The sequence below is a fragment of the Patagioenas fasciata genome, chromosome 1, assembly GCF_037038585.1.
Source record: "Patagioenas fasciata isolate bPatFas1 chromosome 1, bPatFas1.hap1, whole genome shotgun sequence".
NCBI lineage: Eukaryota > Metazoa > Chordata > Aves > Columbiformes > Columbidae > Patagioenas > Patagioenas fasciata.
In genome coordinates, this window is record NC_092520.1 from 12574473 (window position 1) to 12799759 (window position 225287).

Consider the following 225287-nt stretch of genomic DNA (forward strand, 5'->3'; position numbering starts at 1 on the left):
TTAAAGTAAATAACTTAATGATTCTACAGTTGTATTTGAACTTAAAGTGGCACCAGAAAGGGAACAAGATTGGAGCCCTTCCCGAGATGGTAGAGGATGCAGAATACAGCATTTCTAGTCAAAGGCAATTTTTTATCTGAATGTTCCTAAACAGCAATGTGCAAGATCACTATGAAGGACTGATATGGAAGATAACCATGTTATTTAGTAAACAAGTTCTTACTGAACCAAGATCTCTGCAGACCTATGTCCACAGTACTTCTGGTTTCAACAGAACACTATGAGAGTAGTTAATGAAATTCTGGAAGTAAAACAATATTCACCATTCAAACCTTCTCCTCCAGAGTTATTGCAAAAGTTAAACAACAGGACTCATTTTCCATGTCATATTTGCTCAGTCCTCTGTTTCAGCTGACCTGCAATCTTTTCCTGCTCCAGCAGCAATGGAACCATGAAAAGCAGTGTGCTTGCATGCACTATGGATTTGACAACTGCGTAACACAAGTACATCATAAAACTGGATTAAAAAGCATAAACTTTGTAGTATGGATATAATTCGTCTTTGAATGCTGCTTCACCTGGCACTTTTGTGTATATAGCTAGCAATTGGCATTCCAGACAGCCCCAAGTATAGAAAGGTGATTTTGGTCTGTAGCAGCAGAATCTCATTCCTCTTATTTTACACCAAACAACTGTTCTCCCAACTCCCTTCACACGTGTGCTCTCTATCTGCCCTGTCTGCACCAGTGCTGCTCCCACTTCCCTTATTCTTTCATCTGCCAAGTCCTTCCTCAGCTTTTCCCTTAATCCTGGTGTTTTTCACACACCTCACTGATGTCTGTGAGGGCTGCTATGGGATCATCTTCTTTCTCAAGTCTTGTGTTTCAGATAAGAAGAAGCAAGCAGAAAATAAAGCCCTTTGTTGAAAGAGTACAGACAGAAATTAAACCAGGGCTGACTTCTTTCATACTTTCTTGTCACCACTTTACAGTAACAGTATCAGCTCTGAAGTGTGCACACAAGAGAAAAACAGATCTAATCACTGTTTCCTAGGGTGGACAATGGAAAAGGTGACTAATCAGAGGTTGGAGTCCTTGAAATTCAACAGTGATGCTGTTTCTCATGCTGTTGAAAAACTGACTCAAACCCTGGCCAGATATCCATGACAAAACCATAGAATTTGACAATGTCCAGGTAAAATCATTCTTTGTATCAGTATCATCAGAAATCCATTCCCTGTATATACACTATCTGTGCTGTTGGTATCTTCATTGTTTTGCCTTGAGACCCGGTCAAGGTCAGGTTGGAACCAGCAAGAGGCAGAAGATGGTATGTTTTTATGCAGTAGTGAGGAAAACCAAACCTCCAGCCCAAGAGGGCTCAGCCAAATTCAGCTGGGGATCAGCAAGGGCAGCTGCTTTGAGGAGAACTCTGCCTAATGCCCCAGAAATGTCCAGTGGCAACTTTGCCAAGCAACTCCAAAGCTGTGAAAGGGCAGAGGCCAGAGACAGCCACGGTATTTTTCTTGCCACACCAACTGAGTTTGGAGGTTGGATGCTCCAAGAGCCATGCCTCTCCAAGAATCTTTTGCCCTGCCCAGTCAATTGCCCTGTACTGGTGTAAGACGCAGAGTGCACATTTATGTTTGTGTGTGTTTCCATACACGTGTGTCTGCATGTTTCCCTGTGGATCTTGCACATTTTCCCCCTCCAATCTGAACAGCTACTGTCAATAAAAACTAAATTGACTGTGGCTTATATCTGATGAGTTACTCTTTTGGATAACAGCATAATGTTTACAATATACAAATTAGTGATGTCTGAAACACAGTTGTAATGTGGTCATCTGAGTGTCCAGATTGGGAGGGAAAGTCAAGGATTAAGGTTTGATCCTTAAAAATCATCTAGGTCCTCTGCTGAAGAGTGGGAGAGCTCTCCAGCCCTCATTTTCAGCTTTTGGAAAACATAGAGCATTTCTTATAGCTCAAATTCCATAGGAAATCCTTGCTTGCTTTTGCTTTCTCCAGCAAGCTGAAGCAAAGTTTCTATTGCTGCTGTTGCTGTCACGTATTTGAATGCAGCTGGCCCTGCAAGGAACACCCATACTAACCAAGGCTTCATCACTGTGAACTCCCAACTGTAAAGCAGAACTTGGTGTTCAAGTAGGAGTTGTATTCGCTCTGCCCAAACTCAGCCTTGAGTGTATAAACAATCAAGAGCCTGCAGAAGGCAAAGAAAGCAAGCAAATGTTGTGTTACTGTTATTTGCACTCTAAATAAAATGATGACTCTCAAGGTCAGTGCTTGGGTTTAGATGTTAGATTGTTAATAAGCAGGGGTTTGTTCCTAGAGAAAAGTGATAGAGTGACATAGTCTTCCTGCCTCTGAGTCCCTAATCTGACTGACCAAATACCCCTTTACAGGCAAGTCAAATGGGGACTTAACTTTGCCAGACAAGCCAAATGCCTCAGACCTCATAATGAACTTCTATAGAAGGTAACATTGTAAAACATTTTAATTGCTCTACCACTGTACCCCACTACTAATTCTAAAAATAAGAATGTTCAGATCATTAGAAAACTAAACCGTGAACCCAAAGATAAAATAAATTAAATTCGTTTGGAAGGAGTATATGACCAGCCAAGCATAACCTGAAAATGCCATCTTAATATAGCTAATACAGCGTTGCGTTCTATATTAATACATTCTTATGCAGGTGAGTAATGTGAACTCCCATATAATCTCCTCAGCTACTAACTCTGAAACCCTGAATGACTGCTTAAATGTCAGCATTGTTAATTACGTCTCTACAACTTATTTCAGCAGAATAATCACTTAATGTGCTTGAATCAAAATAGTAGGCTTGCTTTTAAATCTGTGCAAGATTAGAAAAGTTCCAATTTTCCACCCTTAAGTTGTCAAACTTAAATGTGACCAAAGCATCTTCTACAATCTTTATCACATCAAGTGCCATTGAAAACTAAAATTGTAGATTTATCATAAAATAATTTAAATTTAAGATGAAACAAAATGCACAATTTGTTTCCTGTAATCCCTTCAAACAGTCCAAACTCAAATTTATGCTTTAGAAAGTTTATATTTTTCTATAATATTCCTATTTTAACTATAATACTTCTTCATAAATCCTTATGTCAGTGTGGCACAGTATAGCAACTGAATCAACTGTGGCATGATACATAGCAGAAGATTAAATGCACAATGGGAAGTTTAACAGAGACTTTTCTTTTTTAATTGCGACAAGATCATAGACAAAAGACTATTTCATTTTAGAAGTAAAAGCAAGTTAATAAAAAAATATTCTTGTCTATAGAGCACTAGAAACAATCCTCATGAAGCTAAACCATAAAGTATTATTTTTATGCTGCAGTAGCAATAGCTACAAAGGAAAGACTAAAAGATGTTGCAGTAATGCTGAACATTATTACGAGTTTCCAAAAAATACATACGCAGAAAGCATTTTTAAAAAATATATATATTTTTATTTTGTGCATACATGATGTAGAATTAGATAGATGAGATTCAACAAGGTTGAACACTGGGTCCTGCACTTGGGTCATGACAACCCCAGGCAGCGTTACAGGCTCAGGGAATAGTGCCTGGAAATCTGCCTGGCAGAGAGGGATCTGGGGGTGTTGATTGACAGCAGCTGAACATGAGCCAGCAGTGGGCCCAGGTGGCCAAAAAGGCCAACAGCATCCTGGCTTGTATCAGGAACAGTGTGGCCAGCAGGACTAGAACAGTGATTGTTCCCCTGTACTTGGTGTTGATAAGGCTGCACCTTGCATTCTGTGTTCAGTTTTGGGCCCCTCACTATAAGAGAGACATTGAGGTGCTGGAGAGAGTGCAGAGAAGGGCAACAGAACTGGTGTGGGGCCTGGAGCACAAGTGTGATGAGGAGCAGCTGAGGGAACTGGGACTGTTCAGCCTGGAGAAAAGGAGGCTGAGGGGAGACCTTATCGCTGTCTACAACTACCTGAAAGGAGATTGTATCATGAACAGTGTCAGTCTCTTCTCCCAAGCAGCAAGTGATAGAACAAGAGGAAACGGCCTCAAGTTGCACCAAGGGAGGTTTAGATTGGATATTAGGAAAAAGTTCTTCACACAAAGGATTGTCAGGCATTGGAACAGGCTGCCCAGGGAAGTGGTTGAGTCACCATCCCTGGAGGTGTTTAAGAGATGCATAGACGAGGTTCTTGGGGACACAGTTTAGTGGTGGACTTGGTAGTGTTAGGTTTATGGTTGGACTCAATGACCTTAGGGGTCTTTTCCAACCTAAATGACTCTATGATTATTTTTTGTCATCATTAAAGAGTAACAGAAATATTAACTCATAATTGTCACAGCAAGATGCCTATTGGCACCTTTATCCTGTTTCTGCCTTCTCTCAGAGCACTACCCCTAATTTTCAGGTTTCCTATTATAGGATAAATTCTTACAATCCTCCACTTTTAGACTAGGTCCCAGCCTACAGGATGACTTATCAATCAGTTTACCTGATAAATCCAACTAAATCCAAGCTCTTTCTATTCTTCCCTTCAGTGATCTCCTAAGCTGCTTAAGAAAAGAGTAGTTCTCAGTTTAAACCAGAAACAAAATATTTAAAAAGAGGACTCTGCCTCCATGCCTGTATTATGTCAGGGTTTATCACCTCCTCCCAGTAAATGTTAGCCACCTTCAGAATCCTCAGGCAGATTTTATGCCTATCTAATTTTCACAAAAGGAAATCCCTCCTGCAAAGGTTCTTTTCTAAATGTCATTCTTCTCTTATTGCTTGTGTCTTAGGGATTTTGGGGTAGGTTTTATTGTCTGTCAGCGACTTCTGCATGATTGTTGATGGATGGCTTATACCGAGGTATTCCTTTTCCTTTCTGTCTCTTGCTTCTAACAGGTTCTGTAAATTAAGTTGGTATGTTCATAAACATTCAAACTAACATACAGAATGTAATTATTAAACTATGATAAAACTGCTATGAATCCATCACATAAATATCACTAAACCCATGTGATCTCTATGCTAAAGAAATGAGTGTGTTTCTTATGAGAGGTACACCGAGCCTACTGCAAGAAAATGATCAATCATATTTGTCATCTGAGGTTGCAAAGTAAGGTATGAATACATCCTGTAAACAAAAACTATATTTAAAATTAAATACACAAATGCACTTAGCTTTTACCTACCATTACATATTACGCTACAAAAATAACACATCTCAAAGAATTCAAGTGACAAATATATAGGAAGTCTAACTAGTAGGTATATAACAATTTGTCAGTTAAATTACAACTCAATTATGCCACTCCCTTAACACCACTTCTTTTATTCTGCTCTGGAAATACGCTATATTGAAGTGTATATTATTGATTTATTATTAGAAATGTACCAAATTCTCTGAATGCTTATTAGACTAAAAGCATTTTGCTTTACTTAGGACTTTTTCATGGTGGAATGGATTTGTTAACAGAATTAATGTTTCCTCTCTTTCAGCAGTCTGTTAAAATAGCTACATGCTTCACAAATATTATCAACAAGAGCTCAACAACTTCATGTAAAGCCCACACCAACGACAAAAGACATCTTGTACAGAAAGACTCACTTTCCATGGTCTCTCCAAAGCAGGAAGGTGTGTGGCATACACTCTATTGGTGATGGGATACCTGTCAATAATGTGTTGCAAGGCGACACAAAGCAGAAAAAGCAGAAAATAAATTCAGAGATGCACGTATGGAAAGATCAACATTTCTGTTTACGCTGCTTCTTCCAGTGTTTCTCCTGCGGCTGTTAATCTCGCCTTGGCGCACACATCCCAGGACAAAGCTGAGCACAGGACATCTGCTGAAGGTGCAGAACATTCTCCCCTTGGGATCATTACTTGGCTTCCCCTTTTCTCCCATTACCAGCTAGTTGTGTCACCAGGCATCTTCCTACCTAATTCCCCTTGTTTCCATACAAATATCCATGTCTTGTTCGACATTTGGTTATACCCTGCTGTGTCCCTGAACTAATCTACCTCCTCTTTTTCTGCAGAAATGTGCTTATAGCTTTCCATTGTTTTAAATCTATAAACTGATTTGAAAGTAGTTTCCTTTTATTTTTTTTTCTTTTTGCTGGCTATCATAATTTGTAAAGCATGTGTAAAGCATGTTCTTTAAAGCCAACAAATAAAAGTTTTGGGTCTCGTAAGACAACCTCTAGTAAAGACATGATATGGATGAGCAAAAGCAAATAGAACATGTCAACAATTTTATATGGGATTATTTTAATATCGTGAATGAGATATTTAAAGGCACATCAGGGAGTTAGAAACACAACTCTGGCTAATGGCAGTGGGAATTATCCTCTTTATTTTTTGAAGTTTCCCCCCAGTTTCCTGAAGTTTCCTACTTTGGCATGACAGATGGAAGTCAAGTTTCTGAATAACTGATTATCACAGAGAAACAATGAGACAGGGAGAAAATTAAAATATATGCACTGGGAATATGGCTGAAAAGTTCACTTCAGTTGCAGATGAACAAATGGAAACTTGCTGGCAGCTACATTAAAAATTATTTGTAGTACACAATACTTCAAATCATCCTAAATTTAAGTATGCAAAATAAATCGTCCCAAATATCACTATTTAAAAAAAAATCTTAAAACAGTATTTCACTTAGAAAAAAAATATTTGAAATGTTTCAGGTATCAAAAATCAAATGTTTCACTGTGTTTTCTTCAGATTAATTCTATTACAGTAACTAAATAATGAATCACAGAATCACAGAATGGTTGGGGTTGGAAGGGACTTCTGGAGATCATCCAGTCCAACCCACCTGCTAAAGCAGGTTCACCAGAGCAGATCACACAGGAATGTGTCCGGGTGGGTTTGAATGTCTCCAGAGAAGGAGACTCCACAGCCTCTCTGGGCAGCCTGTTCCAGGGTTCTGGCACCTCAAAGTAAAGAAGTTTTTCCTTATATTCAGATGGAATCTCCTGTGCTTCAGTCTGTGCCTGTTGCCCCTCGTCCTATCATTGGGCACTGCTGAAAGGAATCTGGTCCCGTCCTCTCGACACCCTTGAGATATTTATAAACATTGAGGAGATCCCCTCTCAGCTTGTCTTCTCCAGGCTGAACAGACCCAGCTCTCTCAGTTTCTCCTTGTAAGAAAGATGCTTCAGACCACTGATCATCTCAGTAGCCCCCTGCTTGGACTCCCTCCAGTAATTCCTTATCCTTCTTAAACTGGAGAGCCCAGAACTGGACACAGAACTCCAGATGTGGCCTCACCAGTGCAGAGTAGAGTGTGAGGAACAACCTCCCGCGACCTGAGGGTCACACTCTTCTTAACACCCCAGGTACCATTGACCTTCTTGGCCACAAGGGCATGTTGTTGATTCATGGTCAACCTGTCGTTGTCCAAAACTCCCAAGTCCTTCTCCGCAGTGCTAAAGAAAAGTGTAACTTCTCTGCAGTGCTGAAGAAAAGTGTAATTACAGAAGTGTAATGAAGAAAATGTTTTCAGGTCTCTGAGTGCAATAACAGGTCCCACAACTTCCACCCCTCTCCCCCAAGGGTTTGGCCGCCTGTCGTCAAGGCCAGCGCTGACATGGTGCAGCTGTAACCTGGGATCAGGGCTGGCACAAGACAGCCCCAAGACACTGTGTTGGGGTCTGTGCCCTCAGCTCAGGAGCAGAATTTTGGGTCAGGGCCGTGCCCCTGGGCCCCGTCTGAGCAACGCTGCAGTTGTGCCTGTGCTCAGCACCACATCCCGGTGCTCCTGATTTTGCTGACTTGCTTTCCAGGGTCACCTCAGATCTGCCCATCAGATCTGCTCACCCAGCAGCCGCTCCTGCTGCTGCCAGGCAAAGAAAGATCTAAACTGATCCTGGGATGCTCCTGGAATGAAATACAGGCATGAAAAAAAAAAAAAAGTGTGAAGCAAAAATAAAAACATTTTTAGCAATCTTGAGAAAAACTACAAAGGAAAATTGTCAGTTATTTCCTAGAGTGAGCAAGCAAACTTTATTGGGAACTCTCCTGAAACTCTGCATATAATTTATTTTAATCTTTAATTTTAAAACACATTTTTCATAATTCATAGCTTGAAACAGTGTTTTTGCTGACATGAAAACCATCTGACTTAGCACAGTAGGTAGGAAACAAATGAAATAGATTATTCCTTAGAACTGATATTAAAAATGCAGTTCACTCGGCAAATTTAAGTAGATGGTCCAAGCAAAGCAAACCAAAAGCTCTAAATTTAGTGTACAGAGATAGACATGGCGGCTCCATGCAATTTTAGGACAATAAATACAAAGTGAATTGTACTGTCCTTGTAGAAAAATTCCCTGGTGTTTGAAGAGATCTATAAATCCTAAGCTTGGAAGCACAAATTATTATTGTAAAAAGTTGAAATAGCTGTGATTCTTAAAGTCTTTTGTTGTTGAATAAGACAGGTAGAAGTCCACAAAAATGTAAAGGGAAGTGCCATCCAAATCTAGGTCGTTTGCACAATAATCTGAGAATCATTTGAAGCCGTTTTACAAAAGCATAGCTAGTCATTCAGAAAGAAAAGGGTAATGTTTAGCCTTTTCATTACCTAGTAATGACAGCGTTTAAAGAAAAAAAAAAAGTATTAAAAAAAAAAAAAGGAAGAAAACCGCCCTGGCTACTGATTTCTTAAATGTTCTTTTTCCCGGGTGACACTGTCTGAGGTGAAATCCACCGGAGGGCGGACGCGGAGGGACGCGGGGCCGTGCGAGGGACCCTCGCACCCTCCCTGCGCGGGACCCCCGCACCCTCCCTGCGCAGCCACAGCCCCGTCAGGCCCGAGCCCGCCAGCTTCTGCCTCGGCCCCGCCGCCCTGCCCTCCCCTCAGCTCTCCTCAGCTCCCCGCCGTGTTCACCTCCCTGCCTGGCTCCCTACACCGCTGGCCCCAGGCCGTCCAGCCGCCCGCCAGCCTTCCCGCCCGGCCCTGCCGCCCTTGGCGTTACCGCGGCGACGGGAGAAGCCGCCTGGCGCTGCCCGCAACGGCCCCGGGACGTGGCGGCGGCGACGGGCGGGAGCTGGGGCGGGATGGGAGGGCAGGGGTGACCGGGCTGCGGGACTCGGGCCACCGCCACAGCGACATCGGGTGCGGAAGGAGCGACGTGGGGAGCGCGGTAGGTAACGGTCGGGGAGGGGGCGGCCGCGGCACCGCCGCCTGGCCCGCCGCGGGGGCCGGGGGTGCTGCGGGTCCCCTGTGGAGACAAGACTGGTGGTCCTGTGCCTGTGTCACCACAGCTGCCCGTCACTGTTAGAGCCACGACTGCCCCGGTGACAGTGTCACTTTAGGTGCTGGTCCCCTGTGCAGCCGAGGGCGCTGGCGCTGTGGCAGTGTCACCTCAGGTGCCTGTGCTCTGTGGAACCAAGGTCGCAGTGCCATGAGGCAATGTCCACACAGTGTGTGGTGATGTTTTGGAGCCCCACGATTGGAAGGGAGCTACGTAAAATGCTTTCAGTGATTCTTACAGCTCCTGTAGCTGGAACACAAATCTGATGAGGAGCGGTTGAGGGAGCTGGGGCTGTTCAGCCTGGAGAAAAGGAGGCCGAGGGGAGACCTTATCGCTGTCTGCAACTACCTGAAAGGAGGTTGTAGCATGGAGGGGTTGGTCTCTTCTCCCAAGTAACAAGCAAAAGGAGGAGAGGAAATGACCTCAAGTTGCACCAGGGGAGGTTTAGATTTGACATTAGGAAAAAATTCTTCCTGGAAAGGGTTGTCAGGCATTGGAACAGGCTGCCCAGGGAAGTGGTGGAGGCACCGTCCCTGAAGGTGTTTAAAAGGCATTTAATGCTAGAGTCAGGTTATGGTTGGACTTGATGATCCTGAAGGTCTCTTCCAACCACAATTATTCTATCATTCTATATGTCCTGGTACCCATGCCCCTGAGAGCCCCACTGCCCACCCTCACAGGGAATTAGGGCTGTTTCGTGCCGTTATGTGGCTGGTTCCTGCTCTTGCACACAGCCAGGCCTGCCCCACGTCCTGTGTCCTGCTCCACCCACAGAACTGGACTGATCCCAACAGCAGCCTTGATCTGATCTGCCTGCCAAGGTACTTGCAGGCTGTGTGCCCCAGTGCCACATCTGCTAAGACAGCACATACTCCATGGGAACTCAAAGTTGTGTTTGAGAGCAATTATAGCCTTTGTATAGGTTAATTAGAGTGTGTGAAGGTATGAGAAGTGGTGCTGAATGCAGCCATGAATCTATGACAAATTTAGGTTTATGTGTTTTAAAGTGTCTTGGCAAATAATTGACGTCACACAACAGAGAATGATCGGAAACGAACTTCCTCATAGAAATCCAGGGCTACCCTCATGCTCGTACCACTTCTAGTAATCTCAGTGCTGCACCAAGCCTGAGAGCTGCTGAGTTTACTCCAGAAGTTTTTGTCTTGCCTATTCCGACCTGTAAGTAGAGCTGCATTTCCCTGCCCCTATTGATTGCAATGGGAAAATTACAGAAATTGAAAGGCAAGCATGGAACTATTCAGTATGCACTGCTTGGCTGTCTAAATGCAGAAATTTAAGAATCTGAATTATCTGATTTTTGTTGTTTCATCAGGTTAAAACAACAATCAGTAACATGGAGCAGGACTTCGAAATGTTTCAGGAACAAGCTGCCACTAAGTAAGTAATGACATTGTCTGGGGGTTGAATATCATGGAATTGAATTATGTGGGTTTATTAAAAACATGAAATGTAAAATATTAATTATTTTAGAAGCAAACTTGGTTCTTTCTCAATTTCTTCTGCTGCTGCAGAGGTTACTGATAATTAAGGCACGCATCTTATTGCTTTATCTAATAATTTACTGATTGTTTCTCTTAGTTATTCAAATGTTTTAAATCTTCATACTTGTACAAAAGAGGAAAAATGAAAGCTATGTGGGGTTTTAGGAAGATATTAAGAAATTATATTTTTAAATGCCTTAAAAAATAGTTCAGTTGCTAGGATACAACAGTATAAACCTACATATCACAGCTCTTAAAACAGTCAAAAATCTTAAAAACAAAGCTGTTAATTGCTAAAGCCTTAGTCTTATTTTGCACAGGTAATAACTACAATTGTTCTTCCCAAATAATAAGTGCACTTTTCATTGCGACATAATCATGTATTTTTTTTACATAAGTTTAGTTCCTTTAATGTTAATCTAAAAAAATATTAGTACTGCTCAAAATCTTTTGAAAAAACTGTAAACATGGGTGAGATTTGATGTAGGACTTCACCCCATCCAGCCTGTTCAAGGAACACAGCGGTATAAAATATAGTTCCCCATATAATGAGCTAAATAGAATATTTATCTATCATGATTTGTAAATAAATTTATGATCCATTTTTCATGTGAAAGTTTCTTCTGTAATTATTACTAAGAAGCAGTCCAAGATAATATGATGCATATTTAAAGTATTTCTTAAAATAACAGAAACACACCTATCAGACCTTATTCTGGCCCAAGAAAGTTTTAATAGGATTTGGAAGTGTGCTCTGTTGTATTGAAGAATAATGTGTGCACTTTTCATAATGGACAAAAAAGGATACAGTAAAATATTCTATTCTGAACAATGTGGCCATTTTTTGGCTTTGAGGGGCATTCTTTTTGTTAGTGATATCATTGGTAAATGTGGTCATATAAAAACTTGAGTTTAAAAAAAAAATGTTGCTAGTCCTTGGATACTATCTTAGCAAATCAGAAGCCTATTTCAAGAGTTCAGATCCAGCCTGGCCTTCATTGTAATCAAGATATGTGAAATTTCAGGCCATGGCAGATGAATCTAGGGAGTGATTTGTCCCATCATAAACCAGGTGTTCTAGATAGCTATTAATTTCCATTAACTATAGAAATAATTTGGAAGAGTAGATTATAATACACAGTTTATAATACAGTTTGTGCTGACAGTATCCCAGAGATAATGTAGATAGCTTCAATACTTGGGAAGATGCCTGAAAGTGGTGGTGGAAATCATGACAATTACATCCCAGCTGCGAGAACACATTAATTAGAAATTATCCATCCACAAACATGTGTGATTCTGTATGGATGAAAATTGTTAAATAAATTAGTTGTAGTTCATATAACAGAACTTTGGGGTAGAAGATTCAAACTGACTGTTGTATCACAGTCTGTTTATATATTTCCTATTTTTGAAGCAAGTTTTAAGAAGATAAAAGGAATTAATATTGGCTCTAGAAACTGGGTTAAGGATCAAAAACTAGTGCATGTACTATGTATGATGGAAATCTTTGTTAATATTGTTCTGCGTAAGTTTTACTTATGTTTGCAGAAATATGATCCTACATATTTTCCTACTTGTCAGCAAACCTGAGTAAGAAGGGAAGAAGGCGTGAAGTAGAGACTGACAGTATGAACCAAACATTTCTTAAAATGTCAGTTTCTAAATTACAGCTTTATTCTAAAGTGTATGGACAATAATATTCTTTCTATGACAGTTAGGAAACTATCAGAAAAGTACTGATCTGTGCAGAACTCTAAAGTAAATAGAGCTAGAAAGGTCTAATTAGTGCAAGAATCATTTATGATGAAGACATAGGCATGAAGCTGGTAAATCTTATTGTCTAAATTTGGAAACATCTAGATTTTCCATGAAGATAAATAGTTACTATTGACAGCAGTGTATGAATCATCTCTATTTTCACCATGGAAATTCTGTGGAAATAGAATAAAAGAAGACTAAGTACTTGCCTACATCACTTTAAAACTGAGATGCCTGTAAGTGTTTTGAGCTGTTTCAAAGTAAATGCAACCAAAACCAAAAAAACCTGCCACTTGCTTAAGTACAAGTCATTACTTCCATGTATGAAGAATCCATTTGATGTATTTGTTCAGCAAAGTGGGAATGATGAAGGCATATGGGTAGAACAAACAAACAACAAAAAAAAACCCCAACACAACCAAAACCAACCAACCAAACAAACCAAAAAACTTGTATTTTAATGGGAAAACTTGTTCTTTGTATGTTGGTTTACCTGATGGTATATTAAACAAAAGTTACCAGAGTTTGCCACAGTCCACATGCAGTGATGAAAATAAATTCTCATGATTGTGATACCATATGATGGCTATATTCTGAGGGGAATAATTAGTGTTCTCTTCAAAACACTGAAGGGACTAAAATAACAGTGACAGCTAATAGTACCTCTGTGCTGGTGGGTGAGGATAACTGCCAAATACATCCTTGTGCAGGTCTGTTTGTAATGCCACAGCCATGATACAGGTAGTTCTGGCAGAAGAAGAGCAGCAGCAACCTACAGCTCCAGGTACAGCTTTCCCTTTCCAGATGCAGATGTACCTAGAGCAGGGCTGTCAAACTCATATTCACCGAGGCCAGATCAGCCTCGCGATTGCCTTCAAAGGGTCAAATCTAATTTTAGGACTGTATAAATGTAATTACTCCTAATTACTCCCCAGTGAACATGAGTTTGACACCCTTGGCCTAGAGGATCTAGGTAAGGAAGTAGGCAGAGGAGGTGAAGATAGACTGAGAAGATGTTTCAGAAGGGATTTTTCCTTCAACAGGTCCCTTTATATATTGGTGGTTCTAGGTTCAAGAAATACACATGAACTTTAAGACAGATTTTTGTAGCAACAGCTGCAGAATTTGCCTTGTGGAGGATGATCTGAAAATGATGTGTGGAACTTAAAAGAGAAAGATGGTCAACCATGGTGGGTCTGAAAGGGTAGCCTGGTGATCCAGGCTAGAATTAGCATTTGCACTTGCATAACAATATTTAGATGATCCATGTGACACTCAATAAATAAAATACCTGTCTCTGAAGGCTAAAATCAGACAGCTGAGTCATTGCTGGTGGTTCACCAAAGTGTTGCCATCTGCTAACACGTGAGGCTGGAAGGGCCCTGATCCAAATAGCAGTGTCGTAGAAAAGGTAGTCCTGATACAGTATTGCTTCATCTTCTGATTTTAAAATCCCATTTTATATTCCACACAGAGAGTCAAAGTTTGCTGCATTGTTAGTGCTATTTTGATGTGAGTTTTAGGCCCTTGAGGAGTGAGCATTTTTGTTTTGTGATACACACATCACAGCGTACCACTTGTTTGCACTTTGTTTATGATCATTCTATGATTCATATTAAATTTTACAATGCTATTGCTAACAGTTTTAACATTAAAAAGGCCTTAAGATTTATGCGTGCATTTAAAAAGCCTTTCCAAGATTAACATTGATGATGTTAAAATTTCAAAGATTTGTTAATAATAAAAATTTTGAAAAATTTTACTTTAAAAAATAATGCCTAGTTTTAATTATGATATAGTACATCTACCAAATTTGCTCCAGTTTCCTGTAAAAATTGTCAAAACAAGGGATACACACCCTTTAAGCACCAAAAAAACATATTCAATAAACACATATCCATGCTAAGGAATTCTTTTTTGTGGGGGACCAGTGCTTGACCCCAAGCACAACCTACAGACAGGGGACTTCAGTGCATCTGCATGGGCACGTGGAGGGCAGACATTTGGAGAGCTGGCTGAAGAGCTGCCATGTGAAAGGCTGCCAGAAAAGAAAAGCATTTTCCCGCTAGCATTCACACAAGTGATGGTATCAAATACCAGGAGTCAAAGCTTCTGCTCACACTGAGGCTTGGTTTACACAGTTGTTTTCATCAGAGGAGGACATGGAGTGCTGGCAGCACGTTCAGCAGTTGAAGGCTCCCTTGCAAGAGGGGCAGATATTACCTCTGAGCACATGGCTCAGCTTGTGTTTTGCCAAGTGTGGTTCTGCAAAAGTGGAGTTCTCAGTTGCTGGACACATTCTTGGTTGCAATGTCCCCCCCAAAATATGGCAGATTGTAAAGTTCATGACACAAAATGGCATTCTGTGCTAATTTAGGGTATTGAAATCTTCTCCAGCCATTCCTAGGATGGAGCGGTTATGGGCAAACTGCTGTGTTTTTTGTCGTTAACTCTTTTGTAAGTTGCTGCTACATTATTCAGATGTTGCACCATCTTTTGTCTCTGTGAGACTGTCTCCATGACAATTATTTCATAAAACAATAGCTATGCTCATTTTAAGGAAATTGTTATGCTCATTTTAACAAACCATCATGCACAGAGATATCAGAATGACTGCAAACTGATTAGCGATCATGAAGGCACTTTGTGTTCACAGAGGTGCACACAGAGGTGTGTACCATCAGCAGTCAAGAGAATACATAGCTTCTAAATGTTTATAAATTAAAGAAACAATTAAATTATAACCAGTGACTATCACTTTCACTTCTGAAAAATTTAGTGAGATAAATAATATTATTAAAAGAAAAATGGATTATGTCATAATTCAAAACAATCTCACAGCATATCAGAAGGCTAAATTTATTATAATGAAAAGTAATGTGTTAAACTAAGTGGAAAGAAATAGAAAAGTTTATCAGAAGTTAACTCACGAGAACAGGATATGCAGATAATAGATACCTCTAAAAAAGTTGCGTGGAAAGTAAATGTTTACATAAAGTGAAATAAAAATAGCTGCTACTCCTCAAAAGCTTAAAAATTCAACACATTATTCTACTGCCTAAAAACAGTGAAAAGTTTTCCATTACTCCAGTGAGATACAAGCCTCTTTTGGTACTTAGGATAAAAATATCTACATCCAACTTTCTATGAGCTCTGAACATATGAAAAATTCTCAGAAGTTGTGATAGTAAAGAAAAAAAGTTGATAAAAATAATTTTATTTCACTAAGTGACATGAAGCAAACATTATAGTGGTAAGTCTGCTGTAGGGTTTTATCAAAAATACTGATCTCATACCTCAATTTAAGTAAACTAAGATCAAATTAGAGTCTTTAATGACCAACAAATAATACATATTTGTTGTGACATGTAATTAATCATAGTGATAGAAAAGAGCCTGATTTTTTTTTCCATATGACTCAATGAGAAATAAGTTTTATAGAAAATTTATGGGCTCATATAAATAGTTAAGCAATTTGTTCAGTAGCTAAGTCATCTTTGGAACAGTCCAAAAGGAGCTCTAAATGTTGATGGAATAAAATCCCTCTACTTTATGGGGAGGGGTTAGACAGATGTGTACATTGTCTCCTTTATCTTTTTCCCAAACTCTAGAATCCTCACTTAAGTGGATAAGAAGCAGTAAGTCAGGAAAATAAAATATTCAGGAACATTTCAATAAACAGTTTTATAATTATGATTTTTTTTTCTAACTGGATTGTTTCTCTGAAAGTTGAATAGATCCATGAGTTCTAGAGAGATTCTGACTTTTGAATAACTCTGAAATGCCAGCAGTAAATTTACAGACTGAGAGAAGCTGTAAATTCATAAAACAATTGAGGTTAACTGAGCAATAAATTTTCCAAAGTACTTCAGGAAAAAAATCTCAAATACTCTAGAAAGACTGCATAATTTAGAGGTTAAATAGTAATTTCTACAAACAAAAAAAGTTTTAGAGCTTAGAAAGAATTATGCAATTTCTAGCATAAAAAAGTACTCATAGACAAATTTTCTATCATCTCTATCTTATTTCAAATTTTTCTTATATTCATCTTCAAATACAAAGTTGGAATAGATATGGAATACAGAAATCTTCATACTAATGTTCAAATAGTTTGTATATATCTACTAAACATGTACCCCAGCTTATTTGGACATTGTTTGACACTGTCCAGAGAAAGTTTCATTTTTTAAAGTCAATATATTGCTCCTATGTAAGTGGCTACATAAGAAGCAAACTAAGAGGGCAACTTTGACTGCTTTCAGTTTCTGACAGCCCTTCTAATATACCATAAATTAACCATATATCATTATTTTGTTATTTAGGACACATCATATTCCTAATGCAACAGTGTAAAATATTGTCTGTTACTGACAAGGAAGTCATAGTGCAATGGATGTATTCTAAATTTAACCTCAGAAGTTTGGAAAAAAACCTAACAATTATGTTGCGGATATTGTACAAGTCTCTATAAGATCCAGCATCTGGTCCCCAAAAGGCAAATTATTTTTCAAAATGCACTGACTCTGTGCTTCCTAGTAGAATTAAAACTTACTATTGTCATACAAGCCACCTTGTTATCTAGGTCTGTTTTCCATAATGAGAATGGGAAAACAGAGTGTAAAAGTTGAACTAGCAATTAAGAATTGTGGTTAGCTTTCAAGCCAGCTGTTTAATAGCTTCTTCTGTCAAACTCTGCTTCCATCGTTATGTGCCCTTGATGGGAGGTCCTCGGCCCATAAGCAACATAATATTCATCTTCTCCTACTCCTTCTCATTGTGATTTGGACCTGGGTACTTTCAACACAGCTTATGCTCGTTTGACAGATCATCCCTGAAAGAGTGAGAGGATATCAAACAACATTAAAGTCCAGAATATGCTAAATACTTTGAGTTTGACTTCAGGCAGACTGAAGACAGGTGAAGCAAAATTCCACCTACATTTGAAGGCATCATTTAGCTTTCCCCTTTCTTCCTTTCTGATATTGAAAAGTGTTTATTTCCATCAGAATTAAAATAAAATCTTAGCAATGTAAATAAAAAATTGTTTTCTCCTGTATCCTTTCTTTGAAAAAAATAAATCTCTTTTTGTTTATGTTATTAGAGCTTCTCCATCTGAAGCTCAACTTCAGGAATTAGTTGACATCGTGGTAAACAGCCAGAAAGCGGCGTGGGAAAGGAAGATGAAAGCTTTAGAAGCAAAGATGGATATCCAGGTTAAAGAATTAGCAAGTGCCCAAAGCAAGCTGGATCAAAAAGGTCAAGAGGTATTTAAGAAAATCACATTCTCTAAAGAAAGTGTTTATTCTGGGAGTTAGTTAATAGTATGCTGTAAATGCTCTATAAGGAGACCTGTTTGTTCTGTCATGTGAAAATACCAAACACCCTTTAAAGGTCACTAATTATCCTTAGTGTTGTGTTTTAAAGTGTGCTCCTGTTCTGAAAAGTGATTGTAAAAATGTCATTGAAAGTCTCATATTTCTTCTAGTTCTCTAAAGTCTAATTTAAATATTCTCAGTTTAGCTGTGAAAAGGTGATGTTTTTTCTAAATGCCAACACTTCTAGTTTTGTCAGAAATTTTAAATGGAAATGTACAGTTAAAAAACTTTCACCAAATTATGTCTTTGTAATTCCTGTTTATAACTTATTATTATCATTTTACATGATATACTGCCTTTGTATTATCATTTTGCTATTAATAATGAAGGTTTGAATTGTATTACCACTTAGACTTGCTCATCAAACTGAAAGCCTTGGTGTTCTCCATACTTCACAGTCTTGTCTGCTGAACACGCATTCAGAAGCACCAGTAACTCCTTGCACAGCGCTCAGTTCTGGTTTGAGAGATCCCAAGTCAGGTGTTCACACACGGGCCTCCTTGTCTGAGAGAGGTGTCTAAGCTGCCAGTGGCAGTTCTGAAAATGAAATAACTCTCCCTAATGAGCAATTAGGAACTTGCCTGTAGTCATTGCAGCCAGAGGAGCCGAGAGAATAATTCAGCTAGCCAGTCCTTAATGCATCAATTTATCTGCCTGTACAGCGATGTTATCTGAAATATTTTAGCATATTCCACCTGGCTTCCAGCTGCATCTCCAGGAGAACATAGGTGTCATTTACGCTCTTTGTCATATTTCCCAGATCTCTGTGAAATTCAAAATATCTCAAATGGCATTGTGCCTTAGGGAGCTGAAATGAGTCTACACTGTCTGCCGATAATTTTATATACACAGTTAAAAGTCTTTTATATTATTATATAAGCCATTCAAGCAAGATTTTCATAGCAGGGCACAGCAGTTCATTTACGTAGCTGGGTCAGAAGTGTTTTCATTAAATCGTTTTTCATGACAGAGTCACACAGTATTATCATTAAATTATAACATAAGCATACAATGAGATTCTTTACTATGAAATCCCTAATTTGATGTTGATACAACCTGGGTTTGTGGTATCCAGTTTTATTATTAAGTTACTGAAGGAATATATGTATATTAAAATCTGTCTTTCAAGCAGCAGTCTTCTTTCAAAGTTTAAAATTACTATTCCAAAAATGACATAGTTTGGAACACTTCAGAAAAGGTAAATTTGAATGCTTATTCTAACTGTAGGTGGGACTACTTCAACAGAAACTGGAAGACTTAAAGAAAACTAAATATGAAATGGCTCAGAATTACAAAACTCAGCTTCAAGTACTGAAATCTCAAGTAAGAAAAGTGTCGGTTATGTTATTTTGTGACTTTAGTATAAAGGGCTTATACATGCCTAATGGTCTAGAACAGGGCTGTCAAACTCATTTCCACTGGGGGCCACATCAGCTTTGCGATTGCCTTCAAAGGGCCAAATGTAATTTTAGGACTGTATAAATGTAACTACTCCAGTAGTTACATTTATAGTAGTTACATCCCCTGGTGGAAATGAGCTTGGCACCCCTGGTGTAGGTTTACATTTATGGATTTGGGAAAGATTAATTGTGTCATATAAATGATGATGACTATAGCTTCCTGCTGGGTTCAATTATAATTTCTTTATTGGCATGTCCAAAATCTTTGGATGGATTTTGATGTCATTGTGACGAAGACTCTATTTCCTGACTTTGGACTAATAACCTGAAACCTTGGTGAATGAAGAAAATAGGTAATTTGAATTCATGCTAATAACACTCTGATGCCCATTAGGAATTTTAAGACTGAAACTATTCTTATGTCTTTGCTATATTTTTTCTGGTTTTAGTTTGCCTGACTTACAGGGATTATTAAAGTGGTCTGATTGCTTTCCGTAAGGAAACATGGTAACCAAACTAGAGTAACCTGAGTTATTGACATTGATAATTTGTTTGGGGTTTATTTATTTTGGTGTGCACTTGCAGCCCAGAAGGCCAATTGTATCTTGGGCTGCATCAGAAGGAGCGTGGCCAGCAGGTGGAGGGAGGTGATTCTGCCCCTCTGCTCCACTCTGGTGAGACCCCACCTGGAGTCCTGTGTCCAGCTCTGGAGCCCTCAGTGCAGGAAAGACATGGACCTGTTGGAGAGGGGCCAGAGGAGCCACAGAAATGATCAGAGGCTGGAACAGCTCTGCTGGGAGGACAGGCTGAGAGAGCTGGGGTTGTTCACCCTGGAGAAGAGAAGGCTCTGGGGAGACCTTATTGCAGCCTTTCAGTACTTAAAGGGATGGGAACAGACTTTTTAGCAGGGCCTGTAGTGACAGGAGAAGGGGCAAGGTTTTTAAACTGAAGGAGAGTAGATTTAGACTGGACATAAGGAAGAATTTTTTTTTCGATGAGCATGGTGAATAGGTTGCCCAGAGAAGCTGTGGAAGCCCCATCTTCGGAAGTGTTCATTGTTTGGTTGGGTGGAGCTTCAGTGAACCTGAACAAGTGAAAGATGTCCTTGCCCATGGCAGGGAGGTTGGACTAGATGATCTTTCAAGGTCTCTTCCAGCCTAAACCATTCTATGGTTCTGCAATCTATTTGTCTGTGTTTGCTCTTTATCAATATTTTTGTTTCTACGTTACTTTCCACTTCAATCATGATTCTAAATTGTTAGTGAAATTCAGTCCATTCTGTCTCTCAGATTTTAACAAATTAACATGCAGAATTTTACATTGTTTTTTCTAACTTCTTCATTCACTGGATTCTCCTATCAGAGATCTAGAATTCCGTTCCATTTCCAATTGCTTCCTTCAAAGTAATTAAAAATTTCTACACTTATTGTGGAACCATCATGGACTGCATAAATTGGATGTCATTATTTTCATATAGAGATGATAAGACTTGCCACCCAAATCCATGAAACCAATAAACGTATAATTTATTTTTAAGGTTTTGTTGTCTTTATTTTATTTTTTTTAATTTTATTTACGGAAATTGATTTGGCAACCAGTTCTATGAGTAAGCAGAGAATGTTTTGGTTGTTATGCAATTAACACTTTTAATCTTTTGGGAAAATAGTTAGAAACAAAAGCTGTTTTATAATTTACACAAATTACAGAAAAAGAAACAACATCTTAGTGTGAGTGCTGAGAAGATAAACATCATACAGTGAAAAACAGTGCGACTTTTTATGTGTAAATTGTAAGGTACCTTTGGCAATGCAGAATTATTCCCTCCAAATCCAGCAGCTCTCTCTTTTCTCATCTTTTTTCACATTTCCTGCAATATTTTTCACTTCTTTATTTTTTTATCACATACTGAAAATGACTGGTTTTATGTTACATTTTATGGCTAAGATCTTCCCTGAAATGGAATTTTCTGAAGTTGAAACTCCAAGTCATTTTTCTTGAAGATTTTGTTGTTGAAGTTGTTAACTACCTTACAAGTCCTTTCCATGGTGTGGTGGGCTGACCCTGGCTGGATGCCGGGTGCCCACCAAACAGCTCTATCTCTCCCCTCTGGACATGGGACAGAAAATGGAACAAAAGGCTTGTGGGTCGAGACAGGGACAAGGAGAGATCAGTCAGCAATTACCATCATCGGCAAAACAGACTCGACTTGGGGAAATTAATTTAATTTCAAATGAGAGTAGGGTAATAGAGAAATAAAACCAAAATCTTAAAACACCTTTCCCCCACCCCTCCCTTCTTCCCAGGCTGAACTTCACTCCTGATTTCTCAACCTCCTCCCCCTGAGCAGAGCAGGGAGAAGGTGAATGGGGATTGTGGTCAGTTCATCACACATTGTGTCTGCTCGATTTCTAGCTCTTAATAATATATATCACTTTCCCAATCTATGCCTCTAAACATTTCATTCGCTCTCAGTCATGCTATTTATTTTACCCAAGGTTCCAGCACTGATGCCGTTTGCATTTTATTTTCCAATTCCCATTCCTCCGCTTTCACCAAACCATATTTCTTCATGAAATATCCATCCAGCACTCATTGACCTAAGAAGGAAACTGTTAAGTGCCTGCATTAGGAAGCCTGCCTAGAGTCTCCAGGTGATAAACAGAAAGTTTGCCTGGCAGAGCACTTCCAAGCACCTCTGCTAGACAGTACGACTATTGCACACTGCTCCTCTAGCTTTTACTATGTCTCCTTACTGAGTTTCTTTCTTAAATTACGGTGCTGCAGTGTCTACAATAGAATGACTTTAATGTCGCTGATTCTCAGCTGCACAAGCTCATATCTAAAATATAGAGCTTCCCTGACAATATTAATCTTTGACTTATCTCCTTTGTCTGCCTTCTCTTGGTTCTTATCCTCACTTCAAAGTTATACCTCCTTATACACTGTATAATCTGAAGAGCTACAATTTAGTTTTGCACAAATGGTGTGAGTGTTACTATTTACCTGTAGCATTGTATCTTTCTCTGCAGAGGTATTCTTAAAATTCCTCCCACTTCTTTTTCCTTTTTAATCTTGGTAGAAATAGAAAGGATCAGTTTTTCTAGCTCTAAGACTGCTAGGCTATTCAGGACCAATTTCTCTCTGATATACTGCTTCAGTGCTTTTTACCCTTGCTGTTGATAAAAGCAGCTGTTTAATGAGTGACTTTCCTACTGAATTGATTCTGTGCCTGTCAAATGCGATAAAATGCGTATTTCTCTTGTATTAGGGAAATAATTCCTGATATGTAACCTGAAACTTATAGGCCACACTGCTGCATTCTTTCACATGTACAACATTTTGTCATCATTAAATAGCAAAAACATTAGAGGTTCATCTTAATTACTTTCTTCATTCATTTTTTTTAATATTGATGTTTAGTATTTATTCTCATTTTGAAAATGACAGAAATCCCTCAGAACCCATTCTTGCTCTAAGCACTTTAGCAACTAATTGCCTCACTTAGACATTTAAAAGCTAGATGGCTGTCTGAGCTACCTCAGGCTGTTTTTAGAATCAATGGAGGGAATGGGCACCCCTAGAATATCATTCATGTCAGTGTATGACAAGAATTTAGGGTAGCTGAAATGACTAAGTATTCGGAGAAAGCTTTTTCTAATGCAGAGTAGCTCAGGCTTGGATGTCTAACTTTCATAAATCTAAATTTAGATTAATCCTACCCAGAACTCACTAAAATGTGCCATTTTTTTTTTCACTTGTACAACATGCAAATAAAAAAACTGGGACCTTATTTTTAAAGCAAATAACTAGCATTAAATTGAAAGATTCTTGGCTTTTAGTCTAGTTCCTGGTCGTGATAACATCCAGACTATAATGTGTCATGGTTTTACCCCAGCCAGCAACCAGGACCATGAAGCCACTCATTCATCCCCCCCAAGTGGAATGGGGGACAGAGTCGCTCCCTCCTGGCTTCTATGAGCATCTGCAGGTGCAAAGGTGAAAAAATCCTTGGTCTCCTTGGCAACAGCCAAAACATCAGTGAGTTCTCACATTCTTTTCATACCTGGAAAGAAAAAACAAACCCTGTCCCAGGGAAGAATAACTCTCTCCCATGGGAAGTTCAGTGTGTTGTCACATTATCCTTATACTAAATCCAAGATAAAAGACTGCGCTTGCTACTAAATAGAAAAGATTCTGACTACTATGAAGAAAATTAACTCAATCCCAGCGAAACCAGCACAGTCGGAAATACCTTACTTTCATTAAATAAATCTAATATTAAAACTAATTTTTCTCTTTTTGGCCGTTCTGTTCCTTTTTAGACTGATTTGCTGAAGTGTTGGATCCTGTATTTCCTAGCCTTTTTAGCATGAACGGTCTGACACCTGGCTTTGTCTGGCTTTACTCTTCCTAGGCAGTTCACATAAGCCTTGATACAGTCAGAAGCAAAACTCCTGTTATTTGAAAAAGGGATATCTTTCTTCCAAAGACAATGAGTTCCATGTTGTTTAAGCCTGGATAATCTGACCCATTGTAAATATCTTAACTGCATTCTTCAGGAAGGTCAAATTTGAATATAGGCAGCTTCTCTGCAAGACTTTTGATTTCATTTTGAAGGTAATATCTCATGGTAAATCCATGGTACAAGGATTGCTGTTCAGAAATTCCAAGTTGGTCAAATCCATCTCTGGACCTCCCCATTTAATGAAACTTTCCAGTCAAAGACGATCTAACTTCTGATCATCTTTTAAATTATTTTTGCTGTTCCATATTATGAGCTTCTAAAATAATCTCAAATGTCTCTAGGAAGCTTCCAGATTCTTTTTCACTCTGGTTTCTGTTCTGTATATTTTCTGGCTTTTTTTCCGTCTTTGTTATCTGTGCAGACCTCAATTGTTCATTCCAAGTTGGTTCAATAGAATTCCATTCCATTTCCAGTTACTTCCTTGGAAGTGATTTCTTTTCCAAGCAGTAGTTCACTTGAACAGTTAACAAAAACGTGGGATTTTCTGGATTTTGTTTGGTTAGGCAACGAACTTTATGATAGGGTCAGAATTTTTAAAATGAATCTGTAATTGTTACAGAGAGTGTAGACCATTATATATACCTGAATTTAAAGCAACAAAACTACAAGAGACATGATCAGTATTCACACCTGTAAACTGCTTTTCTAGTCAATGTTCTTCACAAAGTTCTTTCATTCTTCTTCCCTCAAGACCATATTGTTAATGTTTGCTTTGTCAGTATCCCACTAGCCTCTGCGAATGTAGTACAGCAAACTGTTGATCGGACTGGCCATTTTTCTGAAGAGGCTGGTACTTCCACTGGTACCTTCATTTCTCTGCTTCTGAGTCTTTTGTCCCTGACTCCTAAGCCCCCCTTCCACAGGAATATCAATAGGTGCAACAGTATTAAGTGTCTAATTCTCATAGACACTTTTTGGTACTTAATGGTTCCAGAAGAATGCAATAATCACATACATAACATTTCAACAATTTTAATGATAAAAAGAAACATGCAAGTTTAAAATACGTTAATGATAATCCTTCATTCTGGCTAGTGATGCACCCTTTAAACATGTCAACACAAGATGGCAGTAAACAAGTATAGAACATCTCACATAAACATTGTAGAAGAAATGACACTATGGGTAAGAGTGCCACAAAGAACTTCAGCAGAATTAAGTAGCTGTCAAATAAGCCCATTTGAATATTTAGTTAATATTTATATGACAGCTTAGTCTTGTTCATCTCTAATAAATTAACATCATTGATTCTTTGTTACATTGATTAAATATTTAAAATGCTGAAGATGCAGTTGGCAATTTTAGTTTAAAGAAACTTTAGCCATGTGGTCATCTTTGATAGATTCTGCCTGTTCAACTGTGCTCTCATTTTTAGGTTTCAAAGTTGACACATAGTTATGAAGAGCTACAGTCACACCAGGGTAAACAAAAGAAGGCTCAATATAGACAAGAATGTGAGGAAAGCCTAGAGGCACCATCTGAACTGAGAAATTTATACGAGAAAATGGAGGTAGGAATACTTTGTTACTATATTCTAATTTTAATATGCCTTTAGAACTAATTTGTCATTTAGAGTTGTAAACTTAAACTTCCTGATAACTCCACAAGAATTATGTAATTTTCTTCCTCTGGCAAGAGAAGGTGCATAGTTTAATATTTGGGTTTTGTTCTTTTGTCCAAGTTTTATTAGTGTTTTTAGTAGTTTTGTGAGTTAATATAGGTAATTTTCTTCATAAATGTAACTAAAAATAAATTTTACTTTTTTCCTAATATATGTGTACTGGATAATATAATCTCTTGAGGCACGAGACTTTTTACACATACAGTATGCTGTCACATAAAACCTACCGTTAATGCAAGCTTTTCAAGATGTCAGGACAGCTTTGACCATGTAGGGCTAGATAGGAACAGGGTTTAAGATGGAAAACTGCTTGTTACACACCCGTGTGCCTGAGGCAATCCAGAGCCTTGAGCTCAGTGTCCAGTTTCCCCAGGTAAAGCATGAGGAAGCATTAGGCTTCCCACAAAATCCAGCATTCTGAGTGGGGGCCTAGATAATACAAGATGCTGAGGACAGGATTTGCTCCTATTCCCCATCCCTCCGGATGCGAAATGGATTTTAGCCAACTTATTCTTGTGTACAAGAAGAGATACTAATTTCTGATCATGACCCCTGGTCTTGACTTCTCAGAGTTAGAAGTTACTTCATGATCTATGGAATAAACAAATATTCATTGGGTCAACAGGAGAGTTCACCAGCACAGAGAGCTGGCATGAGGAGCATCTGCCTCCAAGTGGTGGCATCTCCCCAAATGCTCTTCTGGCTACATTCACTGGTGCAGAAATTGATACCTGCTCTCATTTCTGATAACTAAGCAATGTAATCTCTAGCTGTACTAATATTTGCTGCTTCATTTTTACTTATACAATAAATTTGCTGGTATCCAGTGCAAAGTGAAACAACTTCAAAGGGAAGAATTCTAGAGCCTCTTGAAAAATAATGTTTGTTAGGTAGAAACTAAACACGTGAAGATTCTCATTCAGGTTCAGTCTGGAGAGAAGGTTATTAAACTAAGTCTTCCCCATGTGGGGAGAACAGTCTAACTGTTCATGAAGTCTCATGAAGCATAGCAGGATCACAAAACCTTTTTTACATTTTCTCTGGTCGTGTTTTGTAGAGAACATAATAAAGTAGTGTGTGATTCCAACATTTACTAAACTGGGTCCTGTAGGGAAAGTAAGCAGAGCCCTTCTACCCTGCCCTGGTTAGACCCTACCTGGAGTCCTGTGTTCAACTCTGAGCCCTCAGTGCAGGAAAGATATGGACCTGTTGGAGAGGGGCCAGAGGAGCCACAGAAATGATCAGAGGCTGGAACAGCTCTGCTGGGAGGACAGGCTGGGAGAGTTGGGGTTGTTCAGCCTGGAGAAGAGAAGTCTCCGGGGAGATCTTATTGTGGACTTCCAGTACTTAAAAGAGGCCAATAAGAAAGATGAGGACACACCTTTTAGAAAGGTGTGTTGCAACAGGACAAGGGGTAATGGTTTTAAACTAAAGGAGGAGAGATTCAGGCCAGACATGAGGAAGAAATTTTTTACACTGAGGGTGGTGAAACCCTGGCCCAGGTTGCCCAGGGAGGTAGTAGATGCCTCATCCCTGGAGACATCCCAGGCTGGGCTGGACAGGGCTCTGAGCAACCTGACCTGGGTGAAGATGGGGCTTGGACTAGATGAACTTTGAAGGTCCTTTCCAACCCAAACTGTTCTATGACTCTATGGTACCAGCTGCAAGTGTGAGCTGGTTGCCTAGCTGCTAAGCCTTATGAAGACTTTAGAGGTTTATGATGTAGATTTGCACAGAGTTATGATATAGATGATTTAAAATGTATTTGATCTTAAATTTTTAATTGTAAAGTTCTCAGAGTGTTTAAGTACTTTCATACTGAAGTTGCAATTAAACAGGGGTTCAGGATCTTTATTTTGGACTGGCCTATCTTCTGTCTTATTCTATAAGATATAGAACTAACTTCTGTGACATTCAGGTAGTTGTTCCTACATAATAAGACACATCCTAGCTCTACATATTGCTCTCTCTTCCATATGGAAGAGTCCTTACCATCAGAAAAGCTCCTACACTTTGGATTGCAGCATAGCTGCCAATATCTGTTACTACAAGAATAATAAATGGATTACACATCTATCATTGACCAAATATATCACTACTGTGAAACTGTCTGATTCAGAATGACCTTATTCAAGATTAAAATGTGAAAATAATGTAACACAATGCTATAATTTGATTAATTTTGCTGTATGAAAATGAGTGCTTGAAATATATTCAGTATTCAGGAAGTAACTGCTGTGTTGAAAATCTACTGAGCTCAGCCATGTGTTAGTAAGGTCTTGAACCTGTAGTCCTCATTAAGTAGCCAGAAACTCCATTTGTATCACAGTTTGTAAAGCAGGAAGATGTTTATTGGTTTGAAATGCCAAAGTACATATTAGGAAAGACAGAAGATTTTTATTAATCTACATTGGAAAACATTCCATTTTGTTTCAGTAAATAAAATAAAATCTTGGGTTTTTAAAATTTGGGAATTATGCCAGTTTAGGATAATTATTAAAAGAATCTTTTTGGAATCAACATATCAATTGTGAAAAAGGAAGTTCTCAGAACAGCTTATAAATGTTATTGTTTTCACTGTATAAAACAGCATACTGTTATTTTGCTAATTTTTCAAACTAAAAGAGCAACAGCTCTAGTAACTTGAGTTCTCCTACTTGTTTTGTAGGATACTGCCTTTAAAGTCTAGTTGTGATCTGCTATGATTTAAGAGCAAATTCAGATTTACTATAAATAGGAATATAAGTGCAAATACAAAACCAGTATTAGATAAATCTAATACAATAGAATTTACTAAACATGGGATTTTTTAAAACTAGGCGAACTCAACCAGTTGCAGCGAAGAGAGCAAAAAGTAAAATTTACTCGGAGTAGCTACTGTCCTGTTTGTTAAAAAAAAAAAAAAAGCAAGTACTTAAAACATTTATCTGAATATTAAGCGTTTAATTCCCTGCTGATTGCTTGACACTGATAGAGCTGTAAAGTCACAGGAACTACCTTCCAATAAAATGGGCGTATTATACTCATAGCTCTTAAGATCTATGGCAATGGAAGTGATTTAGAATTTTTTATCATTTTTATTCAATGATTATGTTTACCACACATTTTTTTTCAGATTAACAGCCCTTAAAACTAGATTTTTTCTGTTAGGGATGGCTAAATGGCTGGTTTATATCATTGTTCTTTTTTTTTTTTCTTCTTTCCAAAATTATGGAAAGATTATGTGTTAATTAAAAAAATTAGATTTTTCCTAGAAATATACAAATGACAAAGTTATTTAGATTAAGGAAAAAAAAGTTATTTTCCCTGTGTTTATTAGCCTGTTTTGCTGTCTTTCAGGAATTTAAGGCAAAATCAAGAGAATGGGATAAGAAGGGGGCAATCTGCCAGAATTCTCTCCTTTTTTTAGATGCTCAACAAAAACTATTGTCTGAGAAATATAATTTATTTCAGGTAAAATTCTCACCTTCCTTCTTTGGCAAGAAAATGACCTGTTATCTCAGCTAGACTTATTTTACTTTCATTTTAAAGATCTCAGTACCCCTAAGCTTACAGTGAATCTGACAATACATGAATATATTGGTAGTTAATACATTGCTTTAGGTAAGACAGACCCATACTGAAAGAACTAATGATACACACAGTTATTTTAATTCTATTTTTCTCATTAAAATGAGAAAATAAGTATCATGATGAAAATGACAATATTTCTGCTGAAAAAAACCTGCAAAAAAGCGGTGCATGCTCCTTTTTACTTTTTTATTTACACTGTGGGGATAATTTTATCTTCCCTGCTAATTACTAATATGCGATTAGTTGTGACAACAAGTCATTGAAAAGTTTCCTACCAAGTAAGTAGTACATGCCATTAGTATGTTGACTCAAATATAAAGTTCCCTCAAATCTAAGATAGCCCCATTTTTTTGGAAGATCATAAATTTACATTAATATAATTTATGCAGAAAAATCAATTTCTATATGCTACTCCAAAATCACAGTTGGAGTTTTTTGTTGGATAACTAATCCCTTTTTTATCATATTTTTCAGCTTTCAAGTTACCATTCAGTCCTTCATTGATTTCGTCGTTCTTTTTTACTTGCCAATTTGCTTATTACTTTTTTTATATAGCCTATTGATCTAGCGTATTTTTCTAATTCTTTCCAATCAAGGACAAATTATTTATTTCATAATGTCTTGATGATGTATCCTGCTCAAAAAAAAGGAAAATAACTTACAAATTAACTGGGCCACAAGACAGCTTAAAAATTAATTGGGGGAAGCCGGTTACATTGCTGACTGGTAATTCCCTTTTCCACTCTTACTAAGCTTGTTGGATCTTAATCTAGTGGAAGACTTTATTAACAATTCCTATGAAACTCTTCACCCATATCCAGAGTTTCCCAGGATGGCAGTTAAGCTTTGGGTTTAGATGCTGAAAGCATAGTATTGCAACTATTGAACTGCCACACAAATGTGTCACGAAAGCAAAGCTTTGCTTGGACAAAACTGACTGATGCATGTTCATGATTAGTTAGACAAGTCAAAACAGAGTTCTCAAGATGATGACCCACATTTTGCTGTTGGGGCTTTCACTGCCCTCAGTGAACTTTCTTTGAAGACAATTTTCTTCACAACTGTAACATAACACCAACTAATTTATTAAACAGAAGCCTGATGGACTGTTAGCCCTTAACTGTTTCAAAAGCGTTAATTGGTCCTGTGTCTTTGTCTCAAATTCCTCTTTTGTGAGGTCTTTGATTTCCAGCTGGAATCTTGCACTCTGTTTTTCAACGGATGCTTTGACATTATGATATGTCAAACTCCATAACTTATATGTTAGGAGGATCTTAATTTATTATCTGTAGAAATTCAACTTAGCAGTAAATTTCTTTTGGCTTTTTGTTTGATATGCAGCCGGTGGTCAATTCTGCTTAGGTGTTCAACCTACACAAATTATGGGAATGAAGTCAGTGACAACAAAAGGGGTCTAAAGCATGCCTTTTTGTAGTCCTTATTAATTAAAAATGGCATTTGTAACCCTCTTTATTTTTAATATACATTTTTTTGCTTGACTTGATTTTGACACATGAGATATGGTTTCCAGGTCGTATTTTGTCGTCATTTTTCAGCTAATTCTTAGTCTTCTGATAGATTACTGCTCCTTGTTAATCTCTCAGTGGAGGGATGCGTGTGGATAATTTTTTAAACAGCCAAGCCAATTACTGTAGTAATTATGCCTCTTCACAATGCCTGTGAATTCGCAAATACCAGTTTTCTGAAGTTTTTGGTTTAGGATTTTCATTAGTGCAAGAAACTGAATGGAATGTGGGACTCTACAGAAAGTGCAAATGATTCTTCCCCAAGTTGAAGGATAATGATATCAAAGTACAATTCCTGTAGTTACTGAGCTGTCTATACACGAACGATGCAATGGCAGCCCTCTAGTCAAAGGTTAATGTCTATCCTGAGGCACACACACACAACTCCTACTGAGTTCAATGAATCAAAGAGCAACATTACTTTCAAATTATTTTTTATAGATAGCTGCTTTGAGTAGGTCATCATAATCACGTTTTTCATATTCAGGGCTAACTAACATTAAGTGCTATGGAAACAACACAGAAAAAACCTTGAAAAAATTCTCTGCCCTTGAAAGTTTCTGAAACATTTTTCATACCGAGGGCAAGGAACTTGAGAGTAAAAAAAGGAAGCATCCTTTAGAGAATTAATGCAAAGTGCTCCAATTGCGCCACCTTTTCTAAGCAAATCTTGCTGAAGCTGGAAATAGCTTTATGATTTTAGTAGGTTTGGTCCTTGCAATTTACATATAGTTATTGAATTTTATTTCAAGATTTTCTTGTTTTATAGAAGCAAACCCAGAATTATCAATTCCAAATAAGCAGTAAGAAACAAAACCAAGAAGAGGTAATTACCTATGGCCAGCCTGAAAGTGAAAAGGATGAGCTGATTATTGAAAAGTTAAAGACAACTGTGAATGAAATAGCAATAAACAAGAATAAACTAGAAGAGGAAAATCTGAAACTCCGGGAGGAGCTAAAAATGTACCAAAACCAGTGCCAGGTAGTAATAGTTTTTTCTTTTTCATGATGAGTGTGAAACTAGTGTTGGAACATGAATTTCTTAGGAATATACTTTAAAAAGCTGTACTGAGATGCCTATATAAAAGATCTATACATTTGCTGTATGCTTTGCAGAAACTCGGAATGAGCCATGAACAATACAATTTTTTGAGTAACACTTAAAGGGGGGAAAAAATGTAGTAGGATGTTTTATTCTTGTCTGTTTGTTTAGAGATTCCTAACTTTGCTATATCTATAGCATCTACAGGAACTTAGCCTGATTCACTTAGTTCCTTGTATATAAATAACTTCTATGAAATCTCTTTATCTGATTTATGCCTTGTTGTACACTGTGCCATATAGCTAGTAAATAACTATATAGAAGATTGTGTGCTATACTTTATTATTGAGAGATTTTGCAGTCAATGAATTTTTAAGTTGCCAGTCATGTGAAGAGCCACCAGCTTTTATCTTATCCCCAGTTTGCCATTTTTCAGCTTAGCACTGATCTATGAAGACAGCCATTTGGGCCTCTTCTTCTGGTCGTGATATATGAGTTCATACAGGATTGAGATAATATGAGATATCTACAGCCTTTTTTATTAATATTAGCTATGTTTGAAACAGATCAGAAATGAGATTCTCATGGCTATATTTTTTCTGATAACATATATAAAGAATGCTTTTGCTTATTAATTTAAGCACTTCAAGGTTCATTAATATATTGAATGGCCTACAGTGACTTCTACACTTTCTGGAGAAAGATAACCTATTTCTGTTTATTGACAACCTCGCAGTTGAAGTTATAACTTTGTAGGCAAAATACTTTATAGCATTTATTGGGCATTTATAGGAATTAACATGGATGTGTTGGAGGTTTCATTTCCAGTGTTGTGGGAACAGCCATGTTTAGCGCATGTGACGTTTATACTTGGTATGCAAGCAAAAAACTCAATTTGGGGGCCTGTTAAAAGGGCTGCCATCAAAAGCAGGGGGACTAGAATATGGAGAGGAATGAACCCTGGCAATTGGAGCAGGGGGATAGATGCTGAGAGCAGATGACATTGTGCTGTAGCCTTTAAGAACATCTTTAAGCAAGAGGTTCTTTGGAATCCTGTGAACAGAATCATAGGATCATAGAATCATTTTGGTTGAAGACATCCTCAGGATGATTGAGTCCAACCATAACCTAACTCTAGCACTAAACCATGTCCCTAAGAACCTCTTCTAAATGCCTTTTAAACATCTCCAGGGATGGTGACTCCACCACTTCCCTGGGCAGCCTGTTCCAATGCCTGACAACCCTTTCCGTGAAGAGTTTTTTCCTAATATCCAATCTAAACCTCCCCTGGTGCAACTTGAGGCCATTTCCTCTGGTCCTATCACTTGCTGCTTGGGAGAAGAGACCAAACCCCCTCCATGCTCCAGCCTCCTTTCAGGTAGTTGCAGACAGTGATAAGTGCGGACAGTGATAAGGTCTCCCCTCAGCCTCCTTTTCTTCAGACTGAACAGTCCCCATTCCCTCAGCCACTCCTCGTAAGACTTGTGCTCCAGCTACGAGAGCTGTAGGAATCACTGAAAAGCATTTTACATAGAAGTGGAGATAGATGTATATAACATAATCAGCATAAGGGCAGAAAGTAGCAGAACAACCAGTGGGATACTGGTGTGTTCATTAGTAAATCCACATTTGCAAACAGCTGCAGAAGGGAAAGACTGATGTAAAGTCAATGTATGGTGAAAACAAGTATTTCAGAGAAAACAATTTCTTAGGCATGTCCATATGAGAAGGAAAGAAACCAGAAGGGGTAAGTAGGTTTGTGGAAGGAGTGCTGGCTGAAGGATGGGAATGGTTGGACCTGATGTGGGTAAAGGAGGGAGGAGCAAACGGGAATCTCGTTGGGGAAGGGGCTGGTGGCACTGGCAGCAAGCCCAGTATTGTGCCTCATATATCTTCTCTGCCTATGACCATTTCATGTCTGCTTCTAAATATTTCTCTCATACTATTAATTAGCAAGGGAAGAGAGATATAGTGAAATGTATAGAAGACTAGTGTGTTGGCTATACAGAAAATATGAACTTTAGAAGATCCATACTGAGACTGAAGACTATTTTTCTGTTTTATGAATGGTCTGACAAACTTAATTGCAGCCATACATGAGAGGCAGCCTGAAAACGTCACACAGGAGGCTTGATTCTTGGAAAGTCTGCATTAAGTCAGCTGCTTAACACTAAGTTACATAGAAATACAACATATAATTGTATTAAAAATGTAGAACAGCTTGAAGTAGAGCTAGAACAGGAGCTGATTGGGAATTTTTTGAGGCTTCTTTTTGATATTAAACATGGCAATCTAGTTGAAGCAAAACCTTTCACAGAAGAGAGGTTTAGTAAATTTTTCAACTTGAAACAGACTCTTAAAATAGTTATATTTCATTACATATGTTCTAAAAGAAAATAAAGTTTTCTGGTTCAAAATTAACTTTCATTTTGGTGTTTTAACTAGATGCAATAGATATTTCCTAAAATAAGTGGTACGTATCTAAATGATTTTTTGAAGTGATATGTGGAACTCATGACCTGAAGTACTGTTTCAGTTACTGTTGTGGCTGCTGCTGTGGCTTCTGTTGCTCCTGCTATTATTAGAATTCACAGAAGAAAATACAATTTATGTAAATATGTATGATGACTGCAGTCCGCCACAGATGATACGACTTCTGCCACACAGTTGTGCAGCATTCATTCTCTTTATCCAACCCAGAATAAAGTCAGAGAGGTTAACCTCCCCCAAACTCATATATTATCAAATAATTGCAGCTATTTCTTGAATGTTGGAGACATGAAGATGATCACAAGCAAGTCTTGCAGGCAATTTTAACAATTCATTAAGCTTTGTTTCACTTGAATATGTCCAGAGTTGCATTTCAGAGTTTAAAAAAGCTCTCTCAGCCTTAATTTAACAAAGAATAAGATGAATGAATCTGTATATGCAGCCCCTATAAAAAACACAAAAGCACTTCATATCTGTCTTCAGCAGCCCTTTCGGCCAGAGGAAAACCACAGGATGCTTGGAAGGAAGGTCATTCTGATATGAGACTCTAAGGGAAATAAACCTTTGAAGTTTTTGCTTGTGGTGTCATTTCTGGATTCCAGTTGTCATTTGAAAGTTTAAAGGCTTTCTTTTTGCTTTTAAACATGGTAACTGTATTAAAACAAAATGAAGAAATTATGAAAGACAGTGGTGTTTTTAGTGTAATAGTTTTAAAAACAAAAGATCAACGTCCTTGGAAAACAGAGGCTTTTAAATCTGGAACTTACTTTCGGATCCTGGGTGAGAGGGAATAAATATACTCTGAATATTGTTACTGCCAGAATCTGATTATTATTGCTATTTTTTCGTTGTCACTGTTGGTGGTTATATTTCCAAGTTCTTATCTTAGCTGCTGAAACAAGCAAACTATGTATTTTAGATGCATTTAGTATGATAAAGAACTTCTGAATGATGTTTCTTATGATAGTTTCAGAGACAGATGAATTGGAACATTGCAAGAGCTAAAAAATATTCAGCATCTGATTTTTAGATGACATTTCTGGAGGAAGGAACTGATAGGAAAGCAATGCGTTTTTCAGAAATAAAAGTAAAAATAAAAGCATGTATGCCCTTTCATACAAATTACACAGGTGTCGAAAATGTATTAAATTACAGCATTTTGAGCTGTCTCATTTTATTTAACTATTTATGTATTTCATTGTTTTATTTAGAACATGGAGGTAGCCTTTTCAGAAATGAGAAATGAGCTGCAGTCACGGGATGCTCTCTGGAGAAAGATACAGCTAGAATGCCAACAGTTGCATGCAGAATTATCGAAAATCAGAGAGTATAAAGATATGCAGGAGACGCAAACAAAGTATGTATGTTGAAGACAACACTTACATTTACAAGTACTTCTGAGTTAATAACTTCTTCCTTACATTTGATTTAAATTAAGTCTGTTTGAAAAGATACTCTGGATTCGAATGTCACATTATAAACAACTTTAGAATAAACATTTTCATTGGCAATTGTATATTATGAGATTGCGTATATAGATGCAAGCTCTGTTAAAAGGCTTTAATGCTGCCTAGATCTTTACAAATCAATGCATTTCATATATTTCTATTTATATGTTTACAGTCTCTTTCATTTTCTCAGTATTAAACCACTTTGGAAGTAGTGTGATTAAGATTTTTCCTAATCTCCTTTGAGTAAAATGTTCATCTTTTCATAGTTTATCTAATCTACCATAGCTCTTTCAGATTATATGAAATCCCAGTCTATAAAAGATTTCAGGATTCTTTCTGCACACACTCGCATTGTCCTTAATCTCTAGAAATCTCCCAAGATCCAACCTGGTTTAGACCGAATCTTTGGTTGTGGGGTTTTTTTATGTTTTTTCTTTTTGTTCATCAGCAAGCAGGTGATCCACAGTTTTATGCTGTGGAGAGGATACTGGAAGGTAAAGGTTATTAAACACTCTGCTTGTTTCATGTTTTGTTTATTTCATATGTATAGGCATCAATTATCTTATGCACAACTTACTGAGCAACTGGAAAACAGAACTGCTGAGTTATTACTATTGGCACGAGGTGAAGAACACCAACGAGAAGAGCTAAAAAAGGTATTTCATATCATTAAGTATTTCCAGATCCTAACTTCAATATAGGAGTTTTAGAAGAGAGCGAAGTCCTGACCTTGGGTATGTGCATAAGCAGAAGAGAGCAGGAGGTTAAATTGTGGTTTTAGGAGAGCATGAAGTTATCATTTATGAAGGAATTTTCATATGTGGTTGCATTTCTGGAGTTGGTTGTGTAAAATTGACATTCTGATTCTGTGCGCTAACAACAGCGCCGAGCCACTTCACTGACATAGTGGAAGGGACCATGCCCAAGCATCACTGGGATTCAGGTAACACCCTGCAAGCAATAAACCCTCCAAGGCTATGAATAACTAATATAGGAGGTAAGCAGTAGTTTGTAGGTGGTCTCAGATGCAAGATATGCCAACAGATCAACCGATACAACTCACTGTGGCAGGAACCAGTCACCTCCTGCGCAGTCCAGTGGCAAGATGCTGCAGAATGGCACGTGGCTCCACTGGCCAAAACACTTGCAGGCATGTTGTGGTCTTGCTGAGCAGCAGCAGAAGCAGGAATATCTCTAATTGGATGCAGCTGACTTGGATGCAGCAATTTTGGCATGATAGTCATGATCTAGCTCTTGGGGGTATTTTGCATCTACATCTATTTGTTTACAATTGTAGTATTTCTGTGTAATTTGCATGAATAAAAATGAAATGCCATCTGTTCCTGATTGTGTACAGTACTATGAGGAATCATTAAAGTGGGTTCAAAGGTTGTTATGCTGGCTTTTGTAGTTTTGTTTCTTATATAATACAAAAATCTATAATGGTTATAGCAGAAAGATTATAAAAACAATCTTTGTGTTGATTCTTTGGAGAACTCTGCACAGGAGATAGTGCAGAAAGTTAGACCTTAAATTTTATATATAATGGCAGGAAAAATTCTCATAAAGTGATTTGCCATATATACTCTTTATTTCTAACATAATTTCTCATTAAATAGTCCCTAGATTGATTTATCTATATTACTCCTAAATTAATTTAGGCTGCATTAAACTTATTTTAAACCTAAATTAACTCAAGAGCAATATAAATAAATCATACTTAGGTTTATTGAATTGATATTTCCTTGGATATTCTTTGCCATAAATCCCAATTCTTAAAATTAACATCATTTTTCTTATATTATTTTTGAATGTTAATTTAAATGCCTTATGTTTGTTCATTTCTAATACTAAATAGGCAAAGAAAAGCACAAGAGAAGGGTGGAAGAAAGCTGTAAAAAGAAATAAAGCTATGTGCACTGAGTCATTAAGGCATTTCATATAGTCTCAAAAGTCTCTGATATGCTTAGAAGAGTTGGTGTCTTGGAAGCAACTGCATAAAGAAGTCACTGGTAGGTAGTAAGTGATGCAGACAGATTTACCGCACAACATTTTTTCTTTTTGAAACGTATTTGCTACAGATAAGAAACCATGTTTATCAAGAGAAGCAGTCCCATCGCTCTGAGCAGGAAAGAATGAAGACAGAAATCTCTGACCTGACAGAAGAGCTTCATCAGAAGGAGATCACTATAGCAACTATCATGGAGAAAGCTGGTCTTCTGGAAAGACAGTTAAAAATGGAGTTAGAACTAAAAGACAAATTGTTAGCAAAACAACAGGTATGCAGGCAGGCACAACCAGCCTAGATGCTTTTACTCCACTCTATTGATAATCACATACATTATCTGTGAAAAAAATACATTACATTTCATGCTGTAGGTTTCATCAGCAGTGCTGCAATAGCTGTGAAGTATTACTAACGCAGCCAAATTGACACTGGAACAAGAAAGCACCAGTAAATGTCAACTGTACATCGAAACTGCAATTCATTCTGACCTTTTTAACATGCAAGAGATCTTGAAAACTTCCAGTTTGTTGTTCTTGTATGCACTTTATCATTAGAACCATTTCTTAGGTTATGTAGAAAGTTCCCTAATTTTTCAGATTTTTTTAAAGCTTTTTGAAGAATAGTTGGGGTTGGAAGGGTCCTCTGGAGATCATCCAGTCCAACCCACCTGCTAAAGCAGGTTCACCAGAGCAGATCACACACGAATGTGTCCAGGAGGGTTTGAATGTCTCCAGAGAAGGAGACTCCACAACCTCTCTGGGCAGCCTGTTCCAGGGCTCTGGAACCCTCAAAGTAAAGAAGTTTCTCCTCATATTTAGATGGAACCTCCTGTGCTTCAGTCTGTGCCCGTTGCCCCTCATCCTATCGTTGGACATCTGGAAAGCATCTGGTCCCGTCCCCTGGACACCCACCCTTGACATATTTATAAGCATAAAAAAGATCCCCTCTGCTTAGAAAATTCTGGTAATTTGAAAGCTGAAAACTGTAAGATACCAGTGTTCTAATGGCAAATTTCGGTTTTAAAACCAAATATGTTATCTTCATTACTTAGTTTTGTAAACCAAAAAGAACCTTCGTATTCAGAGGTTTCTGGGTATCTGGGTTTTCTGAAGGGTTCACTGCATATTGAAAATTGTGATTAACATAATACTTTACTTTTGACAGCAGGAAAGTTAGTGTTTTGGAAAATAAGAGTTGTCTCCTACTGCGTGGCACTGTTTACCAGGCCATATTCCTTGTTGTTTCACTGAAAGAGTGGATGTTGTTCCTAGGATTCACAACTAGGATTTCATCCAGTTTCAGTGGCCTGCAAAATCTGTCCGTTCTTGTGTGTTTTAACTGTGTGAACTCCCTTATATTCCTGTTATCACTTCTTTCAAAAAGGTAAATATAATCAGAGGCATTGCATTTTTTATAGAAGTTTAATACCTCCTTCTGCTTTACTATTGCTGTATTTTAAAGAAAATCATTATAGTTAGTTTCCTAATTCTTTCTTTATATCTAAAGTGAGTGTTATTTCAAGTTAGCAGTTATATACATGATTTTAACTAAGAATTGAATCTTTTCCTAGTTGTTGGATTTCCAGTACAAAGTCATCAAATCTGAAAACACACATCTAAAAGAGATGTTGGAAAACCAGGAGTGTAAAAGTTGCATGGTAATTATTTGGTTTTTTAATCTATGCAATATGCAGAACAGTTACTTATTTTTGCTGTAAATGTAGATTAAGGTCATGGCAGATTTAGAGATTTCTGGCTTGAGTAAAAGAAATAAATAAAAATAGGGGGTGTGATATAATCAAAACCAAGTGGTATTCACACACAGCCTGAAGATGGGTATAGCTAGGCATAAGTTTGACCTTAATTGAAGTAAACTAGAAGTAAGCTAAATTTTTCAGCAGCTGCCTAGATGGTAAACAGTTTCTTGGAGCCTATTTTTTCTAGCTGACATCGCTTACTTCAGAAAATATTTGTTTTTAAACAGTCGTCATTCTCACAGATACAAATATATGTCCCTTTTTACTGTTTTGTGTCTTTGTTCATATGATATTTAAATAGTAGTGTAAAAAACTGACACATTTTGCCCCCACCCAGCTTATTTTCAGACTTTAATATTTATTTCTCTCCAAATAGGTGATATTTAAAGTTCAATTCATAAAAAGTGTGCATAATACCATGTAGAACTGTAGTTTATATGGACATAATAAATGTTATATATGCTGCCTTCCAAAATAAGCTTCAGAACATCCCTTGTTTACAGAACATCTGCAGTTATTGTATCTCTCACTAGGAAAAAAAAAACACTGAAATGTTGCTTGTAAATGCTGCTGTAAATACATCTGGGGGAGGATTTGTGGCCTGTTAATTGTCTTATTGTAGACCAACAAACGCATGAAAGAATGTCAAATTTTTCCACACCCTTGAAATAACATACATGTCTATCAGTGATGTATTACCTGTACATACATGTACATTATTATGGCTGTATGTAGATATGATATATTACTGTGGAAATACGGATGTATGTATGAATGTCTAGCTCTTCTCTAAAGTGATGTTCTTAATGAAGATTGAGAAAAGCTGTGGGACAAGAATCCTTGCAGATATCACATTTGCTAAATTTTAACGGTAAAATCAAGTTACTAAGTATACCATGGTCAATACCATATCAATGCGTCTGTGGACTTAAGATTTTTTCCTACTTTACATTAAAGATTGTGAGATATTTGATATTAAGATTGCAGGGACTGGAGAGATTTTTACGGATGTGTTTGTACAGTACAGCAGAGCCCTCAAACTGGTGGCAGCCTTGGTCAGTTTGGTGTAATGCACCATCAGGCAGAGTTACTTATTCAGATTCCAAAGGCAATGTAGCTGTGCTGCCTCAGTTTTGGCGTTCGTGCCGTTGTAACTGTACTGCTGATCCTAGAGATATTGGTGGGAGGGTGATTTAGCACCATCCTCCTTCCTCTGTTCTGCCACTCCTTTCCACTTGGGAAACGTAGCTGAGGCCCTGCCCCCCACCCTTACATAAAATATTAAATTTTCTTATACTTTCTGGCACCTCCATGGCAGCTTGGATCATAAATTTCCCCTAAGATTAACTAAGCAAGGCAAGGTATTTATGAAGAGATGACATCAGACCAGTCAGAATCATAGAATCATAGAATGTCCTGAGTTAGAAGGGACCCACAAGGATCATCAAGTCCAACACCTGTCCCTGCAGAGGACAACCCCACAGTTCACACCGTGTGTCTGAGGGTGTTGTCCAGTCTCTTCTTGAACACTGTCAGGCTTGGGGCCGTGACACCTCCCTGAGAGGTAGTGCACAGAATAGACAAGCTTTCAGGTGCAGGAGCCCAGTATACTAAACCAAACCCTTAATACTCTTGAGTTGCTGGGTTCCAAAAGGATAAGATGAATCTAGAAATATATGAAAGCACTAGTTAATAAAAGGCACAGGGTTTTAGTCTTTTGAGTATAATCTAATAAATCTGTTGAGAATTTTCTGCTGATGACAGTATACTGTTGCAAATGCATTTACACAGCACAATGCAGAATACTGCAGAGAGGTAGCTCCCAATGAGCTAGCTTAGGTGTGCATCACAGGCTTCATGGAACAAGTGACAGGACAAAAAAGGAATGAGGTACCCTGGCTAATTAACCTCCAGAGCTGATCTCCGTCTTCCCCTCTGGATCTCTTGGTGGACGGGCCTCGTTAGCCCCACTCACAGCACATGTGCTCCTTGCACTTATGGTATTTTGGTTTGTATCCCATGTAACTCAGCAGAGAAGCAGGGTTTAGTGATACAAACCAGGATCTCTATTTTTCTGCTTCTGAAACTGAAGGTGATTGTATCTCGACACAGATATTAAATTGTGCCCATAGACATACCTTGTATCTAGTATAGTAATGAACTCCTATAATATTTCATGTTATTTTTTGTGGAATTGTTACTGGAGGGAGCAATACAGTCTGCAGCTATAGCTGTTATGGTTGCTTTTATGTCATAAGTTTTACAAAGCAAGCAATGAATATACAACAATAATATTTTGAATGCATGTTTGTTGAGAAATTTTGTTTTATTGTGTTAAGGCGGCTGTTATCCCTTCTTTTCCATTCATCTACAGGGTTGTTTTTTTTCTAGAGGCAATTCTCTTGGTTCACTATAAGTGCTGCATGATTATATATAGTAGCTAGGTCTTTTTTCAGCATAGAACATTGTTTTGTGTTTGCTTGTTAAAAATAGTAACATTTATTGTGGAAAAAAATAACTATTTAATGATGGTTGTATCTCCTTTCGCAGACTATAGATTTATCTAACAAAGAACATGGAAATTTCACAGCTTCCACTCCCAAACTGGAACATGAGGATGTAAGATTACAAAATAGTCTTGTTAAACTACAAAATGACACAGAAACATCGATACTGGGTCACATGGATACATTTAGAGAAACAGAGAACAGCTGCCAAACCCATTCAAAGATGCAAGAAAAAGAAAAGAGGTAATATTTAGATTGTACACGTGTATGAAATTTCCTGTAAGTTTTTTGGAAGCATCTAACTGAGCCAACCTGTTAAGCTTTTTTTCTGTTTCTGTTCATTCGGAACTCCTACCAACATAAATATCAGACCTAGTTAGTATATTTGTAAGAATTTCCTACATTTTTCTGGGTGGCTAATGGAATTTGGCAATAAATGGAGTCCCAGAAATGTTTGATCATTATTTCAATATTTGTCACATGAAACAAAAAACTTTTTATTTGCTGCTTAAGTTATTCTTAGTTCCAGGTTTTGCAAAACAAGACGGAATGTACTTTTACTACCAAATAAAAACAAGACAAGGAAAGGATATAAAAACCAACATGAGAGGTAAACTGCTTCACAGGAGGTTATCTTAATAAGCAGTTTCAAATACAACTCCTGCTGAAAAGCTTTGTGTCCCACCAGTTTAATTTGCTGGGAGTTTCATTAAATATATTTTAATGTCTTGTCCAGTTTTGGTGTTCTTGGGTGACCTGATTTTTAAAAGAAACATAATTTCAGATGCCCTGAATAAATCATTACTACAATAAACTCCTTGCTAGGAAAAAGTAGCAAGACTTCAGAATATGCAGACTCATAGAAAACATACTGTATTGATGACTTCCTTCTTAATTCCCTGTATTCAGTGAAGCACTGAATTACATTCAAATATGTTAAAATCATAGCATTGCATTAATAAAAAAATCAAACTCCCTGGTAAACAATATTTCACAGTACAGGAGAGTAAAAATTAAGAGGAATCTAAATATTTTGATCATTTGTAATAAAGAACTTACTCAATAGTGCGAATGTAAAACAGTTTTGTGAAAGAAAGATTAAATAATTGGAGCTAAAATTGTACAGGTTAAAATTTCGAACTCATACATTCAGTCTTGGGCAAAATTTAAAGTGATTTTCTTTCTGCAAAATAGAAAGGAATCCCATTATATGTAGCTACGTTCTCTCCTGATTTTTGCTTTTAGATATGATGTTTTGTGTTGGAGGTGTTATTCATGTTTATGTAGATATATACATTATATGTGTGTATGTATATGCATATATATCTATGTATATACATAATACACACACACATATAAATAGACATGGCAGGTATGGCTGTTTTCCTAAAGTTTCAAATTATAGGTTTGGCTGAAACAAACATTTACAAACCAAGATACAGATTATTCTGCACATGGAGGTCTCATAATTTCACTGAAAATTGGTCAGCGCAATTTTTGCTCATACTTCCAGTCTTCTTAAGTGAGAAAAAGTAAGAAAAAAGGATGACTTTTTCGTATTTTCTCAGGAATTACCCTTGCTGTACATGAGGAACTGTGATATGTTATTAATGAGAATTTAAGTGTAAGAAACAATAGAACTATGCATGTAATCTGCACGATTTTGATTTCATAGCCATTGAAGACCAATGTTAAATCAAAACTGGGAGAGATAAACCAGGGAGAGCAAACCTCCCGCACAACAGAAATCTCAACCACACTACTGAACACAATTTCTACTCTGATTCTAATTAATCCGATGAAACAGATACATTGAGCCTGGTTTTCAGGATCTAAAACATGCATTTGATTTCCTAAATTAAAAGGTATTTAGCTAAATAAATACATACGCAGATTTCAAATAAATGCGCAAATTCCACAAGTACTGCATGTACAGATCAGCAAATCAGTCTTTGCAAGATGGGGTCCCCTCTGTACTCTCTGTTCCCAACACAGAACTACCTCAAGATTTTCTCGGAAAACTAACATTTTCAGCCATCAAAAGTATGCAGATAAAGCAGGCAATTGATGTTGGTTGAGTTAAACTCTGGGGTATGTTTTATTTTATTGTGAGCATAAACTATGTTATTTCTATTTTAATTTGCAGTTCTGTTTCCATGGTTATTATCACACTGGAGAAAGGGGAAAAAACAAGTAAAAAAGATCTAGAAAACATGGTGTTTGTGCAGGGGGGGAGTGTTGTGTTTTAAGTAGCAATTGTCAGAAGCTGTACTTTTTGTTTTTCCTCTTTTCATTCAGTAACCTTAAAAGGTTTGAAAAATGAAAACGTCTTCAACCAAGTATATTCTAGAATATGTTTCAGTCATGTCTCACAACCAGTACTATCGTAGGCATGGGCACAGTCGTTAGATCAGAGACCTCTAGAGAAAATACAGGGAATTGCAGGAAATTGTATTGGTGATTTAGAACGAGGCGTGATTCCTTCTTCCTTTCAGGACACAGTGAATTTCTAAATACTACAAAGTAAGATATGCAGGAGTGGCATCTTCTTGCTAAGACATCCCACCAGTAACCACTTAATTACTGTTCTCATATATGATAATTGACTTACTTCTAATTGCCATTTACGTGAGCTTTCCCCACCCTCAAAATTTCAATCCTTTAGTTAGACCTTGGCCACACGCGGTTGATTTTCATTTTCACATGGTTGAGGAGGGCTTGTTCTGATGAAGCTGCTGTGTTTAACCTGTTTCTTCCAAAATTAAAACATGCATGTGAGTTCCCAAATGAAAGGCTGGTTATTTACCATTAAAATACACGTTAAATAGGTAATTGCTCAACCCAAAGTGCAGTTTTATCATGTGGTAAAAGCAAAGGGTAAAGGCTGGGACAGAATGCTTACTCAAGCATCGCTTCAAGGGTCTGTGTTGATAGTGAAATATCTGTCTTCAGGAGGTTCTCATGACCTTTTGGAGGTCCCACACTCCCAGTCACACTCACCACCATATCAGTAATTGTAATGGATAAATCGGAAGCTGTTTAAAGAGCCTCTGCAGGGAAACACAGAATCACAGAATGTCAGGGATTGGAAGGGACCTCAAAAGATCATCCAGTCCAATCCCCCTGCCGGAGCAGGAACACCCAGATGAGGTTACACAGGAAGGTGTCCAGGTGGGTTTGAATGTCTGCAGAGTAGGAGACTCCACAACCTCCCTGGGCAGCCTGTTCCAGGGTCTGTCACCCTCACTGAGAAGAAGTTTCTTCTCAAATTTAAGTGGAACCTCTTGTGTTGCAGTTTGAACCCATTACCCCTTGTTCTATCGTTGGTTGTCACTGAGAAGAGCCTGGCTCCATCCTCGTGACACTCACCCTTTATATATCTGTAAGCATTAATGAGGTCATCCCTCAGTCTCCTCTTCTCCAAGCTAAAGAGCCCCAGCTCCCTCAGCCTTTCCTCATAAGGCAGATGCTCCACTCCCTTCATCACCTTTGTTGCCATTTTTAACCATTTTTAAATCAAGTTGCCAGTCGCATTTGCAAGGCAAAAGCAACAGCACAAATTCTGAAGACATTCTGATCATTAAAGACCTGTAGGGTTTTTTTTTCTCAAGACCAGGTATGTCAACTGGCACAAGCTGCGTAAGGAATTAGTTTTGTGCCAGATGTCATTGATCGCATAGGGACCAGGTTGATTTTATACATGAGCCTGGAGAAATTGATCCTGTCTATATAAATTCCATTTGTGAGGATATTGTTCTTTCACTCTTGTCCCATATGTCGCCATGTCAGCAGTGATATTATTTTTGTGAAGTATGTGTATATGTTAAATGCTCTCTGACAGGAAATCCACTGAAATCTTAAGTTATTCAAAGGCAGTTATTTTGTACTTGCATTGCCAGTGTTAACAAATGGCCTTTTTTTACAGATTTGCAGGTATTTACCCACCTTTACATTTGTATTCAAACCAGACTTCTATTCTTAGATATTATTTTGAACTGAACTGGCAGAAATTTAAATCCCACTGTGAAGTCTGTCAGAAGTGAAGGCATAGTATCCATATCAAAGCACCTAAATGTAGGTATCATGTTTTTCCAAGATAACAAACAGCCAAAGCAATCCTATGGATTACAGGAGGAAATGGAGTTTCTTTAAAAAATAAGTCCTTTTCTTCCAGAGGTGAGTCTGGTTTTACTATCTAAAAGCTACCATAATGGTAGTCACCCAAGTCTGAAAATTGTGATCTTAGTGAAATAAACTATAACATAATGGTAGTAACTGTTATTAAATACATATAAATACATAGAGAAGCAGTTCTGGGGAAAACAAACAAACAAACAAAAAACACAAAAAACCCACAAAAAACAACCAAACAAAAAACAGATCACATAGGCTTTACTGTGGGTTTACAGAAGAAATTACTTCCAAAAAGGTCAGAACACAAGATGAAAAAAACTCTGTGATTTTATTATTCATGCCATCTATCTTCAGTTGTGGCAGATTTTTCACTGTGCCCTTCATCCAAACATTACATGGAATGGACTTCAAAATAGGGGGGATAAAAAAAGAAAAATGTGTTCTCTTGTGTCCAAAGAGCAAAGTGTATTTATTTAAAGAAAGGCATGAAAGAAAGGAGAAAACTCTGCCTTAAAAAAACATTTTCGATGATTTAGAAAACCGGAAAATTCGGTGAATATTCTCAGAGAGTTTTATGTTAGAATGTATAATAATAGCAATAATAATATTATACTATCATGCTTATAATTTGCTTTTCTGTAGCATTCAGAGTGTCTCAATCACTACTTCTTTTACAACCAGAGAAAAATATGTTCTTCATTAGTTCTCTGAGTTGTTCTGCACAGTCCATTCATGGAGTGCTCAGTTTCATGTTTCAGGGCTTATGCACAAGCAGGGTCCATTAAGACTGCACAGCCACTATCTCCCAACACCAAATGTCTAAATTAAGATGAGAAAACGATGGTGTGATCTCCCTGCAGAAAACACTGTCCTTACCATGTGCTTGGCAAATTCTTTTTTTATTTGGGGGGAAAAGAAAAGCCTTTTCCTTGGATCTGAGCAGCCCTGGATACTCTTTAATATTTATAATAATGACATTTTATTAGGTGAAAACTCAATTTTTAAAAGCTTTTATAGCTGCATTTCAAATTAGTAAAGTGTTTTAGGATATTTGCAATGAGAGGATCTTCTTGAACAGCTGTCATGTTTAAGTATATAGCAGGTACCTCCAAAGACTAACCTTTTGATTTTATCATAAGCACAGACCTCAGTACAGTGACATTTTTTTCCTCAGTCAGCAACATTTTAACAGTGATGTAATAAAGTCTGATTTTTTTTTTTTGCATGTTTTGGTATATAATACAAGTAAAGATACCATTGAAAATTAGTCTAATTCAGTAGACAAGCTACTCTTAAAATTCTCTGCTCTTATCAATGTGGCTTCAGAATTGTTCAGTTAACTGTCAGGAAAATAAGATGCTTTGAATGGAAGAAAATAGCTTTCTTTTTGTTTAAGGTGCTATTAACTGTAATAGTTTTGGCTTCACAGAGCTACAAATGAGTACAAATATATGCTTTCACATCCATTCTGATCACTCTAAGTGGGATACAAAAGTTATGGAACACCATAATAAAATACTTAAAAATTCTTTTGTGAGCATGAAGGTTTCACTTATTGTTACAAAAGCATGTTCTTGTACATTTTTTAAAAAAGTATATTTAAAAAATTTCTCTATTTCTCCTGTTAATCTCCAATGTATTATCATTAAATCAATGGAGAAATTAGTTGTACAGTAAAAATGCAGGATCAAAGATTCCTGTACTATTTTTTTATTTAACTTAGTTAAGCATTTATTCTAAATTCTAGGTATTTGAACACAGTTGTTTAAGGTGATATTAGATCAAAATTGGCTAATTATCCAACCACTAATAAAAGGGTTTTTTTCCCATCTCACTTAGAATTTCATATTTCATTCTCTCTATTTCTGTGGCTAAATTCACTCTCGTTCCCCTCATACTGAAAGCCAAGTTACACGACTGGAGAGTGCTCACATCACTGCTTCCCCCAGAAAGCTAAATGGGTGGTAACCTTTGGAAATGGGTGGGTAACAAACACATAAGGACTATTGCTATCTTCAATACCTGGAGCAAGTTTCTGTTTTATTTCTTGTCCTGCTACAGTTATAAGGCAAAGTTACTCAAGCTCCAGCAGAAGGGTTTAAATTAGTGTGATTTAAGTCACAGCTGAAGCAGACAGCAAATGCACACTCAGGCATTGACAGTAACTTAGGTAAAAGGCTGGTAAATTGCTGCAACTTGGTAATGCTTAATCTTACGCCTGACTTGATGTACAAACAAATAAAAGAAATAAAAAATAAATCTTAAAAAAACACAAACCAAGCAAACAAACAAAAAAAGGAAAAAAAAAACAAACCAAAACAAAACAAACAAAAAAACACCAATACCAAAACAACAACGTTGGCTTTGCTGTGATAGCTTGATTTTGACTAGCTTTCATACTTTCTTTTTTTTTTCTCTTTTAGAACTTTCCAAAAGGAAGATGAATGGGAAATGGAACGCCAAGAGACTGCTATGTTCAGACCCAGTGGTTACCACAGAAACTGTAGTCCTGCTTTATATGGCCAACACAGTATCACTGGTTCAAAAAGTGATAGCACTTTATCTCCTTATGCACTTGACAGAGGTCATGAACAGAAAACAGATGATAAATCTCCATCACCACCAACGGGGTATCCTTTGGGCTTTGGTGGGCTGTTTCCTGAAAAGGACAGAACAGGCAGCTTACTGAGCCCTGCTTACAATGCAGAAGAAAACAAATTATCCGTAAGTAACTGTTTTCCTGAAACACATATATTCTCAAAGATCCATCTGTGGACCAAATGCAGCCTTGGAGAAGCCAAAAATTAGATCACACCTTTTATCTTTATTATTTATATAGTGCCAGCCCAGCAAAAATAGAAATACCTCATCATAACATAAATGCAGTTTTTCTGGAGATTAAACTCCCCTACTGGGCCATACCTCTGTACTAATAACAATGGTGATAATTACTTGCTATTATGTGACTGCGAGAGAGATTTCTACATTTTAGCTTGTTGCCTTCTATATTGGGGTACTCTGCTTCACACTGCCTTCTGCAAGGGCACTCTGCTTTAAGCGTATTTCCATAATTCTTCAAACTTACTGCCTTAAGTGCTGTTATACAAATCAAGTTTCTACAGCATTCGATTGATGGATGAAAATAGAGGAACTGCAGCAACTATTTTCTACGTTAGCTATTGTATTTGAAAAGGAAAAGAAATGAAAAACACTGCAATCCTTATTTTTTTGAAATGAAAGAGTAATAGTGCAGCATTCTTTCAGTCTTCATAGGCTGGAGATTACCAACCTCCATGACAAGTGGGATAAATCCCATTTTGCTTAGGGCAACTTCTTGGGAAAAACTCTTCATATAATTCTTTGACGTTAGACCTCTCTTTAAATTTGAGCTTTATCTTCTTTCATAGTATCTTCTATTCTTCCTTAGGCCACCACTACAGGCCACTATTTTTACCATTTGAAAAGTTAGTGCTCATTTTCCAAACCCCAGACTGTGAAGCCACAACATCAGTAAATAACAGAACTGAGAGATTAGTGAGGGTTGGAGCGTGGCCATCTTGTCCAGCTGTGACACGAGCATCTTTGTACTCAGGAGATCATGAACTGCAGGTGTGTGGCTCAGCCTGCAGAAAGAGCAGAGAGAAGACTTCAGCATTTACCAGAAGGAAACAATGGGCAATTTTTTGCCGCTCGCCACCATAAGTAGGAGAGAAGAGGCATCATGACACCAACAATCATCTTCAAACAGGTTGTGGTTGTCATGCTCCAGTTCTGCTCTCCACTTCAGAAATGGTCACACATCCTTTCCTGTTGGAAACGTGGCTGCTGCAAGACTTGTCTTCCCAGCCCAGAATGTTCCCGCAGATGGACAGCACCATAGTGGTGACTCGCGTGGGACACAGGGACTGCAGTGCAGCCCTTCACTGACCGTGGGCCTGGAAGCTGTGTCCCAAGAACAGAAAGAGAAGCACGTAGTCCTGGGTGTTGGACCGCAGTTCCATTTTTCTATTCTTGTGCTTCACAGGAATTTTAAGTAAATAGCTGTTGGTTTCTCATGGTTTGGGAGTCTTCCTCTTGAAACTGCTAATTGTGAAAAGAGTTGTCTGGACGTTTTCAGGAGATTCTGATAAATACCAGTTCTCCTCTCTTCTGTCAGAAGTGTCAGACAGAAACACCAAACCACAAAGCTTGTTTCCAGCCAGCCCAGGGAAAATGTCCATTCTGAGACACTCCTGCAAGCTGCAGGGAAACTATTTCCCAGCTGGCACTTAGGACAGGGTCAATGCCAAGACAGTTGATGAGATTATAAGGAAAACACTTTCCAGTGGTGTGTGGGCAAAGTACATAATGAAACTATTAAGCAAGAGATAGTTCTCATACAGTGTTTAAGTCCAAATCAGTAGCATTGAAGCAGGTACAGGTTCAGAATTTCTCCAAAATTAAATCAGCACTCAGACTGCCATTGGATGCCACGGCTTTAGTGCTGAGATGATTCAACAGCCTGTTGCTCTAGAGCTCTGTGTTCAAATGGAAAGCCATTGCATTGGAAAGAAAGAGGAAAGAAATGTACAATATGTTGTAAACAGAGTTCTTTCAGGACTGATGTTTCACCTAAGTGAAATCTCCAGTACGTTCAAAACTTTTGAAGATGTTATAAAGGACCATTTTTCTGAAGAATATTTGTAGCACCAATTGAAAACATCGGAATTGCGGGTGATGTCCTGATACCTACCAGAATTATTCTGTTGGTATTTAGGGAAGAGAAAAAATAGTCTCTAAGGTTTTAGACGAAGATTTCTATCTGTCCTCCCAGTAAAGAGTCTTCAGACAACTTTAGTAAATGTTCCACTGCAACTCCTGTCCTGTCATGTTCCTACTTAGAGGTTACATGTGTAGAAAAAGGAACTCTTGCCTTACAGTAAACTAGAAAGCTTAGTTGAGATTCACTGGAAATTCCCATAACCCCAAAAATTCTTGTTTCAAGGCTTTTCAAGTCTATGGAGATACTCATTCTCTGAACAGCACTTCTCTTTCTGAAATAAACAAGTTCAGAAAACTGGTGCCTGTTCCTTTCCCAGACTCTGGAAAGGCTATTCCATAGAATAGTCTCAATGTCCAGCTTCAACTTTAATCCTTCCCACAGAAAACAAATAGACAGATAGGTAGGTAGAATAAGCAATAAGATTATTTGCCCCTTCAGAATAGTCCATTTCTACACAATTTCTTTATTTCAGCTGGAGTAAGCAGTTATGTACATTGTGCTTCCCAGTGTGGATCTTTAACTTGTAGCCACAAATACCTTCTCATGTTTCTCTTCAGATGATGGACAGTGTCTGCTCTTGCTTTCAAGACTTGGATAGACAAGAAAGACTTAGGCTGTAGCAAGGAAAATTTAAATTTAGTTAAATTAGTTCTGCTTAAGGAGAAGACATATTTAGCACGTATTTCATATGTGCAAATGTGCACCTCCATGAGGTACACTTCTCCATTTCCAGCAAATGATGAGACAAAAAAGATTCTCCTTACTGGTCTACACCAAAGAAATTTGGGATCAACTGATACTGTAGAAATGAAAAACTAGAGTCCTTGTTGCCTAACTACTTAAACAAGTTAGATTGAAAACTTACCAATGAACCCATTTCTATCCAGCTCCAGTTAGCAAACCGAAAGATAAAGAAGTGTTATCTGAGGAAAAGAAATTCAGAACTGGGGACCATGAATCTCATCTGAGACGTGGATTAAAACAGTTTCTTTATGGTTTTTCTTCCTCAGGCACTGAAAGTAAAGACAATAAAGAACATAGTGAAAGAACAGACCAGAGGCTAGGAAAGCAAAGCTCAGTTTGCTGACAAGAAATGTTGCCTTTTAGACCTGTTTAGATACAACGTTCTCTCTAAGTGCATAAAACAGTGCATTAGGGACCTATCTAAAATGATAGTGATGTCTGACCCTCCGGTAAGGAGCTGTAGGGAACCATGATCTGCTTATTCTAAGTGATAAACATTCTTCTCTCAACTCTGAGGAAATTCAGAAATGTCTCATCTGGAGTTTACAGTGTATTTAAAGAAAAAAACACGTCAAAGTAAGTACTGGTTGAAGCAAAGGACACTAGCATTTTCGGATGATAGCTTGATCATGAGGCCAGTATGTTTCTAATGACAAGTCAGCAATTGTAGACATTGTTATAATGAATCTCTGAGAATCTCTCATAACTTGATATAACATTTCTGAAGGCTAGCACTCGTGTAAATCTGCTCTCCATATGGAAAAGTCCAACATGAGGTTTTTTTCTCTGCGTGATGACACCTATTAAACTCCCATTTCAGATTCGCATTTCCCCAGTTTCTTATGTTTCTTACTGGAATTACTTTATTTGCTCAGTATTGAATCAGTGATTTCACAGCTGGTATTCAATAACCAAAGCACATGCTGATTCTTTACGTAAAGCCTCCAAATCCAGTGTCTTCTTCATAATATAAAAGCCTTCCTCAAATACTTCAAAATACTACTGCCAGTTCTATCACTGAATCCAAATGTCACCAGGAGATTAATTTGTGACCTAGCCCATGAAGGAATCAAGGTGCATGTAGCCATGGCATTCAAAATCTCAGGAGCAACTCTTCATATGTAAACAATGATGATTTGTGAATGGGAAATCATGTTGTGTTCATGAGGAAAAGTAGAAGGCAGGTGATCTTCCTCCAGAGTTTCTCAGACCTTGGAAAATTAACATTCTTTCTTATCCCTGCTAGTGCAAGGATTGACAGAAGAGTATGCTGGCACAAGGTGATCCAACACCTTTGGGTTCCTTATTCCTACATGGCAAATGAAGTCACTTTTTCTTCCCTCCTGCGTTAAAACACTAACTTGGAGGGACTAAGAAAAGGAAGATTCTGCTTTATCTGTGAATTTCATTTTAGGAGCCCTATATATCAGAAAGCCTGCCTCACTCTAGAAGGATGGTATTACATTCAGAATTTATTTCCAGCTATTGCTTACTTGCTGTACTTTGAAAAGAAAAGGAGTTTCCTATAGGAAATCTCTCAATTTCATCTCAAGGTCTGCTGCAAAGAGTTTGAATAGGATAGTGCTATAAAGCATTTCTCTAGCTAGAATCTTTTGGCTGCTAAAGGGCAGTTTTAAACCAGGCTGAAAGCAAAGACCAAATCTGCCTCTAGTTGCTGTGGGAATAGGGAACACCCCATTCTGATACGATAGAATAAAAATTTACAGGTGTAATAGTATTGACCTTTTCCACAAAACATCTGAATATTTAAATCATTTGAAGGCATTCCTATTCGATGTGCTGAGAGATGAACTCTCCTTTTTACATTCTAGGAAAAACAAACCCAGAGATTCTGGACTAAAACCGCAATCAGTTATTAAAACTATTGAACATGGTTTAATTGAGATAATAAATGTCAATCATCTTTCTCCATATATGATCATCATATAAAATGGAAAATTACCTTTCTCTTACTCAGTGTTACAGGTCCTATACTAATTTTTTTTGTCAGTTGACTTAAAAATTCACGTCATAAAATCATATTTATCTCTACAAATAAACATTGAATTCATTTAAATAAGCATAATATCTTTAGGCAAAGAAAAATTGATTCATATTTCCTTTGATAAAGACATTCCAATGAATGCATCTTAAGTATTAGCAAAAAGAATTAACAAAAATTGCTGCTTAAAAATTTAGAGCTTTTTCCAGCAAAGAATTATTCCTGTCCTTCCCTTTATACAACTCGGCATCGCATGACAGCCATTTGAAGACCAATTATGATTTGGTTTATCTCTCAGTCTACTCAGTTCATGAAATGGAAAGGAGATTTTTCAGTGAACTACTTGCAGCAAATAAAATTCAGTACATTCCCCAGAATATCAGGGCTCGAAGTTGATAGCACTGAAATGAGCTTAGGTTGGTTTTCTTCCTTTCCTCAGAAAGCATCTCATCACAGAAGCAGAGATCTAAAATTACACAGGCAATGAGCAGCACCCAACGCCGCTTATATTCTGTAATTCCAAAAAACCAGATTATCATCCTCTGTCCTGGTCTAAACTATACAAGTGATGAACATAACCTTTAGTTGATCCAAAGATTTTGGAGGTTGTGAAGCAGCTAAATTCTGTCTAATGGGACATTTACATTTTAAATGGCAAATCTCCATCCTAATGCTGTGAATATCGCAGGTATTCAAACATCATGTTTACATTATGCTATTTAGGCACCTGAATGCCTTCAAAATGTATGCCCAAATTCATGTTTTCTTAGAGAAATATGAAGTGCTATAGCATTATTAACTCCTATAAGTTGTTTTTCAAGTCTAAAATTTGATAATGCAAACATGTTGTAGTACTTGCTGGTTTTTACTAATCATGGGTTTCTCTTCATTGCTCAGTCTCCCTCCGAGATGTCCTTCCTTGCAACAACAGAAAAGTTCCTTCAAGAGGAAGAGAAGCACACAAGAGAGTTTGAAGAACTTTTAAATTCGCACCTTGAGGAACTCCAAAGACATTCTGAAAATACTCTAAAAAAATATGCCAGGATACAGCAAAACAGGCATAATTAAGCCAGCCACGCAATTAAGAAAATAAAACCAAGTAATCACCCATGAGTTTCGTAGAACTAAGATCAGTTAGCTGCTTAATGTATTGAGGCACATCAGCAAGAGGATGTATTTTTAACACCAAGGTTTCAATAAGATAATCATTATCATACGGATTTAGGTGTATTGTAACTTGACTATATTAGAAAACATCTTACCCTAAACATATTCTAAAATATGCAGTTTGGTTTTGCATGGTTAAATTATGTGCAGCAGAGACCCTGTTGCAGCACTGTAAATTAAGAAAAATACTTTCAATTTTGTGATGTACAGAGGGCTAATAAGTGGAATTATTCCCTTGAAAATATAATCAGCCAAGAGTAATTCTCCAGATTGAACAGAACAAGAATAATAGGGGCCTTCAGCCATGTCGTAGCTCCTTGCATGAAGAGCTTATCTATGCTCTGCTTATTCTTGGCTACAGAAATAGCGCTTGGGACTCTTGAAATAAGGAGTTTGAGCTCTTTCTTTCTGATACCCTAAGCCACTCAGGTCTGTGGGGGAAACATGAAGAGGCAAAGCACACAGGACCAATGCATTAGGAAAAGTGTGACCAGCAGGTCGAGGGAGGTTCTCCTGCCTCTCTACTCTGCCCTGGTGAGGCTGCATCTGGAGCGCTGCGTCCAGTTCTGGGCTCCCCAGTTTAAGGACAGGAAATTACTGGAGGAAGTCCAGCAGTGGGCTGTGAAGATTATTAGGATCTGCAGCACCTTTCTGATGAGAAGAGACTGAGAGGGCTGGGTCTGTTCAGCCTGGAGAAGAGAAGCTGAGAGGGATCTCATCAATGTTTATAAATATCTCAAGGGTGGATGTCAAGAGGATGGGACCAGACTCCTTTCAGTGGTGCCCAATGATAGGATGATGGGCAATGGGTACAGACTGAAGCACAGGAGGTTCCATCTAAACATGAGAATAAACTTCTTTACTTGGAGGGTTCCAGAGCCCTGGAACAGGCTGCCCAGAGAGGCTGTGGAGTCTCCTTCTCTGGAGACATTCAAACCCACCTGGACACATTCCTGTGTGATCTGCTCTGGTGAACCTGCTTTAGCAGGTGGGTTGGACTGGATGATCTCCAGAGGTCCCTTCCAACCCCAACCATGCTGTGATTCTGTGGTTTTGTAGCCGCCTGTATTGCCCCTTTCATGAGATCTATAGACTTCACCCAGGGCCAAGCCTGAGCTCAGATGCTTTACATGCTTTACATTAATACTTCACAATTTTAAAATCCTTTCTTCAGAAGCACCTGTTTTGATACTGATGTTTCAATACTATGTTGGCTCATTATTTGGCTACACTGGAATAGGGAAAAAAACCTTCAACTTCAGACAGCTTGCTTTAGGTAAGGGCCTAAATGGTTTGTATTTTTCTAGAACGCACAAAACCATTCTAAAACTGAACAGAGTTAATTCAACTCCGTGTGCTGAAAAACTGCATAATGTTGAGATTCTTTTTATTTGCAATTCATACTGAATTCTATTGCTGTGCAAGCGAAATAGAAATTACAGACAGTGTTGATGAACCACCAATTTCAGTGAAAGAGATACTGAAGAAGTGCTTTCCAGCATATACTGTTGCCAGCTTCCTGGAAAAATCTGGATAAAAATAATACCAGGCTGTCAAACAGCTCCAGTTTGTGAGTGAAAGAAGTCTCATTAATATTCAAGACCACAGCAAAAATGTAAATTGTTTTTGGAAGCTGTGTTTCCATTAAGAGAAAATACACTACATCACACTTGCACAAAATACCAAGATTTTAAATACCAGTTTGGCTCGGTTTGCAATAAAATGAGTAATGAAAATGAGGCCATCAAAGAACCTTTTACAGGAAAATTCAGGAAAATCGCTAGACTCAGCTGAATAAAAAGATGACGGAAGGACATCTGAACAAACTAAATATATATGCATCCTCAAGGGGAGTTTTAAAGGAGCTCATGGAGAAATTTAGGATCTTCTGGAAATGAAGCTAGATTTTAAGCTGGGAAGTATCTGTAGAAGCAGAAAGACAACAAAATGTTGTTTTACAGAAGGGCAAGAGAAAAAAAACCTGGGATATTAGCCAGTTAGCCAGATTCTTTTGCCACTGCAAGGTTTAAACATCCAAGACAGTATCCAGATCTTCAGAGAAATGTCTGAATCCAGTCCTGAGGATCCCTCTCATGATGCAGGTCTGTGTGATGATACAGAACGAATGAATGCTACTAAGATTTTTTTTCTCTAAAGCTTTTTAAGATCTGGCCAACGTAGTAACTTTGGCTAATGAAACCAGAGAGTTAGATTCAGCCTGGCTTTTGTGTAACGCCATAAAATAAACTCCCCATGAAAAGCACTGAAAATTGCAAAGTGCCTGGATCTGAGCAGCTGCTTGTTTACTGTTCCCTGCTCAGAGCATCTTATGCCATAAATGTCCTGAGACGTGGATCAAAGTGCCATTTTTTAGCACATACTTATCGGAAATGTCACCTTTCCCCAGCCAAAATCCACAGAAGTTCCTCATCTGACAATCCCCAATTTAAACAAGAGCCCATTACTGCTAGGTACACTCAGAGCCTGGTTCTGAATATTTAACTGTATTAAAAGGTAGAAACTTGATTGAACTGGTGAGAGGCTTCCCAAGAAAAATACTTATTGCTGTTGTTATCATGCCAAAAATAGTGTACACAACATGTACCACATTTGAAGTTACTTGGAAAACTTTTTAAAGAATGATGGACAGCAGAAGTAATAAAATCTGAGAAATTATATATACCTTATGAACAAGGATTGGAGATGTATGTATATTGCCAGAAAAAAGGAATAATCAGAAGGGTCTAAGGCTATAAATGTCTGGAGGTAGCAATAAAAATGAAAAAAATGAATTATTAATCCTAAATTCATTTGACAGGACAAGGTGCAATGTTGGGGAGCTACAGATTACCCAAAACATACAGCAAATTTCTATTCTACTTTGTGAACAGCTGGGCAATGAAAAATTCTTGCAAGCTGCTGGACTTCTCTTGTGATTTTTCAAAGCTTTACCAAAAGGCCTTTTTTTGGCTTCCAGTTGAAAGGCTTGTTTTAAATAAAAAGAACAACGGCTCAGGCTGCCACCAGCTTTTTTGTGGAAGGAAAAACAGAGGTCGTGTACACACAGTTGCCAACATGTTCAATCAAGATGTAATTTTGAAATAGTTGGTGGTAAGAGCTGCCAGGCCGTTGCTGGCCAAGGCACTTCCCAAAACTTACTGGGGCTGTCCGTGAAACGACAGTGACCAAACAAAAACATTTTGAAGTGGCTTACGTGAGTAAGTTGGGTATTTTGCACATTTTCATCCTACCGTTTCTTACTCTCTTCTCTTTTGCATGGGAAATTCAGGAGTACAAGAACAGGAGAGTGTCAGAGAGACGCAGGGGACTCTCAGCCACGCAGGAGGAATGCAAACAGCACCAGCAAAACACTGCCAAAGGAACATAAAAATGGACAAACGTGAAAAATCACGTTTGCCGATGGGTGGACTTAAACAGTGGCTTTAGCTTACCCAGACAAAGGCTGATAGATCTCTGGTGTGATCAGAGACACTACAGAAAGCGCCTCACACCTCAGCCACACTGTCCTGGCTTTGTCATAGTGCAACTGGTTGTAATTCCTGATTGAGCAGTGGTACAGTCACGTGAAGAATCAAGTCCACCACCACTTAATAATGCACAACTAGACTAACCGCCACCAGTGGGAATGAGAAAGGAGTCATCAAGAGAGACTGGCTAATGAGCTGAGCCCCAGGTGATTTCACATCTCCGGCATGTCGCACCAGTCACCACAGTTTTATTTGCAGAGGGATGTGTTGATGTCCGTCTGTCCTACTGCTTTCTGCCCGTGGGTCCCCCAGAGCCCAGCAGCTGCAAGGAGGCCGAGGGCACCCAGGGAAGGTCCTTTCCCTGCGTTCCACAGGTGATGGGATTACATCTCCGTTTGCCTTCACAACCTAAACCAGGCAATTATATCATTCACATTCACTTTATTTTCCATTTAATTCTAAGCACAATAGGCATTCACTAGATTTTACACCAACTGCCTTGCGCTAGGGAATGTTTTTTTCTCGTCAGGCGCAGCGGTGTGCTGGGAATATGCAGGTTAAAGACTGTTCACAGCAGGGCTCGTTCCAATTGCCCAAACCAATGTGGGAACCCTGTGTTGTTCTTTCCTCACTGTGGCATTCGGATCTCAAAGTTCACTGTGTTTGAGTTACTGTTTAATCACATGGACAGCCTCAAATCCATAAATAGGCTGCAATTTAACGTACTGCATCTAAATTTCTACCAGTGGATTAGGGAATGCCCCTAGACGCAGATACACTGCGCTGCAGTGTCCCTAAATCAACAAACTGATGGGTTTGTTCCTCTGATTTACTCTTAACCAAACTGCTTGGGGGCTTTGGAACAGATTTTTCAAGAATGTGTTTGCCCAGTTACGAGAACATGTTTGCATGGAAAGAACAGTCCTGACCCATCCCATCACTGAATTTCCTGCGACAGATGTAGGATTTACTTGACTTGATGTGAACCCTTGTCCAATCCCAGCTGGAGCAAGAAATCCTACAGAAGTCCCAGTTCTTGCTATCCCATGTAAGCACCGTAACGAGAAATTTTTTGATTGAAACTTTTTGACCAAATAAAGGTGGTGGGTGGAAGACAACATCAGCTACCAGCTCCATCTCTAGTGATCGTGAAGATGCTCGGCTGGGACGTGGACGGCAGGACTTTCCTGGTGCAGAGCGTGTGAAATGCAACTACCTGTCCTGGTAAGAACATCCTCCTGGTAAGACATGTCTGCATGACACAAGGCCAACACTGAGAATCAAAGCCCAGGCTCTAGTCCACACTTTCCAGAGCTACAGGAGCATCCCAACCTGTACACGCACTGTTTGGGCACCCAACAGAAATACTCTGGAAAAAGAATAGTGTGTTTTCTCTGCCTTGTGTATTTAAAAGCGCTGGTTTCTGAACGTCAGGGTGTAAGTAAACATTTTCTTGTCAACGGATTGAACAGAAGACCGAGAGCCAATTTCTCTGAGCTCGAAAAAGATGTGTAGTTCTTCCACGAGATCACGGGCAGTGTCACCGGCTTCTCTCCTTGGGTTTGGGGAGCTGGGGTCATTTATAACACAGACATTTACCCACCGCAAGAATACTTGACAGGATTCCTTGATTTTTCTTAGCACTTTGAAGACCTTTACAAAACTCCACTCAAAGCTTGATCTTTCAGTATTCAACTCAGATTTGATTTATGCTTAGAAAAACTGGGTTTTAAAAATTACTTCTATAACGTGATGTATCAGAGGGCAATGGCAGGTTTTTAATGACTTCACCCAATAACGAGCACTCCTGGAAACTGCATCATAAGACACTGCCGAAGAAGGATCTCAGCATGAGTTTTCTGGCAAAATGCTTGCAATAAATCATTCAATTTTGCCCACAAGCTACTGTATGCTGGGAAAAGATTTGGAAGCCTATTTCTAAAATATTTCTGAAGGCAACTGACACTTGGAGTAATCCATACAGTTAAAAACCAGAGACACAGCTACACCTTTGGCTGAGAAGTTCACAGGAGCTGACGTTTGGGCAACTGCCATTAATTTACTTCCCAATAATTTCCCAGTGATTTTTGACAGTTTCTGTCTATGGAGGCTTCATACCATTTCTCCAAATGTGCGTTCTCACATCCTATACTAGCAAAAGGGAATTTGGTAGAAAATGTCAGAATCCAACTTCATTGTTTACTAGAGAAAAACACATTATTTAAACAAAAAAAAAATTCAAACTGTGAAAGCAATTCTATCTTGTACATAAGGACTAATTCAGAATGTGTAACAGTATTTTCCTCTCAATTAGCACTCAGTAAAATTGCACATTTCAGGGAAATGAATTACACAATGCGTCTTATTAGCATTAAGCTGTACGTTCATATTAATAAACATTTGGCTCTGAAGATGATTTTTGAAAGCTGAAGAATTTGCAGATGTCAAGAGACATAAGAAAAAGCAACAGAAATGAAACACTCATTAGAGAAGTAATCTTAAGTATTACCTAACCCAACTGACCTTTCACCTCGTTAGCTGTTATCAGCCAGTTAATTGCTTCTGTGTGTCGCAGACCCAACTCTTGCAGAAAATGAAGGGAAAAACACCTCACATAAGGACTCTGGACTGTTTCAGGGAACACTTTCTGAATTATGAAGTTATGGCTTGGGTTGATAAGAAAGCCCTACAGGTGCAACGAACTGGAATAAATCCGATCCTCACAGATGGGAAAGTCACAGGGACCTTGTTAGAGCCATCAGAAAGTAGCAGAGAATGAGCAGAGACAGGAAAACCTTGGTTAAGAATCCATGGAAGAGGAAGATGAGGAACCCATGGAAGAGATTAGTGGAAAATTTGCTTCTATTCTAGATGCCGCAGACACCAAGTACCCTGAAGAACACACACACACTGAAACCATGCACTTCTGTTCACTGCCTTGGGCACGGATTTAATTCAAGTTGAACATCTCCTTTCAAAAAAGGGCAACTGGGAGAGCTCCACAGCAGCCAGCACTGACTGAGGATAAACACAGACAGGACAAAAAGAATTGGGTGGCTGGGAGAGCAGAATCAGCTGGGAGACGACACAAACAGAGCAATTACTTATCGAGACGCACCATTTCAGACCTCTCCAGCTGAAGGGAGTGGTTCTTAGTACCAAAGCGCGGGTGATTTTCTGTCTCGGCAGGCACGGGGCTCCACAGCCGCCCTGCGCTGAGCACTGGGTGGGTTAGCTGAGTGCTCTCCTGGGCACACAGCCACAACCACCCCGGCTGGGCAGCTTGTTGTGCATGAATCCCAACTACGTTGCAAGTTGAGGGGGAAAAGCCAACCTAACAGTTCATCCAAACTCTCGTTTATTAGCAAATTTTGTATTTCAAAAACATCTTAGCCTACAGGTCCAGTGCAATTCTAGGCACTGCTGACAGCAGTGGCACAGGAAAGGTTGGGAGCTGCAGCCATCCCAGCACCACTGGGTGTCCGTCCCCTTCACAGAATCACAGAATGTCAGGGATTGGAAGGGACCTTGAAAGCTCATCCAGTCCAATCCCCCTGCCAGAGCAGGAACACCCAGATGAGGTTCCACAGGAAGGTGTCCAGGCGGGTTTGAATGTCTCCAGAGAAGGAGACTCCACAAGCCCCCTGGGCAGCCTGGTCCAGTGTCTGTCACCCTCATTGAGAAGTTTTTTCTTAAATTTAAATGGAACCTTTAAAAAGCAAGGGCTGTATGCAAAATCACCTTTCCAGTTTGTATCCATTGCCCCTTGTCTTACCATTGGTTGTCACTGAGATGAGCCTGGCTCCATCCTTGCGACACTCACCCTTTACATATTTATAAACATCAACGAGGTCACCCCTCAGTCTCCTCTTTTCCAAGCTAAAGAGACCCAGCTCCTGTAGCCTTCCAAACCAGTTGGTTTGCAGCTGGCCATGGACTCACCCCTCTTTGGGAACACCTGCCCTTGGGCAAAGTCCACCGCAGGGAATCGCCTTTGCTTGCCTGGAGCAGTTCTTTTGCAGCGCAGTGTGGGTCAGCGGTACCTTCCGCACAGCAACACCACAGAGGGGTAACGCAGGAACCCAGCGACCTCCCTAGGACTGTCCCGCTGCCAGGGGACAGGACATGAAGTGACGATCCATGGGGTCTTTGACTTTCAGCCCAGAAATACTTCCTGCTGTGCTTCAGTGCACCGTAGCATCACGTTCTTCCTTGCTTGGCCTGTATTTAAGCAGCAGCTGAAGCTGTTTATGGACATTTTTTCTCTTCCTGAAATGACTCTGCTCTCTTCAGTCATTGACCACTTCATAACTCACGGCACTAAGTTTGACCAGGTGCATCTTTACAAGGATATGTCTGATGCAATTAGAGATGTACATGTGAAAGGAGCGATGTACAAATGGATCGCAAAAGATCTGGAACAGTATATTCTGCATGGGGATGAAATCTATGCTGTGCTGAACCGCCTGGTGAACCACAAGAAGAAACTCTTCCTCATTCCCAAATTCCTTCCCCAAAGTCTTCTGAAGGTTAACGCATACCAAGTGCTTTAAAATATTTGGATGAGAAAGGGCTGTAGAAGAACACAGGATTATTGAAGCATTTTCATCACAATTTATAGTTTGATTTCTTAAAATAAAACCACCTAAGCTGTGCTCACAGCCTCCTCTAAGTGAGAGGTAGAGGGACATGTCACAGGACAACATTTCAGCAAACAGATGAAAGACCTAAGTTATACTGATGTTACTTTTCCTTCCTTTAAAAAAAAAAATTTAAAAAGCAAGAGCTGTATGCAAAATCACCTTTTTATTGCCACTTTATACAGATTTAAATATTGAACATTCAGATAAACAACTACCTGTATTTATGTAGTTTGTTGTCACCAGAGACTGGTAGAATTTCCCTTTCCAACTTCTGCAAGATTCCTTCTGGTGGATCCTGAACTATTCACTTTGCATGTTGCTATCTCACAGCAAAATGAACATTCTTTTTGAGTGAACTATATAGTGTTTAATGAAAAACTCATTACACAATGTAGGCTTTCACAATATGTCACATTTTTTTGCAAAATAATTTGAAGATTCCAAGTAAGACTTCTCTCTTTTATTCAAAAAATAAATATATCCTTTCTGAATCAAAGCACTTCATATGACATTAAGTACAAAGAAGAAACGTACTTCTTTGGAAGTTCTGAAACAGACATACAAGAGCTCATGGGAGCAACATTATCCGTAACAGTGATAAAAGCTGAAAGCTGATTTTTTTACAAATTTGTAGCAGAACACGATTTCCTTTTACAATATAGAGCTTCAAACAGATTTAAGAAAAACACCATTTGAAAAGTCTGAAAGGCACATGAACTGGACCATAAAACGTACTGGCACATTCACTAATACGTTTTATGTTACATTCCTAAAGAGAATCTGCGGGACCCTAACCAAGAGAAGACTGAAAATACCAGCAAGTTCCTTTGTAAAGTACTAGGAGAGCGGCACAGAGTTCCTTTTGGCTCTTGATAAAATTATTAATACCCCAAAGCCAGAAAGTCTGAAAAGCTGCATCATTCAGTTGTATTTGGACGAGTTGCTACATAAACAAACACAACAATGAGCACGACTACAACAGCCAGCGTGGGAAGCACCACTGTGGTGATTTGTTGCCGGGCCTCTTGCATCGCCTGTTTTCTCTCCTTTTTATCTTTTGAGGTCTCTTTCTTGGGTTTTCCTCTTAGTTGCCTCATCCCTCCTCTTCGGGTCTTTTGTTCAGCAGAACGGGGGAGCGAAGGGAGTTGAGCAGCAGAAAACAGTCCAAGGTCTTTTGAAACAAAGGGTCGAAGAACTCCTCTTTCAAGCGGTTGCCTGTGCAAGCAGCTGCAAGAGAAAGAGAAATAACATTCTTCTGAGTAAAATCTACGCATATTCTAGTTATTAAAACCACCTGCAGCTCCACTTGGTAAATCTTTTATCCAGCTGGCACCAACATCTACGCAGCTTCTTTCAAGGAGGTGGAATCGCAGTGCACTCACTCAGCTCCTCAACACCACTTTCCCCATAAAAACTCTGACAGTTCATCACGGTGCGTGTTTGCCCAGGAGCACTGAACTCGCGCTCTGTTAAGCCAGAAACAAAGCCCAGCACCATCTATTTTGTCCTCTAAGGCAAACAAGATAACACAGCTAAAGACTTAACGAAAATCATATGAGTTAGCCTCATAATATGAGTTAGCACAAGGTACCAGCTGCCCCCTCTAACAGCAGCCCTGATGATGTGGTTGGACTCGATGGTCTTAAGGGTCTTTTCCAACCAACCTGACTTTCTGATTCCAGGAAAGGTCTGCGGTTCCCCACAAACCTGCTGAAGGACGAAGGGCGAGCACACTCCTCGCCATAAGGAAAACCATTCAGTGTTTATCGGCCTCACCAGGTGTTTATTGCACTAAAGGATACTCTAATAGGAAGAAACGTGGGGAAAGAGCTGCTCAACTTACACTTCTGGTTCTGCTGCCACAGAACAAACCCTAAATCATAACATGACTCAATATTGTCACTCTTGTTACAGCTGTCATACGAAAAAGATCCCCACCATAACCAGTACGGTCGCAAATCACCGCTGTAGACAAGCAGGCGTTCGTAAGGTCGTTGCTCAGAAGCATCTACCAGACCAAAAGCAGATCTAGAAAGTGAGATTAACAAAAACACTGCACAGCACAAAAGCCTCTCTGAAGTAAGGAGAATTAGTAAGTAATTAGCAAGTAAGTACTTCCATACCCTGAGTTGCCTACAGCTGTGCCACTCACCCACCATGTCGGGGGAGGACACCAACTCTTTGGTTACTTCACTCTTTGCTACATCCCTCGTTTGTGCAGTAGCACAATTGCTGGGTGTTGCTTTTTCCGTGCGAGAGACGGAACCTGACACACCAATGTGATGTTCACAGAGTTCACTTTATTGTCAGGCCGGGCTAGCTTTATAGCAAAGCCGCCCTGTCCACACACCTTGCAATGATGTGATTGGTTGTAACACGTGCTATACAATAACGTGACAGGCTGCATGTATGTAGTAACAAACGGGAGTTGCCATGAAACCAATCCCTCTAACAAAAAATGCATGTCTTGCTCCACGCAGCATCACTTGCTACCCAGACATTAAAAACATCAGGATGTTTTTTTAAATCTCTTTTGAATGAATATTTCATTCTGAAGCAAAATTATAACAAGTTAATTACATACACTAGCTGACATCTGACGACTTAGAACAGAAAGCCTTCCCGCAAATGTCAGCACCACTTGAATCACAAGCTGGTGCTCTCTGGTTTGGGAATTTGGCGTCAATCTCCAAATACGTTTCCAGTAGCTTGGGCTACTTGGCTTTGCTACTGGCTGAGATGGACTTGGACAGAAATTGGCCCACAGTTTTCGGAGAGATGAGCCTTAGGGTTCATCTTAACTAAACCATGAAATGGAAGCGGTGAATCTCTGCAAGCTGCTGCCAGGCCACGGCTGCCACTGCGTGCCCGGAGGTGACAGCCAGCGCGAGACGGTGGCTGCAAGAGACAACGCTGCCCACAGGAAAGCTCCGGCATATTGGACATGCTGCTGTGTTCATGTTGCTACAAAACAGCATTTAAGAACCACCACTCAGCTGCCTAAGATGAAATTCTATGGCCTGTGTTGTGCAAGTGGAGTAACCAAATCACAGGCATCCCATTCCACTGCCAAGCCCCGCATGGGCTGCGCTGGAAGGCAGGAGATACCGACAGGTACGGAAAGGAAAAAACAGATACACAAAGTGCAGTGCGTCAGGGCTAGGATTACAACCTTCGGGTCTCATTCCTTGTGGGCACAGCCCACAAAAACAAATTATCTCACATTACTGAACTGCATCCTCCTAAAGCCAGTGATCACCCTGCCTGTGGGCTGGGAAGGCTGAACTCGAGCAAAGGGAGGAAGGAAATAATGTAGCATTGGGATGGGTGTAATTAACCGCCTAGTTAGCGCTGCCCATTTAACACCTCTCGGAGCAAGCCACTATCAGAAGGGCAATGAGAAAGGGATGTCCCACAGGTACCCAAATCTTGTGGGAACTCCAGCCTTAGTGACCAGCAAACCTCAGACTGCCAGAGAACTGGAAACTCAACTTTTCTCCTTAAATGAAACCAAGAGCCTCCTTTCCCTTCCCGGTCTCCCCTGCACACAAGAGGACTAGTGAGTCCCGGACCATGCGCATTGTCCTACAGCTGCTTCCCGTTCTGATGAACTGCTCAACCTGGCCCCAGCATCTGGCGAGGCTGGAAACAACCACCAAACTGGTTCAACTGCTGCTCTTCCTGGAAACTTAGCAACTCCCTCAGCTGGGACATTTGTAGGAACAGCACAGAAGACACTAACAGAGTGGAATATTCATAGTCCACAACAGTCTGGCACTAGCCAGAGCCATGTAACTTCAGCTTCCTTTGATGCATTTCACAATTTAAAATTTGACAATGAAATTGCATGGGGTGACAACGGTCTGGTGGTTGTTTTTTTTTCCCCCCTTTAAAATTCACTACAGCAAAGTTACGCCCAAAAGCAGGAACCTGCAGGCTCGAAAGAAACCATCTCGATTGCCAAGTCAAGAAAATGAGTGTTGGCTTGGTACTGTTGTTTGTTACACACTGAAAAGCTAAAGTTTCCAGCAGAACCAAACATTCAAAAGTACAACATAGAGAAGACAAACCTAAAGGTATCGTTCTTCAACATAATACAAATTCACAAGTTTAGTACCCTGGTTTGACATGTAGAGCCATTACATTCCTCCTTGCTCATCATCTGAATAGCTTTTATATATACAAAGTGTTCTTCTTTCCATCTTCTGGGTGAAGTTACTCTGAACTGTTTTACAGAGCCAAGCTCAACACCTGAGAGCATCAATCACTGCACTTGCTGAAGTCACTCCCACCAATGCTGAAGTATTTTCCAGCATCTTAAAGCAAGTGAATTACGGTTAAGCAAGGGTAATTTTGTACAAGAAGGCTGGAGTGAAACCTGTGGGGACTGCTAGCCTTCAAAACACAGCAACAATCTTCCAATCAGGATTTATGGCAATCCACTGTCTCCCTGGTTTTTTGTAAAATTAACCCTGACCATGAGCAATGTGCAACTCGAAGCTCCTCATGCCGCACACGGCTACTGTTGCGAGCCAGGACCGGCTGCACCAGCGCTTGCTGAGTTTTGCAATTCTGCATCCCCTTCTACGTGCAACACGTGCGTGAAACATTTCATCTGCACTAAGTGTAACCACACATCTAGACGTCTAAAGAACTTATCACCAACCTTATGGCATGAATGTATTAGCCACGTTAAGCTGAATAATTTTTCTGCAAATCCAAAATTACGAGTGCTTGCAAGCCAATTTGGATTAACCCGGCCTCACGATCCTGCTACTGACACTGTAACATCCTGGAACAGCAAAACAACTTTTAATTCTTGTCAGATTGTTTGTTTGAATTGCTTTTTATCATTTAAAATGTCCCCTAGGGCCATGGATGTTACTGAGACATTAAAAATAAAACCAAACAACAAACCAGCAGACAATGGGGACACGCTGTATTCAAACTGCCTGCCAGCAGTAGGGAAAAGGACACAAGATACCAAAGCAGACAATATTCTTCACATTATTTTAGCATTAAAAAGTGCTAGAACCAGCAGTTCCCAGTCACTGGGACACACCAGCATCAGAGTCAGGAAGAACTAAAACCAACAGGCTTATCAATTTGTTACTTATCGTCACTACTGGGCTGATTACCTTAGGGTAGTAAAGCTGGAGCTGCTGTACAAGGGCTGGAAGAAGAGTCCAAGAGATGGAAAGAGGAGGCGACGGGGACCCAGGGACAAGAGGAGCCTCGGTCAGCAGGGAACCAGCGCTCAGCACGGAGCCGTCCTGGAAACAGGAGCAAGTTCTGCTCGCATGGTCCCAGCAGAACAGACACAGCGGCTCTGCAGGGTCTCCTGCACATGAGGCTTTAACCCTCCCTGACCTCGTGCACCTTGCACTTGAGCACAGCTGAGCTGGTGGCCACCGCAAGGACACAGCAGCTCCCGACAGAGCAGAGGAACCCCATGTGCTGCCCCAGCCAGCACCAACCAGCCGGCTCAAGTAATCCTGTTCTCACTCCTAACCTTCGCTTAAGTGGAGTCTAAGCAAGAGATACTCATTACTTCCTACCTTTGAAACCATGCAAATGGGGGGGTTTGTTTGATTGTTTTTCTTTAAATTGAATTGCATGTAATACAGTAACACAAACTCTAGGTACTATTTAATAAAGGACACGACTTGTTTTAGGCTACCCCATGAAACATAATTTTTTTTTTTTCAATCATTACTCCATAACTGATTTTACCTCAAGGTGAAATACCACATTTTGGACAGGAAATTTTCTTTCCTGCAGCTTGGATTTCTGGCTATTACCAGAATAGCATCAGCAGGGTCACCATTTTCGAATGTGACACAGCCAGCTTCGAAACCGAGCTAAATGGGAATTTGAAAAAGTATTTCACTAGGAGCTTGGGGCAGATTTACAAAGAGCAACACTTGTGCACGGAGCTCTGGTTGGTGTCTGCAGAGCCCTCAGTTCCGCACGCAGCCTTTCCATCCAACAGGCCCAACTCTGTCAGTTGGTTTTTATCTTTTATCAGTTTTGGCAGGTCTAGGAGGCAAAAATAATAATCGTCACATCTTTTAATCCCATTGGGTGGCTGCTACCGGGGCAGGATTTGCATGAGCACTTAGACCAGCTTGCATCCAATGCAGAGACGGAAGCTGAATCTGCTCCTGTGTTTGTTTCAAACGCATCAGGCACCTAATGCCCTGCAAACCTGGCTCTGAGGAAGGGGCTTCTGAACAAAACAAAAGGGAAAAACAAAAGCTTGATTGTACCAGTTCTTACGCAACTGCAGTAGTGATTGTCCAGCACTACTTCCATCACATTCAAGCACAATTATTACACTCCATTTTAAACGCTAAATGCAAAATGACAGTAAAAAAAAATCTTCATTATTTGACAGGCCCTAAAAGAGCAAAATGTTCTGTGTAATCACTTGTGTGGCTGACAAAGACGGATAGAGCAGAGATTTGCCAATGTGACTCAGAGAGCCATACCCTAAAGAGCAAGCCAGCCCAGAGGATTAACAAACCACTTTAATCCCAGCCACATCCTCCCCAGCCAACCCACTTCCAGCAACACAAAACAGCCCCATGTCGAAGGGCACATCCCAGTTGCAGGACAGTCCGTTTTGGTACTGAAACACAGGTCTGCGCAACCACTAACATGGAGAAATGATTATTGCCTGTTTAAAAAAAGAAAACTTCATTTGTACAAGCTGTCCCCCTAAGGAAACAGGAGCAACCCAAGCGAGCAAGGACCCTGCAGGAGCAGCCACACAAATAACTTTGGCTTCTGCCTTCTCAAATGCTCTGGGTCACCCAGCCCATTGCTTTTTGAGTTGCACAGCAGAGTTGGCGCACAGCTGAAGATAATGCTTGCAACGCTAAATTGGAGATCTCCATGTCTCAGTGGTGCTATCTGTTGTGATTTCAGTGTGCTAGAAAAGAAAAAAGAGCATTAAGACAAGATTTTTTGTTCTGTGAAAAATGGATTTTCATGTTACAGCATGAGGCTAATTCTTAATATCATAAAAAATTACCTCAGTCTATTTGACTGTAGCAAGGCATGATGATTTGCAAATCAAAACAACCCTGTTTTCAAGGGTAAAAGCTTTTAATTACACACATAACAATATGGAACTATTAAGATGCTGTTTGAAGTCACTTTAACGGTATTTTTGAGTGAGGGGTGCTGTGTTTTTTTCTAAATTACCGACCTAAATCTGAATTGACATCACATTTAATGTAAATGCAGCTTTGAGAGTCTCCAAACTACTCACAGCATATGAAAAGTGAAAGCCAGCGCTGAACGCTGCCAGAAAGTCAGAGAGAGCAAGGCCGCCAAAGCAAAAAGCTATTTCAGTACGATTTTCACAACTCTGAGGACTTGGCTACAGTGAGTAATCTATAAGAGAAACAAAAAGCCACGGACCTCCGCATCTGGGCAGGTTTTGTTCAACGGAGATGAGGCGACAGTATTTTTGGCGCATACGGCGTCGCAGTGCAATCCTATCTGCCCTGAACGCAAAGAAATGTAACAGGCTTCCATTTAAAAAAACACAGAAAAAGGCAAGTCCTTTTGCCCCATGAACAGGTGAACAAATAACCCATATTTTTCTTTGCAGATACAGAACCAGCATCAAGACAACTCCTGCAGTCCAGGGAAGACATACAACTAATGTATACTGAAAACACAAGAAAAACAAACATGTAATTTCTGTCACTGCACGAATTCAGTTCCTAGGGGAGGCTGTAAAAGAAGCGCTCGACATTCTCCATCTACGGATGATCTTGCAAGTAAATGCAGTAAACCACAACACCTGGCATATGACTTGGTATTATGTGTTTGCTCAGCTGTTTTCCTAAAAAGTAATTTTCTCAGCTGTTCCCAACAAGATTCCTCTGGATACAAACCATTCATCTTTCCAGTGTGTTTGCAGAAATTCAGTCAGTTTCTGAACAACGATGCTAAATAAATAAATAAAAATAAACAAGTCACGGGTGTCGGAGCTCCTCGAAATTCACGTGCTGCTCTTCCAGACCAACACCACACATTTGGCATTTGCAAGAATGCGCATCAATTGGAATCTGGTGTAAAAATAACACTTCTGCTTTCCAGTACTGCTGCATCAGGATCATAAGCCCACTGAGCCCTGGGCTGTCACTGCTAGCTCACTGTCACCAGAGGGTCGCAGTGCTCGTGCTCCCAGCTAATGTTGACCTAGATGGGAAACACACTTCTCCTAAGATCCAGCATGTGGTCTGCTTGTTACTTTTCCTATTCAAACTACCAGGTTCCAACATGGTCACTCCGTGAGATGGTATCGCTATGAACGTGTTTGAAACGCATCCTGTGGACACAGGCCAGGCACAACGCCAGCAAGCCCGAAGCCCGATGTTACAGTTTTGTAATGCAAACGGGAGAGCTGAGGGACCGTCACTGCTTTTCATTATAATTCTACTGTCATTAAAACTTTGGCACTGAAAATTCAGTCCAGGCTAAAACTTGGCAGGCAAAAAAACCCGTGCCCACAGCAGGAACGGATTGTTAAATCTGAAACAACAGAAAACTCAAAGGCAAGAGATGAGCCTGAGGCGGCAGAAGCATGTGCATATCTGCGTGTGTGTGCACTGCAGAGGGGAACGGTGGAGACTGACCAACAGAAACACTGGAAAAAAAGCTCCCTGGATACCAGGGCAACATCTGGAAACATCACCTGTACTCCCTGACCACAAGGCAGTCTGTATATGCTGGGCTTGAACTACTTGCGAAACAGTTTGTTTCTTCAGGAAGCACGAAGGGAAACCTCCCTCTTCTGGCTCAAGATACAGAACTACCTATAACAGGAGAAAATAAGTGTGTGCCTGGCCGCCTGAAATCCTCTTGAGACCATCATGCAGGGGAAATGGACAACATCAACAGTGGCATTTACCATTTTATTTTATAAAATAACCTGGAGGTATTCGCAGCTGTAACGCAAGCTGGACGCAACGCCAGAGCGCGTTACACGAGGGCTTCACATCTCAGACTCAGCCCCTTCAGGGCTTGTCCGAAGTTCTGTTTTTTCAAGCTTCTCTTGGCACGGATGGGTTTCCAGCAGGAGGCAGAGGAAAGGCTGCTGGCACAGGGCCCATCTCCCCGCTGGTACACGTGCCAGGGGAGGCCTGCGTGACACTGCAGAGTAACCAAATCACCCAGAAATTGACCCAAATACAGTCACTGAAGTGGGTGCCTGTGATACTCCCTTACTTACTCGTTTTCCAAGCAGGGCAAGTGGTTTGAAGCCTCTGCAGCGCTGCGGCTTGGCAGATTTCATTCCCATCTACACACTCTCATTTGATCCAGGTAATCAAGTTATCAATGAATGAAATAAAAACCTCCACCTTACACCGGAACAGCACCACAGGTTTAGACTAGAGCCAGAAAACCTGCGCCTTTCCCAAATTCCTTTCAAATCACAGAAAGGTTCTCACATCAGCATGACAACAATGCAATCAGGACACCTTTTTTTTATGGGGGAAGTGAAGATAAGAACTGAGACTTGCGACACAGGATGGGTGGGGAGAGTTTTTTCTTCCTATCACTGGTCTCATTAAAACCTCGTTCCGTTTACTTCCTAGCTTAAACCTGAAGTCTTACTGCATTTCACTAAACAATCCCACATTATAATAAAGCAGCAGGCTCTCCTGCCATGAGTGATCGACTCTGCAATTATTTAAGGAGAAGGCACATAATTACATGCAGCTGGATTAGGCTGATCAAATCCCTGTTAGTGTCTGTCAATATACACATAAGATGACAGTGTGACATTAGTGTAAACTAATTTAAATGCAGAAAGTTTAATTAAGATTTAATAAATTACATGGACAGAAAGAAAAGAAGTTTTACAGTCTAACTAAAGGGAGTTTCCCAGCAAAGCCACTCTCTAAACACAAGCCTGGTTTTGCCTAATCAGCTCTGCAGCACTGGTTCTTGCACCCCCTATGTATGTACTTCGGTTTACAGTCCCATTGCCAGGACTTTCCACCAGCTCAAAAACTCAGAAGCAAAAGCAAATGCTACAGAGCCGTGTGTGTAATGAAGGCAATTAGGAGCAAGCCCGGGAGGTCAGAGAAGGATGTTTCCGAAGTTCCTCTACAACATTCCGCAAACAGCTATCGATCAGTCCCGTACTTCAACCACTGTAAGTACAAGTGACCTTCTTTTTAAAGCACTTACCAAGACCAAAATATTACATCTCCCCGCGTAACAGTACTCATGTTCTCCCTTCTCATTTATTCCTCTACAGCCTTCCTTTCCACTCAGGTTGTTTTTAAAGCAATCTGCTATCCTTGCAGTGCTCTCAAAGTCACCCACGATGTGCATTAACCCCAATAACCTCAGCACAAGACACCAGTTTCACTCCCTGAGGAGCAGCTCCAAACTTTTCCAAGGGCAGTCACGCTCATGCCCTGCCTAAGGCGTCTTTCTCACGCAACACATGAGAACATGGATGCAATTCAGTTCTGAACCACAGGTAAAAAAAAAAAAAAAAAATCAACGCAACGGGTGGTAATGGCGAACAAGCCACTTCAGCTTGCACAAGCCACACATGCGGTGCCAGGGAGATCCAGGTGTGGGTGACTGGGACTCATTGCTCACACACATTCCCTTTCCCCCTTCACTTCGTGATAATGACTGTTCTGCATGTCTTATCACCATTTCTAACCTTGATCCCTTCACTGTTTGTACATCAGGTATTTTCCAAGAGAGGAACTCAGCCCGGAAGGGGTGCGGGAGCGACACGGTGACACCGCAGACTCCCCCTCCACCAGCAACCGGCTGGTGTTTCGCTGCATTGAAAAGTAGGATCTTGGATCTCACGCTAAGCAATTCGCTGCTCCCCAAAGCGGCGACTGAAAGGCTGAAGGAGCTGGGTCTCTTCAGCTTGGAGGAGACTGAGGGGTGACCTCAGTAATGTTTACAAATACATAAAGGGTGAGTGTCACAAGGATGGAGCCAGGCTCTTCTCGGTGACAAACAAGGGTAGGACAACAGGCAGTGGGTATAAAGTGGAACACAGGAGGTTCCATTAAAATTTGAGAAGAAACTTCTTCTCAGTGAGGATGACAGACACTGGAACAGGCTGCCCAAGGGGGTTGTGGAGTCTGCTACTCTGGAGACATTCAAAACCTGCCTGGACACCTTCCTGTGTAACCTCATCTGGGTGTTCCTGCTCCGGCAGGGGGACTGGACTGGATGATCTTTTGAGGTCCCTTCCAATCCCTGACATTCTGTGATTTTGCCACACTATGATCTCCTAGTATGTTACCTGCCAAATTAAATCAATTTGAGTATCTCATTAAAGCAAAAAACATTGCGGATTTTGATTCATTTTTAATAGTCCCTCTGCCAGTTGAGCTCACTGCTCTGATCTGGTTCACTCGACCATTTGTTGGCTGCTCTGCTCGGCCGCCTCTCTGTGGAGGCCCTACACTGCTTCAAGAATTGTAGAAAACACTGAACGACATACAGGATCCTCACCAAAGCCTTATCCAAAAAGGCAGCAAAAATTCTGAATGAGCTCATTTACCAAACATGAACTTTTCCTGCAGAGTTAGTTTTTTGGCAGCTGGGGGAAAGGGAAAAGGGAAACAAGGAGAAATTTGAGAAACATAAGTGCTAGAAAGGATTACAGTGCAATCTCCTGGAAAATATATGAAAATTCAATACTGTGTTAAAACTGTCCAAAAACATTAAGCCCTCCCCTATTCAATCACATTCCTCTACAGTTCTCGGTCAATCTCTCCACGCTGGGGACAAATCGCTGTCAGATAACCTTTTCTGAACAAGTCTATCACTTATCCTAGTTTATGTTCCATTTCCTTTGGCTGCACAGCTATTTAAGTCACCCTTCTGAGCCAGAGCCTGTGGTAATTTTTCTCTTCTGTTCCACTGCAATTCTTCAAAGCATCATAAAGGCAAATTTAATAAGCACCTCAATTTGTATTGCTTTCTATTTATAATACTGCAAGCACCTGCTGCTGCTGAGATCTAAGCAGGTATCTTTTTTACTTTGTACAGATTAATTCAGATCAATATTAATAGCTTCATATTTTAGAGCAATTTCAAGAAACACTGCTCCAAGCTGTTGGGTGGGTTGGTTGGTGGTAGTTTGGCTTTTTTCTTTTTCCTTTAGGGCTTGGGTGATTTCGTGTTAGTTTTGTGGTGCAGTTTGTTCTCCCTTCACCTCCCACTTTTATTAAGAAGCTGCTGATCAGCTCTTAAAAATACAACTTGTTTTGCTTCATTGTTCACATCAACCAAATTTGACAGCAAGTTTTCTGGTGTATTCAGTAGATCCCTCTGGCCAATGCAACAGCAGACATTCAACAACCAAACCACTTCAAGTCGTACCCTGAACCCATAACAATGGAAGTCAAGTCAGTGCTGGGGCCCACGGACAGTTTGGGAACCACCAGTGTGCAGTGAACAGGTGTTTAAAGACACCTGTCCGTGATCCGGTAGATGCAGGGTTTGGATCACGTATTATTTGACCTTCTCTCAAACCAAGGGTGTTTTGGTTTTTAATCTTATCTAAGTGCCTGTGATCACCAAGTGACAGCGAAGACTGCACAGGGCAGAAGTCCTAGGGCTGACCTTTCAGGGGCTGAGGAATTGTGTCCTCAGGCACCTCTCCAGAGCGTCTTCCACAGCTTACGGACAGAATACTAATGGCTGCGCCCCGGGCTTTGGACATCCTGGTATCTGCAACATGACCACCAGCTGCTCTTGCTGTTATTTCATTTAACAAAACGATAGATAGGAAGTTTAATGTAGTGGGGAGAAAGAAAGGGAAAAAAAAAAAAGGTGATGCTGCACAAATAGGTGAATGAGATAATGAAGCTCAAAGAGAAAGTGCAGAAAACCACTCAGTATGCAAGGGAGGAAGGGAAACAAAAGGAAAGAAACCAGCACATGAAAGAAAATCACACCTGGAATACTGTGTCCAGTTCTGGGCCCCTCAGCTCCAAAAGGACAGGTTACTGCTGGAGAGAGTCCAGTGCAGGGCAACAAAGATGATGAAGCGAGTGGAGCATCTGCCTTATGAGGAAAGGCTGAGGGAGCTGGGGCTCTTTAGCTTGGAGAAGAGGAGACTGAGGGGTCACCTCATTAATGTTTACAGATATATAAAGGGTTAGTGTCACGAGGATGGAGCCAGGCTCTTCTTGGTGACAACCAGTGATAGGACAAGGGGTAATGGGTACAAACTGGAACACAAAAGGTTCCACTTAAATTGGAGAAGAAACTTCTTCTCAGTGAGGGTGACAGACCCTGGAACAGGCTGCCCAGGGAGGTTGTGGAGTCTCCTACTCTGGAGACATTCAAACCCACCTGGACACCTTCCTGTGTAACCTCATCTGGGTGTTCCTGCTCCAGCAGGGGGATTGGACTGGATGAGCTTTCGAGGTCCCTTCCAATCCCTGACATTCTGTGATTCTGTGAAAAGCTGCAGGGAAGTGAAATAAAGCCTAGAATGAGGCGCACAGAAGAGTGAGTCCATCAGAGGAGACTGCCACCAATTATCGTTCTCATTTCTGCACTGTGTTTATTCACTCTTAGTGGCTGACAAGCAAGCTTTGTACTTGTCATCCAGCTCCTACTTGTGTATTTAGGTGTGATACAGCACACTCCTCCACAACCTGCCAGGAGATCTCTCAGAAGACTTCACAGGACATTCTGAGGACAACTTCATCTCTAGAGTGTCTCCCAGTGCCTCAAACTCCTACTCCAGAGAGATTCTGTGCTATTTGCCTCTTTGCAACATTTAATATGGGCCTTAAAATCGTGACATTTTAAGTGCTCCCATTAAAAACATGCGTCTTTCTCAACAAAAGCAAGCCTTGTTGCTGTGTTTATTCAGCCCAATCTTGCCAAGATTCCTGTTAAATTTGTGAGAAAAGCATGCTCGAAAATGCATAAAACCAACTTTTTGAAACTGTTTCTAACCGCATTTGTCAAAAAATTAAGCAAATGAAAAGCCTCAGAGACACAGGAAAATATCACTGGAAGGCACTCAGTATTACGCCCTCCACTTGCCTATCAACAACAAAAGCTCAATACAGCCAGTATTTTGGGAATCCATAGATTCTTTCACTTTAACAAGAAAGAGATAATACAGAAGGCACAGGGACCTTGCATGCCATTTAAAGAGAGATGCCATAGATGTTTTCAATCCCTGACTCAACTTCCAAATTACCATCCCAAAACATCTGTAACCTTCCCGTGTTCTCATCCTCTTCCACGATTATGTATCACGTGGGGAGGTTCTGAACTTTTGCAACAGCTATATTGAGTAAAGCAGCTATAAACAGATACGCTATAGATACTCCAAAATGATAGCTGATCATGATTTTTAGTCTTTCAAGCAAATAGGACAACTTTAAACAGCAAACATTGCTCTATCTACCCATCCATAAATTAGAAGTGACAATAGCAGATTATTACTCATTCACTCAGAGCTTTTGTTTGGCCCTGAGAGAACTGGCTTTCTTCCAAGAGCTGGCAAACATTGGTTAATATACATGTAAATGTTTTATTTCTCTCAGAGTAGGCAATTTCACAAAATGAAACAGCGAATTAAAGACGACCCGAGTTTTTCTGCTGACGACCGTCTCAGACGCAGCGCTGCTGAAACCCTTGGTGAGCGTTTTCACACCGAGCCGGCAGGGAAAAAGACACCTTTTCTTTGGAGAGTGAGACAATTTCACTGTGGAAACATGAAAGCTTTTATATAAATATTAATATCGAAGCTGTCCTGGAGTTAAGTGGATGGAAACTAGCTTATATAAGGTTGCAGTACTGGCCTGGCAATAGTGAGACGTACTGAAATGGTTTTGCAAACGCTGCTCCAAACAGGCTGTTCCGCAACACAAGAGCTGCGGTGCCAGAAGTAGATTCAGTGACCCCAATGTTTAATCTGAGGACGCTATAAAATAAAATAGCACTTCAACTCCTGAGAGTGAAGAAGAGGCATTTTGTCCTCTGAATTTCTAGTGCAAGTGTAATGGAAAAGGAAAATGTTATTTTACTCAAAAACTGCCACTAATTTGAATGGGGAGGAAGAGGAGAGACTAAGAAAAGGGATGGAGATTCAGCACAGAGAGCCAAATAAACCAAATATCCGGACAGAAAGCCAGGCAGTGGTTTAACAGAGCCTCTTACTAACCAGTCGAGAACCTGAATATTCTAAATAAAGCCAAGTGCAATACACTCATATTCTTGAGCAAGGGCTCTCCAAAACCAAGCGAATCAACAAGCACATTCTGTGCACTCAGAGATGAGGACACTACACACCACCTGCAGCCAGATGCCAGAACCATCTTTTTCCTACAAAGCGCTAGGGCTGTCAGAAGAGATTGAGATCCATTTACTCCTCCTATGACACAGGCTACCAGCCATTGCCTACCTCTCCGTCCAACAGAAGCATGAGATTTTTCTCACTAAATATTATAACTGATCCTTGAAACTAGAACTATTAATACAACCCCAAAGCAGATTTTTGAGAAGGGGAAAGGAGAGGCATAGCCTTTTATCTACTGTACATGTATCACTTTCCATACAGGCACGCTAAAGTTCCAATCAACTGGGAATGCTAGCAACAGGTCAAAATTGTTCATAAACCCCTAGACAGAAATGACACTATATTAATATATTTCAGAATAGCAAGTTTAGAATGTAACACAAAATAAGGTAGAAAGCACTGGCTAAGATCACAGTCACTTGATTGAACCCAAGAGCAAAAAGTACATAATACTTAAAAAAAAAAAATCAAGGCAGCAGCAGTCAAAATTCACCTCCTTCAAATGAAAGGAAGACGTGGAAGATCACAGAATCGACTGGGTTGGAAAAGACCTCAGAGATCATCAAGTTCAACCTTGGTCCAACTCCAGTCCATTGACCAGATCATGGCACTAAGTGCCATGTCCAATCTCAGTTTAAAAACCTCCAGGGACGGCGGGTCCACCACCTCCCTGGGCAGCCATTCCAATGCCTGACCACTCTCTCTGGAAAGAATTTCTTTCTAATATCTGGCCTAAATTTCCCCTTGCAGAGTTTAAGCCCATGCCCCCTTGTCCTATTGCTGACTGCCTGGGAGAACAAACACTGATGAGAAGCAACAACTACCAGCAGAAGATACCTTCAAAAGAATCAGGACTATGCACATGGGACAAGAGCTTTTGAGAGGTTCAGTTTCCATCTGGCAACTTGTCTCAGTTGCTGCTACAGAGCTCCACAGGTTTCAGCCGGGTCTCTCCAAGGACATGAGCATCTATGGATCTGGAACAGACAGCAGATCTGGTTTTTATGGAGATAAATACACCAAAGACTGCTGGCATTAGAACTGCTCGTCCTCACATTCTCCATTTTAACAGGAAAATAATTTAGACTTTATAGGCTATTACATTAACTAAAGCTACTTTTGAAATCTTTTTCATATTTACTTCCCATAATTATATGGATTTTTTTTTTAACTTGCAGAAAATTACAGAGATAATCGCTGCTAGAGCAAGCACACCGTCTAGTACTTGACAATACTTTTATTTGAATCATGACCCTAAAGCTGCACTTTTCAGGGCTGCTTTCACACCAAACGCGCTCTCCCTCCTCCTGGATGCTCCTGCTTACATGACACTTTCAGATCTCACAAGGAAATCCGCTGAATGGAAAGGCGACACCAGAGAAAGAGGCAGTGCCAGGTTCAGCACTGAAGAGGATTTTAAAATTTATTACAGGGTATCACTTCGACGCTCAATGTTTTACGTGGCTGAAATGAATACAGACGCCTGGCAGAACTGCAAGAGAAAGTGCCTCTATAAAATGCGACAGCACTATTACCAGCTAAGCTACCAGTTAGACATCACTGATTACCAGACTGGACAGAGATTTTAACTCATCCAGAAAGCAGACAGCTAATCGGGTTTCTTAATGGGCTTCTCTCAGTTTCGCCGGGGCCGATGCATACTGCATATAGGATTTGGAAAGAGATTTTTCCCCAAATAGCACCTACCACTCTACGACAGCTTTCTGTCATCATCTTGGCTTATGCTTATATAAAGTACCAGATGGAAAGCCAGAAGTTACATGAACAGTCACAAAGAGGTTAATCATTAAATTCAAGCTCTGCCAAGGCAGCAACAAAGCTGACCTCTTGAATAAATTCAGCTTGGATAAAGGTAGCATTGATTTTCCTAAAGAGGTTTCATTACTTAACTCCATATTCGTGATCTGAGAGCATGAAGTCAAGAGTTAATCCAAATTTACTATTTCTTTTCTACCTAAAGAGGAACCAACCCATTTAAAATGCAGAGAATATGATCGACCTCCCTACCTTTCATTGTTCTCTCCCCTCCGAGAGAAACTGAACTTCACAGCACTTCGAACCTCAGGGAGAAATAAAAAAACAAAACACCACAACAAAACCAAAAGCCTTAAAAAAACCCCAGTTCATCTTTATTCTACAAGCTTTTCTTCCAGCACTGAAAATCCAATGCATATTTTCGCCCAACTACTGGTATCTCTTTATTACTCTTAACGCTTTACTAGAAAGTAGTTTCTTTAGCACACACGTGAAGAAACTTTCTAGTAAAGAAACGCTTTACTAGAAAGTAGTTTCTTTAGCACACACACACACACTTTAATTTGATGAAGGGACAAGATCTGTTTGGAGCCCAGGCAACAAAAAGATACAAGGTAAACTTTTGGATAGGTGTCCCCAAATCTTTCTGCCATATTTTCTGCTTTCCAACTCTGATCTTGCCTGTTAAAATGTAAAAGTTACTTACATCAGAATCAACCAGCTGACTACTACAAGCAACACCATTAAACAGACAAGTTCCTTCTTTACCTCCTTCAAGCATGATAAGGATCATCCATAAAAGCAAAGTGATCTGAGTTTCCAGTTTCCCATAGGTACTCTAAGATATTTACCGAACCACAGCAATTATGCCCATGACAAACAGGGTGTCGCACCCACTTGGTGCTTTCGTAATCTTCTGAATTACTACTTTGACTCATATCTCTGGGAACGTGAAACTTACCTAGAAAAGGTCTAAGAAAAAGTGTGGAAGATTAGAGAGACTAAGTTAACAAAATAAAAACAACAAACAAACCCTAGATGTCTTATACGAGAAAAGGGATATAATTTCTTTCTCTCCTATTTGAAAGCCTTGCCTCTTTCACAGTTAAGCAAATTTTCCCCAAAGAAGCCATTGATGATTGCATTCTTTCGGAATTTTTGTGTAAACAAGTGCTGGAATATAAAATGGAAAGCCAAAGAGGGATATTAAATCACAGGACATTTACATCCCAGAACCCTGCATGTATCTATTTGGAGGGTGGGAACAAAACCAAAAATTTGGTATGAAAAAGAAATAAAAGTAGACAAGAACGTGGAACCTGAAAGGGTTTTTGCTTAAGGTCCCTAATGTCTTAAGAATTGATTAAAATTTGGTTTTAGAGTACCTCTATTTCAGAGAGTTACTTCAGTGATGGCTCCTGTTACAGCAGTTTCTGCTGGAATATTTTACTCTGGCTGTCAGCCAAATCTTTGCTATGCTGATGCCAAATAAATGATACCCAATTTCAACGACAGATGCTGTTGTGTTGACACATAATTGATACGTTTATATTCAGGGCTCCCTGGAATTCTGTAACAGCAACACTTTATTCACAAGAAATACGACTGACAGCAGAATTCAAAGGGACCTGCAGAGCACTGATGTTGCTGCATTGCTGATATTGTGAGTCTGGGGGAAGAGAAGAGACCATCACTGCCTGTCCAGGAACTGCCGAGGCCACACATTTTCTGGGGCAGTGGAAAAGACAAAGACGGTCCAGCAGCAAAAGTTCTCTGGTTTACCCAGAAACCAGCTTGATCAGGGAAACAGAAAACCTGAAAGTTTTCAACACAAGCCACACATCCCTTTCCTGCAGAGCTTGTAACTGCGTAGGAGATGGAAATCACAGAAACACCACAGTGCTGAAGTAACAGATACATCCCTAATCTCCTCTTCCTCAACTTCTTTGGTCTCCTAGGCAGGAAACAGATTAGCAACCTTTAAAAATACATTTAAGCAAAGGTACGTTCCAAAGAAAACATGATACGCCCTCTCCTTGCATGTTCACTCTCTTGTACGTAACTTGAAATAAACTTTCATAAAGAGCACTTATTTTGGAAAGCAACTATGTCCCTCCCCAGGCTTAACAAACCTTCAGTAATTCTTACAGGGGAAAAAAAGCTGATGACCTTACAATATATGCCTACAATGTAAATTTTCTTCATTTTTACTAATACAGCATCGTATTTCCACACAATGAATAAAAACATTGACAGAATGAAAATATTCAGAGAAATTCATATTCATCTATTAAATTTTTTTTAAAAAAGAAAATAACAACAACAACTAAAATGTGGCACAGAAGACAGCAGCAAATAAATGCCACATAGCTACGTTTTCAGTAATTTTTCCAGGTAGTATACGTTGTTCAGCAAACATGCAATGTGGAATATCCTGCCATGATGCCTCTTTTTCATTAAAATAAAGTCAAGCTTAAAAATACTTTTGAATTGCATTAAATGGGGATTATCAAACACATTTGAAGCTTACAGATAAAGAGGCATCGCTACCTGGAAGTCTTTTCAACTCCTGGAAAACGTGTTTTGCCAACTGTTTCTTAAACTGTATTTCAGAACACTGATCATACCCAGAACGCTTCTGCACTGTAATTTGCTTCTGCTGCTTGTGGGGCCCTATCTGGCTCTCAAACACTGTCTGTGCTTCTCTGTAGTACCACAGGAAAGATTTCTTCATTCAGTCACCCGTTTCCTTACATTATACAAAAAAAGGACTGAAAACACTGATGTTAATTCTTCAGACTCTGCACACTGCAGTTCTTTCCTCTACTTCTTCCTCTCCTGTACTTCTAAGGGTTGCTAAGGCCAAAACTGTCAGAATATCGCTCTTCACACTGAATTTCTCCTTCAGGAGTGCACAGAACAGACTACAAAGTTATACAGGTAAAAGATTTATCATCAAAACTCATATTTCTCAAAACCCCAAAATTGTGATTCAGTTCAGCAACATGAGATATGAAAAAATATCCAGGATTCTATCTTTGCAAAAGCAAAGTGGTTGAAAAGGTCAAGGAGGTGCATTAGGTAGTAAAGTTTTAGGGGCCAGTGGGTTCTTTTCACTGTTTTGAGAAGCACTGGAAAAACAATCTTTGCCAAGAAAATACATCCAGATATTAAAAATTTAAGCACCAAGTACACATCTACGTTCTTTCAAAAACCCCCCCAGAGCCCCAAATCAAACAAACAAAAAACCCAAAAACACAACAAGAAAAAAAAACAATCTCCCCAAAAACCCCACAGAAGTTCTTCAAAGTCACAAAGGACAGTTGGGACTAACCTCCCACACATAGAAGAGCATACAGAGAAAATCATAGAATAGTTTGGGTTAGAAGGACTTTCAAAGCTCACTTAGTCCAACCCCCTGCCATGAGCAGGGACATCTTCACCCAGATCAGGTTGCTCAGAGCCCCGTCCAGCCTGGCCTGGAATGTCTCCAGGGATGGGGCATCTACCACCTCTCTGGGCAACCTGGGCCAGGGTTTCACCACCCTCAGTATAAAACATTTCCTCCTCATGTCTGGCTCGAATCTCCCCTCCTTAAGTATAAAATCATCACTCCTTCTCCTATCACAACAGGCCCTGCTGAAAAGTCTGTCCCCATCTTTCTTATTGGCCCCTTTTAAGTACTGAAAGGCTGTAATAAGGTCTCCCCAGAGCCTTCTCTTCTCCAGGCTGAAAATGAAGAAGAAAACACAAAAAATCAGCCAGGACAGCCCTCAACAGCTTTGATTTAGCAGACCCAGCCCTGGGGCGCAGCGGGTGGTTCAGCACAGGCAGACCCCGTCTTCCTCACTCCTCCTCAGAGAAGATCAGATGCAAACCTGCTCCAGTTCAAAAGCTGCAGCGGTTTGTCAGACTGGTGCTGTGTCTAAACTGGAAAAGGCTGGTCCCTCAGCACTGCATTTTAAATTGAGCACAGCAGCAAAATAACAAAGCTAGGAGGCTTATGGAGGAGATCCAGCTCCTGTCTAATTATTTGAGTGTGTAGGTCAGTCTGTCAGACATTGTACAGCTACACCGTATCTTGTGTTAGAAGGGGCATAATTAGTCTGTGAGGAAATCAATGCTAAGACATAAACTTGTATATTTCTGCTTGTTGTTAGATTTGCTCCAATGATTCATTCCTACAGGTTTCTTCATGTGTTTGGAAGTCCCCTTGCTCCCCCTTAAGTACACACTGAATTTAATAACTTTCTTTTTTTTAAAAAAAGTCATCATGTTCAATAGGAATAACCCATCCTGTTATTAACAAAGGCAAGGATTTGTAAAGTCAAATGCATTCCCACTCCTACTACTGGCTTCTACAATTTGCTCTGTTTGGATGTTTGGGCATAGAACAGAAAGGTCTCACTTTCTCCCATTCAGGAAACCAGTGCTATAGCTGGAAGACATGGAAGAAAACAATAAAATGATTGTATACAAATAGTTATGTTTCTCTTGCTGAATTTATAGTATCATTTTTTAAAAAAGCAAAAGCATGTTTGTTGGAGACTACTGTACAATCAGTTAACATGCTCAAGAAATCAGCAACAGAAAGAAGTCAGTCAGCTTCAACTTTCAGAAATTTAAAAGATTTAGAAATAGTTCAAGCAATGAGATCTCAGAGCACATCTCACTTTGAGAGACAGTGTTTCCCATCCTGTTAAATATTCGCTGTGGGAAAGACTTAAACAATAGAGGGTAACTGGGTAAGGCTTGACCTGCGCTCTGAAATAACCTCAATTCAGGAGCAATAACCAGCATCGAGAGGAAGATGATGAAGGGAGTAGAGGAAAGGCTGAGGGAGCTGGGGTTCTTTAGCTTGGAGAAGAGGAGGCTGAGGGGTGAACTCATTAATGTTTACAGATATATAAAGGGTGAGTGTCACAAGGATGGAGCCAGGCTCTTCTCGGTGACAACCAATGGTAGGACAAGGAGTAACGGGTTCAAACTGGAACACAAGAGGTTCCACTTAAATTTGAGAAGAAACGTCTTCTCAGTGAGGGTGACAGACACTGGAACAGGCTGCCCAGGGAGGCTGTGGAGTCTCCTTCTCTGCAGATATTCAAGATCTGCCTGGACACCTTCCTGTGTAACCTCATCTGGGTGTTCCTGCTCTGGCAGGGGGATTGGACTGGATTATCTTTTGAGGTTCCTTCCAATCCCTAACATTCTGTGATTCTGTGTGTGATTCTGAATAACGTTACCAAACCTAGACATTAGGGTAAGAAGTTGCCATCCACCCTTTTCCTCCACACTGAGGTCTTCACCACAAGCAACTCCAAGTATTCAAACATACTCCATAGATTATTATACTATAACTACAAGCCACTGCTTTAAACAGTATAAATTCAGTAAACTTCCATTTTTCTGATGCTATGCAGCATAGCCACCAAAACCCCTCAAGCCAGTTCAGACAGATGTTCATCCTTTATTCTGTCCTAAACTACACCAGAGTTCAGCTGCAGGCTCTCCCATCCCGAGCAGGCCGCACCGTGACGGTGGGTGCGGTGGGTTGATGGTGAGACACAGTACAGTACGAGAATTGGTTCCTAAGCTGACCTAAGCTTGCAAAAACAACTACAGGCAAATTCCTTTTTGTGCCATGGGTGCAGGTTCAGGGCCATATTTTATAATGTCACCAGCAAGGCCTAATAAAAGGCTCTGGGATCTTGAACTTTATTTGTATTGTGACAGCCAGGTACCTAAGTTGCATTTTTACAACTAAGAGCTGCACCCTGCAGCCTCACCTCAAAGATTCCTTATTTTTGTTATCCTTCTAGTTGGTGTCAAAGTCAAGCACAAGATCTCTTACGATGTGACAACACCCTGTGAAGTGTAAGACACTATCAACATCTACCAGTAAGCAGCCATACTAGGAACAAATATTTTAGAGGCAAAGCGCTTCAGTGAGTTTTAATAATAGATTTATACAGCACATGTCCTCTCCACACCTGATGCTAAGCACTGTAACATGGTCAGAGAACTCCTTTCCAAATATAAAAAGCCAGGGTGTCAAACAAAAACTAACTTGTGTTGGGTAAAAAAGCAGTGAGCCCAATTTATAAATAGCAACCAGCCTGAGAAGGAGACAGATATACACCCTGAGGTTGGGTACATCCAAACCATCATTATCTATACCTCCAGCAAGATACGAAGCCCCAAATCAACATGGCCTGGACACAAGGACTTGTTTAGCAATTAATAAGGCTCCAGGAGCCTTATCAAAGAGCCTATCTGAAGGTAGATAGCACTTTGAGCATTAAAGCCCCCCAGTCACCTGCTCCAATTTAATTTTTTTCCAAGTTTACTGTCACACAGGCATGGCTCTTCAACTCTTTAACCACAACATATCTTTACTCTTAATAATGTTTTAGAGCTGCCTGTGGCCAAAACCAAACAAACCAACCACAACACAGAATGCATTTGGTTTGTTACTGCCAGTGTCTATGGGGTGCCCACATAACTAAACCCAAGGCCACGTTGTTCTGCACTCCGTGCACCCCACCAGCTCATTTCAGCCTGGAGAAGCCATCGCACCTGCAACAGGACAGGCCACATTTCTAGTCTTCATGTGCCAAAGACACAAACACGCTGGTCTAGGCAGAACAGCTTTTGCACTGATGCTGCTCTTTATTTTCCTCTCTTTTTGTGAAATACAGAGACAATTTCTCAGCAGAGCCTTTGGGGAAAGAGCTTTACTCAAAACCACTAGTCCTCTGCCTAGCACAATAAGAGCAGAGAATGCAAATTAGTTTCAATAAAAGCAGCTGGCAATCAGCAAGAAAGGGCCGGTCTCCAAGAGTAAAACTGGTTCCTCTAAGGATAAGAGTTAAAAGGGGAAAAACATAAGAAAATGAATAAAGGAAGAACAAATGCAAACAGCATGGAGGGGTGCACAGAAGAAGAAAAATCTAAGGATGCAATTAAAAAAAAAAAACACAGAGAAACTGACAAAGAACAGCTGGGGGTAAAAAGGAAAGAAAAGCACAGATAACTGTAATGCCAAAGAAAAGGACCATTAGAAAAGTCTAAGGGAAAACATGTGCAGCCCAAACAACATAAAATAAAAATCATGGAAGGCAGCAGATAAGAGTGGAGCTGGCGCCAGTCACGAGCTCACGTTCTAGCCTGGTTCGCAGGGGTTGGTACGTCCAATAATGGGTTTCAGCATCCCTCCTACTGCACACCTGGCCCTTTCACAAGAACTTGTGCACCCATCTCCTCTGAACTTCTGCGATAGTGCAGAAAGTCCATACCCGAGTGGGGCAGAACCCCCCACCCTGCATGCAGTCAGACCCCTTTTCCACGTCCCTCCACTTTGGGAAGCCCACAGACACCTGCAAAGGACCAAGAAAAACCCAGCAGTATTGTTACCACCTGTTTAAATTTAAAAAAACTAATTCCACAAGACTGACACTTTCACTGAGTCTCATTATTGCATCTAATTTTGATAAATTGATTAGAGAGACAATACATCATAGTCACAGAAGCAGCCTTCCCTTGTAGCTGTTGTAGATAGGCTGATATAAGGGGAAAATACAAATATTTTGGCACAGTTAGCAACCTCTGCTCAAGAGAAACCTAAAAATCAAGTGTCTTGCATACTACAAGTCAGTGTCACAAATCACTAAGCCTCCATCTTGCATCTACAGACCCAGCTCTGGTTTCTGGATTTATCAACATCCTCCACCAAATGCTTGGTTAACACAGAAAACAAGTCCCTTTAATATTGCACAGAAGAAAACACAAATGCAAGCAGTTACTTTGCTCATAAGCTTTTCAGCCCCAAAGAATCTCACCAGCAAACTACACAATGTAACTCTTTTGACCCCAAGAATGGTGCCCCCATCTTTAATAGAGCAGCTGCTTAAATAGCATACATTAATTACACAGGGTGGAAAGTGGTGTCTTCGACACTCACATGAAACTGCAGGAGAAAGTCCTATCATTGCAGACCATTTATTTAGATGAAGTTTTGACCAGCATACTGATGGACTTGACACAGAAGTCTCTGCCAAGTTGTTAATATACTTTAAATTATGCTTTTACTTTCACAGCTTTAATACCGAATAATTCGATTGGGGCATGCCCTACACTCTGAGAAATTCTGAGACTTCTAATGACTAATGCAGTCAGAAACTTCTAGTCACATTGACTCTGTGCAAGCACAGAGCTTGCATTTTAAAGAGAGAAAGATGCAACTACCTTTTCGGCACCTAAAACTGGGGTACAAGAAACCAAGCGAAGCAGGATGGAGAAGACAACAAAAAGCCCCTGAAACCAAACTAGTAGTAGGGCAAAAGACAAAGAGAGAATATTATCACACATTCTCATCCGCTCAAGACACATGTATGCCTAAAGGGCTCACAAATATCTGATCTCTGGCTGTTTGCTATATTAAGCATACAAGGCCTGCTTCCTCTGTTACCTACAGTAATTACCGTAGCGTTCGTCTTAACAAGTAAAAATCTCTAAAAAAAATTAAAAAGTGGGAGGAGGAGGCCTGCACTATTGCAGTTTTACATCTACAACCTCATGGGCTGCCACTACCGCTAAGACAATTACAGTATTTCAAGAGCACAGTTCCCTAAGGTAGCAGGCAGTTAAGGCCTTTATATACTGAAAGAGATGCCCTTCCACATTAGCATGGCCTATTAGCCACAAACAGGATTAAGAGCTCAGCAAACCCTCACAGAGCCCACATCTGTCAACATAACTCTTTCCCATAATGGGCAGAAAGGAAGGTAACTTCTCAGCTTCACAGAGCACTTACTGGAAAGCTGATACTACAATAATTAAACAAACAAACAACAACAACAAAAGGGAGCAACACAGAACAGCACAATCATGGAGACCCCTCAGGATCTCTTACCTTGTGAAAAAAATGCCACCTGTTACAGAACTTGTGGTCTTCCAGAGCAGCCCTGCTGTTTCTCTGGTGGCCCCGTACAGCGACCAGCCTTGGGGATCTCCAGAGAACCTAATAGCCAAGATCTCTTTGCAGGACATTTCTCCAAGTCTGACAGGATTTCCATAATCAGTCAAAAACCACAGACATCCCAACTGGCATGCAAGAGAAATTGCTATTGGACATCATGGACATTAATCCACCCATAAATGCTTCTTGCAGTGCATGATGAAGAGACTATTATGGAGACAGAGATCACTCTATTCTGGAGCACCTGAATCAAAGCAGTTCAATCAAGAGATGCCAGATCCACTCCTGAAGGGTTCAGATGACTGCAGGAACATCTGGGGCATATCTATAAAAGCAAAACCCAGCCCAATTTGGCAGAGAGAATTAGCGCTCGGTTCTTTCAAGCCCTGACACTGCTGTCAAAGATCAATGTGCGGTCCCCATGACTGCAGTGCTGCATGCTGAACCAGGGCAGGTCTCCTGTGACCCTTCACAGAGAAATTCTTTCAGCTCCTCTACACCACAGCTTCTTGGTAGCACACACACCATGGGGAAGAGCCTTGCTGGGCTTCAAAGTAACAGGAGAGATGATGGAGAAGGAAAATTCATAACAGAAACGAACATGGAAACTGCATCACATTACCTTACACATTAAGTGCCACGGTCAAAAGATGTAGTGTACCATCCCATAAGCCAGCTTATATCACCTAATCAGCATGTATATCTTATATATATGCAAAAGCATTTCTGTCTACTTAATGCATGAAAAAACATGATTAAAAAAAAAAAAAATCAAGGTTATTTTGCTAGCATACAGATATAGCAGCAACCACTGAGGAAACAGTCCTCACTGTTACTATACGCACCTCCAAACACGCAGCAACAAACCATGGTCAGGCAGGGAGCGCGACAGAGGGTTGTCACCTCACACGGGACAATCTCCAAACACGCCTGACACTCTAAGGTAGCTCCAAAGCTCAGGTGGTGATCCACAGGTAGGAGCTGTGGGCATGCGGCTGCTGCTAAGTATGTCTCAAGCAAAGCAGTGCCACCGGCCTGTGAACACCTATCGCACCCCAAAACGGTGTAAAGCACGCTAAGGACTAGAAAGGTTTTCCAATGGCCACCCTGACAGGGTCCAAAGATGTCCGGCTCTGTAAATGGCTTGTCTTTATCTCTGTATGTCTGGCATGCTCTTCTGTGTCACCCTGCATTTGTGGTGAACAGCTCTGCAAAAACCTTCTCGAGGAGCAGAGTAAGAGACCTGTGCAAGTCCACGCTGGAAAAAGCACTAAAGAAACAGGTTAGTTCCTAGAGTTTCCCATATGATAAGGGGTATTCAACAGCTGCACCCGAAATTCCTGTTGCTAGATGCCACCTCTGTGTTTCCCACAAAGCCTGAGGGAAAGCAGCAGCTGCGACAGGGAGCAGTTCATTTATCTGACAAAGATCAATGAAATTCCACCTACAAAGGTTGAGAACAGTCTAAAACCAGCTTTCTTCTTAACTTCAGTCTACAAGGTCTGCATGTTATAAATAGACCACTAAAAGGCAGTTAAGAGAGGACGAGCAAAAAGTTATTAAAAATGTACTAATGAGAAACTCATTTTTTTTTTTTTTTTTAACAGGGCATCAGGGAATTCCTACAAGACTCCTGGTTCATTTAAAGGAGGAAATTTTTAACAAAGCTAAAAATAATTGACAATCACATTTTCAAAATTGAGAGAAACATGGAAACCCCAGGAGGTCCCAGCCCAGGGTGGTACCGCACAGACTGATAACAAAGCTCATCCAAATTTTGGGCAGGATCGGGACCTCGGAATGGAAATCCCTGTAACAGGAGAACATTTACTTTCCCTGCTGCTTTAAAAGAAGGTTTGAACCATAACCAGTTTAGAAACATAACAGATTTTTTCATTATTTATTTGTTTTTAGGTAACTAACAATAAAGAGAAGCCAAAAGCTATGAACCGAACTCACGTCAGGACATCGCAGGGAAACAACATACAGACATAAAAGCACGGTGCTTAAAATGAGACAAAAGTCACATTTTTACATTCAGAACGGATTATCTTGATTTTTTTTTCCCTGGGTCACCTTTTAATGCTTCCCTGAGATTTTACTTTTTTTTCAATAGGCTGCTTAAATACAGGTCTCGGTCGTTTCTCTGCACAATTGTACTCGTGGCTGGGGAACCGAAATTAATAAGGAGAAAAAAAAAAAGGCAAAACCCACAAAAAAGTCTTCTGCGAGTCTTTTAAAGAGTTATTTTCCTCATTAACGTCTCCGCAGTGCTTTTCAGGGGCTGACGTCCAACCGTGGCGCCGCTCGCCCCGCACACCTGAGCTCCCCGCCCGCAGCGGCGGGACCGGGGCCGCCCCGGGGCCTCCCCCGGCCGGGTCTCTCCCCGACGCGGCTTCGGTTCGGGGTTCGGAGCCAGCGGGGCCGCCCCGCCGGGAAGGCGCCCCGAGCTGCCTGCGGCCCCCCCTTCGCCCCACACGCTGCGGCGGCAGCTCTCGCCCGCCCGGTTCTCCTCCGCACGCACCGGCTTTTAAAACTTTCCGGTTCTAACCGCGGCGTCCCGGCCGCTCCCGCTGCCCCGGGAAGGAGCACTCGGAGCCAAAGTCCGCAGGAAGTTGGGCCGCCCGGGAGCCGAGTCCCCCGCCCCGCCGGGGATACCGCGGGCTCGACCCGCGCCGTGCCAGCGCTCCCCGCCGCCCCCTTCCCAGCGCCCCGCCGGCCTCCCACGGGACAGCGGGCGGCAGCGGGCGGCAGCGGGCCGCCGCGCACCCCCGCTCGGAGCTGCACTCACCGAAGGGACGGGCAGCGCTGGGAGAGAGGCAGAGCCCGAGCTGGCCGCCGGCAACTTCCCCGCTCCGCCACACGTGGGGCTGAGCCGCGGGCTGGCTTCCCTCACCGCTCAGCGCAGAGGACGTGGCAGCTCCTTCCCTCCCTCCTCCTCCTCCTCCTCCTCCTCCCCGGCCGTGCCGCGCCGGAGGCTCCTCCCGGCCCCGCTCTGGCGGGATGCGGGGCGCCCTCTGCCGCCCGCCGAGGGACCCGCTGCCGCCGCCGCTGAGGGGCCGCTGCCCGGCTGGCTCCCGCGGGGCGCTGAGGGAAGCTCAGCGCGGGGCGGGGCCCCCGTCTCTCAGCGCCGGGCGGAAGCCGGCGGCCCGCGGGGCAACGAGCGGTGCCCGCCCGAAGGGAACCCCCGGGATCTGCGGAGCGGAGTGAGTGACACCCGGCCTCTCCCGCCCCGGAGCCCACAGGGGCCGCTCGGGCTGTACGGGACAGGGGCGCGGGACGGAGGTCAAGAGGTGGATGCGGGAATTGGTGACAGCCCAAGTGCGGCTCTCGTTACTCCAAGTCATGCCGTGTTGCATTGATTGCTGCATTTAAAAAGGAGAATGCCAAAATAGGTGACATCACAAGAGCAGTTGCTTTCTTGCATACCAGCAGGATGGAAGCACTTGTTAAATTGATCAAACTCTGCAATAATGGGCCTAAAATATAAATGGAGAGCAGCCTCCCCACATCCTCCAGCAACAGGGGCTGAGTGGGGACAGCGGGGGGACTGTTTGCTGAGGAGCCCCGTCATACCCAGCCAGAACCGCTGTGATCTCTGTACCAGCAGGACCCCAAAACCTCTGTAGCTGGTCCCCAGTTTCCGTGGTCTAGGTTGGCTCCACCACAGAGATGCTCTTCGTTCGTCCTGAGAAGAGACCTCTCACCTTGTTCCTAAACAGACAGTGGCTGTCACTAGGAGAAAGTAAAAGACCTCAGACATGTATTTGCATTTTCTTCTTCTCAGGATTACATATGTTGAAGTCGAAAGACATTACCTGGGCTTCACGGTTGCAGGCCACCTGACACAGAGGTTTTCGCTGAAAAGGTCAGTTGGGAGGAATCTTGCTCTTAATAACAGCTACAAAAGTCTTCCCAAGCTTAATGGTGTCATCTTTTTCCTCACGCCTTTCTTAAAGTGCTTTCCTGTAAAAGCATTCATGTCAGGCACCTTAGTGTAAGCTTAATATACCTTCTAATTGAGTGATATTAGGCTGTCATGTTGTTACCTCCTATTGCTCTCTTTTCTGCTGAAAACATCTATTTCTTCCAGTAGTGGGCAGATTTTTAATCTCGAGGTGCACTGCCAATTTGAGATTAGAATCTGACTTTGAAGTTGTAAAGAAGAGCTGTTGCTGATGTTCAAATAACGCTGAACCGCTTAGGGCTAAAGCAGAGAAGAAATAAAATTGTGTTTTTCTAAAGCATCTCTCACACTGTGGTTATCTCAAAGGGCTTTATGAAGCGATGTCAAGTAAAAGAGCACCTTTAAGCATAGCAGCCGTTTTGTGTATAAATGTACCTTTGAACATAGACATTTTTGGCATTAGAGTTATCTATAATAATTTAGTAGGGCTATTATGTATGTTTAATGATCGCTTGCAATGCCGTGAGGAATATCCAATAGTGGTCATTGCTTAAAACCATTAAGAAAAGATAAAGTATGTGTATGTATTAAATTCCTCCTTGAGCTGACTCTAGGTAAGAAAATGCAGCCCGGTAGATTTAATGTTAAAATGAATGTGTGAATCTTTCCAACATATTCCAGTAAATCTGTTACACTTATTAAGTATATAATGTGTTGGTTTAATAAGTTATGTATTTGTGCTGAAGTACTCTAACAAACTATACTTGAACTTACGTTTGAGCAATAAATCTGCCTAACGCAAGCTGGCACACAGTTAATTGCTACTGTAATCACTCTAGCAACAGGACATTGTCATTTAAGAAACACAGATTAATTTCTAAGCTTTAAGCAGAAAGCAATACACGGATCATATAGGATTTTCCAATCTGCATCTGTCCAGAACAGATATGATTAAGTGCATTTTTGTCTAGATATTGATTTATCCACCTGGTTTCCTCAAATGTCAGATATATGTATGATTTTTGTACGAGAAAAATAGGTCTGTTTGGAGTATTGATTGCAGCAGTAGAGTCTGCAGTACAGCTCACTAAAAGGTTTGGTTCATGTTTTAAGACGCTGCAATGTTCTTTAATAAACCTGAAAGTCCTTTAGATGTAGATGTAAAAATCTGCTGCCAGGATTATATTATAATCTTTATTACTTTATTTTTAATCTAGAATAGAAATGTTTTCAAGTTGAACTATCAGTGTTCAGTAATCTTCCCTTAAACCTGCTCAGAATTTATGGATTTTTTATATAGTACTTTACAAGAATGGAAAATGTTGCTACCAGATTCAGTATTTTTTCGTTTTGCTGTATCCTGCTTCTGTGACAGTAGCAGCTTAGTAATTTAATAAGTACAAATGTTTTTATATGTTTGTATGGAGAAAAAGAGAAAAAAAATCACGCAAAAGCAGTAAATGAAGTGTGGTAACTGTGGTAGTAGTTACAAGTTCAAATATAAAATGCAATTGTATGGGTGCATATGTGTATAAACTACAAGGCCCTTTCCCTGGAGAATTTTTTCTTTTCTGAGAACTTAGAGAAGCAAAACCTTCCAAACGATATCTTCCCAACTGGCAAAATATTTCCTGATAATAAGAAACAAATGCTGCTTGCCAAGGCTCTTTGGATTTGTGATTTCCACAGGCTCCAGCAGTTCTGGACGTCTTTTTTGTCAGAGGGTGCTGGAGCATTCTGACAGCAAATCCTTCCCACTTCTCTGCAGTTCCACCTCTCGTTTTGCTGTTGTCTTTACCTTTCAAGAACTCCTTTTCCTTTCTTTGATTAATTTTTGGTTCCACACTTTCTTCAGATTTACTCTGGGCTCTTGTTTTCATTATTCTTTGTTCACACTGTTCTCCCATGGGACCTCGCCTGAATCACATCATCAGAGTCTTCTTTCTCTTGTGTTAAATAGATACTTACCATGGAAATCTCCCATACGGTTACCTGAAACACTCAAGCCAGGTGGTGATATTCATCTGCCAGGTTTTGGAGGGGAGGGATGTGCCATGGAGTGTCTATTTTCACTGACTATAAAAAGTACTTAAGAAGTACATCAGATGTAAACATTTAAAGGTGGGTGAGATGAATTGCACCTTATGAAACTTACTCATTGCCAGTGGAGTGAAACTCTGAGTAATTTCCATACTGAAAGATAAGGCTCAGAATTTTTTTGTCACAATAACAATGGTTCCTGAGGTGATGGATAACAAACACCTTCTTTTCTAGCTCAGCAGCTACCTCGGAACACAAGTGACCATTAGTTATTACTGTCTGAAAGTTGTTCGGTAGTCTCTGAAAAATTGGGAGTCCAGCTGGCTCTTAATCCGTATTCTCAGAATTGACTTCATGATAGATGTCACTGAACCGTCCCAGAGAATATAGTGTGCTTTCTCTTCAGGAGAGGAGATCTTTGGGGCTGTGGTGAATAAGTGTATCAAGGAGATGCTCTGAGGAGTGAATCGGCTGTGAACTGGAATTACCTATGTGGGGCACAAGACTTCAGGAACAGACTCTTTAGGATTCCAGATGAAAGTGAGAGCTCCACATATCTACACTGAGATTAAAAACATGCAAGCAAATAAATAAGCAGAGGAATATACATCCAGCATGACTTGAAAAGTGTCGATACTGGTAATGTCTAAATTGAGACGGGATGCTTTCCTAAAAAATATTGCTGTAGTTCACACAAGAATTGAACCCAGAAATTGTGATGAGCTCTATATATTCAGGAGGTCAGAGTAAATTACCACAGTGCTTTCTTCTGACTTTACAAACTATGGGAGAAGTTCTTCGAACAGGAAGCCGGTCCACACTGACAAGGCAAAAGAAGTAGTTTGCACTGCCACCATCCCGCAGAATTCTTTTTTTCTGAACTTTGGATAACTTGGCACAGTTCTGTTGAAGTCAGTGAAATTAAATTAGATTTACAAAATTAGAAATTCTGATCTATGAACGTTTGAAGCCAAGACTAAAACACACTAAGATACTACCCTTTTTCCCTGGAGCTCCAGTTTGCAGCAGGACTCTTGGGCTTCAGAATTCCTTTTTCAGCAGGACATGATATGTTATATTCTGAAAGATAATATAGAAATGTGACATGGCCAGAACTTCGGTTGATCTTATCTGAAAAGCATGAAAATATTATTCTGAAACCTGTGACAGATAATTTACATTTTGTATATTGGATAGACTACAATAACTATTATAGTTTGCAGGCTAATTCTTTAGTGCACATTTACTCTTTTTACATTTCAATCACTGTCACGAGTGATCAAATGATAGATAAAAAGTTTACTTGATAATAATGGAGTATGTCATCTGCTTTCAGAGGCTCACAGTTCCAAAGCTGAGAAAGACTGAAAGAGGAGGAATGTATAGTGTTACATCATACTTTATCTTTCAGGTAGCTAAATACTGTGACTAAAAGTCAGGTTAGACAGTTACATCTGCACCATGTTTTACAGAAATGGAAAGATAAGTCATGTTGACAAAGCTTTCTTCAGTACAGACCATTGATATAAATGCTTTAGTAGATCTACTTATAATTTTTCACGCTGTCTCCTCTTTTGGCAGCGAACGATATGAAATTTACAGAAGTAACACCTGCAGCTCCCTAAATCACAACCGTTTTGAAAGTTGATGTCTACATATAACATTTCCACATTCAATCACCATAAATATATTAACAGTTATGTGAGTTATGGTGAATCCCTGAAGGCGCACGCTTGAGAAACGATTTTCTTTGCTTCAAGATGTCTTTCTCTCTGACGATCCTGTCTTGCCAGCCAGACTTTCCAAATCTGCACTATAAACACCGTGGTGTAGTGCTGAGCAACTTCCTGCAAGTTACTAAATGCTTTCAACTTCTATTGATCTTTTAGGAATTGAAGGCAGTTGACTATTTACAAGGAAGAGCTGAGACTTTTACAGAATCAAGTGTGAATTAATTCTTTCAGCCTACACATTTGTAGTTACTTTTAGGTATAGTTTGACATTTTCTATTTTTTTCTTCTTGACACAAAAATATACTTAACTGGCAAGCACCTACTGTCACTTCCTTTAAGATTCTCACACCAGCCATCAACTTCTTCTGTTGCTGTTGATGTTATCTTCAGTGTTAGAGGACAAAGTGTTTTGGAGAAACTTAAGTGTAAAAAGCTTTTATTTTTAAAAATTAATGTGCAGTCCTGTGGCTCTCAGCAGATAATTTGCTTCCCTTATGTATATAAACATACTAAAGCCGTGAGCTCTTTTATATTTTTCCGAAATCATAGCAGCCAGATATCCAGACAGCTAATTCAGTTGTGGACTTTTCCTCTGAACAATCAACCTAATTCCAGACTGAAGGTGTAGGCTGCTCAATGATCTGTTGAAAGATCCAGTAGCATTTGGCACGTAGATATTGTTTGCAGCATGTCCCTGACTCTTTCTGGCACACACTAGAGCCTTCTGCTTCCTCCTGCTTCCCTGATGATCACCTTACAGTTGACTGGGAAAGTAAAAGAATATAATTAAGGGAAGTGCAGGTATCCTCAGGTAACATTAGAAAATCACATGTATTGTCCAGCTTTCTGCTTAGCATGTTTAGCAGAGAAATGGGTCCTGTACTTTTTTGATATAGGAGTCACTGTAATTTGTTGTGATGTGCCTTCGCAGAATCACAGAATGTCAGGGATTGGAAGGGACCTCAAAAGCTCATCCAGTCCAATGCCTCTGCCAGAGCAGGAACACCCAGATGAGGTTCCACAGGAAGGTGTCCAGGCGGGTTTGAATGTCTGCAGAGCAGGAGACTCCACAACCTCCCTGGGCAGCCTGGTCCAGTGTCTGTCACCCTCAATGAGAAGAAGTTTCTTCTCAAATTTAAGTGGAACCTCTTGTGTTTCAGTTTGAACCCATTTGATGATGTTCCAAAATCCAAGAGCTTTAAGTCAGGGTGGGATAGACTCAACCTTGAAATAAAATATGACCTGTGAGAATAGCTAAACAGGAAGCAGTAGATCATTATAACTCAGGGTTGTTTGTTTTGTTTTGTTTTGTTTTTTTTAAAAAAAGTAGGAGTTAATATCTTTGTCATAAAATATGCATCGATCTTCTGGAAGAAAGTTACAGCCTGTGTGCTGAGGTTATGGGCCGGACACATTGCAGTTCCCTTTAGTCCCAGGACCATAGTGAGCAGAATCGTGTCCACAATCCTTGCTTTGCTCATTGTACCCGCAGTTGTGTATCAGTCCAATGTCTGTAACTAAATGTCATTTCTCAGGACTTCAGATCATTTCCTGGAGTGATTAGGAAGTTTTCTTTTTCTTGCCCCCTCACTTGCCTCGGTAGAACTGGACAGATAATGCCTTTATTTATCTTTTCCTCCATCAAAACCATCGAAAGTGAGACTCTGGAATGCATGGACGGGCGGCCAGAGAGGGTGAAGATTTCAGACTGGCTGGCTGGGATGTCTTGTTTACAAACCAGCTTTGGGCCTAAGAAGAGAGATCCAAGAGGGAAATTTTTCACAATGAGAACAATGAGCCATGGGAATAATCTCCCCAGGGAAGTGGTGGATTCCTCAACATTTGACACTTTCAAGATTCAACTGGACAGGGTGCTGGGCTGGTCTAGACTGTGCTCTTGCCAAGAAAGGCTGGACCAGATGATCCTTGTGGTCCCTTCCCACCTGGTATTCTGTGGCCTTCTATAATCAGTCAGGCTTGGGCCATGAGCTGGATGTCTATGTGTATGTGTTTATGTCAGAAGGGAGGGATTATACTTACAGCTGGGTGGAGGAATGGAGTAGATTCTGTCTGTACATCGGCTGGTTCCACTCATGTCGCTTTAAGACATTTTAATACATAATATGACAGAAAGAAAATGTTTGGTTCCTGTTTACCTCCTACTGAAAATAAGTTTGTGACTTGACCGTAAAGACTTTCCCAACTACCACATTTCTCAAAATCTTGGGCAGAGTCTGAGGGTTAGATTGTCCTGCAAATTGAACTAGGCAGTAAAGACCTGTCCTACATAAAACTACAGAAGTTTAATTCCAGCCTAAAAACCTTTTTATTTATTAATATCAGACCTTGAGATTTTAGGAGAAGCATAAGGAACTCTGTGTTGTATCAGCAGTTCTTTCTGGGCTCAATTCCAAAGTCTTTCTCATTGTACTCGTGGATATAATATCTAATATCTGTGGATGTTCTTATCACTTCAGTCCTGTGGATCCCAGAGGCCAAATTCATAACCTTTCTGCTTATTTTTTTTCTCCAAAGTTTTATGCTTAAAATGCAAAGATATATATTGCACTTTTTTTTGCAGTGCTGTGAGAAGTGAATGGGGGAAATACTCTCACTCCCTTGTCTTTCAGTCTAATAACTTGCATGAGTAAGTAGGTTCTACTCAGCTTGAACCCCTACAAGAGCGATCACCCAAAAGTGAGGTGGGTATGAAATTCTGTTTTGAAACTGGACCCACATGGAAGCTCACAGTCAGGATTGGGAGTATTTGAAATATTACGTTCCTGATGGCTTCCGATTTGGAGTTTTGGTTTCGGAGCTCTCTTGAGTGGAGATAAGCATGATTACGTACCCTAGCAGTTCCAATAATCTCTAGTTACATTTGGATTCACTGCTATGTATGTTTCATACTGCCTCTCCTATAAATATTGGGGATTAGTTTTTTTCACCTGCATCTATGTAGTTGTTTTTTTCCCTATAAAATTCAATAACAAGAAAAAATCCAATGCATTTATACTCACAGAAAACCAGTCATGCAAAGCATTTGTTTATGAAAGAGAGATGGTTACACTGAGTCAATACTAATACAGTTACCTACTTGAACAAGCTCAGCTACTCTATGCATTACCTAATTCTGCTCTTTAGATCTAATTCTGCTCTTTAGATCCTTTCCTTTTTCTTTTTTTTCTTTTCTTTTCTCTAAGGTTCTCTTTCTGTATTCTCTTGTGTTTTCAAGAACCACCACTAGCTAGAAATGTACGAACTGTTGTCATGGAAAACCTGACTTACCTATACAGATATCTTACCATCACTGTAAACAAAAAGCAGATGCAAGATCTGCAAACTATATTTACAGCTCTGAGACACTGAGGTCTATTCAGTAGAGTTGGCTGGGAAATATTTTCTTCAGTCTGTGCAAATCTTGAAATAAGCTCTTCCTATTCCCAATGGGACAGAGGTTTTCCTTATTCCAAGTGGGACAAAAGCTTATTTTTTTTTAGTGGCAGGGAGGTGAGTGGGATGAGAATTGTTGCTGTTAAATGGTTAAATAAAATTAATTATTTTTAGATGAGTTTGCGTGTTTTACCTTAAACTGTTCCAAATATTTTGTTTCAATTTAGAGTTCTTTTATATGAGCTTCATCACTAAATGGCAAATAGTACTAAAGGTGAGCATTTCTCATTTGGAGAATACTGAAAGAGGAAGATTTTCACTATTTCCTGGACAAAATTGTTTTGAAATTGATAGTTTCACATAAAACCCCCACTTCTGTAGAAATAGCACTTTCCAAGTAAAATTATTTAGATTTGAAAGTGTGACTGGTCTATTTTATCACTGATGCTTACAGGTGAAGACTGCTGGTTTGGAGTGAGTCATTTCTGTGGCCCTCTGAAATCAATGGGAATCTTCTACTTAGTTCCTGAAGATTGAATCAATCATTTTTGCTAAGTGTTAGGTGCCAAGACCATTAAAACAAAAAAATGCCCAGCAATTGGAAGTCGGCTTCACTTCATCTTAGAGACCTACTGAAGCTCGCCGTACCCTGACTTCATTGCCCAGCAATGATTTAAATGATTGAACAACCCTCTGTGCATCCAAGGAGCACATAGCTCCTGGTTCTTCTCCTTTAGCTGTAGTTAGAGGAGGTTACTCACTGCACTACACCTCTGCGGCTGCATTTGATCCTACAAAAATGTGGATTACCCCGGAGTGTTGCATTTGATCTCAGCTTGAAGTCACTTCAAAAGGCACCAGAAGCCAGTCGCGATCCACATTGGAGAAGTGAGTGGTAAAGATGCTCCTTTACCACAGCAGTTCATGTCTGAGTAGTGTTATGACCAAATTTAAGTCTGTGCCATTGTGCATTGCCTGCCTAGCACTCATCTTAAATTTTCAATCACATACTTAGTAAATTAAAACTCATCTACCCCCTGCAGAACAGACAAGAAACCCCATCCCCTCTCCAGCTGCCTGCTGTAATCATTAAGTTACAAGCCATGCTCTCTCAGGTCCCCATGAATATGAATTATTCTGAGCAGGGTGGAACAGCTTCAGCAAAGGTGGCCAAGAGAGACATTCCGAGTGCTCTGCAACTTGGACATGATGGCATTCTCATGGGAAAACAATCTCAAACCTTTAAGGCAAAAGAAGCAACTGGGTCACTTGTACCTGGGTTGCAGCCTCGCCTGGAGCACTGTGTGCAGGTCGGGGCACCACAGGATAAACAGGATATAAAGCTACTGGAGAGTGTCCAGAAGAGGTTGTGAAGTTGGTGAAGGGTTTGGAGAGGAAGCCGCATGAGGAGTGGCTGAAGTCACTTGGTTTGCTCAGCCTGGAGGAAACTGAGGGGAGACATCATGGCTGCTACAGCTTCCTCACAAGGGGAGGAGAAGGGGCAGGTGCTGATCTCTTCTCTCTGGTGACCAGTGACAGAACCTGAGGGAATGGCAGGAAGATGTGACAGGGGAGGTTTAAGTTGGACATTAGGAAAAGATTCTTCACCCAGAGGGTGCTGGACACTGGAACAGGCTCCCCAGGGAGGTGTCACAGCCCCAAGCCTGACAGTGTTCAAGAAGAGACTGGACAACACCCTCAGACACATGGTGTGAACTGTGGGTTGTCCTGTGCAGGGACAGGAGTTGGACTCAATGATCCTTGTGGGTCCTTTCCAACTCAGGGCATTGTGATTCTATGATCCTTATCAGCAAGCTGTTGGGTAAAATACTTACCAGGAGCATCCAGCAGACCCAGCAGAGCTCAGCCTCCTAGCCTAATCTAAGCAGCCTCCTAGCAGTACACTAGTCACAAAACCACTGCTGATATTAATATTCCTTCTTCTGCTGTTAATCATTATTTAGAAATAATGACTGCAGTGGTTTTCTTCACGCAGAAGCGCTTGCTGTGTGACGAGGGGAACGTGAAGCAGCAGCTCTTTGGGCAGGCACACCGCTGGAGACCGGCAGCCTCGCTCGCTCTGCAGCTCACAGCTGTGAAATGGCCTGTTCTGCCGAGCTTGTCAGCAATGCGCATCGTTCAGTTGGCAACAGAGAAAGCTGGGGTTGGCTCATGCATGGTGATTTCCCGTTGATGAGTTGGTTCAGTTGGTACATTCACTTTGGGAAATAAAGTAAGAATATTCTCAGTTTGAGCGAGGCTATGCTGCATGAATATCTCCTTCACAGAAAAGAGAGATGATGACTGCATATACGGCAAGGCACTATTGGCAAGAGTGAAAAGAAAGAGAGGCAATATATCTTTTGGAGGAAATTGTTTCATTCATTTTTCCTTGATCTTTTTGAAGGAGACTTTTTTTCCGTTATTGGTCATCTACCCCATTTGAAGCCAATGGGAATCTGTGCTTCCACCCTTTCCCTGTTTCCCACATACAGTGCATACACCACACAGCCATGGACACAACTTAATGGTGGTGCACAGACTTTATTTCTTCTCCAAAGAAGAGGGATATTACTTTGTAAATATCTTATAGAATTAAAGATTTAGGAATTATTGGCTGTCTTTGATAGTCGAAGTGCAGCTGAACACGAGAGGGGACCAATCTTGTAAGGTTACAGGGTACCAAGGGCAAATGTAACCTGTAAAAGAGATGCAAAAGAACAGGAGCTATGGTTCAGACACCAAGCAGTAAACCTCACTCCATTGCTTGGATTCTGGTACCTTCTGGCACAAAGCTGGTTGTTTTTTGAAGTTGCATGATATAGCATTAATAAGAACAATTCATGGTTTGGCACTGCTCTTCTAGGCAGCACTTCATCAATTTTTGGTGCAGGGAAAGAAGGAGCTTTTGGCTTTTTTTTTGTTTTCCTACATGGCATGCACAGGAGGAACTTCTCATGTTTTATGTAGTCAGTTACTGATAGTTTTTCTGCCACTGGCATTCAGTCTCCTTTGTTATTGCTATGTTTGCCACAGGTCTAAGCGCATAATAAGGATGCAGTACATGTTAGCAAAAAGATCAGAGCGGCCTCTCACTATATAACTTGCTGTTATAGCTGCTGCAAGAACCATTTTCTATTCCTGTTTCTGCTTGGAGGAGAATCCTTCCTGAAAATGTTTAAATAAATTAAATATTCCCAGTATGCACCGTTTAGTGTCAAACTTTCCTATTTTAAGATGATTTTTCTCCCTCCACTTTGTACAGAGGATGTGTGATCGGTAGCCTTGCAAACCTGCAGTGTTAATCAAACCATCCGAACAGCAGCTTGTTTTGTTTCTGGTATCGATACCGATCCTTAATTACCCCACCATTGTTTTAACTACCTCAGCACATCCGTCTCTGTTTTGCTGCACTTCATTTCGTATTACACATTTCCAACTGGAGACTTGACAGGAGGCAGAAGCAATCAAACCATATTGTCTGGCAGAACAGTGGGGAAACTGCCATGTCTCTCATGCAAAAGATTAATAATAGACTATGCGCCGTCTTTGTAAAACAAAACCACGTCTCGCTTAAACGGCTTAAAAGTTACATCCTGTGTGATGCTGTCAGCGTGGGGGCCTGGTGTCAGACATCTAAAGGGAGTTTTAATCTTTGAAGAAGAAGCTATTTTTCTTTGTAAATCGTCCTGGAAGTTCGTGCTGCTGATCTCAGGGCAGGATGCTGACATTAGAGCGTTGCTGCAGATGGGAAGGGACAAACTGTTGCTGGGCAGAAGACGGTCGGGGAAAGCCACAAATAGCTTAGGGGAGAGGAACAGCGGCTGCTGCCAGGTGAGGGAGCTGTTTAGGGCTTGAATTTAAGATCCAGACATTATCTCTGGAATATAAGAAGCCCGATTGCATCACTGCTGCCCTAAAACACCCATAAGAGCCGGGCACATAATTTCTAGGTCTGACTACAGCTAGGAAAAACCTACACAGGTGCTTTCTCCCTCTTTGCTGTGTTTTATGAGGAGGAAGGGATATATCCAGAACCATTAACTGGAAAGAATAGGAGAAGTAGCAAGATTTAAGAAGAGGCAACAAAAGTTTATTTGGGAGTCTTACTTATTTAAGAGCAAGAAAGGATTCAGAAACATGTGAAGCCACTCTAGGGACTGGTCTTCAATCCAGTAGTGTAGCTACTTCATATTGCATTTTCTATGATCCATCTTGCCCACAATCTCAGAATTAAATGTGAAGCACTGGATTTTCTTAATTTCACTAGAGAAATGGCTAAACACAAAATCTGCAGGTGGTGGGGAGGAGGTGAATAGAAAGTCCTGGCAATATGCTTGTAAGGAATATATAATCTTCATTAGAAAATTCAAAGCCTGTCTGCTTGGCGTGGATCCTAGCTGTGTAGTGGTTTGTTTAGTGATGATGGAAAGCTCACTCTACATTAATTCCTAATGGATTATTGCAAAATGTTCTGTAATGATGACGTGCTTGAACTGTTAATTTATTATGAAATGCCTTAAGAGGTTTTATGAAAAGCATAAGATACAATTATTATTGGATCATGCCACCCATTAACTTTAAAGAAAATGAATGTGCTGTAATTCCAACTGGTCCATAAATCTCTTTTGTTTGGAAGTAGACTCATGTCACCCTCGTTTTCTCTGGTAATATCAACGTCTGCTTCTTGTTTGAATAGAAATACATTCAGGCAGATTAAGGGAGTGTACAAATGTGAGTGAAGTCAACTGGGGTTCCCATTGACTGCAGAAGGAGTTGGAGCAGTCCTTGGTTGGTTGGTTTAAGTTTCAAAGAAAAAGGTCTGTGGCAGAGACACAAAGGTTTTTGGCACAGCAGAAGAGAGGAAACGTGAAAACTCTTGTTTCCTAACTGGGAGCATTACTTTATCCTACAGGTGTTTCAGACTCTGAGACGTCTTTTGTTGTCAAAATGAATTTTGCATAAATGTTGAGGTGTGGGAAGTCAGGACCACATTTGTGGCGATAAAGCTGCACACATTCATTTTGTCACTACTGCAGCAGTTGTGCAAACAACCGTCTTACAGCACTTTAGGTTGTGTGTTTTAAGGAACAAATAAGGTCTATCCTGTAAGCTCCCCCTGGCAGTGTGTGTTTTCCTCTGCTCCTGCCCTGTGGGTTTGAAACCACAAGGCCAACTAAGAGAGTGCAGTTCTGAAGGAATCAACAGTCTGTACTGGTTAAGCACTGGCCTGATCCTGTCACATCCCAGACTGACTTGCCCTTTTATATTACAACAAGCCCCTGCTAGGGAGCAAGCTTAACAGGAGGCTGAGTGCTTCAAATGTGGGTGAATGTAACCCCAGGGTAGGTTGTTCACCTGCAGATCTGGTGATACGGACACCTTGAGGCAGAACCGTCTCTCAGCCTGTGGGTCTGTGACCAGTGTGGGGGAGAAGACAGAGAGAGGGGACAGAGTGGGATGGGGACACATCCCCCCTGTGTAACCTCATCTGGGTGTTCCTGCTCCGGCAGGGGGATTGGACTGGATGATCTTTTGAGGTCCCTTCCAATCCCTGACATTCTGTGATTCCTGTGATATAAGACTATGGATCCATATGTAAATCATAGATTTTCCCTAGAGAGAAAGTATTTTACTATCAGTATCTCAGCTTTTAGCATCTAAACCCCATTGTGTTTTACTAGTGCAATTAATTAAAAATAAAGGTGAATATGCCGTACTTTAAATAAGCAACTATCAGCCAGTGAAATAGAATTCACTTTCATGACTATTTGGCAATACAGTTCAAGAACAAAGAAATCCATAGGCTTTCCTATTTGTTGTGCAGGAAGGTTGTTATTACTGTTTACAAAGGAAGAATTTTCCACACAAAATCTGTTAGACTTGCCAGCATCTCTCATGCATTCAAGTGTTGCCATGTGAGACAGATAAAAATCCCACCCGATGATAAAATGTATTAGGAAAGAGGCATCTCTGACAAAGAAAGAGCAGCACTCATGGATAATGGAATAATGAAACATTAATTATTAGTGAATATTTCGGCAACTTAAAACTGATGGTTACTTACGCACTACTATAAATAATCCATACTTTTTAAAATGCTGCCTTTCATTTTTGAGATTAGTATGGTTTTCCTAATCTTTGATTCTCATCTCTGCAAACTTTTGGAAATGGGCTAGAATCTCTAGAGTTCTGCTAATATCTGAATTGATTTAATTTTCTGGCTCAAAGTTGGTCTTGCAAAGACTTTTACATAATTGGTTTTCATATACACTTACCTTTGGAAGGAATTGAAAGTGAAAAACAATTTTGGAAGAAATAAGTGTTTCATTTTCTATTCAGATTTTCAGATTCTAAATATATAAATACTTTCAGTTTTCAGAAGAATATCAAACCCCATTGGAATATTAGTTTTAATGTCAGCAGACCAGCTGTGTTGTGCCAGCGATACCACTGAACTGGTTCATGAAATTTGGCCTCCCTGTTGGTTTCTGACCCAGAAAGTAGTTTTTCAGTCTGCAGATCTGATATCATTTCATCTGGAATGCTCAAGATTTAGTTACAATTACCTTCTAACCTGATTTCAAGAAGGAATGTGGATGCTTGGGGTACCACTGAGCCATTGGAAGGGCACACTTGCCAGTGCGGTCAGTGCCCATTTAACCCATAAGGACCACTCAGAGCGAGGAGATTAACGAGTGAGACTTAACCTTGTTTTGAGTGGGGCTTACACATGAAGCTCAGTACTAATCCTCTGTGTAAGGCTGAATTTCAGCTTTAATTCCCAGACTCGCAGTGAGTGTGTTACAACTGACAGCTAAGTATTCTTACAACGGATACATTAGAAATAATTGAGCTAGGAGACATGATAGTTGTATTTCTAAGTGTTTTCAAGTCATACCGCTTCAGAAATAATGCTGTTGCCACCACGTGCTTGGGAATGAACACGTACCTTGCAAGAAGATATTCTGTTTTTGCAGAAACAGTGTAGACCCCTGATTTCTGCAGAGCGCTCTTGTCTGGAGAAGTCAGCACACCCCCACTGTACTCCAAGCCTCAGATGCTGACAGGTACCACCAGGACTCTGGAGTAACTGTAAGCAGAAAGTGAATTCTGGATATTCATATGTAAATTGAAATAACTGATGTCCCATTGTGGTTTTGCTTTCAAAAAAAATGAGAAGAAAAAAAAAAGAAGAAGAAAAACCACAAACATAATGAAGTATTTGCATGTAAAAAGGCTTTTAACTTACATTCTTTGCTCATTGGCAATCTTTGGAAGCCCATTATTCTTTGCTGCTATTAAATATACCCAGAAAAACATCCACCTTTCTGGGCAAGTAGAACTTCATCAAAAATAATTTATTCTTGTTCATTTATTTCTATAGGATGCAGGCCTTTCTAGACACAGGGCAATTATTTCTAGACACATGTGGGACAGCAACGTAAGATTCCTTGCTGGTGTGGGGTTTTTGAAAATAATCCTAACTAAAGGTTTGTAGACACTGTTTCAGTAGAAAGTCTTCCTATAACAGCAAAGGAAACGTGGATGTCTTCGGTGCCTAATCCTGAGCATGCAGCTTTGTGACCAAAGAACCATGAGCAAATGGCTTTTTCTTCTGAGGACTAATGTTAGTCTTATTCCTGCTGGTGTAAATCTGGAATAAATCCACAGAAGGCAATGACATTACAATGCTAATCCAGTGTTGCTTCCTCATCTGTAAAAGAGGTTAATGACATTGTCCTCTCTTGGGGGATAAGACAAGGATATTTAGTTAATGTTGACTCTTCACTGTGTAAATTGGTAATACATTGTCATCGTTAGTACAAAATTTGTACTGTACAGGTGAAAGAAACAGTTAACACACAAGGTACTCACGCTTAGCCTGCTCTGCTAGGGACAAATCATAATAAATTCGCTTTCATTATAGCACCTCAAGCAATTTTCCCATGACTACTTTCATTAGGGAACGAAGACTGGTCTATACTATTAGGAAAGCAACTAGATGCATGTAAATAAATTAACACCGAAAGATCACTAAGTGTAAAATGTGCATGTGTCCTCCACTATGCTGCTTGTTAGTGGACAGGTCAAAAGAGAGCATTGCAAGTTTAAAATAAGCAGCTTTGATTCTGCTAAGTAATTTGTTGTTATATATATATATATACTGAGAGAGAAAAAAAATACACTCAGACAGAATGGTGGACAGCTAAATAATTATTGCCAGAAGGGATCTGCAGCTTTCAGGTAATCCTTTTAACATTTTTCTGTCTCGTTATTTCTGTACATAAATGAGAAACAACTTTGTAAGAAGTAGCAAGCATACCAGGGATGAAAGACTTAGCATGTGTCTATCAAATGCAAACAGGACTGTAACTGTTTAATTCTTAATAACTCAGAACTAGCCATTCCTGAAGCAATCATGGCCTGGGACACTGTCACAAAGCACGTAGTGGCAAGTGAAACTGTAATAACAATGATTTCCACTCCTGTTCTGAGGTTCATGCTGGTAGTTCTCAATGCATTTGTCAGAAATGGGTGGATTATTCCCATTTTGCAGCTGTGGAAAGTGATCCCATGAGGACAAGTGCCTTGCCTAAGCAAATCAGCAGGTGAAGGCAGTGGGGGGAAGCCACACAGATGGGCACAGGGAAGAGGAAGGTGGCAATGGGGCTGCCATTGCCCACAGAGCTGCTCCCATCTCTGCTCTCGCAACGGGGTAGAGAACCTACCAGCTCCCATCATCTACCCACTGACGTCAGATGGAAGGCAGAAGACAGAAGAGTTCCGTATAAAATAGCGTCAGCTTGTTAGAGAACTCTTCGTTGTGAATGACCGTCTCAAGTGTTTGGATCTCCTTTGGTTTTTTTTCCCAAATACCACTCTTCTCAACCATGTGTTGACACTGACATTTTGCATTGCATCTTCAACCACCAGCTTACCAGTTGGCTTTGTTATCCCCTCTGCTCATGCTGCAGTGAGGAGGAGGCCAAATGAAATCCTTCCTCTGTGGTGTTTTCCATGCTCTAATCTTTCCAGGTGTTCAGTCCTGGGGTGCATTAGGAAAAGTGTGACCAGCAGGCTGAGGGAGGTTCTCCTGCCCCTATACTCTGCCCTGGCGAGGCTGTATCTGGAGTTCTGGGCTCCCCAGTTTAAGAAGTATAGGGAATTAATGGAGGGAGTTCAGTGGCAGGCTACAAAGATGAGGAGTCTGCAGCATCTTTCTTATGAGGAGAGAGTGAGAGAACTGTGTCTGTTCAGCCTGGAGAAGAGAAGCTGAGAGGGATCTCATCAGTGTTTATAAATATCTCAAGGGTGGGTGTCAAGAGGATGGGACCAGACTCCTTTCAGTGGTGCCCAATGATAGGATGAGGGGCAACTGAAGCACAGGAGATTCCATCTGAGTATGAGGAGAAACTTCTTTACTTGGAGGGTTCCAGAGCCCTGGAACAGGCTGCCCAGAGAGGTTGTGGAGTCTCCTTCTCTGGAGACATTCAAACCCACCTGGACACATTCCTGTGTGATCTGCTCTGGTGAACCTGCTTTAGCAGGTGGGTTGGACTGGATGATCTCCAGAGATCCCTTCCAACCCCAGCCATTCTGCGATTCTGTGATTCTGATCTCTTGAATTAGGTTGGCAGTACACAGCTTTCCAGCGTGGACCAGCTCAGGTTTGCACACCTTGCAAGGTCCAGAGAATTCAGACAGTAATGGCTGAAGCTTCCTCCTGTCCCAGCCAGCATGATTGTCTCCAGTGAGGTAATTTTTCTGGAGCAAAACATTGTTAAACCAGTTCTGTATTAACTGACAATGTTTTTACACTGAACTCTTGAGCTGGCAGCGTAGCTAGAGTAGCTTGGGTGCCAGCTGCCAAGTATTTACACAGGATTTCAAGCTGGCTTGTTCTAATTCACACTGTGATAGCTACATTGCTACTGGTTCCTCAGTCATCATGCTACTGAGTTTGGTTTTAGCAACATGATATAAGAATATGCTAGACTTATCTTTGTTGCCAAAATATTTGCAAGAAAAAAACAAAGATATTACAACAATCATGGGGAATTACACACTGGGAAAACATTTTATTTCCAAAATTAGGCTTTTGTATATTCATGTGCTAAAAGGAAAAGAAGCAACAGTATTTCCTAGAAAGTTTTAATTTTGGAAAGAAATTAATCAAGTAACTTTTTCTGTAGTCTCTATGAATTAGCAACAGCACTGGTTTGGCCAACTTGTCCTGCAAAGAGAGCTCATTAAATCTAATTGGACACACTGTATAGCAAAGAATCATATGATAAAACTATGAATTTTATGTCCAATTAGAAAAATACTCTGTGGTGTTCAGCACTGATTCCAGTGGTGGATGTCTGCCAAGATACATTTAACTGAAGCGTGCATGTGGGTTAGATTAATACATTCTGAGATGGAATCAGCCCTGACAACAGGGAAGTCATTTATTAGAGGCAATTACTCCAAGATCACAGCAAAACTGCACGTTAAAAGAAATCATAAACTCAGAAAAAAATATCAATGTTAATTAAAATTTATTACCTCTGATTTGAATAGAAGGCTTAGTAGAAGAGATGAGGATTTTCTTAAGATCTTATAACTTGAACATAGTGAATCAAAATGAACACATGCCTTGCCAGTAGAAAATAGGGCTCACATCCTCCCCTGCACTCAAAAGCAAAGGGAAAATGCGCACTTAAATGATGCGAGGATGAGATCCAAAGTGCCTATTTATGCCCTTCTTACAGGCTTCACAAAGTCTGGTCTCAGCAGGGTGAATCAAAGAAATGAAATTATGCATGTAAGGTCCGTATTCTCAAAGAAAAGAATTAGATGCTACCCAGGGTAGCCCAGAATGCCACACAAGGGCTTGGCGGTCAGCCAGTATAAAATCCTGAGGATAACAAGTGTCTGAGCAGTTCTCTTTTACTGGACTTTGGAGCTCCTACCCGCTCAGGATACACAGGACAGAGCCTTCCCCTTGCTGTGGTGCCCTGAGCGTGGCTCCTTCTTTCCAGAGGAATGTCACAGCTGAAGGACAAATCCAGCCTGGGGTCTCAACTCCCTCATTAGCTTTGAGGGTTCATCTCAGGATTGCCTAATGTAAAATGCATTGATAGTTCAGAGCACAGCAGAGAAGAATTCCATCTTTGCCTGACTGCCAGGTCGCCTCACCTTTCTCTCCATGGCTCCAGAGGCTGGTACCACCCTGTGTGCTCTTTTGCCAGTGTCATTCCAGGATGCACGGCAGCCCAGCTGGCACAGGGCATGCCCCAGAGAGACCTTCCTAGCCTGAGACAGGGCTTTTGCACGCTAAGGATCAACCCCCACATCTCCACTGCCCAGAATAACTGCTCTGACCTACACAACACCACTGAGGAAGCAACAGTATCACTTTTAAATAAGGTAACTTGGCTGTCATGCTATACACTGAAAAAAATACAGTCCTTATGTGATGTATATAAGTTTATAGTTATAAGTCAAGTGGGAGCATGCCATCTCTGAGAGAAGGTTTGCTGAGGATCACAGGATTTTGAAGATTTATTTCTTAAGTTCTCCCCAGCTTCTTGTCTCTGGGCACTGAAGGAACGCCCCAAGAACCCTCCTGACTCCAAGGCATGGGATGTCCTAACAGCACAGGATTTTTGCACAGACACTCAGAGTGTTGGCTAAAAAGAAATAGTTTCTTGAGGTCTTGGCACAGGGTAACGCTCTCATGGTGAATTAGATCTCTCAAACAGGATGGTTATTTGTTGAGATGGCAATGGGAGTTGCCATTTGGCATCCTTGCAATGGAATCTTAACTGGATCATGTGGTCAAGCTTCTGAAACCACTGTTTGGCTCGATTCTTAGACAAGCCAACTGGCCTGTGGTGCTATGTGACCGCTCCAGCATGTATATGATGCATTCCTACAGATTATCTTAAAAACCATACAAAACACCTCTTAACTGTTGTAAGAATTTACAAAGGTCTTATGTGACTGTTTTTGCATATGTAGGAACAGTTTCTATTGCCTGTTTACAAATGTCTACACAAAGTTTGGCAGATTCTGCAGCAAGAACCATGTAAGGGGGTCTCTCGAGCAGATTCTCCACCCAAAATGTTAATCAACACACTTAAGCCTATAAATTGATATAGGGACAGCAGGAGCTGTCAGGGGAAATCTCTAAAACCATCTAAAATTCCTATCTGGAGAGCTTCTGTGAAAGTCAAATTTTAAATTGCGGAGGCGGCTCGAAGTCCAGTCAATCACTGTGTCTCGAGTTGGTTCATTGTTTCAAATCAATGTAAATCGTCGATGCAGATGACTAGCTGAGGAGCTCCTAGACCACCCAGGGAATTAATGACTTAAGGGCTCTGGGTGTGTGCACAGGTACAGCCCTGACCTACAGCACAGCTGCAACTAAGGGACAAGCTTGACTTTCATGCCTACAACTTCAGCTCCATAACTCTTGCCCCATTTTGTTAGCTCTGTCTGTACTGTCAGAAACTCTTCAATATATTTCTCAAATGGCTTCCTTCTTTGGATCATAATTTCTCAGAACAAAACCTCTTAATAAATCCCTAGTAAGGGAATGGACTGTTTAAGGGTACAGATTAAAATACCACATCCAGTATGGAGGCTAGCAAACAAACAAGAAACTTATGTTTTCAGTAAATCTAGATATTTGTGCATCTCCCATCACCACACTGTCTAAATGGGTCATTGCCTTTATATATCATTAGTATTAAACTCATTTTATACTTGGGTAACTGAGCCTCAGGTTTTTTGGGTCCCAGCCCAATGTCTTCCACTAGTGCACGAATGCTGTTCTTATTTGATCATTGTTTTTTCTACTATTGTTGCTTTTACAGATAAGAGAAGTGACAAAGAAAATAACATAAACGTCTAACTCTTGTCACCTTCATTCTTAAACCACTTTTCATTTACATGGAATAAAATTTAACTTCTAGCAGAGGACTGAGCAATAGGCCTGACAAGCACTGGTTGGCCTTGTGTGCATAGAATTTCACCTTGGTCAGTCTTTTTCCTCCAAACAATGTCACTGTCTGGCAGTGATTCGTGCCTCGTTGTTCTTTGCCACCTGCAGTGGAATGAGATGCCTGACCAGCCAGCCCAGCCTGTGTGAGAGGAGGCTGACAAATAATGTGCAATAGAGCTTTATTTTTTCCCCAGTATGTGTTTACTCTGCATCACAGAAAATCCATTTGTCAAATATTAATTGAATTCTCCAACATTTGGCATATTTGCATAACTATTATGAAATGGAGCGTTATCTCCCTTGGTATTATACCCATTTCCCTTAGATGGTGTCTCTTTGATCCATTAATCACGTTTCCCCGTATCCTCCCACAGAAGCTTAATTGCTCACATCCTGCAGAACACACTCGCAAAGAAAGAAATTAGCTCTATGTAAATCCAAGTTTATTACCTTGCCTTTATAGACGTAAAACAATAAAATTATCCGCTAAAAAGGACAGTGATAAAATTCCAGATGAGCATTGATCACCCTAGGAAGCAGATTGAGGCAATTTTATTGGGCCAGTGGGAAAAAAAATGGTTTTGCTTTACCAAGGACGTTACTGGGGCAAATGACACTGCTGTCCGTGTATTTCTCCACTACCGCTGCTGTCCGCTTTACTGACTTCAGTATTACTTTAATACCTGAAACAAAGGGTCAGATTCAATAAACACCTCTGATTTTAGGGCTGATGTAGGCTCTTACACCTCGGCATTCCTGGAACCTCAAGGTATCATCTAGAGATGCGAGCACACCAGTAGGGAACCACATAAAGTCAAAGGTGCAGCTATCTAGTGCTAGCTTGGAGGGAATACTGAGAAGAGGAATAGATCTTAAATTCCACCTCTCAGACCTGTAGGGAAATACTTTTCAGAAAATATATCTTTAGTCTCCAACCTTAACTAAATATAGAAACTGACATTTAAGAAAAATAAAAAAGCTGGGCAAAGGTGTTTTGTTTTCTTTTCCCCGATAGGAGCAGGTGGTAGGAACTGCACTGACTTAATGGCGGTTTTGGTCACAGCCCTTGTGGAGTAAGTGGGAAAGATTCAATGTTTCTTGGTCCAAGTCAGAGTCAACTGGTGTTCATGTTCTAACCACCAGGCACAGCTCTTTGTAGGAAGATGGGATCACGTCCCCATTCCTGTGAAGCCATGCAACTGTGCAAAACATCATTCACTGACAATTTGGCCATAGAGAGAGTGAGCAGATGACTCTACTCAGGCTGTTCAGACTAAAACATGGAAAACAGGAGGCCTGGTCTCCAATTGTCCCTTCAGTCACAAAAGAAAATAGTAGCATGTTTTGTGCAGAGCTCTGTGCAGTTTTTGTGCTGCATGTACTTAGAGCACACTAGATGCTGACCTGTATTAAAAAAAAATGTAATTCCTGAATCTTGTTCGGGTTTAGATTCTGAGCCATTAAGTCCTGTCCACGTGGGAGCAGCTTGAACATGTAAAGGTCAGCAAATCTAGAAGTTCAGGGGTCTTTAGGATTAAAAAAATGCTAACTTCTCGACTTCCTTAGCTTAGCTAGGCTTTTCAGGATCAGGATTCTGGGACTTAGTGCCACTTATCAGATCAATCCCAAAGAGACTAAGCCAAGATAACATGCACAAAAATATATGGTCTTGCATAAAACTGAAGCTCAGATTCTAGTTTACCAAGCTCACATCTAAGTCATTAATCAGCTTCCCTTCCACATTTTCTTCTCTTGACTCTAAATGTACCTCTTTCCAGTCACTGAAGACCCTTTGTTCTTTTATCCCTCCTTGGTTTCTATAATATTTAGCAAAATGATGACAGAAAATGTCTCCATGTCTGCAGAGAGATTTGTTTCTGTTGAAGAGTAAAATGGGACCAATAAGAACCAGTATATCACTGCTCCACGTTCACTGCTTTCTTCTAAATACAAGTTCATTTACTCTGCAGCTTTTTTCCAAGTTCCTCCCCATGGTGCAAATTCATTCTCACTCCTTGTAAATTCTTCTTCACCATCCATTCCTTTTGTAAGGTTCTCTTTGAAACATATTTCTTCCATAAAGCCTTTTAATGACTCCATCTATATCATCAGTTTCTTTCTACTAAAGAAAACATCAAAGGTAATTTGTGGTAGAAGTGTAATCTGGTATATCACAAGTCTGTCTGATCATATAGTCTGTTTGATTTAGACTCTGAAGGTCTTGATCAAACCAGGATCCAGTCTTTCACTCTGTGGAAATTTTACTGGTATTTCAGAAACAATATTAAGATATTATAACAGATATCCCAGGATAATGACATGTACTTTCCTGCATTCTGGATCTTATCCTGTATGTCACCCACACTAAAAGTTGTCAGAAGCCAACAGTAAGGAAAAGGGTGTATCTAGCACACATTTTTTAGTTGCTTTATCTGTAAATGACTATTAGCACATCAAAAGGGATTCTGATTGAATCAGTGATTAAGTTGGCAGGACCTGACTATTCACTTGTTCTTTATGATTTCATCAGAACCTTTAACCTCTTGTTTGGCAATTTGTAGACTTAAAGCCTTAAACTATCTTCAAGATGTTATTATGTTAATTTTACTGCTTACAGCACAGCATTTGGATGTACACGTGAGGGAAACTGAAGCTTGTGAAAACTCCAACACCTCCTGTGCACAATGTAATGAATATAAGCAATCAAAAGGAGGAGGCAAACAATATAAAACGAGCCAGTTTGGGGTGGAGGAAAAGTAATCATTTTAAAATTTAAAAAAAAATGAGTTTTCTCCCAGTTTCATCTGTGCTATGTGCTGAAAATACTATGTTTACTACCAATGTACGACTAAACTTAAAAAGCATTTTTAATCACATAAGGAGGTCTTTATCTATAAGGTAAAATTTTAAGCTATTTAAGAGATCTTGCTGGAGTAGAATCCATTATTTGAAGGAAATAACAGAAAATCCAGTAGTGTTCTATTTTCTGCTTGAAACTACGTGCAATAAAGCAAGTAATGTTCAGTACAGTTTCTGAAATTGAATAAAAGTAGACATTACGAGAAGAAACAAAGGAAGGTTAGCCAAACGAGATATGGCACAGTAGTTGAGAAAAGCTGGCGAAGACCAGCTGTGAACTCACTGGACTGAGTATAATTGCCCTATTTGTGCACATAGTTACTATGCATATTATAACAATTGGGGAAAACTCGGTGTGTGGTTCCAATATATTTTAGAAGGCTGAGCACAAATTACAAGAATTTTAGTAGATGAATGTACACAAACCAAGTTTGTGTTGTAGAATTCTGCATACGCCGGCACCACTGAGTGATTAGGCAGAGTGGTTTTGAGGACATGCAGCAGGACAGTTACACAAGGTTCCTTTTTATTTGTAAAAACCCATGTACAGCTGACTTCTGTTCGCATTAAGCTTTGGGAGGGAGTTTGAGAGTCCACTTTAAAATGACCTTATGTAGCATCATTGTTCATATGTGAATAATAATCTCTTACCACCTCACAGCTGGTTGTTTTCCAGAGAACCAAACCATTATGCTGGGCTAAGGATGCTGGTGAAGTCCAGGGACGTTTGTGACAGAGAACAGGCATCGCTCAAGGTTGCTGTTGGCTCCCTAACATGAGCTTCTAGACCAATGTTGTAAGAAAGCATGCAGTTTTTATTCTGTAAGACACTACCCAGATCTGAATGTAGAGCCACTTCTTTGTCTTTCCGTGGCAATAATTTTAGGATGTACATTGTATTTAATGACAGGATATTATCCTTTTAACAGCTACTTAGCTTTTTATGCCTTATATTTTGCTCCTTTTTTTTTTTTTTTTTTCCCCAAACTGTAGTATCTTTTTCATTACTACAATATGCAAGTGGAGAATTTATCCAGGCAGAGCTCTGGATACAGTTGCTGGGGTACTGGAAAGCAGAGCCTTGCAGCCTTCTTTTACATGACATGGAGTGTAATAATGAAAGCTACCCTTCCCCATCTGTCAAGAAAATTTATCTCCAAATCAGTCTCAGGCAGAGATTATTATAGGCTGCACTTACATGGGCTGACCACAGTAGATTAGTCAGTCTCAAAACCAAAGATTAGCCATTTTTCCTTGTTAGGAAACTTCATCTGTGTTTGCAAAGCTTACACACGAAAAATGTGCTTAACACAAACTATTTAACAAAAGCACTTTGCAGTTTTGAGATTCTATGAACTGGAGGATTACAAACCTTTGTAAAACCACATCCTGTCAGTTCCTGATGGTCACAATAATTAGACATCTGGTGTCAGGTGCTAAAAAAGATAAAAGCATAGGAGAAGTAATCACAGATCAGACCAAAACGAACCACAGGGAAACACGTTAAGACCATATGATAATGTGATTATGTGACACTGTGGAACACTGGATGCAGAGAAAGGCCAATTCAAACCGAGAGAAGTTCTTAATTCATTCAGACACCGATCAGCAAGAAGGAGGCGAGAAACAGAAAATTGCATTACTACCTAATGAGGTGTTAGAGGACTCTGGGTGGGGTGTTTAGTATCTGAATACGACACTTTCTTTAATGCTCTTCCTTCAGAGGTTTCAAGGAGAATACTTAATTCTTGCAGGGTGCCAAGTCCTCTTCAAGGGTAAACCATCAGGTGATTGCAATGTTCTGTTCCTGGATCTCAGAAATCCTATAAAACCTGAAGCTGCAGAAAAGCCTGTGAGGTCACCCTTGTCCTGTGAGAGTGAGAGAGAGTGGGCAGTTAAGAATTTCTAATGAAGGAGCAAGTGCTCCTGCATGGCAGCAAAAGGCAGAGGCTGCATGTGCTGCTCTACTCAACCTGCTCATGAGACAGGGATTCTGTTCTCTGTGGGCACACGAGAGCAACTCCAGCCTCACTGACCTTATCTGCAGAGTTTACTGTCCCACAGAGCACGTCAAGGCAACCTGCCTGTGCCAGCAGCTTCTGTCACACTTCATCCGCTGATGGAATAAACATCCTCTGTGACAGGAAAGTACGGACAGTCCCACCCTGAAAAGCAATTTTCTGGGGCAGCAAAAGGCCTGTGCTGTGATTTGAGCTCCCGACCAGCCGCCTCAGCAGCAGACTTCCGTTGTACAACCCCTCCTGACTTCAAACACATGAAACCCAAATGGTTTCTTTTAAATCTGTGTTTTCACATAGATTCACACTGCAAGACGTTTTTTATGCATGGAAAGCATTCTGTTCCTGAAAAGAAATTCAGATTTTACCCCAACTATCTTGGGAATGCGTAGATAACTCCTCCAAGTATAATTCTTTTCCCCCAGGAGAAATGTGACCAGTAATTGAAGCACAGGGGAGACATTATCTCCAGTTTTATGTATGTCTGGGTAGATGCACTGATACTGCCACATAACTGTTCACCTTTTATAAAAGGAAAACCATCTGCTTCACAAGGGGAAAGGATTAATGAGAGCTTGTAATACTGTAATTCAAACAGGTGTAGTAAAAAGTAGAAAACATTACAGTATTAAAATGACTTTGCTAGATCCCTGTTTTTCAGTATATGTATGTAAATTAGGTGGTAGCAGAACTAATTCTGCAACACATTGACTAGAAAACACCCTTGAAACAAAATTCTAACCCAGTACGTGTAGGTTTCATAATATCCCTTTTTTCAATAGGATAATTGAGGAGCATGTATTCGACCTTTTTCACATTTTATAAGTAGAAGACTCTAAAATCTATAGTCTCAATTACTCTCTTAATAGACTGTCTTAAATTTTTTTCACCTGTTGACCTGCAGGATAAAGCTATTTAGAAGAGATGTTATTGGGAAGAGCGTTGCCGTAATGAAAATGCTGAAGGACAAAAAAATCCAATAAGGAGACCAGAAAACACATTTGGAAGCGCACTGCTGAAGTTTAATTTATTCAATATGCATCCTATGAAACATCTGGGTGTCTTTAATGTACAATCAGGTGTTAACTTGGTACCAGCTATTACAGTCAGCAGTTTGCAGCAAGTTGCAAGCATTTGACAGAAAGCAAATTATCTCCCTAACTGATCCCATAGCACAGAAACCTGTGAATAAGAAGGTACTTCAGCAGTAAAATGCATAAAATTGCTATGTTATCTCTTCTTCCAATGTTCATGTATTTTTTTTTTTCAATCCCATATTTTTAGTGCATTTTCTGTGTGGCTATGCATCTGCACACACAAACCCACAAAGTTTTACTGAGTAATCTCAGCCCTTCTGGTTTCTGTAGGGCACAGTATGGTGGGTTACTATGGGAGTTAGCTCCTAGTACAAACATTTTTTCCTTTGTCTAGGAAAAAATACCATAGCAAGTAGCTGTATTTTGCACTCACATTTGAGTGTAAGATGACCAATTATTTCCTTTCTGCCTGATCAATTATAAGTCACAAGCATTTCTTCCATTTTTACAGCAGGAGCTCAAACTCTGCAAACTTAATGCAAAAACAACCGTCTAGCACGACCTCTTTTGCTTCATCCTTATGTGCAGCACAATTGTTTCTCTAAACATCAACAAGTTTTTGCTCAGGTTTATGTTCCTCATAAATCAAGGATATCGGATGACTCCACTTTCAAATCCCAACTGCTGCAAGTCTATGTATAATAAATGGTCCCTTTTGGAAAGAAAACTGAAACATGAAGATTAAAGCAAAGACGCAGACAAGTATTGCATCAGACATTAGTTAATAAAAAAAAGGAGATTTATAAAAGACAGATCAGCAGCAGTTATGAGGTTCAGACAGCAGCACAGATCCATGCATTGTAGAAGTGACTTAGCTGTGTGCAAGCCTAGAAGACAGAGCAGAAGGCAGAGCAGCAAGCCTGGGTGCACTGAATTTAGGCAATTTAGTCCTACTCACACAGTGCATCCAAAAAGAGCATTGAACAAGAAAGAGGTTAAACTAGTGAAGTAAAGCTCACAGTTGCTGAGTTTTCTCCTGCTCCCTCACCATTGCTAGTGCAGCCAACACCTCCCCCACATGAGTTCTGGTGCTTGAAAGCCCTAAGTCCTGCTGATATGATGCTCTAAGAAGATTGTGGTAATAAACACCTTCAAACACATACTGAGATCACCTGAGTCAGTGGGCAAAACATGAACCCCATTTAAATCCAACCTCTGGAAATGACTCACTGAGAACCTCACAGAGGAGAGAAAGGATTCAAGCACCTCTCTCGGTTGATCTATTTGGCCTCGTTGGACTAGATGATATCCAGAAATCCCTCCTACCCCCAACCGTTCTGCGAGTCTCTCTTAGCGCCATTTTATACTGGCCGCGCTGGGTCTCACCCGCCAGTCACAGCTTTCCTCCACTCCCATTGGTCACCGAGGGCAGGGCTCACCGCACTGGGAGGCGGGGCATGGCAGGGCCGGACCTCCCGCTGGCGCATGCGCTCTGCCGCGAGCCTGGAGCGTCGGGCGGTGCGGGGCAGCACAGCGCATGCGCAGATGTCGAGTTTCCCGCCGCGGCGCTTGGTTTCCCGCTGTGCCCGCGGCCATTGGCTGTTGGGGGTGACGTATCCGAGGGACCGGCCGTTGGCGGCGACGGCGGCCGGCAGGGCCCAGCGGGCGGCGGGACGGGCGGCGGTAGGTGCGGGCAGCTCCTCCGCGGGGTTGCTGCCTTTGCTTCCCTTTGTTTCGTTCCGCTCTCTCCTTCCCGTGCGGGCCCGCGGCCGCTCGGAGGCGGTGGTCATGTTCCCGGCTGGGGCTGGGCGAGCGCCCATTTTTCTCTCTCCCCTCCGCGTTGTCCCTCCTCAGCCCGGCCTGGCCGAGCGGCCCGCGGTGGCGGTTCCCGGTGACTGATCGGGGGTCTCCTAGGCAGAGATCGCTGGCGGTGGGGCTCTCCCTGGGGCCCTACGTGCTCCATCCTCCTCACCCCCAGGCAGCTGCGCCCCTAGCCGCCCCCTCAGGGGTGAGCCCCGGCCGCTGCTCGCCTCCTAACGGCTTCTCCCTCCGGCTGTGGAGAAGTGCTGTCCCGGCAGGATGAAAAGAGGTATTAATGTTGCTGACGAGCACGTCTGTAGTACAGGGATCCCGGGGAAGGCTGGCTTAGCTGGAACTGCCCTGTACCTACTCACTGCTTTGTACTGAGGTTGAACCTGTGCAGACCTTGGTTACTGTGGTATTTGCGTGACCTGCTGTTGCTCTCGACCTTTACATGTTAGATCTTCATATCGTTTATGGCCTAAATTTTCCTTGTTTTGGGAGAGAAGAATGTGGGCATTTGCTCCTTAACTGTCTGTATTGTTAAACTTGTCTTTTGTACCTCATTAGCTGAATAAGGGAAAGCTCGCAGGGACCATCATATTCTGCCCCTGTTTATACTGTAACGAACTTGAGATTGTAAGGAACGTTTAACGAAGGAATGTTGCTTTTACAAAACTGGCGACCTGGCGCCTGACCCCAGCAGGGGGTTAGGACTGAGAGACATCGGACTATGAATCCTTAACGTAAGACAGAGTCTCTTCCCGGAATATATACTGATACCTCTATGCATACTGATACCTGTATTTACAAGTTAATTTAGGGGGAAGGGTAGCCAAAGTACCAGGAATCCCTCTCTTAAATAGATTGATAAGGGGAGGGGTATTGTATGTAAACTGAGGCAGGTGCTAGGTGGTCTCTAAACCGTGTACCCAACCAACAGGGAACAGGGGAGGGAAATTGCAGCCGGGATTTTGGGGGGATATAAGCAGGGGCTTTTTGCCCTATTATGTATGCCTACCTTTAGGTAGAATACCTGATCTTGCAAAATTATTATTGAAATATGCTTTGCTGAAAGATCCTGCCTGGGCCTATTATATTTGCAAAATAATTGTTTCCTACAGGATTCATTGGCTTAATTACCCTGTATGAAAAGTGTCTTATGGATAATGATTTTGTTTATACACCTTACCTGATTTCATTAGAGTTTTCCAGGTGTAACATGTTTGGATAAATAGTTACTGCTGCATGGATTGTTCATTAGTAATAAGCTTTTGATTTTAAAAACTAAACAGTGGCTTTTGAAAGTCTCTGTTGGTTTGTTTTGGGACAGTATTTTCAGGGATATAAATACTTAAAGATCAAATAAAGATTAGGGGGCAGTTTTGGACTAGGCTGCATATCAGACTAAAAAAGTCTATTTTGTCATGAAGATGAAATTTTTAATTGTGAGGATGACAGGAAACAATCTGTAGAACCATCAGATCCTGGTTCTACAGTAAAATCTACAGGGAAACACCATTTGAAGTGGCTACTTAAGAAAACTTGAATAAAAAATTGTCAGTGAGCAATTTCAGTGTTCTAGTGAAATGCTTGGCATGCAGACTTGTCGGAGTCTCACAGTTTTCACAGCAGAAAACCTCAGACTGCAGTCAAAAATGTTCACAAACTCAGTATCTTGTAATTGTTATGAGAGCATTTCAGTACAAATCTCCCAAGTGACCAGCCTGGGAGGTGGTTTTCAGTTTTTGTGTTAGTAGTGTTTTACTGTTCACTTTGCAGATGTGCCTATCTCGTCCACAATGAAGAATGCGAATGTGATACTGTTGCAGAGTTTGCTACATAGTGCAAATAGTTCAAAATCTGTACACTTTGTGACAAATGTTGTTGAGTACAATTGAAACAGCTGTAAACAGCTGTAGCTCAGAGTCTTAGATACCACCATAGATTTGTAAGATTACGTCACTATCTGTGTTTTGTAGCTGGTATACCTATATAATTTATGCACAATTTCTGTTTTTCTTGTTCTCATAGAAGCTGATTATTCAGCGCTTCCAAAGATGAAGAGGAAAGCTGCAAAAGTTGGGCAGTTGAGGCTTAGTCCTAATGAAGAAACCATGCTTCTGAAACAAGAATATGAAAGAAGAAGAAAACTGAGGCTACAGCAAGTATGCCTGTATTTTTGCATGTTGCATATTTCGTTCAATGTTGTAACAAATAATTTAGCAAATTAACTAAAATTTCAGGGTGATAATAGTGCATATTAGGTTTGTATTTAGTTTGTGAATTATTTTCCTTTTCTCATGTTTATTTACTCCTAAGTACATAGGTTGCTTGTGATACCTTCTCTGTTTCTTAGATTCGCTTTGGCATCTGTTTCAGAATCTCTTCCCTGCCAGTTTCCCAGTATCTACCATTTTTATTTGGCTGTGAATATGCAAGTGTCTCTTTTCTGCTGCGTGTGACTTGTGTAAGGATTCGTACCTCTTACAGTGTTCCAGGTGTTTTCACAGCGATCATGCAGAAGAAATAAGACAACTGCTACTGATATAAAATTTCACAGTTTTCCACTAGATGAACTGAATAGCTACAATATGTCATAGCTCTAAATGCTTTAACTACTGTTCCTTGTAGAATGTCTGAGCAAAGTACCTTTATATTCTTCAGAACATGTCTGTTGATCAGTTCATCCTCTGTTTCTGTTCTGCTGTCCTGCTGTTAGGACATAGAGCTGTTTCTGCATTCTTCTTACTCTTCTCTCAGCCTTCCTCTGCTTTGTCCTACACAAGCTGTTCAGGTCTTTCACATCTTCAAAAAATTTACATCTTCAAGATGTTTACCATATACTAATCTTTCACCCTTCTTGGGCTTCTTTATGTTTTTTACTTCAGTGAAGTAAAAACAAAAACTTAGTAAACAGACTTTAATTTATCAGTATAGTTACTGATTTTCTTTAAACCACATTGCATTGTAATAGAGTCTTTAATAAATTACTGTGTTGTATTTTTGGAGGGAAGGATGTTCCAAGCTTTTTTAAGTTGCTGACTAAACAGAAATGCTATTTCTACAGGTTAGAGAGCAACAGAAGTATATCGCCTTGCAGATAAGGCAGAAAGTAAAGCAGAGGAGAGAAGAACAGCTACATCGGTTAGAGGAGGCACTGAGAGCTGAATGGCAGAAAACACAGGATGAAAAGATGAAAGCCTTAGAAGAACTGTATTTAGCGAGCTTAAGAGCAATTGGTGAGGGTCACCGACAAGCCAAGGAGCACGTAAGTAGAGCAGCTTAATGAATTTATTGGAGAAATTATTGATATTCTAGAAATACCAAGGCTGCTGCTTGCATGTTGTTTTTTTTTGTATATTCTTGATTTTGCAGTCCTAATACCTAAAATGACAGATTTTCAAGAACGGAAACTTCTTAGAAACTTTTATGTACTTTTTTGCAGATAGCTTTCCATAAGACCAGGATTAAATGGTCTAACAGGCCTATCTGCAAAGGCTTTTGCTGTGTAAACTCTTCATGTTTTGTTTATGTTAGATTATACACATATATGATAGTGTGTGTTAGTACTTGACTAAATTGCACATGGTGAATCATTGTCTCAAGTATGCCAGGAATATAGTAACTTTTTTCTCTACCATGTAATAGTATCTTTTCTATGGTTCAGAAAAATACACCTAACCTTTTTTTTAATTCGGTGCTCAAGTGACATGGGAAGTCTTGATAAGAGCCTCAGGCCTTTGCCTAGACTGCTAACTGTTGTCACTTCTGAATTCTGCACCTGTAAACTATTTTCACTTTCTTTAAAATCCTATAGTTTGGATAGGCTCTTTTAAAGAGATCATTGAGGTCGTTGGATAGAACTTTTCAGCAGATTTGACTTTGAACCAGTTTTATAGAAATCAGTGATCCTACAGATTTGTTGCATGAATTTTGCAGACTACCTTACTTCCCAAATTAGTCAGGCTTTTTAACCCAAGTAAAATAACATTTTCTTTTTCCATATCTCAGTGTCTCTCACTTCTTTGTAAAGTTCTTTCTGATGCTAGGATAGATGGTTTTGTGGAAAACTGTGGTACGAATGCCATAAGAATAGAAAACTAATTACAAATAAATGTTTCTGTTGATACACAGTTGTTGTCATTAATGACTGAAAGGCATGTGCAGTTTAGTCAGCATTTGCTAAAATGTGTAAGTATATTTATATTACTCTCTTTATCAAAGAGATGAAGAGAGAAGCTAAGGTTTCCACGCCAATATTTGGTTACATTGACTGGGGAAAGTGGCAAATTTGCTGCTCTTGGTGGTAGAGAAGAAAATAAAGAAGATGGCAGAAAAGGAAAGGTTATAATTGAGAGTATTTTTACTCTAATATAGTTGAAAGTAATTTTGAGCTTGTCATTCTTACAAACAGTACTAATATGAAATCTCACACTGATAGTATGAGAAGTGAGTAAAATCATGTATTAAGTTCTTGCAATATTTTATTGTTAAGGAACCTGACTTAGAAGCTCTGGCAAAGCAAGCAGAGGAAAGGAAGCAAAGAGCTGAAAAGAGACATAGGAAAGCCCTGAAAGAGCAGAAGTACCAAAAAGAAAAATTACTTCGTGAGCAAGCGCGGTATGCAATAGTTATCTAGTTTTACTAAGCATAGAATACCTTTTACAATGTCATAAGGTGAAAGGAAAACATCTTGATGCTCCTTGCTTGGAGCTGCTTGAAAATTTATGGATTAGAGAATTAATGCTTGTGGACAAAGCTTGTGGATTTTGGTAAGAATTTTAATTTCAAAACCAAGACAAAAATGTCGAGTATATGGGTTGGCCTTATAGACTCTCAATGAGACTCTCTGTATTGCTATTTTCCGTTTACATTGTTGGCTAGCAGCTGTTCAGTGATATGAAGTGTTCTCAGACTGGTTCCTGACGGAGAGTTACCCACTTGAAAACAGGACCTATCACATTTATCTTCCATCCTAGTGTGTTTTTGGTTTGGTTTGGTTTTTTGTTTTGGTTTGGTTTTTGTGTTTTGTTTTTTTTTTTTAGCAGATTGAACCAAACTTGAGCTGGAATGAAAAATGAGCTGTGTACTTCTGGGGATAGTTGTGCTTGAATAGAGCTGAGACCTATTGATTAAATACTTCTTGTCCACACTTGAGCAATTAAAATATGTTGTAGTGATACAGTGCTTTCTGAAAACTTCAGTGGAACGCAAACTTCTTTAGAAGTTTTTGTGTACTAATGTTTTTGCATTACTTCAAAAATGCATTTTTTAGTGCTGACTTCCAGTGTAAGTTCTGTTGACTTTTCAGTGTGCTTGCCCACCCCTATCTCTTGAGCATCCAATCCAGGTATAGCTGAATCTGTTTATTTTTAGGTTTGCCTTTTATTTTGCACAGTGCTGTCATTGTTACTTTCCTTTTCTTCTTTCTTCCGTGGGTTTTGGTTTTATATACGTGTATATATATATATATATATATATATATATATGTGTGTGTGTGTGTGTGTATATATATGTGTGTATATATATACACATATATACATGTATATGAAAGTTTTTTTTTTTTTTTTCCCCAAGACGAACAAACGCACGTAAATACGCTCTGGAAGTGGAAAGACAAAGAGCAGCCAAAGTGGCGAGCCTGCCACCTCCTCAGCCACATCCTCTGGAGGTATGTATCCATGATGCAATAGTGGTCACAATTTCAGGGTACTATATCATTGTAATGATTTATTTATTGATCTGACTTCTCACAGCAGGATATCTGAAATTGCTATTTGCATACTACAAGGAGAGGGGCTCAGCAAAAATCAAGAAAATTAATGAATTATGTATAAGCAGACTTCTTACTGTTAAGCTTTGGTATTTGTTTATTTCTGATCTCTTGTTATGTGTGGATTTTATTTCTTGTCATCTGAGATTTTATTTTTGTGGTTAACATGCCTTTTTATCATGATCTCACTTTGATTTAAGATTCACAGTGGTATTAAACTGTACAATAATCTTTCTCAGCATGTACACACTGCCTCAGCTTTCTGTCATAATGATGTAGTAGTAGAGATTTGTTTAGTTCTGTAATGCTGATAGTTCTACCTCCTTAGCTTTGGGGTTTTTGTTATTGTCTGTTTTGGTTTTTGTTTGTTTGGGTTTTTTCTCCCCTCCAATTTTATTGTTGCTTATATGAAATACTAAATGTAGGGTAAGGTGTTTAGTTTTGATAGGAAACCAGTACCTACAGCTATTGAGGAGGAAAGTAGATTAAAACCATACTTTTAATTCTATCCTGTACCCTTTTTAGACAGCAACTTTGTACCTCCTTCCTACTACTTTGATTTCAGAGAGATTCTGCATGGGTGTAGAAGTTGCTGTAGGATTGCAGGTCTGAACTGCAGGAAGAACATTACATGCATTTTTTTACTCTGGAGTTAGCTTCTAGTATATTTAATTTAACAGGACTTCATTAATGCAGAATCTAAGTTGCTGTGTATGGTGCTGTACTTTTCACACTGTCAGGTTCAGGGATATTCAGACCACTGACAAGAAAAGAAAGGATTAAGGAATACTGGTCCCTCTGGGAGCCAGTGAAGTTGTCAAAGCTTTTCCCAGGTACATCCAGCATGTTTTGTATAGGTGTGGTAGATGGCAGGGTTTCATACTGATGGATCTGAAGAAACTGAGTGAGGTCTGACCCTTACTGTTTGCAGATTGATTAGAAGAAGGGGTGTCTGTATGCTTGCATGTGTGTCTTTTAGTACCTGCTTCTCTGTAGGCTGCCTCGCTGGCTGCCCAGGAGTTTTCTTGTGGTGGTTGGATATGAGTGAGGAAAAAAGCAAGTGTCGTAAGGGAGTGCTAAAGTTTGGAGCTATTTCTGGTGAAGTATATGCAATATGGGAATTTGAACAGATGAAAGAAGGTTCTCTATGGTACAGTTCATGCAAATTCAGATGCTCTTTTGTTCTGCTGTTCTCCATGTTGCTCCATGTGACTTGCTGCTGGTTTATCTGCTGCAGAGCAGATGAAACCTGTGTCAGTTAAAACTTTGACTCTTTCCTGGTTTTCACATGCTTTTGTTGCTCAGTTTGGCATTGTTGGAAAAGCGTGAGATGCAGCATTGATTTTTAATAACTTCTGCAGTTTAGGATGTGCTTTATGTTGCATTCTATTACAAAAGTTTCTGATTGGTGACTGAAAATCAGCTACAATTAACATGTGTGTTTGTAGATGGTGTAATGACTGAAAAGACACAGTCCTATATAATACTTTTCATCCAACAACCTCAGTAAGAAACCTCTCTTTCCGTTTTAAAAATACAAAATTTCCTTATTACCCTAGTCTTTTTTCACCAGGGCAGGCAAGAGACTTTTCAGGTTTCCCTGGGTTCTGGTACAATTGCATTTGTGATTATAATGGATGACAGGTCTGTGTCAGTATCCTGTTGGAGTATTACAGAATCGTAACATCCTTTCCTGACATGCTACAACTTAATGCATTTACACCCACGAGTAGAAGCCCTTTACTCACTGTTTCAACAAACAGACTTTTAACAGAGTTTGCAAACATCTTGATTTTCTACAGTAGGTGGGTTTCTTCTCTTTTAATGAGTTAATGCTCTGATAATGGCAGGTTGAATCAACAATTCGCATTGCATTGTTGGAATATAACAGTGTGTCAGTTTGATCTCTGTAGACTGACTGAGTCTTTTTCCTAGTTTTCATATCTGTATGCATTTCAATCCTTTTGTTATAGACCTGTGTTGCTGGGAGGGCACAGGGTGAAGGACAAAGTTATTTTCTTGGAAGTGTAACTGGGGCTAAATGCTAAGTAATTGAAAGATCAGAGACGATTAGAGCTGTGGCTTATTCATAGTTATGTACATATAGAGAAAACAGAAGATGTTAACTGTCAGTTTCAGGGCTAAGAATCTGGAGCTTTGTCTTGCAAATGCATTACTCAAAAGGCACTGAATTGGAATTGCTTAACTTCACTCTGAATCCTGAGAATTACAGCAAATTACAAGGTCATCTGCATAAGCGTGCTTGTTTTCTTGAATCAATGTACATAAAGAGCTTATTAAACATAACTATAATCATAATCTGATGCTCTGTTGCAATAACAATTGAATAAAATGTAATAAAATGGAGCTGGGGCAGTGTTGTTCATTGCAGGATTACTTAGAATATAAGAAACATTTTCTTAAGATACTCCTACTATTGTTACTTTACCCAGTTACAAAATAAGTGTTTTTACTCTTGATACATTGTCATAATCAAATTTAGTTCTCAGAGGATGGCTTTTAGGAATTGAGGCCTTATTTAGTTAGACCAACTGTTAAGTTACTTAATTGAAGTTAAACTGTAAAGACCGTTTTATTGACAAGTGTCACAGAGTTCTTTTGAACTTTATTTTTTTATATGATCTGTAAGATTTTTATGTAAAGGAAATACAAACTAAACATGTTACTATATTCTTCTTGAGTATTCATAACATTTATAGATGGGTTTTCTTTTTTTTTCCCCCATTTTATGATACGTTGCTGCTCCAGTTTTGCCAGATTTTAGTATAGAGTTAATTCCTTTTGTAGGGAAAAAAATAAAAATGAAAGCAGGAATGACAGACTTCTCTATGGAGCTGTGGATGGATTCTTAACTGTGGTGGTTCCAGCATGAGGTGTAATAATGTAACAAGTATTATTTCTTTCAGCGTTAATTGCTTTTAATTGGAAAATTGCAGCCTCTAACATAATTTTCGCATCTTCACAGCTTTTGAATAAAATTCTGGAGATTTACTTGATTAAATGTAATTATTAATTACTAACTTTTTAGTTATACATTTTTTTAAACCATTCAGAAGACTGAGCTTTAATTACACATTGTGAAAGTAACACAGTATAGGTGAAGCAGTCAGTGATCTGGCTAATGAGGCTTAGACATGGGACTTCTCTGTTTTCAGAGCTATAGTCAGTATCTACAGGCATTTTGGTTAATGTTGATCTGTTACAACTACTATGATTTCTTAAGTAAGTTGACAATTTTTAAACAGCATTATCAAGTACAAATAATTGAAGTTATTGATGGTGTGCTTTTATGTGTATGTATTTTTTTTTTCTTCCTACTAGAATAGCATGCACTTGCTTAAGAACAATAAGTTACTGGAGTTCTGTTGGTAAGGCTAAAACTAGATGCATATCATAGATATAAATTTAAGGACTTCACTTTCTCCACTTGTCTTGAGGTGGGTTGGCCCTGGCTGGACAGCAAGTGCCCAGCAAAGCTGCTTTATCACTCCCTTTCTCAGCTGGACAGGGGAGAGAAAATAGAACAACAGCCTTGCTGGTCGAGATAAGGAGAGGGAGAGATCACTCAGTAGTTACCATCACAAGCAAAACAGACTCGACTTGGGGAAAACTAATTAAATTTATTACCAATCGAATCAAAGTAGGATAATGAGGAAATAAAACAAAAACTTAAAACACCTTCCCCAAACCCCTTCCTTCTTCCCAGGCTCAACTTCACCCCTGATTTCTCAGCTTCCTCCTGCCAAGCGGAGCAGGGGCACAGGGAATGGAGGTTGTGGTCAGTTCATCACACATTGTCTCTGCTGCTCCTTCCTCCTCAGGGGAGGATTCCTCACACTCTGCCCCTGCTCCAATGTGGGATCCCTCCCATGGGAGACAGTTCTCCATGAACTTCTCCAACATGAGTTCTTCACACAGGTTACAGTTCTTCATGAACTGCTCCAGCCTGGGTCCTCCACAGGGTCACAAGTCCTGCCAGCAAACCTACTCCAGCGTGGGTTCCTCTCTCCCCAGGGCCACAGGTCCTGCCAGGAGTCTGCTCCAGCATGGGCTTCCCATGGGGTCACAGACCCTTTGGGCATCCACCTGCTCTACCATGGATCTCCATGGGCTGCAGGGGACAGCCAGCCTTACCATGGACTGCACCAGGGGCTGCAGGGGAATCTCTACTCCAGTGCCTGAAGCCCTCCTTTTTCACTGACCTTGGTGTCTGCAGAGCTGTTTTCCTCATGTATTCTCATTCTTCTCTCCTGGCTGCTGTTGATGTTGTACATTTTTTTTCCCTTCCTAAATATGTTATCCCAGAGGCGCTACCACCATTTCTGATGGGCTCAGTGTTGGTCAGCAGTGAGTCCATCCTGGAGCCATCTGGAATTGGCTCTATTGGACATGGGGGAAGCTTCTAGCAGCTTCTCACAGAAGCCACCCTTATAGCCCTCCTGCTACCAAAGCCTTGCCATGCAAACCAAATACAAGTCTTTATAAAATAGCAGGAGGTAATCAATACTGAAATTTTGTATGCCTCATCTTACATGCAGATAAGTTTAAAAAATTCCCAAGACTTAATTTTGCTCTTTGTGTATTTGCGTTTGTTTACGGTCATGTCAGTTTTAAACCACTTGGGCTATGAAACTTGCTGGTTTAGTTAATGTGGATAAGAATCCTTTTTTAGGAGATAGTGTAGGGAGAGGAAGCTGAGAGAAAATTGGAGTAGATGTCAGAAGTACGAAGGCAGGTCCTACAGAATCCTGAGTTAGCTAACCCGGCTACCTTGCTACTGAGTATATCAGGCTGGGCCAAAGAAGCGGGACGGTCTGGTTGCTCAGTGTTCAAACTCTTTCAGACAAGGATTGAAATGTGGTAGTGTACCCAAAACTTTAAAGTATTGTATGAATAGACACTTTTCAGTGAGGTTGTGAAAAATGCCCTTTTCTGTGGTCAACTAGTAAATTGGATGTAATGGATTATGAGATTCATAAAGAAAGCATACTTGTAGTGTTATTTTGCTGTGAGGTATAATTATATTGTGGCTCTGTGGTTGCCCTGCTTTGAGGTGAGTGTGACAGCTGTTGTAAGTGGGACTTGTATTAGTACATTAAACTCATTTGCTTTTGAATTAAACTGATGCTTTAGAAACATGCAGGTAGAGCTCTCTGATGAATGTCAATTTGAGTGGAGGAGTTTGCCGTAGGCTGTTAGATGTTCTCAGTTGTTAAGCCCTCTAGATCTGCCTTGTGCTGATGTGATTTATTGATTCTTGAATGTGTGTAAAGTTTTAAATAACACTATTTTCAGGAGAGAATTTGGGGGAGTGACTTTCTCTTAATACTAATTTAATTGTACAGATCACTTATGTTCTGTTCAGTTGCTTTGCTAGAGATACTGCTCTCTGACATGGCTGTACTTGTACTTTTCTTCCTAGAATATTGAAGTGAAAAAGACTCCTGCAGTGAAGCCCTATAGCGCTGGCAACTTTTCTGTTACACGTTATCATATTTCCGAACCTTATGTGGACAGAGAAGTGGATGGAGAGCAGGTGATTAACTCCAAGTGTTTGTGATACATGCTTGCATATATCTTTATATTGCATACAGTGTCTGGATATCAGCAATTTGGGTTTCTAGAACTTGTTGAAAAACATGAACTTGTATAAAGCAGCCATTACACATCTTTCTAACCAGATTCTTAGATGGGGAACCTTGCAAGGCCTGTTATGTGCCTAGTCCCTTGCAGGGTCACACCTGAGAGTCTTTCCCATATGAACAGGCTTCTGCAAGATTCACAGGAGTGGCATAATGTTAGGACATCCAAATCTTCCACCTTGTAGCTGATGCTAAATTAACAGTTGCAGTTATCCAGCTTTTTCCTCTTTTAGCTGTGTAGTCCCAGACTTACCTCATATTTGTGTTCATCTGTTCGTGCAGTCAGCGGGTTCACGTTGCCAAGATGGCAGAAGGCTAATTTGGGAAAAAGAATCATGAATAGATTTCTGCCAAATGGGAAATCATACTCATGTTTACAGTACAGTCAAGGGCCAAAGTCAGATTAGAAAAAGGGGAGGATGTGGAAAAGTGAGAGATAGGGCAAGAGCTTAGCTTTTAGAGGTGATTTTTGAATTAAGGCAGTGCTGTTGGAAAGGGAAACAAACAATATTTGGTTTATCGGTGATATGAGACCAAGTCTAAGTTCTTGTCCTGGATCAGCCTCTTTTAGGCTAGAAGAGCTTTCTCAATACATTTGTTTTTGTCAATATTTTCTTCAGTGCATTAGTGAAGTTTTCATCATGAAGTTTTAAGTTTTCATAACATTTGAAGGACTAGGCCTAAACAGTAAGAGGAAATGCTGTAGTTTGCTTAGCTTTGTAACGGAAAATTCCAAAATGTTAACCTTTGTTGCCTTGCTTATGTGCAATGATTTATTTTTTTTACTTAAGTATTTTTTAATTTTCATGTGTTGGTAAGATTTTTCTTATTTAAAATTAGAAGATTGTTTCTGGTTTCCCAAACGAGTATGCAAACACTTCTACATTTATTTCCCCCTCTTGTCTAAAACAAAACCGTGAGTATAGAAATAGTCAATCTGTAATATCGACTATATTATTAATTTTACCTTGTGTTATAGGAAAATTAACCATTCTGCTATAACAAATCATACACATGATTGTCCTTAGTACAGCTTGAAACAAGAACACTTTGACACATATGCTTATGGAATATGTAATTTATTTTTTTTTCCCAAATATCAAAAACCTAGTTTGGTCCTTTTGGCAACCAAGAATTATGAACCTTCAAGGGTGTTGATATGGCATTGTATGCCTTTTTTTTTTAAGTGCTTTTGTGCAGGGTTGTTCATTTATTTGTTGTGAATATGCTTTCAACTACCACAAAGAACTTCATGGACTAAAGTATTGATTGCCTGCCAGCCAGACGCTCGGTTGGCTGCCGAAGAGGAGGGGAAGCGTTTGGAGGAACTACACAGAGAGGCAGAGAGGGAGAGAAGAGAGCAGCTTGAAAAGGCCCATCTCAGAGGAAATCATGCCTTGAAGAAGGTCCATTTGGCTCAGGTAGGCAAAGTGGTTGTGCCTGCTTTTAATGTCAAAATGACCGGTGTTAAGTAAGTTGTAGGAAGATGACTAGCAAAGGAATTACAGGACGAAAATTGGTGGACTAAATGGAGTTTTCAGAGCATTTAAAACCCGTCAAACTCGGGTTGCTTATTTTGGAGATCTGGAAGGAGGGAGATTGAAAGCACACAGATGAAGAGCAACCTTTAGAAGAATATCCTTTAATTTTTGTTATCTTCATGTTTGACTAACTATTAACCAGTTGGTAATAATAAAGATCAAATTTTAATAGCTCTACTTTTTCACATCAGCTTTAGTTGGAGCTGATTATTCTGTGGTTCTGGGGAAAAATATTTTACTATACTGAGGGCAACAGTTTATTTTTTTTGAAAACTTCAAAATTTTTACTTGAAGACTGAGCTTCTGTTAGTGTATAAGTTTGAAAATATTGAAATTATTTCCTTGAAGAAGTTAAAACTGAACTGTTGAGAGAGGTCTTTGTACATAGAGGTATGCTCTGAAATTTGTTCTATTGTCTGTTACCTTCACAAGTATTTTTGAAGGCTAGAAATAGCAAAAGCCTCCTGTTTTTAGTTGAGATATGATTGACCCTGAATGAGTAACCGAACTAAAATGGGGAACTGTGGAAATATTACTGATGCTCCTTAAGTTAACAAGCAAAAAACCCCCAAAAAACTTTGAATAAAGCTTTTTTACAATAGCTTTAATGTATAATTGTAGTGTGCCAAGAGTATTTAGTTGTCTTTAAAAGTAGCAGCTGCTGAAGTACATACTAAGAAAACTAACCTGCCAAAGGAGGTACTAATTTACCTGTTAAAACTAAGATTTAATTCTGTTGAGGAAGGTTGGCCTGCAAATGTACAGCCTGATCCTTTATTTAACATTAGATCTTCTGTGTAGTATTGATGACTGTCGTGTTTAAAGGTCAGATACAATGTTCTCCCAAGGAAGCACTCTCTCCCTAGAATAAAATTAACTTTATACATTAAGGATTAAAAAAACTTCCTGATAACCAAATGGAAGTATTTTATCTGTCCTGACATACGGCTGTCTGAATGTGAACACCAAATGTTTATGTTACCCCTTCGTATACTTGAAGGGCAGAGAAAGGCTACTGAAAGAACTCGAACAAATGCAGAATATGGATCGGATGCGCAGAAGACAGACTGTAGCACAGATGCCACCTCAGCTTTTTGTGCCTGCATACAAACGCATGGAGATCAAAGAAGAATGGCAGAGAGAACTGGAGTTTGCGTTTGAAGATATGTACAGTGAAGACAGGAGTAAGTAACTTGTTGGAGATTGCTGAACCTGGTAGCCTGGTAGAGGACAGGCTGCTGCAGTTGCCTGTTCCTCGGTCCAACAAGGCTGTGTGTGAATTCTCAGCAGGCCCACAAACGAGCAGGCTTTTGCTACACTCTGTAGTCAACCTGTTGACTGCTCTGACTGGTCAGGATGAAATTAGTGGGATATACATCTGTGTATACAGTATGGAGCCCTCCAGCAGTTGGTCTTAGAGGCTCAAGTATCTGTCCCCTGTGTCCCAGGTCTCCACCTGTCACACTGTGGATCCCCCAGTAACAGGTCCTAATTGCCCAGTCTGTCCAGTAATTCATCCCGGACCCTGTAGCCTTCCAATTACCTTGCGTGCACGCATACGCACTGGTGTACATGCATATGCACTAGTATGCACACGTGCGCGCTGGGGGTCACTCCCTAAGTGGCTTTAGGCCCTGGATCCTTAGTGTCCCCAGCTGGTGGCTCCTGGGTGTGTGAACCCCCAATACCTGCTGTTCCACTCCAGCTGTTGGTACACAGACCCAGTTGGGTATGTGAACATATGCACAGACATACACATGCTATGGATTGCTGCAGTAGCTGATCTTAAGTACTTGGTCTGCACAGTAGCTGACCTTGGATCCTGTTGTCCCCAGTTGTCTCTGAGACAGACACACACGTGCTGGTAGGTTTCTTTGTTGATCCTGAGACACCATGGTTTCCCCTGTATCTGGCTTAGAGGCTTGGATCTCCTGATCCTTCCACTGGCCAATTCGCAGATCCCTTGGCCTCTTTAGTACCCAGCCCAGCCTTGCATCTGCTTGATACCAGCTCCTAAACCTCATACTGTTCTTACTGGCTAGTCCAGCTTGCGATTTGCTAGCCACTGCATGCTGGTACTCATACCCACATAATAGGCACTCATTCTGGCCTCCGGAGTTGTTAGCCAGAACTCTAGACACAGGTGCATCTGTGACTTTTGGTCCCCACTTCAGTTACTGGCCCTTACATATCCATACATACATATGCATAAAAAATAGAGAGTTCCTCACTGAGGAAAATAGCTAGAAATGGAGTTTAGTGAGGGGACAGGATGGACTGTTAGGCACAGTGCATGGCCAGACAGGTGCACTGACTGGTCTCTTTTATGCCCTTGTTATATTTTTCCTCAGACTTGTTCCTCTCCAGACTAAGTTGATCTTTTCCTTTCCCTGCCTTTGGTTCCTCTCCTAAATATCTATAGATGTACAATCCCAAGAGGATCTTCTGATGTGTCCCACACCCCTTGTAGGCAGTAACCCCCTCAGTGAGTGATGGTGGCAGAGCTCCTGTTGACTGGGCTTCTAGGATTTCACTCCTGGAGCCTGGGATCAATCACTCTCCTGTGACAGCCCTGTGAGCAGCCCGATCAGGGTGGGCTTTTTCCCTGATGAAGTTTTTTGGATCCTCCTGCATGTAATTGTTCCTGTGTGCTGCTTTTTGCATAAAGATGAGCCTTTTGTCACATAATCTTTTATTTTGAAAGACATGGCATACTCTAGTGGAAAACACTGTAGAATTTCTAAATTAATAGATGGCTAATGTTTTAAACAATTTTGAGTCATCTATTTTGGAAGAAATTATTAAATCTGTTGTGAAACAAGCTATTAATATCTGAACTTCTTAGGGATTTGTATGATGAATGTAGTCTTGCAATGCTGTTTGCTTTTTATTGCAATCAGTCGTCTTACGTGGTTTTGTTTTTTGACTAGGAATGAAAGGAGACCTGATTTTGCAGTTTGAGCCACAACCTCTGCCAGCCCCTTCTGACAGATCTCAAGATAATGAGCTTGATATCTCTTTGGAGCAAGAATCTGCCTGTGACACTCAACAAGAATCTGCTTGTGATACTCAGCAAGAATCAAGACAGGTGATGGAAGAGGAGGTCCCCAGTGAATCAGAAAGTAAAGCTTTTACACTTTACATTTAAGAAACTTTTGGGGTTTTATAGTAGGAGAGTTTAATATATCAAATAAACTAACTTCAGTATTGACTAAAATGTCTTAAGTACTAAAATTTCTTAATGCCTATGAAGTATTTCAGTATCAAGTGGTTTATGAAGTTTGTAATGGATGATAATACTCTAACAATTATGAATTTGAAAATGAAAATTTGACTTCTTTTTCTAATATACTATCAGGAGTCATAGTTCCTTTATAATTATGGGATGATATTGATATGTGAACTTATGTTGTGGTGTAACCCAAGTTAGCAGTATAACAATGATAGCTGCTCACTCACTCCCCCTGCCCCCCACATAGGAGAGAGAACCAAAAGAGAAGGGAGAAACCCATGAATTGAGATAAACACAGTTTAATAAAATAACACTAATATCCTACTACTAATAATATATATAAAAAGGAAATAGAATATAAAATAAGTTACTCAATGCAATTCCTGATGAACTCTGTCTGCACTGAGCAGCCAGTCGCAGGAAGCAGTACCTGGTCCTGAACAGCAGATCCCAGAGAGAGAAAAAAGGGCAGAAAGGCCCAGAGGCCTCTGCAACATGGCAGAATGGCAGAAGCCCAAACTAAAGAAACTCCTGACCATAATTTCCCCCAAACAGTTCTCTCTCCTGACTCTGACTGAAGAACTAACTGGGAGATCCTGACTCTCCTTAAATTTGCAGCATGACACTAATGGGATGGAATACTTTTACTGATCAGTCTGGATGTCAGTCAAGCTCTGCCCCATCCATGTCCCTCTTGGTGCTTCACACCTGTGGGCAAAGCACTCAGAACCATCCTTGCCTCTCAGACCAGAGTAATTCAAAACATTAACTCTGTCCCAGGGTGTTATCTTCTTGTTCTCAAACTAAGTCCAAACAATGACTGTGCTAGCTACAAAAAAGAAAGGTTTCTAACTGCATGAAGGAAAATTGACTAGTTTTCAGTCAAACCAGCACAACTTAAATATTTTTTCGTTTGTGTTTTGAAATATTTCCAAGTTAAAGCTTGACTTTGTATGAAAATCTAATTATTCTATGTCCTTTAAGTTCAGATTTGTGACTTGAGTTGCTCCATATTGTGAGTAGGCTGCAACAGTTGTGTGTGTGTGTACTCTTCGCTTGTGGCATGAATAGAATAACATGGTGTGAATAAGAAGTGTGTTAATGATCTTTGCTGCTTGACCAATCTGCCTCAGCTGTTTGCAGGCACAATCCATTTTTGGTCTGTTGCACATTGTGTGGCCAGTGCTAATCCAAAGGAACATACAGGCAGGTGGGGGGGATAGTGCTGCTTGTTTCTGCAGCAGGAGTAGTCTGACACTTAAATTATCCCTCCTTTTGTAGCATGCAAAAACAAATTACTGCTGCTTGTAAGACAAAATATTGTTAAGCTTTTAAAAACTGATAATATATTTGAGCTACTTGTCAAACTCTGTAAGCAATTAAGGAAAGAAAGAGGTTTTTTAATTTTTAATGATGTGAAGATATTAATTTCCCAAAACTTTTAACAGTATATGTTCTTTATAGATCACGAAGAAGTAAAAACTCACCAACCTCAGTCAAAACTTGCCCTAAAGAAACTACTGAACAAGATTCGGAGCCAAAAAGAGGAGTGGACGTCAAAAAGTGAGAAAGAGAGTCCAAGTGAAATTGGGACTATTGAATCAGGCACAATTGCTAGTGAAGAGAGACCATTATGTGATTCAGAACTTAACTATGAGCAACAGAAGAATACAGTATGTCAAGCCAAAGGTACGTAATACATACTTGCAGCAACTTTTTGTGTAGGAGCAAAAAGACTTTTCAGGGTGGACTGTAACAAAACTGTTTAATGAATTTTGAGTAGTTATATTTTGTCATGTTGCCAGAAAGTACAGTTCTTCTATCTTTGCTGACTGTGCTTTGTGGATTTGTTGAAACCACAAAAAGGAGGTTTCTGCTCCTACGTCAAACTTGTCCATTAAGATCTTGTCCAAAATACCTTTGTATCTTTTAAATCTCACCCAAATTGTAGTCACACTCAATATTGCCATGCTTTAATAGGCGTTTGCCTCCAGGAGTAGAATTCTCAGTGTGAAACTGGGCATTGAAACTCTGTACCCGTTGAACTGGAAAAGCCAGGTGCTTCAAAGGTTCACAGCTGGAAATGCACAAGACAAGCATGAGCTGATGCATCTGAAATCATGGGGGCTTTTATCTGCTTCTAGGCACCATTCTGAAAAGTTTATTTTTAAAACTGGAATTTATAGCAATTAGATGTTCCATTTGTTTAACAGCCAAAGCATATTTGGATCACTTTCCAGTTCTGTTCCTTGTGCTGTTTTGGCTTTGCTAGTGCTGAAGTTGGTAAACTTGTATGCTAAGTGGGGTTTCTGAAGTCTCTTAAAGTGATTAATTTGTGGTGCTGTTGTTTGGTTGGTTTTTTTTTTATTGCTTTCATATGGGGTGCTTGTTTTTTTTTAAATGAGATCAGGCCATATAGTTCAATCATGTACATGGATACACCAGCATAATTACCCGGGGTTGGGGAGTGCAGCATGAGTGAAAACATTGCTTTTGGGGAAACTATGCTGCCATTTTAGATTGGTAGTACACAATGAAAAGTTGCTTTTTGTGCATTAGTCAAATGTTAGATCATTTGCCCAGAGAGTGTTAGTTTTATACCCTCTTTATTCTGAGAGGTTAATGTGTGGTTTTTTTATTCCTCGAGATGATCTTGCTATTAGGCTACCAAGTAATCTGAGTAGAAGCAATCTCCTGTCCTACCGGAGCTGAGCCTTTACTGTCGCAATTCGGATGGACAAACAACATAGACAAAGTTCTTCTTAAGTACAAACAGCAGTCTCCATTTATAGCCACAAACGCTTTTGTCATATAGTGTTTACCAGCTCACGTGTCTTTTTGCTATTGTTTACAGGCTGCAATAATAACATATCATTGGATAATTTTGCTAACATCAATGTTACTCCTTTACTCCCTTCTTTCTCACGGGTACACCTTAATATCTCTGGATACTCCTTTACTCCTCTACCCTTTCTCACAGGTAGACCTTAATATCTTCAAGGCTAATCTTTGTTCCCATACCCTCCATCAGGGAATCCACGGACCCAGCACAGTCCCCCACATGTTACTATATTCTCAAGAAAGACGTGATAAAAGGCCATTAAGGGCTTAAAGAATACAAAAAACTGATTTTCCAGCTTACGAGGACAGTCAGAGTAGTGGGATGGCAGTGGTAATCTTTTCAAGAGTGGCTTATTAATTTTGTTCAGAGAGGCTGCAAAGCCATAAAGCAAGATGTAAAGAAGATCCAAGGCCCTTTCTGACTACAATTACAGTTAAATAACTTGTATTTTAGACTCTGTGGAAAAGTTGGAAAATACAGTCACAGCTGAAAATTCAGTTCTAAACCATCCTCAAGAGCAAGCAGCTAAAATTAGAATGGAACAAGCAAGACAAAAGTGGGTAAGTGTGTGTATGTTTATTCCTATCTCGGTTATGATGTAAAAAAAATGATTTACAGAAGACTTTAAGATGCTTCAGGTTATAAAGCAACTATAGATCCTTTTAACATACTTTTAGCAAATAAACCTTTACTACAAGTTTTCCTACACTTAAACTCTTCGTATAAATTTTTCGAAAGTGAGCTGGAATTTAGAATAGAGTGGAAAAACCCAGTTTCTTAAAATGGAACAGGTGCTATAGACAAGGATGCCATTCTCTGATTAAATAAGAATCTCAATTGTAGATTAATACCTTTGCTTTAGGGAGGATGTAGTCAAGAAGACACAACTCTCTGAAAACTTTACTAACCCTGTGTAAGGTCTGTGGAATTGTGTTTAGAGTGACAGGAAAAACTTAGAAACCTTGACTGTTTTGGTTTCTGTGGGTTGTTTGGTTTTTTTAATTAACCAGGAAACAAATTCAGAAATTCTTCAGTGTGTATGAGACCGCTACATTTATTATATTTAGAAAATAACAACTCTGTGTATTATTTCATTATATGCATCATGTATATATTCTATTATAATTTTTTTTTGTTGTATCCTTAGAGACCTACTGGCTATTATGTGGTGGTTTATCAATAAAAAAAAAAAAAAAAGAAAAAGAAAGATGAAATTTGGGTCTTAGTGCAGCCTTAAATTGTATAGTTAAAGTTTAGGAAATCAGGAAAAAAAAAAAAGTCAAAATAATAATAATGTTTTAGGGAAAAAAAAGGCACCAGATCCTCTGTGAAAGTGTGATAACTTTCTGTAACATTCATTTTCTCCCACTTTGCACTTGCCCAGATGTATATATTGTTATTCCACTTGAACTGTTCTCAGGCCGAGGTTTTTCTCAGGTTGCTCTTCCTGACATCCCCATTCAGACTGTCTCATTAAAGACTGTTTTCCATTTCATCTTTGCCAGTACTTTGAAATTTTTCTTCATTTCCATTCTAAAAATATATATGCTGTTTCTACGTGTGGTTCTAAGTGATTTGTAACTGATAGGTACATGGAAAGATAGTAAAAATAAACAATACACTTCAGAGGTTTATTAAGTTCTTTTAAAGTGGTTATACATTAGCTATTTCAGAAGTTTTGTAAGGCTTGAATTAACATTTAAATATATTGAACTCTTGATGGAAAGCTCTATAAAATGCAAAGTAGATTTCTGAATTCAATTTAAGAAAAGGACTTCTTTTGCAGTCCCTGGGAAATTATAATGTATCTTGAATGGTTAGGTTCTGATTTTATCCATTCTGTTAATTTGAGAAGAGATAATAGTGCAATAGTAAATGGATCCAGGTACTATTAGAAGTATCTAACTGGTAAACGGAAATTATTCTTGTAAACTTTGGAACATTTTTTAAAGGCCTCTTACAGTTCAGTAATGCCTGTCACAAGCAATAAAACTTGCATTGTAACTTGAAACAAAGTTTTGTGTATGGTGGTGTTTGTGAGGGGTCTTTGTCATTCAGTTCTGCAAATTCACTCTCATTTTTCTTCTCAACAGAATGAGCAAATTGAGCAACAGAAACAGGAACAGCTGGCCTTGCTTAAACAAATTGAAGAAGAGAAAGCATGTTTGGAAGATGCTTTTCTGAAGATCCAAACGCAAAACTGTTTGGAGGAGGCTGAGAAAAAAAAAGAGAAGGAAGACCAAGGTCAACTGGTACGAAGCCACAGTATTCCTCCTACAGATCAGCAAAACAAAGTGGAATATGAGGTAAAGAATTGTAGAAAATTGTGTGTAGTTTAACTTATCTTGATTATAAACATCAAGAGCACCATCTGCCAGTTTTAAATTATGTCTGTCAAGACAATCAATTTTTATTTCTTAGGCTGTGAATCAGACATTCGTACATATAAAAGCTTCCTTTTGTCTAATGTAGGAGCTTTTATTTCATACGATATCACTGGACTTTGAATATTGGATTAGCTTTGCATAGTCCCCGGGGCAGCGTATCTGTTTAAAATACCTGTTAGTAAAATCTGGTTATAGCCATGTAATGGTTATGCATGTACACATATCCTTTTTCAAGAAGAAAAAAAATCTTTGGGGGAAAAAAAGACAAGAAAAACCCCACCTCTGTGTTTTTGTCTGTCTAAATCTCAAACAGCTACTTAAAGGAGGGGAATTTATTGAAGATGTTGAAGTAATCGTTCTTTAAAATTTTGAGTCATTTGCACAACCTGTACTCTTCTGAGAACCTGATTGTTTTGAAAAGGCAGCTCTGTTGGATCATTGCTCCCTGAGTTTGCTCCTGGGTACGTTTACCTCTTTGAGCTAGGCTGCTGTAAGCATCATTGACTTTGACGGTGTGTGCTCGACTTGCCAAGAGAGACCGTAGCTGTGGGCCATCTGTTCCAGAAACTGCTTTAGCTTCATTGCCTCGGGCTGAAATCTCACAGACATCAAACAGTGGTACAGAGTGGCTTCTGTAAACTTAGGAGATAGAACATACAGTTTAAGGTTGTTGCTTTAATAGTTTTCTGTGAGTTATTTGTATATGTGTACTTAAAATTATCTCATTTTTATTAGACTGGAGATGTTACTGTATCAGAAACCAGGAGTACTAGAGAAGACAGCCGTTTACAGAGGATTCGTAATTATCAACAGTACCTTCTACAGCAAAATAGGTAAATTCCTTTATGAAATGGGAGTCTGAGTTGCCTGTTTCAAAATAATTTCAATTGCTTTGATTATTGAAATTGATGTTTATCTTTGAACTACTGTAGAAAGATTCATGTTTTCCTTCTGTTAAGGCTGCTCAGACAGATCATTGATGAAGAAACTAGACATCTTCTACAGGAGTATCAGAATAAATTGAAGCAAAGATACTCGTCTACTTCTGCAACACCTCTGAGCTCTGTGGAAACAAAATCAATTAATTTAAAGCCTGTCTCAGAACCACTTATACAGAGGCAAGGAGTGCAACCAACACAGTACCAGTTGTCTGAACGGGTTCAGGGACAAGAGTATGCACAGTCACTACCCATGTTTTCAGGAACATTACGTACATTGGAAAAAACATCCTCACAGAAACATGAAGAACAAATACGTAACGTTTGTCCTGGCAAACATGTGCAGATTTTAGAAAAATCAAAATTGAAGCGTGGAGAGTTTCGTTTGCCATGTGGCTGTCCTTCACAGGAACAAGTGGGAATGTTGGAAACCTCCAATAGTTATGTCAGGGAACCATCTCAGTCCCAGCTGCCGTCCGGTTTAGTCATAAAAGATGTCACTGCAGTAAGAACACAACTGGAAACACGAGCGCAGCATGTTACATTTGTTTTGCCTGCAGAAGATTCCTTTGAGCCTTCAGAAACAGTGCACTGTGAAGAGTCATCTCAGAATATGTCTAACCACCAAACAGAGGCAGAAACTGGAGAAGAGCCTCCACTTAAGACACCCCTTATGCCATCGACAAAGGAATCTCCTCTAGTTCAGGTAGCCCCAGTAGATTCTTTGGCATATCAGCAGGGATCTGCAGGGAGCACCATCAAAACAAGCCTTGAACAACCTCTCAGTCTTTCTCAACCTGTGACTTTATCTCATGAAGAATCTAAAGCCCAAGGTGTTGAAGAATTCTCATTATCAAAAACTGGAGATGCAGCTTTGTTAAACTATTCTGGTATACTGAATTTAAGGGACAGAGTGTTGGCCTCATCAGAAAGCATCAAAGCTCAGCAAGAGTATTTGAAAGAATTGCAGGAGCAGCTTGATGCACATAGAGAAACTCTTCTTTCTAGGCAGAAAATACAAGAACAACTGCTTTTAGAGAAGCAAGATAAATTGAAGGAACAGATGCAGAGACAGCAAGAGGCTTTGAAAAAATTTCTGAACAAGCAGGTAAGTTTTATAAATGCTTTGCATGGGGACTCATCTAGTAGGTGAGTCAAACTTAGGAGTGAATGCCACCAATTAGTGAAGTATCCCATGGAGTGTTGGTAGTTTTAGGTGATTTACCATGATGAAAATTTTCATTAGGATTTGTGATTTGTAATCAGTAGTTCTTCTCTGTAAGCCTCAAGAGCACTGTTTTGTTCAGTCTAACAGAAGTAGCATGGACCTCTGTGCTTGGTCTCTGAACATAATGCCTATTGAAATAGTTATATTGTCTGAAATATCTGCAGGTATAGTTGTCTTCAGCTCTAGAAATGTGCATGTGTAAAATGGCTCTTCTATAAAAAATACTTCAGCAGTACCTCAAAGGATATTCTAAGCATTTTGAATAGATTATTTTTTAAAGTTTGTCTTTTTATGTGTACGTGTTAGGAAATTGGTTTGGCAGCTGCACTCTTGACTTGTAATTTTGCTTGGGTTTGAATAGCAGAAGAAAAATGAAAGTTTACTTTTGAGTTTCTGAAGAATCTCCTTTTGCCCTTTAAAAAAAAACCAAAACAAAACCAAACCAAAACTCGTCTTAGAAAAACAACTGTTGTCTGAGTCCAACAGCTAAAATTCCTGAATTCAAGAGCTGGAAAACTAAAAGCAGACCTTTCAGGAATAGTTCCTGTTAAAAATACTGAGTGTTCTGATGAGATTTAATAAAGACCTTGAAAATGTAAATAATTATATTTTAGCACATTAGTTTTATAGAGCTAAATAAAATACATATCTATCCAGATGTTTTTGGAAGCTAAGCAAGTCGGTCCAATATCTTGCATATTTGAACTGCTTCTGCAGAGTGCTCAGTATTGTCCTGCATGGAATACACACACAAGAAAATGCTAGTTTGATAAATGAGCTTAAATATAATATTATATAGAGTTGTTTCCCCCTTCCCTCTAAGGTGAGACGTAACTGCACAAATGAAGAAAAGACAGAGGCACGAAAGCCTGACTGGATTAATAGGACTGACTTTTTCCAAGTATCAGAAAACTACCAGCAAGAGAATTGTGGCAGGAGTAAATTTCACAGAAGTGAAATGACTTCACGGTGCATCGGTCCAGCTGAGCAAACTGGTAAGGCTCTGTAGTATTTTCCATTATTTTTATCTTTTTGTTGCTGAGATGGAGTTCTCTTCCACCTCCCCAAGTTAACTTTATATATATGTATATATATATATATATATATACGCACACACATACATGTATATATATATGTAATTTAAATATGCAAAACTTTGTTTTCCAGAACAGTCGGAGAATGTTCTTTGGCGAGAACGAAGATGGAGATCTTCCAAACCACCTGTGACAAAAGTCAAGTTAGGGCTTGATTTGGAACAACATGAGCTTAGTGTTATACCAGAGGTAGACACATCAAAGAGCTTCAATGTTTCTTTTGCAGGTAAAGTATATATATATGGTTATAAATATATAATAAATACTGCTGTTCATGAGAACTACAGATTTGAGAAACTAATATTTTCTGAAGAGTATTTGAGAGTATTGATTATGAAATAATATCTGATACTGTTCCCTTTTATAAGGTATAATTTATAGACTAGCAAATTGACTTATAGTTGAGACAAGCTTATCCCATCAGTGTTTGACTAGAAAAATATAATTGAAACAAAAATTCACCAAGAAAAGAAAATTCACTGTAATTCCGTGACTTAAGTTCCCTGTTGATTTTTCTGTTGGGCAGGGTCTGTGTTAGTAGACAATTGTACAGGAATTGTAAAGAGCATCATTGGGAGCTGATGGAAGGTGTTTACAGGTTTAGGTTTTGAGCATACCAAGAAAATGAGTGTCAAATCTTTTAAATATGGATTTAGTATAAAGTTTCTACAGAAATTTTTAGACCATATGTTTCGTTTTTTTCAATTACTTAACACTCTTTGTAAAGAATTCTGATGTTCATCTCGATTCATCTCGAGCAAAATAATGAAGTCATTAAATACTTAATTCAAACAGTTGATATGGGACATTTTTTAATAAAAGAAAAGTAATTAATGTGGGTGTTTGGTTTTGCAGCCGTGCCAGGTGGGAACCTGGTTTGAGCAGACCACGGGTGTGCCTGATTCAGTACCCAGTGAATCCTGGGATTCACACTGTACCTTGAATTCACACTGTTAAAAGAGAACCCTGGAGTGGTGACATGCTGCTAATATCAATGTCCTCTGAAAGATGAGTGTGTATAAGAAATTACTTAAAAATACAGTTGAGATTAAAAAACAGAAGGCTGGGTGTTATCCTTAGCTCAAAGACACAACTTTGAGAGAATTGTCTGTTATGACAGAAGTAAAAATATGCAATTGTAGAATCATAGAATTGTTTGGGTTGGAAAAGACCTTTGAGATTATTGAGTTCAACCGTTAATGTAACACTGCCAAGTGCACAACTAAACCATGTCCCTAAGAACCTCATCTACATGTATTTATTAGATACCTCCAGGGATGGTGACTCCACTGCTTCCCTGGGCAGCCTGTTCCAATGCCTGACAACCCCTTCCTGGAATAAATTTTTCCTGATATCAAATCTAAACCTCCTCTGGCACAACTTGAGGCCATTTCCTCTTGTCCTATCACTTGCTACTCAGGAGAAGAGACCAGCACCCTCCATGCTACAACCTCCTTTCAGGCAGTTGCAGACAGCGATAAGGTCTCCCCTCAGCCTCCTTTTCTCCAGGCTGAACAGCCCCAGCTCCCTCAGCCACTCCTCATCACACTTGTGCTCCAGACCCCTCACCAGCCTCGTTGCCCTTCTCTGAACTCGGTCCAGCACCTCAGTGTCTGTCTTGCAGTAGGGGCCCAAAAGTGAACAGATGATTTGAGGTGGATGTAATGTAAGAATTACTTTAATTCTGCTCTTTTCTGTTCATCTGTGAAGAGCTTTTGTTAGAGATCACACCTTCGAGGATGGGCTGTGTCTGTATGTCACGAAGTCTGATCCATAAATTAAACCAAACCATTTTCCTTATAAACTTCCCCCCCCACCCCGCCCTGTTTTTCTTCTAACATGGTTTGTAAATGTTCAAAATAATTGTGTTACAAGATTGTTGAAGCCTGCTAAGCATGTTATGGGTAGCCTGACTGCCTTATAAAAGGATAAAGGTGATTAGTCTTAAGTAAACAAAGCAAGTGGATTATTAAGAAGTTTTTCTAGAGATTGGGCTAACAAGTGATTGTCAAGGTTTTTAATTCCTACGGTTTTTCCCTGCCTGTACAAGTTTAGCATTTCTCTCTGGTCTTGGAATAATGTTAACTAAAAGGCTCCAGTACTTTCAGTTACAACGCACTTGCTTCTCTTCAAATTTCCTGCAGACTGAAATGCAGTTTATTGTTACTATCACTGAGAAATGCTGTGCTGGACTTGCTGAGAGCTGTTAAACAAAGTTTGTGAAACGTTGACTAAAGTAATTTGAAACTTATTACAAGATAACAGCATCTCTTGGTCTGGTACAGTTTTTAGTAGCCACCTAAAATAAATATATTACTAGAACTGCAAAGGAATTTCCAGCAACTTTGCTGGCTCGTATGTGCATCTTTATGTGCAATATGCAATGTGCTTCTCCTGGGTTTGCTAGAAATGTCACCACTGCCCCACATCTTAAGATAACTTTTCATTTAGTTTATGTTGAGACATCCTTTTCAATTCAATCAGGATTTACTAGAAATAAATTGTTTTGAATACCTACATATAAGCTCATTTTCTTTCAACTGCTTCATTTAATTCTCAGAATACAGTTTTTGAAATATACCTATATTTAAATTATCACTAAAGGATTTTGTATTTTTAAACAATATTTGAAGAAAAGTCTTGTATTTTTCTAACTAAATTATAAAATCATTTCTAGATCAGACATTAACCAATTAATATGAAATATCTTAGTGTAGTGCTTTTTACATTAGTGAGTATTATATATGAACAGTGAAATGATTTATATAAGAGGATTAGAAAACTTCATGTGAACATCTCTATTTATTAAAGAAAGCAAAGCTTTCTGTGATTATGTTTTTTAAGAGGATTGTCCTTCTGAGCAGTTCAACTGCCAAAACTGTCAGCAGTATCTTTGTAACAGGAAGGCTGTGCAGCACTATTATTTTGGACAGAGGAGAGAAGAATAAGAAACCCTCCTTTATGAGACACCAAAGGATAAAGGATATTAATGTAACAAAGTCATGAGATATGAGCATGTTGTATTTTTAATTAAATAATTTGGTTTATAGCATGAAATTGCTACTGTTCATTCCTTATATTAATATCACAAGAACAGTGCAGGTTATTACAGTATTATAATGAAAAACTTGTAGCATAGCTCTCCGTAGAATTTATATACAAGAGAGTATTAAATGCTTCAGTCTCATCTCATATGTATCCTAAATTACTACCTGTCACACTGGTATTTTGTAGAAAGTACAATCATTTATTTCAGAAAAATAATCTTGATGTAAAGGTACCAGGAAATGGAGAATTCTTCAGTAGTTTGTTCCAGCATTATATTTTTTACCAAATTATGAAATAAATGGTTTATTTCCAATTTCTAAATGTCTGACAGACATTTCTAGCCACTGCTTCTTATTACTTTCTTTGAGTTTAGAAATCTTTTGGATTGTGCATTTCTTTTTCCTCCTATGGAGATATTTAAATACCAAGAGATGATATGATTGCAGGTTTCATGCTGGTTCAAGGAATTTTCTTCAAGGCCTCACTCATTTTCAGGATGCTCTGTTTCCTATACGCTGCTCCAAAGAAAAAGAGTAGAAATTCTGCTGTGTCTCACAACTGCCACATCCAGCCAAGGAGCTTGTTGCCACCTTGGTCTCACCTTGTTCTACTCAAACCTTAAAAGTTATCTTTCCTGTCAACCCGAAGATCTTTGTCACATACATATAGAAAAGGGATTGGAAACCAGTGTTCTGTGCTCTTAGATTTACAGTTTTATCTATATTGAAGCAGAGTTAACAGACCCAGCTCTGCAGGAGTCCGAAGTATTGTGTTTCTCTGCCATTCTTCCACCCTTCATATTATTTGCAAATTCTATTGCAAACGGTTCCATTCGGTTACCAATCAAAAGGTCATAAATGATCAGGATCAAGCCTGCTAGAGCTTTCTGGAGAATTTGTGAGTGAAGAGGAAAGCAGCCATTTGAGAATTTCTTTACCATTTATTTTGAGATCAGTCAGCATTTAATGTAATAACATAGCTTCTTTTAACCCAGATAAATATATTTTCGATCTATTTCCTTTCATGTCTTTTACTTTCTCCTAGAAGACTACTGGATGATAGCGGCTATAGAAAACCTTAGATTATTTTGTTTTATTTTCCCTTCCCTGAAATGAGTTTCTAAATGTTTTGTATGGATTCAGATACATAAATATCACATCATATAGATACTTTACTGATGTTGCCTCACTGGTAAATCTCTTCCCCCCTTTTTTGTATAGTAGAATAAATGGAACAACTGTACTCCATCTCCCAGTGAGACACTGAGTTTCAATTTATACAGGTTACAAACTAGTGTGAGGATTCACAAAATGTTACGGTATCTGCCGAAGTATAGAGACTTAGAAATGCTGGGGGTTTGAAATGTCTCTGTCACCAGCAGCCCTTGTAGAATCAGGAGAAAACACACTCACTGAACTTGTATTGTTTAATTTCAGCTTGATATTGAGTACTTCTTTCTTGAAAATTATTACTGGAAATAAGAATAGTTATTTTAGAATAGTTTGTTTGGCAATTAATTTACAATCTTAGAATTGTCAAACTTGGAAGGTGCTTGTCAGCGCTGAATACAGCAATCACATTTTTCTAGTGCTGCTGTAGTGGTGGTGCTTTTGTATAGATACTGATCTTACTTATTTTTATGTGTAAGAGCATTATGGCAAAGGCAATTCAGTTCTGTGGTAGTAGTCAGGCTATGATTAATTAATAATTAATTAATAATTAATTCATTGATTCTGATTTTTCTCACCTCCTTTGTCCTGGTTTGCCGCCTTGCCTTAAACCTTGACACCTTATTACAGAATGTCTGTTTTTCTTTGTAATCATTGTAATAGTAGAGGACAAAAGATTCCTCCCACCCCAATTAAATGGTTGTAGTAACTCTAGCAAAGCCATGTTTCATTCTGCAAAGCCAAAGCAGGACTTTCTAGCTTCTGCTTGCTCTGCAGAGAGCTGTTATGCTAGTTAAGACATTTTACGAAGGCTGGTCAAGGAGAACTGCTGGTTACCGATTAAATTGGTGGTACAGTGGAGCAGAAATTGTGTTGCAGGTGAGAAGAAAGTGGTAAAGATGTGCAAATTGCTGCCCTAGTAGTGAGAACAGGAGCAGCAGACTATTGCTGCCATCTGGTGCTCAAAAAAAATTGCAAACCATGAACTGTAATAGAAAGTTGTTTTCTATTCCTTATTGCTTCTGTTACATTTGTGTTCAGCCCAGTCCCAGGATTCTCACGTGGTTCAAGATTCACCAGTTCTTGCTGCTGAAATTGAAGAGGGAGTTACAACGCGTTCTGGACCATCATCCAAGCTCAATAATACGGTTAGTCATCTCAAAATAACCGTATAACTTCACTTAACTCTTTATTTTGTGAAGAAATCTTTCTATCCCATATTGGGGGGCTAAGACTGGTTGCAGTACTTTAGAGGCAACAGTACAACTAACATGAAGTAAAGAGAGGTTATCTCTGCAATGGAACTACTGGCTGTATTCCCGTTCCTACAGCGCAGGACTCTGCTGCTCCTCTTTGCTGCCAGGATGCCTGTGAACAGTTTAATTTGGAGCTTGAGAAGAAATGTTCACATCTAATTCTTCAAAATTTGGAAGTACAAGAACCCTCATTCTATGTTTTGTGACTTTCTAGAGCATACCTCACATTTTGCAAGTACATACCTCACATTTTGCAAGTACATGTAAAATTCCTGAGTTTTTCATGTATTCCATATATGTCCCTCTGAGATCCACAATTAGTAGAAGTGGGTCTGTGATGAGAAATAGCCAAATCTGACCACCAGAAGATAAGATAATCTTCCAGGTGTCATGATTTGTATGCAGTTCTGAGAGGCTTCATAATTTTGTGTGTGTGTGTGTGTGTGTGTGTGTGTGTGTGTGTTGGGGGGTGATGTGTCTGGGCTGTTGGGTGTGAGTGTTCTGTACTGAGCAATGATGAATCTGTATTTGCCTGACTGTGCAAACACATGAAGGCTTCTACACTTGAACTGAGCTCAGAGTAAAATGTGTGGTTGTAAAGCTTTAATTATGGACTTCCAGATACATGGTAACAGGTGTGTTATTTCATCCTAGGAAGCACTTTCCGAAGTGGAATCCATGACCTTAGGTTCAGAGGCTTTCACGCAAGGAAAACCCTGTGACTTATCTTCAACAATTTCCACTGGAAGCCTTTTGACTAGTGAAACACTGGATGTAAGCCCTGGTGATACTGGTAGGTGTTTGATTTTTGTTGTTGCTCTTGTGAAAGGAAAATTGGGTATTCTCTTTATCGCAGAATGGGTCTAACTCACTGGACATTGGCTAATGTGGAACCTCACTTAAGAATGACTAATATGTCTTAGAGTTGATTGTAACCAAAATATCTCATTATGGGCTCATGATGTTTTTACTTTTATAATAATTAAACCTTATAATCTGTCAGCTTTGGACAAGGCTATTTTGAATTCTATTAAGCAACTCGAACACTTGCAGTTTTTTCAAGTGGCAAATTAAAAAAATTATCCCCAAATGATAAATTGATACATATCGTAGATAGTTATAGAGCTGTGATTGTTGTCTTGCTGTTAAGAGAATTGTTCCAATACATGCTTGTCATAGTATTTCTTAATAACATATTTGCAAAAATGTTATTTGAATGCCATATTGAGTTTTAATAGTTTTCTGGAAAATATCTGTTCATATCATTTTTTACTTGCAGTCAACCTCTTGATTTTAATTACCTTTTCTTAAAACCAAAAATAATTCCTTTATAATAAATATGTAGTTGCTTCTCTTTATACTGACATTTTCACTTGTGAACATGGGAAATGAGTTTGAAAGTGATTAGATAGTGACCTGTGGATTTATATACTATAAGACTCAATATTGTGTTAATCTGACACATCTGATCTTGTAAACAACCACATGTATATGAGTTAGTCCATATTTATAAATCAATTTTTGAAGACTACAGTTTTTGAGCCACTGAAATCTCAGGCTTTATTTTAGCCCTAATGTTCTAAACTGCTAAGTGGTATTTGGAGTAATAAATTTCATAACACACGTGACAAATCTGTGTTTTATTGACATAAGAAAGCTAAGGCAAATTCTAAGATTGATAGTAGCTTTTCTAATTCTTTTTTAGTTGTGGAAGAAAATTATCAAGGGTTTTGGTTACTCAGCTACACAAATAAGTTTTTCAAGTCTAGTTTTATCTTCACTATACACTTGGTGCTTAGTAATGACTTTTTCTGATGGCTTTGTGCGATTCTGCTGCAAACATATAGACAAAGAGGGGTTTGTGCACTAACTAGGAACCCCATTTTGGTTTCCTGGAGTCCCTCAGATTCCTTGTCTTAGTATTAGGCAATTTCTTTTTAAGCATGAATGAAACTATTGCCCAATGTCATAAAGAAATTCAAGGGATAAGGATTATCCCACATTAAAGGATTGTCAAAATTATATGTGATATGAAGGGAAAATATGTTAGCTAGTATAAAGTAACAGTGTGTATTCTTTACTGATGTTATTGGTTTAGTCTTTCCTAAGTCTACATACCCTAGAAGTGCTGAGCTGTACTAACTGCTACCTAATTAGATATTATCAGCTTGTATTTGTGTAAATTTGTGGTGCAGTTTGTGGGAGCATTGACAGGAGACAATCAAAGAAACAAAACCCCAGAGCTCTTTACAAATATTTCAGGATATTGAGCAGTCTCTTTTCAGATGATTTCATGTAAGTGGTTTGTATGCAAAACTGTGAACATTTAGCTTACTGTTTCAGGATTGTCTTCTGATAGTATGGAAGATGGAATTTTGAGAGAAACAGCAAGACACCCTTGGAACTCCTCGTTGCCTTTTACTGTGCGGCAGAGGCAAGAGAATTTGTCTGGGGCATCTGGAACTCGGTTGCGTGACGGAGAGATGTATCATTATAAAGGAAATCAGAGACAGCAGGGGCTGGGGAAATGTACTGGAGACTTGGACTCTGGCTCAGAGGACAATACATGTCTTCAAGGTATTTGCCATTAGGGAATTTTTGTGCTGCGCTCTCATCACAGAATGAGGAGGAGCTTATTTGATGTTATGTATTAGTTTATATTATTTGGATTCAGCTTATGTTTTAAAGTCAGTAAGAATTCTACATGTGAGAACTTTGCTTTGATGTTCTTCATGCTTTGCTTTATGTAAATGTCCACATAACATAGTGTAGTGCAAAAAAACCCCAAAACAGCCTGATTGGGTATCTACCTGATCATAGTCTAGTTCTGTGCACCTTCCTGCTACCACAGCCCGGCTGTTTGTTATCTGTGCCAATTTTATCACTTATTTATGTACAACTCTTGCTTTGGGAAGATAGAGTCAGTAATATTTAATACTTTGTTATTCACGCAGGGTCACATGTTGAGGAAACACTGATTACCAGACTGGTGGGAGTTCTGTGCTTTCTAGAAAAATGTAATGATTCATGAAAATAAGAACATCTATATTAGCTGTCATGAAGATAGCACTAGTATTTTAATTTGAACTGCTTCCTCCTGGACTATTTGAAAACCTAGAATCAGAGAATTAATGTAGACCATTTATGTGATCTAAATTCTCTTTCCTGCTCACAGTAGAGCTACCTTAGACCGGGTTGCTTAAGGCCCTGTCCAGGCAACTTCTTAATATCTCCAAGGACAGAGGCGATGTTTTAACAACTCTTTTATTTTTTTCTCCTTTTTTTCAATTATATTTAACCAGAATTTCCTGTGTTCCATCTTGCTTCCATTATCTTTTTATTTCACTGAGCATGTTCAAGCAGACTGACTGCATCTCCTCTGTACGGTCTCTTAGTAGGCAGCACATAGCAGAGATTTCTGTGCTCTTCTCCCACACCCCCAAGCCCTTTCTTAAGATTGAACAAACTTGTGTCTTTGAACATCATGTGCTTCATCTTTCCTTTAATCATCCTTGTAGCTCTTCACTGGAATTGCTTCACTGTGTCGCTGGGTGTTTTGTACTGGGAAGCCCACAGAACTTCTGATGCAGTCTCACAAGTGCTGAACTGACAGCTTACGGATTTTAGCTTTTCATTTAAAAAAAAGAAGCGACATTGGCGTAGCACTTCCTTGCTGCTTTTTTGTACTTGCATTGTTTCAGGGTGAAAGAATTGGATATCACAGAGTGGTTTTTTGGTTTATTTTTTTAATTTTTACAAGCTAGTATTTGTATACTTGCAGAATTCCGTATGTTTTATTTACTGCATATAGAAGCAAGGTGTGATATGTCCATTGTTTTTTTGAGGGGAGGGTGTTAAGGGGCAGCTGTTTGTTTGTTTTTAAAGTAACTGCTTTTCTTACAGCTCCGGCAGCTGAACTTGGTTTTCCTGAAACACAGAGACATTTTCTGAACTTGCATCACCAGCTCTTCCAGCCTTTGGAACCAAGTCTTGAATTGGATAGTTCATCATCATCCAGTTCTCAGTACAGGATTTTGCAGGACAGTAGAGAACTTAGCAAGGTACTACAGAAAATCTCTGATGGAGGAATACTTTGGCTTAAGATTTAAATGTATAATCCCTATACTGTCATCTGTTAAGAAGAAACACAGTAATAATCTTTGATGTACTTAGAACTGGAAGTAGTTATGCTGATTGTAGCAGAAATGTGATCTAAAAATCAAATGTTACTCCTAACTTTTAACCTTCATATTTCTGAGAAAATGAATCTTAAATCAAGATTTTTTTTTTTTTCTGTCACTAGGCTTCAAAACTTTCAACAAAAAGCCAAGACATGTCTGCATTCGTAGAACTGGGAAACTCCAGTCTGAACGTAGAAAGCAGCAATCTGCTTTCTGCTCTTGAAACAAACAGGCCAAACGTTACAGCAGAAGAGTCTGTTAAAGAACATTCTACTCTAGGTACGTACAGTGCAGTCAGATCAATGATTTCCCAATCAACCCATTCCCAGCATGTAAACACCAACCCTTGAAGTGGATTTGCTGTGTTGAAACTGGGCAAGAACCTTCGCTTATCTATCAGCCCTACTTCGAATGTCTTAACTCTGCTGCTGCTCTCACGCTTTGTCTTCTCCACCACACTTAATGAGTAGAACTAAATTTCGTGGAGTTCTTTATTTTCTCAGCAGTTATGACTTTAATACAAAAGCAGGCCTGTATATTCATGTCATTGTAATGGATATTGGGTTTCTTATTACTTGTGCACTAATTATGATGCTAGTGAAGAAATATCAACTCTGGTTGAAACTGTCAGCATAAATACTTCTCCAAATATTTGTTCATGCATATCTGTATTTTTTAAGTGTGAGAAAATTAAGGAAGTTCCATAAATTAATGAAAATTTTTTGAGGTGTAGGGGTTAGAATCTCTCTGATATTACTTTTTCTATTATACATTGTGTTTTTCAACAAACCATTGAATTTTCCTTTTCCTTTTCCACTGTTAAGTCACACCAATAGTCATTATGTACTGTATGTTGAGATATTCAATCTGATTATAGAACTGCTTTATCTACAAAATGAAGGGGGGAAAGAGAAAGGAAGGAATAAACTTTTGTGTTACAATGTAGTAATTAATTTAGTAGATTAATGCTGCTTTAAGTTAACTGCAGGTCATAGCAGGAAAAGTATTTTTTAATGCTTTGCAGTTGAATTTAAATTAACTTGATATTTCATGTACTCTAAACAAAAGGCCCAATCTCAGGTTCCATATGCATCTCGTAGTAGTCTAAATATTTCTGAAGCTCTTATTTACCAAGAATCAGATGTTTCATCATTTTAACATGCTCCAACAGAAAGCTGGACAGTAACAGGAAACAGCACAATATTTTAAGTAATAGATGTATTTATAATGTAAATGTTCCTGGTCAGTTATCATTGTTCTTTGCATATATATGTATACACGTATAATTTTTGGAAACACAATTTATCGTTAAAGCTGCAAGCAGCTATTCTGTGTCTATTTTAGTTCTCTTTCCCTTTAGCTGGCAGATGCTGGTACCAAAAAAAAGTAATAAAAAGTGCCAGAAGAGGTTTACACTTTGAGACTGCCTGTGGTCACAGCAAACAGGATTTAGGAAACTCCCTTCTAACTTCAAAACATTCTATTTCTATATTGCTTACAGAAACAATCTTTGTGATTTAAATGTAACTACAAAATCTCCCCATCTCTTAATGTTTTTGTAATCCTGAACCAATTATTCTATTATTCCTGTGCTTTAAAAGAGGGGGAAAAATAACATAAGCAACAGGCTAAGCAAGTAAAAACTGTTTGGGGTTGTCAGTTCAAAGCAGATTGATGTGTAAGTCCATCATCTGGAGAATTTTCTAATAGTGGCTGATGTTGCAATGTAATTCCTCCCTCCCCATTAACAGCGATTTATCAGGAGACAATATTCCTTGTATGTGTAAAGCTAGATATTTTGTATGTGTCTAAGAATGCAAAAAAATCTTTATAGAAACCCTTAAAGGTTTATGTGATGTATTTCTGTGTGTATAAAAAGCCTATTGATAGCATGATGCTGGAGTTTGTGTAACCGATTTTATCAAACTTAGGGCAGAGGCATATTAAAAAACAAAAATTAAACAACCCTGTTGTTTGGCTGAAATGCTTCTCCAGTAGCCTCTTCTGGGAAAGAAATCTTGATGTGTATGTGTAGATCCAAAGGGAAAGATAATTTAGAGTGCAATAGTGTAGCTTACGTGAACAGCAAGCATTGTTCCAATTCAGATGTTTCCTTCTACTTGAGTTTATGCCCAATGTAATGGTGGTTTAGATTGTTTCCTTTCTTGTTTAGAGACTTTGTCCCAAAAGGTGACTCAAAGGGCTTCCATTGACAGAATATAAATTGTAAAATTCATTGACTTACAGTGTAGTTATGTCATTAGCATGACAAAGTCTGTCCCTAAACATATTCTAAGAAGGAAAAAAAAAGTGGTGTTTCTTGAAGCTGTTTTGTGTACAGTGAAGCAATCATTTTATGTAATGTTAATGGTGTTACGTTAGAAGAAACTTAGACTTTTCTTAAATAAAATGTTTCTTCCTAGTTACTGGACTTCTTATTATACCCTACTAAAATTTTTCATTATGGATGGGCTTTTAAAAGTTGTAATTCTGTTGTGTTAGCTGGAATTTTGACTTGATCCTTTTTGAAACAGGTTCCGAGGACTCTTTTCACCCACTGCAATTGGAATCTACCCTGAGTGACCACTGTCAAAGTGCTGATCAGCCAGTGGACTTCCATGCTGTGTTCCAGAGATCTTTTGAACAAACCTCTGGAATTAAAAAATGGGGCAATGAGAACTGCATTTCATCTACCAGAGAATATGAAGAACTGGCAAAAAATATGGAACATATTAATCTCCAGTGTTCCATGGAAGATCAGCAAAATGAAAGTCTGAATCCACTGGAAGAGCAGAAATCATTTGATTTGCTAGATGCTACACTAGTTAGTGTGGATGAAACTTTCCCTAATCGCTTATCAAAAGAGACTGTGAATTCTGAAAAACCACCTGTGGAGGCATTTGATGAGAAGTATGTGAAGCTGCCTGAAAAATCAGTTCATGTACATGAAGCAAATAAAGCTGTGGAACTGGATTCTCGGCAGAGTACAAATGTAAAGGAGCCAGATCAAGGTTTTCCAGAAGTAAAAAAAGCTTCAGGGGTTCCCAGAGGAACCAACGTGGAAGACACGGACATCCATTCACAGGCTGTCATACAACAGAATGGTTCTTTCCTGGGAAGACATGAAAAACATTCTAATTCTGTGCCCAGAAGCTCGTGTCCTATTCCAGTCTGGGTGAGTTAGAAATTTCCCAAAGCAGTAATTTGTGCAGGTTTTTTGGTTGTTTGGGTTTTATTGTTATTGCACCAAGCCCTTTACTATCTGAAACCCTGGCAAATGTTGATTCTTACAATTCTAGTCTAAGACCTGCATGTTTCCTGGACTTCTGCCCTACTACTTCTTTCAGGTGGTAGCACTGCAGTAATTAGCAGTAGCTAAATTGAGCTGGAGTCCCCATGGTTGTTGCGGGAGCTGTCACGTCTCTATTGCATTTCCCTCAGCATCAGACAGGATAACACGTGTCTGTGCTACATGGCACAGTTACTCAGTGAACAGCCCCCTCCCCATTTAGAAGCCTGAAGGAGGTAAGTCATTTAACCAGAGCATAAGGAAACTTGAGGAAACAGCTTTGATGTAGCTTTAAAACAAACAAACAAAAAAGGTTTGCTCTGGAACTAAGTAATTTAAACTTGAGATGAGTGCAGGAGAGGTGGAGTTTTTGTTGTTGTGTGCTTGCTTTTGGTTATAAAATACTTTGCATTGGACTCAGGTTCCAGGGTTTGCACACATCAATACCTCAGGCAGTGTTCTTTCTGTATTTCATTTATAGCTTGGGTGTGAATTTTCTTTCTTCTACGTGTTGAACGAGCCTCCTCTTTTGATAAGATAACAGCTGTTCCTATTGCTGGAAATAGTAATATTGATATATATTATTTTTTATAGTGATGTCTTGTATAATTTATTTTCCAGGAGACTGAGTCAGGGTGTGGTATTCTGGAAGAACCTGAGCTCACTCTGATAAGCTCAAATGACATCAGTATGGCAGAATCAGGCATTGAACATACTAACCAAGAAAAAATTAAAGAGGATGGAATCAATAAAGCAGCATGTGTGGATCAGCCTGATTTTTATGTTTTTACTGAGGTGAGTCTTTGTTGTCTAATATAATTGTGCTTTTAACTTAATGGCAGAAGGAGAGGTCCAACGGTAGCAGTTAATCCACTGTTGTAAAATGAGAGAATGCGAGGGTTGCCTTAGTTTAGTGAGTGCCTGGATCATCTGGTTTTGCTGTTAAGTTTTGTGGACAGATCTAATGGAACTAATTTAAGGCTATTCCTTAACATCACTACCTTGTCATATCAGAGCAAGTAGAGTTTGGGAAGACTTCTACTGAGAAACAGAAACATCTTGCCACTGTCTGCAAGACTAAGTTGTGTCCCATTATGTTGAAGACTTGAAGGAAGCGGGTGGGAGAAAACAAAAGCTACAGACTAAACAGGAAAAGAAAGGAAAAAGATCCCCTGCCTGGTGGATGGAGCTACGCCAGGTCCACATAGAAGTTCTTGGTATATGGGGAAAATATGATCAGCTCGTCATTCTGCTGTACTTCACTTGTCTATGGTCTGCTTTTTGCTGTGTGCTCACATAAAGCAACGTCTCTCCAGAAACATTCAAGGCCAGGACTAGTTTGTAATGAGAGAATAGTTTTGGTACTGAAGCAATGAATTAGAACCAAGTAGTGTGTGTTAGATTAATACTTTAGGTGAAATCATGTTTCAGTTGCAGGAGGCATCTAGAGAAGGTTGGAGAAGTGCCTAACGATAGGTCTTTATAAAGCAATTGAAACATGGGCAGGGTGGAGGTTGGTGGCTGGACGTGCTTCTGCGGTGGGTGCTGCCTTCCCCGAGAACAGGGAGGAGAGTGATGGAGGAGAGAGAGAGAAAGAAAATCAGATCGGTTGAGATTAAATTAGGCAGCCCTGAACTAAGAACAAATTGGGATCTGGTGTGCAAAGGGTCTTTATATATTTTTTTATTTTAAGTTTTAAAATGTTTTTTAGAAAACAGCTTTTTAACACTTACTATGCAGATCATTTTCTGACGTGTTTCTTGCATCTTTTATGTGAATCTAGTCTACGTTAGTGGCACTGTACTACCGCTCTGTGCAAATTTGTGGCACATTTTGTTTCCAATCACTGATTATTTTTGAAACAGGAGGGAGAATTTTTACCGCTAGTTCCAGATGTGGATTATTCGGTGTTTGCAAGTCCTGATGGTTCTTCCAAAGCCCAGAGTCCCAATGACAGTCACTTTCCATCACATCAGACGGCAGGTAATTATATGTGACATCAATAAACTGAAGTTGAGATAGAGGAGGTCTTTATTTACAGTATTAAAATAAGCAATAAAATACACCTCTCCTTTGGAAAACATAGAGCTGCTTTTACTTAGGCAAGTGCATCTTCTCTTTCAGGCCTGGTTTAGAGATCATTTGGCTCAGGCTTAAAATGTGTCTTATTGACAAGGAAGTCTTGACTTGGCTCTTCCTATGCCAGGCTGTCTCTGATGAGACTTTATAACTTCTACTGGTTTTATTGTGTTGTAACTGTCTAATTTTGAAAAATTCTGTGGTGTTTTGTGCTTTGTTGTCATGTAGTTTATGCACCTTGTGTTTTGGGTTGGATGGTTGGTTTGTTTTCCTGTCTGTCCCAAAGCTTTATAGCCAAATAATGTCTTTTTTTCTATCCTGATGATAGTGTGGAATATCAGCAAAGTGGGTTTTTTGGTCTGAAATGAACAGCAGTAACGCGAAAGACAGGAATTGACAGAATTTAACCATGTTAGGGACTTCTCAGGTCTTTAATACATTTTGAGGCGTCAAGATGCTTTCAATGCAGTGTTTATCACAGGATTTGCCTTGGCAGACCTGCTTGCAGTTACTAGATTCCAAAGGTCTGAATTGCTGCTTGTTTTACAAGATTACTCATCATTCCTAATGTCATTTTCCTTGTGTGATTCACAAAAGTAGTCCAGCTGAGCATTTCAGGAGAAATGCATTGAGATGCATGACTTCTCTCCGTGAGCAATATCACCTCTAGTAAGTGAGAAATGCTGAGACTTTCTCTTTCACAGAGATGCTGCTGGAGTTTGCGTCTACACCAGGAAGTTTGCAAGAATCATTTTTAAAAAGAAAGCAGAACTTCATCCAGAAATCTCTGAAAAGAGTAGAAGAAATAAAAAATAAAGAGAGAGAAAATGCAAAGCCAAAAGCCAGACAGTTTCAAAGAGGAAAGTCTGAGAAGTTAAGCAGGCGAAAGGAATCTATTCCTGCTTCTGGTAGGTTTATCTGGGGACAAGATGTACCATTAGGTATCCTTTCAGCTGCTGTTTTCTATTGAAGAATACATTTCATGTTTGTTGCATCTTTGCTGTTGCAGACTGAAATATTCTTTAACTTCTTTTCTCAGGGATGCAGGGAGCTTTTTTTCCGCCCCTGTCTGGCCGCCTCTTGTTGTAAAGGCCCTTTATGAGACCTATTTTCACAATCTGCCCACATGTTTGTGGTCATAGATCATCTCTTTGCAAACAATAGTTCTTTGATAAAGAACAACCATATTAAGTGAACTGATGCATCTCTGTCTGTTAACGTGGAGCTGGACGTTGGCTGTTGAAAAGCGTGACTGGCAGCAGCCTAACGAGACTGAAGATTTATTTCAACATAAGGTGTCATCTCCCTTGTGTCTGTTCTGCTAGCCTGTGGGTTTTTTTGTAGTGGCATTTAAAGATCTTTGAAACCTCTCATACTTTTGAGTTAACTGAACCAGAGATTTAAGATAGGCTTTGTTTTTTTTTTTTTTTTTTTTCCAAAGGAAAAAAAGGTGCAGTTGCCAACCAGTTGAAGAAAGTAGGAGAAGTGAAGGTGTCTTCCCCAGAAGACAGGCAAGCTGGAGAAACTGAAATGCATCAGCGTACTTCAAGGTATTGCATGAACACAAGTGGGAGAAGGTTAGATTGAAAAACCAGAAGTAGTTCACCTGTCCTGTGAAGGTGCTGGTCAGTCAGAGCAACACCAGCGTGCTGGGACCGGGGATGTTGCGTTTGACCCAGGAACCTGCTGGAAATTCCCCCGTGCTGGCAGTGAGAGCCAGGACTGCAGCCTAGTGTCAAGTCACGTGTGAAATTAGATTAAACATGAAACAAAGTTCAGAATTGTATATGGATGCTTAATGTTAACACGCAAATACAACTCCTAAGTAGGGTGTGTGTTAGCTACAGGCAGCCAAAGAGGAATTTTAAATGATGCTAGATTACTGGAGACCTGAGTCCATTTTATTTTTTTTAATTTCTAACAATTGAGACAGTATAGACCTTTAAGCCTATTAACTGATTTCTGCTTTGCCATTTCACTTCCTGACAATAGTCAATTTTTTCCACTGTTTTGACAGACTTTGTAATCAACTTGCAGAAGTGAAACTCAGAAAGGAAGAAAAAACGAGGCAAGAAACTTACGCTAAAAACAGGGAAAAGGCGAAAGAGTTTCAAAAGGTAATAGTGTACTAGTGTCATCTTACCTGGTTAGTTCTCATGACTTCAGAGCTTCTAATCAAAGTAATTAAGACGTATTTCTGTGGTATGAGTGCAACTGAAAGAGGCCATCAAAGCAGTCTGGATTTCAAATGGTGCTACTGGCATATATCCCACTTAATTTCCTTGTCAGCACTATGACTGGGCTGGAATTTTCTCTAAAAAAGCATCTACTTCAGGCTGTTTCTGGTGACTTTGAGTTGAGCAAAAAGGCATTAAGGGACTCCAGCTGCTAGAAAATCAACTGGGCCAAAGAAGGGTGGGGGTTTTATTAGTCCAAACTTGACTGAATTTCCATTAAGGTTGTCTCTTGTTTTCTTGCTTTGTTACTACTCTAAGTAACATAAGATTCTGCTTTGCTGAGCACTCCTCAATTTAAAAGCTGTGAAAATTGTGTCTGTGTTTGCCTGCAATTGATCTAGAACAAGAGGACTCAGGTTGTTAATTCTCCCTGTCCCCTTGCTGGCCCTCAACCAGGAGGAATTATATGCTTGATAAACCTGACAGGTTGAGACTGGTCTGAGGGGCTCCAGGCCCAAATCCTGCCTTTAGCAGTGACCACCTGAATGTGTTTGTGGTGGAGTAAATCACTCTTATTTTCTGTTAGTTATGGAATGTGTAAAACAGCATGAAAAAAGCACACCTCCCCTGTGAACCCTGTGCATTTTTTGGAGCAGTACTTCCACTGTCTATTACTGATGGTCAGCCTAAACATGAGTAGTACCTCAGTTGTATCCACCTTACTACACTGTTTTACAGTCACTTAAGCTAGACTACTGTGATCTCATGGTTTGTTTGATTTGCAGAAAATGCTGGAAAAACTAAGAGCCAAGAAGACTTGGAAAGCACTGTGACTGGCAGACTTTGAGCAACAAGGAACGCTTATGTATTGGTACAATCCCAAGAGTAATGCAGACTTCATTAAGTGAATTGTAGAGCTGTTGGGAATCCTCAGCTTTAAGCTGTAGGAAAACTGTAAGTACACAATCTGTGTAGTACCCTGTTTTACTGAGATCCTGTGGAAGCAGATTAACCACTGTTTGCCTCAGATTGTGTAGACTGACATTGTAAAAAGCCTTTACTTATGTGCGTTGGGTGTTTGAAAGGGAGATCATATGATCTCTTCTGACATACCTGTATTAAACATTTTCAAATAAAGTTTTTAAGAATACTTGAATCCTCAGGGTGTAAGACATCAATTTCTTCTGAAGCAGAAATTCTAATCTGTTCTTTGCACTATGTGATTTAAGATTTTAGGAAGTGAACTCCTGTAGCCAAGAGGCACATAGCTAAGCACCTAAAGGCAGAAAGAGAATAAAAACCTTATACTGCTACCACTTCCAAATGTGTTTCTTCTATCCAAGCTTCCTCAGCTCCAATTCAGAGCCAAGTAATTACATCATAACAGGGCAAATTCAAAGCAACTTTTGCAACAAAGTTCAGTGTAGTGATGGGTAGGTGGAATAGCAGGGCAATTTCATTAAAGCTGGTCCTCTTCAAAATGCAGCAGAGTGTTCTCAGTTTAGGCTTGTTTTCACTCAGTTTTTCATTCCATGGTGCAATTGCATGTGCTGCAGTAGCAAAAGCAATTTGTTACCCCCAGCTTGTCAGCTGGGTGAGGTGGAAGCTTTTTGCAATGCAAAATGAAGGGTATGCTATCTATAGTCTCATCTTCACCCTTGAGGTTCTCCAAGGGCTGAATGTGTGACTGTATATTCCTGTTCTCATAATATGATCAGACTGAGCCTCCACTTTGCTACCAGCAAACTCACCAGCTACTCACCTCTCCTTTGGTTGCTTACAGTAGAACAGGAAATTATCCCAGGCTGCAGCTTTCAGACAGTTTTATTTAAACACTGACATTCTGTACAGAGTAAATACCTCACCAAAATTTTAGTACAATGGAGTTCAGGGAAGGGAAAATGGCTGATAAAGCTGGTTCTAGTCAAATTACAACTTGACACACTCAGCTTTGTTAGCTCTTCTGCAACACCAAGCAGGCAGTGAAGTCTCAATCCCTTCCAGGAAGGCAAAGGCTGTGCTTCTGAACTGGTTTCCAAATACCATCCACTATTTCATCTTATAGAGCAGTGAGGGAAGTTGGAATGACACATGTAGTTCTAGATTATTGCACTAAACAGTCTAGATAAGGTTGTGGTTGAAAGAGCTCTCTAGTTCTTCCTTGCAGCACTCACAGCAACCTCACCAGGACCTGAGAGAGAAAAAAACATGTATCAGCACTTTCACTCAAAAAAAAAAAAACCAAAACAACAACCCAAACCACCACCACCAAAAAACCCACAGCCATTTGAACTTTGTATTCTGCACACTGAATTCTTCACACTTAACAAGGCTTCCGCTAGCCTGAAGCAGTTTAATTTCAGGACATGGGGAACACATGCATACCCCCTTACTACAATGTTAAGAGGCAGAAGCATCATCTCAATGCCAGCTCCCTACATACCATTATTTTCTGTTTCCTATAGCTCCTCACTGTGACTGTAGTGTTCCCACCCTGCACTTCTCCCTCACCCAGTTTTTCAGAATTATCCACTGTAAGACCTTCACTCAGCTCTAGGAGTGTATCATATTGCCAAGGGAAGAGGAAGCAGCAATTAAGTTGCAAGACTGCTGGTGTCACAACTGTGTTAACCTGTTCTCCAACTTCACATGCTGTGAAAATCAGCTGGTTCCAGAATGGAACTGAGCAGCCTCTTCCCTACATGGGCATCTCAAAGGACCTATGGCAGTAGATAAACATCCTTTTTCACCCCACAAGGCCTCACTAGGGAAGGTTTATCTCCTCATAAATAGACCATAGCACACACCAAGTGTCCACGGCATCCTGCAGAGGATTTTAATATGCGGTCACCGCGTTAAGAGCTGCTGGTTTTTCAGCCATGCAAACTCTCTTTGAAGTGACCTGGAGTTTCAGTATCAGCAATTCTGCTGAGCACTCTTACCTTCAGACTCACTCTGGTGGCACTCAGATGGTGTTTCTCAGCCCTCTGACATGCTGCAGCTATGGGTTAAAGTCAGATTCGGTTAGTGTAAGCAAAGTGTTAACAACAAAGTTGGATGTAAATTGCAGGCAGCAGCCCTTTCTCTCCCCTTTTTTCTTCTGTGTGTTATAACCATCAACCACATCCATCCTTTCCCCAGCAGCTTCTGGAGTCCAAGTTACAAAGGTTCTGGCTAGAACTTTTGTTCCTCTGTATCTGAAGTCCATGGACACAGCCACACACCTACACCTCAGCAGGAACCTGCTGTCATCAAAGCAGCAGGAGGGAGCGCTGTGTCTGACCAACACTGAAGCTTTATTCCCAGCAGACTTTGTGCCACATCATGTGGCAATGGAAGAGTCTGCTGGACTTGCTTTATGGTCATGTCCACAGCTCACCAGAAACAGCAACATCCCAGCAGCCTTGGTAATGACCAGGTTCTCAGCTCTCACTGCTGCTACCACCAACTTAAATTGATAGTCAAGTTCTCCTTTCTTGCTAAAGACCAATCAATCCTGCCAAGCTGTGTACACCAACAAGCCTAAAATCTGTTAAAAGCTCCAAGTGCAGAACAATTCCTCACGACCAAGAGCTGTCTAATTCAGAAACTAGTGATAGAAATTGCTGCAAAACTGTGACATCCCTTTCAAGTATTTGTACACACAAGAATGGCTCACAGATACACAACCTGCTCAGATACTGGGTAATCACTGCCCAGCAGTCTCTGCTACTAGATTATTATTTTCCACACTGACTGAGGTTTCAATGTTCTACAGTCATAGCAAGTTAACACACAGTTGCAAGAAAACCTTGTGAACTGACAAGTAACTTCATACTCACTTGTCAGACAGGTTATCATCTTCCACAGCTCATCCTTCTAACACAGCAGAAGTCACATTGTTCTGTGCTTTAGCACCTGTTGAGAAAAAAAAAAAAAATCTGAATGCACTCGCCCAGTCCACAGTATCCAGTTCTCCCACGGGAACATGGAAATAGCAAGTACACCCAGATCCCTGAAAAAGGACAAAGATTGTTTCAGCAAAAATACCAGGTTTAACAGACACAGCAGAATGAAAACCAACGATGCCACATGCTGAACTCCTGTAGCACTGGTTTTTGAACACCCCACCAGAAGAATGCTGCTGGGTGCAGATACCATACAGTGCAACAGCTGCAATCGCTCATTCTCATGTGCAAGCTTTTTGTGTGCAGCAGTTAGGCGTCCAGTGATAAGCTGAGCTGACATACTCTTCCTTTCACAAAAACTGCCATGCAACTAAAAGAAAACAGACTCCATGAATTTCACCTAACAAGAACAGAAGCTTCAGAATTCTTTTAAGTGTGCATGTATTCCTGCCATAAAGAATTTATGCTTCTTCCAGAGTATTTTGCTTGTTTTACACTAAACTCTGCATTCTATAGAACAGAAGCCAACAATTTTAATGCTATAGTAGTAAATTGGCTGAGCTGCTCAGAGATTAACACTTCAGACTCAGGAACTTTCAGACATAAAACCCAATATTGCTCTTCAGTATGAAAATACCAAACATCTACTTCACACAGAACAAAAATGCAGCACGTTGACAAAGTCACATCAAGTTCAGACAGACCAGTTCAGACAGTGCTGCCTATTCTTTCCTACAGCCACCAAAACGGGAAATAAACAACCACCCCTTCGTGATCAAAGGGGGAATAGATTGTTTCAAGCCATCCAGAAAACTCAAACCACAATAAATCATGTTAGTAATCCAAAATTTTGGTTACACCTAAAGTCCCAAAACACACCATCTCTTGACTCTTACCAAGCTTTTCCACTTGAATCACTTCTTCATTTGTGTCAAAAGCACAAGTCAGTACCTAAAGGAAAACCATAAAGCATTATTGCAGTTCCTAGGATGCTACATCTGCAGAGATTTGTCTTGCAGTTTTATCCCACAGAGCTAACAAGTAGCTCAATGGGTAAAGCGAAACCACAAGTTTATTCTGTGAGGCGTTTCCAACGACACGAACCTACAGAAGAGATCCTATCGGGATAGACCTCAACATTCCTGCCACTATAAATTAACACAACAGATAAAAATTAAGCAGACTGGAAAGGTATCTCAAAAGACCACTTTGTATATTTGTTTCAAGACATTTGGGGGCAGGAGGAATGTAAGTGGTATTTTATCTTCCTCACGTTAGTGGAACTCCATGTGAGCAACAGTTTTAAGCCCTCCATCATTAAGGAATGTGCAGAACTTCAGAGGTCATACTAACCTAGAAGAGGCCTCAGATTCCTGCGAATGGTATTCTGTATTTCTTCTCATTACACTCCACCTGAAAAAACAAGCTAAGGTTACAGACTGACATGTATGTGCACACAAACCATCTGAACCCAGAGCAGTACTTGGCACTTAGGTGATTTCTAACCACCACAGACATTCCTGACAGCCTTTCTCCCTGAGAGAGGCTTTTCTTCGCAAAAAGTCAGAGTCATGATCTTTGCTCACTGACACAAAACGCTGCTTGTTAAGATACTCAGAATAAAGTGACATGAAAAGAACACACTGATTTGTTCAGAAAGGCTATTCTCACTCACTCTCTTCAGAGCAGTTGAACATATTGCCAATCATCACAACAATTTTCTCACAGCATTCTCAAGCTGGGAGGAGGACAAGCTCTCCTGTTTTCTAAAGCAACACTGCATCTTCTCAGTAAGAAACCCAGCAACAGAAGTAGCTCAGCAGGTTAAAGACAGACAGCTAACCTGCAACAGGCAAGGGCAAAAAAACAATCTGTCACACTAACTTACCGTGATGCTAGTTCAGACTGGACCATCATGTAGGCTCCCTAAAAAGAAGGAAATTGTTGCAACTGAGTAATAATTCCAAGTTACTTCAGCATTGTAGTAATTTTTTACTATGACTTTGGTACTTTTATACTCGTGTTGGTTTCTTGTTTTTTTGTTTGTTTGTTTTTGACAGAGGCACAGCCCAGACTACCATATCAACACAATCCACCCACAATTTCAGAAACTGGAGTACCATGGCACAGAATGTACAACTAAGGGAGGTACCCAACAGTCAGCTGGTGTTGTGATGTAACGAAAACCCACATGACACACAATTTTAAGACACCTTACAAATACACTCTAATAAACCATCTACAAGAATGGAGCATTGCATGTCTTTACCTGCCAATTCTAGTTCCTCTAGTAGGCAGGAGGCAGAATTAATCCTTGAGATTTTACAGTAGCTACATTTTGAACTATGTTTGCATCATTTTTCCACTAAGTCAACCTGTTACAGGTCTCATTGTCACCGCTGCAATTAACTGTACAGCGAGGAAAGCAGAACCTGTTACTCTTCTAGCCACGTTCTTCAATTCAGACACACAGTGAGTTGTGTCTATTTGCTGAATAACGAGGCGTAACAATTAGCTCTTGACAATGTCTGTAGAATAGCTTCTGGTTTTGAAGGCTAGCCAGTTAACTTCAAAAGAAACAGCCAACTGCCATTGGGTACTTGGATTTGTGTTTCAAAATAAAACACTGCTTCTTTGTAAAAAGGTAACCAAAAAGCTAAGACTTTAGCTTTTATGATGCTCATCCAACTACCTCCACCCAGGAAAAGCAACAATTTCCTCAGTACTTACCCTTAAGTAGAGGCTTTCAACCATGTTCCAGATGTCATAGGAATGCCCTTTAAGAAGAAATGTTTTAGAACAAGGCCGTTGCTTTAACTACACTTTTATCTCATAACAGTTCAACAGTTCTTCCATGTTTTGCAATAAGCTTTGCAATAAGAAACCTCCAATCTACTTGTTTCAACAGAAATACCAAGTTTAACCAGCACATCTGCATGAAAACCAACGATGCCAGCTGCTGAAATACTGTAGCACTGCTTTTTGAACACCTCATCAGGGAGACACTGCTGGGTGCAGACACCAGACAGTGCACAAATTAGTCTGATTATCTGCTGTGGAAACAGTAATTGAAGAAATTTGATACTCTTACACACAAAGCTTACCTTTTTCACCAACACATTCCACTAAAGTCCACCAAAGTACTAGATTTGTACATGAGAAGGCCAGCAAACAGCTGTAAGAATTCAAGCAGTCCAAAAAAGTTGCATCTGCTTACAGCTGCAGAGCCTGGAAAGAGATCGACATAACTGAACAACACTTCTGCAAATCACAGACATGAAACTCACCCCCTAGATTCATCAGGATTTAAATGAATTGTTGTTTGAATATATGCAAATATTGTCCCTTCATATATGTAACACAACTAATATGTTAATCAGCTGTGGGTTGCGAAAGAAGGGTTTTTTCTAAGCACTAGGTTCCAGGTTTTTGTCTACAGCAACAGACAAAAACTGAACACGTGCTGGAACAAACTGGCTGCATCAACCTTAATCTTTTTACTACTTTTTAAACAGCTTTTTAACAATACAAAAAAATCAAGTTATTTCTCAGTCTACTACATACTTACAAGAATAACTGTCACTTTCCACTACTGTTTTCTAGAGACAGGTAAAGTTTTGACCAAGGTAACCGGCAGAAAGTCCAGTATCATGCTGACATAAGAACAATTTATGCCATGTCAAACTGATGTTTTCTAGTCCAGTGCCCTTACTGTAGCAATGGCCAAAGTGCCTTGATCCTGTCCTCTTAAGTATGTTCTCATGAGGTTTTCATTACTGCCCAGCTTTAGCTCAGGGCTTCCCATGTTCAAGATGTTTTCCTATGCAGTGATCTCACATGGCGTTTTCTTCCACTATATTTCCTAGACTCTCCTGAAGCCATGTGAACTCAGTAACATCCTGCAATAAGTTTCACAGCTCTATCAATATATTTGTGCAAGACTATTGGCTTCTTTGTGCTGTCCCCCCCTGTTCTTGCACAGGATATGGATTAAGATGAAATTTTACCACAGGGAAGCGATCAGAAGCTGCAGCTGAATGATACAGCCCAGTACAGAAAGGTACAGCAGCGAAGGTCCCAGGTAGCGTCCAAACCACTCAGTTAAGTTGCCCTGCAGCATTCAACATCAGGTAAAACCAATGTATTTCTATATACAACTTCTAACAAAAACTGCGTTAAATATGCAAGTATTCAAGAACTCAAAAGTTTGGGTTTTCATTCAAGCAGAGGCTCCAGGCTCTAATTTTGGTCAGACTGATAGAAGAAATGTTGCACTGAACTCCATATTTTGGAAGCTTTCACAAAAAGTTGCACAGCTATGAAACACTAATGTATTCACACTTGAACTATGGAATACAGTTTTTCTAAAATGTTGGGTGAAACGAAGTATAAAAGTTACCTGAAGAAAACAGGAACTGCAAACCAACTAACAGCTTACCTTGCACATCACAGAACTGAGCAGTAGTATTTCATCTTCCAAAGGCAACAAACTAGAAAGACAAAAAAAAAAAAAAGTGATAAGAACTCTCAGATATGATCAGATAACTCAAGATTTCTAAAGCCAAAAGCTCGGTCTCAGCAATCAATTTAGCGGTTGCAATAAGCTTGATTTTCCTGTGTATTTATCCAGTTCTAATCAGAATTGAAATTTAGTTCATTTCTGAGTCACTCAGCAGTTGAACAGAAAAATTCATCACATGAACTGCAGAATGAGCAGGACTCCAGGTACCACCTCACTATGCCTTACCAAGCAAGAATCCCGCTCCTCAGTCCAGGATGAATCTTTCAAGCCATGGAGTATTTCTCAGGTACATGCCTGGAAGAATCACGTTTAGCCATTAATTTTGGATCAATATTCAATGTGATCTTTAATTACTGCAGAGTAATTTTTGCAGTTTTACCCCCTAGCTACCAAGTTGCAACTGGGAAACCTCAAACTTCCTTTACAAAGACTTGGGACCTTAATTCAACCATGTAAGAAATGCTGCTTGCCCTGCTCTCGTTGTACTGAGGACTCACTGTATATCTCCTCAGACTGTTAACTACATTTTGAAGGAAATTAAACCAATAGATATTAAGTCTTTTTCTGACAACATCACTGTTTGGCCCAGACTACTAACAGCTGTTAGTTTGTTGCTGACAGCCATTTGGTTATTAAGAGCATTCGAGTGAGGCAGATCACCCTTTGTTTTTTCAATATTGTTGATTGACAACTTTTTAAACTATTTTTTATTACTATTGCTACCAAGACAGCCTTGTCATCTAGGAGTTAGCTGTATTCAGACCACTTCTAAACATTCACCAGTCATATTTCCAACTGTCTAAAGCACCCTTGAGAAACGATGTTCGCAACTGGGGCAATGCTTGTTAAGTAATGTCATCATAAAGAGCTTTGATCTTCTGCTTAGTCATGTTCACATCAGAACCCATTCCGGACAGAGGAGGGCAAGAAAGGAAAAACAATCTTTTAATCCAAGATTCACTATGTTGCTAGAGTTATTTTTTAAGATAATTTATAACTTCAGATTATCTTATTAGATTCAGGAGCAGAGAATTAGTTTCTGGAAAAGTTATTGCACATGGAACAGTCAACCTCAATCACGCAAACTGATTTTTATAATCATTTAAATACATCAACCATATTTTGCAATAGACTTTTGCCCAAGTGGACTAACCACTTTTGAATTTTTACTGTTGGCACTTGATTTGCATTAATTGTGTCTTCAACCCTTAGCTCTCAAAGTATTTCAAACTTTAACCTGCATTTCCTTAAGACACGGCAAAAATAATCAAGTGCCACTTACAAACGTCAGGTGTGAAAAGAAAGGCATCCAAATTGCCCTTTGTAACATGAGCATATATATGTACATACACAAATGCATACACTTTCCTATACTGTGCTGCTGCTATGTTACAATATTTAGAACTTGTTTTCCTATTTTTAATTACACAAATTCCATGATCCATTGGTTAACACTAGTCAAGTTGCAGAAGTCAGCATTTCAGCAAGATTATCAGCCACTGGATGAAGGATATTATACGCTTGATACAGGACAGCAAAGTAGACACCGAGAAGCTTAGCAAAAAGACAAATTATATTGGTTTTGTAACCATCTCAGACAAAAGCCCAATATACTCACCTTAAACCAAACCTGACTAGGTTGCTTGGTTGATAGCTCAATAATGGCTTCAGAACAATGTTTTAAACCAAGCAGGCCATGAAAAAGTAACTGAAGAGTGACCACTGCCACTTCATTGCTTCATTTTCTGTTCACTGGGGTGACCCTTGCAGAAGCCCAGAGCTCGCAGCAGCACAGTCTTCTTCCTCCTCTACTTCAATCACTTTAGGTGATTTTGCACGTTTTGTTTCTGGCTTTGATTTTTTCTTACTTGGAATTTTACTGCTTAGAATGAAAGAGCTGTTCTCCTAAGAAAATAGAAAACAGAAGTACTCACAAGTCTAGTTTTGAGACACTTAACAGGTAAGATTTTGGTAGTAACTTCACAAACTTACAGAACTCTTCAGAGAACTCCAGAATTCCTATACATTCCAGCACTACTTCAAAGAGAGTGCAGACTCTCAAAACAACTTCCTTCTGCATTACAGATCAGGATTCACAGGTATGACACACTTAACTCTGCATCTAAGCTCAAGAATTAAGTGCCCAAAACATTACCTACAAATTCTTTAACCTCAGAAAAGAAAGAAGGTTAGAGAGTTTCTGAAGTTGAGGGATATTTACTCACCACTACTCTGGCATCAAGGTCATCTTGATTGTGATAATTCAAGCTGTCATCACCATCATCACTGAAACATAAACATTCAAATCAAGTTCCTATTTTTACAGAAGCCAAAAACATGCAAATTATTGTCCTACCACAGCCTCTGGTTTCTCTTAATGTGTAAGGAAGTGCTACAGCTTGTACCCTGTTTCCCTAAAAATAAGCACAAACATGACTTCTCAGGATTTTTGAGGATGCTCAAAATATAAGCCCTAAACCAAAAATAAGCCCCAGTTACAGTTCATTAAAAATTCAATTTGAATACTGGCCAGGCAGCTATGCAGGTAAAAAAGTAAGCATCTTTTGGAGCAAAAATTAATATAAGACCCTTATTTTTGGGGAAACAGGACAGGTGTAAGATAATACTACTTCTGCATAAGGTTGTCCTCAAATTGTAGTTTCTGAATCCAGAACTGCATCCTAAGTGGCAATACTAGAGGACAGAAGCAGTGCTTAGCAGCAGAACAAACATTCAGTATCAGACATCAATAGTAGTATTGAGATATTTATGATTACACCAGCAAACAACCTAGAAAGTCAGTAAGCCAGAAACCCAGCAGAATACAATCAAGACAATCAGAGGACAGGCATTAGCTAACAGGAGCACACAGCTGTCTTCCTGGTATTATAACTGAAAAATATTATCTCTGTACTGTCACAGAACGCAAGTATGAAATCCAGTTCTACTGTCATCTACAGGTTTAAGATAGAAAGGACTCCCTCAAAGTAGATTAAACCATTTTATTCAATGAGTGGCACAGGAAGGGCTGGTTCTAAAACCTACAAAGTCTTCCAATACTCATTTAATATTAAGAATTCAATGTCTGCATAAGCTGACTTGCATTTATTCTACAGAACTTTGTTTCTTCTGGTCTTTTGTAAGAGACCAAACTGATGTTACTCATTTTACATCTTACCCTAATACCTCTACTCACATAATTAGCAGTGTGATTACTGAAATGAACAGCAGCTGAAAGACTGCTTTGTACCTTACACTGTTTTAGTCTTTCTGATTTAATGTGCTGAATATACTTAAAACATTTAGTATTCTTGCTGATTTGCTGATCCCTTTATTGCATCTAAGTTAACTGCTTGATCATAAAGAAAGACTGAAGATGATACTTCTCATTCTATGAGAAGTTCCAGGTCATCTTTACAAGCACAGAATCCCAAGCAGTTGAGCACTCTGTTCCCAAAATAAACAATACTTTCATCAGCAGATATTCACATCTAGATTACACAATGTTGACAACAGTTAAAATGACAGGATAGGAGCTGAACTTGATACACCTACAACTGTAACAAACCCACATGCCCCTCTCCTATCTCCTGAATTCTTTAAGTGTCAGAGCAGCAGAGCCACTGGTGTGGCTGGACAGAGATGGTTTTCTCCAGAGTAACCTGCACAGTGCTGTTTGGGGTTGGAGACTAAAGCAGGGCTGGTGCCCTGCTCACACCAGCAAACATGCATCTGCCTGTATACAAACACATTTATATTTTAGGTAAGAACAAAAAAATCCAAGTTTTATACACCTAAAAATACAAAGATGAACTTACCTTGTCTCCTGAATAGGAGAAATGGGGCCTTCATCATCTAAATATTTGTGTTTCCGTACCACCAGACATTCTCTTTCTAAGTCTTCACCAGCCTCAAGGGCTTTTAGAGCTTTTCTAAGATGTTCTTCATACTTAAGCACTTCAATGTACTGCAAAAATCCCTTTGTAGCTGCTTGCTAAAGAAAAAAATATATCAGGTGAGATCTTAAAAATATCACTATAAAGCATTTATATAATGAACTGAATTGTAGAATTATACTGATACCCATATTTTAGCCCTGTTTGTCTCAAAGGTCTTAAACTGACAACATCAAGTGTCCTGTTCAAAAGAAGTAAAAAACGTTTCCTCATTTTGTTGTAGGACACCAGGCAGAAGCACAACATAGCCAATTTAAATTCACTACCTTTAGACTGAATGAAAAAAACACACTTATCCCTCACCTCATAGCCAAGAACCATCTTTAAGGGAAGATCTTTCTTTCCATAATATTTTTCAACAAAAGGGAACCGAAAACCTCTGTCCAGAAGCCTTCTCTTTTGCTCTAGAGGTGAGGCTGTGAGTGGTGGCCTCCCTATAGGCTTCCCTGTGCTCTCATATTTTCTCTTCTTCTTCCGCTTCCCTGAGACAACCTTGAATTTTCGGTGTGCAGCAGCCTTAAACTTCTTTCCTCTGAAGTGATAGGCAAAAATGGCTTTCAAATTGAGTTTTGACTTCTTCTGCTTGGAAGTTTCCAATGATTTCACTGGACTTGGATGGGACACAGAAGAATCGGAAGAGCTTTCACTGTCAGGCACTCCTCCAACAGATCCAGCTTGTTGCCCTGAAGACCGAGATCTCTTTTTTCGCTTTGAAGGTGCAATGGAGCTCTTCAGACGGTACTCACTGCCACCAGCAGCAGAGAGATCACTGCAAAGGAAAAATAATATTTAATTTCAAAAGAATGTATACTTTTATGATATATGACACATGTACTTCACACAAAAAATTCTCAACTTGACATGAAAACTCACATTTCTGAGTCACTGCTGTCCAGTAAAACCTCAGCTGAAGATCTGCATACACTGTTAAGCTCATCTGAAGACTCCTCAGGAGCAGCTTTCTTCTGTCTTGAATGTGAACACTCCATTTGTGTATTAGTTTCACATGCATGCACTTTATATGGTTCCTTCTGCTGGCTGCATATTGGCTCCTGGGCATCAGAGTAATCAGAGCCAGAAGCCTCAGACTCATCCGTATCAGTCATGCTTCAGTGTGCCCTAAAAATCAATGAGAATTCAAGGCTTTAAAGAAAATTCTATGTAATCAGGTAACAAGCCTTCCACCACTCCACTTAATAAACTTACAAGAACAAGCCTGAGCACATTTCAACATAGGTTCTCCTGTGAACCATGAGCAAACGTGTGAACCTTCAGAGTAACAGTTAAGTTGCAACCACTTAAGACATTCATAGCTTAATTTAGGTCAGAAGGGATTTTTACAGCTCTTTTGGTCCAACTCCTGCTCAAAGCAAGGCTAACTTCAGAGTTGCATCAGATTGTTCAGAAACTCATAGACCAGAGTTCAGAGTATTTTAACTCTCTCTCTACTAGGAATAAATTTTCCTTTGTATAAGCACACATGTAAGCCAACAGCTTCTTACACTTGGAAGGACACTGCAGCTTTAAGTCACATATAGATACGCACTTCCCTGTGCTTTACAATCTTTTAAAACTAATCTAATAGTGTCACCACCAGAAGCAATGCCATCTTCCCTCTCTTTTGCTAGCTACACGATAATTAAAGCCTGCTGCTCTAACCATCTATCAATCCTTTGTTCACTGGCTATCAATCCACATGGGTTGATGAACAGCGAACATGAACAGCGAACATGAACAGCGAACATGAACAGCGAACATGAACAGCGAACATGAACAGCGAACATGAACAGCGAACATGAACAGCGAACATGAACAGCGAACATGAACAGTCCCACAAACAAAATGTTAATTTTCAGTTGAATCTGCAAGACAAGCCAATCCAACCCTTCAGCTGCCCAAGTCTACACAAAAGGGACTGAAACATACAGCAGAGAAACAGGTCTTTCTTAGTTAATAGCCTTATTTTACCTGGTCCTTGATAATTTACTAGCCATGTAGATTTGTATCTTTGTAATTTTACTGTACTTGTTACCATTTCACAAACCCATCATCATACCCATTAATATTTCTAATGTTATTACATGCCATTTAGCATCTGAAGACTCATCTAATTTCCTCAGATAACCTGCTATTATATAGGTAACAGTTTCATGTTGTAGATTACAGATAACTGCATGGATTCAGGAAGAAGGCCCCCCAAAAGCATGGCATACGCAACATGAAATTGACGAGTCTGAAAATATAGTATATCTATATACATCAGCAGTAAAGAATAAGAATAGCAGGCCAGGACAAATGGCTACAGAACACAAACAGTCACAACTACTCACAATATTAAGTTCACTTTCACCTATAATCCATTCAGCTACAGGGACCTCCAAGTTACTCTCAAAACAAAGACTGATAAAAATATCACAAGTCTGCTGCAGCCATACATCGGTGGCTGAATTTCAAGCACTCTACAATTAGATAACTTTTTGTATCATCTAACTGTTCAAGGCAGAACCTACCCCATTGCATTTCTTCCAAAATGAAAACATTTCATTCCAAACCTGCATTAAATGCAGACTTCGAAGTACACTAGATATCAAACTCGTCTTAATGCACTTAAAATAGCAGCAGACAGGGACTCAATCTGCCATTCACTGTGAGAAAAGGTGATTTTTAGTAGCAACCTGCACCTATGTCCAGGACAAACTGCAGCCACACTGGTACCATGAAACTGGCAAACTAACAGACTCTTAAAACCACATTTTAGGGTTTTAAAAGTAGCATTTCTTTATTCAGCGCTGGGGGTGTCCCTCCATAGGTTGGTGGTACATGGTTTATATTGGTACAAATATTACATACTCATTACGTAATACTTCCCAGAAATCATTCTCATATTGGCTGCCTGCTCTGAGAACTAATTGCATATGCATAAGGCAGATCATTCTATGGTCTCTGCTGTCACCTAGCATCCTCTCACTGGTATTACAATCTCTTTCAATCTCTTCGATAGTTGTTTTTTCCTCTTCAGGGGTCATTTATCATCTTCATCACTTGTCCGCTAGTCGACCTCTTTATGGTAGCAGCTCACTGAGCAGGTACAGTCCATTTGTGCTTACACTAAGCAGCAATTCTATAGCTTCAGTTATTTATTAGCCTTCTTATCTGCTTTAAGTTGTGCTTCTAAGGATTCTGTTCTGCTCCATCAACATCTTATTCAAGTTTGTGGTTAGTACAGCGAGGTATCCTAACCAAATACGGTGAGTAAGCAACAAAATACAGATTTTACCCTAATATATGCTCAGTAGATAACAAAGTACAAGTTCCTCGTAAGTGCAAATGATTAAAATACAAATCTTATATACTGCTACCAAAAAAAAAGAAAAACAAACAAACAAACAAACAAAAAAAAAAAAACCACAAAAAAATCAGAACTACAATTGAGATATGTTGTATCAAAATATACCTATCAGTGTGAGGAAAGGTGATTTTTAGCAGCAACGTGCACCTACACCCTGGACAAACTGCAGCCACACCACTAACATCAGTTCACCCAAGACCTGACAAACGCAACGTCCAGAAACACAATGACACCCAAGCACCACCACACGCCAATAACTGCCCTCTCAGCTCCCCAGGCTGTACCAGGTACTTACAGTTCACAGCTCAGCACCGTTCACTGCCTCTGCTGCATCCGCGTGCTTAACAGCCCATGAGCCAGACAGATCTCCTCAGGAAATAAAGAAAGCAAGGTGTAACTGGCCGATTATTTCACACAAACTTCCCTCTTCATCAAATAGCCACCCTTTTAATTCGCCAACACTCAGTTCAGGTTCCAGGCGCCGGACACGCCGCCCCGAGCCGGGCTGCGGCAGCGCAGGGGCCGGCACGGGGGTCGTTCTGTGCGCCGGCACCCTCACCGCTCCCACAGGCCGGTGCCGCCTCGCCCGCCCCCGAGAGGAGCCTCCCGGCACTGCCGCTACCCAGGACAACCGCGCTGGGCCGGGCCCTTCCCCGCACACGGGCTCCCCGGCCAACGGGCACGACTCGATACCGTCGCTACTCGCATCTAGAACATTGTGTCCAGTTCTGGCCCCTCAGTTTAGGAAGGACAGGGAACTGCTGGAGAGAGTCCAGCGCAGGGCAACAAGGATGATGAAGGGAGTGGAGCATCTCCCTTATGAGGAAAGGCTGAGGGAGCTGGGGCTCTTTAGCTTGGAGGAGACTGAGAGGTGACCTCATTCATGTCTACAAATATATAAAGGGTAGAGTGTCACGAGGATGGAGCCAGGCTCTTCTCGGTGACAACCAACGGTAGGACAAGGGGTAATGGGTTCAAACTGAAACACAAGAGGTTCCACTTAAATTTGGTAAGAAACTTCTTCTCAGTGAGGGACACAGAGCACTGGAACAGGCTGTCCAGGGAGGTTGTGGAGTCTCCTACTCTGCAGACATTCAAAACCCGCCTGGACACCTTCCTGTGTAACCTCATCTGGGTGTTGCTGCTCCGGCAGGGGGACTGGACTGGATGAGCTTTTGAGGTCCCTTCCAATCCCTGACATTCTGTGATTCTGTGACTCTTTCCCCCTCATCCGCATCCCTCGCTCCCGCCGCCCCAGCGCCGCGGATGGCGGCGGATGCCGCGCGCAAGTAACTCACCTCCCGCCCTTTCGCATCCCCGCTGCAAAGAACGCAAAATGGCCGCCCGGGAGGTTAAATAGCGCCGGGCGCTCGCGAGAGGCGCGGGGGCTGACGGGGGGCAGGGAGTGAGTTGTCTGGTGCCGCCATGCTGGGGGTGGCGGGGTGGGCGGTTCCCGGTGGGGTGGGCGGTGCCGCCGCGCAGCCCGGACGGCGGGAGCAGGTACGTGCGGGCAGGTGGTAGCGGTGGCCAGGTGCGGGGTCAGGGATCGTCCGCCAGCGCTTTCGCAGGTTCGGGCGGTGCGGGGCAGCTCCCGGCTGTCTCAGCCCGGAGGGTCCGGGCTCTCTTCAGGGCGCGGTTCCCGCACTTCCCGCTCGGGGTGAGACTCGCAAAGCTGCTCGCTGCACCGGTCGGTCTCTCGTTACTGCTGTCCTGCCTCTCCTTTCCCTCTACAGTCCCGTCTCCCCGAGCGGGCGGCTCCAGCCTGAGCACCCCCTTCATTCGCCTCGCAGCCCTGCCAAGTGCCCTGTCAGCTTTGGCGTTCCTTCGCTCCAGCTCCCCCTGCTGCCTTCGGCCGCCTCAATGCCACCCCAGTCCCCCCAGGCGCTCTCCTTCTTGTCCTTCCATGACTTATCCCTTCCCCAAATCCCCGCCGCTCGGGTAGATGCCTCTGCTGTCCCGCAGCCTTCCCCTGCCGCGGACAGGATCTTCTCACATAGCTCCAGCTGGGGAATGCAACCTCTAAGGATGCAGCTGTAGATGTTTCGATCTTCGTGGTGTCTTCTCTGTAAATGCCATATTCATTTTCCACTGATGTTTCTTCCCTCCGGTCCTTGACTCGTCTCTAGCCTGCCTGTAACCTCTCCTTTCTGGCTTCTACCCTCCAAACTATTTTTAATTCAGGTTTTGATACTAGACAACCCCATTAATATCATAGTTCCCATTTCATCTGCATTCTCCTGGCCTTTGACTACTCTCTCTGATATTTTCTTCCTGCTCTGAAAAGATAGATTTTGAAAGTCTTTTTAGATGCTTGTTCTCTCCATTCTTGTTGCACCATCTCAGATCTAACAATCTTATCGTCCTTTAGCATTCGTGTTCTTTATTTGAAAGTCTTCTGTAGTAATTCAGTGTCATTCCACCCCTCCATGATGGATCTCAAACTGATGTTGTCTCCTTTCAGGTTCTCCCTCTCCCACAGACACAGGCTCCCCTGTGACTGCTCTCCTTGCGTGGTGACTCACGGATCTGCTTCTCTGGTGTCCTTCCAGGTAAAGACTACTGCCTAGCAATCAGATTGGGTTTGTCATGGTACATTGAGCTTTTCCCACAGTCTTTCCCTCCTTTCTTGATTGTGGGGAGCAGACTACTGCCCTTTAAACAGCATGTGATGGTCTAGGTGTTATATCTGAGCCTACTTATTTGGACCGAGTCACCTGTGGAGATGGATAAGACCAATTAAGATGAGAATTATTACACATGGGCAGCTGTCTTTCTCCCTTTCTCTACTGCTTGTTACAGCGGTAACTTGGGGTGGCTGAACTTGGAACTCGAAGACTTCAGTTAAGTGACTGCTGTGATCTCCCAACTCTTTTTATTTCCTTTTTTTTTTTTTATTTTACCTGTTGGATTTTTTTTTTTCTTTATGCAGACTCAAGAGGCTGATGGTGTAAGGACAGTTATGATTTTTAACAATCATACAAGCTGGGATTTTTTTTAAATAGAAGCTAAAAGTATGCATAAACAGCTAGCTCACATCATGGTCTTTCCTAACAAAAAGCTCTGTCAGATCTGGGATTGTAATTAGGTTTTTTGCTTTTTACACCAAGGGCTGAGATCTGGATCACGGGACTCATTTTGTTTTTCTCCTGCGTGCAGCAAGCATGTGCCTAAGGAGTTAGTGATTGCTGTGGGTGGCTGATTTATAGGTAGTGTATAATCAGCCATTTGTGCCCTCAGCTAGTGGTTTGCCCTAGTAGCTGGCTTTGCTGTTGCGAGGCTGACTGAAATGCAGTTCATTTGTAAAGAGGTTCTTAAACTTATGTTCAAACAAATTTTTTTGTTACAGGCTCTGTACCCATACAAAGCCTTATACTGCAGAACTTGCTGATGTTTTCGATTTTGCTGCTAGCGTGTTCCCCTCTGGAAGGGTGTCACAGACTCTTACAGAGGGGAAACACATTCCCAGAATCAGTTAGAGACTAAGTGACAGCTGCAGTTGAAAGTCAATCATATCCAACGCTGGAAAAGTAAACGTTAAGGTAGGGAAGAAATGAGGAGGCAGCTAATGTGCTCAGAAAAGCCCAGTTTTATTTCAAAAACAAATTATGACTCCAGGCTGACAAAGGACAGATAAATCTGCTGACCTGTCCCTTCAACTGGATTCAGCGTAGGATTTGTTTTGCCTACACCCAGTTGTAAGCTTGAGACTAGCATACCTAAGGCTCTGAGCTAGCTATACATCTGACAGGCACATCTTCTTCCAAAGCACATAAGAAAATGAACTTTAATATTGAAGTTGTTAGTCTTTCCTTTGATGGCAGAACTACAATTCTACTGTTTTCTATGTATTCTTGACTGAAAATGAAAAACAAGTAACACCCTGAAAACAGCCTGTTTTAACCATTAAACTATTATCCCTGTTGATAGATCAGTTGCTCCTACAGTGTGATATATTGTAATTTCTTGACTGAAGAAATCAGGGCCAATTACGAAATGGCCAAAGTCGAAAGGTTTGCTTTTCACGTTCCAAGTCTGGAGGAGCTTGCTGGGGGTAAGTCATGCAGTGTGTAACTTTTTACAAACTTATAAACTTACAATGTACTTTTCAAACTTATCTTAAAGCTCTTATCAAAACCTTTCTACAGCTAGTACATGCAGAATGTTAGTGTTCTTAGTAAACTGAGATGTAAAGGAAAGCACTATGTTTCTGTATGCTATTATTTCCTTAAAGCAAACAATGACTCCTCCCCCAGACCCAAATGATGTTTAAGCACACAAACAGACCTGTGCATGGTTTGTGAAAGTTTTGACAATTACAGACCTGTGGGCTGGCAGAGAACAGTGTGTACTTGCAGTAGAACAGCTTAAAACAGTAGCAGAAAAGATGGATCACAAAGCAGAATTCCTCCCCCCTCCATCTCTGTCCTGAGGGTATCCTGTAAGCTGTGAGTTTTGTTGCTATTCAGCTCTTGAGTATAATTCAAGGAGTGTCCTTTTCTTGTCCTTTTCTACTTACTGGAAGGTTCTGAGGTGTATTGAGAAACTTGCCAAGTACATTCTACTGACCCTTGTGGTCAATGGCTTGGTGAGGGTGCTGCCGAGACATGGAGTGTGGCTGAAACCCCCACTGGAGGAAACGAAGGCACAGGAAAATCCTCTGAGTAAATAAGGAACTGCCTGATTTGAGATCACAGACTGAATTTTCTGTTCTCTAGTTTGAGATATCAGACAAAGCAGAGCCCAATGCATGAAAGAACTTGGGCATTTTAACATAGTATTTGAAGCAGTGTCTGGAAGTTGTTTCCAAACAGTGAACTTGTCTAAGTCAGAATCCTCCCTGTTGTTTGACTCTGCAGGTCTGAGCCTAAAAATGTTGATATGAAGCAAACCCAAAAGTTTAGCTTTGGGGCTGTTGGTTGTCCATCAGCACATTCATTATGTGTCCTGTACTGACAGTGGCACTTGCCAGAAAATCCCCACAAGAACAGAAACATGATGGGCAATATCCTTGACTGCAGAAGTTTCCAGACAGCAGAGACCATTTGAGATCATAATCAAGCAATTGCAAACAGTCTGGTTGATACATTTAAAGAACTGATTGTCACTTCAGCTAAAACTCACTTCCTCCTTTGCTCTCACATGATATTTTTCTGTGATCATAACTGTCTGCTCTCGTGAAGCAAAACCACTGCTGAATGTGGTTGAAGTTTATCTATGTTGCTTCACATTGTGCTGCTCTTAGTCTACTGGGAGCAGTCAGTCATTGTATTTCAATTAAAAGGTTTTAAAAATTCTTAATGAATTAGTGTGCTAACTAACAATTATCTGAATGAGCTTTTGCTCTTCTCTGAAGCTGTGGCTCAGGAAACAAGTGCCTACAGACAGTAACATTTAAGTCAATGCAGTTACTTTGGGTAAGCGTAAATAATTTGATGTATCTTGCTGAAACAATGTCTAAACAGATATATTTATTGTTGTTAGTAACTTGTAAAACTCTTAGAAATTTTTCATTGTTAGTAACTTTGCCATTATTTTTTATTATAGTTTTGCAGAAAGGGCTTAAAGAAAACTTTGCTGATGCTCAAGTCTCTGTTGTAGACTGTCCTGATCTGACTCAGGAACCCTTCAACTTTCCTGCCAAAGGTAACCTAGTATTCCTGTCTTCCACTATGACTTCTCCAGTTCTTTCTACCTGATCTTACTTAGTTTTGGTCTTCTAAAGATGCTGGAAGAGCTTAAATTGTTTTTAAGATAAAGACTATATGTAAGAGTTACATTTTATTTCTGAACTTGCTTCCTAGTTGATGTAAGAACAAGGACAAGTCAATACCAAATGTAATACTTGTCCTATTTTTTTTTCTTACCTTCTGATTGCAATACTCATTTCATAAGCTTTATTTAATGTATTGAAAAGATTTTGAAATTAAATTATCTTCCAGATGGATACTTTTTTAAAATCTGTGCCAATCACTGTCTGAACCTAAGGAGTTGCACTTCCATTAATTTTTAAATTCCTGCCATTCACATATGTTGGTGAAGTGAATGGGATTCATCTTCTTTGATATTAGCTGTCTGGAAGACAGACATGCCTTCTGTGCTACTCATCTGAGTTCCCCCTGTCATCAGTATAGTGAACGAAACACCTCCAGAAGGTGATTCATCCCTTCATAAAATACATGTCCAAATAAGTGGCATGATGAACTGTCCTGTGGCTTGGGCATCCAGCTTTGCTGAAATTTTGCAAGTACCAGTGGGGGTATCCACTGTGTGGTGAGGGCATCTTACCGGAGAACCGGCAAGTTGTTACCACTGTCATATTTTTTTGTGCTTAGAGAATGTTAATTTTATAACAGGTTGCCTAGCATTAAATCCTACTGTGAATCATTTGGGTGTTTACTGTCCTTGGACTTCTTAGTAGTGCAACACTTTATCTAAGCATGCTAGGAAAATAGTGTTCTCAAAGGGTTTTAGAAGTTTGAGGAACAGGTTCTTTGGTAGGTTTAATTAGGAAAAACTATTTTACTGAGCTAACTGGCTGTATTTTTCCAGGAATCTGTGGAAAGCCTAGAATAGCAGATGTGGGAGGTGTTCCTTACCTCATACCTGTTGTACGGAAAGAAAAAGTGAGTTTTCCTGTAGCTGTGAGGTTTAATACATTTGTCAAAAGAAAAGCAATATCTTATTGAAATATAAACAAAACTAAGGACCAGCAGATACTATAAGATTCCGCTTATAAAAAAGACTGTTCGGTGTTTTATGAGATTGATTCTGACGTGTGTTTAACATAGACTTTGTCAGGAAATCTTACACATCGAAGCAAAAATAGCATATCATGGATGATGGTTCATCTTCTCCTGCCCTCAAATACAAGATAGTTTTGGAAACATACCGTCTGTGACAGGAGCCATGGAAGGAATTACTAAACAAAGGGCTTGTCTGCATGTTTATGTATGGCTTGCTGCATGCCTGTGATTTCAAATCACAGCCACGCTAATTTGTAAAAACTGGCTATATTTGCATTTCCAGGCATGGATTCATGGTGATTCATGTTACTGTCCTTTTCCAAGAACATCATGCCTCCTTTCCAACATCTGGCTCTATATGATATTCCCTTCCATTTTTTATTTTACAGAAATACAAACTTAAATAAGAACAATAATTCATTTTTTGGGGTAAAATGGCAGGAAAACATACTGGCAGACTCTATGTTTCAGAAAAAAAAATGCTTATATACCAAATTTGTTGCTACCAAATGTGTTGTTCAGAAACTGTGTTCAACCTAATTATCCAAAACACTAATGAGGGCGTTGTGAATTAAATGCATCCAGAGGTTATGGTGAAGAGGGTGACAAATCTGAATCACAGCACCACACCAAAATCAAAGGATTGATTCTCTTTTGCAGGTTTATGACCTAAATACAGTTGCAAAAGACATAGAGCTGCCTGGAGCTTTCTTTCTTGGAGCTGGAGCGGCGTCATCAAAGGTTCTTGGAGTAAATGCTGAGGTTGGTAAATAAGTGTGATGGTTCTCAATGAAGTAATGGAAGTATCGTAATAGTAGAGCAGAATCATACTGGGCATTTTCCATTTACAATAAAATGTTTAATAAACACCACTCATGCCAAAATCACATAAAATACATGAGGAGGGATTTGGATGAGGGCCATCCAATGAAGTGCATACTATCGAGATGATAAAGATTAATTTTTAACTTGTAATTCTCTGTGAAGCATGTGCTTCTTTTCAAGCGTACAAGAAACATGATTTTTTTGAAACTGATTGACAAAGACCTGACCAGAGGTTTTAATGACAAGACTTAGAAATACTTGTCAAAGTTACTGGTAAATGCATTTGCAATACTCCCCGTCTTTTGCCCTCTTGGATGTCTTCGTTTTATCCTCGTAAGTTTTAAAGATGCCACACACAAAACGATCACCTGCAGGAGACAAAAACTACTGCCTGTGGAGGCTTTGATTAGAGCCTTTTGAAGCATAAACCTCTGGTCTTGCTATCTCCTTTTGATGCATTTATTGGCAGATGAGATAGTCCATGTCAGCATTAAATTTGTGCCACAATAGTAGTGGTTGTTACTGTTCACTGATAAACTATTACATAGAATTTCAATACTTGCATGCAGGCCTCAGATCTCAATGGTTAGACTGTTTCTTTCCTTCTATGTGTTTTTGTTTGTTTTTGTTTGTTTGTTTGGGGTTTTTTGTTTGGTTGGGTTTTGTTTTCTTTGGTGTTTGTTTGTTTTCAACACTAGCATTCATCTTCACATAATATTAAATGTAACTGTCCAGAAAAATTAAAACTGTTTTCTGGAATTTCCGATTACATTACAATGTCAGTGCATTTTTCTTACCAGTACAGACCTCATCCTGAGAGACAGAGTTGTGTGATGAAGAGGATTATTTCTTGGAAATGTGGTCCAAAGCTTAAATTGCACATATGAGTTCTGTTCATTGGGAATGACTCTTACATGTCCTTACTGACTTACTTGACTTATTCTTACCTATTCTTTGTCTCAGCTTATCCCTATTGTTCAAACTAAGAGTGACAAAAAGCCTGCTGTAAATGGGAGCTACATTGCTCAGATAAATCCTGCAGATAAAGGGTGCCTGCTTGAGAAGTACAGCAGTAAATACACAGACTGTGAGTTTGGGCTGTTGGCCAATCTTTATGCCAGTGAGGGCCAACCCGGTAAGGTACGTATTTGGATCAAAGGTGACTTTGCGTAGAGCTTTGTGGCTGAAGGGAAACATGTGCTTCAATGTTCTACTATCAGTTTTCTGTGATAACAGTGAAGTAGTAATTCCATGAAAGAAATATTCAAACATAAGGAACAGATGCTGCTGAATGATAGGAAGAATTGGTGGAAACAGAGAGGCACTGGAATTTTTGAGGGATAAGTATGTTAGTTCACTAAAACTTTTCTATCATAAATCATCCATCCAAATCCAGCCCAAACCAACAGTGATTTAAGGTAATGGTTGTTCAACATACTTGTGTTAATCAGGTCTGGGCACTTGTCTAGTTTTTTTGTAGAAGTGCTTCCCCCAACACAGCCGCACAAAGAGGTGTTGGCAGAGCAGTCAAAAACCTGACTACTGCATGGAAACTGAGCAGCCTTCTCTGTCTCCAAGAGTCTCTTTATAAGAGAGTGGAAGCCAGCTGGGGAACAGAAAGGGGTTGCTTAAATCATTGTCTTATGTATGAATAAATGACTTGCTGCCCAGCACCCTTCACAGGCAAAGCTAGTGTTGAACAGAAAGTCAGGAAAGGGAGTTGGTCAGGTACTGGAAGCATGCAAGTGGAGCAGCACTTGCAGGAAAACTCACATTTTCAAAAGTAATCTTGGTTTATAAGCTTGGGAGAATTTCAGAGCAGCTCTTACAGACGATTGCAAACTGTTGCTGTGGGAGGCAGCAGTGACAAATTAACTTTATTCTCCAGGTCATTGAAGTGAAAGCCAATGGAAGAACTGGGGAACTTAACTTTGTGTCTTGTCTGAGACAAATTTTAGAGAAACACTATGGAGAAAAGCCAGTTGGCATGGGTGGTACATTTATCATTCAGAAGGGGAAAGCAAAGATTCACATTATGGTAAGTTGTTCTCAGTTCATTTAAGTTTCTTCATCCTTCTGAAAACAGAAGTATAAATCAGGGTGTAACATTTTACTGCTTGGAGTTTGTTTTGTATTTTCAAATATATCCATAATCTGTTAGGATAAGCAGTGTATTAAAGTGAGGAGCTGACATTACAAAACTGATGTTACAAAACTAGTGACGCTTAATTACTTGGCCTTAGTACTATAATCTTTTCCTTTGAAATCTGTGGACAGCTAAAGAACTGTAGAACTATTGTAAAATGAAATTAAATACATGAACTGAGATGATACTTAGAAGCTCAGTAAATTTTAAAAAGTCTGTTGCTTATTATAAAATGTACCAGGAGGAAAATCCTAACTTCAGTAGTTCTCCCACTATGTGTGAAATGAAAGAAGCAATATTCTGTGTTTCTGGCAGAAGCACAGTAGCTGACACTGGAACTTCTTTTAGGCAAGAAGGACTGTGAACAGAATAGTGGGGAGGGCAAAAGTGAAGGAAAGTTGCTAGAGAAAAAGTGTCTTGATACAAGTGTCTTCCTTTCACTTACAAAGCTTTTACTTCTTCTGTAGCCTCCAGAATTTTCTGCCTGTCCTCTGAACACCGACGAGGATGTGAATAACTGGCTCAAATTCTTTGAAATGAAGGCTCCACTGATTTGTCAGCCAGTAATAGTTTCCAGAGATCCAGTGAGTCTGTCATGTCTAAGTGTAAACTGAGACTTGTAATGAATTTTGTCCTAGATGTGATTTTTCCTTTTAAGAACAGGAGGGTGTATATATTGTGTTAAACTCTTCCGGAGTTGGTATAATGGAACAGAAGCTTCTCATTCCTGTCACTCGTTTGAATTGAGGCTAGGGCAATCTGTTCTAGTGGCTCTTCATAGTGGATTGAACTTAATGGTTCAGTACCAATTGCAAAGGTGCAAGTGTTTGTCCCAAACCCAACAGCACCGTCTGCATTTGGTGCTGGCCACATCAGCAGAAATGTTAAGAGCGTGGATGCTTGTTCAGCCATGTGTTCATGTAGTTCACTTCCCTAAGAACTGTCTCTACTAATGCTGTGTCAAAATATGTGAAGCATGTGTCTCATAATTGCTGATGCAAATTAAAGTCTGCAAAACCTCAGGCTAGAAGGTTATCTAGCATCTTTCAGAAGCACTAAATACAACAGCAAATAGTTGAGGATAAAAAACAATCTGATTTCAAAAGCTATTAAGATATGCATTGTTAGGAAGACTATTTTTTAAAAGTAACCAGGAAACCATAGATGAAAACGACTATAAATAACAATGCAGTCATAAGTAATATAAAAAACATATTTCCAGAGTTAAATGAGACATGCTGTAAGCTTGGATATGTTCCAGGGTGTGACTTTATTGTGTCATTATGTGGCAGCCTTTGCCCAAAGGCTAAATTGTGTGCGTCTTCCCAGAATCAACTGGCGAGTGCTCTGAAAACAGCCATCAGCAGCTGCTGCATTCAGAACCAATGCAACTTGTGTAGTGGATGCAGCTGGGTTACTCCCATCTGACTTGACAGGAAGCTCAACAGCACTCAGCTAAGCCTATGGTTTTGGAAATGTTTGAGAGTCACTACAGAGACAGCAGTAGAAGATGGCATTCAAATGCCATTGCATTACTCATCAGTATCCTCTTGCAGCCCAGAAAACCAACTGTATCTCAGGCTGCATTAGAAGAAGTGTGGCCAGCAGGTTGTGGGAGGTGATTCTGCCCCTCAGGAGACCCCACCTGCAGTGCTGCAGCTAGCTCTGAGACCCCAAGAAAGACATGGACCTGTTGGAGAGGGTCCAGAGGAGCCATAGAAATGACCAGAGGCTGGAACAGCTCTGCTGTGAGGACCTGGGGAGGGCTCCAGGGAGACCTTATTGCAGCCTTTCAGTGCTTAAAAGGGGCTTATCAGGAAGATTGAGACTTTTTACCAGGGCCTGTAGAGATAAGAGAAGGGGCAAGGGTTTTAAACTGAAAGAGGGTAGATTTAGATTGGACGTAAGGAAGACATCTTTTATGATGAGGGTGGTGGGACACTGGAACAGGTAGCTCAGAGAAGCTGTAGATGAACCATCACTGGAAGTGCTCCAGGTCAGATTGGATGGGCTTTGAGCAACCTGATGTAGTGGAAGGTGTCCCATGACAAGGGAGGGTGGATCAGGTGATCTTTAAAGGTCTCTTTCAACCCAAACCATTCCATGATTCTATGATATATCAAACTGGTTGGTGTGATCTCACAGTTTAGTGGGCTAGTTGTTATTTTATTCAGTTCTTCCCATTTTCATTTGATCTGGCTCTCAGAATTTTGAGTAGACATTGTCCCTTAATTGCATAGGTCTGTGGCATTCAGTGCAGAAAGGTTCTGATTTCCAGTAGGGTTTCCTTTGTGTGACTGCTTTATTTAATCCCGAAAGGAAGGGGGAGGGAGGAAAAAAAAAAAGGGGAATATCTAGGAGATTGATGGCTCCCAACTTTTAGTGTCAGGGTTTCTAAGTCCTTTTCTCTTTGATGTCCCATGGTAAATCCTTGTACAGCTCCTCTTCTTTCGCCTTACTAGTTTCCCAAGCATCTTGCAAGTTTCACTGTTTAATTGTTGGAGCGGACCCTGAGATGCGTGAAAACACACAATAGAAAGCAAAGACTGTCCCAGGACTTCTAACCACAGTTCACCTGAATGTGCATTCACGGTCTTTTCTCTGGTGACAGGGCTTTGACCTGCGCCTGGAGCACACCCACTGTTTCAGCCAGCACGGGGAGGGAGGACACTACCACCAGGACACCAGCCCTGAGAGCGTGGGCTACCTGGGGTACCTGCTGCCTGCAGAGCTGCTCTTCCGCATCGACCGGCCCCCCGAGACACACCGTGTCGGCAGGGACTGAGCCGGCACAGCAACTTGATCTTTCTGAAATACAAGTGCTGATTTTTGTAATGCTTTTAATTATGCACATTTATCAGTTGAGAATAAATATGAGAGTGGTAAACTGCCAACTTCTTAATTTTGTACTTAAAATTGTTGTGACTGAAATAAAATGGTAATTTCATTGCAATATTATTGTAGGGTTTTTTTTGCTTTTGGTTTGAGCTTCCTGTGTGGTCGTAGTTGATGATGGGGACTGAGGAGTGAATTTATGTTTAGAAGAGGGAATTAAACCAGCTCTGGTCAAAAATCACAGAATGTCCTGAGTTGGAAGGGACCCACAAGGATCATTGAGTCCAACTCCTGTTCCTGCACAGGACAACCCCACAGTTCACACCGTGTGTCTGAGGGTGTTGTCCAGTCTCTGCTGGAACACTGTCAGGCTTGGGGCCGTGACACCTCCCTGGGGAGCCTGTTCCAGTATCCAGCACCCTCTGGGTGAAGAACCTTTTCCTAATGTCCAACCTAAACCTCCCCTGGCACATCTTCCTGCCATTCCCTCCGGGTTCTGTCACTGGTCACCAGAGAGAAGAGCTCAGCACCTGCCCCTCCTCCTCCCTTTGTGAGGAAGGTGTAGCCGCCGTGAGGTCTCTCTCCCCTCAGTCTCTCTCTCTCTCCTCAGTCTCCTGCAGGCTGAACACGCAAGTCGCTGCAGCTCTGAGGACGACACCCGGCTGGGGTTCACCTGCGCCGCCGGAGGATGACGGAAGGCGGCCGCATGTTGTCAGGGGCTGTGGAAGTGACGCGGCACATCCGCAGGTGCCCGTGCCGCTCGCACCGGCGCCTCAACCCGCCCGGCCGCCCAGGAGCGGCTCCGCCCCTCTCGAGCGCCTCCGGAGCCAGCCCCGCCCCTGGCCCCGCCCCTTCTCTCACCGCCTCGCCTCCGCCCGGCACCCGTAGTGGGGGTGGAGGGCGCAGCAAGATGGCGGGAGCGCCGGCCGTGCGCATCAGCATCGAGTCGGCGTGCGAGAAGCAGGTGCAGGAGGTGGGGCTGGATGGCAGCGAGACCTACTTGCAGCCGCTCTCCATGTCCCAGAACCTGGCCCGCCTGGCGCAGCGCATCGACTTCAGCCAGGGCTCCGGCTCCGAGGAGGACGAGCCGGGTTCGGCGGGCCGCGCCTGGGCCGAGCCGGGCGAGGCGGAGGATGAGGAAGGTGAGGGGCAGCTGGGCCCCAAGCCCGGGCCCACTGGATGCGGGGCTGCCCGGCCTGCAGCCCCACGGGCGCCTGGGCCTGGAGAACCCTCCCCCGCGGATTCCCACGACTGGCCATGGATCAGGCCGGGATTTTCATGACCGAGTGAATTACAGTGGTAAACTGGAAAAGAGTTGATCCAGATATTACACAATTATGTTGTATTTCAGGCCATTGTGACTTTTTAGCAGGGCCTGTTGCAATAGGACAAGGGGTAATGGTTTTAACCTGAAGGAGGGGAGATTCGAGCCAGACATGAGGAGGAAACTTTTTAGAACGAGGTGGTGAAACCCTGTCCCAGGTTGCCCAGAGAGGTGGTGGATGCCCCATCCCTGGAGACATTCAAGGCCAGGCTGGACGGGGCTCTGAGCAACCTGATCTGGGTGAAGATGTCCCTGCTCATGGCAGGGGGTTGAACTGTATGAGCTTTGAAGGTCCCTTCCAACCCAAACTGTTCTGTCGTCTCTCTGTGGCTTAAAAATGAGCTTTACACCATTACTTTCTACAATCTTTTTTTTTTTTTCCCATTCTTTTGTCCTATTTTTAGGGTTGGTAAAGTTTCAGCCATCCCTCTGGCCTTGGGATTCAGTGAGGAACAACTTAAGAAGTGCCTTGACTGAGATGTGTGTCTTGTATGATGTTCTTAGCATTGTGAAGGATAAAAAGTTCATGACTCTAGACCCAGTTATGCAGGATCCTATTCCTCCAAAACAGGTATATTTCACTGAATGTTTTTCATGTGTGGTACATACATGATTTAGTAAAACGTTCCTTGTGATGTGCAGATATGGTCCTTTATGGGTTGGGGTGAGGCTGAGACTGGTAGGTGAGGCTGGTACCAAAGACCCCTTTGCTGGAGCTCTAAGTAAAAATGCTGCTTGTGGCTATATAATGCTGGTGTGAAAGTAATTCTAAATAAGTTACTGAACATCCAGCAAAAGTTATCAGTCACTGTCAATTAGATTCCACAAATAATTGTTTTGTTTGAGAATTAAGATACAACTATCTTTTTCTCTTTTGATTTTTGTTACTAGAATCCTCAGTTTCTACAGTTGATTTCAAAAAAGAAGTCATTAGCTGGAGCAGCTCAAATTCTCTTGAAAGGTGCGGAGAGATTATCCAAATCAGTTGCGGAAAACCAGGAAAATAAGCGACAAAGAGACTTCAACTCTGAACTGCTAAGACTGAGACAACACTGGAAGCTGAGAAAAGTAGGAGACAAAATTCTTGGTGATCTGAGCTACAGAAGTGCAGGTAAACAGTAGGGTCCTGTTTTTTTCAAGAATGGGTATTTATGTGTTATGATTTTTTTTTTTTTTTATGTAACTGGAAGAACAGATGGAATAGCTCTAATAATAATATAATAAAAATTCATTGTAATTATGAGATAGGATTATAAAAGGAGGAAGCCTCTTTTATTATCAGGAAAAATATCATGCTAATTCTCAACCTTGAAAGTGATTTTAAAGGCTAACTGTGGGATTCTAGTAAAGATTGCTTTACAGAAACAATTCTGCATTGACAATGGAATTGATCAGTTGACATGTAGAGCTTGTAAATCTTTGGCTCTTACCTACATTTGGTCTGTAAAACCTTTTAAAATATTAAGGAGTATGTTGCATTTTCCTCTGAGCAAAGATCATCAAATCATAGAATATCTCAAGTTGGAAGGGACTCATGAGGATCATTGTGTTTAATTCTCTGCTCCTCAGAGGATGAACTAAAACTAAAGTGCATGACTAAAGAGCGTTGTTGAAGATAGGTTTATTCTACGTGTTATTCCTACACTTGTGAGAGATAATGCTGAGAATTTGCATCATTTTGCGGATTACAGCAAGAGAGGGCAACCAGCCCAGAGTTCTAGAACCAGTTAGGGAGTGAAAGAGTGAATACAGGATCTCACAAAACTTAAGCTGTAGATACAAAGCAGGCATTTGAACTGGCTATTTTGTGGTTCTGTTGTCATCAGTGAAGCGGGGGAAGGACAAATTTAGGGTTATTCATCTTGTGCTGATTAAGAAATTGTAGTTGTAGCCCAGGATGTGTCTCTTTAGATGATTTATCCTAAACTAGATGAACAGTGCCCTGGATGTCAGAAGGATACACTGGGACAGATGTGGGCAACTGCTTTTATCTGTCCCATCTGAATGACTGGCTGTACAGTTGTATTTTACAGACAGAACATTGTTGTAGTTTTAAGACTGAACCAAACATCATTAGCATTCCTTTAACTCAGTAGGGGTGTTGCACCTTAAACTACTTGCTTGCAAAACTGGGCAGTTAACTTTTTCTTGTTTTAACGAAATACCTTTTTATATTTCCTTCGCTGCACCTACTGGCACCATTTAGAAACACTGTTGGTTTTCTGCCATAATTGTTCAGTACTACTTGCTAACTTCCACATCACACACTGGAGGACTGAGATGTTGATATGCTGAAATGAGCTTTCTAATTTAGCTGTTTTTGGAGACTTAGAAATACATATTCTTGCAAAACAAGTGTGAGCATTGTTTGCAGAAGATGGTTTATGTACAGTATGTGTATCTGTTTTTCCTTTGTTAGGCTCCCTTTTTCTTCATCATGGCACATTTGAGGTGATAAAAAATACAGACATTGACCTGGATAAAAAGATACCTGAGGATTACTGTCCTTTGGATGTTCAAATTCCAAGTGATTTAGAGGGATCAGCCTATATCAAGGTTTGACAGAGTAACTTTAATAATATAGCGTGGGTTTTGTTTTGATGTTAGTATGCTTGCAACAAAGAACAAACATCAAATAACATTCTCTTTTGTTTAGGTTTCTATTCAGAAACAAGCTCCGGACATTGGTGACCTTGGGACAGTCAATCTCTTTAAAAGACCCATGCCAAAATCAAAACCAGGTATAGCTAGCTATATGTTTTTTGAGCACGTTCTTAACAAATGGGTTTGCATGTGAAAATTTTAGCACATAGCTTGAAAGAGGAGTGAAGAAATCTTCTGTTCAGAGGCTGCATGCACTTTGGAAACACAGTACTTTCAAAGCACACTCCTTCGGGTTTTCATATGTGTTTAATCAGTTTTTGAAACAAAGTTACTAGGATTGTATTTTAAGTATTTTCACACACCTTTTGTTAGTCGCTAAAAGTTAGTGCACATAACTGAAAGCAAACCAGTGTATTGTGTTTCAGCCAGTTGCATCCCATGAGTTCAACTGAACTGACTGTTCACTCTTCATTTTGCCCAAAATGCATCACTTGTTTCCATGGCTCATATGTTTTCTCTGGATCTGAAACTCTGCTGACAGTATGTGCCTTAATTACCAACAGCTCACCTGGCAGACACTATTGATTCATTTGATAGTTGCCAATATGTGAAGCTGTAAACCTTTGGGATTAAAAGTTCATCCTTTATCCTTTAAGATGAAAAAGAATTGACAGGATTTTATTTCACGGTGGTCTGTGACACAGATCCTTGCTCTGTCTTGAACACGGACAGGATGCTGTTCTATGTAGATGTTTCATATGGTATCCAGGGTACAGTGTAGAGCTCATGTACTTACTCAGACCATAATCTTCCAAGAATTTTTGACCTATAAATCCTGTGAAAGCACATACATGAATTTAATATTATTTGGTGGTTCATTGTTGTCACTGTTTATTGCAAGGCAACAATAAAGTCTGGCAGATGTTTTCTGTTAGCCTCCCTCTCCCCGCTAAGGAAAGGGGAAAAGAGGAGAAGGGAGAGAGACTTGCAAGATGGAAAGCTAAAAAAAACCCAACTTTACTAATAATATACAAAATATACAAATATAATATACAAAACCAATGTGGAATTTCCCAGAGTAGCAAGTCACCTGCAGGGCAGCCACCAAGAAGCCATGAACTGGACTCCACAGTAGACAGGAGCTGGATTCATGGATGCACAGACTGGAACCAGGGTCAGGGTTCCAGGGAGGAGAACAGGCAGGGTCCTCTTCAGACACCAGCCATGGACAAAGAGAGTGAGACCTTTGTGATGTCCCAGCTTTTAAACCACGTATGACATGTATGGCATGGAATACCTTGCTGGTCAGTTTGGGTCACCGGTTCTGTCCAACCCTCTCTGCAAGTACGACCCCCTCACTTAGGGGGCATAAGAGGTCTGACCATGACCTTGGCTGCTATAGCAATTAAAGATAAACCTGGGCCTCTTCTGCACACCATTCCTACCGTTAGCTCAGTAAAAATGCAAACGTTGGGCATTATCAGCTCCATGGGTGAATACTGTCTAAAAACATGCAGCCAACTTCAGAAAAATGCAGTTACTTAGAAGAACCTAACTGAAAGGAAAATCCACTAACAGAGAATTGGTCTTGTTTTAACCAAAACCAGGACATTTGTAGAGTGACTTTAATAAAGCTCGAAGTATCACTGGAAGTAGATCATGACTGAAGCAGCAGAGGTTCATTAGCAGAGTTCACAAAAAGCCTGGGAGTACAATAGGCAGTTCCAGAAGAGAGCAGCAGTTCACAATTTACTTATGTAAAATCTAAGTAAAATACATTAGTGTTATCTTAAAGTGCTTGCTTAACTGGGATAAAATTCTGAAAGACTTTATTTGGATAGAAGATACTGATTGTCTTATCTTAGTGATTACTTGTAGCTACTGTACGGTATCGGGGATCTGAACAAAAACGTAGCTTCTCTTTACTTTTTCCTCCTGCAAATGTTGATTTATATTTTCAGGTTCTCCGCACTGGCAGACAAAGTTGGAGACTGCACAGAATGTTCTTTTATGTAAAGAAATTTTTGCCCAGCTGTCACGAGAGGCTGTTCAAATTAAATCACAAATTCCTCACATTGTTGTGAAAAATCAGATAATCTCACAACCTTTTCCAGGTAGGAAACTTGTTAAGACTTCTTAACCTATGACTATTTCTTAAACATGAACTGAGGTTCTGATTGATGCGATTTTTTTTAAGACTATCTTCTTGAAAACAAACACTCTTGTTTTTCAAAGGTTTTGAAAACCAGAGTTTCCCAGAATTTGAATTTTGCTTGCTAATTATAGAAACATTCAACTGCTGCACTTTGGTTTCTAATTTGTTCATATTTTATTGTGTGGATTTTGGATTGGTTTTCTTTGTGATTGTTTTTTTTATCAGTAGCACCTAAAGCCATCAACTGTAATGCCACGTACACATCGCGGTTTCGAGCTGTGCATAAGTCATTGCTTCTGGTTTGCAAGCAGGTGAAATTTAAGACTTGAGTTACTGGGTTTTCAGAAGAATGGGGGCCAGTAATCTTCAGTGAGGGTAATTAAATGGCAAGAGGGAGGCTCAGAATCGGCTGGTGAATCCTCTGTTCTTACAGGGGGTACACAACTGATTACATCATGTGAACAATGTTTCTGAATTGCTTAAAATTTATATGATGGTAAATCATTATTTCTTTGGGAAAGGAATGGGGTCCTGGGGACTTTTTTTTTGTGTAGGAGTGTTACAGAAATTGGTGTGAAATGCACCTAGTGAGTTTAATATTTGGCCCATCGACACTTCAGTGAGTAGAAAGTCTTACTTGCCTTTGGTGCTGTGCTCTCCAACATCATTCTTTGGTTTTTCTCTGATACAGGGAATACTGGTTGTAAGACTACCGTCTATAAAACGTGAAGAAAAGCAGTTCTCAGTAGCCTTCTTGAAAATAGTGTTCTCATTTTGTTTGTAATCTGCTTCATACAGGTTTGCAGTTGTCTATTTCTCTGTGCCACTCTTCCAATGACAAAAAATCACAGAAGGCTGCTTCTGAAAAACAGAATCCAGAGGATCATCTCTATGTCCTGGAACATAATTTGCATCAACTTATCAGAGAGGTAATGCATTTACAGTCAAATACTGAAGAGTTTTTGGGTTTTTGTTTAGTCTGCCACAGTGTGCAGCACTGTTGTACCAGCCAAGTGCCACCAGAGGCCAGCTGCGCTCTGTCCATGTGCATAAGGCAACCTGCTGTGGGGTTGTAACCTGTATAGGTGGTTGGAGAATTCCAGTTAATGCTTTCATGGAGCGCTAGTTCTGCGTTTAACCTCAGGCCTGACTGCTCACATCAGAAAAGCTGGGCAAGCTTTTTCCACCACAGCTCATCAGTCTCCCTTTTTCCTTTGCGTCTAATTAGTGCTGGTCAAATACTTTAAGTGAGCATCTGTTCAGACTGTATCCCATAAAGAAAGAACAATCAGTTACCATAGTAAATTCATTTGTTTGGATGTCCACTTCTCTGCTTCAGTGTTTTAGATTCTCATATACTCAAGCAGAAGGACCTGAGGTAGAAGGTTGAGGTTGCGTCTGTTTGGGAAAGGAGCACAATTTTACATACCCAAGCAATTGTGAAACCATGTTCTAGGGACTGTTTATCTCCGTAGAGCAGGGGTGTCAAACTAAATGTAGGAGTAGTTACATTTATACAGTCCTAAAATTATATTTGACCCTTTGAAAGCAATTGTGAGGCTGATGTGGCCCCCAGTGAACATGAATTTGACACCCGTGCCTTAGAGCATGGCTCTGCAACTCATGCAGTCGTGTGGAATAGTCCAGTGTTTTAAACACTGAAATAGGTCTCATGAAGCTTTGGCTCAGTGCTCAGCTCTGTTGTGAACTTCCTTTCTTGACTTTAAACAAGTTGCCAAATCTTTTTTTCTCTCAAATGTTTCCTTTTTTTTTTTGTTTGACCATTCTGTCTCCAGACATGTATACAAGGCAGACTTATTAGTAGGAACTACTGCTATACTACCAGTTTTTTGTTAGCTAGCACCTTTTTTAAAAAATCACTTTCTGTGAGGTTTGCAAGAACCTCATAAACAGGGGAGCCAAAGTAAAAGTGTAAAGCTGGCTTTATAGTGCTGTCAAGTTTATAAAGCAAAAAAGTTGAGCTTTTTGCAAGTATGTACGCTCAAAAAACCTGATGTAAAGCAGCATATTGTAGTATATGTATTATTTCTTGAAAAAAACATTTGACCACTTCCCTTTATAACATTTGTTGTTTGTCGCAGTGTCACAAGCAAACCCTGAGCTCAACAGTGATGCCGCATCCAGCTAGTGCCCCTTTTGGCCATAAGAGAATGAGACTTGCAGGACCCCAGGCTTTTGATAAAAATGATATCAGTTCTTTACAGTCAAATGAAGGACTTCTGGAAAAGATAATAAAGCAGGCAAAACATATCTTTTTGAGGCGCAGGTAGGTCACAAGCTATTCTTATTAAAGTTACAATAAAATGTACTATTATGTAGAATACAATTGATCTTTTTTCAGTGTTCTTAAAAATAGCTACTTCTTCCTTCACTGTTAAAATAGTCTTTATTTTTAAGTACTAAGAAGCAACAACATATGAAATATGAGCAACACTCAGCTAGTAAAAAAAAAAAAAAAAAAAAAAACAAAACAAACCACAACAGATTTCTTTGAGATCTCTGTGACAGTTACAACACAGGCTGCTGCTAATTGTCCTTACTTTTCTTAAACTGCATAAATCTTTTTTACTATTCTTTGCTGTGCAGTAGCTGATACTGAATACCTCTTTGATAGTACTTCAGAATGTATGTGAAATGTACAGACTAAGCAAGCGTGCTTCATTAGCAGCAGGACGGTGCTGAAATAGAACATTGATCCACACTGTTCCATTGATTTGTGTGTACGCCACACACACAAACCCAAAAAACCCCACAAAAAACACAACCACAAACAAACAACACCCCTCCCCCCAAATTAATAACCTACTAATTTTCTTTAAACAAGATAGTAGCACAAACTGTCTAGATTATTGTGCATGGAATATGTCTTTGTCTTCTAGAACTGCTCGAACCATTGACAGTCTGGCGAGTCGTATTGAGGATCCTCAGATTCAGGCTCACTGGTCCAATATAAATGATGTTTATGAATCCAGTGTCAAAGTTCTAATAACTTCTCAAGGATACGAACAAATATGCAAGTAAGTATGAAAATGCATGCATCTTCCTAGTTGTAGAAGCGTGCAGCAACGGCAGAGTGTGTTTGGGTTGTGTTTCACAGGTTTAGGTTCTCTTCAGACAGACAAGTAGGAGCCCATTATTTGTGTGTGAGTGTTTCTGAGTTGTTGGGGGAACAGCCACCCTAAGAAAACTCTTCCCCCCACTTTACATTTTAATGAAGAAACTTAGTAAGTAGTTAACTATCATAGTTTTCTTTCAAATAAGGAATTGAAGGTGAAAGTGGCTGTTTCAGGGGAGATTTAGTTTGGATAGAGATAATTGAATATAAAGTATCTTTGTATATGCTGGGTTCTAAACTTCCAGTCTGGTCACGGAGAGCTAGTGTGCAGCCCTAGCTTGCTTGCATAGGTACTGAAATGTGGGACTCATGTAATTCATACTCTTAGTTATGCACCTTGTCATCAAAATAAGAGATTTCATGTTCCAGAAATGAATGTCCACGTGCTGACCAACAGTGGATTATCAACTGCGTTGACTGTGGATGACCCAGTTGTTTTTTCCATTTTGAGCAGTCCTCTCTGGCTGTGTCACTGGTGTGATTTGCAGTCTCAGTTCCAGAGCACATGGGACATTGTTTAGTGCTAGAGTTCGTTAGGTTACAGTTGAACTTGAAGATCCTGAGGGTCTCTTCCAACTGAAATGATTTTGATTCTATGCTGTGATTCTGTGTGCTCCCCAAGTCTGGGCTGTAGGATAGAACAGGCCCTGAGCATTTTCTTCTGCACCTCTGGAAGGACACTTGGGCACAGTGGCAGGCAGGGACCTGTGAGATGCCTCAGGAGGCTCCTTGACCTGAAGAAGCAGTGGCCCAGGTCTGGGAACATGTCACAGAGCGTGTCCCCTGCAGTGTGGGGGGAGCTGTTGCACTGAGTGATGAAGTGGAAATGTTCAGAATTGCTGTCATATTCTATAGGCTTTGCACCATCCTCATCTTAGAGTTCTTGCCAATGAATGGATTCTGTGTACTTAGTTTCTTGTTTTCCTAAGTGTTGTAATGCATTTGGAATAAATATGTATCTTGTCTTCTAAGATCCATTCAACTACAACTGAACATCGGAGTTGAACAGATCAGGGTTGTGCACAGAGATGGAAGAGTTATTACATTGTCCCATCAAGAGCAAGAACTGCAGGATTTCCTTTTATCTCAGGTAGCCTCATACATTATTCTTCCCTTTCTTGTGGTGTTTGGGAAACATAAGAAGTTGGAATCTCACCTTTACCTGTGTATAAAATGTGAGAAAACTTTAAATACAGATATTGAAAATAGGAAGGTGGATCACTGAATTTTTCACTGTGTTTGTATGATGACTTTAGCAACTGTCAGTTTCCAGTTTTTACTAAGGTCAGTAGTAATATTTTCCCTCCCACTTAAAATACATTTCTGTATGGTAACAATTATGGGAGTACTAAGATTTTTGCTTACTTCAGAACAAGTCAGTGAGAGTCATAGCAGACAGTAAGGTATTCAGTGTATGAAACTTACTGTAACCAGGTCCTGTCTAGAGTAGAGGTCTTAATGAGCCCACAATTGCTGCTGTTTCAACATTGTCTTGTTAATGTTCACTTTGCATCAGCCGTTACAAAATCAGCTGATATTTGAATGAACTGTGTTTTCTTAATTGCTTAGAGCAAGGCGCTGGTTTTATTCAGAAGTGACAGTCTCCCTAATGTGCATTATAAATACTCAAAATACAAGTATTTAATAACAGTGGTTGCCCTGTTGCAGTTACATGAAACTCCACAACACAGAAAACAAGTTGAAGCAGGTTCTGCTGAGGGTATCTCTTTCTGGTGAAATGTTTTCAGACTTGTTCACAGAGAACTTCTGAACAGTGCCAGATACTTCCTTGTTACAAGTTTGTGATACAGAAAAGCATTAGCATTTAAACTTTTAAGCAGTTAAAGCTCTATGCTTACACGTGAGCATTAATGGAGATGATTGTGCATCTGAGAACCTCAACTTTTTTCCTGAGTTTGCTATGATAATACTCTCACAGCTTTTATATATTTTACAGCAGAAGTCTTATTTCCATTCAGACAAAGTATTATTTCAAAATCCTGTTTGCATCACTTGAATTAGTTCTTGAGACCTGAATAATCTAACTGCATAGTTTGCTTAATACAGTGGTCTTCTCAGTGCGCAAAGGAACTAGTCTAAATGCAAATAACACAAAAAGCTCTACTAGCACTTATGTAGCATATATATTTTATAAAACAAGTTCCTCTGAAACTAGAGAATTTATAAGACAAAGTCAGTTTTATAAATGACTGCTGTATAGCAGAAGAAAAAAAGCTTGGTAAAACCAGTAAGCAGTTTTTTTTCTGTGGTGTGCAAATACTGAAGAGAAGATGAATCGCCTGTTGTTTTTCAGATGTCACAGCACCAAGTACATGCAGTTCAGCAGCTTGCGAAGGTTATGGGATGGCATGTGCTGAGTTTCAGTAATCACGTTGGCCTGGGGCCGGTGGAGAGTATTGGCAATGCTTCAGCAATAACTGTGGCATCACCAAATGGAGACTATGCCATTTCAGGTACTGTTTTCTATTGTGAATGTATGGAAAACCTTAACATTCTTAAACAAATTTTAGAGACTTTGTAAGTCTCTTTCTGAGATAGTCTCTAGACTTCTATAGAATAATTTCAGTTTTGGGCAAAATATTCTAGAAACAATCTCTTTGTGTATAGCATTGACACCTAAATAGAAGCAATACTTTGCCCAGTAAGCCAAACCTGATTTAATTTACATAGGCTTTAAAATACTAGAATTAGCATAGAAAAAACAGATTACAGAAACCATCAAGATTCTAAGAGAAGGGAAGGCAAACAGCAGGATCACAACTCTGAACTTAACCAGAACAGAGTTTGGTCTCTCCAGGGACCTTCTTGGAAGAATCCTGTGGGATACCATTCCATGGGATGGAGAGAAGATGGGTCCAAGAGAGCTGGTTGATGTATCATGGATATAGAGGGCAACAAGAAGAGCTTCAACAGATATGTCAGCAGCAAAAGGAAGACTTAAGGCAAATGTGGGCCTGCCTTTAAATGGGGAGAGGACCTGGTAGCACAAGACATGGGGAAGGCCAAGGTACTTGGTGCTGCCTTTGCTTTGGTCTTAGGACTGACCTTCAGGAATCCCATGTCCCTGAGACCCAGGGGAAATTTTGGCCCAAAGACGATTTACCCTCTGGAGCAGAGGATGGAGTTGGAGAACCTTTGAATGGACTTAGACATACACAAGTTCACAGGACCGGGTGGGATGTATCCAGGAGTGCTCAGGGAGCTGATTGATGTCATTGTAAGGCCACTCTTGATCACCTTTGAACGGTCATGGTGATCAGGAAGGATTCCTGAGGACTGGAAGAAGGCAAATATCACATCCTGTCTTCAAGGAGAATCTGGGGAACTACAGTCTGGTCAGCCTCATTGCAATTACTGGGAATATGAGGCCAAAAACCAGTCCCAGAAACAGTTTCCAAACATAGTAAGGAGAGGAAGGTAATGGGGAATAGTCAGCATCAATTTATGAAGGAGAAATTGTGTTCATTCCGCTTGACAGTTATCTCTTTGTAGAACAGTAGCTTGGTAGGTGAGAGGAAGGCTAAGTGTTAGCTCACTAACTGCTTATTTTAAAGAAACAAACACAGACCACCACCACCCAGCATCAAAACACAAAAACCTACCCAAGCCAGTAGAACACCACCACACCTCCACCAATCTTGTAGAATTTTGTGATTAAAAGCAACAACAATCCTGAGTGACTTTATTCCTGTCCATTTGAGTGAAATCCATTAGAAACAATATCTTTTTGATCATGTTTTTCAAGATCCTGGTGGGGAATACATCCAAGACAAGAATCAGAAAAAAAACCACCTTCTTGGCATCACTAGAGAATGTTTCTCTCATTTGCTTTAAGCAAGAACATGCAGTGCTAAGGCAGCAAAGTAATAAAGAAATGGGAGACGAGAGACAGAAAATTCAAAGAGAAAAAGCTTTTTTTTAAAAAAAAATATAATTTCCCATGTTTGCTTTCAGCATGTTTGGAATTGAGTAGGAGTAATGTATATAGGATGCATAAGGAAGGATATTTAATATGAGGGGTTCTTACAGTGTAAAAATGCTCATAAACCTCTCTGTTCATCGCAGTACGTAATGGTCCGGAAAGTGGCAGCAAAGTTATGGTTCAGTTTCCACGGAGTCAGTGCAAGGATCTCCCCAAAGGCGACGTACTGCAAGACAACAAGTGGAATCACCTTCGAGGGCCGTTCAAGGAAGTGCAGTGGAATAAAATGGAAGGACGTAACTTTGTGTACAAAATGGAACTCCTCATGGCCGCCCTAACTCCCTGCTAATAATCCGTCAGCCTCTCCGTGCGGCCTTTGACCCATCACTGCGCTGCAAATGATCACTGTCTGTGCAGCAAAGGAAACCTATGGGGCAGTACAAGAAAGCGAAACCAAACTTATTTCCTGTACAGATACATGTCCCTTGTAGTGTTTGTAATAAAACTTTTTCAATTACATATAAATTACAACTTTTGGGAAAAGCTTCTTTCAGCTGGATCTTTGCAGATTGTTCTATGTAGAGTAACATAGCTGAGTAAGTAATGTACTTTTCTTTTATAAAATTAAATTCAGTAGTCCTTTGCCACATGAAAGGTGTCTGCTCAGAGTCATTCCCTTTCCCCTCACGCCCCTACTTTTTTCTCAATGGATCTTTGCAGGTTTTTCTGGAAGATGAAAACGATGAGAATTGAGTGGTGCTATCGATAAGCCCTTTGGCAGCTTATACTGCAGGGAATGGGTATCCTTGTGGGAGCTGATGGACTTGTTCAATAAGCAGTGGGACAGAGAAAAAGCAGAGCTCCCTTGTCAAGAATTAAGGCCAAACAATACTTAAGGAACAATCTTCACTGTGGGACATTCTTGACTTGGAGTTTGTATGTTGATGTGGCTTCTGGGTGACCCATTTCTTTTTGAGAGACCTATTTACTTAGCAATTTGTTTAAATTGAAAGTGTTACCATGTCACAGCTTGTGGCAAACATCTTTCCTCTCTGATGGCTATAGATGAGCCTCTGTGGTATCAGTTAACTTTGCTTGTGTCTTCTGTCCTTATTGTTTGCAAACATGTAGAGGAAAGGGTCTTTGCTTGCAAAAATCTGACAATTTGTGGGTGACTTGTGCAAATTAATGTCTGGATAGAAGCAGGTAACTTACACAGTAGATCTTGGATCTCCACACTTACGCTGTTCTTCTTTTCTCCTTTTTTTTTTTCCATGCACTGTCACTGATTGTCAATTAGGGAAAAGAATAATACCCTCCTGAAGGTCAGCTCTTTAGAGTACTTCTAAAGCAAAAGAGTCATGCTTTTGTCTTCTTTTGGTTACCATTGTAGCCTTCTTGAAGCTTCTAGAAAAGTGTTGCACAAAGCTTTTCTTTTGTTTGATGATTGCTAAAGCAATTTTTGAAACCTGTCTGTATGAGCTGATTCAGACTTATGTCCATACTTTGTGTTATGAGGTGTGTGTATATATCTGTAAGAACTTCTTGCACATAGAATATATTTGAATTGAACGTCATATTTGTACGGTGACAGTTGTTATTTTGCTGAATTGTTGAGCAATAAAGAGCAGTTGTAGGAAATCTATATTAAGCAACTGCTTGTGGCAAGCTGCTCCTCAGTGTGTATCCAAAGCAGCTATTGTACTTAGTTCTGTTGGTGTTTGCCAGCGCAGAACGTCTTGTTATTACAGTTCCTTGAAGTACCTGCTTCTGTGCAACTGAACTATGAGACAGAAAGAGTTTTCCTTTCAGGTTCTGATGAGTTACCTAAGACAACTTCTGAAAATGAAGAAATACTAGTTGAAAATAGGCTCTTGATCTTCTTAAAAGAGGGGTGAATTGCATGCACCGCGTGTTGCTTGGCCAGCAGGCTCTCTAGGTTGGCAGCAGAGCGGGGTTTGTTCCTTGTTCAGCCAACAGCCTGATCCACCTGTTTGTGCCTCTGATTGTATGAGGCTGTTTTGACTCTTGGCAGCACAACAAATCTCTTAGGAATAATTAGCAGATGAAACTTAAATGTCTTTACACTTCACTGTTCTTAATCTCAGTTGACAGGTCTGCATGTAGTGATGTCCTTTTTGTCAAACAAGCTCTTTGTTACCAAGTAATAGGGTCACCGTGGAGCTATTAAGATCTCAGAGTTGCAGGATTTGTCTCCTACTGAATAGAAACAAGGGATGCAAGAGGACATCTCTGGTGTTGCAGAAGTGCAAGTGCTGCACATGAGCCGTGAAGACATTTCTCAAGACTTCCAGGCCAAGCTGCAAACAAACACACACAACACAAACAAAGATTAGGGACCTGGAGAGTTTGTCTTTTAGTGTTGAATACACAGGGATTCCTAATTTTAATGGAAACCAGACAGATGAGGCTTTTAACAGGGGGACCATCTTGAAATCCTTGGTAGTGCATCTTTGAACATGAAATGAAGACACTAGTGGATGATTAAGACCTTTACAATTGATTGCCAAAGCAATCTTGTGAACTTGGATCTCTCTTTAATTAAAGTTTAAATGCAAAATACCTTTATCCCTTTGATCACTTGGAATGCTCTCCATATTAAATTTGCTGCTGTTCTGCATAGAGTTCACAACTGGAGTAAGAATAGCTATTAGTTGCTAAACTTCTACTTTAACAGCTTGCTGTAAGACTTTATATACTTCATGTACCTCCAGTGTTGTAAGAAACTGCTACAGACAGCCTCACATTCAGTGTATCAAATATTATTGACATTAATAATTATTAATAATCATTATTATTGTTCATAATATAGTAAATATAGAATCACATATTATTATCGACAAGCATCAGTTTAATAAAATGTGAATATTTTGTAGGCGATCCTACCTATGTAGAGTGAGCATGTTAAATTCTGTGTAAAATTGTGAGTGAGGAACCATCTACAAGGAAACTGTACATAGGCTAAGTGTACTCTATGTCCTCACTGAATGTTATTTGAATCTCTGTTGTTCTTCTAGGATATTGCTGCCTAAGAGCAAGGTTGGCACCAGCATCAGTACCCAAGGACAGGTGCCTGAACTTGCTGAGCAAGGCAGAACTGTGTGAGCTGGGAACCTCTTACTGCTGTTATAGTGCATCTTAAATTGAAGAATTTTAAGTGGTCATTTCCTATTTTCATCTCAGCCTTCAAATACTGTAGTCTAAAAGTGTAAGTCATCTCCAAATTTGCAGCAATGTGTTCAAATGTCACTCATGCCTCTGTGCATTTCTTGGCTTTGGCAGTCAGAGCATTCAAGTCATTGTTAGCAGATAATAATAATGGTGTTACATATAAGCTGCACTTTCCGTACTTCCTAAATACGTCTGGCAGAGCACCTGCTATATACTCAGCTAAGCCTAATGAGTAACATCACAATCAAGGTCTAAGATTTAGACACTGAAAAAAAATCTGGAATGGTAAACAGAAAAAATATAGATGTTATATTATTAATATCTGTTGTATTAATATGTTTTCCATATGCTATATGGATACTTTTCAAAGTACTTGAAGTTTGGTGATTAAAACAGATGCACTTATGACTTCTGTGTTGTCAAAGCTTAGCTGACCCAAAGATACTGAAGACTGGTAATGTATACTTAAATTGAGGAATGAGAAGAAATTGTTACTTTGCCAAGATGAGTAGGATTATTATTTTTTTTTTTAGCTTCTCACCTTATTTGATCTGTTCTGCCACATGCAGGAAGGAGCAACCAGCTGAATCTGGTACCCAAATTTACAAGTAGGTGAGGCTGTTTATACTACAAATGGCCAGTTCAGTCCAGGGATGGCTTTTTAAAGGGATTGTGTACAAGGTGCTTTGGAAAAACCCTGTTTGGCACCTATCTGCATTGTTACGCACTTGGTAAGAAATCCTCTGTTTTTCCAAATCTAACCCATAGCACCTGAGCATCATAGTCCCTGGCCGGGGGCAAAGCTCTGTCAGCCTGAACCGTAAGAGGCTTTTGCAAACAAGGGAGCTGAAGTGTGAGAGAGGCGGTAGCAGCAGCTGGGCTCAGTCTGCAGACACAGACTGGGCCGTGGTCTCTTACGTTTTCAAAGTTTATTTCATGCTGCAGAATTCTTCTGGTTACAAAATCAAAACAGGGTAATTTGAAGCTGTCAGTTTGGTGCTTTCTCACTCATAACAGCAAATGTTTTTCCACCCAGCAGATCTCCAGGTGGAAAACGTAAGTGAGTATGCAGATTCAAGAAAACATTAGTTTGATCATTTCATGTTTTCTTGCAACACAGGAAAGCAAAGGTGGCTCCTCAACAAGAGCAATTTCAGGACTGTATTTGTAAATACTGAATTTCTAAGTAACGCTGTTTTAGCTTTTCTTCTCAGATAGACTATTTGTCAGTGGCCTAAGTTTGCAAAGGACTTGACATCTTTCACAGTGAAACTGTTTAGTATTTTGCCGCCCCACTGGTGTGATGTGTCAGTATTTTATCTGAACTCTCTAATCATTACAGACGATGTCCTCTTCAGTGCCTGTGCATGGTTCCTTGTTTAACAGCCTTCTCTAGTAATGTCATAAGATGTGTCTTAATACCCCAGGGCAGTGTAAACAATTGGAAACACAAGTGGGGGAACTTTGACCGGCTCGGTGCTGTTTCAAAGTCAGTTTTGTCTCATGAAGTATTACAGTTTGTCTCCAGGGCTTCAGGAAATGCCTTGCACCCCAAACTAGCAGCACAGGCACAATAAACAGGATCCAATCCTTGCAATTAATTTTTTAATATACTGTAATTAGACATTACATTTATTATGTTGAAGGATGCTAATGGCAGCTCTGGCTGTAATAGGAGACTTGCTGTAGCCAATATACAGGTGTCCTTCAAGACCATTATCATTTCCTTCATGGGCTGACCTTTGAAGGTTGGTTGATTGGTTGGTTTTAAGTGTGGTAGAGGCTGTAGATTTTATTAATTAGTCACAAAAATGTGTTTGTGCTCAGCATGAAAGCATACTCTTTTTTGACCGAAAACTTCACAGGTCAGAACAGCTGCATGAGGCACTGCTGATTTAATGTCTATTAGGTTGCAAGTCAGGATGTTTCTACAGTAGCCACAAACATTTTACCTTTTAGGTTTCTTCTCGCTTTCTTTGCCAATACTTTTTCCTGAGGTAGAATTGTTACTTTTGTTATGAGACAGTCCTTGGCTAACACTCAATGGTGTCCAACTCAATCTCTTCTGTTGTACTTGCTGCAAATAAAAGGATATTATTATTGATTGGCAAATGGATTGGAAGGCCAGCATTCCAAAATTAACAATGCTGTCTTAATAGCCGAGACTTTTTGAACTTTTTAATATTAGCTCAAGCTTACTCATATACAGTTAGGTTTTAAATATGTATTTTCAAAACATTTAACTGCAGAAAGAGTCCCTCACAATCTTTAAAGCGACACTGGTTTCTTCCAGTACAAGACTAAAGACTATGAAAACGAAAGTCCATAGGGCCTGTTCTTATACCTCTCTTTGTGGCTTCTGAAAGGAGGGCCCTTCTAAAGTGGAATGGGAGCAGAAGTTAGGTCTCTGCTTTCGGATCATGTTTTGGGAGACGACAAAGCAAGTTTCCAGAATGGTGGTTTTCCCGAACTCTGCCAATTAACTGTATTTGATTCGGCTCTGGAAGAAGATTGGCTTTAACTGGAGGAAGTTTTATCCAAACCAAAGCCTGCGTATTCTGGTGTGACAGGGAAATTTTCAGTAGCTACAGAAGTTTGTGAGCAGTGTGTGCACCATGCAAACAGCAGTGGCGCTTAGAGCGGCAGGTAAGCGGCAGAAATGACAAGACAGCTCGAGCCAGATTAATCTCATACCAGGTTTTGCAGAGTTGACACAAAGTCTGGGCCATGAGGCTTAATTCTTGAGTGTCTGTGTTGGTCTAGTCAAATACTGGTACTGACGCTGCTTGTTGTAGTGTAACCGCGTAAATGGTGCTTATTAGAGAAGAAACACAGACCTTTTACCTACCAGACAAGAAGCCACTAGTGGATCTGCACTTACAAAGAAGGGAGGCAAATGCCTGATATGTTTTGAAGTGGTAAAAGAAATGTCCCATCCCAAGCATGTGCCCAGAGCTTGAGCCCAAACCTGCAGTGTGGGACCTTGTCTTGCTGCCTGGGCTCAATATCCCTGGCTGTGGCTGGGAAACTGCTTCTCTAGTATGTGAACGTTCCCTTTGGTGCAGCCCTTGTCTTCCCTTGATCTTCTCAAGCCTGGTGTATTTGGTGTGTTTTAGGAGTCTGGTTTTGGTATTAGCCAGTGTTTGTTGGAGTCTGCAACAGGATCAAACGTGAGGACAGATGAAAGAGGATTTGAGAGGAGGAGGAAGGGTGCAGTCCTCCGTGAAATGAGGTGGGGACCACTCCCAAGGGCCATTTGAGTATTTTTCCGTAGGAGGTACCTCTGGTGTGGACCCCCAGAGCATTGCTGATGCTCTTGACTTTGTCTCCTGCCTTCTGATGGGGGTTATTGCAGCTCTGGCTTCTTTTCCCTAAGTTTTACAGTTAGCAATGTTGGGAAGTGTTTTGCAGTTTCGATGTAAAATGTATAAGGTAGATGTCCTGTGGATCGTTCTGCAACTCAACACTTATTATTCTGTTGTCTCAGCTAGTAAAGAGTTGAACAGGGTAACTGAACTTAGCCCTTCCAGACTTGTTTCGCGGTGTCCCTGCTTAGCACCTTTATGGCCCAAATCACAAGTGAATTTTAGGCTCAAAATTCAGACTTGAAAACCCTATACCTTGACTGCATTCTTAGCAAGATACCTGTTAGTTTGTGTGTTGTCTTTTTCTGAAACAGATGCAGAGATTTATTACACAGCCACATGAAGCAGATCAAAATGGCAGATACTGCGGCGAGAAATGCAAAGAGAACTGCTACAAAATGTAAATCTTCATAGATGATCTCTGCAGGGATGACAGAAAAAAATAATATTATGAAATTGATTATGAGCAGATTAATGTCGAAAGACAAGGTAAAGCCAAGAACTCTAATCTAGTTTGTACCATAAACGTTGACTATGATGGTGCCGTAGGTGTTGGTTCCATGCTCCTCAGTTACAGTAATAAAATAGTAGCCGGCATCTCTCACGCCCACGTTCAGAAGCTGTATTGAGCCATTTTCAAAAGTGGTCACTCTGTCCTTGTAGACCGTGGATATGTTGATATAATTCCCACTTTTCCACTCAACGATTTTGGTGGTGCCCCAGCTGGACACATGCTTCCACTCAATGGTGGCGACGCCTCTGCAAGAGTATTCAACTGAGAGGAGGATGTTTTGTGCCACTGTTGCGTTGATGTTGGGTTGTGGCACAACTAATGTCACTCCTCCGGGAGCTGAAAGACAAAGGAGGGTGATGAGTGTGGAGGTGATGCTGAACCAACTGAACTGGGCAGGATGGGACCTCTGGGGCGTGATTCATCCTACCCGTCACAGTGGTCTGATTTAGGAGAGGATGGATTATGCTCTGCAGTTTCTCTTTCCTTCTGCTGACCATAAAAACAATATACATACTTAAATTAAAGGGTAAATACACATTTTTAATCAGTGATAGGCAGGAGAAACACTGTCACTATCCAGGACAAGTAATTATATGTCTTTCTGCATTTTAATACCCATGAGGACAGACTTTGGACAAATCTTTTGGGGGAAGGGAGTGTAACATTTTCTGAAAACTCTGAGCAACGCTTTTGTATTCATCAGTAACTGGCCTTCCTTTAAAATCCTGCATTTTAGTGGAAAGTTTAATCACCATGGTCAAGGTAACCTACTAAACTAATTACCATCTCCTGAAAGCAAGTACTGTAGAAGGCTTTAGTATGTGAAGACTTGGCAAGGACTTTGTAATATTCTCAGGATGTGTAATCAATGTTTGAGACAGCAGCTTCGTAAAGGCAGCAGGTTATATGCCAGTGCAGACACACTGCATGTAATCAAAGGTGCCCAGTTTCATGCAAAGTCAGGGACTTCATGTTCCTGATGATTTCCAGGAAAAAATGCACATGAAAGAATATTTAATTCTCACCCAGTTCCCACTGATGTGATCACAGGGTTGTTCATAACACTGTGAGACTGAACTGACCATGTAGTTTAATGTGTAACTGCAATAATTTCTGCATGAAGATTTGGATAAACACCAATCATCCAAGTTTCAATTGGCATACTTTTTTTTTTTTTTTAATAATTAGTGGCACGTTTGAGACACTTGGCTAGAGACTGAAATCCTGTTATCTACCCGCAAAAATCAAACCAGGCAAAAAGGCAGATAAAGCACAGAGTAAGCCTCACCGGTGAATGCCTTTTCCTGGTTTGGCTTGGGGCAGCTCACCCGCTCTCCTCTCATACTGTGCTAACAGTCTGAATGCAATAGCAGAACTGAAGAAATAATGCTGAGCTGCACGTGTCTCTAACACAGCAGGGAGGGAGGACGAGACCCTCAGCTACACGGCAGGAGCGCAAAGCTGGACCCCTGGGGATGCCCCTGCAGGTTCTGCAGACTTCAGGGAAAAAAATGGTTTAAAAAAAGCAAAGAAAAAAATCTCCAAGGGAAAAAAAACATCTTTTAAAAAACCTTATTAAAAAATAAGAAACCCCCTCTGGCCAGCAAAACCTCAAAGCAACCACAAGTGGGGAACGATGGGTAAATGAATTACAAGCCGACTTCACTCTATTTGCATGCTGTAGCAGAATTCAGAAACTGCTGGTCAAGGTGAGGCTGGGAAGCTCAAGAAGCCAGTGTGATTCCCAGGCCCACACCTATGGGATCGGCACAGGAGAAAGCCCCAGACTCTATCTCTTAAGCAGATGAGATCTCAGCTTTTGCCCAGATAAGAGCCCTGGGATCCCCATTCCCTGAGTATCTTGTCATGCTCGTGTTGCCTGGCAGGCACATGATGCTTTCCGGGCAGCCCAGCACATCCTCAGCAATGCTGTGCTCTGCCCTCCAGCCTGTGTGCAGGAGAGACTAACCAGGGCTGTGAAATGGGTTTGTGCCAGCTGGAGAAACAGAACAGACGCGAACCTCTGATAATCGCTGCAAATTGTTCTAATTGTTTTCTGCTCCATGTTTATTTAAAGGCCTTTTGCTCTGTTTCTGACTAGACAGGAACTGAGTGTCTCACCACTCAGTGGCCCTTTTATGTTTTGATAAGGGTATGGCTTTTTTTAAAATATACGATTGCAAGGTAAATGTAAAAAAACTAATAATACTTCTATTAAATTATTTGCAAATGTGTTCTGTCCCTACCCAGCACACAAAGCCAAAAAAGCCAATGCAATAACCATTCAAAAATATGGTTAATACACAGTCTGCCCAGATCACCTGAAGCGGTCTAATCTAAACAGAGCTGCATGAGCCTTGAGAGCAAACATTACACCCACCTGCAGCACAGTGCAAGGCCATCGTGCACTGCTGATTGCAAAACCAGATCCTTCACACCCAGTACAACATGCACAGAGGAGGGTACTGGTGCTGCTCAAAGTGCAGCAAGTTTGCTGTCCCTGGCACGCTGCTGCTGCACTCCAAAGTATTCACCTGGCTGAGAGTCAAAGCTGCTGTAGCAACACAGCCGGGCCTGCAGCGTGCTGGGCAATGAGTGGAAAAGGGCTGGCAGTGAGGAGCCTCCAAGCAGGCTTTCTAAAATGGGGGGACAGCTCCAAATTGGAGCTCTACCACTCAGGGCAGAGTTTCTTCACCCTTCAGTGTCACCTGGATGATGAAGGAGACAGCGGAACGTGTCCAAACGAACTCCCCCGGTGGCACTGCCCACCTCAATTCCCAGGCATGGGGGGGCTGCAGCCTACTTCGGCTGTCACTTGCAGAGGACTGGCCGGCTCTCCGTGTGCTGCCCTGTCCCCCCGCACCCCCGCGGGGCGCTGGGTTAAAATCCACCTTCCCTTAAGTACCTTTCAGTACTTAAAAGGGGCCGGTAAGAAAGATGGGGACAGACTTTTTAGCAGGGACTGTTACAACAGGAGAAGGGGTAACGGTTTTAAACTGAAGCAAGGGAGATACATGAGGAAGAAATTTTTTGCAACGAGGGCGGTAAAGTACTGGAACGTTTGCCAGAGAGGTGGTAGATGCCCCATCCCTGGAAACGTTCAAGGCCGGGCGGAACGGGGCTCTGAGCAACCCGATCTGTTTGAAGATCTTCCTGCAGGGGGCTTGGACTGGATGACCTTTGAAAGTCCCTTCTCATCCAAACTGTTCTATGATTCCGTGATTCCCTCTTCGCCGCTGCGCTTCCCTAGCATGAGCTGAAGCCCTTCGGGCTGGTTAAAAGGAATTTATTTCCTCCTCCATGCTTGTTCCCGCCGTCACTGGCAAAGCCGCGGGGAGGCGGCTGCTCGGGGCTGTCCCCGCCGGAGCGGCTGGGGGGCTCGTCCCCCCGCGGCCGCAGCTCCCCGGGCGGGCTGCAGCCCTGGGCTAGCCCCGCTCCGCTCCCCCGCTTCATCAGAGCCTTACCAGACCGTTTGCAGCCTCCGGAGCGCAGCGGTGACTGCCCGAGCCCCCTTACCTCCCGTCCCCAGCCCCTCCCGCAGGTCTCCGGGCTCCCGCCGGGTCAGGCAGGGCTTTCGCCGCATGCCGGGGGTAGCGCGGCGAGGAAGAGGAGGAGGAAAGAGCCGGGGGAGGAAGCGGAGGAGAGAAAGGGCCGGAGTCGCACACTTACTCTGCAGAGCCCACCCGGCGGCCAGGCAGAGGGTGACGGTCCCCACGACGACGCCCCGTCCTCGGCAGCCCTGGAGCGGTCTCATCAGAGAGAAGCCGGTGCCCCAGGGCTTGCATTTAAGCGGCTGGGCCGGCCAGCGCGGCCCGACCCCGGGGGCTGCCCGCCCCGGGCCTCTTCCTCGCTCTTCTCCCTCCTCTTCCTCCCCCTCCTGCCGCCGCGCCGGTCGCTGCTCCCCCCGACGCCCGCCGCACCGGCCCCCGAGCTCTCCCACGCCTCACACCCCGCGATCCTCCGATACGGATTGAGGATGCAATTGGCTGAGGAAGGGAAAGCGCTGCCCGGCCGGCTGCCATCGCCCCAGCCAGGAAATGGGCGCTAATGGGCGGCGGGGGGGGCGCCCTGCCCACTGTGCCGCTTCCCAGCGCGGGGGCGAGCCGTGGCCAGGGCTGGGGACACTCCATCAAGGATGCTTTTTGCGTGTGTGTGTGTGTGTGTGTGTGTATGATGGCTAAGGAAACACCCATCTGCAAGGGAAATTTCCCGTCGGGGTGTTAAAAAGAACTTTGTCGCCCCGAGGAGTCTGGCGATGTTGCGGGTGAGATGGCGGGGCTGGGCAGCAGCATCTCTGTGTCCCCAGGGTCATCTCAGATGACCACGCTGGAAAATGAGCCTGGTTCCCATCCCACCGTACCCAGCACAAGCACTGTGTGTTCATCTCTTCCTTCCAACGTCTTCCAGAGGACGTCCCTAGAAATGCTTGTTTTTCTTTTGGACAGTGTGAGTTAGGGGGAAATGTGATTAGAAAACATCCAAGTGCCCCAGTCCTGAAAATTCATCCTTGCTCAGGGGCAAATGCTACAGAAGCAATATGCACCCCCAGGGTGGGGAAAGAGTTAAACAAAGCTGGCTGGTGCTGATCGGAGCCAGCGCAGCGAGAGCCAGAGCCGGCGAGGTTCAGTCGACTACGAGGTTTAGCCGAGATTAGAAAGCCCAGAGGGAAACGTACAGGGACAGCGTGACTCCCGGCGGTCCTGATCCCCCCGAAGCCCCGGTAGCCATTGCGAGAGAGCAGCTGACGTGGCGGGGGGCGTTCCCACGGTGACGGCGACCACACCTCCTCCCCTTGCCTTGAAAAAACCTTTGGGAGGGGAGCGACTAGTCGCTGCCCACCAGGTGCAGAGAGGAGCAACTAGCTAGCGCAGCGGGTGTGGCAGCTAGCGCAGCGGGGTGCAGAGAGCACTTGTTGTTTGTCATTCCCACCGACTTATTGCCAGCGTCCCAGACCGCTGGTGACCATGGTCGCCTCCAGAAGGAGAGCATGTCTCAAAAAGACTGTGGCAACGCAGACTGAAGTTCTGTCCCAAACGGTGGCTGTTCAGGTCTCCGGCTGCAAGGAGTGCCAGAGCCTGCTGCTGCCGGAGGAGGGAGGCCAGCACTCTACTTGTGTGAGGTGTGAGCAGGTGCAAGATCTGCTCGACATGGTTGTGAAGCTTAAGGAGGAGGTTGAGATGCTGAGGTCCATCAGGGAGTGCGAAAGGGAGATCAACTGGTGGAGTAACACCCTTACGTGCCGGTCGGAAAGGCCCCAGGGAGGTACCCCCGAAAAGGAGGTGGACCTCCTGCCCTCCCGGACAGAGGCGGAGGTCCTGAGACAACCCCACCCTTGTCGCTGTCGGGCAGAGGTAAATGACCTAAAAGAAGATGAGGGTTGGAAGCTTATTCCAGTTCGCCATCACGGGCAGCCCCCCTCCCTGCCTGATTTGCCTCCCCAGGTGCCCCTCCGTAATAGGTTTGAGGCCCTGGATCTTGAAGAAGAGGTAGGTGAGGAGGTGGTGCCAAGCCTGCCTACAAGATCACATAGGAAGAGGCGGTTGACTACACAACTGAAGACTACCTCTGATAAGAAAGATAGAAGGGTGATTGTAATAGGAAATTCCGTTCTGAAAGGAACAGAGGGCCCAATATGCAGGGTTGACCCTCATCTTAGGGAAGTCTGTAGTCTACCTGGAGCCCGGATCAAGGATATTGCTAGAGAGCTCCCCAGACTGGTGCACCCGACAGACTACTACCCACTGCTGGTCTTCCAGACAGATGGGGAGGAAGTTGCTTCCCGTAGTCTGAGGGGAATGAAGAATGACTTCAAGGTCTTGGGAAGGATGGTAAAAGATTCAGGGGCTCAAGTGATCTTCTCTTCACTCCTTCCCCCTTCAAGTGACGATGTGGGGTGGAATGGGAAAATTCAATCTCTAAATGGTTGGCTCCAAGACTGGTGCTACAGGCAGGGCTTTGGTTTTTTTGATAATGGCTGGTTTTATAAGACTCCAGTCCGGACAGTGTTATGCAGGAAAGGCTTATCTCGCAGAGGCAAAAGGATGCTGGGGCAGGTATTAGCTGGGCTCATTTGGAGAGCTTTAAACTAGGCTCGAAGGGGGATGGGGTTGTAGTTGGGCTTGCCCCAGTGGGGCAGCATTCTAAAACAGATGAGGACCGGGTGGCCTCCTGTGCCCCTAGGGAGAAATTGGTGTGCTCTGCTCGCTCCCTGAAATGCCTGTACACCAATGCGCGCAGCATGGGGAATAGGCAGGAGGAGTTAGAATCCTATGTTCGGTCGGGAGATTATGATCTGGTGGCAATTACAGAAACGTGGTGGGACAGTTCACATGACTGGAATGTGGTCATGGATGGCTACGCCCTTTTCAGGAAAGACAGACCAGCCAGGTGTGGTGGTGGAGTTGCTCTCTATGTGAGAGAGCAACTGCAATGTACTAAATTCTGCCCAGGAGCGGATGAGGAACGAGTTGAGAGTGTATGGGTCAGGATCAAGGGACAGGCTGGCAGGGGTGATACTGTTGTAGGTGTCTATTACAGGCCACCAGATCAGGCTGAGGAAGTTGATGAGGCCTTCTATGCGCAGCTGAGAGTGGCCTCACAGTCACAGGCCCTGGTTGTTGTGGGTGATTTTAACTTCCCTGATGTTTCCTGGAAGGACCATTCAGCCAGCCAGCCACAGTCCAGGAGGTTCCTCCAGTGCATTGATGATAACTTCCTCATGCAGATGGTGGAGGAGCCGACCAGGAGAGGTGCGCTGCTGGATCTCATCCTCACTAACAAAGAGGGTCTGGTCGAAGCAGTAAAGGTTGAGGGCTGCCTGGGTTGCAGTGACCACGAGATGGTGGAGTTCAGCATCTCGTGTGGCAGGAACAGAATAGCAAGTAGAATTGCAACCCTGGACTTTGGCAGGGCTGATTTCGGCCTTTTCAAGCAATTGCTGGGGGAAATCCCATGGGCAAGACTGCTTGAAGGAAAAGGGGCCCAAGAGAGCTGGATTGCATTCAGAGATTGCTTCTTCCATGCTCAGGATCAGAGCATCCCCACACGTAGGAAGTCGAGGAAGGGAGCCAGAAGGCCTGCGTGGTTGAATAGGGATCTGTTGGGTATGCTCAAGCAGAAGAGGCGAGTTTACAGGTCATGGAAGCAGGGACTGGCCACTTGGGAGGAATATAAGGCTGCTGTTAGAGGATGCAGGAAGGCAGCTAGGGTAGCCAAGGCCTCCTTAGAATTACAGCTGGCGAGAGGGGTCAAGGACAGCAAGAAGAACTTTTTCAAATACATAGCAGATAAAACTAATACCAGAGGCAATGTAGGCCCACTGATGAATGAGGTGGGAGCCCTGGTGGCAGAAGACACAGAGAAGGCAGAATTGCTGAATGCCTTCTTTGTCTCTGTCTACGCCGCTGGAGGCTGTCCTGGGGAACCCTGTACCCCTGAGACCCCGGATGAAGCCAGGTTAATGGAGGAGTTTGCTTTAGTCGATGAGGACTGGGTTAGGGAACAATTAAGTAGTCTGGACGTCCATAAATCCATGGGTCCAGATGGGATGCACCCGCGGGTGCTGAGGGAGCTGGCTGAAGTCATTGCTAGACCGCTATCCATCATTTTTGCCAAGTCTTGGGAAACGGGAGAGGTGCCCGAGGATTGGAGGAAAGCAAATGTCACTCCAGTCTTTAAAAAGGGCAAGAAGGAGGACCCGGGTAATTATAGACCGGTCAGCCTCACCTCTGTCCCTGGGAAAGTAATGGAACAGCTTATCCTTGGTGTCATCTCAAGGCATATCAGGGATAAGAGGGTCATTAGGGGCAGTCAGCATGGCTTTACCAAGGGTAAGTCATGCTTGACCAACCTCATAACCTTTTATGAGAATGTAACAAGGTGGATGGATGATGGCAGAGCGGTGGATGTGGTCTACCTTGACTTCAGTAAAGCCTTTGACACAGTCCCTCACAGCATCCTCACAGCTAAATTGAGGAGGTGTGGTCTAGACAATAGAGTAGTGAGGTGGGTTGCAAACTGGCTTAAAGAGAGAAGCCAGAGAGTGGTGGTCAATGGTGCGGAGTCCAGTTGGAGGCCAGTATCTAGTGGAGTGCCTCAGGGGTCAGTACTGGGGCCAATATTATTCAATATATTCATTAATGATTTAGACGAGGGAATTGAGTGTACTATCGGCAAGTTTGCTGATGACACTAAGCTGGGAGGAGTGGCTGACACGCCAGAAGGCTGTGCTGCCATCCAGCGGGACCTGGACAGACTGGAGAGTTGGGCGGGGGATAACCTGATGGAATTTAACAAGGGAAAGTGTAGAGTCCTGCATCTGGGCAGGAACAATCCCAAGTTCCAGTATAGGTTGGGGCATGACCTATTAGAGAGCAGTGTAGGGGAAAGGGACCTGGGGGTCCTGGTGGACAACAGGATGACCATGAGCCAGCACTGTGCCCTTGTGGCCAGGAAGGCTAATGGCATCCTTGGGTGTATTACAAGGGGGGTGGTCAGTAGATCGAGAGAGGTCCTCCTTCCCCTCTACTCCGCCCTGGTGAGACCCCATCTGGAATACTGTGTCCAGTTCTGGGCCCCTCAGTTCAAGAAGGACAGGGAACTGCTGGAGAGGGTCCAGCGCAGGGCAACAAAGATGATTAAGGGAGTGGAGCATCTCCCTTATGAAGAAAGGCTGAGGGAGCTGGGGCTCTTTAGTTTGGAGAAGAGGAGACTGAGGGGTGACCTTATTAATGTTTGTAAATATATAAAGGGTGAGTGCCACGAGGATGGAGTCAGGCTCTTCTCAGTGGCAAACAATGATAGGACAAGGGGCAATGGGATCAAGCTGGAACACAAGAGGTTCCACTTAAATTTGAGAAAGAACTTCTCAGTGAGGGTAACAGAGCACTGGAACAGGCTGCCCAGGGAGGTTGTGGAGTCTCCTTCCCTGGAGACATTCAAAGCCCGCCTGGACACATTCCTGTGCGACCTCACCTAGGCGTTCCTGCTCCAGCAGGGGGATTGGACTAGATGATCTTTTGAGGTCCCTTCCAATCCCAAACATACTGTGATACTGTGATACTGTGATCTCTTGAAGCTTCAGCAAGGGGAATCAGGTGAAGGGACAGGGGGAGAGAAGTCAGTGAGGACACACTGCCCAAATATTTGATCTCATGTAGGTTTCGCAGCCTGCCATGGTGCTGGGGATGCCTGAAAGTGTGTTTGTACTTCATCCACAGAGGCAGCCTATGAAGTGCTTCCCTTCCACCCCATCTGTCTGAGCTGTGCTTTGCCAAATCACCTCTGCTGCATCAGGCGAACATCGTGCCTGGGTGTCCCTGCTGAAAATGAGATTACAGGAGAAAGTAGCAGAGCCCTTCCCCTGGGAGAGATCCCCGCTGGCAAAGCTTCTTCCTGATCCCATTGCTTCATGGCAGTTTTATTCCTGAAGGCACTAAAGAAGGTCTCGTGGTAATGTGACTTTATGTCATATTCCTTTTTCATTTATTTCAACCTTCATTTAAATTATTTTTGTGCTCTTGGCCCAGTGATCTGTTTTGGCAGCACAACATATAGGGTATATGCTCATATTAAAATGAATTGAACTTTGAGTAATTTAAAATGTATCACACTGGTTGTATTAATGTAATCCACCCTATCAGAAAGACAGATTATAGTCATGAAGTTGAAACCCACATGTGAAGCTTTTCCCAAATGTTGGGATTTTTGCCTTTGCAGCATAGGTCAAATGTTGAGCCCTGGGATAACAAATGAATTTTTGCTTTCAGCATGAATAATTAACAAAAAAGAGCTTTCAGATTCCTTCTTTTTAGAAGGAAAATTATAAAATGTCTAGAGGTTGGGTTTTCTTAGTATGAATTGCACCTGAGGAAATACAATGACGCATATGACAAAATGCCCAGTATTAAGAAAGTATTTAACCAAATTTTTATGAATGCTATTTGTCTGAAAGTCATCTGGTTCCTTTCTCCCTGAGAGCCCATTCCAAGCAACACTTCCACCCCCTGTGCTGCAAACAACCCCTTTGCAAGGGAAGAGATTTCTCTTAAGCAGAAATGCAGCTGGTGTAGAACGGCAGCAATGGGGAGCACTTTGGGCAGGGTGGGAGCCCGTGGCATCACAGCAGAGGGCAGGGGGGATTTTCGGGTCAGGTTCCCTACTGACAGCCTGTGGAGGAGTGTAGCTGTGGTGAGCAACACTGTAGGGGGTGGTGTTGGGAACCATGGGGTACAGCCCCATCAACCAGCGACTGCAGTGTGAATCACTTGACCTCATGGAGTACCAATAATAGCTGTATTATTGATTAGCAGCCAACATTATCACCAAATTTACCCCTGATGCTTGGCCCCTCTGAGTCACTGCCTGTCTCTCAGCACTCCAAATGCAATGGGGGATGAGCCTCAGGAGATCTCTCCTGCTGTGGGGATGAAATTTGAAGAGGATGCTGCGGACAAGCCGGTGGTGGGTCCTGTGCATGGGTGCAAGGCTTCAGCGTGGAGCTGGTTCTGCTGGGTGGGAGCGAAGGGTGCGCCCTGCCCGGCTCTGCTGCATGGTGCTGGTTGTGTAGTTACCTCACAGTCCATTACAAGAAAACCAGACGGGAATGTTAATCCTGAGATTACTTACCTTGGCATATTCATGATGTATCTTCCTAACAAGGTTTTTTATTGGAATTCTGTCCAGCCACATTCAGATGAAGCTGATGATGTGCCGCTCTGGGTTATAGACGTTTCATCCATTAATGCTGCTCTTCTGGATTTATTTTTCCCCGCTTGTCAAACAGCAATTCTAGGAAATATAAATGTATTCAACAATATAGTACAGGCTGTAAGAAATTAGTTATTCCTTGTTTAGTTACAAAGTGCCCTTAAACTAGCAGGCTCTGAGAACGATTTACAAGCTTTGTAAAAGATTTTGTTCACAGTCCCTACACTGCTGTAGACATCTGCAGATTTTTATTGCTGCATGATCAGTATTTTAAGTTACCCTTCTCCTTCCCTTTGCTTATTTCCATTATTTTAAGGGATTTTTTCCCTTCCTTCTCTTTGCCATCTGAGAGTCTCTCAAGTTTGCCTGGAAGGCCTGATTTCTCTTTCTGGTGTCATTAATAATGGAACAAAATCACATTAACAATTGCAACTACAGCCAGATAGAAGCCAGAAAGCTCCTTTTGCTCTCTAATATGCCGCATGACTCTGAAATGCTTTATAAAGAGGGTTTGCTTTTTTTTTTCCCCTCACCTTTTTCCATTGATATCTTTTTGGACTCAACGAAATGCTTGACCTTGTCTTTTGCTGAAGAAGAGATAAAAACCACCAGAGTTAAAAATTCACAGAGATTCCAGACCTGCATTAGCATTTTAGGGATATTTTCATTCTGCGAGAAATCATGGGAGAAAATTCAGCAAAGAAATGTTAGGAGGGGCTGTAGGGCTTTGCATCTGCAGGGTTGGAAGGCTGGGAGCTTCTCAGCGCTGCCTTGGGATGCTTTTGGTCAATGCAGAGAGCTGGCAAACAGCTGGAAAGAGCTGCAGGCTTCTGAACCAGCAACAGAAATGTACGCCAGGCACAGGCAGACAAGAAAAATAGGAGACATTCTGCTGGACCTTCCCCTTTCATATGAAGTTGGTGGTCCAGAATTACTTTATTCTGGTCTTCTGGAAGTGAAAAGAACATTCACTGGGAGGTCTCAGTGTGTAAAGACATTCCTCTCATCCATATAAGATGAAAAAAAGTATTTTTCAGTATTTGAAGTAGAACCTGGACAAATATGCACTTTCTTTGTCGTTGGTTTCTTTTTGCCTTTTATTCTTTTTTGGCAGAAGCACAGTACAAAAAGCCCTTCTCTTACCTCAAATCAATCAATAGCTGTAAGAGACCATGGGCAGTCCCAGTCTGTCAGCGTTCCTCCACTTTTTAAGCAACCTAGATGGCCTTAGTCTCCTTGTGGTTTTGGTCTGTGGTTTTGGGGGTTAGGAAAACAAAGGAAAAAATGAAATTAAGTGAAACTCAACCTTGAAAGATGCAGAAATGTATACCCGAGGACACACAGATGCTTAGTAGGAGGGAGACATTTGGAACCAGCTTTTCTCAAATGGGAGGTACTGAAAGCACACCGCGTTAGCTGGGTGATTGCGTTTGCCCACAAGTCACTGTTTAGTGTCAGAAATGAAACAGGTTTTTGCAATGTGGCATTTAAACTCCCAAGGTGTTGCATCCTCAGCCCTCTGCACCCTTTTGTATTTACAGAGATGGCCATACACTCAGTTTCTTCAAACAGGAAACCGAAACACAAAGTTGCTTCTTTCTAGGAAGTTTATGGCGAAACAGAGAAAAAATTATTTGATTTTCTGGGTCTCTGAGGTTGCCTTCATCCCTTCCAGACGGTGGGGCAAGAGCACCGGGCACAGTCAGCACGGGGTGGTGGCTGCAGGCTGGCACTACAGTAGCAGAAGGCACATTACGTGGCCACTGCAATTCATTGAGGTCTTCATTAGCTTTTTTCTCTTTCTCTTCCTTCCTCCTTCTTTTTCCACTTCCTCGTGCTCAATACACCTGCCTGCATTGATTATCAACACTAGCGGCAATTCTTGGGCCACAAGCAGTGTCAAGAAAAACAGCTTGACCCAGAGAAGCAGCTATGGCACCAATCATGGCAGGTGTAACAGCCATGAAAACATACTCAAATCCTTCAAAATTAGAAGTACATCTTGTAGGAGTTGTCTACAAAGGCTTTCTGGTATGGCTGTGCCATCAAGATCTTCCCAGAGACTGAAGGAAGGCAATGGCCACATCCGTGACTCACTTTTACTACAACCAGTGGTTTGGGATTTCCAGCCTGGTGCAATCAGCACGTGTGTCTGGGGACCTTGGAGACACTGTGTCTAAAGACGCAGGTAGACTGGCTCTCCCAGAAAGCTGGATATGTGTCACTCAAAGGCTTGTTTCTCAGATTTTATAATCCAGCTCTGTAAATCAAAGACACTTAAAGAATCCCAAGCAGTAGGTAAGCCTATGATAAAAAAAAATCAGTTTAGCTCGTCTAAAGCTGTTCAAGAACTTAAATGTTATTTGCTGAATATTTTGAGGATTCTTTTCCCAGGCTAGAATCAGAAGGCCCATAAGCAGGGTGTACTTCGTTTCCCCTTTTGCCTTGTGTTCTACAGCTCAGGGGTGGAAACTCTCACCCAAGAAATGGGAGATCGAGGTCAAATGTGGACAATTCTGGGGAGGTGGAATGAAGGAGAATAACTGGATGCCCATTTCTTTTACCCTGAAATGTTAACCCCACAGCACATAGTAGGCTTTAGTTTCAGAAAAGAAAGACAAAGTAATAGGATCATAGAGTCATAGAATCATAGAATAGTTTAGATTGGAACAGACCTTCCAGCCCCCCTGCAATGAGCAGGGACATATTCAACTAGATCAGGTTGCTCAGAGCCCCGTCCAGCTTGGCCTTGAATGTCTCCAGGGATGGGGCATCCACCACCTCTCTGGGAAACCTGGGCCAGGGTTTCACCACCCTCAGTGTAGAAAATTTCTTCTTCATGTCTGGCCTGAATCTCCTCTCTTTCAGTTTAAAACCATCACCCATTGTCTTATCACAACAGGCTCTGCTAAAATGTCTGTCCCCATCTTTCTTATCCTCCCCTTTTAAGCACTGGAAGACCACAATAAGATCTCCCTGGAGCCTTCTCTTCTCCAGGCTGAACAACCCCAGCTCTCTCAGCCTGTCCTCCCAGCAGAGCTGTTCCAGCCTCTGATCATTTCTGTGGCTCCTCTGGCCCCTCTCCAACAGGTCCATGTCTTTCCTGCACTGAGGGCTCCAGAGCTGGACACAGGACTCCAGGTGGGGTCTCATCAGAGCGGAGCAGAGGGGCAGAATCGCCTCCCTCCAACTGCTGGCCACACTCCTTCTGATGCAGCCCAAGATATGTTTGGCCCTCTGGGCTGCAAGTGCACATTGCTGCCTGTAGCTGGAGTAAGAAGGCTACATTAATAGTCTTCCCCTGACTGGCTGGTCTGTAGTAGACATCAACCACAAGGTTTTCTTTGTTGCCTCCATCTCTGATTCAAACCCATAAGTTTTCAATCTGCTCATGGCTATTCTTCAGAGACAGCTCTTCACAACCTATCCATCTCTTGATGTAGACTGCAACACCGCCACCTCTCCTTCCTCACCTGTCCTTTCTGAACAGCCTTTAGCCATCAATAACCATGGTCCAGTCATGGGATTCATCCCACCAAGTTTCACTAATGGCAACTAGGTCATAGC

At 40.8% G+C, this 225287-nt stretch overlaps 7 protein-coding genes, 1 long non-coding RNA gene and 10 other non-coding genes across 31 annotated transcripts; 6 read left to right on the forward strand and 12 right to left on the reverse strand.

The window, feature by feature from the left end:
• Positions 1–8905: 8905 nt before the first annotated feature.
• DEUP1 (deuterosome assembly protein 1) lies at positions 8906–57351 on the forward strand. 2 transcript variants are annotated; one of them, XM_065850878.2, is made up of 14 exons: positions 8906–9155; positions 10600–10664; positions 17631–17793; positions 19132–19227; positions 25205–25339; positions 28790–28903; positions 31319–31531; positions 35293–35438; positions 36083–36188; positions 37614–37811; positions 39111–39197; positions 41847–42046; positions 48361–48661; positions 54343–57351. In XM_065850878.2, the coding sequence occupies exons 2-14, from the start codon at positions 10621–10623 to the stop codon at positions 54511–54513; spliced, it is 1974 nt and encodes a 657-aa protein (XP_065706950.2). In that variant the 5' UTR covers positions 8906–9155; positions 10600–10620; the 3' UTR covers positions 54514–57351. The 2 variants fall into 2 exon arrangements, with proteins under 2 accessions (XP_065706950.2, XP_071659472.1); XM_071803371.1 differs by lacking the exon at positions 19132–19227 and having other exon boundaries at positions 9083–9155.
• A 5536-nt stretch (positions 57352–62887) lies between these two features.
• Positions 62888–91778, reverse strand: SMCO4 (single-pass membrane protein with coiled-coil domains 4). Its single transcript, XM_065850867.2, has 2 exons — positions 91628–91778; positions 62888–63970 (listed from the first exon to the last, which is right to left on the reverse strand). Exon 2 carries the CDS (start codon positions 63838–63840, stop codon positions 63661–63663), a length of 180 nt encoding a protein of 59 aa, XP_065706939.1. The 5' UTR covers positions 63841–63970; positions 91628–91778; the 3' UTR covers positions 62888–63660.
• A 155-nt stretch (positions 91779–91933) lies between these two features.
• On the forward strand, positions 91934–116741 carry LOC139826964 (uncharacterized). Its single transcript, XR_011737130.1, has 3 exons — positions 91934–92042; positions 92624–92704; positions 116439–116741. It is a non-coding gene; the product is annotated as an uncharacterized lncRNA (long non-coding RNA).
• A 3653-nt stretch (positions 116742–120394) lies between these two features.
• Positions 120395–163673, forward strand: CEP295 (centrosomal protein 295). Of its 4 annotated transcripts, none has more exons than XM_071803402.1 (28): positions 120395–120500; positions 122652–122785; positions 123688–123888; positions 125116–125240; positions 126198–126291; positions 131837–131950; positions 133337–133477; positions 134598–134781; positions 136528–136719; positions 138294–138518; positions 140125–140231; positions 141765–141977; positions 142794–142891; positions 143018–144104; positions 145048–145219; positions 145392–145544; positions 150577–150683; positions 151446–151584; positions 153135–153368; positions 154695–154852; positions 155095–155251; positions 157507–158147; positions 158883–159056; positions 160127–160244; positions 161045–161248; positions 161782–161890; positions 162358–162457; positions 163303–163673. In XM_071803402.1, exons 2-28 carry the CDS (start codon positions 122678–122680, stop codon positions 163348–163350), a joined length of 5403 nt encoding a protein of 1800 aa, XP_071659503.1. In that variant the 5' UTR covers positions 120395–120500; positions 122652–122677; the 3' UTR covers positions 163351–163673. The 4 variants fall into 4 exon arrangements, with proteins under 4 accessions (XP_071659503.1, XP_065688605.2, XP_071659492.1 ...); XM_065832533.2 differs by lacking the exon at positions 120395–120500 and adding an exon at positions 120511–120906; XM_071803391.1 differs by lacking the exon at positions 120395–120500 and adding an exon at positions 120511–120906 and having other exon boundaries at positions 143027–144104.
• LOC136097415 (small nucleolar RNA U2-19) lies at positions 151121–151204 on the forward strand. The gene has a single exon (XR_010650804.1). It is a non-coding gene; the product is annotated as a small nucleolar RNA U2-19 (small nucleolar RNA).
• Positions 163674–164323: 650 nt separating the features above from the next.
• On the reverse strand, positions 164324–179584 carry TAF1D (TATA-box binding protein associated factor, RNA polymerase I subunit D). 7 transcript variants are annotated; one of them, XM_065832510.2, is made up of 17 exons: positions 179530–179583; positions 178527–178597; positions 175756–176001; positions 175186–175651; positions 174745–174920; positions 173152–173212; positions 172545–172831; positions 171152–171220; positions 170843–170894; positions 169509–169632; positions 169135–169181; positions 168293–168330; positions 167758–167817; positions 167301–167355; positions 166339–166414; positions 165460–165518; positions 164324–164708 (listed from the first exon to the last, which is right to left on the reverse strand). In XM_065832510.2, the coding sequence occupies exons 3-7, from the start codon at positions 175986–175988 to the stop codon at positions 172676–172678; spliced, it is 1092 nt and encodes a 363-aa protein (XP_065688582.2). In that variant the 5' UTR covers positions 175989–176001; positions 178527–178597; positions 179530–179583; the 3' UTR covers positions 164324–164708; positions 165460–165518; positions 166339–166414; positions 167301–167355; positions 167758–167817; positions 168293–168330; positions 169135–169181; positions 169509–169632; positions 170843–170894; positions 171152–171220; positions 172545–172675. The 7 variants fall into 7 exon arrangements, with proteins under 7 accessions (XP_065688582.2, XP_071659513.1, XP_071659510.1 ...); XM_071803412.1 differs by having other exon boundaries at positions 169509–170515; XM_071803409.1 differs by having other exon boundaries at positions 170412–170894.
• On the reverse strand, positions 165292–165421 carry LOC136097408 (small nucleolar RNA SNORA25). Its single transcript, XR_010650797.1, has one exon. It is a non-coding gene; the product is annotated as a small nucleolar RNA SNORA25 (small nucleolar RNA).
• Positions 165812–165934, reverse strand: LOC136097411 (small nucleolar RNA SNORA32). Its single transcript, XR_010650800.1, has one exon. It is a non-coding gene; the product is annotated as a small nucleolar RNA SNORA32 (small nucleolar RNA).
• On the reverse strand, positions 166527–166665 carry LOC136097406 (small nucleolar RNA SNORA8). Its single transcript, XR_010650795.1, has one exon. It is a non-coding gene; the product is annotated as a small nucleolar RNA SNORA8 (small nucleolar RNA).
• On the reverse strand, positions 167411–167542 carry LOC136097413 (small nucleolar RNA SNORA18). The gene has a single exon (XR_010650802.1). It is a non-coding gene; the product is annotated as a small nucleolar RNA SNORA18 (small nucleolar RNA).
• Positions 168051–168123, reverse strand: LOC136097405 (small nucleolar RNA Z40). The gene has a single exon (XR_010650794.1). It is a non-coding gene; the product is annotated as a small nucleolar RNA Z40 (small nucleolar RNA).
• LOC136097409 (small nucleolar RNA SNORA1) lies at positions 168778–168909 on the reverse strand. Its single transcript, XR_010650798.2, has one exon. It is a non-coding gene; the product is annotated as a small nucleolar RNA SNORA1 (small nucleolar RNA).
• LOC136097407 (small nucleolar RNA SNORA8) lies at positions 169299–169437 on the reverse strand. Its single transcript, XR_010650796.1, has one exon. It is a non-coding gene; the product is annotated as a small nucleolar RNA SNORA8 (small nucleolar RNA).
• On the reverse strand, positions 169743–169869 carry LOC136097416 (small nucleolar RNA SNORA40). Its single transcript, XR_010650805.1, has one exon. It is a non-coding gene; the product is annotated as a small nucleolar RNA SNORA40 (small nucleolar RNA).
• Positions 171036–171107, reverse strand: LOC136097423 (small nucleolar RNA SNORD5). The gene has a single exon (XR_010650812.1). It is a non-coding gene; the product is annotated as a small nucleolar RNA SNORD5 (small nucleolar RNA).
• A 76-nt stretch (positions 179585–179660) lies between the features above and the next one.
• C1H11orf54 (chromosome 1 C11orf54 homolog) lies at positions 179661–190898 on the forward strand. Of its 3 annotated transcripts, none has more exons than XM_065850821.2 (10): positions 179661–179731; positions 180693–180780; positions 182159–182282; positions 183776–183874; positions 184781–184854; positions 185635–185736; positions 186763–186939; positions 187688–187837; positions 188413–188529; positions 190557–190898. In XM_065850821.2, exons 3-10 carry the CDS (start codon positions 182225–182227, stop codon positions 190728–190730), a joined length of 951 nt encoding a protein of 316 aa, XP_065706893.1. In that variant the 5' UTR covers positions 179661–179731; positions 180693–180780; positions 182159–182224; the 3' UTR covers positions 190731–190898. The 3 variants fall into 3 exon arrangements, with proteins under 3 accessions (XP_065706893.1, XP_065706903.1, XP_071659533.1); XM_065850831.2 differs by lacking the exon at positions 179661–179731 and adding an exon at positions 179751–179888; XM_071803432.1 differs by lacking the exon at positions 179661–179731 and adding an exon at positions 180274–180296.
• Positions 190899–191675: 777 nt separating this feature from the next.
• Positions 191676–205587, forward strand: MED17 (mediator complex subunit 17). The gene is made up of 12 exons (XM_065832482.2): positions 191676–191922; positions 192509–192675; positions 192996–193215; positions 194524–194660; positions 194761–194845; positions 196670–196822; positions 197662–197792; positions 198966–199150; positions 199764–199901; positions 200972–201089; positions 202314–202473; positions 204086–205587. Exons 1-12 carry the CDS (start codon positions 191691–191693, stop codon positions 204289–204291), a joined length of 1932 nt encoding a protein of 643 aa, XP_065688554.1. The 5' UTR covers positions 191676–191690; the 3' UTR covers positions 204292–205587.
• On the reverse strand, positions 201552–214910 carry VSTM5 (V-set and transmembrane domain containing 5). Of its 2 annotated transcripts, XR_010650984.2 has the most exons (5): positions 214683–214910; positions 211020–211349; positions 210780–210920; positions 209087–209211; positions 201552–206263 (listed from the first exon to the last, which is right to left on the reverse strand). XR_010650984.2 is itself a non-coding variant. In XM_065832497.2 (4 exons), exons 1-4 carry the CDS (start codon positions 214765–214767, stop codon positions 209168–209170), a joined length of 600 nt encoding a protein of 199 aa, XP_065688569.1. In that variant the 5' UTR covers positions 214768–214910; the 3' UTR covers positions 208726–209167. The 2 variants fall into 2 exon arrangements, 1 of the variants encoding a protein (XP_065688569.1); XM_065832497.2 differs by lacking the exon at positions 201552–206263 and having other exon boundaries at positions 208726–209211.
• Positions 214911–225287: the final 10377 nt, after the last annotated feature.

Coding starts and splice junctions, on each gene's coding strand:
- VSTM5 (XM_065832497.2), bottom strand. CDS start 214,767: ATGAGACCGCTCCAGGGCTGCCGAGGACGGGGCGTCGTCGTGGGGACC. Junction 211,350..214,682: donor CGCCGGGTGGGCTCTGCAGA/GTAAGTGTGCGA, acceptor TTTGTCTTTCAG/CTCCCGGAGGAGTGACATTA. Junction 209,212..210,779: donor GACAACACACAAACTAACAG/GTATCTTGCTAA, acceptor TTTTATTTGCAG/CAAGTACAACAGAAGAGATT.
- DEUP1 (XM_065850878.2), top strand. CDS start 10,621: ATGGAGCAGGACTTCGAAATGTTTCAGGAACAAGCTGCCACTAA. Junction 31,532..35,292: donor TGTACCAAAACCAGTGCCAG/GTAGTAATAGTT, acceptor TGTTTTATTTAG/AACATGGAGGTAGCCTTTTC. Junction 48,662..54,342: donor CAGAAGAAAACAAATTATCC/GTAAGTAACTGT, acceptor TTCATTGCTCAG/TCTCCCTCCGAGATGTCCTT.
- MED17 (XM_065832482.2), top strand. CDS start 191,691: ATGGCGGGAGCGCCGGCCGTGCGCATCAGCATCGAGTCGGCGTGCGAG. Junction 192,676..192,995: donor ATCCTATTCCTCCAAAACAG/GTATATTTCACT, acceptor TTTTGTTACTAG/AATCCTCAGTTTCTACAGTT. Junction 202,474..204,085: donor TGGAGACTATGCCATTTCAG/GTACTGTTTTCT, acceptor TGTTCATCGCAG/TACGTAATGGTCCGGAAAGT.
- CEP295 (XM_065832533.2), top strand. Junction 150,684..151,445: donor CATCCAAGCTCAATAATACG/GTTAGTCATCTC, acceptor ATTTCATCCTAG/GAAGCACTTTCCGAAGTGGA. Junction 162,458..163,302: donor AGGCGAAAGAGTTTCAAAAG/GTAATAGTGTAC, acceptor TTTGATTTGCAG/AAAATGCTGGAAAAACTAAG.
- C1H11orf54 (XM_065850821.2), top strand. CDS start 182,225: ATGGCCAAAGTCGAAAGGTTTGCTTTTCACGTTCCAAGTCTGGAGGAG. Junction 182,283..183,775: donor TCTGGAGGAGCTTGCTGGGG/GTAAGTCATGCA, acceptor TTTTTATTATAG/TTTTGCAGAAAGGGCTTAAA. Junction 186,940..187,687: donor GTGAGGGCCAACCCGGTAAG/GTACGTATTTGG, acceptor TTTATTCTCCAG/GTCATTGAAGTGAAAGCCAA.
- TAF1D (XM_071803420.1), bottom strand. CDS start 175,988: ATGACTGATACGGATGAGTCTGAGGCTTCTGGCTCTGATTACTCTGAT. Junction 174,921..175,185: donor AGATGGTTCTTGGCTATGAG/GTGAGGGATAAG, acceptor TTTTTTCTTTAG/CAAGCAGCTACAAAGGGATT. Junction 172,832..173,151: donor ACCTTGATGCCAGAGTAGTG/GTGAGTAAATAT, acceptor CTATTTTCTTAG/GAGAACAGCTCTTTCATTCT.
- SMCO4 (XM_065850867.2), bottom strand. CDS start 63,840: ATGAGGCAACTAAGAGGAAAACCCAAGAAAGAGACCTCAAAAGATAAA.